Source organism: Mytilus edulis, chromosome 12, assembly GCF_963676685.1.
Source record: "Mytilus edulis chromosome 12, xbMytEdul2.2, whole genome shotgun sequence".
NCBI classification, from domain to species: Eukaryota; Metazoa; Mollusca; class Bivalvia; order Mytilida; family Mytilidae; genus Mytilus; species Mytilus edulis.
Genome location: NC_092355.1, coordinates 21,576,411 through 21,864,768, shown reverse-complemented (window position 1 = coordinate 21,864,768; position 288,358 = coordinate 21,576,411). Strand labels below are relative to the sequence as shown.

Below are 288,358 nucleotides of genomic sequence, written 5' to 3'. Positions count from 1 at the left end.
ATTGTTTCCATGGTAACAAGACCTATTTTGGAAATTCCAACTCCAATGTTGCTCATCATTACTGTGAAGTTTCATGAAGTTTTGAGCAGTTTTAGAATTTTGAAAATTTTGGTGTAGTTTCCATGGCAACATAGTAGTTCCAATGATCGCCAAAATCATCCAACACCTGTATATAGTGGGCACCTACATTGTTTTAAAATATGATGATTCTAAGTTGAAGCATATCCAAACAGTTCACCAAAAAACAAAAACTCATTTTTTCACAATTGTGCCGTTTCCATGGTAACGGCAGCCATATTAAACTATTCCATGCCATAATTAAAAAGGGGGAAGGATATTAAAAATCAAATAAGTAGCGAATAGGTAACGAATAGGGAATAGGGAATAGGTAACGAATAGGTAACGAATAGGGAATAGGGAATAGGTAACGAATAGGTAACGAATAGGGAATAGGGAATAGGTAACGAATAGGCAACGAATAGGGAATAGGGAATAGGTAACGAATAGGTAACGAATAGGGAATAGGGAATAGGTAACGAATAGGCAACGAATAGGGAATAGGGAATAGGTAACGAATAGGGAATAGGGAATAGGTAACCAACTTGACGCCCATGTCAGGATTCTACTTCGTCAAAATTATCTCCCCATTACGACAGTTCATTTTCACAATCGTAGAAATGGAAGACATTGTAGATTGTAGGGATGACGCGCTGCCAATTTTGCTCTTGAAAACTGATACATTTATCCACATAGCATCATTACGATCATCATATGTCAGTTGTATTTTAAAAGACTAATGCATCTACTAGCTAATGAGCATCAGTTAATGATCTTGTCTACATTTAAACAAGGCCGTTAGTTTTCTCCTTTGAATTGTTTTACATTGTCTTATCGAGGCCTTTTATAGCTGGCTATGCGGTATGGGCTTTGCTCATTGTTGAAGGCCGTACGGTGACCTATAGTTGTTAATGTCTGTGTCATTTTGGTCTTTTGTGGATAGTTGTCTCATAGGCAATCACACCACATCTTTTTTTATATTGTCTGCATTGATTCAACTTAAAACTATTGTCTGATCGGTTGTCAGGTGGAATTTTCGAAAATTCATAAACATATAAAAAAATTCTAATTAAATATAATTTGTGGAAGGGCAGACTAAACATTTTAAGTGGTTGAAGACTATAAACCCTAGTTATCACACAAAAAAAACATTATTTTTTTTCGGAGATATGCATTTTCATCCTTTACCTTAAAAGACTGTTGTCAAGTATTTTTTTTTTTTTATTAAAAAATAGCTATTCGAACTACTCTGTTTTTGTGATTCGTAAGACAGGTCAGTCAGGGATCTACATTTTTGTACTTCGTCAAAATTATCTCCCCACTACGCCAGTTAATTTTCACAATCGTAGAAATGGAAGCCATTGTAGGGATGACGCGCTGCCAATTTTGCTCTTGGAAACCGATAAATTTATCCGCATAGCACCTTTACGATCCTTATATGTCAGTTGTATTATAAAAGACAAATATATTTACTTGCTAATGAGCATCAGTTAAAGACCTTGTCTGCATTGATTCAACTTAAAACTATTGTCTAATCGGTTGTCAGGTGGAATTTTTAAAAATTCATAAACATTTAAAAACATTCTCATTAAATATTTCGTGGAAGGGCAGACTAGATTTTTTTATTGGTTGAAGACTATAAACCTTAGTTATCACACACAATTTTTTTTATTTTTTTTTCGAAAGTATGCATTTTTATCATCCAACTTGAAAGACTGTCAAGTACTTTTAGTAAAAAAAAATAGCTATTCGAACACACCTACTCTGTTTTTATAATTCATTAGAAAGGTATTTCACTTGACCCATATATTTCATCTTTTAGTACTGTGATTTTTTTATGTTATAAAGTCAACCTCTAGCTTTAATATATAAATAATATTAGAATCTGAAGCGAGATGATGTATCAAATATTCTTGCTTTGTACGTTTTCAAGACAAAATATTCAACTCAAACACACATAAAAAGGTGCACTCGATTTTCTCTTTTCGATACAATTGTTATCCATTTTTTGGAATTTTTTTATTGAGTCACATAATGGAACCCTTCAAGGGCAGACACGAAAATTACTGAACTTATAGATTAATATGTTCTCCGTCCGTGGTAATTTTTTTCAAAACTTGATAGATACCCATGTCGTTGACTTGATATCTAATTGTTCTGCTTAACTATGTAATAGATAAATTGAAAACTTATGCAAATGTTGTTTTTAAAATAGAACACTTCGTAATTGAGAAGAAAATTGTCATTTTATTTGTTTCAATTAACTTTAAATTGTTTTGTTACTATAGTAAACATTACAGTAAGCATTTATCGCCTTCTCTAAAAAGATCTTCGGTTCTTTTGTTCTGTTTCAACCGGGTTTCCGCCTGAGGTATTCCACTTGACCCATATATTTCATCTTTTAGTACTGTGGGGTTTTTTTTATGTTAGAGAGTCAACCTGTAGGTTTGGTTTATAAAAATGATGGAATCTGAAGCGAGATGATGTATCAAATACTCTTGCTTTGTACGTTTTCAAGACAAAATATGCAACTCAAACACGCTCTAACATAAAAAGGTGCACTCGATTTTCTCCTTTCGAGACAATTGTTACCCATTTTTTGGAATGTTTTCTTGAGTCACATAATAGAAGGGCAGACACGTAAATTACTGAACTAATAGATTGATATATTCTTCGTCCGTGGTAAAAAAAAATTAAAAAGAATCGGAGGTTATGCATTTTCTAAACTTGATAGATATTCATGTCGTTGACTTGATATCTAATTGTTCTGCTTAACTATGTAATAGATAAATTGAAAACTTATGCAAAAGGTGTTTCTAAAATAAAACGCTTCGTAATAGAGAAGTAAATTGTCATTTTATTTGTTTCTATTAACTTTTATATTTTTTGTTATTATAGTAAACATTACAATAAGCATTTATCGCCTTCTCTAACAAAGAGCTTCGATTATTTTGTTCTATTTCAACCGGGTTTCCGCCTGTTACGTTAATCACCACTATTGATAATATAAGACAACATCGTTGTGTCCTGTGCAAAGTGTCGTTCCTCTATCTATATTTAAATATGCGTCTGCGTTATCGAGACGACCTTAAAAGATTTCCAACTGCATTGAGAAAGTCAGAAATGAAGGTACTTCCATTTTACCAAACAATATGGTTTTCTTGCTAGGAGAATTTGTATAATGTTATGTAAATGTATATTTTTCTAAACTTGCCGTAACATACAAATATAATGAAATCTGACGTATCGTATATTTGTGTTTCTTAATTTTAAGCACAAAGGAAAAAGTACTCAAACACACCTAAATATAAACGGACTACTTGAATTTCTCTTTACAGTATGGTTGCACAACATTTTCGGGATTAAATCTTGTGTTTTACCATTAAAATAATGTTGGAGGCTGGGGGAGAGATGACAATGAATGCTTTAAAAGTCGCTCCCTGAGGCGGATAAGGACCCCCCCCCCCCCCAACCCTTTTGTGCCAAAAAAATTATTATGTAGGAAATCATTAAAGCATGAATGGAGCTGGGTGAGGCCCCTTTTAGACAGTCCGTGGCCGCCCTTCCAAGAAAATTTCTGGATCCGCCACTTTCTTCCCTTCCAACAATTTTTTTAAATGAAGTTTACCCGGCCAGGTATTAAATTACTGCCATTTTCCTTGTCCTTCAACTTATAATTCTCAGTTATCATTTGTCTCCACAACCATTGCAACAGCCCGCGAGATTATGAGGATAGATTAGATCCCGGATTTTCGTCAAATTACCGAGAAAATTTTCAAGATAATGCAAGAGAGCATATATTTAGGGGCCAGCTGAAGGACACCTACGGGTGCGGGAATTCTCGCTACATTGAAGACCCATTGGTGGCCATAACATAAATATTACTCAACTATACTGAAAAAAATGAAAGGGGATAAAGAAACGACAGAGATTTTGATGAGGAAAAACTTCTTGTCATCATGATGTCATTTACTGTAAGCCTATACTCCTTTTTTGAAATCCATTTTATCAATTTTGGAATAAAGTAAGTAACAATCATACTCGTGCAGGTGAGTTAATTGCTGAAAACTTGCGCAAGTATTATCGTTGGTCATATCGACGATATTGAATTTCTCACTTGAGCCGAAACGAGTTGAGATGACCAATGATAACCAGGACCGCGTTCAATATCGTAGCTGCTACAAATGTACGTAGTGCTACGTAGATTTTGACTATTGAACGTGTAGCTATAGACTAGCTGCTACATAGGTATTGATAGCAGCTACGTAGCTGCTACGATATTGAACTCAACCCTGGTTTATATCTATTTTACCTATGACGACGTTGTTAATTGCATTGATAACGGCACGTGCGCCCTTAGTCTCTAGCGATAAATTTTCATATCACTCTACTGTGCTGAGAAAGAGAATGATCAAATGAAAATTCCGGAAAATAGCGACAAATGTCTTTATCGCGCATCGCCAGTATAAATTATCATTACTTTCCGACCTTGTGTATTCTCTTTGGTAATTCTTTTTTTTTTCAATGAAAAAAAATCTATTAGTGGTATTTTAAATCAATTGGAAAATCTGATTATTTTTTTTTTCTTATTTATAATTTAATAAACGGCTGTATTTTAACTCTCCATATAACAACACTCCGTTAACAATTAGTATTTCTGTATATTGCAGAAGTCAACTGAAGATTTATTCTGCGTGCATTCTAATTAATGGCGGGAGTTATAGCAAAACTGTCGGAGATGTAAGTACTCAATTAATATTATGCTAAAAAGAGAAATTTTAAATTTGTAAGTATGAAAAGAGAAATAAATATGAAGTACTCGGAGGTGCGATGAGGACGCTGGAGTGCGATGGTCACACAGAAGTGCGAGGGTCTACGCCCAAGTGCGGTGGTCTACGCCCAAGTGCGATGGTCCGTCCGCTGATATGCCGGATTGTCTATTTGACACGTGATGGCTAGAATCTATAATACTAAAATTACGAGGTCCAATTTGTTAGCCGTCATCACGTAAAAACGACGAATCACAGAATTCAACTTTATATATAACTTATATAGTACAAAGGTGTAGATTAAAAATTACACCACTCCAGGCCCTTTTGTTTTCCACGTAATTAATATTAACAATAATTAAGAAGTTCCGGGTCGAGTCCGCTACCGATACCAATAGTATATTCACCTGTTACCTATTACCTTATCTGTACGTTCCGCATCTGACAGGCGCACCACCAAACGTTGTATTCAGGATTAATATGCTATATACACGGGTCATAACCACAGGGTTGACACTACTAAATTGTCAAATTGTTACCTATTGTAGTATTTTAATCAGTAAGACTTTCTAAGATAACAATACGAATACTAAAAATCTGGACTAAAAATAAGTCGTATAGGTACAGTTTTCAATTTGTTAGTGGGCATAACGTAAAACAGCGAAGGAAAGAATTCAACTTTATTTATAACTTAAATAGGACAATGCTTTTGATTAAAAAATACTCCATTTCAGGACCTTTTGTTTTCCAAATAATTAATATTATTGTTTCAGTTCGACGGGTTCAAACAGAAAGACTTGAAAGCAGAGAAAAACTGTGTATCTTATAATCGGCATGACTTTATCAGATGACAATACTAATACCAAAATAAGGCTTGCGCATAGTTATATACTTTAATTCAGTCACGGACCCGTGATATCACGGGTGTGTTCTAGTAATATCTATTCTAACATGACGTCCTTCAAACGCTTTGAGTACACACCCGTGGTAAAATATGAATATATTGCCAGTGCTGTTCCGATTGTACTCCCACGTCATATGCTTTTTTATGAATGAGATACCCGACGTCATAGAACAATGATGTTAGAATGTAAGCATTTTACGGGAAAATACACGCTTGTGAATCCGAAAATCATCACAAGGAAACATACACAAATGATGCTAAAATGTGGCAAAAGCCCTTTATTGTACATCATATAAGACATATAAATAAATTATCATTCAAATTCATCCAAAACTGTCTAAATACATTATTTTAAATAGTTTAAGCATGTCACTAATGCAGTTTGCTCCGTTCTTTTACGCTAGTTTATTAGTGCGTTTATTTATGGGAACGGCAAATATTTGCCTACACCTAGAGCGCTTCGATCCAAAAGAATTGCCTTATGTGTCCTATCAGAATCGAAATAATTCATGGGGGCTTGAATATATCTAGATTTTACCACGGGTTGTCCCTTTATGCCGATATTTTTTCCCTCGCTATCGCTCAGGGGTAAAATATTTGTCATAAAGGGCCAACCCGTGGTAAAATCACGATATATTCAAGCCCCCATGAATTATTTCTTAACTGACGTGAATTTATAATGAGAAGTAGATGTTTTTAATAGTTAGTAAAAAAAATTGTTAAAACTTATTATCTATGAATATCTTTAATTTCTTAACTAAAATACTTAAATCGGAACCTTTCTCTAATTATCGTATGATATATATGATTATATTAGCTCATCGCATGTACTTTTATATGATTATTTACATTGATTGATCACTGATACTTACTTTTATTAAGATCTGGTTATTAAATTGATGTAGGTATGTTAAACAATTCAATTGTATACACAAATTCTGCGTTAACACTTTAATTTTTACTTTGTTCCTCTCGAAAGTTCCTCGTTTTCCGTATTTGGACAACTTGTCTTCACAAAGGAGAAGGTTCACGAAGGGTTAAAATTTGCCCTCAATTTTTTATGTTTTTTAAATCGGTCCAAAAATTGCAAGTTTCACATAGAAATACTTGTGATAATACTATTTTAAAAAGACAAAAATATATATTTTTGGCAACTTCCTTTAAAATTTATGAAGCTATGACCCTTTAAATAAACATTATTTGTATTGTAAGGTTAATTTTTGTAAAAAAAAAAAAAAAATCCATAATCTTAACTGTTTTTAATTAACCACGATCCAAAAAATTTTATGTTGATGAATTCTATATATCAAAATTGGAATCTTTTGGTAACAAACAACCTGTCCTTTTCATGGCATCAATTCACAATTGGTGGTACGAAAACGTATACGCGCAAGCATGGCCGTTTGACATAGTTTAAATGATTGTATGTTTTAACGTTATTTTCTATCAGTTTCGAATGAGTTTGTTGAGGAGTGGATGAACTTTTGCTTTGTTAAACGAAAGTGTCATAAGTGATTTTATTCCTTGGTAGAATTCTGGGACAATCCACAAGTAACAGTTTTACTGTAGAATTTTCATAAACCAATATTGAGCTGGCCATAACGGGGCTATTACGATTGCATCTGCCTTGTCCTGTACAATTTTCCTCAATACCGCGTCGCCAGTAAACCTAATTTGCAGCCATCAAATCACCAATTGATGCCGTCGGAGCTTAAAATACAATACAGTTATCTCCTAATGGACATAATATTGAACTCAGTTATGCGGATAGCAAATTAGTGTGATGCGTCTACAATGTTTTACTTATTTAGCAAATATGTGTCTTCTTTTCATAGATTATTATAATGAGTCAACTCATGGAGTTTTATCATCTTCGCTAGCCAAGGGTTACGATTCACTCCCGTTCTCTTCACGGGAGTGGAACGTAACCCTTGGCTAGCGTAGATGGGAGTTTATTGTTACGCCTGAAATAATTCGCTTACGAAATAATATCCTAGATTATTAAGTGCATTTTTGTTTGCAATAATGTAACGAGACTGAGGTGAGCGGTCTGCATGACTTAACAATGCAAACTATTTCATGTACACATCGTCACATGACGTTAAGCCTTAATTCATGCTACCCTAATGAGTAAGTTTAATATGCTTGATATTTAATGGAGGTATGGTGAGATTATTGAAGCTGTTAACACTTTAACTTTAAACATATTTATAGTGGATTGCATGGGAAACAAGTTATTGCAACTTGTATTAATACCTTTCCACTTTACAGGTGCGAGTGCTGCCTCAAGTTGTAGCGGCATTAGCCGTCTCTTTTTCGCAATCAACAAGGGTGTCTTTAACGTACAAGACTGAGATATGCTCTCTCTAAACACGGGTCAACCATTATCGTCCCCTTCCGACGGACTATCGTAGTTTCTCAAGACCATACCCGCAAATGGTGTCAAAGGAGAGCTGAAAATTCAGTCCCGACATTTTCTCTCCGGAACGTGGATCGAACCAGTAACTCGTTTGTGTTAGTAGTCCAGGCTAACCACTACACCACGGCTTCCCTGATAAATTTTAGCTTTTTTTAATATATTTATGGATGTTTCGGCAATATAGCGGACTATGCGGTATGGGCTTTGCTCATTTTTGAAGGCCGTACGGTGACCTATTATAGTTGTTAACGTCTGTGTCATTTTGGTCTCTTGTGGATAGTTGTCTCATCGGCAATCATACCACATCTTCTTTTTTATATTTTGGCTGAGGATGACAATCATGACACCTTCAGAGAGAGACAGGATTGAGCAAGAACGTATTGACTTTTATTTCACAATTCCATCAAACATAAAGTAGAACTCTATTACACTCTCATGAAAAAAAAGTTCCACAGCAATAGTATTTACCATAGACATATAATACAATTGTAGTATATGTCTCTGTATTTACATACGAAAACATGTTTAACCCTAAATGCCCCAGCCTATTTCAAAATAACATAGCTGAACAATGATCTCCAGTCAGTGTTTAAAGCTCTAGATAGATTTAAAGTATAAGGTACTTAGATCTGAGGAGGAAGTCTGGGATATTTGAGAAAAAAATCTAGCTCTGATGTTTGCCTTAAACAAAAATTCTGGCCGTATCTGGATTGAAAACAATAATCTTGTCCATATTTTTATACCATTAGAAACAACAATTCCCAACAGAATTATTTAGCATTAAATGAACATGATGAATAAAAACGGGCGTATTTTTTGGGGGCCGGGTTTCCATATCTGACCGGAATGTCTGTTTCGCCGAACTGATATATTGAATACTTTTTTTCAAACCAGACTGCAACCTGCCTATTGGGTGTGTTGCCAATTTGTCGACCGGCATTAATAAATTCGTTGTCATTTCAGACTAATTCGTAACCTTTTGGTTGATTTGGAACCCCTTACTTTTCTTGTTTGGGTGAACCTTTTCAACGAAACATTTGGCTAAACATTGCTTGTTTGTATTTTAATTCGTATCGGTCGTATTGTAAATTTCATTGAATAGCCTGGCGTATATTTTGCTAACAAAAAGAAATCTGTAAGTTTATCCTAATTTAACATATACAACACACGAGAATTTACCATGTCTGTTTTACTGACAAGTCCCATATCAAATATATCAGTACATACAGCTTTGGATCCATACTATCATTTTATGATAGACACTTGATAGGGATGATTAATACAGCATAAAACATGTCCAACCGTTACACTTTACATCAACTGTAAAATATACATTTTAAACATATTTTATGTTTTTTGTAGCCCAAAAAAGGTCATAAAATTTTTTCGCCTCGCTCCACTCGGCAATCTTTAAAAAATTCGCTCCCCCTTTCCAAAATCCTGGATCCGCCCCTTGTAATACCAATGCAATAAAAGGTAACAGTCACTGTCAGCCTTTTCTTGTCATATCTTAAAGATCAAATATCTCGAAAAAGAGCTCTATATATCAATATGTTTTTAGCTTATTTTGCTCTGCCGGCTTCTGATCGCTTTAATAATATGATTTATCGCTATTTCGTGCATTTTTCCTTTGATATTTTTTAGTGATAATTTTTCGTATTATGCTACTCGCTTCAGTAGGAAACAAGGTTGAAATAGAACAAAAGAATCGAAGCTCTTTGTTAGAGAAGGCGATAAATGTTTACTGTATTGTTTACTATAGTGACAAAATTTTTAAAAGTACATAATTAAGCAGAACAATTAGATATGATAGATATCAAGTCGACGACATGGGTATCTTTCAAGTTGGATGACGAAAATGCATAAACTCCGATTTTTTTTTTTAAATTACCACGGACGGAAAACATATCAATCTATTAGTTCAGTAATTTTCGTGTCTGCCCTTCCATTATGTGACTGAAGAAAAAAATCCAAAAATAGGTAACAATTGTATCGAAAAGAGAAAATCGAGTGCACCTTTTTATGTTAGGGCGTGTTTGAGTTGAGTATTTTGTCTTCGTATCGTACAAAGTAAGAATATTTCATACATCGTCTCGCTTCAGATTCTATCATTCTTATATATTAAAGCTACAGGTTGACTTTATAACATAAAAAATAACAGTACTAAAAGATGAAATATATGGGTCAAGTGAAATACCTATCTAATGAGTCACAAAAACAGAGAAGGTGTGTTCGGATAGCTATTTTTTTACTGAAAGTACTTGACGACAGTCTTACAAGTTGAAAGATGAAAATGCATATCTTCGAAAAATTCTAATCTTTTGTGTGTGATAACTATGGTTTATAGTCTTCAACCACTAAAAAAATCTAGTCTGCCCCTCCACGAAATATTTAATTAGAATTTTTTTAAATGTTCATGATTTTTCGAAAATTCCACCTGACAACCGATCAGAAAATAGTTTTAAGTTGAATCAATGCAGACAAGATCATTAACTAATGCTCATTAGCTAGCTGATACATTTGTCTTTTAAAATATAACCGACATATAAGATCATATAAGGATCATATTGGTGCAATGTGGATAAATTTATCGGTTTCCAAGAGCAAAATTGGTAGCGCGTCATCCCTACAATGGCTTCCATTTCTAATTGTGAAAATGAACTGGCGTAAAGGGGAGATAATTATGACGAAGTAGGATCCTGACTGCTTGAGATGGAAAATTATCGCTAGAAACTAAGCAGGCATGTGGCGTTGCTAACGAAATTGACATGAAATTGACAACGTCGTCATAGGTAAAATAGCGATTAACAGATTATTCTCAACTCGATTTCGACGTCCAGCTCAAGCGAGAAAATCAATCTCGTTGAGATGATCAACGATAATCTATCTATAAGTATAATAATAAATTATTTTATTAAAGTGTCACGTATTGATTAACAGCTGAACAATATACAGTAAAGCATATACAATATTTAAAATAATCAACACCCAGCCAAACAAATTGACTTATATGAGACACTGTAAAAATATATTACAAAGTTATAAACATGTATACTAATAACCATTTAAAAATTGCATTGAAATGTTTCATCAATATTCTTTTTAAAATTCTGGCTAAAAAAATCAAATTTGCAGGTTTAAAATAAAAATTTAAAAAAAGAAAAGAAATATTAAAAATTAATTGATTGACAGAGCATTTCCATAATTAAATTTATAGACTTGTCATTTAAAATACTAAACAATTTAAGATAAATTAGTTAATAAAAATATGCTGTTTACTTTTAAATATTAATTCTTTGATAAAAGGTTGTTTACAAAAGTTTTAGATCAGATATCTAGATACAGTTTCCTTCGAATGAAAAATTTATGCAGTTGTTTACATAATAGTTGTTGGATCGTATCACAATTCATAATTTCAATAAATTTTTCGTCCATACTAATATTTTGAAAGTTAGCAATATGTTTTGAAGCTTCATAAAAAATTTCAAATCTTAAATCACTGTACAAATCACATGTCATTATAATCCTGGTACTTTTGATAACTATTTACACCACTGGGTCGATGCCACTGCTGGTGGACGTTTCGTCCCCGAGGGTATCACCAGCCCAGTAGTCAGCACTTCGGTGTTGACATGAATATCAATTATATGGTCATTTTATAAATTTTCTGTTAACAAAACTTTGAATTTTTCGAAAAACTAAGGATTTTCTTACCCCAGGAGTAGATTACCTTAGCCATATTTGGCACAACTTTTAGGAATTTTTGATCCTCAATGCTTTTCAACTTTGTATTTATTTGGCTTTTTAACTATTTTGATCTGAGCGTCACTGATGAGTCTTATGTAGACGAAACGCGCGTCTGGCGTATAAAATTATAATCCTGGTACTTTTGATAACTATTAGAAAATGTTTTTCGGTTTCAACTTCGCTTAAACTACAGAATTGACAAAGTCTGTTTTGAACCGGCACTGGCGGCCTGCAGGACTGGGTTGCTCAAATCTATGGCTAAAATTAAAGACCAAACAGCCTATTTATTTCTACCAGTGATTTTTCCTTAAAATTTTGTGTGAAGGCATTTCATGATTTGAGGAACAAAATTTGATGAAAAAAATTGGGGGTCACCGACTTAGTTTTGTCGCTATAGCAACCTCAGTTTCGTGTTTTCCAAATATTAACATAATATTTGCTTGTTATATAAACTCTCCAAAAAATCCTTTATATCAAACCTACAAGCATAATTCTTGTTTCACGTTAAACAGTAGATTTGTATCTATCAAATACAGGTTCAAGAGTTTAAGACTCATATTGTTTTGATCTTTAAAAATATGATTTATTTCATTCCCGCCAAAAATAAAACGTTAAAATGAAAAACGTTTCCAGTATTAAAAAATATCTACCAGTGATTTCTTCATAATAATTTCAAGAAGGAAAGTGCCATGTGTACTCTTCAAAATAAAGCCAAAAAAAGTGTATGTCACCGACCTTTCAAAAAAGTTATGAGTAATTTTCATGTTTTTTTCTCGTTCGTTTTGAAGAAAAGAGTTGTCTTTCTTCAGAACATTGCATCTGACGTCATAGTACAAACTTTCCTTGCTGGTGCACTATTTGAAAAAAGTCGCAAATTGGACGTTTGAAACCCACATTTAAATTTCCAAGAATAACAACTATTTTCACCTATACTTTATTATCCGGTAATACAAGAGATTAAATGCACGTGTCAGTATCAGATTTTATGATGTTGTTGCCGCACAATATTGACCTTCAGAAACCCCATCCGTCGGAATTGAAAATTGTTTGAAATAACCTTTTTCGCCCCTTTTGTTAGGAAAGGGTGTTTTTGTCCTCTGCAAAATTATTGAAAATAATAAAAAAAAAAAAAAGAAATGGAAGATGGCACTGGCTAATAACTACACCAGGCAGAAGCTAGCGAACAATAGCTAGCGAACAATAAGCCAGCGAACAATAAGGCGATATATCGAGAAACCAAAAAACAGAATAAGACAACAACGGCCGTTAAATAAAAAAATATTTAAAAAGGCAGAAAATCAGTTAAAATATAGCAATTTAAACTCAATTTTGAAATGGTTTTTATCCAATCTATTGATTTAACAAGTCGCATAACTTTTTAGGCTAATATTCAGTACCACAATAACTATGCATCTATCAACGGATTATTTGTAAGTGTAGGGCCACCTATGCACCCTCTTCAATTTAGAACGTATGTAAAAGTAGTCCTACCCTGTAAAATATAGCACCTTTTATGTCATTGTTTAATCTAGAGCTCAAAATTTGAAAAAAATGTCAAAAAATTAGGAGGGTCGGCCTATTCCAGGGATTCTAGAGAAAAATAATGAGGGGTGTCACGGGGAATGACTATATAGGTCTTGTAGAGGAGAAACAGGCGCTTCTTTTGCACTAGGTATCGAAGGGCGCTATGTTCAAAAATTTGAAACTAGAGCTCAAAATTCGAAAAAAATGTCAAAAAAATGGGGGTAGGGTCGGCCTATTCCAGGAGTTCTAGAGAAAAATAATGAGGGGTGTCACGGGAAATGACTATATATGTCTTGTAGAAGAGAAACAGGCGCTTCTTTAGCGCTAGGTATCGAAGGGCGCTATGTTCAAAAATCTGAAACTAGAGCTCAAAATTTGAAAAAAATGTCAAAAAATTAGGGGGGTCGGCCTATTCCAGGGCTTCTAGAGAAAAATAATGAGGGGTGTCACGGAGAATGACTATATAGGTCTTGTAGAAGAGAAACAGGCGCTTCTTTAGCGCTAGGTATCGAAGGGCGCTATGTTCAAAAATCTGAAACTAGAGCTCAAAATTTGAAAAAAATGTCAAAAAATTAGGGGGGGTCGGCCTATTCTAGGACTTCTAGAGAAAAATAATGAGGGGTGTCACGGGAAATGACTATATAGGTCTTGTAGAGGAGAAACAGGCGCTTCTTTTGCGCTAGGTATCGAAGGGCGCTATGTTCAAAAATCTGAAACTAGAGCTCAAAATTTGAAAAAAGTGTCAAAAAATTAGGGGAGTCGGCCTATTTTAGGACTTCTAGAGAAAAATAATGAGAGGTATCACGGGGTATGACTATATAGGTCTTGTAGAAGAGAAACAGGCGCTTCTTTTGCACTAGGTATCGAAGGGCGCTATGTTCAAAAATCTGAAACTAGACCTCAAAATTCGAAAAAAATGTCCAAAAAATTGGGGTAAGGTCGGCCTATTCCAGGAGTTCTAGAGAAAAATAATGAGGAATGTCACGGGGTATGACTATATATGTCTTGTAAAAGAGAAACAGGCGCTTCTTTTGCGCTAGGTATCGAAGGGCGCTATGTTCAAAAATCTGAAACTAGAGCTCAAAATTCGAAAAAAAATGTCCAAAAAAAAATGGCGGTAGGGTCGGCCTATTCCAGGAGTTCTAGAGAAAAATAATGAGGGGTGTCACGGGAAATGACTATATAGGTCTTGTAGAGGAGAAACAGGCACTTCTTCTGCGCTAGGTATCGAAGGGCGCTATGATCAAAAATCTGAAACTAGAGCTCAAAATTCGAAAAAAATGTCAAAAAATTAGGGGGGTCGGCCTATTCCAGGAGTTCTAGAGAAAAATAATGAGGGGTGTCACGGGGAATGACTATATAGGTCTTGTAGAGGAGAAACAGGCGCTTCTTTTGCGCTAGGTATCGAAGGGCGCTATGTTCAAAAATCTGAAACTAGAGCTCAAAATTTGAAAAAAATGTCAATAAATTAGGGGGGTCAGCCTAATCTAGGGCTTCTAGAGAAAAATAATGAGGGGTTTCACGGGGAATGACTATATAGGTCTTGTAGAGGAGAAACAGGCGCTTCTTTTGCGCTAGGTATCGAAGGGCGATATGTTCAAAAATCTGAAAATAGAGCTCAAAATTTGAAAAAAATGTCAAAAAATTAGGGGGGTCGGCCTTTTCTAGGACTTCTAGAGAAAAATAATGAGGGGTGTCACGGGGTATGACTATATAGGTCTTGTAGAGGAGAAACAGGCGCTTTTTTTGCGCTAGGTTTCGAAGGGCGCTATGTTCAAAAATCTGAAACTAGAGCTCAAAATTTGAAAAAAATGTCAAAAAATTAGGGGGGTCGGCCTTTTCTAGGACTTCTAGAGAAAAATAATGAGGGGTGTCACGGGGTATGACTATATAGGTCTTGTAGAGGAGAAACAGGCGCTTCTTTTGCGCTAGGTTTCGAAGGGCGCTATGTTCAAAAATCTGAAACTAGAGCTCAAAATTTGAAAAAAATGTCAAAAAATTAGGGGGGTCGGCCTTTTCTAGGACTTCTAGAGAAAAATAATGAGGGGTGTCACGGGGAATGACTATATAGGTCTTGTAGAGGAGAAACAGGCGCTTCTTTTGCGCTAGGTATCGAAGGGCACTTTGTTCAAAAATCAGAAACTAGAGCTCAAAATTTAAAAAAAAGGCAAAAAATTAGGGGGGTCATCCAGTAGTGGCATAACACAAAAAAACTCATCATAAATACCAGACGCGCGTTTCATCTACAAAGACTCATTAGTGACGCTCGAATCAAAATAATGATTGAAAGGCCAAAATAAAGGACGAAGTTGAAGAACATTGAGAACATAACATTCCTAGTAGTTTTGCAAAATACAGGTAAGGCAGTCTATTCCTGGTGTAGAAAAACCTTAGTTTTTTCAAAAATTCAAAACGGTGTTAATTTATAAGATTATATCAATGATAAGCCAAGTCAACACAAGTGCTGACTACTGGGCTGGTGATACCCTCGGGGAAATAAATCTCTACCAGCAATGGCGTCGACTCAGTGGTTGCATTTTAAGTTTTAACTCATCATAGATACCAGTATTTAAATTTTATATTTACGCCAGACGCGCATTTCGTCTACAATAATCAGTGAATGTCCTGTGAAGGGGAAACAGGCGCATCGTTTGCGTAAGACTTTAAAGGGTGCTATAGAAAAAGGAAGATGTGGTGTGAGTGCCAATGAGACAACTCTCCATCCAAATAACAATTTTAAAAGTAAACCATTATAGGTTAAAGTACGGCCTTCAACACGGAGCCTTGGCTCACACCGAACAACAAGCTATAAAGAGCCCCAACATTACTAGTGTAAAACCATTCAAACGGGAAAACCAACGGTCTAATCTATATAAGCAAAACGAGAAACGAGAAACACGTATATATTACATAAACCAACGACAACTACTGTACATCAGATTCCTAACTTAGGACAGGTGCAAACATTTGCAGCGGGATTAAACGTTTTAATGGATCCAAACCTTCTCCCTTTTTCTGAAACAATAGCATAACATCACAACATAGAAAAACACACGATAAAATATCAATTGGTAGACTTAACTCAATCAAAAAACGTATGATTACACAATGAACGAATATATTTGATCTGCAATATCTGAATACAAATGCATAGTTAATTAAATATTAGAGACAAAAATTCATGAACAAAAAGCTAACAAACAAATTTAAACAAAGCCATGGCAGGACATCACTGAGAAATATTTAACCCTTCGAAAATATTGATCAATATTCACTTTAGAAAAAAACCGGTTTTAAAAAAAATAATTATAATCTTGAAGTTTATACAAATGTAGTAAGAATAATGCTATGTTCAATTTTGTCGAAAGGAACTAAAAACTTTTAATGAAAAACTCAACTGTCAGACAAGAACGCGAAAACCAAAAAAAAACATATCATAGTCAGCAAAGACTAATTTGCAATTTCTTGTCATATAAAGTCATATTTTCCCCATCCGAATAACATGATAAAAGAGTTTGTAAAATGTGTTATGTAAATACTGATAAAAAAATGCTGATTACTGGCTGATTTTCTTTTTCAAGGGTATGTCGAAAAGAAAACGACGAAGATAAAAAGAACTTTAGTGCGAATGGCAGCTGGTATATAACCAAATTGGAATTGAAATTAAAAAACACTCTTTATTTTTTTATGATATAATTTGTTAAAATAGAACTAGTTAAACACTATTTAAATATCACCTGAGTTTGATCAATAATTATCGACTCGATAAGTTCTTATCTGCACATGCAGCTCCTGTACCCGTACACAGCAAAACATGTGTTTCATCCTCATTGTTTTCAACACTTTAAATAACCAAGTTTATAAAGTTATGTGATTGACACCTTGAAATAGGTCCTCCACAACTCATAACAGCAGCAAGATGGCAGATTATCAGCATGAGAGAGGCAGGAATGTCGCTGTGACAATTGCACGTATTGTCGTTCATCACTTTTCCACTATAAGTCGTTTAGAGAATACAAATTAGGCAATACACGATATAAAAGACTATCCGAGATCAAAAAGACCCCCTATGCCACCTGCTAGGGAAAATCAAGCATGATGAAGCTTAGTCAGAAAGAAAACCATTGCATACAATACAATCTGAAAAGAGAGAGGTGGGCATACAGGAGCCTTTTAACAATAATTGTTCGAGATTGAATCATCTCTACTGGTTATTGTGCGATAAGACCATTTCAGGGACGTTTGCTTACGAACAGACACACAGTTATCCGTATCAAATGTAGTGCAGAGCTCGCCAAAATTGGAAATTAGCATCGTGGAGGAAGATCCAATGTTCAAATGGAATTCGGTTCATCTTCCTTGGCCAGATCGTAGCCCGGATTTGAACCATATCGAGCATATTTGGGACACTATTGGGCGGAAAGTGCACAAAAGGACACACCAGTTCAAACACATCATGAAATAAACAATGCCCTTCATCAGAAATGGTTGCTGCTACCTTAACAACATATTAGCCGATTCATGGCAGGAATCAAAAGACGTTGAGATGCGGTAATTCGTTTGATTGGAGGCTGCGCACAAAGTACTAATTCTTTGGCGTATAACGACCAACCATGATGCGAACAGTCATCTGAAGATTAATTTTGAAATACCTGACATTGTAAAGTTCGACTACAGTAAAAGTTGAAAAATGCATTTTTTGTACAAAAAACACTACATTTTGTTATTAAAATTGTGGTTGCCAATGTTATCATAAACTATGTTTCAATAATATCCTACACATATTTTATTATATTTCATCCCAAAAAAGAGGCTGATTTTTCAAGTTTTAAAAAATCAAGGTGCTGCAATACTTTTTTCCATGTGTATATATAATACAGCCGTGCGTAAAATGGGTCCATTAGGGTTGTTAACTAAGCGTCTTTTTGAAATAAGTCACTCGCCTATTGCAAATAAGCAGTCGATGCTCAACAAAGAATACAACGACTCGCAACTATGTGAGTTAAAGAACATAGGTTGTTAACTATGCACTATATAACCGACTTCATCTAGTCAGCCGTTTAACAAACCTCATCTTCACAAAAGTACAAATCGGTCTAGGTGTCTCTATAGAAAAGTTTGTTAAACGGATAAAATATTTCGACGTAAATTCGAGAAACGATGCTTGATCGTTGTTCGTTTGAGTGAAACTTGGATTACAGTTCTGTTTCAACAGAATAAAGAATTCACGTTTATTCTTCGCATCATTTATGTTTTACTTGCCAATATGACTAAGTGCCGCCCAAGACCAAGAAGTTGTGATGATCCAGGTTGCTTTTCATTCAATATTGAAGTCAAGCATTTTCATAAAACTATGGACGGAAAAGATTACCGAATTCAACAACAAAGAGATCAAAGTACTATGTATAATACTCTGCGTTGATGTCTACTCTATCGATCCCGTAAGATTTGAGGAAACTCGAGTTTTTCTCGATCACTGAGATCATACCATGATGGGGAAGATGAACTAATACTTTAAAGCCAAATATATTCGCACTTGCGTGATTGGTACTTTAGATGATCTCTTAACCAACAAAAACACCACCAAACAGAGACCGACTTAGGACATGTGGCCGCAACTTATAAGAAATATGAAAGATAATAAGGTGAAGTGTAACTTGTATGCAGACATACTAATTATACAGCAGGGTCAGTTCCGCGTGATTACCAATTCCAGAATTTTAACAATGAGGAAAAACAGGGTTCCCGAACTTCTGAATACCGCGTATCGCATCTATAATCGTATAATTGGGATGATGTAAATGATCTCTTGGAGGAATGGAAAGGTATTCTCAGTCATTTATTTCTTGGTTCAAACAATATGACATGGAGTCACAACCTCTATTTTCAAACACAAAGGTTCGTGGTTCCATCTCCGTTTCTGGGAGACAATTTCAGGGACCAAATTTTCGGCTCTTCATTCACACCATTTGCGAGTATTATCTTCTGGAACAACGATAGTCTGTCGGCAGGATACGCGACTTATCACGTGTTAAAAGAGAGCCATACCACTTGCACGTAAAAGACAACTTGTTAGCTTCAAAAAAAGAGCAGCACTCGCACAATAAAAGTAGAAAGGGGTATGATTACTAGTAATTTAACACATAATAACTTGTTTCCGAAATAACTATGATTAAACTAACATCTCTAGAAGGTCTATATTCTTGATGATTCTCCAAGACTGTAAAGGTTATGAGAATGTAAAGGTTACTACTTGTAACCAATGATTCAGCGGTTTTCTCTGATAAATCAGAGTAACTACTATGAATATATGCTGCATTCTATTAAACAAGAGATGTCGACGTGCATCAATTTAATTTGCGTGCCGGTGCTATTGAGAGGAGTGACTTGTGGATACACATTGTCTGTAGGTGAAATTATGATATGTATTGGTGTATTAGAGGCAGTAACATGGCTATCTTAAAAAAACGATAGTATTGACGGGTAAGTTATAACTAGATGATTGTGAGGATTGAATAAAAAAATATAATTTGACGGATTTCTTAATCTTAACGAACATTTACGGATTTGTTTGCTAAATCTCTTCCACCACCTTTTTATAAGAGGAATCTTCTACAATTTTATCATGATGACCTATATAAATGTCATTTTTTGTGAGTATGAATCTAAAATTTCTCAATTTTTATATCGAAACTATCCAGTTATGTATCCAAAATTCTTCTAAAGTCTTGTAAGTGCTCGTTCATTTCCGGAACAAATGGCTTTTAGCTTTGTATTACTTTTCCTTTCTTAAAATATAAATAAAGGACTTCTTAACTATGTGAGAGATGTATTAATCATAGAAAGATGTCAAAGTGACGTGACATTACATTGAGTGCGGCACATAGTAAACGCCATGTGTGTGGTATTTACGAGAGGTATGAGTATGATGCAACGTATTACCCTCCATTTTTAAGGTTTCAATATCTACTCTAGTTTGTCTCAACACATCTCACTCCGTGAATCTATTCAATTTCTCTTTCTTGTTCTTCTTGTTTTGCTTACCAAACATTCATCACCTGGATCACAGCTGCCGTTTTATTTTCGTGAAGTGAACAAATCAATGGTTCTGCATGTTTGAATTTGTGGTCATACTTGTCCAGCTTGTTCATTATTTTATTTTCACGTTCTTTTATTGCTGCATCATATTTTATTTGCATCCATTTTATATCCGTTTCATACGTGCTTTTGAATGAACCAACATTTCATTACAGAATCCGAAATGGCCCTCAGAGGTTTCAGGATGGTGATATTGTGGTAATTCATGTTCCAGTATCTGAAGAAACTATTCTTGATCGTCCTTTTTATCAATGACCCTTTCTGTTGTTACTTTCCCTGAAAAGTATTATTCAAGTTGGATGACCGTTTCCGATGGATTTGGGCTCTTCTTGGTGAGTCGTTCAAGTTCGTCCCAAAGATGTCCCATTGGCGATAATCTGAAGACAATACTGGCCACGGCAACACTCGAATGCGATTATTCTCCAAAATTCATTAAAATGTGTTTACAACGGGCGTTTTCTGTTTAAAATGTAGTTTAACGATGCCTTCGGAGAAACGGGAGAACTAGTGGAGCCAGAATTTCGTTCCTATACCCTTTTGCATTTAGGTTTCCTTCACTAATTGTCAGATCGGGGCGTTCCTGGTAGGTTATCCATCCCATACCATTAATTCGCCACCCTAAAGCCAATTTGTTTCCTGTACGCACGCATCAAAAAGCATGCCTTGTACCTGCGGCAGACCATGTCTCTGCCATCGATAAATGTCAAGTTGAATTTCGATTCAGCGGTAAAAAGGATTAGTCTCCATGTTAGTCTATGTCATCGAATCCGTACCCTCTCCATTCAACTCGCGACATCCTTCGATTCTGCGTAAGGATAGATCACTTCAACGAACGACGAGCTCTTAGGCTGCCCAGATGAAGTCGGTTACAAACTGTTTGCGCATATAGCCTATTTTTGTTTCTTCCATGAGTTTCTCCAAATCGATTACGGAGATAAATAATGCGGATTTGCCAATCTTCACATAACTTCGTTTCACGTGAGTTGCAACCTCGGGGACGTTAAAATGTTGTACCAGTATCTCTAAGACGAGTCTTTAGCGCCTTTCAAAGTCATTCTAGAGACATTGAATGGTGCTCGATACATTTAATGATCAAAAGGACAACTCAGTTCCATCTCTATAAAGGTAAATGGTTGAAAAAATGCGTATTTGTTTGAAATCGGAATTGGCGTAAAGTTATCTTCGAATTTAAAGAAAATACTAAATGATCATGAATAGATTATTCAGGTCATTAGTTTTAATCGTGAAAATATTACAAACTAATATATTAAATATATTTTACTTAAAAAGCAAAGTAATGTTTCTTTTTTTATATGTATATACACATGGACCTATATAGTCATTTCCCGTGACACCCCTCATTATTTTTCTCTAGAAGTCCTAGAATAGGCCGACCCCCCTATTTTTTTGACATTTTGTTCAAATTTTGAGGTCTAGTTTCAGATTTTTGAACATAGCGCCCTTCGATACCTAGCGCAAAAGAAGCGCCTGTATCTCCTCTACAAGACCTATATAGTCATTCCCCGTGACACCCCTCATTTATTTTCTCTAGAAGTCCTAGAATAGGCCGACCCCCCTATTTTTTTGACATTTTTTTCAAATTTTGAGCTCTAGTTTCAGATTTTTGAACATAGCGCCCTTCGATACCTAGCGCAAATGAAGCGCCTGTTTCTCCTCTACAAGACCTATATAGTCATTCCCCGTGACACCCCTCATTATTTTTCTCTAGAACTCCTGGAATAGGCCGACCCTACCCCCATTGTTTGAACATTTTTTTCGAATTTTGAGCTAGTTTCAGATTTTTGAACATAGCGCCCTTCGATACCTAGCGCAAAAGAAGCGTCTGTATCTCCTCTACAAGACCTATATAGTCATTCCCCGTGACACCCCTCATTATTTTTCTCTAGAAGTCCTAGAAAAGGCCGACCCCCCTAATTTTTTGACCTTTTTTTCAAATTTTGAGCTCTAGTTTCAGATTTTTGAACATAGCGGCATTCGATACCTAGCGCAAAAGAAGCGCCTGTTTCTCCTCTACAAGACCTATATAGTCATTCCCCGTGACACCTCTCATTATTTTTCTCTAGAAGCCCTGGATGAGGCCGACCCCCCTAATTTTTTGACATTTTTTTCAAATTTTGAGCTCTAGTTTCAGATTTTTGAACATAGCGCCCTTCGATACCTACCACAAAAGAAGCGCCTGTTTCTCTTTTACAAAACCTATATATTCATACCCCGTGACACCCCTCATTATCTTTCTCTAGAACTCCTGGAATAGGCAAACCCTACCCCCATTTTTTTGACATTTTTTTCGAATTTTGAGCTCTAGTTTCAGATTTTTGAACATAGCACCCTTCGATACCTAGTGCAAAAGAAGCGCCTGTTTCTCCTCTACAAGACCTATATAGTCATTCCCCGTGACACCCCTCATTATTTTTCTCTAGAAGCCCTGGATGAGGCCGACCCCCCTAATTTTTTGACATTTTTTTCAAATTTTGAGCTCTAGTTTCAGATTTTTGAACATAGCGCCCTTTGATACCTAGCACAAAAGAAGCGCCTGTTTCTCTTCTACAAGACCTACATAGTCATACCCCGTGACACCCCTCATTATTTTTCTCTAGAACTCCTGGAATAGGCCGACCCTACCCCCATTTTTTGGACATTTTTTTCGAATTTTGAGCTCTAGTTTCAGATTTTTGAACATAGCACCGTCCGATACCTAGTGCAAAAGAAGCGCCTGTTTCTCCTCTACAAGACCTATATAGTCATACCCCGTGACACCCCTCATTAATTTTCTCTAGAAGTCCTAGAATAGGCCGACCCCCCTATTTTTTTTACATTTTGTTCAAATTTTGAGGTCTAGTTTCAGATTTTTGAACATAGCGCCCTTCGATACCTAGCGCAAAAGAAGCGCCTGTATCTCCTGTACAAGACCTATATAGTCATTCCCCGTGACACCCCTCATTATTTTTCTCTAGAAGTCCTAGAATAGGCCGACCCCCCTATTTTTTTGACATTTTTTTCAAATTTTGAGCTCTAGTTTCAGATTTTTGAACATAGCGCCCTTCGATAGCTAGCGCAAATGAAGCGCCTGTTTCTCCTCTACAAGACCTATATAGTCATTCCCCGTGACACCCCTCATTATTTTTCTCTAGAACTCCTGGAATAGGCCGACCCTACCCCCATTTTTCGAATTTGGAGCTAGTTTCAGATTTTTGAACATAGCGCCCTTCGATACCTAGTGCAAAAGAAGCGCCTGTTTCTCCTCTACAAGACCTATATAGTCATACCCCGTGAGACCCCTCATTATTTTGCTCTAGAAGCCCTGGAATAGACCGACCCCCTAAATTTTTTGACCTTTTTTTCAAATTTTGAGCTCTAGTTTCAGATTTTTAAACATAGCGCCCTTCGATACCTAGTGCAAAAGAAGCGCCTGTTTCTCCTCTACAAGACCTATATAGTCATACCCCGTGACACCCCTCATTATTTTTCTCTAGAACTCTTGGAATAGGCCGACCCTACCCCCATTTTTTGGACATTTTTTTCGAATTTTGAGCTCTAGTTTCAGATTTGTGAACATAGCACCGTTCGATACCTAGTGCAAAAGAAGCGCCTGTTTCTCCTCTACAAGACCTATATAGTCATACCCCGTGACACCCCTCATTATTTTTCTCTAGAAGTCCTAGAATAGGCCGACCCCCCTAATGTTTTGACATTTTTTTCAAATTTTGAGCTCTAGTTTCAGATTTTTGAACATAGCGCCCTTCGATACCTAGTGCAAAAGAAGCGCCTGTTTCTCCTCTACAAGACCTATATAGTCATACCCCGTGACACCCCTCATTATTTTTCTCTAGAACTCCTGGAATAGGCCGACCCTACCCCCATTTTTTGGACATTTTTTTTCGAATTTTGAGCTCTAGTTTCAGATTTTTGAACATAGCGCCCTTCGATACCTAGCGCAAAAGAAGCGCCTGTTTCTCCTCTACAAGACCTATATAGTCATTCCCCGTGACACCCCTAATTATTTTTCTCTAGAAGTCCTAGAAAAGGCCGACCCCCCTAATTTTTTGACATTTTTTTCAAATTTTGAGCTCTAGTTTCAGATTTTTGAACATAGCGGCATTCGATACCTAGCGCTAAAGAAGCGCCTGTTTCTCCTCTACAAGACCTATATAGTCATTCCCCGTGACACCCCTCATTATTTTTCTCTAGAAGCCCTGGATGAGGCCGACCCCCCTAATTTTTTGACATTTTTTTCAAATTTTGAGCTCTAGTTTCAGATTTTTGAACATAGCGCCCTTCGATACCTAGCACAAAAGAAGCGCCTGTTTCTCTTTTACAAGACCTATATAGTCATACCCCTTGACACCCCTCATTATTTTTCTCTAGAACTCCTGAAATAGGCCGACCCTACCCCCATTTTTTTGACATTTTTTTCGAATTTTGAGCTCTAGTTTCAGATTTTTGAACATAGCACCCTTCGATACCTAATGCAAAAGAAGCGCCTGTTTCTCCTCTACAAGACCTATATAGTCATACCCCGTGACACCCCTCATTATTTTTCTCTAGAAGTCCTGGAATAGGCCGACCCTACCCCCATTTTTTGGACATTTTTTTTCGAATTTTGAGCTCTAGTTTCAGATTTTTGAACATAGCGCCCTTCGATACCTAGCGCAAAAGAAGCGCCTGTTTCTCCTCTACAAGACCTATATAGTCATTCCCCGTGACACCCCTAATTATTTTTCTCTAGAAGTCCTAGAAAAGGCCGACCCCCCTAATTTTTTGACATTTTTTTCAAATTTTGAGCTCTAGTTTCAGATTTTTGAACATAGCGCCCTTCGATACCTAGTGCAAAAGAAGCGCCTGTTTCTCGTCTACAAGACCTATATAGTCATTCCCCGTGACACCCTCATTATTTTTCTCTAGAAGCCCTGGATGAGGCCGACCCCCCTAATTTTTTGACATTTTTTTCAAATTTTGAGCTCTAGTTTCAGATTTTTGAACATAGCGCCCTTCGATACCTACCACAAAAGAAGCGCCTGTTTCTCTTTTACAAAACCTACATAGTCATACCCCGTGAGACCCCTCATTATCTTTCTCTAGAACTCCTGGAATAGGCAAACCCTACCCCCATTTTTTGGACATTTTTTTCGAATTTTGAGCTCTAGTTTCAGATTTTTGAACATAGCACCCTTCGATACCTAGTGCAAAAGAAGTGCCTGTTTCTCCTCTACAAGACCTATATAGTCATACCCCGTGACACCCCTCATTATTTTTCTCTAGAAGTCCTGGAATAGGCCGACCCTACCCCCCTTTTTTGGACATTTTTTTCGAATTTTGAGCTCTAGTTTCAGATTTTTGAACATAGCGCCCTTCGATACCTAGCGCAAAAGAAGCGCCTGTTTCTCCTCTACAAGACCTATATAGTCATTCCCCGTGACACCCCTCATTATTTTTTTCTACAACTCCTAGAATAGGCCGACCCCCCTATTTTTTTGACATTTTTTTCAAATTTTGAGCTCTAGTTTCAGATTTTTGAACATAGCGCCCTTCGATACCTAGCGCAAAAGAAGCGCCTGTTTCTCCTCTACAAGACCTATATAGTCATTCCCCGTGACACCCCTCATTATTTTTTTCTACAACTCCTAGAATAGGCCGACCCCCCTATTTTTTTGACATTTTTTTCAAATTTTGAGCTCTAGTTTCAGATTTTTGAACATAGCGCCCTTCGATACCTAGCGCAAAAGAAGCGCCTGTTTCTCTTCTACAAGACCTATATAGTCATACCCCGTGACAGCCCTCATTATTTTTCTCTAGAACTCCTGGAATAGGCCGACCCTACCCCCATTTTTTGGACATTTTTTTCGAATTTTTAGCTCTAGTTTCAGATTTTTGAACATAGCGCCCTTCGATACCTAGTGCAAAAGAAGCGCCTGTTTCTCTTCTACAAGACCTATATAGTAATTCCCCGTGACACCCCTCATTATTTTTTTCTAGAACTCCTGGAATAGGCCGACCTTACCCCTTATTATTTTTCTCTAGAACTCCTAGAATAAGCCGACACCCCCTATTTTTTTGACATTTTTTTCAAATTTTGAGCTCTAGTTTCAGATTTTTGAACATAACGCCCTTCGATACCTAGCGCAAAAGAAGCGCCTGTTTCTCCTCTACAAGACCTATATAGTCATTCCCCGTGACACCCCTCTTTATTTTTCTCTGAAAGTCCTAGAATAGGCCGACCCCCCTATTTTTTTTACATTTTTTTCGAATTTTGAGCTCTAGTTTCAGATTTTTGAACATAGCGCCCTTCGATACCTAGTGCAAAAGAAGCGCCTTTTTCTCTTCTACAAGACCTATATAGTCATTCCCCGTAACACCCCTCATTATTTTTCTCTAGAAGTCTTAGAATAGGCCGACCCCCCTAATTTTTTGAAATTTTTTTCAAATTTTGAGCTCTAGTTTCAGATTTTTGAACATAGCGCCCTTCGATACCTAGTGCAAAAGAAATGCCTGTTTCTCTTCTACAAGACCTATATAGTCATACTCCGTGACACCCCTCGTTATTTTTCTTTAGAAGTCCTAAAATAGGCCGACCCCCCTAATTTTTTGACATTTTTTTCAAATTTTGAGCTCTAGTTTCAGATTTTTGAACATAGCGCCCTTCGATACCTAGCGCAAATGAAGCGCCTGTTTCTCCTCTACAAGACCTATATAGTCATTTCCCGTGACACCCCTCATTATTTTTCTCTAGAAGTCCTAGAATAGGCCGACCCCCCTAATTTTTTGACATTTTTTTCAAATTTTGAGCTCTAGTTTCAGATTTTTGAACATAGCGCCCTTCGATACCTAGCGCAAAAGAAGCGCCTGTTTCTCTTCTACAAGACCTATATAGTCATTCTCCGTGACACCCCTCATTATTTTTCTCTAGAAGACCTAAAACAGGCCGACCCCCCTAATTTTTTGACATTTTTTTCAAATTTTGAGCTCTAGTTTCAGATTTTTGAACATAGCGCCCTTCGATACCTAGCGCAAAAAAAGCGCCTGTTTCTCTTCTACAAGACCTATATAGTCATACCCCGTGACACCCCTCATTATTTTTCTCTAGAAGTCCTGGAATAGGCCAACCCAACCCCCATTTTTTTGACATTTTTTTCGAATTTTGAGCTCTAGTTTCAGATTTTTGAACATAGCGCCCTTCGATACCTAGTGCAAAAGAAGCGCCTGTTTCTCCTCTACAAGACCTATATAGTCATACCCCGTGACACCCCTCATTATTTTTCTCTACAACTCCTACAATAGGCCGACCCCCCTATTTTTTTGACATTTTTTTCAAATTTTGAGCTCTAGTTTCAGATTTTTGAACATAGCGCCCTTCGATACCTAGCGCAAAAGAAGCGCCTGTTTCTCCTCTACAAGACCTATATAGTCATTCCCCGTGACACCCCTCATTATCTTTCTCTAGAACTCCTGGAATAGGCAAACCCTACCCCCATTTTTTTGACATTTTTTTCGAATTTTGAGCTCTAGTTTCAGATTTTTGAACATAGCACCCTTCGATACCTAGTGCAAAAGAAGCGCCTGTTTCTCCTCTACAAGACCTATATAGTCATTCCCCGTGACACCCCTCATTATTTTTCTCTAGAAGCCCTGGATGAGGCCGACCCCCCTAATTTTTTGACATTTTTTTCAAATTTTGAGCTCTAGTTTCAGATTTTTGAACATAGCGCCCTTTGATACCTAGCACAAAAGAAGCGCCTGTTTCTCTTCTACAAGACCTACATAGTCATACCCCGTGACACCCCTCATTATTTTTCTCTAGAACTCCTGGAATAGGCCGACCCTACCCCCATTTTTTGGACATTTTTTTCGAATTTTGAGCTCTAGTTTCAGATTTTTGAACATAGCACCGTCCGATACCTAGTGCAAAAGAAGCGCCTGTTTCTCCTCTACAAGACCTATATAGTCATACCCCGTGACACCCCTCATTAATTTTCTCTAGAAGTCCTAGAATAGGCCGACCCCCCTATTTTTTTTACATTTTGTTCAAATTTTGAGGTCTAGTTTCAGATTTTTGAACATAGCGCCCTTCGATACCTAGCGCAAAAGAAGCGCCTGTATCTTCTGTACAAGACCTATATAGTCATTCCCCGTGACACCCCTCATTATTTTTCTCTAGAAGTCCTAGAATAGGCCGACCCCCCTATTTTTTTGACATTTTTTTCAAATTTTGAGCTCTAGTTTCAGATTTTTGAACATAGCGCCCTTCGATAGCTAGCGCAAATGAAGCGCCTGTTTCTCCTCTACAAGACCTATATAGTCATTCCCCGTGACACCCCTCATTATTTTTCTCTAGAACTCCTGGAATAGGCCGACCCTACCCCCATTTTTTGAACATTTTTTTCGAATTTGGAGCTAGTTTCAGATTTTTGAACATAGCGCCCTTCGATACCTAGTGCAAAAGAAGCGCCTGTTTCTCCTCTACAAGACCTATATAGTCATACCCCGTGAGACCCCTCATTATTTTGCTCTAGAAGCCCTGGAATAGACCGACCCCCTAAATTTTTTGACCTTTTTTTCAAATTTTGAGCTCTAGTTTCAGATTTTTGAACATAGCGCCCTTCGATACCTAGTGCAAAAGAAGCGCCTGTTTCTCCTCTACAAGACCTATATAGTCATACCCCGTGACACCCCTCATTATTTTTCTCTAGAACTCCTGGAATAGGCCGACCCTACCCCCATTTTTGGGACATTTTTTTCGAATTTTGAGCTCTAGTTTCAGATTTGTGAACATAGCACCGTTCGATACCTAGTGCAAAAGAAGCGCCTGTTTCTCCTCTACAAGACCTATATAGTCATACCCCGTGACACCCCTCATTATTTTTCTCTAGAAGTCCTAGAATAGGCCGACCCCCCTAATGTTTTGACATTTTTTTTCAAATTTTGAGCTCTAGTTTCAGATTTTTGAACATAGCGCCCTTCGATACCTAGTGCAAAAGAAGCGCCTGTTTCTCCTCTACAAGACCTATATAGTCATACCCCGTGACACCCCTCATTATTTTTCTCTAGAACTCCTGGAATAGGCCGACCCTACCCCCATTTTTTGGACATTTTTTTTCGAATTTTGAGCTCTAGTTTCAGATTTTTGAACATAGCGCCCTTCGATACCTAGCGCAAAAGAAGCGCCTGTTTCTCCTCTACAAGACGTATATAGTCATTTCCCGTGACACCCCTAATTATTTTTCTCTAGAAGTCCTAGAAAAGGCCGACCCCCCTAATTTTTTGACATTTTTTTCAAATTTTGAGCTCTAGTTTCAGATTTTTGAACATAGCGGCATTCGATACCTAGCGCTAAAGAAGCGCCTGTTTCTCCTCTACAAGACCTATATAGTCATTCCCCGTGACACCCCTCATTATTTTTCTCTAGAAGCCCTGGATGAGGCCGACCCCCCTAATTTTTTGACATTTTTTTCAAATTTTGAGCTCTAGTTTCAGATTTTTGAACATAGCGCCCTTCGATACCTAGCACAAAGAAGCGCCTGTTTCTCTTTTACAAGACCTATATAGTCATACCCCTTGACACCCCTCATTATTTTTCTCTAGAACTCCTGGAATAGGCCGACCCTACCCCCATTTTTTTGACATTTTTTTCGAATTTTGAGCTCTAGTTTCAGATTTTTGAACATAGCACCCTTCGATACCTAGTGCAAAAGAAGCGCCTGTTTCTCCTCTACAAGACCTATATAGTCATACCCCGTGACACCCCTCATTATTTTTCTCTAGAAGTCCTGGAATAGGCCGATCCTACCCCCATTTTTTGGACATTTTTTTCGAATTTTGAGCTCTAGTTTCAGATTTTTGAACATAGCGCCCTTCGATACCTAGTGCAAAAGAAGCGCCTGTTTCTCCTCTACAAGACCTATATAGTCATTCCCCGTGACACCCTCATTATTTTTCTCTAGAAGCCCTGGATGAGGCCGACCCCCCTAATTTTTTGACATTTTTTTCAAATTTTGAGCTCTAGTTTCAGATTTTTGAACATAGCGCCCTTCGATACCTACCACAAAAGAAGCGCCTGTTTCTCTTTTACAAAACCTACATAGTCATACCCCGTGAGACCCCTCATTATCTTTCTCTAGAACTCCTGGAATAGGCAAACCCTACCCCCATTTTTTGGACATTTTTTTCGAATTTTGAGCTCTAGTTTCAGATTTTTGAACATAGCACCCTTCGATACCTAGTGCAAAAGAAGTGCCTGTTTCTCCTCTACAAGACCTATATAGTCATACCCCGTGAAACCCCTCATTATTTTTCTCTAGAAGTCCTGGAATAGGCCGACCCTACCCCCCTTTTTTGGACATTTTTTTCGAATTTTGAGCTCTAGTTTCAGATTTTTGAACATAGCGCCCTTCGATACCTAGTGCAAAAGAAGCGCCTGTTTCTCCTCTACAAGACCTACATAGTCATTCTCCGTGACACCCCTCATTATTTTTTTCTACAACTCCTAGAATAGGCCGACCCCCCTATTTTTTTGACATTTTTTTCAAATTTTGAGCTCTAGTTTCAGATTTTTGAACATAGCGCCCTTCGATACCTAGCGCAAAAGAAGCGCCTGTTTCTCCTCTACAAGACCTATATAGTCATTCCCCGTGACACCACTCATTATTTTTCTCTAGAAGCCCTGGATGAGGCCGACCCCCCTAATTTTTTGACATTTTTTTCAAATTTTGAGCTCTAGTTTCAGATTTTTGAACATAGCGCCCTTCGATACCTAGCGCAAAAGAAGCGCCTGTTTCTCTTCTACAAGACCTATATAGTCATACCCCGTGACAGCCCTCATTATTTTTCTCTAGAACTCCTGGAAAAGGCCGACCCTACCCCCATTTTTTGGACATTTTTTTCGAATTTTTAGCTCTAGTTTCAGATTTTTGAACATAGCGCCCTTCGATACCTAGTGCAAAAGAAGCGCCTGTTTCTCCTCTACAAGACCTGTATAGTCATACCCCGTGACACCCCTCATTATTTTTCTCTAGATGTCATGGAATAGGCCGACCCTACCCCCTTTTTTTGGACATTTTTTTCGAATTTTGAGCTCTAGTTTCAGATTTTTTAACATAGCGCCCTTCGATACCTAGTGCAAAAGAAGCGCCTGTTTCTCTTCTACAAGACCTATATAATAATTCCCAGTGACACCCCTCATTATTTTTTTCTAGAACTCCTGGAATAGGCCGACCCCCCTAATTTTTTGACATTTTTTTCAAATTTTGAGCTCTAGTTTCAGATTTATGAACATAGCGCCCTTCGATACCTAGCGCAAAAGAAGCGCCTGTTTCTCCTCTACAAGACCTATATAGTCATTCCCCGTGACACCCCTCATTATTTTTCTCTAGAAGTCCTAGAATAGGCCGACCCCACTAATTTTTTGACATTTTTTCAAATTTTGAGCTCTAGTTTCAGATTTTTGAACATAGCGCCCTTCGATACCTAGCGCAAAAGAAGCGCCTGTTTCTCTTCTACAAGACCTATATAGTCATTCTCCGTGACACCCCTCATTATTTTTCTCTAGAAGCCCTGGAATTGGCCGACCCGCCTAATTTTTTGACATTTTTTTCAAATTTTGAGCTCTAGTTTCAGATTTTTGAACATAGCGCCCTTCGATACCTAGCGCAAAAGAAGCGCCTGTTTCTCTTCTACAAGACCTATATAGTCATACCCCGTGACACCCCTCATTATTTTTCTCTAGAACTCCTGGAATAGGCCGACCCTACCCCCATTTTTTTGACATTTTTTTCGAATTTTTAGCTCTAGTTTCAGATTTTTGAACATAGCGCCCTTCGATACCTAGTGCAAAAGAAGCGCCTGTTTCTCCTCTACAAGACCTGTATAGTCATACCCCGTGACACCCCTCATTATTTTTCTCTAGATGTCCTGGAATAGGCCGACCCTACCCCCTTTTTTTGGACATTTTTTTCGAATTTTGAGCTCTAGTTTCAGATTTTTGAACATACCGCCCTTCGATACCTAGTGGAAAAGAAGCGCCTGTTTCTCTTCTACAAGACCTATATAGTAATTCCCCGTGACACCCCTCATTATTTTTTTCTAGAACTCCTGGAATAGGCCGACCTTACCCCTTATTATTTTTCTCTAGAACTCCTAGAATAAGCCGACACCCCCTATTTTTTTGACATTTTTTTCAAATTTTGAGCTCTAGTTTCAGATTTTTGAACATAACGCCCTTCGATACCTAGCGCAAAAGAAGCGCCTGTTTCTCCTCTACAAGACCTATATAGTCATTCCCCGTGACACCCCTCTTTATTTTTCTCTGAAAGTCCTAGAATAGGCCGACCCCCCTATTTTTTTTACATTTTTTTCGAATTTTGAGCTCTAGTTTCAGATTTTTGAACATAGCGCCCTTCGATACCTAGTGCAAAAGAAGCGCCTTTTTCTCTTCTACAAGACCTATATAGTCATTCCCCGTAACACCCCTCATTATTTTTCTCTAGAAGTCTTAGAATAGGCCGACCCCCCTAATTTTTTGAAATTTTTTTCAAATTTTGAGCTCTAGTTTCAGATTTTTGAACATAGCGCCCTTCGATACCTAGTGCAAAAGAAATGCCTGTTTCTCTTCTACAAGAACTATATAGTCATACTCCGTGACACCCCTCGTTATTTTTCTTTAGAAGTCCTAAAATAGGCCGACCCCCCTAATTTTTTGACATTTTTTTCAAATTTTGAGCTCTAGTTTCAGATTTTTGAACATAGCGCCCTTCGATACCTAGCGCAAATGAAGCGCCTGTTTCTCCTCTACAAGACCTATATAGTCATTTCCGTGGACACCCCTCATTATTTTTCTCTAGAAGTCCTAGAATAGGCCGACCCCCCTAATTTTTTGACATTTTTTTCAAATTTTGAGCTCTAGTTTCAGATTTTTGAACATAGCGCCCTTCGATACCTAGCGCAAAAGAAGCGCCTGTTTCTCTTCTACAAGACCTATATAGTCATTCTCCGTGACACCCCTCATTATTTTTCTCTAGAAGACCTAAAACAGGCCGACCCCCCTAATTTTTTGACATTTTTTTCAAATTTTGAGCTCTAGTTTCAGATTTTTGAACATAGCGCCCTTCGATACCTAGCGCAAAAAAAGCGCCTGTTTCTCTTCTACAAGACCTATATAGTCATACCCCGTGACACCCCTCATTATTTTTCTCTAGAAGTCCTGGAATAGGCCGACCCAACCCCCATTTTTTTGACATTTTTTTCGAATTTTGAGCTCTAGTTTCATATTTTTGAACATAGCGCCCTTCGATACCTAGTGCAAAAGAAGCGCCTGTTTCTCCTCTACAAGACCTATATAGTCATACCCCGTGACACCCCTCATTATTTTTCTCTACAACTCCTACAATAGGCCGACCCCCCTATTTTTTTTGACATTTTTTTCAAATTTTGAGCTCTAGTTTCAGATTTTTGAACATAGCGCCCTTCGATACCTAGCGCAAAAGAAGCGCCTGTTTCTCCTCTACAAGACCTATATAGTCATTCCCCGTGACACCCCTCATTATTTTTCTCTATAACTCCTGGAATAGGCCGACCCTAACCCCATTTTTTGGACATTTTTTTCGAATTTTGAGCTCTAGTTTCAGATTTTTGAACATAGCACCGTTCGATACCTAGTGCAAAAGAAGCGCCTGTTTCTCCTCTACAAGACATATATAGTCATACCCCGTGACACCCCTCATTATTTTTCTCTAGAAGCCCTGGAATAGACCGACCCCCCTAAATTTTTTGACCTTTTTTTCAAATTTTGAGCTCTAGTTTCAGATTTTTGAACATAGCGCCCTTCGATACCTAGTGCAAAAGAAGCGCCTGTTTCTCCTCTACAAGACCTATATAGTCATACCCCGTGACACCCCTCATTATTTTTCTCTAGAACTCCTGGAATAGGCCGACCTACCCCCATTTTTTGGAATTTTTTTTTCGAATTTTGAGCTCTAGTTTCAGATTTTTGAACATAGCGCCCTTCGATACCTAGCGCAAAAGAAGCGCCTGTTTCTCCTCTACAAGACCTATATAGTCATTCCCCGTGACACCCCTAATTATTTTTCTCTAGAAGTCCTAGAATAGGCCGACCCCCCTAATTTTTTGACATTTTTTTCAAATTTTGAGCTCTAGTTTCAGATTTTTGAACATAGCACCCTTCGATTTCTAGCGCAAAAGAAGCGCCTGTTTCTCCTCTACAAGACCTATATAGTCATTCCCCGTGACATACCTCATTATTTTTCTCTAGAAGTCCTAGAATAGGCCGATCCCCCTAATTTTTGGACATTTTTTTCAAATTTTGAGCTCTAGTTTCAGATTTTTGAACATAGCGCCCTTTGATACCTAGCGCAAAAGAAGCGCATGTTCCTTTTCTACAAGACCTATATAGTCATTCTCCGTGACACCCCTCATTATTTTTCTCTAGAAGTCCTGGAATAGGCCGACCCCCCTAATTTTTTGACATTTTTTTCAAATTTTGAGCTCTAGTTTCAGATTTTTGAACATAGCGCCCTTCGATACCTAGCGCAAAAGAAGCGCATGTTCCTTTTCTACAAGACCTATATAGTCATACCCCGTGACACCCCTCATTATTTTTCTCTAGAAGTCCTGGAATAGGCCGACCCTACCCCCATTTTTTGGACATTTTTTTCGAATTTTGAGCTCTAGTTTCAGATTTTTGAACATAGCGCCCTTCGATACCTAGTGCAAAAGAAGCGCCTGTTTCTCCTCTACAAGACCTATATAGTCATACCCCGTGACACCCCTCATTATTTTTCTCTACAACTCCTACAATAGGCCGACCCCCCTATTTTTTTGACATTTTTTTCAAATTTTGAGCTCTAGTTTCAGATTTTTGAACATAGCGCCCTTCGATACCTAGTGCAAAAGAAGCGCCTGTTTCTCCTCTACAAGACCTATATAGTCATACCCCGTGACACCCCTCATTATTTTTCTCTACAACTCCTACAATAGGCCGACCCCCCTATTTTTTTGACATTTTTTTCGAATTTTGAGCTCTAGTTTCAGATTTTTGAACATAGCACCGTTCGATACCTAGTGCAAAAGAAGCGCCTGTTTCTCCTCTACAAGACATATATAGTCATACCCCGTGACACCCCTCATTATTTTTCTCTAGAAGCCCTGGAATAGACCGACCCCCTAAATTTTTTGACCTTTTTTTACGAATTTTGAGCTCTAGTTTCAGATTTTTGAACATAGCGCCCTTCGATACCTAGTGCAAAAGAAGCGCCTGTTTCTCCTCTACAAGACCTATATAGTCATACCCCGTGACACCCCTCATTATTTTTCTCTACAACTCCTACAATAGGCCGACCCCCCTATTTTTTTGACATTTTTTTCAAATTTTGAGCTCTAGTTTCAGATTTTTGAACATAGCGCCCTTCGATACCTAGCGCAAAAGAAGCGCCTGTTTCTCCTCTACAAGACCTTTATAGTCATTCCCCGTGACACCCCTCATTATTTTTCTCTATAACTCCTGGAATAGGCCGACCCTAACCCCATTTTTTGGACATTTTTTTCGAATTTTGAGCTCTAGTTTCAGATTTTTGAACATAGCACCGTTCGATACCTAGTGCAAAAGAAGCGCCTGTTTCTCCTCTACAAGACATATATAGTCATACCCCGTGACACCCCTCATTATTTTTCTCTAGAAGCCCTGGAATAGACCGACCCCCTAAATTTTTTGACCTTTTTTTCAAATTTTGAGCTCTAGTTTCAGATTTTTGAACATAGCGCCCTTCGATACCTAGTGCAAAAGAAGCGCCTGTTTCTCCTCTACAAGACCTATATAGTCATTCCCCGTGACACCCCTCATTATTTTTCTCTAGAACTCCTGGAATAGGCCGACCTACCCCCATTTTTTGGAATTTTTTTTTCGAATTTTGAGCTCTAGTTTCAGATTTTTGAACATAGCGCCCTTCGATACCTAGCGCAAAAGAAGCGCCTGTTTCTCCTCTACAAGACCTATATAGTCATTCCCCGTGACACCCCTAATTATTTTTCTCTAGAAGTCCTAGAATAGGCCGACCCCCCTAATTTTTTGACATTTTTTTCAAATTTTGAGCTCTAGTTTCAGATTTTTGAACATAGCACCCTTCGATTTCTAGCGCAAAAGAAGCGCCTGTTTCTCCTCTACAAGACCTATATAGTCATTCCCCGTGACATCCCTCATTATTTTTCTCTAGAAGTCCTAGAATAGGCCGATCCCCCTAATTTTTGGACATTTTTTTCAAATTTTGAGCTCTAGTTTCAGATTTTTGAACATAGCGCCCTTTGATACCTAGCGCAAAAGAAGCGCATGTTCCTTTTCTACAAGACCTATATAGTCATTCTCCGTGACACCCCTCATTATTTTTCTCTAGAAGTACTGGAATAGGCCGACCCCCCTAATTTTTTGACATTTTTTACAAATTTTGAGCTCTAGTTTCAGATTTTTGAACATAGCGCCCTTCGATACCTAGTGCAAAAGAAGCGCCTGTTTCTCCTCTACAAGACCTATATAGTAATACCCCGTGACATCCCTCATTATTTTTCTCTACAACTCCTACAATAGGCCGACCCCCCTATTTTTTTGACATTTTTTTCAAATTTTGAGCTCTAGTTTCAGATTTTTGAACATAGCGCCCTTCGATACCTAGCGCAAAAGAAGCGCCTGTTTCTCCTCTACAAGACCTATATAGTCATTCCCCGTGACACCCCTCATTATTTTTCTCTATAACTCCTGGAATAAGCCGACCCTAACCCCATTTTTTGGACATTTTTTTCGAATTTTGAGCTCTAGTTTCAGATTTTTGAACATAGCACCGTTCGATACCTAGTGCAAAAGAAGCGCCTGTTTCTCCTCTACAAGACATATATAGTCATACCCCGTGACACCCCTCATTATTTTTCTCTAGAAGCCCTGGAATAGACCGACCTCCTAAATTTTTTGACCTTTTTTTCAAATTTTGAGCTCTAGTTTCAGATTTTTGAACATAGCGCCCTTCGATACCTAGTGCAAAAGAAGCGCCTGTTTCTCCTCTACAAGACCTATATAGTCATACCCCGTGACACCCCTCATTATTTTTCTCTAGAACTCCTGGAATAGGGCGACCTACCCCCATTTTTTGGAATTTTTTTTTCGAATTTTGAGCTCTAGTTTCAGATTTTTGAACATAGCGCCCTTCGATACCTAGCGCAAAAGAAGCGCCTGTTTCTCCTCTACAAGACCTTTATAGTCATTCCCCGTGACACCCCTAATTATTTTTCTCTAGAAGTCCTAGAATAGGCCGACCCCCCTAATTTTTTGACATTTTTTTCAAATTTTGAGCTCTAGTTTCAGATTTTTGAACATAGCACCCTTCGATTTCTAGCGCAAAAGAAGCGCCTGTTTCTCCTCTACAAGACCTATATAGTCATTCCCCGTGACATACCTCATTATTTTTCTCTAGAAGTCCTAGAATAGGCCGATCCCCCTAATTTTTGGACATTTTTTTCAAATTTTGAGCTCTAGTTTCAGATTTTTGAACATAGCGCCCTTTGATACCTAGCGCAAAAGAAGCGCATGTTCCTTTTCTACAAGACCTATATAGTCATTCTCCGTGACACCCCTCATTGTTTTTCTCTAGAAGTCCTGGAATAGGCCGACCCCCTAATTTTTTGACATTTTTTTCAAATTTTGAGCTCTAGTTTCAGATTTTTGAACATAGCGCCCTTCGATACCTAGCGCAAAAGAAGCGCATGTTCCTTTTCTACAAGACCTATATAGTCATACCCCGTGACACCCCTCATTATTTTTCTCTAGAAGTCCTGGAATAGGCCGACCCTACCCCCATTTTTTGGACATTTTTTTCGAATTTTGAGCTCTAGTTTCAGATTTTTGAACATAGCGCCCTTCGATACCTAGTGCAAAAGAAGCGCCTGTTTCTCCTCTACAAGACCTATATAGTCATACCCCGTGACACCCCTCATTATTTTTCTCTACAACTCCTACAATAGGCCGACCCCCCCTATTTTTTTGACATTTTTTTCAAATTTTGAGCTCTAGTTTCAGATTTTTGAACATAGCGCCCTTCGATACCTAGTGCAAAAGAAGCGCCTGTTTCTCCTCTACAAGACCTATATAGTCATACCCCGTGACACCCCTCATTATTTTTCTCTACAACTCCTACAATAGGCCGACCCCCCTATTTTTTTGACATTTTTTTTCGAATTTTGAGCTCTAGTTTCAGATTTTTGAACATAGCACCGTTCGATACCTAGTGCAAAAGAAGCGCCTGTTTCTCCTCTACAAGACATATATAGTCATACCCCGTGACACCCCTCATTATTTTTCTCTAGAAGCCCTGGAATAGACCGACCCCCTAAATTTTTTGACCTTTTTTTCGAATTTTGAGCTCTAGTTTCAGATTTTTGAACATAGCGCCCTTCGATACCTAGTGCAAAAGAAGCGCCTGTTTCTCCTCTACAAGACCTATATAGTCATACCCCGTGACACCCCTCATTATTTTTCTCTACAACTCCTACAATAGGCCGACCCCCCTATTTTTTTGACATTTTTTTCAAGTTTTGAGCTCTAGTTTCAGATTTTTGAACATAGCGCCCTTCGATACCTAGCGCAAAAGAAGCGCCTGTTTCTCCTCTACAAGACCTATATAGTCATTCCCCGTGACACCCCTCATTATTTTTCTCTATAACTCCTGGAATAGGCCGACCCTAACCACATTTTTTGGACATTTTTTTCGAATTTTGAGCTCTAGTTTCAGATTTTTGAACATAGCACCGTTCGATACCTAGTGCAAAAGAAGCGCCTGTTTCTCCTCTACAAGACATATATAGTCATACCCCGTGACACCCCTCATTATTTTTCTCTAGAAGCCCTGGAATAGACCGACCCCCTAAATTTTTTGACCTTTTTTTCAAATTTTGAGCTCTAGTTTCAGATTTTTGAACATAGCGCCCTTCGATACCTAGTGCAAAAGAAGCGCCTGTTTCTCCTCTACAAGACCTATATAGTCATTCCCCGTGACACCCCTCATTATTTTTCTCTAGAACTCCTGGAATAGGCCGACCTACCCCCATTTTTTGGAATTTTTTTTTCGAATTTTGAGCTCTAGTTTCAGATTTTTGAACATAGCGCCCTTCGATACCTAGCGCAAAAGAAGCGCCTGTTTCTCCTCTACAAGACCTATATAGTCATTCCCCGTGACACCCCTAATTATTTTTCTCTAGAAGTCCTAGAATAGGCCGACCCCCCTAATTTTTTGACATTTTTTTCAAATTTTGAGCTCTAGTTTCAGATTTTTGAACATAGCACCCTTCGATTTCTAGCGCAAAAGAAGCGCCTGTTTCTCCTCTACAAGACCTATATAGTCATTCCCCGTGACATCCCTCATTATTTTTCTCTAGAAGTCCTAGAATAGGCCGAACCCCCTAATTTTTGGACATTTTTTTCAAATTTTGAGCTCTAGTTTCAGATTTTTGAACATAGCGCCCTTTGATACCTAGCGCAAAAGAAGCGCATGTTCCTTTTCTACAAGACCTATATAGTCATTCTCCGTGACACCCCTCATTATTTTTCTCTAGAAGTCCTGGAATAGGCCGACCCCCCTAATTTTTTGACATTTTTTACAAATTTTGAGCTCTAGTTTCAGATTTTTGAACATAGCGCCCTTCGATACCTAGCGCAAAAGAAGCGCCTGTTTCTCCTCTACAAGACCTATATAGTCATTCCCCGTGACACCCCTCATTATTTTTCTCTAGAACTCCTGGAATAGGCCGACCCTACCCCCATTTTTTGGACATTTTTTTCGAATTTAGAGCTCTAGTTTCAGATTTTTGAACATAGCGCCCTTCGATTCCTAGTGCAAAAGAAGCGCCTGTTTCTCTTCTACAAGATCTATATAGTCATACCCCGTGACACCCCTCATTATTTTTCTCAAGAAGTCCTAAAATAGGCCGACCCCCCTAATTTTTTGACATTTTTTTCAAATTTTGAGCTCTAGTTTCAGATTTTTGAACATAGCGCCCTTCGATACCTAGCGCAAAAGAAGCGCCTGTTTCTCCTCTACAAGACCTATATAGTCATTCCCCGTGACACCCCTCATTATTTTTCTCTAGAAGTCCTAGAATAGGCCGACCCCCCTAATTTTTTGACATTTTTTCAAATTTTGAGCTCTAGTTTCAGATTTTTGAACATAGCGCCCTTCGATACCTTGCGCAAAAGAAGCGCCTGTTTCTCTTCTACAAGACCTATATAGTCATTCTCCGTGACACCCCTCATTATTTTTCTCTATAAGCCCTGGAATTGGCCGACCCCCCTAATTTTTTGACATTTTTTTCAAATTTTGAACTCTAGTTTCAGATTTTTGAACATAGCGCCCTTCGATACCTAGCGGAAAAGAAGCGCCTGTTTCTCTTCTACAAGACCTATATAGTCATACCCCGTGACACCCCTCATTATTTTTCTCTAGAACTCCTGGAATAGGCCGACCCTACCCCCATTTTTTGGACATTTTTTTCGAATTTTGAGCTCTAGTTTCAGATTTTTGAACATAGCGCCCTTCGATACCTAGTGCAAAAGAAGCGCCTGTTTCTCCTCTACAAGACCTATATAGTCATACCCCGTGACACCCCTCATTATTTTTCGCTAGAAGTCCTGGAATAGGCCAACCCTACCCCCTTTCTTTGGACATTTTTTTCGAATTTTGAGCTCTAGTTTCAGATTTTTGAACATAGCGCCCTTCGATACCTAGTGCAAAAGAAGCGCCTGTTTCTCTTCTACAAGACCTATATAGTAATTCCCCGTGACACCCCTCATTATTTTTCTCTAGAACTAGAATAGGCCGACCCCCCCTATTTTTTTGACATTTTTTTCAAATTTTGAGCTCTAGTTTCAGATTTTTGAACATAACGCCCTTCGATACCTAGCGCAAAGGAAGCGCCTGTTTCTCCTCTACAAGATCTATATAGTCATTCCCCGTGACACCCCTCATTATTTTTCTGTAGAAGCCCTGGAATAGGCCGACCCCCCTAATTTTTTGACATTTTTTTCAAATTTTGAGCTCTAGTTTCAGATTTTTGAACATAGCGCCCTTCGATACCTAGCGCAAAAGAAGCGCCTGTTTCTCTTTTACAAGACATATATAGTCATACCCCGTGACATTCCTCATTATTTTTCTCTAGAACTCCTGGAATAGGCCGACCTTACCCCAATTTTTTGGACATTTTTTTCGAATTTTGAGCTCTAGTTTCAGATTTTTGAACATAGCGCCCTTCGATACCTAGTGCAAAAGAAGCGCCTGTTTCTCTTCTACAAGACCTATATAGTCATACCCCGTGATACCTCTCATTATTTTTCTCTAAAAGTCCTAAAATAGGCCGACTCCCCTAATTTTTTGACACTTTTTTCAAATTTTGAGCTCTAGTTTCAGATTTTTGAACATAGCGCCCTTCGATACCTAACGCAAAAGAAGCGCCTGTTTCTCCTCTACAAGACCTGTATAGTCATTCCCCGTGACACCCCTCATTATTTTTCTCTAGAAGTCCTAGAATAGGCCGACCCCCCTAATTTTTTGACATTTTTTTCAAATTTTGAGCTCTAGTTTCAGATTTTTGAACATAGCGCCCTTCGATACCTAGCGCAAAAGAAGCGCCTGTTTCTCTTCTACAAGACCTATATAGTCATTCTCCGTGACACCCCTCATTAGTTTTCTCTAGAAGCCCTGGAATAGGCCGACCCCCCTAATTTTTTGACATTTTTTTGAAATTTTGAGCTCTAGTTTCAGATTTTTGAACATAGCGCCCTTCGATACCTAGCGCAAAAGAAGCGCCTGTTTCTCCTCTACAAGACCTATATAGTCATTCCCCGTGACACCCCTCATTATTTTTCTCTATAACTCCTGGAATAGGCCGACCCTACCCCCATTTTTTGGACATTTTTTTCGAATTTTGAGCTCTAGTTTCAGATTTTTGAACATAGCGCCCTTCGATACCTAGTGCAAAAGAAGCGCCTGTTTCTCCTCTACAAGACCTATATAGTCATTCCCCGTGACACCCCTCATTATTTTTCTCTAGAATCCCTGGAATAGGCCGACCCTCCTAATTTTTTGACATTTTTTTCAAATTTTGAGCTCTAGATTAAACAATGACATAAAAGGTGCTATATTTTACAGGGTAGGACTACTTTTACATACGTTCTAAATTGAAGAGGGTGCATAGGTGGCCCTACACCTACAAATAATCCGTTGATAGATGCATAGTTATTGTGGTACTGAATATTAGCCTAAAAAGTTATGCGACTTGTTAAATCAATAGATTGGATAAAAACCATTTCAAAATTGAGTTTAAATTGCTATATTTTAACTGATTTTCTGCCTTTTTAAATATTTTTTTATTTAACGGCCGTTGTTGTCTTATTCTGTTTTTTGGTTTCTCGATATATCGCCTTATTGTTCGCTGGCTTATTGTTCGCTAGCTATTGTTCGCTAGCTTCTGCCTGGTAATAACTACAGAGTATTTGACTATATCAGACTATATGTGTGTGGGTTTTTTCGCGTCCATTTCAGAAGTTTGCCATAACGAGCTCATTTGCTACTGTTGACAGACAGACATACAAAAGCATGGACGGACTTATTTAACCATTATATTTCCCGACTAAGACGAACGTATAGAAATTATTCCATTTAGTTTTTGAACTCATTATTTCTGAATATTTAAGATATATAAGGAAATTAAAATTATACATTTAATATATGAATTAAAGTTTTTGATTCTAAAACGTTATACATCTATCATGAAATACAATCCTTGTTATTAATACCTGACGTGTTTTGAATAAACGAGACAGTATCTATAAAATACAAAAAGTTTTAAATTAAAAAATTAATTTAGAAATAATTTTCTGTTGAAAACTACAAAGTAAGATTTCTCCAACAGGATAAAATATTATTAATCTAAATTGCTAATTTTGGAAATTAAAAAAAAGGCAAGGTTGTTGCCGGCATTGAAAATCGAAATTTGTTTTCAATCATTCCTGTCATAGTTTTAGTTAAATGAAAGGGAGAGATTTTATGTTGGATATTATTCTTGGGGCAATTGTATTTGTCATAAGTAAGATTTACAACTATTTTATATGTTTTGCCTTACAGCTAATTTCCTAATGCATGTAGGGTAAAACTTTGGTTGGCTTCCTTGCTTTGTTTGTATAAATGTTTATTCGAGCTTGGTAATTAAGATTGACATCTTCATATATAGGTATGTTAACCTGTATGAATATGATATTTAAATTCATTTGCAATTTTCATCACTAATTTTGTAGATAGCGTAGTGTCTTGTACCAATAAGTCCATATCAATCTTCTCTATCAGTTTGTTTACCATGAACGTCCATCCTTTGCGTCGACGGGCCGAATATAAGTACATCATAATATATTATCCTGCCGGTATCAATTTTAAATTCTTGATTTATCTAATTTCACCTTAGGCTTTTATAGTACATCATTAAACTTGAATTTGAGCGTTTTTTATTACTAATTCAGTAAAAATGTTTTACAAGAAGTGTTAAAAATCCTCTATCAGATGTACTTGCAATTTTAGGCCGAAATTAGCCTCCTTCTTCTTCTTCTTCTTCTTTATTCTTTCCTCCACTATCTGGAGTACCACTACTTTTGTAGTGTAGCACGGATTAGCAACTGATTTACTGTAAGCAACTGTGTGCATGTGCAGGAATATTATACAGTGTATATGATCGGTGCATATAATACCAGTATTATTTCGCCTAAATATATTGTTCTAGATACTGGTGTAATGGATGTCAACACAGCCTGGCGTACCCACCACCAATTTACAACGCAACGGCAGTTGGTCTTATCCAAATTGAGCTAAGGCTGCGATCCCAGCTAGGAGCTCAATTCAAACATAAACTTTAAAAAAAAACTTAATGTCAAATCACTTTTGTAAACGTGCAGGAAACTGTTCCATCACCATACTATATACATTTGAACTCCATATAAATCACATACGTTATATCAATTATACACTAATCAATGTCTATTACTTTAAAAGTTCATGCACTGTGGCATATATATACTAAAATCTAAAATTACTTCATGTACCACCAAATTATCAATGTTACTGTGGCAATTTGTTACTCAGCATATAACTCAGCTTTTTATTGTTCATTCTGAATTAAACCAATATGCCATCTTTGTTGGTCATTCACTCAAGTTTCCTTACACTGCACCAGTAGCCTTATATCTCCTACTTCACTAGAAAAAACACACAACAATTAAAGTTGCTTACATAATAGTTACTTTATCACCTATTTGGGACAAAATTTTTATTATCCTAGTATAATTTCCTTATACCTTAATAGAAAAGTAATTTCTTAACTTAATAGAACAACTTAGCCATTTGTATCAACCCTTAAGTTTCCTTACAAACTTAAATTTAAGTAAAAATATCAGAACACAAGGCTTACTTAACATTTAATTGTCATATTAAACCTTAAACTTTTGATTAATAGTAACTTAATAAATTTATTTATTTTATTTTAAACTATTTAATGATTTTAAATGACTTTAAATGACTTTGCCATCCTAACTGCCAACTAGATCCAGTATAGAGCATCTTTTATGGTGTAGAGCATATACCATTCCTCTTGTTATGGCCTCAATTTTCTCCATAAATGAAAAAGTCTGTATTAAAATTGGAACTTGTGGGCTAGAAACATCCAAAATCACCCTCAATAGCATTGAATTGTTCGAGAAGACAAGATTTCCTATTTCATGATTAAAGTCATAAAGCAAAGTTCTTAGCTTTGGAATAAATTGATTCCTCACAGTATCTGTACTAGCACATTGTAGTAAGAAATGTTCAATATCTTCGATCTCATCCATACACAACGGACATATTGCACTTACTTCATACTTATTAAATCTACTACGATTTGATTGCAGTGTATACACTCCTGTAAGTAGTCTAGCTTTTACATTAGCTTTCATAATAGAAATAGAGTCAAGTCCTGTGTTGGCCCAAACGTTATGAACAGTTTCACAATTCATTGACATGGGATGCAAAAAGCGAAGAGTAGACTTTCCTTCTGCCATATTCGTTATCTTCTGTCTCCAGAATGTTTCTATTCTCTTTTTCACATAGTTTTTCCAACTTTCTCTATTTGGAATTGAATTTAGGATGTCAAAAATAGATTCAAATTCATACAATGAGAGTATATCGTTCACATAAATAAACCAGCTATGAGAGGTATTATCCTTCATTACAAGTTGTCTAATACATATCTCCTTCTCTATATCATTGTTTCGCACAATGTTGCAAGGGTTTACTAAAATTTGTCTATGTAAAAACGCTTCTATTGGCATCTGGCCAGACAGAATATATATTGCTGCATCAGCGGTTCGTTCTGGCAAGTTTTGCAGAATTTTAAGTTGTGATTTGTGAAAAAAGTTCAATTCATCCAGTTCCTTTCTGGTAAGTGTTACACAGTCTAGTCCAAAAATTAATCGTGGGCGAACATATGTATTCCATAATTTGATGACTATATTTGGGTTGACTCCATTATATCCGTGCATACCTGCACCCATTAGCGAATAGCAGGTTCGTCTAGCTAATTTAATTCTTTCTGATACCAAACATTTTTCAACTGAATTTCGACTAATTCCGACATGAGTATATGAAACAACATGTTCTATAGGTTTTTCGTGTAAATAAAATTCATCCACACATTTTTCATTTCTTCTACTATTGAAAGTCATAATTTTACTTTTAGCTTCACTAATAAAATATCTATCTTTTTTTGCAAAAGTTTCTTGTAAATTTAACATTGTCTGTAATGAAATAGCATCTTCCGCTAATAATACAATATCATCTGCGCATGCTGGTGAGGCAATATGTATCGTTCCAATACGGAGGCCCAAATGTTTGTTTTGATACCAATCTAATAACGGATTAATATAAAGTTTATACAGAGTAGGAGACAAAATACCTCCTTGTCTAACTCCCTGTTGCTCATCAAAAGCTCTTGAGAAATGTCCATCCCACTTAACCTTTGATCTCATTTGCTGATACCATTTATATACTACAAACCAATCCTCATCCTTAACTCCAGACTGAAAAAGTTTTAACATTAAAGAATCATGCCACACAACATCAAATGCTTTAGAAGCATCAATAAAGGCTACAAATACTTTCTTTTTACGATCCTTTGCGTCAGCTAGCGCCTCAGTAAGTAGTAAAGCTGCATTTGTTGGAGATACCCGTTTAGTAAAACCACGTTGCAATTTATTTTGAAGTCTATCTAAGTCTGGTGAAATTTTAGACATATGTATAGTCTCAAAAACTTTTCCCATTATACTACATACTGTAATTCGCCTATAAGAATTTGGATCCTGCAAGGGTTTACCATGACTCTTGTGTATTGGAGTAATAATTCCAGACTGAAAAATTTCAGGTACATCTCTTTCTTGTAAAACACGATCAAAAAGAGCTTTTAATATTATAGGTACAATTTGTCCACCACATTTCAAATGTTCACTCATTAGATTTAACTCGTCAGGTGACTTTCCATTTTTCATTTTGTTTATAGCTGCTGTAACTTCATCTAAAGTTGCATATTGCATTCCCTTATTCCCTGAATTTTGTAGTGTCAAAATATTTTGTATATTACGCTTCACAATTTGATGCTGATGATCACAAAATGATGAACTTGTAGATAATGTACTTAATTTTTCGAAATACGATGCCCAGCCATCCCTTATTTCTTCTGAGGACTCAAGATTTATGCCATCAATAACTAATTTAGTCAATTTCTTAACTTGCCCAGTTCTTTGAATATTAATAAGTTTGTAAAAGAGCTTCTGATTTGAAGTATATGAGTCCATTATTTCATAATACAGTTTATATCTATTATTGGCATCCAACTGCCTCTGAGCTTGTCGGAGTTTCTTTTTAGCCAATTTACAGTTCACCCATAAAATGTTAGTTTCACATTTATTTCCCCCATCTTGTTTGAAAATATTATATGCTTGTTTACTGTCATGACAAAGACTTCTCAAATTCATAGGCCACGGCTTTAACTTTCGAACCCTACGTTTTTTAACCTCCTCTGAAGCATCCTCTGCACTTGTTTTAAAAATATCAGCCACATTTTGAAATTGTTCATCTAAAGTTCCAGATGCAATATCTAAGGAATTAAATTTTTCATCATGTAACCTTTGGTACTTCAACGTATCACATTTCTCCCAGTTAATTCTATTCATCGTAGCAGTATTGACTACATCAGTTTTTTCCGTAGCATGTAAATTACATATAAAATTAGCAGTCACTGGCACATGAGATGACAAATTTAACGGCGACATACAATATATATCTGTCTCAATAAAAAAGTTACTATCATTAAAAGCTAAAATATAGTCTATTTGTGACGAAGCTTTGTCATTATGGTGAAAAAACGTATGACTAGAAGGATAATTCCTTGGTACACATAAATTTATTTCCTGTATTGATGCTAAAAACACTTTGTCTCTTGTAGTTTTCTGTTTACGAATCAATGAGGCATTTAAGTCACCTAGCACTATTATGGTGTGGTGTGCAAATTTAAGTTAATTCACTTATCTCATCAAAACATTGCTCATATTTTCGGTCATATTCCTTACTACCAGTACAGGGCATATATACGGTACGTACTGAAACCCGGACCGGACCGGACTCCGGACCCGGACTTTGGTATGAAACCCGGACCCGGACCCGGACTGGCCGCCGGACCCGGACTGGCCGCCGGACCCGGACTGAATGCCGGACCCGGACTGGGTAAAAATTATGAATTTTCTTAGAATCACCTTTTCTTTTTTTAATCAGGAGAAGGAAGATAATTTTTTGAGAACTGTAACACAGTACATTATAATAATGATAAGATAATCAAATTTTGCTCTTACTCTTGTATAGTCTAGAAGAGAAGACAAGCATGCAAGTTAGCCTTGCAATGATTCTGTATCTTCAATTTACAGTTGTGCAATTACTTTAAAAAAAAATCATACATACAGTATGAATGTTTACAAATGACTTTAAAAAACATGGAAATATTTTTTTATAAATTATAGGGAGAAAGTGGATTTTCATAGAATTATTTTTTCCGTTTTTTATTAAAATTATTCAGAAGGAAGTTAATTTTGGCAGAAATAAACAAGGTGCATTACATATATAATAATTATGAAAATTAATCAGACCTGTATAACCGGCCCCATATACTGAAATATACCGTGACAGTAGTTTATATGGACAGCAGTGACGCGATGCATGAACACGCATTACGTAATTGTTTACTATATGTGTTTTAAAGTCCGACAGGAAATCACTAGAATACCTGGTCATGTCACCTCACAATAACTCTGGCAATAATTCCGTTAGTCATACTAATAATCAAATTAGGGAAGGACCGAATCATAAACAAATGTATTACATAAAAGTGTTATGAACAAAACGATATTTAACTATGAAATGATTTAAAAAAATAATCTTATCTATAATCCCATACATGTATTTGAATCATAAACTTAGAAAAAAAACCATTTTAAAAACGACTGACTATAGTTGGCAGTAGTCCTTTTGTGACAGTTAATATTTTTCAAGGGTATCATTTGCGCCATTTTTTCTTTCAAATATATCAATTGCGCCAATATTCGGAAATTATTTGCACCAGTTTACTTGTGACACATTTGTATCATACATAATAACGATAGACAAATATTTGATGATAGTGCGTTGGTTTCACCATCCGTAAGTGCTAAAATCCCATCTACCGAAAGACGTATGTCAGACGCTACGCACGGTATTGGTGCCACTTAGCGTTACACGACGTTCCTAATAAAACGACAATTTTGACGTTGTTCCACGGAAAGTTTCAAACGTTGACCTTATATTCTACTCATGTGAAATGCCGCTTAAAGTACAGAGATTTTCGAAGTTGCTTCTTTATATGGTTTTATTTTTTCAAGCCGGTGCAAATACAAAATTCCATTGAATTTGAACAAAATTTTAAATACATGAACAATTTTTAATTGTTGCGAAGAATTATAGATGCAACAATAACACAAAATAACAATTTGATGTCTTGTTATATGATTGAAATATATAAAAAGAAGATGTGGTATGATTGCCAATGAGACAACTCTCTACAAGAGACCAAAATGACACAGAAATTAACAACTTTAGGTCACTCTACGGCCTTCAAAAGCAAAGCAAAAGCATAGTCTGCTATAAAAGGCCCCGAAATGACAACGTAAAACAATTTAGACGAGAAAACTAACTGCCTAATTTTTGTAAAAGAAATGAACGAAAGAGTCTGTTTTGTACATATTTTTGGGCGTTTTTTATCTTCAAATTGTTTTAAAACATTAAAACTTAAGTTAGTATGATACTATGAGTGAAACAAATGCAGAACAAATCTGAGGCGAATCTCTTTACTCTTAGGACGAGCGTGCTTACAACATATCACATTGGCTGTCTTTGCTTATAACCTTAAGCAGTGACTTATACTTACATTATAATGCATATTATTCATTTTAACGTATAAGTAAGACCACAATCTTAACATGAACCACGATTTTATGGAAAACGTTAAAAATATTATATTTTCAAAAATCTCTAACGAAAAGCTTTATAAAATGAAATAACAATCGTTTCTACCAGACTTTTCACGTGTACCTTTTCTGATATATAGTCTCATCTGTCTGAAAGTTTCAAAGCCATTGTCCTCGAAGAATTCCAAATATATTCCTTTTCTCTATGTTAGATATGTTTATTGACTGTACAATCGCTTGCACATCTTCTGTACAATCACTTGGAGCTTTCATACACAATCGATTGACCCAAGTTTTATTAAAAACATAGAATATGCATTTCATTGGTTGTTCCTTGTCTGTCCTATAATATTCATCTATGGTGTTTGAAATGAAAATTAATTTATGACACACAGGTATAGAAAACTTCAAGCTAGTGTTGGGTCATGTCAGGTCACAGGCCGGACTCACCTGTTCAAGATTGTGTATTGCATGGTTGATTGCTGCTTTAGTGTCTTTTATTGATCATTCCGATCATAGTCAAATAACTACAGAAATAGAGACATAAATGAAGAAAAAAGAAAAATGAAAAATGGAAATACAATCTTTCAATTAAACACTTAATACAGTATATGTATATATAACTCGTATACTCCCAGTCCGGGGTTATTTCAGGTCACGGTCCGGACTCGCCTAGTATTATTTCGTTGCTTCTCGGATAAAAGTCTTTTGTTAATTTTTTAGATGACAATTTGATAAGGAAAAAGTTGAATGAATAAAAATGAATAAGTTCGTGTCATCAAATAATGTGTGAAGTTTTATAGCTCTATCGATGTCTATATTTTGCGAATACACCTAGTCCGGGGTTACTTCAGGTCACCATCCGGACTCGCCTATTACATTTCATTTTTTCATTAAATGTCGGATAAATATCTTATAACTTTCTTATGTATTACATGCTTGATCAAATGTCCCGTCAATATACTTTACGACAATAAACAGTTTACATACAGTTAGTCGTCGTAATGCAATACACGCAGGTATAGTAAACTTCAAGCTAGTCCGGGGTCATGTCAGGTCACAGTCCGGACTCACCTGTTCAAGAATGTGTATTACATTGTTGAACGCCATTAAGTGTCGTTTGTTGATTTTTCCGATGACAATCGAATAACTAAAGAAATAGAGAAATGAATAAAGGAAAAGTAAAAAGCAAAAAGGGGAAAAAAATCTTTCAATTAAACAAATAATTTAGTATATTTATATACAATCCGTATACTCCTGGTCCGGGGTTATATCAGGTCACAGTCCGGACTCGCCTGATATTAATTTGTTGATTCTAAGGTAAACGTCTTTTATTAATGTTTCCGACGACAATACAATAAGGAAAAAGTTGAATGAATAAAAATGAATAAGTTCGTCTCATCAAATAATGTGTGAAGTTTTATAGCTCTATCGATGTCTATATTTTGCGAATACACCTAGTCCGGGGTTACTTCAGGTCACCATCCGGACTCGCCTATTACATTTCATTTTTTCGTTAAATGTCGGATAAATATCTTATAACTTTCCTATGTATTACATGCTTGATCAAATGTCCCGTCAATATACTTTACGACAATAAACAGTTTACATACAGTTAGTCGTCGTAATGCAATACACGCAGGTATAGTAAACTTCAAGCTAGTCCGGGGTCATGCCAGGTCACAGTCCGGACTCACCTGTTCAAGAATGTGTATTACATTGTTGAACGCCATTAAGTGTCGTTTGTTGATTTTTCCGATGACAATCGAATAACTAAAGAAATAGAGAAATGAATAAAGGAAAAGTAAAAAGCAAAAAGGGGAAAAAAATCTTTCAATTAAACAAATAATGTAGTATATTTATATACAATCCGTATACTCCTGGTCCGGGGTTATATCAGGTCACAGTCCGGACTCGCCTGATATTAATTTGTTGATTCTAAGGTAAACGTCTTTTATTAATGTTTCCGACGACAATACAATAAGGAAAAAGTTGAATGAATAAAAATGAATAAGTTCGTCTCATCAAATAATGTGTGAAGTTTTATAGCTCTATCGATGTCTATATTTTGCGAATACACCTAGTCCGGGGTTACTTCAGGTCACCATCCGGACTCGCCTATTACATTTCATTTTTTCGTTAAATGTCGGATAAATATCTTATAACTTTCTTATGTATTACATGCTTGATCAAATGTCCCGTCAATATACTTTACGACAATAAACAGTTTACATACAGTTAGTCGTCGTAATGCAATACACGCAGGTATAGTAAACTTCAAGCTAGTCCGGGGTCATGTCAGGTCACAGTCCGGACTCACCTGTTCAAGAATGTGTATTACATGGATGATCTATCGCCGCTTAAATTGTATTGGAGCAACTCCAACTTTGTATCATCCAATCAGGAGCCGCAGAAGATTTTATTCAGAGTACCATCCCGGTTAACGTATACGGCCGGTAAAAAATATCCCGGTTAACGTATACGGCCTTGTAAACTTTTGCCACTCATTATATATAACACAAGATTATTTCTGTATATCTTACCAAAGGAATACTACTGATACGGAGATTACGAGTGAATAATTCATAAGCGATGTATCTTAGTTTATTTTGACAATGGCTGCTGAAATAAAATTATTTCACTATATTGAACATTTTTATTTATTATTTCATTATATCTCGGAGCTAATGCCCCTTTAAATCTAACTTACATTTTGGCCACGAGCATCACTGAAGAGACATGTATTGTCGAAATGCGCATCTGGTGCAACAAAATTGGTACCGTTGATTTTATTACATATATGCTTGATTATGATTGCTAGTGTAGTCTTTGACACCTTTTGCGTGAAACATTGGATTGTTGAATTATTTTAATAGACTTTGTGATGACAATCAAATGAGCAAGTAAATCTTTATTTTTATTATTATTTTACGGCAGAAAAAAATAGAGTAATTAAAATAACAAGAAATTTGAAAAAAAGGCAGGACAGGAGTTTTGAGTAAAATAAAATCAAATGGTAGATCCCTTATTTAAACACTGAATTACCAATAGCCTTAATGTAATGTATTTTGTAAGTAATTCCTGGTTGTGTCTTCTTTTTTCTTTTTCTTTCAATCAAACCAATATTCTAAAGCGAGTGTAAACCTTTGTCAATAATCTATTCTGAGGAACAGTATTAGAGATCATAAGAATTTAGAGAAACAATTAAAAGTCATAAGAATTCGGAGGAACAATATAAGTCTTAGAGATTATAATAACTCGGAGGAACAATGAAAAGTCACAAGGCTTCTGAGGAACAGCAAGAGATCATAAGAATTCGGATGAACAATCAAAAGGCATAAGAATTCGGAGGAGCAATAAAAAGTCATAAGAATTCTGAGGAACAATAAGATATAAGAATTTGGAGGAACAATAAGATATCATAAGAGTTCGGAGGAACAATAAGATATCATAAGAATTCGGAAGAACAATAAGAGATCATAGGAATTCTTATGATACTAGTTGACAATTCATAACATATGTACAATTGGCTAACGAAAGAGGTTTATATTGATGAATAGAAAGTGACATTCACCTGCAATTTACCTGTGCACAATCGGTGCAAATGAAAGATCGAAAGGTATAGAGAAATACATATTTACAATATATACAATATTCAATAGATACAATTTGTACAAGACATGTTACAAAAATAATTAATAGGGGTGGCGTCACACTAGATAAAGCCAGGAGTTGACACAGATTTATTTATAGTTTTGATAAATTTGCAGAGTTTAATCAACTTTACCTTCTTTTTTGATGACATTAATAATTTATACTTTAAAATATTTGGCTTTGTGTAGCTATACTTTTCTATGTAATTTTCCCTCTCCTTTTAAAAAAATTGGCATTCCAAAATAAAGTTCATTGTTTTTACACAGAGTACAGTTTCTATTTTGTCTGCTGGTGTTTAACCATCTATCAGCTTCAATGGGTAATTTATGATTCGTCGTTCTAAATCTGCAAAATTCTACAAGATTTTTGTTATCAAAAATATCTAAATAAGCTTCAGAACTAAAATTATCTTTAAATACTTTCTTCTAACAGTAAGTGCCAATTCTGTTCAAATTGATCTTTTAGGTTTCTACTAACTGTAAGACGTAGCCAATTCAAATTAATAAAAGTTTGTGAATTCCAAATATGTTAAGCCACATTCATTCAAAATAATTTTTTTTTATGTTATCTAACCATACAAATTTGTCTCCATTTACAAATGACAATTGAAAACATAAGTTATAGACAATTTTTGACAATTTTGACTCCTTTCCAGAAAGAATTTTACCCTAGAATGATATCATTCTATTTTTTATGTCAATTTCTAAAGCACAAGATTAGACTAAATTCGTAAATTTCGATAAATGTTTATGAAGAGGGAGAAATTAACCGTCATATACTATTTATAGACGTAAGACAGAAAAGTCCTAATAATTTCAAAATCTATTTATACAGTTTCTTAGAGAAATATAAACACACCGGTGAATTATTTAGAAAAGTAGGAATTCTATTTTTCCCTTAATGTCTAGAAGAAGAAAACAATACACAAAAAAAAAATATAACCTCAAATGTTTCAAACTACTATTGTGCTTTACTCTTCCTATGAAAAGAATTTAATTTGCTTTCATTGATAATAAAAAGATTTTATTAATTTCCATAAAACAATAACGACAAAGGAATTATTATATATCTCTTTCTTACTTTACTTTACTCTTTTTTGTTCAATTTTACGCTCGGAATGTGGATTGTTTTTAATTTATATATACTGTAACTTATTATATGACAGTCATCTTAAAAAAAATCAAAGTGGTAAAAAACCCACAGTCCGGGTCCGGCATTCAGTCCGGGTCCGGCGGCCAGTCCGGGTCCGGGTTTCATACCAAAGTCCGGGTCCGGAGTCCGGTCCGGTCCGGGTTTCAGTGCGTACCCGGATTACACTCCTGAATTTCAGATCTATCAATATTGTCTATAGTTAATAAATCCCTACAGCTTGTACAAGTATAATAATTGTTTCCAGATTCGAGGCCCTTTCTATCTGAGAGTGATATGTTTTCACAAGCATAATGAGACCAGGCGTTATCTGCACAATGTTTATCGCAAACCAGACAAATTTCAGTTTCATTTATACTTAAGTTCATATCTATAGACCGCCCTCTTCCTGGAAGACTAATTGTGTCACAAGTAATATTTGATGCTGCATCAGTGTTAGGGAGCTACCATTTGATTTTTATGGGGGGGCTAGGATGAAAAATTTTGTCCTGCATTTTTTTTTAGCTGTCATCTCTGTCCTGCCTTTTTATTTTTCACTCTGTTCGGTCCTGCCTTTTTTTTTTAGTTTATCCTGACTTTTTTTTTACCTAAATTGTCGTCCTGACTTTTTTTTTTTTTGCAAGTGTCTCATCCTGCCTTTTTTTTTACTCAAAACTCCTGTCCTGCCTATTTTTTTCAAATTTCATCCTAGCCCCCCCATAAAAATCAAATGGTAGCTCCCTTACTCACAATGTTAGAAGAGTCAGTTACACTTTTAAAATCTTGTGCAATTTTGTCAGTTTCTAAAAGTTCACAAATTTTGTCCCTCATTATCTTGTTCATATTACTAAAATCCCCAATCTTGTCAAGCTCACTAATAATAAAATGCAAGTGGTCGGAATAAAAAGTTTGTAAATGTCCACCATTCACATTAACAACTGAAGTCGTCAAATATAAATTAATCCTGTATAATTTAATACCACCCTTAAATGCCACCAGAGATTCCTCTACCCTTGTAATACCATCTTTTGATAATCTGTTTTCAAATTCAAATTTAACGTTTTCAAATGGCAGTGATGTATACTCAGTGTGTATACTGCTCTAAATGCCTCCCGGTTTAATTTTCGCGGGAAACTGGTACTCATGACTTTGTCATTAACTTTGTTTAAGAACCAGTTTGTTGACATTTAAAAAAAAAATGAGTGAGTCCGAAAGTCTCCTGCCAAGAGTTACAGTTAAGACATCACACAGATGTAGCTCTGTAGGAGTTGATAGCCTCACAGAAAGTGAACGTAAATTCATTGAACAGTCCAGGTAAATATAAATGATTTTACTTCACGTTTCGGAACGTTGAACAAACGGCAGCATGTGTTTCATGTTTTTTTAAATCATGCTGCATGCAACCACACGTTGCCTATCTCTATAATGTTTGAAGTGAGTTTAAAGAACTATGCGTAGAATATGCTTGTTGATACAATTCCAAAATTATTAATAGAATCCAATTTTAAAAGTGTCATATGACCTGGTCTGATGACACATATAATTTGTGTCACTTCTTATTCTTATTCTTTATTCCTACCTCCACTATCTGGAGAACCACATCCTAAAGTTGCCTTTTTTACCCTAGAGATCCTGAAATTTTATTTATTATACTTTTGGGGTCCTGACACTTTATTTATTTTACTGTTAGGGGTCCTGCTCCATTAAAGTTTTTTTTTGTAATAATATTTATTATTCTATATTCATGATATTGGTAAAACTTTAGTATGTTTTTCTAAATGAATGGGATTTTTAATAAATAAGCATATTCACCTGCGTTAAAAGTATATACACGCCAGAAAATCGTGACATTTTTTCACGTGTATAATTTTGTTAACAAACATTTGATGTACAATTGCCCTTACAGAACTGAAATGTTTGCAGCAGATCTGCTGCAAACTTGCTGCAAACAAGAGGGGGGATATGAGGGGTCCTGATCCCGAAATCCCCGAATTTAAATAACTTAAATCCCGACATCCCGAAATTTGAAAAAAAAATTCCCGGATCCTGAAAGGGTCAATCCCGAAATCCCGAGCTTAGAAAACATCTGATCCCGGAGTCCCAATAAAGGTCCTATCCCCCCTCAAACAAAAAGCTTGCAGGAACCCTTTGAATAATGTTTGCAGCTAGCTTGCGCAGAAACAAATGTGTTTGCAGTAAGAATGCAGGAAAAACAAGAATATAAAGGCATGTTCGCAGCTAGATTGCAGGAATCTTTGAAAATTTGATATGTTTGCAAGAGCATTGCAAGAAACTACATAAAACGACTGAGCATGCCTATTGGTAACTTCCTGGAAGATAAAGATTTGAAAATTTGGTGATGTTCGTGTCATATGATATTTAAGTGTTCTGGGAGGCATTATAGTTTGGCAATTAACATATTAGTTTTGAAAGACATTATTTGTAAATACAAATTCATCGTAAACTTATGAAATTCATTCCCTCCACAGATATCTGCATGAAGGTTAAAAATACATTGTAAATATGTAATATGCATGCATGCATTATACAGTACTCCCTCATATGCTCAGAGATTATAACTTACAAAATATGTAAGTCTAGTTGAATTTTGTGACAATTTTAATTTAACTAGCTGTTTATATATATGCGTAAAGTAAATTTCAAATTAATCTTTTAAACTTTAGATTCATGCATGTAATTCATTTGAGAACGTACTTGGAATTAATTTAACTTATTAAACATGTTAAAAGGTATAAACTTATGCTACGATAATAAAGTAATTGAATTATTTTATGAATGGGTGTCACATAACCTTTTAGCTCACCTGGCCTAAAAGGCCATGTGAGCTTTTCTCATCACTTGGCGTCCGTCGTCGTCGTCGTTAACAATTTTTCAAACATCTTCTCCTCTGAAACTACTGAATGGATTTGAATGAAACTTAAAATGATTGTTCCTTAGATTATCCTGCACAAAGTGTGTGCTTTGATTTTTGATCCGTCAAAAAACATGGCCGCCGTTACTTAAAATAGAACATAGGGGTCAAATGCAGTTTTTGGCTTATATCTCAAAAACGGAAGCATTTAGAGCAAATCTGACATGGGGTAAAAATGTTCATTAGGTCAAAATCTATCAGCCCAGAAATTTTCAGATGAATCAAACAAACCATTGTTGGGTTGCTGCCACTTAATTGGTAATTTTAAGGAAATTTTGCAGTTTTTGGTCATTATCTTGAATATTATTATAGATGAAGATAAACTGTAAACAGCAAAAATGATCAGCAAAGTAAGATCTACAAATAGGTTAATATGACCAAAATTGTCAATTGACCCCTTAAGGGGTAAATGTCCTTTAATGACAATTTTTCACAATTTGTTCATCATATTTGCTAACTTTAAAAAATCTTCTCCTCTGAAACTACTGAATGGATTTGGATGAAACTTAGCATGATAGTTCCTTAGATTATCCTGCACAAAGTGTGTGCTTCGATTTTTGATCCGTCAAAAAACATGGCCGCCCTTACTTTAAATAGAACATAGGGGTAAGTTTTTGTGTTTTGGTCTGTTTTTCTTATACTATATGCAATAGGTCTACTAAAATTGGTGTATAGAATGATTGTAAGGTGTACATGTCTAGCTGACAGGTGTCATCTAACCTTGACCTCATTTTTATAATTCAGTGGTCAAAGTTAACTTTTTTAGTTTTGGTCTATTTTTTTAATACTTTATGCATTAGGTCAACTATATTTGGTGTATGAAAATATTTTATGATCTATATGTCGGTTATGCAGGTTTTATTTGAACTTGACCTCATTTTCACAGTCCATTGCTAAGTTTTAAGTGTTTGTGTTTTGGTCTCATTTTCTTTATTTATAAACAGTAAGTCATATATATTTGTAATATTGAAGAATTGTTAGCTGTACATGTTTGCCTGGCATGGTTCAATATGTTCAATAAGGCATTGTTTACCAGGTGAGCGATTCAGGCTCTTGAGAGCCTCTTGTTTAGAATTTGCTGTGTAATACATGTATAGATAAAATAATGTGTACACAACATGACATTGGTTAATTGTATAACAGATTGATTTGAATAATGAATAAAAATGTTTGCCGCAGGTCTGCAGCAAACACACAGGAGAAAGATTAATTTGCATAAATATGTTTGCTGCATTGGTCTGTGGCACACACTCATTTGCATATAAATGTTTGCTGCAGGTCTGCAACAACCGCAGGAGAAAGATTGATTTGCAAAAAAATGTTTGCTGCAGGTCTCCAGCAAACACTCATTTGCATGGTAAATTGTTTGCAGCAAACCTGCAGCGTATATGCAGAAAACACGCTGCAAACACGAACTCTGTGTTCGCTGCAAGTCTGCAGCAAAGTTCGCAGCAAATGTTTGCAGGAGGCGGATTTTTTCAGTAAGGGTGGTTTTGGTAAATAATTATCATGACATACATTTCTCTCGGAAAATAGAATAAAACAATTACTGTCTTTTGTTTCGGTAAACATGGGGTTAAATTGACTTTTGAAAAACTAATATTCACGTTGGCCATTGGCCTCAGTGAATAACAGTTTTTCAAAAGTCAATATAACCACACATTTACCTCACCAAAAGACAGTAATTGTTTAATATTTACTTTTGTACCTGTTGTAAGCAAAGTACATTGTACATGTAAGTGTATTGAATTTATATCCTGACATCCTTTTACTTGGTTTTTGTGGTAAAATAAATAAATAATCTTTCTTTCAAGAGGATTATCCCATTAGCATGATTAGTTAAAGCTCATCTTTCTGAAAGTCTTCAAAATGATAATAGCTTGTAAGAAGTCCCCAATTACGGTAGAAAAATAGAATTTAAAGAAAAAATGAAAAAATTCAGGAAAATTTCACGAAATTTTCATTCTACTAATGAACTAAAAATCGTTAACTTTTTTTTTTCAGACTTTTTTTTAAATCCCCACATCTGCGCAGAAATCTACTTCCTTTTCCGGTCTTGTTTGCATGAGACTTTAAATAATATTATACAATTACTGTCTTTTGATGAGGTAAATATATATATATGCCGTTTTATTGACTTTTGAAAAATGATATTCACTGAATATCATTTTTCAAAAGTCAATAAAACCCCATATTTACCGAAACAAAAGACAGTAATTGTTTTATTCCATATTCCGAGAGAAGAAAATGTATTTAATGACAAACATATACCATTTTTTTTTACATGAAACATTTTACCATAACGTTGCATGTAAATCCAATTCATATAGAGAAACCTACTAAAATAATACCAATACGGAATTAGTATATTTATCAGTTTAGTAAAATATAAAGAACAGTCCTAGATCCATGCACAAGAAAGTGAAAATTTCATATCTTCTCTCAATTATAAAATGGTTAAGAAGGGCTATAAATCTGTCATTTCATACTGACATGGTGACTGATAATATTACTGAACAAACAGATGTTTGAAACACAAAATTGTTAAACTTCAAAAGTTTTCGGAAAATGCACAGGTGCAACCCCCCCCCCCCCCTATTTTTGTTAAAATTTTGATGTGTTTTATTTTTATTTTGGAAATATTCTTTGATGATGTTTATCCTGACTTTCACGATTTATTGGAAAACTAACTTATTTTATCATGTTTATACATGTATATGGTTTTTAAAAGTTTCTTATATTGCAATTAATAAGGACCATAACAAAAATACCACGAAATGAAAGAAAATATAAAATATGTAATATCTTAGACGGTGAATTCCATTTTTTCTTTAACTGTAAAATTAATAAAAATGAAAGAGAAATCTTACTAAAATATCATATATACAAAAATATGTAAATTTTGATACACTTAATTTTACTTATACACTCGTGATTATACTAAATCCATCAACACCAAATGATGTCAAAAGGAGTTGTATCTTTTATTAAAGAGTCGTTAATATTCAACATCATTTTGATGCAAATTTTTGGGCTTAGATCGTCGACTGACGAAAGGAACTCAATACCAATTCATTTTTAATAATTGTTTGACATGACATGAAAAAACGTTACCTGTGGACAGCATTTCTTTGTTTACATTGAATATGACGTCTTAACTTAATAACGTCACAACTAAATCCCTAACAACAAAACCAACATCGGAAACCTTACGGTATTTCCGTTTCTTTTATTAACATGTTTGAATTAAAAAAATAATTCACACAGACTTCGTCCCCATTCACAGGTAATGCCTGCCTCAGTCATATTATCATGTATACTGATCAATACAACTGTAAATAGATATTAATGCAGTAATTGTCTTTGTATTAACATATTTGCTATATTGATAAAGGAATGATAAAGAACTTCAAGTACAACTGAGGTAAAATATTAACCATCACTTAAGTTTGTATTCCTAGCCTCAGTAAATAAGATGTCTTGTTTGCATTCCTAGCCTCAACAAATAAGATATCCCGTTTGTATTCCTAGCCTCAGCAAATAAGATGTGCTGTTTGTATTCCTAGCCTCAGTAAATTAGTTGTCCTGTTTGTATTCTTAGCCTCAGTAAAAAAGATGTCCTGTTTGTATTCCTAGCCTCAGTAAATAAGATGTCCTGTTTGTATTCCTAGCCTCAGCAAATAAGATATCCTGTTTGTATTCCTAGCCTCAGCAAATAAGATTTCCTGTTTGTATTCCTAGCCTCCACAAATAATTTTTTTATTCCTAGCCTCAGCAAATAAGATTTCCTGTTTGTATTCCTAGCCTCAGTAAATTAGTTGTCCTGTTTGTATTCCTAGCCTCAGTAAATAAGATATCCCGTTTGTATTCCTAGCCTCAGTAAATAAGATGTCCCGTTTGTATTCCTAGCCTCAGCAAATAAGATTTCCTGTTTGTATTCCTAGCCTCAGTAAATTAGTTGTCTGGTTTGTATTCCTAGCCTCAGTAAATAAGATGTCCAGTTTGTATTCCTATCCTCAGCAAATAAGATGTGCTGTTTGTATTCCTAGCCTCCACAAATAAAATGTCCTGTTTTTATTCCTAGCCTCAGTAAATTAGTTTTCCTGTTTGTATTCCTAGCCTCAGCACATAAGATGTCCTGTTTGTATTCCTAGCCTCAGCAAATAAGATGCCCTGTTTGTAATCCTTGCCTCAGCAAATAAGATGTCCTGTTTGTATTCCTAGCCTCAGCAAATAAGATGTCCCTTTTGTATTCCTAGCCTCAGCAAATAAGATGTCCAGTTTGTATTCCTATCCTCAGCAAATAAGATGTGCTGTTTGTATTCCTAGCCTCCACAAATAAAATGTCCTGTTTGTATTCCTAGCCTCCACAAACAAGATGTCTTGTTTGTATTCCTAGCCTCCACAAATAAGATGTTTGTATTCCTAGCCTCCACAAACAAGATGTCTTGTTTGTATTCCTAGCCTCCACAAATAAGATGTTTGTATTCCTTGCCTCAGCAAATAAGATGTCCCATTTATATTCCTAGGCTCAGCAAATAAGATGTACCATTTGTATTCCTACCCTCAGTAAATAAGATGTCTTGTTTGTATGTCTAGCCTCCACAAATAAAATGTCCTGTTTGTATTCCTAGCCTCCACAAATAAAATGTCCTGTTTGTATTCCTAGCCTCCACAAATAAGATGTCCTGTTTGTATTCCTGGCCTCAGCAAATAAGTGGTCCAGTTTGTATTCCTAGCCTCAGCAAATAAGATGTCTTATAGATATAGGAAGATGTGGTGTGAGATGATGTGGATGTTTGTATTCCTGGCCTCCACAAATAAGATGTCCCATTTGTATTCCTTGCTTCAGTAAATAAGATGTCTTGTTTGTATTCCTTGCCTCAGCAAACAAGATGTCCCATTTGTATTCCTAGCCTCAACAAAGGAGATATCCCAGCACTACATGCATGTACACATCAGTATGGTATGATATAACAAGGAGGAAATTTTACAATCAATGACTTAACTATCTTTGAGCCTATAATCATGATAATAATGTAATATGTAGAGGCTTCTTCATCATTTTATGTTTTTATCACAATTTTATGTTTTTATCACAATGACCCTGCATACCCCAGGTTTACAGTAATAGTCTTTGTATTACCCCAGGTATACACTAGGTGACTTTATTAAATCTACTGACAAAAGATTTACCAGGTATTGATTCACTCGTGTTTAATTTTTTTCTAAAATATAATAATTCAAGTTGAATTTGATATACATGTACAGGGTACATTATTTACATGGTGTATTTTTATAAGATTTTACCACTGAATAGAAGGTGATACAACATTTTTACACTATATACAGTTACCAGTTAATTTTTAATTTAAAACATGATCATGATAGATAAATGATACTTGCAAACTGTTTTGAATATAAAATTTGATTATTTTCCTGTTGAAAGATGATAAATATCCTATTGGATCATTGCACGGGATCAATGGCAGATTTTTATTTTTTTTTTTTTATTTTTAGATTATTCGTAGACCATGTAGACCAACTGTTATAATCTTTCAGTTCTAATTGTCTGTAAAACCATGTTGTTATTTTTATGTGACATCATTAGACTGGGTAGATTTTTGATGACATCACAATAGCAAGTTCAGAGATCTAATAAAACACACATTGATTATAGAAATGATAGAAATACATTTATAACATTGGTTGCAATAAATTACATTGATTTCCCAGTTAAATAAAAACCGATATTTTCACATGTGAAATAAACGTGGTTATTTCACTCTCTGATGTCATACAACAATAGGCGTTGTCAAGACGTCGATAACGTCGGATCAAAACAAATTGTAAATGCGTAGGAAAAACATATAGTCCCTTACATTTTCTACATTAATTTCATAACAAAAAGCCATTTGACAATGTAATAAAAAGTATAACTAATCGCCGTATTTGAATATCAAAAATAAAACAACTTGTGATCGAACGCCGCTATGGATTAACCCTCTTGATGCCAAAGCGACATATATGTCGTTTCAGTGTTGATGCCAAAGCGACATATACGTCGTTTGGGGGTTTGATGCCAAGGCGACATATATGTCGTTTCAACAATAGTATATATTATAAATCAAAATTTTACACCCTATACCACACTAAATGATTAAAACCTTATAACATTGTTGACCATAGGTCATCTAAGTGTATTTTGAAGCTATGGCGTCATATCCATGACGTCATTATGACGTTATAATTACGGCAAAAGTATTAAAATTGAATTTTCTTTCTCTGAAAAAAAAACGTCTTCCAGTGACATACAACGACGTTGGTTTTTATATTTGCAGATCTTTGCAAACACATGACATTGGTGTTGAAGATTAAAATCTTGACATAAGAGCTTTTTTTTGGCATCGTAATTTATCAGAATAATATAATAAAAAAAAACACTTTATTGACCGCGTTTCCGACATATTCGTCAGACTGTGTGCTGAAAATGCTTTAGAAAGTTTCGCATATTACGAATGTTCGAATATAAATGTTTATGTGTTTACCCTCTCAGTCCAAAATGGGAAACCGGTCCACCCATGACGAAATAATTGCCCAAGAGGACTCGGTAATTAATAAAAAAAATGTTGAGATTTGGAGTTATGAAAATTTATTTATAACGATTTTAAGCATGGAAATCAACAGAAATCCCCTAAAATGGTCGATAAAATACACACTGCCAATGCCCACACAGGCGCGCATCCAGAGGGGGGGGGGGGGGGGGGGTTCCGGGGGTTTGAAACCCCCCTTTTTTGGACGATCAATGCATTTGAATGGGGACATGTAATTGGAAGCCCCCCCCCCCCCCCTTTGTCCTGGGTTAGGAACCCCCCTTTTTAAAATGGCTGGATCCGCCCCTGCCACAGTTTCTTTTCTAAATTGAGTTCCTTTTATCCAAATTGTGTTTGATTGATAAGGACAAATACTTGACTTTAATTTCATAAACACAATTTTATATTTATTAGTTTTCGCATTTAACCTACATGTTATATAATCCTTTTGGTGTTTTAAAGTGTTCTTTATTATTGCTAGCTGAGTTCCTGCCATGAAGGAGGAAAGTGTTAATTACATTTTTTACAAACATAGGGGAAATATTTTATAAACATTTTAGGAATGAAATCGTGTCATTAAACATTATATGGTGCATTTTTGACGGACACTTTCAGTCGGTTTCACTTAGTTGATAGACGAAATATTTAATTTAAATTTTAAAGCTATTTTAAAACTGAATTAACGATTTATTAATTGCATGTCATTTAGTTCAGCGACAAATATTTTGTACTTATAATATACAAATAAGGGGATGTGGTTTAACTGCAAATGAGTATGATGAGACAGCAATCAACTAGATAGAAATGAAGTGGATGTTAGCAATATTGCAGGCAATAGTACAGCCTTTAACAATGAGAAAAAAAATAGTCGCCTACAGAAGACCCCGAAATGTAAAATGTGAAACAATTCAATTGAGAAAGTGAATGGTCTAATTCATAATAATATATTTGGCTTATTCATACTTGTGTACAAGTATACCAAATAAGTTTAATCATTTAATTGAGAAACAAAATGAAAAATTACTGAATTTTAACCTTTACGGAGATGCAACGGGTTCTGTATTTCTATTTCCAATATGATTTCAAGGAGATGGTATTGCTAGGTTATTAGCAGGGTTTATTCATCTATATTCAGCATTAGCTCAATTAACGTCCATATATATAGACCCTTTACAGATCCATTTTTTTACATACCGGTTCATGAAATTATTTTGGTATTTTTGGCCATGTATGCACCATCTGTATCTCCCTTGAAATTTTAAAGAGACCAGTCTTTTTTTTTGAAGTCTGACTGTTTCGGATTAAACAGAAGCTAGGGATTTGAATTTCACTAAACGGATACATGTACCACAGATCAGATCATAAAATATTCATTACCAAATTATAGAGAATAAACTGATGAAACAATATGTTCTCCGAGTGTTCGACATTCATTTTCGTAATTTAACTGAAAAGGATCATGTCGATAAAAGTATTCTCTATTTCTCTGTGCGAAGATTCACATTAAAAAATCCAAAATGAACACCCAATTTTTTGGCATTCGTAAGAAGAGAAACGAAAAGAGACATAAGAGGAGACACCTTCTACTGGCATACTTTTTATTACACAAAACCAGCAGCGATTATTACGGACTCTAAAATCTGGACCTATTTTTAATCTTTTGATTCGGTTAATGATGTAACATATACCATTTAGTAATAATATATTAAGTTGTTTTGCACGTGAAGAATACAAGGAGTATAGATACTAAAATTATTTTCGATAATAGTTACGGGCAATACTTCCTTTCATACTGTTTTGTATTTGCTATGTTTTTGAAACTGATGTGGTTCTACAGAAATTTTCACAAAAGGAATCTCGTGACCTTCAATTTAAAACAAATTGATATTGGCCTACATCAAAAGACGCAATAAATTAAAAAAAAACCAAAATACACGTAGAGGTCGACAAACATTCAATACACAATCACATCTATACGAAATGTATATAACTTCATAAGGTAAATAGTCCCGTTCATGTCGAGACGAGTTAGGACAAATCTAAGCCAGTCTTCTGAATTTATCCCTAAACATTAAATGCAAGAAACAAATGTTCTTACATGTACATTTAATACACAAAAAAAATACTGCTCACATGGTTCATGTATTCAGACAGCATAGGACAATGATGCAAGGTTAAAATATCGCGACATTACTCGCCTCCTTTTGTATATTCAGTAATTGTAATATCAAAGTGTTACTTATAGAAAAATAAAAGTTCTTGAACATCGGAAAACACATGATTATAACTGACCTTTCATTACCCTTTTAGAGAAATTATTTACGAATCCAGTGGCAGGCAGTATTTTTTACGAATTTTGGGCTATATATTACATTTTTAAAATATTTTATGAAGTTATTTCTAATTGGATTTCAATCAACCCATAGATTTTTTTTTAACACGTATCTCTGTGTTTATCAGGTTATATTTATCATTGAACAACTATCTGTTGCTGGATATTTAAACACACATTTTTTATCCTGAAATTTGGCATATATTTTACCAAAATTGGTTTGCAAAATATTATTATAAATGTTTACATCAGTAGAAAAACAAAAACAATCGAAGATAAAATTGTGACCAAATAAACAAATGTACTTCCGACAATTCCGTGCCTTTCAAAACATGGTTTGGTAAAATCCGCCCATAAATACTCTAAAATATCTTTTTAAAAACTGTTATGATATAAAAATATATAGCCAAAAATTGTAGGCGGCAAATACGTATTGCATAATACTTTACAATATTATCTTGCAATTCAAAAAAGAACTTTTTATAATTGCACGAATTCGACAGCATCTAAAAAAAATATCAGTTAACTTTACATTTATGAATCTCATTGGTACATGTACGTTGTTAGATGCAAATTTGTATAAAAAGATTTTAATCAGCAAATATAGCATTATAAAAATGTTCACCAGGTCACCGCCCTTGTGAATGCCGTTTGCATAGAAAAAACTGCTGTATAAATCAACATGAAAAAAATAACGCCAAAAAGACGACGTCAAAAGAATTCGGCACTGGCGACGTCAAATTGTTATTGCTTATTTGCAACGTCGAAACGTTGATTTTTTAAAATCTGGCATCAAGAGGGTTAAACTTGTGCTGCGCACTCTTATTTTTTTATATTCAAATACGGCGATTAGTTATACTATAAGTATTATAGAAAAAAGTGTTTGTACAAGGCATAATCAAATAGATACAATAAGAGTTACCTCCCATTGTACACCATTGATTATAAGATGTGTGTCAAATTTAAAATCTTCATGAGGTATAAAAAACTTGTACCAAGTGTACTTTTAAATAGAATAGACAGTTTAGTAGTAGAGCAATGGCTTGAAGACGAAATAAATGTATATAAATTGTTAGGCATTTTCTGCAGAAAGCGAGTACATAGTTAAAAAAAAAAAGAAGATGTGGTATAATTGCCAATGAAACAACTCTCCACAAGAGACCAAAATGACACAGAAATTAACAACTATAGGTCACCGTATGGCCTTCAAAAATGAGCAAAGCCCATACAGCATAGTCTGCTATAAAAGACCCTGAAATGACAATGTAAAACAATTCATCGAAAAAAGCTTAAACAGCCTCATGTTATTTTGTTCTGTTTGTAAAGAGGTATACAACAAGTTTATGTTTATATAAAAATGATTTCATTTTCCAAAAAATTGAGTCGTTTAGAATGTAGGTGAATTTGTAATTTCTTTTGCAGAACCTTAAATATAATATTTACATCAAACCTGTCAAACAAGAGTGATAATTTTGTTTTTACCCCCATGGAAAAGGCTGCCAATGATATCATGTTATTGAAAGCCTTTTCAGTCTTGACAAAAAAATGAATTTTTTGCTGAGTTTTTTAGCATATATACGTTTGATACGAGAAATAGGGCTATGTTTGGTTAGTAGTCAAATGTACTTTAAAATTTCTAAAGCAAAATTGCAAACATCAACTATTTTCATAATTGAATTATGTCCCTTTGTCATTCAGAATACATATTCTTGACTCAAAAGCTTATTATATAAAATAGGAATATTGAACAGATTTTATCTTAATTTTTGTGTAATTGTTGAGAGTCCAAAAGTGCATCTATATTAAATAACAAATGAACTTCAAGTAAAATTAATTGATAACTGAAAAAGGTATAATCAGAGATTCATTCGATTGTGAATAATTCATTTGTAATTAGAAATATATTATTATCTGTTAAATGAGATTTTGATTTAAAGATTCCCTATTGCAATCTAACATGCAATAGTGTCAGCTGGTCTGTGGGAAGGTACAAAATATAAATAATGAATTATTAGGCCAGGATTTTTTAATTTGTTGGTTTACGGATCCGCCGACCCGATTTTGCCGATTCCTAGAATAAAAATAAAATTGACTTTTCATGCTTTTTTATTCCCGCCGACCCAAACAAATACATTATCCCTGAAAAATAATTAAATGATTCTTTTTTTAACTGACCTTGAAATGTCGTTTACGCAAATAATTTTGCGGAACGAAATCTGTGTTTAAAACCCATTACACAATAAGTTCGTTTCCCTTATTTGTCATCAGTCTGTAAGATGCATAATCTCATAGCCCCACAGGACGCAATTACGACTGGACACAATTACGAACGATTTCCAATGTTTGCCCTCTGAGATCATATTTGTTTATATTTATCAATAAATGTTTTTATAAATAAAAACCCTATTAAAAATCCCTTGTTTTCATGATAATACAATTTATGTGCACTTGGTGAATGTTGATGACGATGACAAAATCATTCTGAAAATATTATAAGAACGGCAATCTGACCTGGAAGTTATATAAAAAAAATACATAAAGGTAAGTGCATATTGCCTTCTTTTGTTAATATATAGAAAGAAAAATATCTCCTGATTCTATTCATATGCTTGATGCCTTTTATCATGCCCAAATAACCCCACAATTGACGTTTTTTAGACTCTTGTGAACCTATTTATCGCCAAAAGAAAATATGTTAATTTTATTGAAAAGTCCAGAGAACTCCGAAAGAAATGTTGACCAATAGAAAAAAAATCACAGATGAATGATAAGTACACCACCGAAATGGATAAACTTGAATTTAGTGCTCCTTTAAAGGAGGAACTTACACAAAAACAAAAAAAATCAGAAATCTTTCCTTTACACATGACCGACATTTCGTCTGCAACCACTGCTGAAGTAATTGAAGTAAAAAACAAACTTGTGCTTTTTATTTTCCTATGAAAATGTGTTTGAGATAAAGATTAATGTATGCTTTATCAATATAGACTGTTGTCATTGATTTCTTTTGCAAGATATATCAATATAGTGCTGTTCGGAATTGCGTCCATATGTGGCTCTCTTGACCCGTAAAACGAGGTCACGCAAATCTTACTAAAGTATCCCAACGTGCATAAAAATTTATGTGGGATATGATGCAAAATGGAAAGCCTTCATACATCTTAAATTCTATGCTATAAAAAATTCAAGAAAAGTAGTCTACATTAAAAAAATATTAATCACAGTTCAAAAATCGTTCGTAATTGTGTCCGGTGAAATAGACTTGTCCAAATGTGGACAGGTGGAAAGCACCTTGGAAGTAAAAGTTCTGAATAGACGTATTTACACTTGTATGCAAATTTGTCCGCCATTACATAAAATCACACAGGTTCCCGTAAACTTTGACATCATAATTCAAAACATTTGACGTCACAACTAAGAAGTGATTGTTGCTTGACGTCAAAAGGTTATTCGGAGGTGATATTAAACTGGAATCCGCTTGTATTACGCTTCACTTAAACAACCGGTATGGCCCAATTTTAGGGCAAAATGATATCTATGAACAAAGTGTAGTAGTCAGTCGAGAACCAGCTTAAGGTGATATAAGGTCATTCGGAGGCAAAATACAGCTAAAGACCAAAATTGTAAATACGTTTATATCAACAAGTCATTTAGAATTTTCTTGTTTCATGGATAATAAAAAAAAATATCGTCCATTTGGATAAAAAACGGGAATGCATGACACTATATTATAAACCCGATATTCTCGTTTTTTCCGCGGACGAGTCTATTACGTTTTTGACACGTGTGTTGAAACTTATTTTCGTACGACGTTTTTTACATTTTTTCATCAGTTTTCGTTACTCACCAAGTTTTCTGGAATTGATTAAGAGCTACGCGAATTTGTTTTTCTTGTTTGTGAAAAGACGATTTAATTTCGTCTTTGTCTGTGAACACCCCCCTTTTTTACGGCAAATCATAAGATAATGTCATGCGATATTTATGACAGCTGAGCAAGAATATTTCATCGAACTAAAATTTGAAATGATGACAAAATAGCATAAAAAACATTTTGTTAGAATGGTGAAATGTATTTATTTTGCATTTTTGGAAAGATTGGAACTTGTTTTAAATCTTTCCTTAGGCACTGGCCTCCCTTACAACACGACAGGTTAGCTACTATCACTGCATGTATTCACACTGAAATATAGTTCCCTATAGTTCTCATGTATGTGCACATAATACACATATAAACTGTGAAAAATGGGTATATTATTGGAGCAGTTCATTCAAGAATGTATGTCATCAAGGTGTGTTGATGTGCAGGCTTTTTTAAGCATTTTGATTAGGTAATTGAGTATTGATACATTGATACATATGATTGACAACTGTCATTATCACCAAACAATCAGGGACAAGGTGGACCTTAATTTACAATGCCCCACCTCCTAAACTGTCATCAAATTGACCACATTACTTATCAACATCAGTGTTACATAATTGTACAGACCCAATAAACATCTCAATACACAAATATTTGACCTCATAATTGAATACACAAATGTATATATATATATTAGATGTTTGATATATAAGGATGATAGATTTATTTATTGCCTATTACTTTTGATCTACATTACATAAAGTGATTCTGTAAATTATGTCTGAAAGATAAATAATTAATTAAGGATTAACACGATCTTTGAAAAAAAAAATATAAATATAAATATGATTATATAAAAGGTATTCAAGTTAGGCCTATAATTTATTTGATAAATTTCCAATAATCATCTTTAATAAATCAACAATTTAGGTTAGTTCACTTTTTTTTTTATTAGAAATTGGCTTGAAACAGTTTTAAAATTTTAAAACTTTTATTTATAACAAACCATTTTTTATTAAATTATTCCCCATCAATTATTATGTCTATTTTAGTCATTTGAATTTTTATAAGAAGTGAATATATATTTTTGCTTTCAAAAAAAATCTGCATTTCAATAAAATAGTTTTTTTTAATTTTGAAATCTTAACGTTGAAAAGCTACATTTTCATTGCCCTGTGCTGAATAAATACTTTATAAATTGATCAAAAGGCACTGTACAACTTTTAATCTTCAATGTCATATAACCTATGTTTCAACTAACAAAATGCCCCAAAACAACATTTTTAGATTATATTTGTTAACACTTTAAAGTTCTTACAACATGGACAAGGCATTGGTAACATTTACTAAAAGAATTTTTGATTGATTTTTTTTCAAACATGTTCAAAACAGGACAAAACATTATTAGGATAAGATATAAACTGCAGTTTAAATAAAATTGTGCAAATTAAGAGACCCATATTATTTAATTTGAGCTCATTTTATCTTCATACTGGAAAAAGTACTTTTATTCCTGCTAAGAGCCCTGCTGTTTATGCAATTTTCAGCAATACCATTTTATTAATGTTCTTTTGTCCCCACCACACCTTAATATGAAATTATTCAAACCACTCTTCCAATCTTTCCACAGGTGCTATCCAGCACTTTGATTTTTTCTGTCTTGAAAGATATTTTTTTTTCTTTTTTTTTCCCGACCGACCGACCCGACTTTTTCATGGGGAAAATCCGTAAACCAACAAATTAAAAAACCGTGGCCTTATCAGTCCATAAAGTCAAAGACGTGCAATGTAGATTAAGAATGTCAAGCATATAACGTTACTGTACTATGATGAAAATTTAAAAAACACCATGTTGATCTGCAACAAGATACCGGTAGTCTGATATGACATCACTCTTGAGTATGAACAATTAAAACTACTCCATTTACAAGTAACGCAAGAATTGTGTCGACATTGCATAGGCTAAAACAAGATTGTTCTTTAAATCATAATTGTGATTAGACAGCAAGGCTTGAACACTATATATAGATCTGGTTTTTTATCTGATTGTGAAAAAAATCATACTATATAACAGGATCATACAGATATTGTGCAATTTTATTTAAATATTTTTGGAAAAAGTTCAGGAGCATGATTCCAATGTCTAACAGGTGAAGCTTAATTACTTTTCCAAATTTTTCAATATTTGAGGGGGAATTAAGGGTAGGAGGGGGTAAGGCCTGATCCTGAAATCAAGGACTTAAAAACATGAAATCCTGAGGTCCAGAATTTAAAAATATTTTAATCCCGTCATCCTGAAATTTTAAAAAAAGAATTCCCAGATCCCGAAAGGATCAATCACGAAATTATGAGTCTAAAAACACCCAATCCTGGAGTCCCCATAAAGGTCCTTCCCCCCTCATATTTGCTCTGAAACTGGAATTATATTTCAATTTATACAGCTGTGGTAGCTAGTGAAAACTAAAAAAACAAAAATACTGAACTTGGAGGAAAATTCTAAACAGAAAGTCCCTAATCTAATGATGAATCAAAAGCTCAAGCAAATCAAATGAATGCATGGACAACAACTCTCATATTCTTGACTTGGTATGGACATTTTCTTATGTAGAAAATTGTCATTGTGAAAAATTGATATACACTTTAATCATAAGTTATCTAAAGGCGCCACACTACCTTTGACATGGTATAGTATTATTTGTATATGGTACCTATATGTTTTACAAGCAATTATGTTTTTAAGAGGCAACAAAATTAGAGGCTCTAAAGAGCCTGTGTCCCTCACCTTGGTCTTTGCGCATTATATCATAAACAAAGGACACAGATCTACTAGATGTATTCATAACAAAATTGTGTTTTGGTGATGGTGATGTGTTTGTAGATCTTACCTTACTGAACATTCTTGCTGCCTACAATTATCTCTATATCTAATGAACCTATAAATCTATCCCAGATTATAGTTAATATCTTTTGTAAAAATTTACAAAATTTATGAAATTGTTAAGAATTGACTATAAGGGGCAATAACTCCTTAAGGGGTTAATTGACCATTTTGATTATGTTGACTTATTTGTAGGTTTTACTTTGTTGTACATTATTGCTGTTTACAGTTTATCTCTATCTAATATTATATTCAAGATAAGAACCAAAAGCTGCAAATTTCTGCATTTTACCCTAAGTACTATTTTTAGCCATGAATGCTATCTTGGTTTGCAAGCAGGGTCATCGGACACATTTTTTAAACTTCATACCCTAGATAATGATGATTGTGGACAAGTTTGGTTAAATTTTTATCAGTAGTTTCAGAGGAGATTTTTGTAAAAGATTACAAAAATTTACGAAAAATTGACAAAAATTGACTTTAAAGGGCAATAACTCGTTAAGGGGTCAACTGACCATTATGGTAATGTTCACTTTTTTGTAGATCTTAATTTGCTGAACATTATTGCTGCATACATTTTATCTCTATCTATAATAATATTCAAGATAATAACCAAAAACGGCAAAGTTTCCTTAAAACTACCAATTCAGGGGCAGCAACCCAACAACAGGTTGTCCAATTCATCTGAAAATTTCAGGGCAGATAGATCTTGACCTGATAAACAATTTTATCCCAGTCAGATTTGCTCTAAATGCTTTGGTTTCAGAGGTATAAGCCGAAATCTACATTTTACCCCTATGTTCTATTTTTAGCCATGGCAGCCATCTTGGTTGGTTGGCCGGGTTACTGCACACATTTTTTTAAACTAGATACCCAATTGATGATTGGCCAAGTATGGTTCAATTTGGCCCAGTAGTTTCAGAGGAGAAAATTTTTGTAAAAGTTAACAACGACGGACGCCAAGTGATGAGAAAAGCTCAGTTGGCCCTACGGGCCAGGTGAGCTAAAAACCATGATGGTTCAATCTGCTCACAAGATTTTGTACTAAGTATATGCTGATAAAAGTGTGAAAAATTCTGATATACTGTAAAAGCAAAAATTTTCTAATTCTTGGAGGTTTTAATTTCGTTTATTTTGTGGAAAGAATATGTCCATGATATTAAAAACCCCTTGAAGATTTAACATGTTTAACGTTCATATAATACCACTTACATTTAAGGAAATCACAAAATTAATACCCATGAAACGTTATAGAGAGACAAAACCACGAAAATTTAACCCAACCCAATCCTTGTATTTGAGAAATATTGTAACATAATTAATGTTAGACTGTTTATACTTGACTCATAGATTTTATTATATATGAATTAAACAGATTTTATCTCAATTTTTGTATAACCGTTGGGGGGTCCAAAAATAAAAATACATCTATTTAACAAATGGATATGAATATACATTTAAATAGGTGATTAAACCTGATAAAAAAGTATAAGTACAGTTTCAGGTGTGAACAATTATGAAAAGTGGACTGAATAATTTCAGTTAGAAAAATTGTTGTTTCAGAATCTAATGCATTTTGGGAAAGATTTTCAAAATTGTACACCAAAACATTGTGATTGGCTGAAGAAACGTTCTAAACAATTGAAATTCAACCAATGACGTAACATTATTTTCATTTTGGTGTACGAACAATGAGATTACCTATCTGAAAAGGCAAATTGTTGGCACAAATGTTATATGATTTTAAAGAATTATATCTGAGCCATTACTAGTTCTGCATGAACTTGTTTAATATTCCTGTGGACATAAAAAAAAAATGTTGAGTCTGAGAGATGTTTATAATATATGTAATGATTTTAATCATGTTACTAAATGTTTTTTTTTTTTATCATATTTACAGTTTGTCATTGCCTTCTGGAAGTGTGTCTGAGAGTGGAGGTCAGTAAAAACTTTATCAGTATTCCTTTTCTTTTTGTCAAAGTAAACATATTTATACTGCTTAAAAAAGTTGGGTATACTGTTATACCAGTCTGTCTGTCTGTCCAACCGTTTGATGAATATTTTTTATCACATCTTTCTCAGGAACTACATCATAAGGATTTCTCAAATTTGGTTCCAGGGTTTTTATGCCCCATTTATTGGCATTATGTTTACTGGTCTGTGCATGCGTCCGTCTGTCTGTTGGTTCTTCTGTTCCTTCGTCTGTCCGTCTGTGCATCCCACTTCAGGTTAAAGTTTTGGTTAAAGTTTTTGGTCGAGGTAGTTTTTGATGAAGTTGAAGTCTAATCAACTTGAAACTTAGTACACATGTTCCCTATGATATGATTTTTCTAATTTTAATGCCAAATTAGAATTTTTACCCCATTTTCACTGTCCACTGAACATAGAAAATGATAGTGCGGATGGGGTATCAGTGTACTGGGGACACATTGTTGTTCTTTTTGTCAAAGTAAACATATTTAAAATTTTGATTCTGTAAAATTCAGGCAGTATTGCTAGGTCTTTACTCTTTATTGATGTGACTGTATGAGTTTTGCAATAATAAGAACTCACATTGTGATATTTGATAAATATATTTTTATGCATAATATTCCTGAAATAGCAATGATTTTTCTCACAGTTTTGTCCATTCTTCAAAATTTGCAACAATAAATGCAAACAATAATTTCTGAATTTACAGAATCTATTTATAAATCAACTTAAACAGGAAAATGTTGCAAAGTTCAATATTTGATAATGATTTATGAAAAAAAAGATAGAACTGCTCATTGAGAAAAAAAAACAGATTTGATTTATAACAAGTATTGAATTTGAATAATTCAATCATTTTCAGTGTCCGTTTTTCTTCCACACATTAATACAGCCGTCTTAGATCAGAGGAATATAATGACTGAACTCTTTGGGTGAACATTAGTAACCAGTAAAAAGAGGAAAGAGACGAAAAGAAAAACAAGTCTTCAATTTAACACTAAACATAAAACCAAAGGTCTACCAATACAAAAATCAATCAAATCAAATACTTTTATTGTCTTATAAATCAAAAACATGATCTGTGACAGACATAACATATATTTAAAAATAAACAATACAATATTAAAATAGCAGTTCAAATTATTGTTTTTGGTCTCCCGTCAAACGTAACAAAAATCTAAATCTCACTCAGCAGACAAAGTACACAAGTACACATTTGATCTCTAAGTCTCACTCAGCAGACAAAGTACACAAGTACACATTTGATCCCCAAGTCTCACTCAGCAGACAAAGTACACAAGTACACATTTGATCCCCAAGTCTCACTCAGCAGACAAAGTACACAAGTACACATTTGATCTCTAAGTCTCACTCAGCAGACAAAGTACACAAGTTCACATTTGACCTAAAAGTCTCACTCAGCAGACAAAGTACAAGTACACATTTGTTCTCTAAGTCTCACTCAGCAGACAAAGTACACAAGTACACATTTGATCTCCAAGTCTCACTCAGCAGACAAAGTACACAAGTACACATTTGATTTCTAAGTCTCACTCAGCAGACAAAGTACACAAGTGCATATTTGATCTCTAAGTCTCACTCAGCAGACAAATTACCCAAGTACACATTTAATCTCCAAGTCTCACTCAGCAGACAAAGTAACAGTTATTTATAATACAAGTGCATATTTGATCTAAAAGTCTCACTCAGCAGACAAAGTACACAAGTACAGATTTAATCTAAAAGTCTCACTCAGCAGGCAAAGTACACAGTACACATTTGATCTATAAGTCTCACTCAGGAGACAAAGTACACAAGTACACATTTGATCTCTAAGTCTCACTCAGCAGACAAAGTACACAAGTGCACATTTGATCTAAAAGTCACACTCAACAGACAAAGTACACATTTGATCTACATGTTTAAGTCTCACTCAGCAGACAAAGTACACATGTACATATTTGATCTCCAAGTCTCACTCAGCAGACAAAGTACACAAGTACACATTTGATCTCTAAGTCTCACTCAGCAGACAAAGTACACAAGTACACATTTGATTTCTAAGTCTCACTCAGCAGACAAAGTACACAAGTGCATATTTGATCTCTAAGTCTCACTCAGCAGACAAAGTACACAAGTACACATTTGATCTCTAAGTCTCACTCAGCAGACAAAGTACACAAGTGCACATTTGATCTAAAAGTCACACTCAACAGACAAAGTACACATTTGATCTACATGTTTAAGTCTCACTCAGCAGACAAAGTACACATGTACATATTTGATCTCCAAGTCTCACTCAGCAGACAAAGTACACAAGTACACATTTGATCTCTAAGTCTCACTCAGCAGACAAAGTACACAAGTACACATTTGATCTAAAAGTCACACTCAACAGACAAAGTACACATTTGATCTACATGTTTAAGTCTCACTCAGCAGACAAAGTACACATGTACATATTTGATCTCCAAGTCTCACTCAGCAGACAAAGTACACAAGTACACATTTGATCTCTAAGTCTCACTCAGCAGACAAAGTACACAAGTACACATTTGATCTAAAAGTCACACTCAACAGACAAAGTACACATTTGATCTACATGTTTAAGTCTCACTCAGCAGACAAAGTACACAAGTTCACATTTGATCTAAAAGTCTCACTCAGCAGACAAAGTACACAAGTACACATTTGATCTCTTAAGTCTCACTCAGCAGACAAAGTACACAAGTGCACATTTGATCTCAAAGTCTCACTCAGCAGTCAAAGTATACATTTGATCTCTAGTTCTTACTCAGCAGACATTCAGGTACTGTAAATTTAGAAATTATTGCGATGTTTTTTTTTATTGCAAAAATGCGACAGGGTTATAAACGCAATAATTTAAACCTCACATTTTGATTTTTTTCTGATGAATTTTACAGGATTTTTCTCAACATCGCAAAAATTAAAAATGACAAAATCGCAGTAATAAATGCACTCAATAATTTCTGAATTTACAGTAGCTGTGGAACCGTTGCTTAGGTCCTTTTGATATAATTTTTTTTACAATTTGGGAGTCTTATCAGTCTATGGTGGACAAAAATAAAAAAAATTATATCAAGGACCATTAGAGTTGTGGTTCGGCAGGTAACATTCAGGTAGATCTTGATAATATTCTGATTAAGAAAAGTACCCTATTGAAACTAAAATTTTGTTTTGATTAAATCGCCAGTTGAATGATAAAGTACATTAACAGTACAATAGGTCAAGGTCACATAGACAAGTCCTGTTTAGGCTGATTATTTTTAAGACTGAAAATTAAGGAAATTTTGCACTTAATTTTATAACATAAAATTGAGGATGGAAATGGGGAATATGTCAAGGAGACAACAACCTAATTAAAGAGCAAACAACATGTATTGTGAAAATATTGATGGTATCGTATTATTAAAAGTAACATTTTCAGTATTATTTTGTAAGCAGCCTTTCTGAAATTAATTTTGTTGTTTACTAATTCACTCGTAATTCTAACAATCCCAATAAAAAAACCACATTAAATTAGAATTTTCAGACTTTTCAGAATTTCAGAATTTTAACAATTTTTATTACAGAACATTGTCATGCATTACGAAGCACAGCTGGTGTGGACAAAAAAGCCAGGAACAGATTGATTTTAGCCAGTGTGCTATGCCTCATATTTATGGTGGCAGAAATTATAGGTAAGATTTTATAGTTTGAGTTTGGATCTAAGGCCAGGATTTTTTAATTTGTTGGTTTACGGATCCGCCGACCCGATTTTGCCGATTCCTAGAATAAAAATAAAATTGACTTTTCATGCTTTTTTATTCCCGCCGACCCAAACAAATACATTATCCCTGAAAAATAATTAAATGATTCTTTTTTTAACTGACCTTGAAATGTCGTTTACGCAAATAATTTTGCGGAACGAAATCTGTGTTTAAAACCCATTACACAATAAGTTCGTTTCCCTTATTTGTCATCAGTCTGTAAGATGCATAATCTCATAGCCCCACAGGACGCAATTACGACTGGACACAATTACGAACGATTTCCAATGTTTGCCCTCTGAGATCATATTTGTTTATATTTATCAATAAATGTTTTTATAAATAAAAACCCTATTAAAAATCCCTTGTTTTCATGATAATACAATTTATGTGCACTTGGTGAATGTTGATGACGATGACAAAATCATTCTGAAAATATTATAAGAACGGCAATCTGACCTGGAAGTTATATAAAAAAAATACATAAAGGTAAGTGCATATTGCCTTCTTTTGTTAATATATAGAAAGAAAAATATCTCCTGATTCTATTCATATGCTTGATGCCTTTTATCATGCCCAAATAACCCCACAATTGACGTTTTTTAGACTCTTGTGAACCTATTTATCGCCAAAAGAAAATATGTTAATTTTATTGAAAAGTCCAGAGAACTCCGAAAGAAATGTTGACCAATAGAAAAAAAATCACAGATGAATGATAAGTACACCACCGAAATGGATAAACTTGAATTTAGTGCTCCTTTAAAGGAGGAACTTACACAAAAACAAAAAAAATCAGAAATCTTTCCTTTACACATGACCGACATTTCGTCTGCAACCACTGCTGAAGTAATTGAAGTAAAAAACAAACTTGTGCTTTTTATTTTCCTATGAAAATGTGTTTGAGATAAAGATTAATGTATGCTTTATCAATATAGACTGTTGTCATTGATTTCTTTTGCAAGATATATCAATATAGTGCTGTTCGGAATTGCGTCCATATGTGGCTCTCTTGACCCGTAAAACGAGGTCACGCAAATCTTACTAAAGTATCCCAACGTGCATAAAAATTTATGTGGGATATGATGCAAAATGGAAAGCCTTCATACATCTTAAATTCTATGCTATAAAAAATTCAAGAAAAGTAGTCTACATTAAAAAAATATTAATCACAGTTCAAAAATCGTTCGTAATTGTGTCCGGTGAGGCTAGAAATAGACTTGTCCAAATGTGGACAGGTGGAAAGCACCTTGGAAGTAAAAGTTCTGAATAGACGTATTTACACTTGTATGCAAATTTGTCCGCCATTACATAAAATCACACAGGTTCCCGTAAACTTTGACATCATAATTCAAAACATTTGACGTCACAACTAAGAAGTGATTGTTGCTTGACGTCAAAAGGTTATTCGGAGGTGATATTAAACTGGAATCCGCTTGTATTACGCTTCACTTAAACAACCGGTATGGCCCAATTTTAGGGCAAAATGATATCTATGAACAAAGTGTAGTAGTCAGTCGAGAACCAGCTTAAGGTGATATAAGGTCATTCGGAGGCAAAATACAGCTAAAGACCAAAATTGTAAATACGTTTATATCAACAAGTCATTTAGAATTTTCTTGTTTCATGGATAATAAAAAAAAATATCGTCCATTTGGATAAAAAACGGGAATGCATGACACTAGATTATAAACCCGATATTCTCGTTTTTTCCGCGGACGAGTCTATTACGTTTTTGACACGTGTGTTGAAACTTATTTTCGTACGACGTTTTTTACATTTTTTCATCAGTTTTCGTTACTCACCAAGTTTTCTGGAATTGATTAAGAGCTACGCGAATTTGTTTTTCTTGTTTGTGAAAAGACGATTTAATTTCGTCTTTGTCTGTGAACACCCCCCTTTTTTACGGCAAATCATAAGATAATGTCATGCGATATTTATGACAGCTGAGCAAGAATATTTCATCGAACTAAAATTTGAAATGATGACAAAATAGCATAAAAAACATTTTGTTAGAATGGTGAAATGTATTTATTTTGCATTTTTGGAAAGATTGGAACTTGTTTTAAATCTTTCCTTAGGCACTGGCCTCCCTTACAACACGACAGGTTAGCTACTATCACTGCATGTATTCACACTGAAATATAGTTCCCTATAGTTCTCATGTATGTGCACATAATACACATATAAACTGTGAAAAATGGGTATATTATTGGAGCAGTTCATTCAAGAATGTATGTCATCAAGGTGTGTTGATGTGCAGGCTTTTTTAAGCATTTTGATTAGGTAATTGAGTATTGATACATTGATACATATGATTGACAACTGTCATTATCACCAAACAATCAGGGACAAGGTGGACCTTAATTTACAATGCCCCACCTCCTAAACTGTCATCAAATTGACCACATTACTTATCAACATCAGTGTTACATAATTGTACAGACCCAATAAACATCTCAATACACAAATATTTGACCTCATAATTGAATACACAAATGTATATATATATATTAGATGTTTGATATATAAGGATGATAGATTTATTTATTGCCTATTACTTTTGATCTACATTACATAAAGTGATTCTGTAAATTATGTCTGAAAGATAAATAATTAATTAAGGATTAACACGATCTTTGAAAAAAAAAATATAAATATAAATATGATTATATAAAAGGTATTCAAGTTAGGCCTATAATTTATTTGATAAATTTCCAATAATCATCTTTAATAAATCAACAATTTAGGTTAGTTCACTTTTTTTTTTATTAGAAATTGGCTTGAAACAGTTTTAAAATTTTAAAACTTTTATTTATAACAAACCATTTTTTATTAAATTATTCCCCATCAATTATTATGTCTATTTTAGTCATTTGAATTTTTATAAGAAGTGAATATATATTTTTGCTTTCAAAAAAAATCTGCATTTCAATAAAATAGTTTTTTTTAATTTTGAAATCTTAACGTTGAAAAGCTACATTTTCATTGCCCTGTGCTGAATAAATACTTTATAAATTGATCAAAAGGCACTGTACAACTTTTAATCTTCAATGTCATATAACCTATGTTTCAACTAACAAAATGCCCCAAAACAACATTTTTAGATTATATTTGTTAACACTTTAAAGTTCTTACAACATGGACAAGGCATTGGTAACATTTACTAAAAGAATTTTTGATTGATTTTTTTTCAAACATGTTCAAAACAGGACAAAACATTATTAGGATAAGATATAAACTGCAGTTTAAATAAAATTGTGCAAATTAAGAGACCCATATTATTTAATTTGAGCTCATTTTATCTTCATACTGGAAAAAGTACTTTTATTCCTGCTAAGAGCCCTGCTGTTTATGCAATTTTCAGCAATACCATTTTATTAATGTTCTTTTGTCCCCACCACACCTTAATATGAAATTATTCAAACCACTCTTCCAATCTTTCCACAGGTGCTATCCAGCACTTTGATTTTTTCTGTCTTGAAAGATATTTTTTTTTCTTTTTTTTTCCCGACCGACCGACCCGACTTTTTCATGGGGAAAATCCGTAAACCAACAAATTAAAAAACCGTGGCCTAAGTTCCAGAAACAAATCATTTTATAAATCAGTGGTGGATCCAGGGAGGGGGGGAGGGGTGGCACAGGAGAGGTTTTGGGGGTTGGACCCCCCCCTTTTTTTTTGACAATCAATGCATTTCAATAGGGATATTTGGTTGGAAACCTTCCCCCCTCCCCCGCTGATTTCTATTTTTGATGTTTTATAAGGTGGCTAGAAGTTTAGCAATCATATCTGATGTTGCTCACCTGCTGACAGACTGTCAGCTTTTTCACTGATTTCTATTTTTAATGTTTTATGAGGTGGAGTAAATTAGCTCGAAGTTTAGCGATCATATCTGATGCTGCTCACCTGTTGACAGACTTTGCCAGTTTTCCACTGATTTCTATTTTTAATGTTTTATAAGGTAGCTGGAAGTTTAGCAATCATATCTGATGTCGCTCACCTGTTGACAGACTTTGTCAGCTTTTTCACTGATTTTTATTTTTAACCGGATTTTTGTGACAAAAATGTCGGTTATTGATTTGGGGATGCTCGGCGGGCGGCCGGGCAGTCGGGCAGTCGGGCGGCCGGGCGGTTGGGCGGGCGGCAATCAAATGTTGTCCGTGCATTAACTCATGAACCGTTCAGCCAAAGCTTTTAAAATTTTAATATGTTGTTACTGACATCTAAATGAAGGTCAAGTTCAATAATGGCGATTTTGACTTTTACCGTTCAGGAGTTATGGTTCTTGAAAGATTGAAAAATGGAGTTTTCAGTCCTGTCCGTGCATTTACGCATGAACTGTTCACCCAAAGCTTCCCAAATTTTAATATGTTGTTACTGATGACAAAATGGAGGTCAAGTTAAATAATGACGATTTTGACTTTTACCGTTCAGGAGTTATGGTTCTTGAAAGATTGAAAAATGGAGTTTCCATTTGTGTCCGTGCATTTATGCATGAACTGTTCTACCAAAGCTTCCCAAATTTTAATATGTTGTAACTGATGACAAAATAGAAGTCAAGTTAAATAATGACGATTTTGACCTTTACCGTTCAGGAGTTATGGTTCTTGAAAGATTGAAAAATGGTGTTTCCAGTTGTGTCCGTGCATTTTCTCATGAACCATTCAACCAAAGCTTTTGAAATTTTTATATGTTGTTACTGATGACAAAATAGAGGTCAAGTTCAATAATGACGATTCTGACTTTTACCGTTCAGGCGTTATGGTTCTTGAAAGATTGTAAAATGGCGTTTCCATTCACGTTGTTGCATTTACTCATGAACCATTCAATCTAAGCTTTTCAAATTTTAATATGTTGATACTGATGACAAAATGGAGGTCAAATTTGATATTGACGATTTTCACTTTCACCACTCATCAGTAATGGTTCTTGTGATATTGCCAGGACACAAATAAATATTAATAAATCCGGTTTGCTGTCGTTGTGACAGCCTCTTGTTAATGTTTTATAAGGTGGAGTAAATTAGCTCAAAGTTTAGCGATCATATCTGATGCTGCTCACCTGTTGACAGACTTTGCCAGGTTTCCACTGATTTCTATTTTTAATGTTTTATAAGGTAGCTGGAAGTTTTGCAAATGTATCTGATGCTGCTCACCTGTTGACAGACTTTGCCAGTTTTTTCACTGATTTCTATTTTTAATGTTTTATAAGGTGGAGTTATAGCTGGAAGTTTAGCAATCATATCCGATGCCGCTCACCTGTTGACAGACTTTGCCAGTTTTATGGTGAGCTTGTTAGCCTTGCTGCTTGCCTCAAGACAACCGACCAAGAAACTTAGCTTTGGGTGGTATAGAGCAGGTAACTCATTTTTATATGATTTTTCAATTGATATTTTATAGTGTGTCTTTTTTTTATGTTGTGGTGCTATTCATGCTATATATATTAGATGTATAAAGCTAACCATTAAAGGTAAAAGTACGGTCTTCAACACAGAGCCTTTGTCCACACCAAACAGCAAGCCATGAAGGGCCCCAAAAATGACTATTGTAAAACCATTTAAACGAGAAAACCAATAGTCAAGTCTATATTAAAAAACAAAAAATATTTATGAATCACATCAACAAACAAAAACCAGTGAACATCAGGTTACTGACTTAGGACAGGTGCAAACAAATGCAGCGAGTTTAAACAGTTTAATAGGTACCAACCTTCACCCTTACCTGAACCAATAGTATAACATCACAACATAGAAAGACACACTATAATTTATCAATTGAAATGGCTCAACTCAATCAAAAGACATATGAACACAAGTGAATATACACTGAAAGAATAAATTTGGTCTATGACTCAATGTATATCCAAAATCAATAATGAGATAATAAACAATTTCAGTAAATCAACCATAACCTTGAACAAAATGCTACCATAGAATGATGTTAACCTTGAACAAAATGCCGCCAAATGGAATAATGTACATTGGTAAATGAAAATAGTATTGTATAGTAAGGCCAAAAATAAAATACATGTGTTTCAGCTAATGGCTAAAAAAAAATAGGGTAGGTAGGTAGGCAATTTTATTGCAAACATATTTTAGCTTGTTAATACTAGTCAGTTTATAAATTTCCTTGCTAATCTTTAGATTTTTTTAAATATTTTTTTTTTATATTTTCTTTTTTCTTGTTTTCAGAAATTTTAGGTGCATTATCATCCATATTAATGCTGTGGGTGTTAACTGGTATCGTAGTTTATATGGCCATCAAGAGGTTGATATCTAACGATTATGATATTAATGCTACAGTGATGTTAATAATAGCTTCCTGTGGGGTGGCATTTAATTTATTGTAAGTATTCTGTAAAAAACACATTTTTATGCCCCACCTACGATAGTAGAGGGGCATTATGTTTTCTGGTCTGTGCATCCGTCTGTTCGTTCGTCCCTTTGTTCATCTATCTGTCCGTCCGTCTGTCCCGCTTCAGGTTAAAGTTTTTGGTCAAAACAAGGAATTAATTGAATCTGGAATAATTATATATTATGGAATATGTTATGAGTTTGTGTATGTTGTTCTAAGCCTTAGTTTTAAAATCAAATTCACTAAAAGTGATGATTCTAATGATGTTATTGCCAAAAAATTATTATTTTTAAATTGTGATGCAACTTTAAGGTTAAGTAAGTAATTTATAATGATTTACCTATAAAGCATGACTAACCTTTAGTTGGACTTCATGAAATATATTATAACAATTCAACTAACCCTTAGCCATGCATGCATGGATAACCCCCTTAGCTGGACTGAACAAAATTTGACATTTTTGTAGAACTAACCCTTAGCCATGCGCGCATGTCTAACCCCCTTAGCTGGACTTAATAAAATTTGACATTATTGTAGAACTAACCCTTAGCCATGCGCGCATGGCTAACCCCCTTAGTTGGACTTTACAAATTTTACATTTTTGTAGAACTAACCCTTAGCCATGCGCGCATGGCTAACCCCCTTAGTTGCATTATTTTGGAGCAAAATTTTTTTTTTAAATTCTAATGCAAAATTACCCCAAAAAACTAAAATTGGATCATGCTTTATAGGTAAATCATTATAAATTACTTACTTAACCTTAAAGTTGCATCACAATTTAAAAATAATAATTTTTTGGCAATAACATCATTAGAATCATCACTTTTAGTGAATTTGATTTTAAAACTAAGGCTTAGAACAACATACACAAACTCATAACATATTCCATAATATATAATTATTCCAGATTCAATTAATTCCTTGTTTCAAGTAGTTTTTGATGAAGCTGTGGTACAATCAACTTGAAACTTCGTACACATGTTGCTTATGATATGATCTTTCTATTTTAATCCAAATTAGGCTTTTGACCCCAATTTCACGGTCCATTGAACATGGAAAATGATAGTGCGAGTGGGGCATCCGTGTACTTTGGACACATTCTTGTTTGTCTATAGATATTAGAAGATGTGGTATAAGTGCCAATGAGACAACTCTCCATCCAAGTCACAATTTGTAAAAGTTAACAGTTATAGGTCAAAGTAAGGTTTTCAAAATGGATCCTTGGCTCACACAGAACAGTAAGCTCATAAAGGTCATAAAATTACTTGTGTAAAATTATTCAAACAAGAAAACCAACCATTTAATCTACTAGTACATTAAAACAAGAAACACCTATGAACCACATCAACAAACAACAACCACTGAACATCAGGTTCCTACTTGGTTGTCACTGAATCCAATAAAAATTAGATATATATGTATAAATTGGTTAGACAGCAACACATCATGAAAACATGTTAACAATTTTTTATTATCAATAGGAGTAAATGTAATAAAAAAAAGAATGAATAAAACTTACAAGAAAATAGCATATTTCTATGTCAATCATAGCATTGTTTGTTTCTACACTGAATTTTGATATACTGTAGACCACATTCCTCAGTTGACATTTTTGCTGTTTCTACATTCATGCAGGACTAAGCTAAGCCTATAGCTTGAATTGATATGGGGAAGAAGGTGTTTAAGGTGGTACAAAACACTACAGGGAGATACATGTAACTCTGTGAAAATAAAAAAAATTCCAGCAAAGTGTGGTTCTAGTTTTTTTAAATTTATATATTATTGTCAAAGGTTCAAAGCAGATTATTTTGTCAGGATTTTATGAAAATTAAACAAGCCTAATTTTAGTCAAAATGTGTGTTACCATATTAAAGAATTTAGTAATTCATTTTATTTTGGCCACTGTGTTTTGAGGAATTTCCCTTCCTCTGTACATATACACACACAAGATATGAATGATTGTGCCTTATTTCCACTTAAACTATATTATTATGTTCCTTAGCAAAGGAATCCTCTTAAATTGATGTTTATGTTTTCTGGTCTGTCCGTCCGTTTGTTCGTCTGTCCGTCCATTTGTTCGTCTGTCCGTCCGTTTGTCCATTCGTCCTGCTTCAGGTTAAAGTTTTTGATGAAGTTGAAGTCCAATCAACTTGAAACTTAGAATACATGTTACTTATGATATGATCTTTCTAATTTTAATTCCAAATTAGAGTTTTTACCCCATTTTCACGGTCCACTGAACATAGAAAATGATAATGCGGATGGGGCATCCGTGTACTTTGGGACACATTCTTGTTATGTATTTTTTAGCATGGAGTTAACCCTACATCAGCACAGCCATAGTCATTGATGTTTTTATGTATATTTTTTAGCATGGGGTTAACCCTACATCAGCACAGCCATAGTCATTGATGTTTTTATGTATATTTTTTAGCATGGGGTTAACCCTACATCAGCACAGCCATAGTCATGGAGGTAGTTCTCATTCCCATGATTCATCTGCATGACAGAACTATAAAACTATAAATAACACAAAGGAATCCTCTTTCATTGATGTTTTTATGTATTTTTAGCATGGGGTTAACCCTACATCAGCACAGCCATAGTCATGGAGGAATTTCTCATTCCCATGATTCACCTGCACGACAAAACTATAAAACTATAAATAACCAGGATGTAGAAGAGGGTGACCATAGCAACCACAGTGGCCATTCTCACCAAAGTAATATAAATGTACGAGCAGCATTTATCCATGTAATGGGAGATCTTATACAAAGTGTTGGCGTACTGATAGCTGCCATTATGATATATTTTAAGGTAAAAGAGAGAAAAGTATAGAGTTACAGACTTACATTAATCAATATTTCTTACAATATGCAAGATTCAATTTATATATTGTTTCACACTTCATAGTGATTTAAGGATTTTAACTACTCTGTTTTCAATTTTCAAGATTAATAAAAGACTGATATACATTGATAGTATTTGAATAAAGGAACTAAAAGAGCAGAAAAGATGAAGGGTCCATCTGCTTGTTTTCCAGATATAATCCATTGAAAATTTGGCGGGAAATGATTCTCTCTAGATTTTTCATGCATTTAACATTGGCACCTTTTTTCTTTCAAAAACAATGAACAAATAACAAGGATTTTATATGATTTTCAAGAATGGCTTTTTAAACTATATGTTATAAAATTATGAAAAGAAAAGTAGGCAAATTTTTTTATTGTACTACATGAATAAAACCAGAGGATTTCAAATATCTAACAAAAATTCATAAACAAGAGGAGCCAACATCCTTTAGAAATTAAAAAAGTATTAGTAAAACAGTGACGGATGGGTGGACATTTGTTCTATTGAGCATTTTCTTAAAGTAAAAATTGCAACAATAAGGAAACAGTCTCCCAGTTAAATACCATAACCAAACAAAAATAGTTTTATCAGATACTATAAGCAATAGATTAACTGTATTTAATATATAAATGAAAATATTGCAAAATGTACATATTAATCTAGTATGGTTCATCTGACATTGACATAATATACATGGGATCATTGACTTACTTGACTTATTATCCACTTCATCCCCAAGGAGGACATAAGGCGAACATGGATCATTAATACTGTTATTTAGTTAACAGTGTCATAGGCATAGACAGAAAAGTGTGAGTTGGGGGGGGGGGGGGGAGGGGTTGCTTTTAAATCTGACAAGTAAAAATTAAAAAAAAAAAACCTGAGTCTAGTCAAGTAGTAAATTTAAGTGTCCTCTTACTGTTTTTTTTTTTTTTTTTAATTTTGCCAAATTGTAGGGGCATAAAAATGGCAAAAAAATACAAGTCCTTTACTTTTGGTTTATGTGGTACGGTATTGCAATGAAAATGTTCTTTTAAAGACTTTAGAATAAAAATTCTAGCATAATCAATCATCAATAAAGCAGGCAAAATATTCCAGCATGTGCATTCTTTTTTTTGTATTTTCGGCTTATTGGAAGACAGATTATCCAATGGATGTTCTGTTTCTAATTTTTCAGATGTAGGTTAAAATTGTTGTTCCAGAATATGCATTATTTGAACCCAAATGAAAGTTGGCATTTCTTTTTTTCTATTTTTATACGCCCGTCAAAATTTTGACGGGACGTATTATGGTATACAAATGTCCGGTGTCTGTCTGTCCGTCCGTCCGTCTGTCCAGCGTAAACATGTCGCACCGTAACTTGAGAACGACTTATCCAAATTTCATGAAACTTAACATAGTTATTTCTTATGATAGTCAAATGATCTGTATACTTTTTGGTGAAAATAAGATTAAAACTTTTTGAGTTACGGCACTTTGTAACTAATACAGGGGTGTGTTTTTTTTTCACATGTCGCACCGTATCTCAAAAACGATTCTTGATTATGGCTTAAAACTTTAAACACTTCTTAGTTATATTAATCTTAATATCTGTATACTTTTTGGTGATGATTCAAAATTTTATTTTTGAGTTATTGAGTATTTTGTAAAAAAGGGGGAGGGTTTTTTTACATGTCGCACCATATCTCAAAAACGATTTATGATTATTGCTTAAAACTTTACACATGTCTTTGTTATATTAATCTGAAGATCTGTATACTTTTTGGTGATGACTCAAAATTTCATTTTTGAGTTATTGAGTATTTTGTAAAAAAGGGGGAGGGTTTTTTACATGTTGTGCCGTATCTCAAAAACAATTTATGATTTTTGTTTAAAACTTTACACACTTCTTTGTTATATTAATCTAAAGATCTGTATACTTTTTGGTGATGATTCAAAACTTTATTTTGGAGTTATTGAGTATTTTGTTAAACAGGGGAGGTTTTTTTTACATGTCACGCCGTATCTCAAAAAAAAAATTATGATTATTGCTTAAAACTTTACACACTTCTTTGTTATATTAATCTAAAGATCTGTATACTTTTTGGTTTTGATTCAAAATTTTGTATTAGGTAGCAATACACAGTTAGGAGTTTAGTTTCGCATTTTGGCCCCTGTGGATTATTCAAATAGGAAAGTTATTGTGTAATAAAATTCATTTTTAGACAGATGAGTGCTAATTTAGCCTTCAAAGATGGTTTATAAGTGCATCAAGACTATTTTTTACCTGTTTTATGGGCTGTTTTCTGTTTGACAATCCGTATTTTCATAGCTAGACCGGCCATTGGTCCAGAAATTAATGTACTGTTTACAAACACTCTTTTTCTACACAAAGTTTTTGACACAATTTTACAAAAAAATGAGATGAAAGACATATGATTTTCATTGGATTTACTGAATGATATATGTACACAGTTTCAGAAAAGGTATTACTTAAAGCGATTGAAATTCTACTTTTAGCCAAATTTTGGGGAAATATGTGACATCTTCCCCCCCCCCCCCCCCCCTTTTGCAATATTTTATAACAAATAAATGCAGATTGTTGCCATGGATACACCAAAAAGAAATTATATTTTACCATTTTATGTACTGGATGTAAAATCTAGGGAAGATTCTGATTACATACACATGCCCATATTTGACACAAACAGTAAGCTTGATACTGCAAGAAAGCAAAGAAAAGGGGAGGGTAAAATTCATGAGGGCAAATTTCAGTATTTTTTCCTAACTGTTTATTGCTACTTTAGTGATATTTAGTTTTTTGTAAAAAAAAAACAGGGTTGGGGGTTTCACATGTCCCGCCATGTCTCAAAAACAATATATGGTTATTGCTTAAAACTTTCTCAGAAACTATTTATGATTATTGCATAAAACTTCCACACAAGACGTCGGCGTATCATGCGCTCATGGCGCAGCTGTTTATTTCATTTAGTATTCCTCAAAGGAAGATGACAAATTTAACATGTACATCTGCTTTCTTTTTGATTTTTCTGAAATGTGCCTTGCTTTTTATTTTTGCTGTTTTGAAAAATGCAAATTTTTCTATTTTTAGCCTGAATGGAAGATGGCTGATCCTATATGCACATTCCTTTTCTCTATAATTGTCATGGTAACTACAATCACTGTTGTCAGAGATATTCTAGTAGTACTAATGGAAGGTAGGTTATTTATAGAACATCAATTTTTGACCAAAATCATACCACATCTTCTTTTTTGTTTTTCTGATAAGATCGTTTTTCTCCTGTGACGAGGGTTAACTTTATTTACTGGAAATACAAGTGGTTTGGTAAAATTGAAGTTTTTGAGGTATACATCATTTAGACAGCAAACTGATAACAAACACAACTGAAGACGTATCAAGTGATTCATTACATCTTAAAAAATATTTTGAAGATGAATATAAAAAAGAAAAATCACTAAAATACTGAACTCCAAGGAAAATTCAAAACGGTAAGTCCCTAATCTTATGGCAAAATTAAAAAGTAAAACACATCAAAAGAATTAATAACAACTGTCATATTTCTGGCTTGGTACAGGTATTTTTTATGTAGAAAATTGTGGATAGAACCTGGTTTTATAGCTAGCTAAACCTCACACTTGTATGACAGTTGCATCAAATTTTGTAATATTGAAAACGATGTGACGCAATTGGTAAAAATGTCAAAAAATAGGGGTACAGCAGTCAACATTATGTTATAATCTTAATCACAATAAAAACATACAAATATGTAACAAAGAAGCACAAAAAGGCATATATATTGAATTTAACAACCTCATTCGTTGCTTTCTTATTTTTGTATTTTATTTATGTATTTTAAATCCACCCATAAAGATTGAAAGATTTTAAGTACTGAGATCGAAAGGATAGTTTAACATTTAACCCGTTTGACGTCAGAATGTAAACGTCACACAGGTAGAGATATAAAATAATTTTGTGGTTCAAAGTATGAAAAGAATAGAGTCTATAGTTCTTTTAGGCATATCCTCTGCAGAATGTAAATTAAAAGTTTACCTTATACCTTTTGCCATTGTTTTATATGCTAATTATACCCCCGCTTTAAAAAAGGGGGGGTATACTGTTTTACCTCTGTCTGTCAGTCCATCCGTCAGTCCGTCCGTCAGTCAGTCCTTCCCATGAAACTTTCGTCACATTTTTCGCAGGAACTACACATCCACCCTTTCTGTAATTTGGTATCAACATTTATATATGTCAGCCATACCGTGTGATGCGTTTTCAGATTCATCACTCGACAACTTCCTGTTTACCGAACACTTGCATATTTTTACACTATTAATATTATCCACTTGCGGCGGGGGTATCATCAGTGAGCAGTAGCTTGCAGTTTCACTTGTTGTGTATTTCTTCTATAAAAACAAGGGAACCATGTCATTATGTATCAAAGAAAGACAAAAGGGCATGTAAACAAAGCATTTGCAATTATAATAAACAGGAATACAAAAATTATAATAGAACAAAAACACAAAGGCAGGATGTTTAAATACAAAGCCCCGTCATATGTATCAAAGAAAACAGAAATAGATATGTCAATCACACTGTCACATAATTTATATTTGACTAAATATGTAGTATAAATTTTTGTTTTAGGTACACCCAGAAGTTTAAATTTTGTTGAAGTTCAGGGAAGTTTTTATAGTATACCTGGTGTAAAGGATCTACACGATTTAAGGATGTGGTCCCTATCACTCAATAAAATAGCATTATCTGTTCATATAGCTGTTGGTATGTATATTCATTTTGTGGATGACATAATTTAAGGATGTGGTCCGTATCACTCAATAAAATAGCATTATCGGTTCATATAGCTGTTGATATGTATATTCATTTTGTGGATGACATAATTTAAGGATGTGGTCTGTATCACTCAATAAAATAGCATTATCGGTTCATATAGCTGTTGGTATGTATGTTCACTTTATGGATCTACATAATTTGTTTATGTGGACCCTATCACTGTATAAAATATGGTAAAATAAAAATTAGAATGGAAATAGGGAATATGTCAAAGAGACAACAATCTGACCAAAGAGCAGATAACAGCAAAAGGACACCAACAGCAGTAAAATCCTACATCCAGAGGTGGGCTACAGCTGGCCCTTAAAATAAGAATATATATTTGTTCAGTTAAAATGGACATCATAAACTTTATATGCAGCTGTGAGAATGTATGTTTTTTTTTTTAGAACAACCATAGCCCCAACCTACAATCCATAATATTCATAACAAAAGATGTTAAGATTAATATTCAATCCATAGACACACACATTTTCTGTATCACATTATGCTAAAAATTTTAAAGTTATGGGGGAAAATGCACCAAAACTGACTTTTCAACACAAATATTACATTATTCAGCATTAAGGGGTCATAACTTTATAATTTATAATATGTATTGTTTTGAAGTATTTTTCTATGCTAAATTTGTATTATTTTGGCTTGATCTGAAAAGAGTTAACCCATTCAGAACCTACTCATTTTCATATGTATGATACATATTCTAAATAATAAAAATTAGTTGTTTTTGTTTAGAAATTGTGAGCCAACCTTATATAGGCAATCAGAATTAAAGGAGAATTTATTGTGAGTTATATTCTAAGAACAATTGTATTTTGTAGATCCAGATGCTGACCCATTAAAAGTATTAAAATTAGCATCAGCCATGGTACAAAAAAAGTATGGTATATCAGAGACAACAATTCAAGTAGAAGAATACATTAATGAGATGGAAAACTGTACACATTGTAAAGACTTGCCAGATTAAGATACATTTTGTATACAGTGATATATAATGTTCTTCTGAGAGATTCTGGCATGTCATTTAACATGGGTTATCTCCCATTTTCAAAAGTTCTTACAAATGAATATGGGTTGTCTCCCATTTTCAAGAGTTGTGAAATGGGTTATCTCCCTGTGCAATTGTAAAATTAATTGTCTCCCATTATTCTTAGTTGTGAAATAGTAATTTCTTATTTTTATGCCCCACCTACGATAGTAGAGGGGCATTATGTTTTCTGGTCTGTGCCTCCGTTCGTTCGTCCCGCTTCAGGTTAAAGTTTTTGGTCGAGGTAGAATTTGATGAAGTTGAAGTCCAATCAATTTGAAACTTAGTACACATGTTCCCTATGATATGATCTTTCTAATTTTAATGTCAAATTAAAGTATTGACCCCAATTCCATGGTCCACTGAGCAAAGAAAAAGATAGTGTAAAATGATAGTGCGAGTGGGGCATCCGTGTACTATGGACACATTCTTGTTAAGAAAATAACTTGAGACAGTTTGTACCAATTTTTCAAATCTTATATCTGTTGTTGTTTTTTTTTATTAAAATGAAGGTCAAATTTAGTCATGACTAAACCCTGGAAAAAATTGCTTCACTCCTGTAATTCTTAAACTTTGTATTATTTTTATCAATGATTAGATGGAAATAATGTTTATTAAACATGTCTTATATGTGTAACCTCAATTCAAGCATCCATGTTGTTTATAATTGTAACAACGGTAACCCAATGAACACAGTCTATTGAAAAGATAATACTGCCACAATCAGAAGTGTATGTAACCAATCATATTAAAGGATTCCTAATTATGCAAATCATGTAAGAACTATTTACATATATTTACATTCAGAGATAGAATTGTAGCCAAAGATTTGAATTAGACATTAGCCCATGTTAGATGACATGAGAAATACACTGTATGTTACGGTGCTAAAATATATCAATTATTATGATACTCTATTTATACTGTTATTTCATAAATTATTGAGTGCATTTATTATTGCAATTTTTATTTAAAGGGAAATTCCGCGATTTTTTACTTATCATCTAATTATGTTCATCTTAACATAAAAAACACATTTGCAAAGTTTTAAATTTATATTCCTTCTAATAACGGAGAAAATCAAGTATTTGTAACTTTTTTGGTTGAATTCTCGAGTGGGTCGTGACGTATTAGCCCGATTTATTGAATTCTGGGAAAAAATAAAATCTGTTTAACTCTTATAGCTTATCGACAATATACGTAATTAAAAGCGCACAGCTGACGAATGGTCGAAGTTATAAACCACAATATAAGAATGAACGAAAGTGAATATGCATATATATACCGTTTTGTATTGATTGAATTAAACTCCTATAAAATTATCTCTAGTAAATGTTTTTGAATAAATTTAATTAATTATTGTTGAGATTTTTTTCATAAAATATTTATTGAACATTTTTACTGATATTGAACTGAAAATATTTCAGTTCTATTTACCGTTATTGTTTTGATAATCATTTCAATGCAACTAATGTGTGAGCAGAGTGTGTATATTATTTTGTAAAGGTCACTGTATATTTCTCGGCTTGAGGTCAACTCGTTTACCTTGTAGCTATTTAGCCGCAGGTGTGAGTTCAAGCGTACACAGGTATAAATGTTGTTATTTGGAAAGGATAAATAGAAAGGATTAGAGTATATGCTGTCATGATGTTAATACACTAAGATTAAATACTAGTACAGGATGAGAATAAAGATACAATAATTAAATTGTGTAAATTAATTGAAAATAAAATTCAGATTCGTAATTCCGAAAGTGTATAAAAATAAAAGGAAACAATTTTTGATTACTTTCTTAGCGGCAATTGGCGTAAAGATTCAAATATGAAGCAAAAAATAGTAGTTTTAATCTTTAATAAAAACTAAATGCAATATTACCCAATTTGATATACCATTGTACATCTGTTTGATATCATTGACTTTACCGGAATTTCTTAGCTTGTATTCAAATCTGGCTGTGTTTAAATGCTAATAAAACTATTGCAATTTTAAAGTTTTTAATTGACAAAAAAATACAACATACAACATGCATAATTTTTTTTTAGTTTCTTTTTAACATTTTATTCTTACATAATTAAATTCATTTGACAATCATTTACACGAACTTTTTGTGAAAAGAATACTAATTATCTAAGCTAAGGCATTATATCTTTTGAGGATTTTTGAGGATTTTTTTTAAAATTCTATGATAATAGTTGTGCAATGTTGAACATGATAGCCGTCATTAATCCAAATAAGTAATACAGTAGTTGTAATAAAAGTTATACTTTAGTCATGCATTACAGATATTGACGAATTTATAATAGTTCGTTCATACATCGTTGTTCATGAAACAATCATGAGCTCCAGAGAAATCAGACTAGTTGCGTTTCGTTCGTTTGTTTGTTGGGAAAGGAGAGGAAATGCAACCGCTTGTACAGATAAACGACAGAATTACCATACAAGCATTTATAGTCAACACAATCAGAAAGAGTTCCCATCGTGAGACGGGGAATATGAAGGCTTCCAAGAATGAACAAGTGACATGTCTAACTCTGAACAGTTAGAGAACAGACTATCGACATCGAACGCTTGTTCTTGATATTTGAAACTGTATGCATATATATACGTATACGTTTATGATATAGTGATGAGTTCTGACAAAAACTAAATTCCTTCATGGTTAGGGAGCTACCATTTGATTTTTATGGGGGGGCTAGGATGAAATTTGAAAAAAATAGGCAGGACAAGAGTTTTGAGTAAAAAAAAAGGCAGGATGAGACACTTGCAAAAAAAAAAAAGTCAGGACGACAATTTAGGTAAAAAAAGTCAGGATAAACTAAAAAAAAAAAAGCAGGACCGAACAGAGTGAAAAATAAAAAAGCAGGACAGAGATTACAGCTAAAAAAAAATGCAGGACAAAATTTTTCATCCTAGCCCCCCCCATAAAAATCAAATGGTAGCTCCCTTATATCTTGCCATACGTTTATATTGGTTTGTAAGGTGATTACTCAAAATCGTTATTTGAAAATCCTGTTTGTGAGATGTAGATTCATTTCAATACAGAAATTTCGTCTAAATATTTCACAAGTGTATAACACGGAGAAGCTCTGAAGGTTCATTACTCCCATTTTGTTTGGGTGTGAACCATCGATGTTTACAGCAATATCAAGGAATAAGGTGATGATGGTAGAAAGAACTATTGTCGTCATGTGGCAAATATTACATGCATATCGGACAATGAGTTGTCAATCTGTATGAAAAGTTTTCCAATACAACCATATTATTGAGAAGGAATGTTTACATGCTATACTCTCGTACTAGTATTACAGGGTTCTTGTGGCGTTCACCTTAGACACACATCGTTTTAACGATGTTTAAAAAGACAGAACCAATTTAATGTCATATTTCCCTATTTTTTAAATATAACTAAAATTCTTTTATCTGACAAGAATATCCCTATTTAGCGAACAAGTAATTTATTCTTTTTTCGGTTATTGAATACCAAGAAAGAAAATAAATCCCGAAATTAATTTGAAACTTTGATACTCAAAAGTTTCCCAGCAAAATATTCACATCCCCTGGGGATAATTAGTGTTCGTCCAGTGGCATATATAACAATTGTGATGACGAATTCCTTCCTTTGTTTGAGAACAATCTTATTGAAATATAAATCTGTGATTTTCCTAGGTCCACAGCTTCAATGAACCAAAGCAAAAGTTATACATCGACCTGTATTTAAATCAAATTGGTTCTCTTCTTCTTTTGGTATACAACTGTAGTCTATCGACATTCGATGATTACATACTGTTGGCATACGTTGGCTAGTCTATTTACAACACTTTTACCCATATTTATTCAAAATATATGTTTTTTTCTTATGTTCAATGTATACACGTATATATTGTAAATTGCGCTATAGTTCCGTAACTTTATATCCAGTCGTATAAACGAATCGTCGGCAAGTGCGTACATTTTTTTAAATCAATATTTCTGGTCTGTTCCAATCTGTCCTTCACTATTGACAATGACTATATATTACATTTTCCCAAATTCACCCTTGGAAAAAATATTTAAATAGATTTTAATTTCATCAAATCTTATTTTTTGGGTATTATTTATATATTATGAATTATATTCTTTACACCAGAAATGTTATTTATAAACAAGCGTATGAGTTTAGTAATGACAAGTAAGACAGAGTTGTATATTATACATCTGATAGTTCAAAATGGAAAGTTATAAGTTATAAGTTATCAGCCGTGTACACTGATCAATACCTGCAGAAGTGAAACGATGCATGAACTTGCAAGCCCGACAGGAAATCGCTTGAATACCTGGACGTGTCACCTCACACCCCTCACAATACCTTTGGAAGTAATACCTTTAGCCATGCTGGTGATCAGATAAGGGAAGATCAAAATATATTTGAAAAAAGTTTATTACTTTAAAGAATTATGAACAAATTAGATTTTCGAAAACAATTTTCACGGAACACTTATTTATGATTTCAACTTTGACTTTTCACCTAATTCCAATATCAACAGTTTAAAAACAACAGACCATGGTCATTTAAAAAAAGTAAGAATATTTTCCGTATCAAGTTAGTTAGTTGTATTAAACAACCGTACGATTGACAAGATATCGACACGCAATTACGACTACATCGGTTACTGTAGTTTTGTTTCTTTGTGGTTTATAGACATATCGTTTTTATTCATCGGGAAAGAAGACAAGATGACGGATCTCGGAGAATTGATACTCTAAATTTAAAATCGATGGTGATCGCTTATCTAGCGGAATAAAACTTTAATATCTATGAATTTGAACTTTTTTATACAGAATGAACATAATATCAATTTTTGATTTTTTTGCGAAGTTTCCCTTTAAGTATGGACAAAAATGCAAGATGAGTTTTTGCGATTTCTGGAAAATCTGCATAATGATACATGTATACTGTTATAACTAAATGTCTATTCTAATTAAAGTAATACTCAGTCATTCAAAACCTTGCAATAATTTCTGAATTAACTATTCTCTATTGATTTGCATTATTGAAGACTTTCTCTTCAAAAATAAGTTGTGATTTTTTTTTATTATTATTTATCTACTATTTACCTGCCATTGTTAAGTTTTTGAATTATGCAGTGCTATTCCAAATATTCAAAAGAGAATATGAAATCAGATTATAATAATTATTATAGAATAATTTAATATCAGAGATTTCTTGTATAAAGAATGTTTCTGAAGTTCAAAGGTCATAAGGTCATCAACTGAACCAAATCATATGTAGCTGATTATATATTGTTATCAGATATCACAAGTAAAATATATACAGATAAACAGACAGAACCTAATTTTATTTGACCATTGTATGGCCTTGTGATTACCTATTTGTTAGATATAATTTTTTTTAACTGTATATTTATAATGACTTGTTTATTTTAATACGATCATTTATTACTTCATAAACAGTCATTTCATTTTTAGGGTAAACTGCCATTGTGTATACATGTACTATTAATATTCATGTTTTTTCATTATTTTAAAAATCTATTTTAAGTTGGTTTTTTTCACCATGTTTAAATTTCTCAATTTTTAGGACCAAACTTTTTGATGAGGTTATAATATTCCTTGATCAAATTTACAACAAGTGTACCCGGTATCATAAAGAAAAATACCATCCAATGAAATTCCCCAATTTTATACTACATGTACCTTTATATTCTTTAAACAAAGAGTAATTAAGGTAAGACCAAACCTTTTCAAAATCATCTCTCAGTTGGGTTGTTTTATTTTATATTTGTTAAATGTTCTAATTAACCCACCTGGCTTGTGAGCGTTCTAAACTATATGATCCTTTTCTTCACAACAACAAAGAATATTTGAACCATAGAAATAAATAGACCAACAGTGATCATTTCAATACTGCATAAAGTCTTGAAATACCATATGTAAAACAATTCACAGAGAAAACTGATAGCCTGATTTATATACAAAACAATAAACCAAGAATGAGTATGTAAGTGGGTCTCATTGGGGTCTTAGCGTGAAGCGGGATTGCCGATTTTTTGTAAGCGTGACACATGAAAGTCGAATTATTGTGCCGTGAAAACGGAAAATGGAGTCTAGTGGGACCCGGGAAATTACAAAAAAATGAGAATTGCTTAAGTACATAGTGTAAGCGGGATACGGGAATCTGTCAAAACAGTAAGTGGGATACGGGATGAGAACCCCCCAATGAGACCCCCATGTAAGACAGCAACAAATAACAACTACAGTTTAACAACAAATCGTGTTCGTAATTATGTTAATGAGGGGGGGGGGGGAGTCAGTGTAATATTATCTCGGGCCAACTCTATTATTGTCAATCTTGTTAACCTAATCTGTTTATATAGCTTTTACAGTTTTCTTACAAAATAGGGATTAAAAGTCAGTTAGTAGGTATGTGCTAAGTAGTTGTGTTCTCAGGTGTAGCCTTTTTCTATCAACCTTTATTGTTGAAATTTAAGTTGTTTTTTTTAAATCGCTGCCAGTTACCAGATAGAAGCTAAATTAATTTTGTATATTTTTTGAAAATTTAAAATAGTTCATACTACATTTATGTCATACATTAGGAGACTAGGGTGAAGCCACGTGTTTGGCCCCTTGAAAATGAAGATTGAAAAGTATTATATATTTTGAATTGAGTTGTAAGAATTTTCTTTAAGGATTCACACTTTTTGTATTGCAAGTTAACAAATGTCAATATAGCCTCATTTTGAGATCTAGTCATTAATATTTAGATAAAACCCAAGCTTGTACCCAATAAGATATGTTGCTTCAATATGTTTTTTTAGAAAGAAGTTAAAATGAATAAAATGTCTATTTGGGTACATTTAAGGGAATATTTCTATGCAATATACTCAGATATTTAAGTTACAAAATGATGTATATGTGTATTGTCATGTTTGTTAAGAAAACTAAACAAGTTATGCATGGTACATGAATCTAGCTATTTTGAATATATCAATGATGTCACTTAAAGTATACATGATCCATAATCATAGACTCCAATATTCAGAAGTGCCTTTCATAGGTTAATACAATGAAATATTTAACTCTGAGTTCCCTCTGAAAAATAATGCAACTTTACTGCTCAGTACTAACAAGCACTTTGATTTTCAATGTGGTGTATCATGATTTGTTCTCTATGAAGGTCACTCAGGTATTTTCTCTATGTAATGTTGCAAAAGGGATTAGAATGTACTGCACAAAAACATATCGCTTGTGATAGGTATTAAATTAATTTTCTAAATGTAAAGGATCACTTCATATAAATTTTATGGTTAAGGTGGTACCTAACACTACAGGGAGATAACTCTAAAATATCAGCTAAACGTTTTAATTACGTTGTGTTGTGAAGGCAATATAAAGCTTCTCAATGATCAAAATTAGTGTTTGTCAAACTGCTATATAACCAGTGTAATTTTTCTGATTAAACGCTTGGTTCAATTTTTTTGAATTTTTTATATTTTTGTTAAAGAGTCAAACCCGTCAAAGTAAATACTTTGTCAAAATTTTATGAAAATTAAACGAGCCAAATTAATTTTAGTGAAAGTGTTGGGTACCACCTTAAGGAAAGAGGTTACAAAAAATTTGAGCCAGTCTGAAATTTTATCATTTATGATCTTGTGAAATTTTGTCCTCAAACAACAGTTATATTATACAAATGTTTCACAGTAGCTGTTAGCTGGTCTAGAGGCCAATTATTTATTTTACAATGCCTCACTTAGGTATGTTAATTTTTCTTCAAATATGAGAAACAAATTAGTCAAGAGGCCACTAATTGATTTTTATTTTTATTATTTATTTATTTAGATTAAAAGATTTTATGTATTTTGAAGAAAGATTAAAAGATAATTAATTATTCTTCAAATATGTAATAAATAAATTGTCATTGACAAAACATGGGCAAAGGGTAGAAATGATAATCACATATAATTGCCTGTTAATTAATTGCTCATTATGATGTTATTTAATGAATGGCTTTTATTTATTTTGAATTTATTGAACCATAAAATTAATTTTTGACTCTTCACATTGAATAATCCACGAAGCGGATTATGTTAAATGTGAACAGTCAAAAATTAATTTTATGGTTCAATAAATTCAAAATAAATTATTGCCATTCATTATAAATAAATTTCTATCAAAAATAATGCTCAAAGATATATATTAATACCAATAACAATGTACACAGATGTTTGCGTATGAATACACAACGTTAGAGTGGGCATGTCTCCATAAAAATTGATAACATTGAAAATAAAGCCAATTCTTTTAGCCAATCAGAAGACAGTAAATACACCAAATTTATTTATATTTAACAAGAGTTTTTTTGTGTATCTAGTCTTGCTTTGTTTTCTATAATAGTGCTGAAATGTTAAATGAAAATGTATATGCATATTTTGTACTTATAACATTAAATTAGTAATTAATTTCATCAGAATGAATAGTGTTGACTGATTTTATTGTCTGGCCTAAAAGGTTGTGAGGGCAAGACATGGGTGTGCTGTTTCTGGCAGTTGAGTCGTGAATATTGTATTAGTTTGTGGTTAGGTCAGTTTCAGGGGAACCCAAGACTTATAATGTGGTAGGTCAATGATATTTTGTATGAAGTTATCAATAAGCATTATCGCATCTCATTTCCATTGAAATTAATACCCTGTTGTCCCCCTCACTCATGGTCTATTGACTTTAAAACTTTTGCATAGTTTACCTGATAAAATTTGTGACTAGATCAATTAATGAGTAACCACTAATGGTGCGTCAAAGATATATTTGCAATGCAGAACAACTTTGCAAAAACATTTGAACACCTCATTTCCATGGAGATCATTTAACCCTGCACTTTCAGATATGGTTCATTGACTCTAAAGATTTAAATGGTTACACGCCATTATTCCGACAGCCCATTAGTCCGACAGCCCATTGGTCCGACAACCCAACAGTCCGACAACCCATTGCTCCGACAGCCCAATACTCCGACAACCCATAAGTCCGACACTTATCAAGTCAAGTATCAGGGTAAAATATTTTTTGTCTGTCTGTATTATTACGTTTATGTAATAGCATATTTTAAGAAAAAACTCTGTATATATTACATAAGACTAAGGTAGTTCGAATACTTTCTATATATTTAATTCGAAATCTGTATATAGAATAGAACAGAAAAGAATATTTCATTTTCCAAATAACACAGTCTATAAAGAGCATACAAATCATGACCAACCAGTAATGGTGCGAGCTACTGGTGATACCCCCGCCCAAATATTTCGGTAAACAGGAAATTGTGGAGATGTGAATCTAAAAAAGCATCACACAGTATAACTGACTTATATAAACCTTGAAACCAAATTTCAGAAATCATTGTATTGACTGAGAAAAATATGACGAAAATGTTCAACTTAGCTCTCATGTAAAAAGTGTCCGGTAAACAGAAAGATGTTGAGTTAAGAATCTGAAAATGCATCACGCGATAAACCTGACTTCAATAAACCCTGACACCAAATTTCAGAAATCCTTGTAATGTTTTTTCAAGAAAAAAAAAACGAAAATATTCACGGGGCGGACGGACGAACTGACGGATGGACGGACGGTCAGACAGAGGTAACACCGTATACTCCCCACTTTTTCGAAGCGGCGGTATAATGATTGGGTCAACATTAAGACATTACAATACTAATTTATACTAGTTATATTTATTTCACCATAAGCCTCAGTCACAATATGAGCCAAAACAAAATAGGAAAAAAAAGAACTAACACATTGATATGAAACAACAGTCAGTATCAAGACCTGTACTACATAATTCAAATGAACTAATAATAAAATCATAATTTTTCCAATAAAAGTTAAGTTTTCTTGTGTTAACATCGAAGATTAATCATGTTTATCTAACTTTTTAAAGTTCTGACAAGTGCTAGAAATATGCTGAAAGAGTTCCTCACTCAAATTATTATGAAGGGAGCATTCGATTGAAAAATGACGCTCATCCTCAACCTATCAGCTGTACAATACGATATTTTTTAGTATCTGGCATTTTCTATTCCTAATGTAATGGGTGAGCACCGAATCTTAATTAACATATGAACTACCTTTCTTAAAATTAATGATATCCAAATATTTTTCTCCTTGAAACATATATATAATGAACAATAAGTGTAAAGTATGCCACAAAACACATACTGTACTAAGTTTTTACAACTAGATAATTTGACAAAGACACAAGCGTGACAAGAATTTCACACATTGTCTTAGATTTTTTACTAGTTGTTATTGGCTTTTATATTGCACTCGTTCTATTTTTAAAAGCAGTCATTTTGAGTTGACTGTTTGTTTCTTTGTCATATACAGTTCCTGAATATCACTTTTCCTCATGAATATTTAAATAGAAGTTGCCGAAATGTTCATGTCTGTCATTCTTGTTTTTCGTAATAAGTTTTGTTGTAAATCATGAGTCCTGCTCCTCCCCCAACCATTTTAAAGGAGGGATCATATTTTTCCTAGATTTTGAAATAAGCTTGGGATATAAAATTGGTATCCCTACAAATATATTGAGTGTCATCTCTCAGACTATGTCTGATCTATCGTTTTTGGAAGTGACTTGTAGTTGTCTCAGTATTTCGTGGATTCACATTCCCGAACATGATACCGTATTCATAAAAAACACCAGGCGAACTAGAACGACTTGTAGTTGTCTCAGTATTTCGTGGATTCACATTCCCGAACATGATACCGTATTCATAAAAAACACCAGGCGAACTAGAACATCACAGACTGACAGTTGACACACAAACGACGAGATGTAAACAAATAAATACCCAAACACGTAAAACGAAAGAGGGTCGAATGTAAGGACTTAGCAGTAGCAATTAGCATGTGTATCAACTCCAATATAATGAGACAACTATCCCGCATGGAAAGAATAATAGGAATCAAAACGGACAACCCCAAATATTGAAGAGAACAGAGTTGGTCTTTTTAAAGAAAAATTACCAATACACACAAGACAGATGCATTGTCGGAGTAATGGGCTGTCGGAATAGTGGGCTGTCGGAGTATTGGGCTGTCGGAATAGCGGGCTGTCGGAGTAATGGGCTGTCGGAATAATAGGCTGTCGGGAGTAATGGGCTGTCGGAATAATGGTTGTCGGACTAATGGGATGTCACCGATTTAAATGCTTAGTTGACATTTCAAAGTAAATGCATTGATATTTATTCTCCACATTTGCATTTTTCTATCAAATTACATTCAGGCAAGACATGTCTCTGTGTCAACAGTTTATTTCTTCTAAGTGGTGATTTATCTATTACAGAGAAAAAAAAATACAAATCTAGGTTAAAATATAGGACAAGTTCCAGCTTTGTTTTGTTTTTTATATAGTTATTAGTATAAAATCACAATATAGAAAGAAATATCCATTTAAATGTCTTACCTCCATCAAATGACATTAACACAAGTCAACATACAATGAACGAATAAATTTGATCTATGACACAATGTAAATACACAATCAATAAAATAAGTTGCGAATAATAATAAAGGCAACAGTAGTTTACCGATGTGAGGTGTGAAATGGTTTCAGAAAACAAAGTTCATTTGTAGATTGGAAAGTAAAACAATACAGTCTATAGGTTATTGGTTTACTTTTTAAATTGTTATTTGTATGGAGAGTTGTCTCATTGGCACTCACACCACATCTTCCTATATCTATATAGGTTGCATTCCAAAAATCATTTATATGGTAGAACATATATGCCTTTTGACAAAACATTTAACACATATATCATGCTATATGAAGAGAACAAAATGAACTAAAACCAATACATAATCACTAAATACAACAACAAATAAAGGCAACAGTAGTATACCGCTGTTCAAAAGTCATAAATCGATTAAGAGAAAACAAATCAGTGTTACAAACAGTTTTACTAAAACCGAAGGAAACATATCAAGCATAAGAGGAAAACTATTTAACAACAGAAACCTTGATGTGCAACAAAAACAAATGACAGTGTAACATACATAGAAACGAACTATTAGATAACAATTGCCATATTCCTGACTTGGTACAGGACATTTTAAGAAACAAATGGTGGGTTGAACCTGATTTTGGGGCTAGACAACCCTTGCGCTTTATGGCAATGTTAAATATACTGCTAAAATGACAACATAACATGACAGGAATGCAGTACAGATAAATGTACAAGCTTGCCTTCAATTGTAACATAAATATGAAAATATTGGTATTGATAATATTAATGTTTAATTTTTGATTATATAAATATAGCATACATTATGTGTATTTCACCCACCTTCGAATTGTTCCTACATTCGGCAATTTGATAATATTGTTTTTTTTAACTTGAATAAACTAAGTACCTTTTTTTTGACACGAGAAGTAAAATTAAAAAAAAGGCACTAAGAAAGAAAAACTTTAAGAAGGAACGTCTTCCTTGAAGAAAGAATCAGCCAGGGTTATTAAATACTGCACCCTGCCTTTAAATAAGACATCACAATACAGCACTTAAGTGTCGGACACTAAAAAATACAGTAGTATCGTTAGAGAAAATTATGAACAGTTCATCGGTCAGTCTTGAAAAAGAGCAATCTTTGAACCAGATGATAGAAGATCACGTTCTTATCGAGAATGGAAACAAGTCACCGTTGAAGAAAAAAGAAAAACAATATTGTGCAGAAAAGTGAATTTATAGAGATGATGGACATTCAAATAGATCAGCTATCAAGTAACGTTGACGGAGTGAGGTGTAAGTATAGAGACGGTACCACGATTTCCTGAGAAATACAAGAACCTTTATAATATTGGGATCCCAAAAACAAACTGATATATTCGATAACAAGATTTGTTTTATGGTGTTATGCTACTTTGTTTCGGTGTTATACTACTTTTAACAATATTCAAGAATATTAATTAAAGATATTACTCGTTTTTACTCAATAAAAATAAAAACACCGAAAGAAAGCCTAACTATTTATGTAAGTCATTAGCAGAGAAACAGCATGCATTTTAAAACCAAACCCCAGTCACTGTACGCCAAGTAGTGTATATCCGTGGCATATTAAAAACTGAACACAAAATCATCGCAATAATTTCTGATGAACTTTCTCAGTCTACCAGCCCAGTGGCAGATCAAGAAATTTTCATAAGAGGGGGCTCGCTCCGGTCATGCTTCAATGATTCCCTATATAAGCAACAAAAATTTTCACAGAAAAGGGGTCCGGGCCCCCTGCCCCCCTAAATCCGCCTCTGAGCCTTGTACACTTCTCTTGACACTTTAATTCCCGTCTTGAAAGAAATCTGTCCAAATGTTGAACATGTCCGCTATTTGAACGATAGTCCATCGAGCCAATACCGCAATAGAATTATTTTGAACTCGTAGCAAAAAGTAAATTCACAAAAATATCGAACTCTGAGGAAAATTCAAAACGAAGTCTCCCTAGTAATCAAATGGCAAAATCAAAAGCTCAAACACATCACATGAATCACGGTATAACTGTCATATTCCTGATTTGGTATATGGCTTTCCTTATTAAAAAAATAGTGGATGAAACCTGGTTTTATAGCTAGCTAAACCTCTTGTATGACAGTCGAATGAAATTCCATTATATTGACAAGAATGTTGGAACAAAATAAAACAGACCATTCTCAATTTTATAATTGGTAAACATATCAAAATAGGGATACAACAGTGAACATTGTGTTATAATCTTAATCGCTATAAAACAAACAAATATGTAACAAAGAAACACAAAAGGGAATATAGACAAAGCGCATCCGCAAAAATGAAAGGAAAAAAACCAACAGTTTACAATAGCACAATAACACAATGACGGAATGTACAAGTACCGAGCCACGTCAAATGGATATCACAAAAAATACACTAAACAGTAAATTATAGTAATATTCAAAAAGACAAATAAAAGCTTACTTTAGTAAATCATTCCTCGGTTTATGGAATACATGTGGGCCTATTGGAATTATTTTAAGTCTAGGCATGGCAAGGGGTCTTGCAACGGCCTTGGTAAAACATTCAAAAGAATGGCTTACGAAACAGTGAAAAGAGGAGCAGTTGTCATGCATCCAAGACAGAGAAGAATTTTCTGATTGGTCTATAACTTCAAACATGTAAGAAGTGAAGTTTCTGTTCGTAAAAACATATTAGACGAAAAGACAATCTAATTAAAATGTTGATCTCTGATTACGTTATAGTGTATATTTGAGTATTTTGGTTTTACTATTGATTCACTTATAGGGTCTTTGCATATGAATTAAACTGGCACATTTATTCTAAAACCAGTTGTTGGCATGACACGGGTTATGTTCTTCTCGTATATTTCATGATGGTATAATACTTAACCCCTAACAGGAGGAATTGTGCCTGATATTCATATGATGAAGACATACTCTTTCAATCAGTTTAATTGAGGTCTGGAGCTGGCATGTCAGTAACTGCTAGTAGTCTGTTGTTATTTGTTTTTCTACATTGGCTAGAGGTATAGGGGAGGGTTGAGATCTAAAAAAAAACGTCATGTTTAACCCCGCCGCAATTTTGCGCCTGGCCCAAGTCAGGAGCCTCTGGCCTTTGTTAGTATGGTATGATTTTTAATTTTAGTTTCTTGTGTGTAATTCGGAGTTTTGTATGACGTCTATTATCACTGAACTAGTCTGCATAATTGTTTAGGGGACAGCTAAAGGCAATCAAATTAAAAACCGATCTCTCATCGCTCCCGTTTTCTGATATGGCTCCCACGCGACATATCAGAAAACGGGAGCGATGAGAGATTGGTTTTTAATTAGATCAAGTTGAGCTAAAGGACATCTCCGGGTGCGGGAGTTTCTCGCTACATTGAAGACCCATTGGTGGACTTCGGCTGTTGTCAACTCTATGGTCGGGTTGTTGTCGCTTTGACACATTCACCATTTCCATTCTCAATTTAATAACGGCACGTGAGTATAACGAAATCAGAGATCTATATTTTAATTAGATTGTCAACTAAATGAACTTAAGCTTGAGACTATTAATGGAACAATGAAGTTCCATGCTATAGCCTCAACTTACAGACAGCCGAAATTTGAACCAGAGAAATATCATGCTTCCGTTCCGTAAAACAGGTTTGAAAGGAGAATTCTTTGAATCCTGACAGACAAATGCAGTTAACACCAATCATACAGTTTTCAGAGGCTGATTTAGAGTTTTTTCAGGGGGCCCGTCCTCTTTTATGGGTTTATTTGGTTGTTTTTATAGGGAATCACTGAAGCATGACTAGAACAGGCCCCTCTTTAGGCCGTCAGTGGCCCCCCTCTTATGAAAATTTCTTGAACCGCCACTGGTTTCTATTTTCTTCAGAAATCTGTTAACATTGACTTCTGAAATTACTGCTGTTTAAAAATTCACAATTAATAAAGGTTATAGCCTTTCTTGTTACTGATTATGTGCTGCTTTTATATAAATATTCTTGCAATTTTCAGTGCGGACTAGATATGGTTGCAGCTTATAGTCATTTTTAACTGCATCTTCTGACAGCAATATATGCAATTATATATTAAACAATTACACTAAATATGAATAATTCTTTTCGTTCTAAGAAAAGTTGCTTTCTAGTCTTTTCAAATGCATGCTCAGCATCTTTTTATAATTTTCTTGGTCTGAATTCTTTGTGCTTTTTTTGCTATCAAGTTTATTGTTCATTCTCGTCAGGTTTTTATGTCAGTCTTAACGTGTTTTTTTTTGTTTTTTTTGTTGTTTTTTTTTACAGTTATCTAATATTTTATAGACACTTTGCAATAAAGAGGGGCCTGATGGGTTATTTTCGTTCTTCGTGATTGACACATTTTCGCTATCGTGATCCGTTTTGCTACAGATTTATTTTTGTATTTTCGTGATCCGTGAAGATTCCGAAATGATGATAGATTTAAGTTTGTACATTTGTAACCACTGGAAATTAGGCGTTTAAAATACAGATTTGGGCCCTTCACAAGCGGCTTGCTGTTGAAGGCAGTACTTTGGCCTTTTAATGGTTTATTTGTGGCAGTGGCTTTTTTCCCGGCTCCGGCAAAATAGCCTCCTTTGCGTTATTTTGCCGGCTCCGGCAAACTTGAGTGATTTATATATTAAGTTGTCAGTGCTGTTTCGACCAGTCTTAATAAAGATTCAAAGAAGTATAAAAATTTAGAAAAGGAAAAATATAGAAACATACATTTTAAATAATACGAAATCTTTAAATATATATGTCATCTTCTTTAAATCAATTATACAAAGCGTGCCTTCAAGGATTTGTATATGAATCAAGCAAAGCGTGCACAACCCATATACAATTTATCTTTTACACATTATGACTTAAAAATGATCGAGCTTAGATGACCTTAGATGGAGAGTTCCTTGGCACTCATACCACATCTTCTTATTTCTATTGTTTTCTTCTACAAAACGAAATTGTTGCAGCAAATTATAAATCAAATTTTATAGTCGATGCCCGGCCGGGGGCGAATAATCTTCAATAAATGAAGAATAGATAAAAACTTGAGCAGTGCATGAAAGACTTTCCGTGTCAGGTGAAACTTGTTGGTTTTGAATATTAGTTTAAGTATTTCCTGTCAATATTTCCCGCAACATTTTCCATGTTGTCATCTGCTAAAACACCAATATTAACTAGATTTCATCTACAAAACAGAAGTATTCACACACGTCCAGTATAGACGAGTATATTTATAATTTTTCATTTTTAATTAATTTATTTTTAAATGTTTCTCAGTCACTTGACTTTAAATTTCCATTTTACAGTTTTACATAAAAAGTTGAAAAAAACAGAGGATTATTTTCAATTTTGTTTTTTTAATGAAAGGCCCCACGATGAAGTAGTTATTAAATGTAACCAAAGCGTCATATTTATTTGGACTTAAAGAAAAGAAATTTCTGCAAAGGTTAAATAAATTACTCAGAAGTTGAAGAACCCTTTCGTAAAATCAATCCTTTAAAAAACAAATATAAAAAGTAACTATTTGAGTATTTCATTTTCAAAGTATCTTCTGTTTTGCTTAATGTTTACCTTAGACAATGACTCTTTTGTTGGAGGGGTGGGGTGGTGCATGTTTTTATATAACCACAAAATATGGGGTAGAGGGTGAATAAGATTGTTGGAGGGGACAATTTTTTGTCATTTCAGATTTCAGAAATTAAAAAGAAAATTTCTTCAAATATTACTATTTTTTTTTGCCAAATTACAATCCAAATTCATCCTATGCTAATATTCACATTGTCCATTTTTTGCCCCAACAGTTCAGGGTTGGACCTCACCGATCGTATCCAGCTGCGCTCAGGGAAGCAATTTATTTTTTCTCTTATGTTCTATTAATAAATAAAAAAATAACTATTTTTCAGAAAACATACAGGACCAAAATTTATCTCAAAAATCATTGTTTCTATTTAGTTTTTTTGTTATTTCTAAACACCTTAAAATGGAAACAAACTTATTTACCTTCTGTATATATTATTGTTTGAAATAATTTTGTAACAATTTATATTGACCCTCCCGTCCCCCCTAAAAAAATAAAATATAAAATAAAGGATAAATGGTTATAACTGTTAACACTAATAACACAGTTTTTTTTACCATTTGCAATGTTCAAAGTCATAGTAAACTTTGTCTGTCTGTCCGTTAGCCAGTCAGTTTTCTGATTTTTTTTCTTCAAGATATTGATTTGATATTCAATATATATCTATATATAATGAAATTTACCAATATCTTATACTGCTGGCTTTGGATCATAATGTTGCTTTGGGTCTGAATTATTTGCATCAGCATTGAAAATATAGATAAAACCACAGTATATATATTCAAAATATAAGGTCAAACTAGTCAGTACAAGATAAAAATATTATTCAGAAAAGTAGTTTGTCCAATAGCCAGTACAAGATAAAAATATTATTCAGAAAAGTAATTTGTCCAATAGCCAGTACAAGATAAAAATATTATTCAGAAAAGTAGTTTGTCCAATAGAAAGTACCAGATAAAACAATAATATTAAAAAAAGTAGTTTGTTCTGGCAATAGCCAGTTAAAGTTATTTAAATTCGAAGAGTCTACATGGAGTATTAGGACATGTTGGATTCAATGAACCATTTATAACAAAATGTGTGCATATAGTAAAATCATTATAATATAAGAGATGAATGCAGTACAATATGAACAAATTAAGTTGGGAATGTTATCAAAAAGATAAATTGGACATAAAACCTTTTAGAATAAGTTTACCTGGGTCTTAACTCTATCTAAATTTCCAGGCTTGTTAAAAATACCTTGTTATGGTAACGAAATCACCGACTTAATAATTTACCAGAAACAATATGGATTACTTTCAAACTTTTTTTATGCAGAATATTTTTAAATTTATGTCTTGCAGAAATGTAGTCTTAGGAACAGAAGAAAGAAAGAGTTAAACATGAAAAACAAATATGTACAGAGAAAGGTGTTCAACTTTGCCTAAGGAATACAATCTTTTCAAAGACAGATGTTGGTTTGACTGGTAGTAAGAAGAGTATGACATCATCACAGTTAGTCGAAAGCCAGTTACTTTGCCTGAGGCCGCAGGTGGAGGATGGTACAGCTCTTAGTCAGAAAGATATAGATCTGTCCCAGAGATCAGACAGTGTTATATTGATTGAGGAGGGGATTATTAAAAAGGAACTTGGTGAGGGCTGGAATAAAACATATAAAGATCTAATACATGTTATACATAAAAATCTACTTAACCAATGATTTAGTGGACAAGGGGAAAGTCTTAATTGATAATAATCCCAAATTATGAAAAAAATACTCTGTCTTAGGCATGTTAGGTTATAGTTCTGTTTTGAAGGGAAGTTAATTTTTTTGTAAGAAGTTTAAGGTTACACCAACTTTTAAATAGAGCTACAGATGTTACGTAACATAGTTATTTTGGAACTCAGTGGTCTTTTGGTCCTGTATTTTTTCAACCATTTTTAGTATTGGTTTGGCTCATTTTTAGCTCACCTGTCCCAAAGGGCCAAGTGAGCTTTTCTCATCACTTGGCGTCCGTCGTCGTCCGTCGTCGTCGTCGTCGTCGTCCTGCGTTAACTTTTACAAAAATCTTCTCCTCTGAAACTACTGGGCCAAATTTAACCAAACTTGGCCACAATCATCATTGGGGTATCTAGTTTAAAAAATGTGTCCGGTGACCCGGCCAACCAACCAAGATGGCCGCCATGGCTAAAAATAGAACATAGGGGTAAAATGCAGTTTTTGGCTTATAACTCAAAAACCAAAGCATTTAGAGCAAATCTGACAGGGGTAATATTGTTCAACAGGTCAAGATCTATCTGCCCTGAAATTTTCAGTTGAATCGGACATTTCGTTGTTGGGTTGCTGCCCCTGAAATGGTAATTTTAAGGAAATTTTGCTGTTTTTGGTTGTTATCTTGAATATTATTATAGATAGAGATAAACTGTAAACAGCAATAATGTTCAGCAAAGTAAGATCTACAAATAAGTCAACATTACCAAAATGGTCAGATGACCACTTTAGGAGTTATTGCCCTTTATAGTCAATTTTTAACCATTTTTCGTAAATCATAGTAATCTTTTAGAAAAATCTTCTCCTCTGAAACTACTGGGCCAAATGTAACCAAACTTGGCTATAATCATCATTGGGGTATATAGTTTAAAAAATGTGTCCGGTGACCCGGCCAACGAACCAAGATGGCCGCCATGGCTAAAAATAGAACATAGGGGTAAAATGCAGTTTTTGGCTTATAACTCAAAAACCAAAGCATTTAGAGCAATCTGCCATGTGGTAAAATTGTTTATTAGGTCAAGATCTATCTGCCCTGAAATTTTCAGATGAATCGGACCACCCGTTATGGGGTTGCTGCCCCTGAATTGGTAATTTTAAGGAAATTTTGCAGTTTTTGGTTGTTATCTTGAATATTATTATAGATAGAGATAAACTGTAAACAGCAATAATGTACAGCAAAGTAAGAACTAAAAATAAGTCAGTATGACCAAAATAGTCAATTGACCCTCTAAGGAGTTATTGCCCTTCATAGTCAATTTTTAACAATTTTCTTAAAATTTGAAGATTTTCAATAACATTTTCCACAGAAAGTACTGTTATAGATAGAGATAATTGTAAGCAGCAAGAATGTTAAGTAAAGTAAGATCTACAAACACATCACCATCACCAAAACACAATATTGTCATGAATCCATCTGTGTCTATTGTTTGATATTCACATAGACCAAGGTGAGCGACACAGGCTCTTTAGAGCCTCTAGTTGAAGGCTTATGATGACCAATAATTGCTAACTTCTACCTCATTTGGTCCATGGTGGTCATTTGTTTCATTGGCAATCATACTATAATATATTACATTTTGTACTACAATTTAGTTCTATATACATTTTGTAGCTTTTTAGGCTATTAAAAAGTCAACACTGTTTAAAAATAGAAATACATCAAAAACAACAAAACAGCAAGGAAAAATATTCATAAGTGCAAAGTATTTGTAAAAAACAAATCCAAACAAACAAACAAACACAAAACAACAAAACAAAACACAGAAACTTTATATTATAAGGATAACATTCTTTCTTTTCACTAAGTTGTATACTGCTTCAACAACTTTTGAATTGGAATTACGTTTGTTTTATACTTTTTTAATTTTTTGATTTCTGTATTTTGAAAGATGTTGATGATTTGAGTCAAGATTGTTCATTGTTAACGGAACGATTACCAGATGTTATCAGCCAACAACAGATGAATCATGTGGATTGTTTAAGGATGAGGAACAGCTTAACAGAAATCCTGGAAGAGGTCAAGCTAAGACGGGTTGGTGTTTAATTAATTGTAGATAAAATTTATGGTGGGTTTGTACTATATTTATTGGGGAGAAACTGAATGGTTTGGTTTCAAAACTGAGCAGAGGTGGATTTAGAGGGGGGGCCCCCCTTTTTGGAAAAAATTTGGTTGCCTATATAGGGAATCATTGAAGCTTGACTGGAGCGGGCCCCCTCTTAAGTCAGTCAGTGGGCCCCCACTTATGAAAATTTCTGGATCCGTCACTGCTGAGCATGGAGGAAATGAAAAAAAAATGGAATAAACCAAAGGGCCATGCAAAATTATTAAGTCACAACCTGTCAAAGAAACTGACAGCAGCATATCAAAACAGAAAATAATGAAAAGATGCTCAAGTCTGAACAATATCAACGTCAAAAAATCTGAGCAAAACTGCACACTACCCAGAAAATGTACTGATTTGTTGTCTGGTATGCATGTACTGATTTTGTGTCGTGGATGGAAACCCCCTATCCAATTTTTCTCTTATGTTCTTTCTCATTAAATGTTCTTTCATTAAATTAAACTTTTTTCATATTTTTTATATCGTCGCAGAACAATGATATGGAGAATGAAGAAAGAATTAGACATCTTGTACAGGAAAAATATGAGATGGAGAGAAAACTGGTATTTGATAATTAGGGTCCTATTAGTTTCATTCTACACATTTTCATGATAAGTTACAAACTAACTTAAACTATAGTGCTTATTAGTTAGTTTTATTTCTGATATTATTTCTTTGTCTGGCATTTTTATGTGTTGATAAATTTATATCTGTTTTCTTGAATTAGTACCCAAGAAGAAAAGTAATCCATGGTACGTTAACCCTTTGCGGTGAGTGTATCATTGAGGATATACAATGCCCATGGCGAGTGTATCTTTCAGGATACATAAATATTGTCCCAATAAAAGCCGCAATTTTACGCTATTTGTCGTTCTTGACAGTTGAGATCAATGTTTCAAATAAAATCTACGATATCTGAGGATATTATTTCAGTTCTTCAACAGCATTAATAACATGGTGAAAGGTAAATAAATCGAATCGGAAAATTTTATTTTCTAAAATTAGAATCGGAAACACGTATATATCAATAGAGAATACTTACTGAAAAGCCTTTTCTTAAAATCAAAATAACATAAACTGTTAATACATAATATTTTCGTGGATATAATTTTTATGGATTGAGGAAATTTTGCATTTTCAGGAATATTTGATTTCAGTTTTTTGCAAAAGGGCATACCAAATTTATAATAAGATGTGGTATGAGTGCCAACGAGACGCATGTAGAAAATTTGTACAAAATTGATTACTTAAGCTTGTGATTCACATTTACCATTGAAATCCAAGAAAAATTGGTATACTTGATTAATATAAAGAGTTATCTACCCTTAATCTCAAGTCTTACCCCTTAAATAAATCTTTCTTTGTTTCAGGATGGAGAAAAATGTCATTTTGCCTCCTTGTCAGAAGAGCATGACAAGAAAGTTGCTGAAATTAAACGTCAGTTTGAAGACAAAATTAAAGTTTTACAAGCAGAAGTTGTAAGTTTTCCTGAGGGCTATTCCATTAAAATATATGTGGGAGGGTAGGAAGGGACTTTCAAAATATCCCTACAACTAATAACCATTTTAGATAGTTTTACATAATGATAATAGACACATACTGAAAAAAGACCCATGACCCACATTCCATTATTAAACTTTCCTTCCGTAACCCTCTTTCATACATTTTATTGGAATAGCCCTGAAGTATTTGGTGATATCAACTGTTATATAAAGATAATATTTTCATGTTACTGATTTTTGCTATGGTATATACAAAGCATGTTACCGGTAATGTTATTATATCTGATGTAAGGTTAGGCTAGGTTACTGCATGCATATGAAAAAGCTGTCTGGGAAAGCAACTTCTCCAGGGTCATTTAAAGAAGTATCAAGCGTATCGTTTACGTTGACGTATCCGCATCTGCAGATTTACCAAAAAACAGTGTGTGATCCCGAGTTTTAACTTTATGTTCTTTCAATAATGCAATGAGTAATTTCTAATGCAAAAATTAACAAAACAATTAGAAAATATCGAGTTTTTGTGGAACATGTAATCCGACTTTTAAAGATATTCCGGATAGTTGGAACAGATTACAGGCATGATAGGAGTGAATACGGTAAAATCGTTTATTTGTGTGCTAACATGTGCTCACGTAGAACCAAACTGTTATTTGGCGAACAGAGTGATACTCAGTACTGTTTTATTAAATGTACATGTATTTATATGACATCCGAAGACAACTCGTGTTTCTATTACCTCTTATGATAACATCGCAAATGAACAATATTCAAAGTTCCTTACATGTATATAAGTAGTACATTTGATTTTTTGTGTTTGTTTATTCATGTTAGATCTTGAAATATTTTTTAACTAGATTATTAAAGGATTGTGAACGATATTCGTGTACCTGCCCTACATTGGCTCCTTTTTAAGGGCATGTAAAAGTAGTTGATAGACCCCCTTATTATTATTTTTACAAAACACCACTATTGCAAATTTTGAAAGTGAATGTTTGATTGTTTCAAACATAAGGTGTTCTTAAGGGCATACGATACAGTTACAGGGGAGGTAATGACGTTGCTAACGTAAAATGTTATTTTCGCGACGTCAAACTATGACATATCAGGAAAAGATGCATTTTTCGACTATTTTTTATCATTCAAACTGATTTAATTTGAAAACGAATGCATGGACCCCTATTTTTTAAATCGACATTTTGTTTCATTTTGCAGGGAGATTATGTAGACCAAATTTTATAAAACTGTAAATAGAGGATTTTTTTTAATTTTGATAAAGATACAGCAAAAAAATACGATTTTTCTTAATTCATGACCATTTGATAAATATGAGTTATTTCTGAATAAAAAATGCATATTTTTTTAGGATACTTATAAAATAAAAAAATTACAAATCATCTAACAAAAAACAGTTTTTGTTTATCTTTTAAAACAAAAAAGTTGTGGCATTCTTTCGAGAGGAAAAATACGGCCACAAATCCGAATTTTGAGCAAATATACAAAATTTCGACCTGATTTAACTCAAAAAGTAGCACATGAAGGTATATTTTTTATTACATATTTGATTTGATCAGGCAAAAACTAGCCTATATGGAAATTTTCATCATACTGTAAATACAGGATCAAAACTGTATCGTATGCCCTTAAGCTCGGGATCACATAATATTTTTTGATAAATCTGCAGATGCGGATACGTAAACGTATACGATATGGTTGATACGTCTTTAAATGACCGACCTCTATTATAAGCTTTGCATTTCCTGAAGATTTGGATAAAAAGTAAAGGATATTCTTATTATAAAAATACACATGTTTTATAAAAAAATAGTTATTCAGTTGTATAAATTATATTTTTAGTTTAATTTCAACATACATGTACCTTCTTTTTCAGTTGCAGTTCAAATGTAAAGATTACATCTAAAAGGTTATAAAATCATAATATAAATTGTCAGGAGTTGGATCTCAATGACTAAACCCAACATAAAAGTTTCACGAAATAAAATATTCACAAAATAAAGTATACCAAGTAAAGAAATTGAGTATTTCCGAAATTAAGTATTTACAAAATTAAAAATTAGCAAAATTAGGTATTCATGAAATTCAGTTGGTATACAGTCTACCTATTGAATAGTGTCTACCTCCTTTTCTATTTTTAGAAACAGAACCAAGTGTTTAAAGATTGTGGACAGAAAGAGACAAAGTCACTTAAAGATGATATAAGAAGCTTACAGGTTTGGAATAAAAATCAATCAATGATGATGTGAAAATGACATGAATAACTATCAGTTATTAGATTGGTTGCAGAGAAATACTGTGATATGCTAGTCAAGTATAAATAAATATTGCACATGTGATAAATCCTGATTTTTCATTTGTATACATCATGCAACAATAGGTGTTGTTAAAAATTATCACACTTGTTAGGAATGAATTGCATTTAAATGAATTGAGAATGTGTAGTAAAAGAGGTATAACAGATACCAGAGGGACATTCAAACTCATAGATCGAAAATAAACTGACAACGCCATGGGTTAAAAAAGAAAATACAAACAATAGTTGCCAAAACAGAACATAGAAAAATAAAGACTAAGCAACACGAACTGCACCAAAAAATGGGGGATGATCTCAGGTGCTCCGGAAGTGAAAGCAGATCCTGCTCCACATGTGGCACCTGTCGTGTTGCTCATGTTATTACAAACCTAGTAAATAGTCTAATTCAGTAGGTCACATAACTTATCAAAGAGTTCAGTTATCAAAAAATGTCAACTGGAAAGTAAAAGATATTGATTTAAGAGTAAGTACATAGGGTATGCTTGCCAATGAGACAACTATGCATGTATATCCACCAAATTACAATTGGTGTGGATGTTACCAGACATATGTCATGATGCAACTTTAAACATTGAGTAAAACCTTTACCAAATAACCAGCTATAAAAGGTCATAACATGACAAAATGTAAAACAATTCTAATGAGAAAATAAAAGGCCTGATTAATGAGCAAACAATAAAAGAAAGACAACTATGACAGGCAGCTACCAACAACCACCACTGAATAACAGTTTTTTGACTTTTGACAGGCACATACATGGATAATATAAAAAAGAAGATGTGGTATGATTGCCAATGAGACAACTCTCTACAAGAGACCAAAATGACAGAAATTAACAACTATAAGTCACTGTATGACCTTCAACAATGAGCAAAGCCCATACCGCATAGTAAGCTATAAAAGGCTCCCAAATGATAAACATGTTTATTAGTGCTTAACTCACTCCAAATCTTGGTGAGTTGCAGTCATTCAGAAAGAATGTTGGAAACTGACCAAAGTGTGGAAAATTGAGTTGGATAGATATTATTTTCCGATTAAGTCAGATCAATCGCCATGAAATTTGAATGGGCCAAAGAAATAGATATGCTATTTATTAGGAATTCTTCTGAATCTTTTAACCGACATATCAATTGTTGTAATAACTATTAAACATAGTTTATCAAATATTCAACTTTCATTTATTTTGTAATACAACTCTCATTTATTTTGTAATACATTATATTTTGCTGGTCTTGCTATAGATAACAAATTACAATTTAGAGAAGAAATTGAGAGAACAAGGGAGAAAACTCCAGCTACAAACTTCTTCAACCAATCAGCATCTGAAACAACTGTCGTCTGCTGAGGAAAAATTTCAAACTATTTCGACATACTGCAAGAAAATATCAGAAAGTCAAGACAGATTGTCCAGGAATGGTAAGTCTGCATGTTTTAATCTTAAAAATCTTCCTACACTCCTCCCCCACTATCCCCTTACAATCTGCATGACAAATTAGGAAATTATCACCAAAACAGGAAAAGATCTGTTTAACAAGGGAGAAAACTCCAACTTCAAACTTCATCAACCAATCAGCATCTGAAACAATTGTCGTCTGCCGAGGAAAAATTTCAAACTATTTCAAATTACTGAGAGAAAATATCAGAAAGTCAAGAGAGATTGTCCAGAAATGGTAAGTCTGCATGTTTTAATCTTAAAAATCTTCCTACACTCCTCCCCCACTATCCCCTTACAATCTGCATGACAAATTAGAAAATTATCACCAAAACAGGAAAAGATCTGTTTAACAAGGGAGAAAACTCCAGCTTCAAACTTCATCAACCAATCAGCATCTGAAACAATTGTCGTCTGCTGAGGAAAAATTTCAAACTATTTCAAACTACTGAGAGAAAATATTGGAAAGTCAAGAGAGATTGTCCAGGAATGGTAAGTCAGCATGTTTAATTTTAAAAATCTGTCAAACACTCTATCACTCCTCCCTACTGTCCCATTAGAATCTACAGGGCAAGTTAGGAAATTATCACCAAAACAGGAAAAGATCTGTTTAAGGTGGTACCTAACACTACAGGGAGATAACTCTGTAAAATCAACTAAATGTTTTAATCACATTGTATTGTTAAGGAATTATTAAGCTTAATAATTGAAATTAAGTGTTTGTCAAACTGCTATGTAGCCAACCATTTTTTTTCTGAAAAAGTGATTGGTTCATTTGTTTTGAAATTTTTATATATTTTTGAAAGGGTCGAAGTTAATATTTTGTCAAAATTTAATGAAAATTAATCAAGCCAAATTAATTTTAGTCAAGGTGTTGGGTACCACCTTGAAGATACAGAAACCTATGCTCTTCTCTATACTGAATTATAAAGAATCTCCAGTTGTAATATTTGTCAAATAAAGCAAAAAGAAAATTACATCTTATCCATGACACCAAGGAATAATCTTTGACTGGAAGACTGTTAATCGAAACCAAAAACAGTTTTCAACAGTCTTTTCAGCAAAGTCTTGATTTAACTGAAGAGTTTGATTTGTACATACTCCACAGTATCGATGAATCAAATGTAAATGCATACTGATTTTGTTATCTGAATTTTTGCTTTGAGTTTTTAATTTTTTAAATGACTATCTGAAAATACATTGATTTTTTTTTAGTGGGGTTTGGGAGTGGGTGAAATTACATTGATATTTTTTTCTTGGTGATTTTGTAGGGGGGAAATACTATTTATAGGAAATCAAGATTAAAAGAAGTTTACGAGTTTTATTAAATTTGACTACAAAATGTGCATACTTTTCTGTTTTGGCTTGTGAAATTATATTCTATAGACTTTTCTGTTTGGACTAATAAAATTCCATTTGGACTTTTCTATTTGGAGAAGTAAAACACTTTTGGGGCTTTTTTTTGTTGGAGTAGTAAAATCCTTTATGGGCTTCTCTGTTTGGGATTTTAAAAATTCAGTTTGGGCTATCAATTAACATTTAAGTTTCTGAAAAAGTGGTGCTTGATTTACAGGGTAAAACACTTGGTTTCAAGCACTGCATTAAACTGTATCATTTTCAATAATAATATACTCTAGTCAGGAAAATTAAAGTTTTGGTTTTAGGACATATGATATAAGAGATTCATGAAGGTTAGGTTGCTGTCTCTTTGACACATTCCCTATGTCCATTCTCAAATTTATGTACCCTACAAATGATACTAAATTAAAAAAAAAGTTGTTTAAACACAAATTTTATAATTTATTTGGCACAGATGCAGTAATGTACATAATCTGAGAAAGCACTGTTGTACAAAATAAATGCAAAGAAGCACACAACATAAATACATATCTTTATTATCTCTAGATCTATTAAATCAAGATTGATTTGAAAGAACTATGTAAAAGTTTGCACCAAACTTGAATAAAAAACGCACATCTAGCAATGCTTTTTGAATATGAAAAAGAATGTTCATTTATGATTATGATTATACAGTAGATTCCGGTTATTTGCATAGCCTATTTGTCAAACAAAATTATGCAATAAAGCGGAGTATGCTTATATCCGAAATGCCAAATGACAGAGTCAAATAACATCGATAGAACAGATCAGTAAAAGAAATCCCTGAAGAAAGATGAATGTCTGTAATCCACATACAATATACTGAATGATGATTTATTATAATAAAATTTTTATGTCTACTCTAGTGTCATATGTGTTATTTTATTTTGTTTCTTTAAATAAAGATTATAAACACATTTAGTTTTAGTTTATTTGCATTCAGACTTTCCTTTACCTGGGATACGAAAATAAACTGTTCTAAAAATAGATTTGTTTCTATGACCCATATGTACAATGTACATTGTTAGGCTTTGATTAAAATAAACTTTTAAACAATACTTCACAGTTTATAATTATTTTAACAATAGATGTGTAATGAATTGCTGTTGATATGCAGTTGGGCACTGAAGTAACAACTTGTTAGTTTCGTATATGCAAAGCAGTAATGGTGGGGTCCTGTACGGGTTAATTGCTGGACACAAGTGTTGAAAGTGAGAAAATATAATAATTAAAAGTAAATGCTCTTTTCATAAAATATTAAAAACAAATGATTGATGTATAAAATTCTTTAACCATATGTAAATGCCCTATAATATTAACATTAATACAGATCACCCCAAGCCCAATAGAGTTCACATTGGTTATGATCAATAATTAGCAGGAGTTTTTGTTTAAAAAATTAACCCCAAATGTAATCTATGGACAATTGTTTAAATCCAATCAATTATTAACACCCTTTGAAGTAGAATGGTCAGTGTTTTTACAACAATTATCTGTTTGACATTTTTATGACCTCGAGGCTTAAAATAGAACATGGGAAACTTTACCTGTGCAGACATCGAGGTTTATTTTTAATCAAATTCCATAATATAAACACGAAAGAAACTGTTTTAAAACTTTATTTCAATAACACTAAAGTAAATATGAAATAATAACGAAAATAAGGATGCATTCAAGAAAAATATGCTTACCAAATGACCGTGTCTGGTCAAAAATCTCGTCAGTTTTAACTAAGCATATCTAGACGGCAATAATTTTCTATGCAATAAACCGAAAGGCCACTTGTAGAGCTATGCATATAACCGGACAATTTAACATTAGATGAATGGGAAATGGTTTTGTGCAGGAGAAAACTATGCAATTAACCGAATTATGCTATTAAGCGGTATGCAATTAAGTGGAATCGACTGTATTAATAATATCTTATCAAAAATATATGTGTAAATTGGATTAACATTCTCACAGAGAATAAGCACTGATTATAAAGTAGTATTGTTATGAGACATGAGGCAGTATTTAAACAACACATGAGATCAAATAATGCATATGAGTTCTGGATACACTCCTAGCTCAAATAAAAAATAGAATGCTGGAGTCCGTTTCACAAAAAAACTTGCGACTGAGATTGATCGTAAGTATAAAGAATTGATCAATTTTAGTCGGATGTATTTTTGTGAAACCCACGCCTAACTATCTTGAGGCAAAATGAGACACCCTTCATTTAAATTCCTTCTGATAGCTTGCTTATTTTATTTTTATAATACTGAGTCTGGTACCCTTTACATTCTCCATTCAGTGATCATTGCCCCTCGGTGATAGACCAGAGCCTCTTTTTCAAGTTCTTCAACACGATCTCGTAGCTGTCGATTTTGTGTTTGTAAAGTTAAGTTCTCACACGACAGAGACTGAATCTTTTTATTTCTTCCTTTCAAAGAAGAATCTAGTTTTTTGTTAGCCTCTTTCATTTTTTCAAGTTCTTTTTTCATTTTAGTGGCCTCTTTGGTAGATTTTTTGTCTACAGGTATATTTGTTTTGTTCTTTTTCTTCTCTTCAGAAAGTGAAGATTTCATCTCATTAAAACTGTTTTGTAAACTATGAACTTTACGATCTATAAGTCTCGGAAGTGACATATATGTAGTTGCTGGGTCACGTGTTGATATCCCAAGAGCTCGGTAACTCCTGTATTGAAGTGTATGCACAGTGTCCGAAAGTTGATTAACTAAATGACCAGGATGTGTTTCCGATGGCAACAAACTGTTTTGATCATCGACCCCGTAAACCAGGGGACATAACTGATTGTTTATAACATCTATTAATTTTGAGTTAATATCCTTAGGCATCTCTTTTTGTGCCTTTTCATATTCTGTATCTAGTTTGCCGGCAATCCAAGAATAATCTCGCCGTAATTTGTTAACGAACTGAGGAAAAATGGATGGCCCTCTCCGTGGTAATACCTCCATAAGTTTGGAAGCTTTAGCTCTTCTGGATGTTTCATGCTGTGAATAAAAAATGAAAGTTATAATGAAAACAGTTTCAAAATTAAACAACTTTTCATACTTCATAATTGTCTTGACCAGAACACTGATGGAATATTCAGATTAAAAATTGTTCCCTGAAAAGGGGGAGGGGGGTAGTAGGGGTCCTGATCCCGAAATCTCGGCCTTAAAAACAAGAAATCCTGAGGTCCTGAATTTAAATAAATTTAAATCCCGACATCCCAAGATTTGAAAAAAGAATTCAGGATCCCGAAACGGTCAATCCCAAAATCCAGAGCTTAAAAATACCCAATCCTGAGGTCCCGATAAAGGTCCTATCCCCCCTCCTGTAAGAGCTGCAGGATAATGCATGTATTTTAAATTTTTATGTATATAATCCTATTATTGGTTAAAACAGGACTTTTTTCTTTGTGAACTCGTAGGAACAGAATACAAAATCAGGTATATATTAAGATTGCTCTGATGTCTTTATTCCAATAAGTAAATTTTAATCCTTAATTGTCATTGTTCATGTATTATTTGCTTTTTTGTCTTTCCAATTTTATGTTGTTAATATCTACATAGAATAATTGGCATGCTGAAAACTTGTATGTAAATTAAATGAAGCTCAAAAGAAGTAAGATAAACAGTAAAATCAATTATTTAAAAAAAAATGTTTTTTCCAAATGTAGCTTATGGATTGAAAGCTTGGAAAATTGACATTTTAAAATTAAAATATTCTGACTATGAAAAAAAGAAACCCTCTGACTATGAATAAAAAAAAATGATGTGACTTTTTATAAAAAGAAATGTTCTATGAATAATAAAAAATGCTTTGCAAATATTCTGAAACAGCATGATCAAGCTGCCTTCACGTCATGTAAACCACATTCCAACTAGCCCTAGCTTGATAAAATGCTATCAGGCCTGTTTAAAACCATTTCTACATGCGGGCAAATAGAATCTTAACTAAGATTCGTAAAATTAAGCTTCTGGCATTTAGATTCAAAAGTTTATAGTAAAAACTGCTTGAATCAAGTAAATTAAATTTTGGAATTTAAGCTGGGTTTTTCACAATTTTTCTTATTTAAAAGTTTGTCTGAAATAAAGCATATAGTTATAGTTGGATTTATTTTATAACTGAAATATTTGACCATCTTAATGGTTTGAATACTTAAATATTGAACATTTGAGAATATTATAATTTAGATTGGTGAAAGAATTTGTCCAGCGTTGACTTTGAATAGTCCTTGCTAACTTTCTGGCCTAATTTTGTTATAATTTTGGTCCAGTTCTGTGATTTACCTCTGACAGATAATCAATAATAGTCCCACTGTCTACGATTAATTTTTACCATTTAAGTAGACCACTTCTTACGTAAATGGTGGAAATTTGTCAATAAAAAGATTTTCTTTTCATCTTGATTACATAGAGTTTCTGTGGATCGTTAGCCTTGGGTAAATAAATCTGATCTTCTATATACATAAAAAGAATATACAGATATATATATATGTGCCTTGTCAAACGAAACAAATATATTACCTTGTCACTTGAAATTCAATATTCGACACTTCCGTTAGACGTGAAAGCAAACAAAGATAGATATTATAGAAAAAAAATAAGACAGATATCTTTTAAATGAAATGAAAAGATTTAAATCTTATTTTTGTTTTGTCAATATTTTAAATTTTAACTTGCTAATAATTATATGTTATTTTTTTAAATGAAATAAAAAGGTTTAAATTTTATTTTGTATTATTAATAGTTTAAATTATAACTTGCAAATAATTATATGTTATTTTTTTTCAATGTTAATTAAAACGAGGAAGTGACATCAGCAATTATTTTAAATCTGTTTATTGGTTATTATGTCAATCATGTATAGAAAATAAAAATGTACTAAACAAAACATTAGCGGGTCAATTTCTATATTTCCTAATTTTTTTTTATATCTTTATTCTCAATAATATTCATTTTAGTTTTCAGATTCTCATGAAAGTTTAGCACAGTCTGTATTTCAAAAGCTTTGAATAAGATATGGATTTACATATAGAGTAATGTTCAATTATTTTTAGAACTGTTTTTTGGCGGTCAACTTTACGTCAATTGGTCTCTGGTGGAGAGTTGTCTCATTAATAGTATGGGAATCATACCACATCTTTGTATTTTTATATAAAACTTTTACACCAGCATCAGCAATCCCATGTTGAAATCTTATGAAATGTTTTACTCATAATGATAACTGTTTATTTTAGAATATACACATGAAAAGATAAGAGTTTATAAAGATGAATTTTTTTTGTGACAAAGATTAGAAAATTAGATTACTGCAAACTTGGAAAATTTTATGAGTATGATGCTTGGGTCTTAAACTAGAACAAATTATATGAGAATGTAAGTTTAAAAAGGAATCATGGATTACTTTGAAAAAAAAATCATATGAGACTACAAAACAAGGATCTGGATTTTTTTTTTATCAGGTTAAGATCTATCTGTCCTGAAATTTTCAGATGAATGAAACAACTTGTTGTTGGGTTGCTGTCCCTGAATTGGTAATTTTAAGGACATTTTGCAGTTTTTGGTTATTACCTTGAATATTATTATAGATAGAAATAAACTGTAAACAGCAATAATGTTCAGCAAAGTAAGATCTACAAATAGGTCAACATGACAAAAATGGTAAATTGACCACGTAAGGAGATATTGCCCTTTAAAGTAAATTTTTAACAATTTTTCATAATTTTTTGTAATCTTTTACAGAAGAATTCTGAAACTAAGGGACGACATCAAAAAATCAATGAAGGATAAAAAACTGAATTCAAATAGTTTTGGGGTTGGGGGGTCAAAATTGCTGCAAGTTTTGTTAAATTGACATCAATTTTATATATCCTTATTGGTCAATAAATGTTTCCCAAATTAATTTAAGAGGGGGAAAGGGGGAGGGGGTGTCAGTGAAAATTTATATGAATTAAGTATTTTTATCCTACATTGAACTTCAGATGTCGTCCCTAAAGCAAAATTATAAAGGTTGCATTTTTCATGTATCAATTCTACATAAAAATATCAGGTGAGCAACACAGGCTCCTTCTCTAGTTTCAAATTGTTGATGATATCACACCTTCACTAGATTCATAGCATCAATGAGCTTGTATTGACTGTTTCATTGCATTTACTTCTTGAATTTTCTTACCATTTTACTTAAAACGTCCAAGAACAGTTCAGGGAAGGCAACAGTTTAAAATTGAATTGATTTGAATGACTGGAAGATTTATAAGTTGAATTTTATAATACCTTACCTCTATATCTTTGCTTTGAGCTTCAGTAATGAGGTTGTCTATGTACAAACTAAGAAGGAATTGTTTATCGATGTCTAGATCTCTCAGTATATCTCGATGACATTGGTTCAGAGCTCGTAGTTGTTTCGGGTCCATGCCTGGAAAAAACAAAACCAATCTTGTATGTTTGTGAAATTTAATATGATTTAAAAAGTCATAAATATAAAAACAAGATGTGGTATGATTGCCAATGAGACAACTCTCCACGCGAGACCAAAGGACACAGAAATTAACAACTGGAAGTCACCTAATGGCCTTCAGCAATATGAATAAAGTATGAATTGTATATCCTGGTGTCTATATTTTACACCCACTCAATATGGTTTTCAGCCCCATTCACATAGTGGGTTGTACAATGCAGTGACCTCGTCTGGGACTAACTGTTGATCTATTTTAATCTGTTTCATTGGTCTGTAACTTTTGTTATGGTACATAAAACTATGAATTTGTATAAAGAAATGATTTGATTTTTAATATGCAGTTGTCTTGTCATTTTCTTATCTGTTCACACTTTTAATAATACCTCAAATTTTACTTTACCTTGAGCCTTGATTTTTTTTTACAATGTTTAATGATAAGATAGATAACTTTGCATAACTTTGAGTGCAATTTATTGCTACTCGTAGTGATTTAAATTATTAGGATGACTGTCTGATTTTTTAGTGGTTATTTCATCCAGTTAATTTTCATTCTGAACTGTACCAAACAGAGTTATTTGCTGAAATTTAAAAAATGCGAAGTTCTCCAGATATTTTAATAGTAATTTGATGGATATTTCCAAATGTCCAAAACATCTTTGGAATGGCACAGTTCCATGGCTGTATCAGATATTTTACTTTCATTCTGATTATAGTCCTTTTACATATTCATCTCTTCATGCCTGTGCATTCAAATAAGATACAAGCTTGGTTTTCCCGTTTGAATGGTTTTACATTACCAATGTTCGGGGCCATTTATAGCTTGCTATTCGCTGTCAGCCAAAGCTCAGTGTTGCAGGCCATACCTTGACCTTTAATGGTTTACTTTTATAAATTATTATTGGATGGAGAGTTGTCTCATCGGCACTCATACCACATCTTCCTATATCTATTAATTGTTTCAGACAGCAGTGTTCTGATGAGACAATCTTGTTTTTGTTTGCTCGCTAAACGGGAAACGTATAGGGAAGCAAATCTGGTGACAGTGTAAACTATTTGTATAGAGCTATACATTTCAGAAGATAAAGACCTGGATGCATTATTTCTTGTATATAAATACTTTTGGTTCGGAAGTTTACGTCAATGTTAAGTTTTCATGTGATATTGGTGTTACTTTAGCATATTACTCGTAAGTAGCAGGTAGGGAGACGGATTATGTTTTTCAAAACTTGTTTCCCAATCCCATATTTGAACTTGATGTAACATTGTTATATTTTATCTTGTAATTTTTCATTAATTAATATTGTTTAAACTAAGAAGCAGGTAAATTATATTTGGTGTATGGAATGAAAGTAAGGTGAACATGTTTTCTGACAGGGTAGGGTGCCTTTGACTTCAACATCATTTAAATAGATTTTTGATAATAAGTAATTGTTATATTTGTGTTGAAACCTTTTATCTAAAAAGACTGCCAACATATAATCAATCATGATTAGTTAAGCATGTGAGACATTTAGCATGTGCACTCTAGCTTAAATCATTTATGTTGAACATATCCTTAGTTTAATCATGATGCATTGATAGCATAAAAAGAAAATATATACTTGTAGTAAATTTTTTGTACCAAGGGCTCTCCTAGCTATACCTCTAATAAACTATACCCATAAACACTAAATTTCAGAATTTAGAAAGTTTTAGCTATATAAACACTAGACCAAAAATATCTAACATGAAAAACAATGTAGAAAACTTTTGGAAAAAACAATGGTTTGGCAAATGGCCTTTTTGAAAAGTTTGTCCTGCTCTTCCAGAAGGTATAACAATTACAAATGTGGGATAGTAACAAATCTAATTTATTTGATGATGATTGGAAAAACTAATTATAAAAAAAAATGAAAATTGGTTTTAGCTAACCTATTACCATTATTTACTGTATATCATCTTGACAATATAGATTTACATACAGCTTGTGATCTAAAACCACTTGATCGATAGAGGATATGTGAGATTAGTGGCCATTCCAGTTTGGAGGTAGAAAAAACTCGTCTTATGACTTTTAGCTACATGTGTGCCCAAATCTGTGTCACAGACTACTGTGGATTCATTTTTGTATTTTCGTTGGATACCAATTTTCGTGGATTTCTAGGGTAAAGGTAAACCTCGAGATATGACAAATTTTCTGTAGGCTTATGGAGACTTCAGCAAAACCATGAATTCAAATATCCACGAACATGTAAGTTTACTTTAATCCACGAAAATAAATGAATCCACTGAGTAATTATGCAGATATGAAAGATTTTAACAGATTCAATTCATTTTCCCAACTTTATTTAGTTGACAAACCAACATTACTACTGTTAACAAAACTAAAAAAAACCTCAAAATTTAACTGTTTCTACTTAAATTAAAACAAATCAGAAATAGACTGATTCCCCTTCAACACAAATAAAAAAATGGATTCATTCTTCCTTAACTTAAAAATGGTCCCGATTCAAAGAAAAATTATGTTAATTTATAATTTCTAATCTAAAGAAGATTACATGCAGAACTGTTTAGTTTGAATTTTCAAATGATGTCTCTTAAAATTTTTATCAATTTAAAAAAAAGAATAATTATTATTTTCATTTAAAAAATTCATTAAAAAATGATAGAAAATGTATATTTCAAAACCAAAAAACAAAAATTTTACCTGTCTGTGGGTCGTTAAGGTTCCAGGTAGAATCCAGGTGTATCAAAATCTCCTAAATTGAAAACCAGGTAGCATTTTTCGTTAGCTCTGTCTTCAGACTGTGTTTAAATGTCACGATTTATTTAAGGGATTATGTTTTAAACATTCTGTTGAGAACTTTCTGTGTCAGTTTTACCATTTTGCAATCAGTTGATTTAAATGACAAGTACTATACCATGAGAAGATTATAAAATTTTATTTTATTGTTTTTTTAAAAACTTTCTGTTTGCACATATTATTAAATCCAAATGCTTTATCTACTATAAGTCTGTATTTAACATGTGCGTATATGGGTTTTCCAGGTCATAGTCATTAATATGATTAAGACTTAAAACTGTATGTTTCGTAAAAGTATCAAGGTGATTATGCGGTTGTTTTGTTATTAATAAAGCTTGATTAAGCGTGTGGAAGTTTTGGAACACACTTATAAACTCTGCTGAAGTATTAAAATGATTCATCAGGAAAAGTTCTCAGTATGTAAAGATCTTTTAACACTTTGTTATTATCAGATTAAGCCATTCAGGAGTTATTGCCCCTTAGTGGCCTTATGTGCCTGCCCAAAGTCAGGAGCCTGTAATTCAATGGTTGTCATTTGTTTATGTGTTATCTTTTTGTTTTTCGTTCTTTTTTTGTGCATAAATAAGGTCGTTAGTTTTCTCGTTTGAACTGTTTTACATTGTCATTTCGGGGCCTTTAATAGCTGACTATGCGGTATGGGCTTTGCTCATTGTTGAAGGCTGTATGGTGACCTATAGTTCTTAATTTGTGTGTCATTTTGGTCTCTAGTGGAGAGTTGTCTCATTTGCAATCATACCACATCTTCTTCTTTTTTTTTATATTTATAACCAAATTTAGCCTTTTTATGTTTATTATCTTGAAAACAAGCAAAATGATGAACTTGACAAGTTTTAAAAAAATATCTGAAACCATTAATTCACCTCTTTAAAAGAGATTCTGCATTCACATGGCCTTTTTTGTGTACACATTTTGGCATTGATGCCTTTTATCTTTAAAACTTTGATAGATTCACAGAAATTGTAAACAATGGTGGTTTGTAGTTAAGTTTCAAAATCTTTTCATTGATTTAAAAAGAAAAGCAATGAAAGTTAGTAAATGAAGTAATATATTTAATAGTAATTGATGTTTAAAACAGACATGTATATTTTAAACTATATGTCAAAGGAAATTTATTCATTCATATTTTTATGCCCCATTTATGGGCATTATGTTTCTTGGTGTATGCATCCGTTTTCACTTGTTTGTCAGTCTGTTTATCTATGCCCTTTTTAAGGGCATTATTTTTTTGGTCTGTGTTTTGGTCTGTTTGTCAATCTGTCCTGATTCAGGTTGAAGTTTTGGTCAGGCTAGTATACTATGGTCACATTCTTGCTTTTCAAATATTTCAGGTTAGAATATTTCTCATTGAATAACAATATTTGAGAAAAATATGTGCCCTATTTTGAAATGAAAATATGGCAATTCCATTCTACAATTCTAGCAATTGAATGAATGCATAATAACAATAGATGGCAAATTGATGTCTAATTCTTGCTATTGAATAAGACAAGAACATAAAAACAATATATAGATGGTACAACAATGTCCAGTTCTTGCCATTGAATAAGACTTAAGAACATAAAAGCAATGCAAATTGATGTCTTATTCTTGCTATTGAATAAGACAAGAACATAAAAACAATATATAGATGGTACAACAATGTCCAGTTCTTGCCATTGAATAAGACTTAAGAACATAAAAGCAATGCAAATTGATGTCTTATTCTTGCTATTGAATAAGACAAGAACATAAAAACAATATATAGATGGTACAACAATGTCCAGTTCTTGCCATTGAATAAGACTTAAGAACATAAAAGCAATGCAAATTGATGTCTTATTCTTGCTATTGAATAAGACAAGAATATAAAAACAATATATTGCAATTCATTTTCAAATGATGATTGTGGTAAGAATACAAAAAAATCATAAAAACATCAAATTTTTGCTATAAAATGAAAACATAAAAACAATGAATGACAAGTCAATCTCAAATTCTTGCATTTGAATAAGACATAAAAATATAAAAACAATAGATGGCAAGTCAATCTCAGATTCTTGCTATTGAATAAGACTTAAGAACATATAAACATTAGATGGCAAATTTGAATCCCAATTGTGTATACTGGATAAATATGCTAAAACTTAAAAACAATAGATGGCAAGTCAATCTCCTTTTCTGACGCTTTTTATGAAATGAGAACATAACCTTCTGCCTGTATAAAAGTTGTAATTTAAGGTGGTATCCAACACCTTAACTGAAATTAATTTGGCTCGTTTATTTTTCTTCAAATTTGGACAAAATATTTACTTTGATGCTTTGACAAAAATATTAAATTTTCAAAAAATTTGAACCAACCGTTTTAAAATCAGAAAAAATACACTGGTTATATAACAGTTTAACAAACACTTATTTTGATCATTGATAAGCTTAATATTCCCTTAACACAACGTCATTAAAAAGTTCTGCTGATTTTACAGAGTTATCTCCCTGTTGTGTTAGGTACCACCTTAAGTTTTAAATTGGTTGTTTACCTTTACTGTCAATATTCAACCAATAATGATGAATCAACAGTAAGCATAATTCAACAAAATGTCTGCCAATATTTTTTAAGAAATGGTGACTTTTGGCCCTTACCTTTAACATGTTTAATAAGAAGATATATATTATGGGGACAATTTTTTTTACACCATATCCTATATAAAAAAGAAGATGTGGTACGATTGCCAATGAGACAACTGTCCACAAGAGACCAAAGTGACACAGAATTTACAACTATAGGGTGCAATCAACAGTTTTTTACGTGACTTCATTCTGTAACAGGGCATGTAATAGTGGACCCATCATGCAGAAGTCAGATATTCATAGTTATATAGATATCTATACATCAATGGAAAGATAATTCTATGAACTTTCTGAATAAATAAAAACAAATCCAACATCTCTTGTTTAAACATGCAAATTGGTACAAGTTATCAGCTGGAAATTAGGCATTTTTCCCCTAAAAAACCTTAAAAACAGACCACCTATGGACACACGGATCAGTAACCTGTGCATATATTTGAGATTTCTTATAATATGCATTTCGAAGAGCTTATCCGGCTGATTTAAGAAAATGTAGTTTCAGCCTACGTTCGCCTGCTCCGAAAGGAGCTATCTTACCTGACAAATCAAAGTGCTTTTTGCAACAGGTGAAAATCAGCTGTTTATGGAGTTGCCTCCCATATAGTAGGAAGTCACAAAAACATTTTTTTTTTTTAAATCTTGACAAAAGTGGCATTTTAATTGAATTTCAATATATGTTTTTCACATTGAACATAAAAAACAATCAACTTTTTCATTTAGTGGTATATAAATAGCAGGGAATTCCATCAGTATGTAAATCGCACTGGGGAAATACCCCTAGTTTTTAGTACGAAACTGTTTATAGCACCCTTAAGCAAAACCTTGTATGCGATATATAAAAAATTCTCAGCTTTTCTGAATCTGTACACTATACCGATTAAAATGATGTCTTACTTTAAGGATTGTGACCACGAATAGTGAAACTACAGCTCTTTTTTTTATGTCGCGCAGTAGTGGCATATTGGCCAGTGGCAAACAGTTTAACTGGCAAATTCCAAACATTTCCTGTATCACATTTTCATCAGTTTTACAAAGAAAATAAATCATAAAATAGGGTTTCTTTTGAATAAATAGAATAAAAACTATGAAATAGGCATGAATAAAGTTACTTTAAATAGATTTTGTCCCTAGTACTATATGAACTAAGTTATAGCTGAGTTGAGAAAATATTGAAATAGTGTTTTTGTTAGGAATGGCATGTGTACCTTTTTGACTATAAAAAGTACCAAATATATATTATAATGAATAAAAATTTATGTGACACTGATCAGGAGTAAAGGTCAAAGTAGAGAAAATCTACACTTTTCATATGCAACTTTTGGTTCCAAATATATGAGAGATTGAATAAAAATATCATGACGTCGCAAAAAATTAAAAAACTTCAATATTCGCACAGAGTTTGGTTTTCTTATATCTGGTTGCTATGTACAAATCTGTAACATTTGAATTAAATATACCAAACTGATGCTTTTAAATTAATGTATACATGCCGTACAATATTTTTCAGAATTATTTTACTCCATTCGCTAACACATTTCTATGCTAAAACATCACTATATTTTATATTTGTCCCTTAAGGGTGCAATCAACAGTTTTTTACGTGACTTCATTCTGTAACAGGGCATGTAATAGTGGACCCATCATGCAGAAGTCAGATATTCATAGTTATATAGATATCTATACATCAATGGAAAGATAATTCTATGAACTTTCTGAATAAATAAAAACAAATCCAACATCTCTTGTTTAAACATGCAAATTGGTACAAGTTATCAGCTGGAAATTAGGCATTTTCCCCCTAAAAAACCTTAAAAACAGACCACCTATGGACACACGGATCAGTAACCTGTGCATATATTTGAGATTTCTTATAATATGCATTTCGAAGAGCTTATCCGGCTGATTTAAGAAAATGTAGTTTCAGCCTACGTTCGCCTGCTCCGAAAGGAGCTATCTTACCTGACAAATCAAAGTGCTTTTTGCAACAGGTGAAAATCAGCTGTTTATGGAGTTGCCTCCCATATAGTAGGAAGTCACAAAAACATTTTTTTTTTTTTAAATCTTGACAAAAGTGGCATTTTAATTGAATTTCAATATATGTTTTTCACATTGAACATAAAAAACAATCAACTTTTTCATTTAGTGGTATATAAATAGCAGGGAATTCCATCAGTATGTAAATCTCACTGGGGAAATACCCCTAGTTTTTAGTACGAAACTGTTTATAGCACCCATAGGTCACTATACGGCCTTCAACAACGAGCAAAGCCCATACCACATAATCAGCTATAAAAGGCCCAATATGACAATGTAAAACAATTCAAAGGAGAAAACTAACAGCCTTATTTATGTAAAAAAAAATGAAGTTATCATGAAGTGATATTATTGGGACAATATTTTTTACACTATTGTTTTAGATTTCATGAAGTGATATCAAACAGTTCTGATATTGTTGTAATCCCCTGAGATCCGTGAGTAGTTGCTGAACCATATCGATGTGTTAGTGGCTTTTCAGACTTTTCAAGTTCTTCTAGTCTAGCCTTCAAATCTAAGTTTTCCTTTTCTAGATGAAGGTTGAAATTTTGTAAACTGCTTATTTTCTTGTCTTTATTTTTCACTGACGATTCCATTTTCTTGTTTGATTCTTTCTGTCTTTTGAGGTCTTTCGTCAGTTTAGAAATATCTTTGTTTACCTGAAAACATATAGTGTTAAAACAATATTTAAAGATTTTAGGGCAAAAAAAATAATAAAAAAATAGAGAATAGAGAATAAGGAAAAGAATTTGAAATAAAATAAAATAAAAAATAGAGACAAAATGATGTAAAAAATTGAAGACAATAGAATTGGAGACCACACTTTTAAAATAGCATGAACAACAAGAAGTCTGGTTTCTTATACTCATTCTATTTATGAAAAAACATAAGCATATTGCAAAATGGTCAATTTTGTTAAAAGTTAAGCAGGTTGATATAAAATTGTAGATCAGTAATGTGTTTGAGCAAGTTTTGAATAACATTCAGAATAACTGACTTAGGTCAAATACAGTAAATGGGCTATATGCCAATGATTTTGGTAACATTTTGTAAACATCTTTTGCTTGTTAAACTTATATAATAGATTGAAAGAAATGATGCATTTATCTGTTTTTAATATTCTGCACAGGTTTTCCATCTCTTAAAAAAACATGAATGAGGAAAAATGGCAATATGTCGGACACTAGTGGACTGTCAGTTTATTATGTCTGACACTAGCTATAGCTGACTGGCAGTTTATTATGTCTGACACTGTAGCTATAACTGCAGTTTATTATGTCTGACACTATAGCTATAGCTGACTGTCAGTTTATTATGTCTGACACTAGCTATAGCTGACTGTCAGTTTATTATGTCTGACACTAGCTATAGCTGACTGTCAGTGTATTATGTCTGACACTAGCTATAGCTGACTGTCAGTTTATTATGTCTGACACTAGCTATATCTGACTGGCAGTTTATTATGTCTGACACTATAGCTATAACTGACTGGCAGTTTATTATGTCTGACACTATAGCTATAGCTGACTGGCAGTTTATTATGTCTGACACTAGCTATAGCTGACTGTCAGTTTATTATGTCTGACACTAGCTATAGCTGACTGTCAGTTTATTTGATATAGCAAACTCAAACTTTTAAAACCTTCAGCAGATTTTCAATGTTGACCAAAACTGTTCCAGACCTTCTCAGTTTTAACTGATAACAATTATCGGAGAAAGTACTGTAAATTCAGAAATTATTGTGTGCATTTATTATTGCGATTTTATCATTTTAGACTATAATGCAGTTTTTATTTTTGCATCATTGAGAAAAATCCTGTTTGATTTTTATAAAAAATTTCAAAAAAAAGTTGAAATTATTGCGATTATAACCCTGTTGCATTTTTCGCAATAATAAAAGCATCGCAATAATTTCTGAATTTACAGTATTCAAACTGGTTTTTTTTTAAGAGCCTGCCTTTAGAAATCCTATCATAATCCGTACCTTTTGATCATCAGTATTATTTCTTGCTCTTATCTTTTTTCTCTCCGTCTGTAATTCTGTCTTCATTCCATTGACATCATCATGCAAAGACTGAACCTTTCTTGATATAAGTCCTGGCAAGGATAATTCTTCAATTCTTTTGTCCTTGGTGGACATTTCAAGGGCACGTAAACTTCTATACTTGAGAGCCGTCATCATCTCTGATAACCTACCCACTGTTTGTCCAGGGTGGTTATTAGAAGGTGTAATAATATTCCTTTCACAACCATAAACCATTGGGCATACTTCATTGTTAATGACTTCCGTCAACTTATCATTTACATCTTTCGGTAAATTTTTGCGTTCTTTTGTGAGTTCCTTGTCAAGTTTTTCAGCAATCCATGAGTAATCTTTCCTTATTTTAGACACAAAGGTGGGAAAACAGCGGGGTCCTCGGCGAGGTATGATTTCCAAAAGTTTTGCACATTTTCCTCTTCGTGATTTTTCTTCCATAATTTCGTTTTTCTGTTCTTCTGTGATGATATTGTCAATGTACAAGGATAGGAGGAATGACCTATCGACCTCAAGGTCACGTAAGAGGTCACGATGACAGTTGTGAAGAGCTCTTACTTGATTTGGTTCCATAATTTCTGTAATTATTATCAAATTACTGTGATTTCAGAAATTATTGCGTGCATTTGCGATTTTGTCATTTCAGACTAAAAAGTGATTTTAATTTTTGCAATAATCAGAAAAAAATCTTTTTTGATCCATATCAAAAATTTCAAAATGCTAGTTTTAATTATTGCTATTATAACCCTGTCACAATTGTTCACAATATTTAAAACATCGCAATAATTTTTGAATTTTTAGTACTTGACAATTGAAACAAAAGATATCAAAATTGTTTGCAGTAATTTTTTCTTATGAATGTAATAGTATTGAAACAGATTATTAAACAACAAAATTCACATATTTCTCAAATTTTTGGTAACGTTAATCTTTAGATTTTACATTTTAGTTAATTAAAAAAAATTATGCAAATGAAGCTGACTTTTATTTTTTTTTTTATCTATATCATGTTTTTTTTTTAAAGTGTATAACAATTAATTTTTAGAAGATCTTCATATTAAAAATTAGGTTTGTATTTAAGTAATATTTTTGATGAATTATTATGGAATTAAATACCTTTTTATTGTTTAAATCCAATTTTGTCTTTAGGTCTATACCTCCACCTACATGTTCTGAAATCTAAGCTAAAAATGAATCTTTAGGTGAAAGTTTTGGAAGAATAACTAACAATAGCATTAATAAGTATGTGTCATTAAAGAGATCATATATCTATTTAAAAATGAATTGTTTCAAATTTTTAGGGTCATTTTAGGGTATTTCCTACAGAGAGAATTTTGAATAAATAACAAGGCTAACAGATTGAAACAGTTCTAAAATCTAAATCTTCCACTGCCACAGCTCCAGGCATTTAGAAAATAAAAGAGGAATTTAAGATACCAAGGGCACATTCAACACTCATAAGAAACTGAAGATGCCATGGAATTTACCAAAACAGTTCTTAAATCTAAATCTTCCACTGCCAAAGTTCCAATTATTGAAATAGGTAGAAGGTACGTACAACAGGGACATAAGTCAGCACTCATGGACAAAAGAAATAAAGACAACAAAAAGATAAACAAGTCCACAAAACTAGTGTTATAGACAACATGAACCAAGCAAAAAACTCTTAAGTACAAGATGATAGCCTGTTCCATGATATTTCATGCAAATAATTAGTATCTATGAATCCTCTAGGTTTTTCCATATTGTCAGGTGTTATAATTTCTCTGCATGTAAAGGTTGATTCTACTGAGCAATCACATTTATTTTGCATATCAGTTACAATTTAAAAGTAAAAAGTAAGGATTGTCACTTTTCTGGACTTTTCTAAATTGTCTACTTGTGAAAAGTCAAAATGCCATTTAAACTTTTATATTCATGTAAACATGGAACTGTTTTTTATTGTACCATATATCAGTATACCTACCTTGAACAAAACATTTCAGTGACCCATGATCACGCCATGATTCACAGTGTCTATTCAAATATAAGTCAAAGCCGTCAAAATAGATATATAAAGTGTTTGGACTAGTTCTCAATTATTTCCACACTGAAATTTGACCCTTTAAAATACAAATGATCATAATTTAACTTGTATTTTGTTTCTTTTAACAAGGCCTTGACTTAATAGCTTAATTTAGTTAATTAGAACAGGGGTTAGAAAAGTACGGGAATTTTAGGTTGGCACGTAAAAGTCTGGTCTTTGCTAATCTCCTTACAAACTAAAGTGTAACAATAGAATAGGAAAGTATTAGTGTTAACTACTATTAACTACTATTATAATAGATAAGATTAACTCTGAAGCTTTTTGACAAGTAATATGCTGCTAGACTTTAACTTAATTTGCAGGTTTCAATGAAAGTCTACGAGAACTATCAATAGGAGTATTGAGAAATTATCAGTGTTTTCAGAAAAGAAATTTATTCATTGTAAAATAAGATGCAGTCATATACTTTTACAAATTGTGACAAGGATGGAGAGTTGTCTCATTGGCACTCATACCTCATCTTCTTATATCTATATAACTTGTATAATATATATCTTAAAGCTGTAACCATATGAGGAACTGGCATTTCTCATTGAGACCATTTGCCTGAAATCTTTTGTTCTTTGTTCAGACATGTGCACTTGACTACACATGTACTAAACTGTCAATTTAATTTGACTAATATTGGCAGAGGTTAGCATAGCTGACTTTAATTGAATGTCACTCACCAAATATCCTATCATTTCATCTAAAATCAATATTTAAAAAAATTAATACAAAGTAACTACATGACTGATTTATACCAAATAAATACCATAAGATGTAGAAACGTTTAAATTTTTTATTGTTTATTAGGCCATGATATTATTCATGCTTATTGACGAGGTGAACATAAAGACAAATATTTCATGAAAAGTTTGCTATGGTCCACAAATATCAAAATCATTAAAAAGGACCTTAAGAGCTACGTATTCGCATCTAGTTCAATCCATTAGATAATGAAAACAAACCTCACGGAAATTATGGCCAAATAAACAATTAAACTTTAGACATTTCTACATCTTATGGTATATAATTTATGAAAATCGCTCATAAAGTGACTTGGTAATATTTTTTGGAAAAGTATCATTTTCAGTTGAAATGATCGGTCATTTTTTTTTAGTGGGAACTCACTTTTGTGCTTCCTGACACTTCCGTGGAACCGTATGTGTCAAAAATTATTCCACGGTCGTACCGACGTGTAATGGCCCTGTTTCGTGCAGGCTCGCTCCCGTTAGCCATCGAGACTGGAAGATACACCAAGCCGCCAATACCTGTTGAAGACCGTTTATGTGTTTATTGCTCTGACAAAAGTGTTGAAACTGAGAAACATTTTTTATTGAACTGTTGTCTATATAATGACTTAAGATTTGACCTTTACTCAGAATGTTCACAACATATTAATAGTTTTGAAAATTTGAACGACGATTTAAAATTTATACAAATCATGAATTGCTCCGAGATACAGCCATTTTTATGTAAAAGTATTCATAAGTTTTTTATGCGACGTAAATTATTTACATAATTTTTAACCATTTTCATGCGACATAAATTTTTTACTTAAATTTTTTACTTAAATTTTTTAACAGTGGACAATTATTTTAATTCAATTAGTTTATTTAAATTATGCATATCAGTTGATTTTTCCCCGCAATATCTTAATGTAAATATTTTCACATATATGTGTGAAGGTTTAGATGTATGTATGTGTGAAGTTTTAGATGTATGTAAAGTAAATATTTTTTACGAAACATTTTTAAATATATTTACTTAAGTTTTATTCATCAAGTTGAAAATACTCTAAAATCATAGTTATTAGTTTTAAAAATACAGTATTTCAAAGTATCGTTGGATTTTTAAGAACATGTATATATATTTTGTGCAATGTGTCTCATAAGCCAAATGATATGGCTGGGTATTGATTGTTCTATGTATGTTTTAATATTGTTGTATGATATGTATGTCAATCAATATGTGACACAATAATAAAATAGATTATTATTATTTATTTATCTAAACTTGGAAGACCTGGTTTTGACCATCAAAATTTGCAAAAATGTGATAGTGAAGGACCAGTTAAGTCTAGATTTTCTTCAAGGTCAACCTGGGAAAAAAAGTAATATTGGACTATCACCAAATGTGTCTACTGAAGAAGAAAGTGTGATTTCCACACCTTAGACCAATGTCAGAAGCTTAAGTCTCAATGTACCCCCACTTTGATATGACAATTTTTTTTAATTAGTGGGTACTATAGATAGTCATTATGTTCAAGTACATGTACTAATTACTACTGGGGTGAATTATTGCTTTGTCATTGGTTTGTAGTCCTGAACTTTAAACTTAAGGTCATTATGGACTTGTCACCTTGACAGATATTTAATCAAACTTGAAGATGAATATCAGTAAATAGACAATGCAATATGATTTAGGCTAATTAAAGTTTGTACTTTTAAAGGGGTGTGTCATATTAGATTCCATTGAAACATATATAAAAAATGATAAGATAGTATTGAAATACTGTAAATTGCTAGCTAGTCACTCTGTTTATATGACATGGCTAATTATTGACAGTTCATTTGATGTTACTCTGTGAAATTCACATAATTAGTGGTTGAACTATATAAGTGGACTTGACAGAATAGTATCTTTAATTAAAAGTTACTAAAACTAGTATATTATTGATGGCATATATCTTTGTTTGCAGACTTTATAGTTCGTTCTTATGTTGTACTGTTATACATTGTCCCAGGTTTGGGGAGGGTTGTGATCCTGCTTATATGTTTAACCCTGCCACATTATTTATGTATGTGCCTGTCCCAAGTCAGGAGCCTGTAATTCAGTTGTTGTCATTTGTTTATGTGTTACATATTTGTTTTTCGTTAATTTTTTTATATAAATAAGGCCATTAGTATCTCGCTTGAAGTGTTCAGGGCCTTTTATAGCTGACTATGCGGCATGGGCTTTGCTCATTGTAGAATGCTGTACGATGACCTATAGTTAATGTCTGTGTCATTTTGGTCTCTTGTAGAGAGTTGTCTTATTGGCAATCATACCACATCTTCTTTTTTTATATTGACAGAATAGTATCTTTTATTAAAAGTTTCTAAAACTAGTAATTTATTATTGATGGCATCTATCTATGTGTACAGACTTTAGCACACTTGTTTTTTCCCATGGAGTGCAGCACAAATCCTTATCATTTACACCATAAAAGTACATGTAATTGAAATAATAATGCTCAATTACACATTACACTCAATTACATGGAAAATTGTAATGCATTACAATTAATTACCATTACATTTTCAATTACCCCATCCCTGCCAGCAGGCATGAGTTTGAACCATGCAAGGTCAATCCAATGACTTTAGAGTTGATGTTTTCTGCTCAGACAGGTTTCACGTAAGAACAGGATCAAATGCTGTTCGGTCAAAAGTTAGAATAACATTCCTATGTAGGGAAACAGGTCATTTTGGCAGAATAATGATTTAACAAGTTAAAAATCCAACTCAGCATGTTGATCTGGTAAAAATCTGGTAGTACATAATTCAAATCCAATAAACCTGGTTAAAGGGATTTTTGTTCTTTTGCTTTAGTTTTTAGAGCTGTATTTTGAGCTGCTATTTCGACCAGTAGCAGTCTTAGGCCTAAGTAAATATGTTGTTTGCTTCCCCAATCCCGACCCTGCCGAGCCAGGTCTGGGTAGTTAGGTAGGAAAATATTTTTTTCCTTGCAAAAAGCTGGAACAAAATCGGTCGATCTGGCAAGCCTGAAAATTGAAAATGAATAAAATAATATTTGACTTAGTTTTGACAATAAAATGTTATGAGTAGGACCATTTTTGCAGGGTAGGTCGAGATTGGGGAAACAAACAATAATTTATTTTAGGCCTTATATACTTGTTTGTAATGATGACAAAGTTTCCTTCATTTGATTGATTGAAAGCTGTGAATTTAGTGTCTTGACTTTTTTAAAAGGAAAAGAATAAAAGTTAATTTGTTGGAAAATGTGACTTCTCAAGCATAAAAGAATACTTTTTGCTTTTAAAGGCTGGAATGAAAATAAAAATTAAAAGTAAAAAACAAACTTTTATAAAATCTTGATTATAAATACATTTTGATTTAAATGCAACATTTGGCACAATATCATTGGCATAAAAATAATATGATGAGTAACAAAAATAAAAAAATAATGTTAGCATAGCTTCCACAAATCTACTTTAGAAATCTTTCAAAGCTAGCTTCCATAGAAATCTGTAGAGATACACAAAGGTTGCTTCAACAGAAATCTGAAAGATCATTGAATGCTAGCCTCTACAGGTATTTGAAATCTGAAAGTCCTTCAAGGATTGCTGAATTCTAGCCTCCAAAGAAATCTTTAGAAATATTTGGATGCTAGCTTTGATTGAAATCTGTAGAAAATATTGAAAGCTAATTAATAACTTCTACAGTAATTACTAGAAATTATTGTTGAATGTCAACTTCCACATAAATCTGTAGATATCATCGAAATAATATACTGTGGATTCATTATTATTAGTTGGAAATCAATTTTTGTGGATTTCGTGGGTAAAGGTGAACCACGAATTTCAATGTTCAAAGAAATATAAATCTATAGGCATGTGTTCACAAACCCACATAATATCAAATATCAACCGAAAAATAATATTCCCTCAATCTACAAAAATTGGTATTCTCGAAAATATAAATGAATTCACAGTAGTTTCCACAGAAGTCTTAAGAGCTCCATGAATTCTAGCTTCCACAAAATTCAATAAAGTTGGTGGAATTTCTTGATTACACAGAAATCCTTAGAGAATTTCAAATGCTAGCTTCCACAGAAATCTGAAGAAATCAACAAGTCTACTCCTGCATCATTTAAAGCTTCTTTTAAAGTATTTTTTTCCTGTTTGAGTTTTATACTTTCAGTTTTATATTTCTGAACTTCGTCTTTTAATTTCTTTAGTTCGCTCCTTGATCCTTGTGAATCTGATTTTAACTTTTTTACATCTGCCTTCAGAGTTGTGTTATCAGATTTCAGTTTTTGATTTTCCGTTGTTAATTTTTCTTCCGCCTTTTTTGATTTTTTGTTTTCTTTCCGTAAAAGTGTTATTTCTGTTTTAACCTCAATCATCCTTCTCTCTATTAAAGCAGGTAGAGTTTCATCTTGGCAAGATTCACTTGATAGTCCCAAAGTATCACAACACTTTTCTCGTAATTGGTCAATTATTTCAATAGCTTTTTCAATCAAAACCTCTTGATTGGCCTCTAGTTTATTCTTAGCAGAAGATCCTCCAAGTAATGGAATCAAATGATTGGTTATAACATCCTTAAGAGGTTGATCTATTTTATTTGAGGGGCTACTTGAGGGTGATGTACGTAATTCTTGAAGAAGAAATGGTAAAATGGTTTCCCTGACTATCTTGTCTATGTAATCTTTGTCCCGAAGAAATTCACCATTTTGTTTCATTCTGTCATCGATAGCATCGAGTATTCTTTTTTGATCTAAAATAAGTATAAAATCCAACCTATAATTGATCTGAAATAAGTAAATCCAACCTATAATTGCCGAGACTTTTAATAATTTATCAAACAAAAAGCAAAAAATAATTGTCTCTCTTCACAAGATATATAGCAGAGACAATGTTGTAGTTCTTCTCTCTGAATATGCACCGTTAGCCACTAGTCCCATACCCCAGACTTGTACAACAAATTTTCGAGCGAATAAGTATTTGCAAAACTTTCTTTAGACAAATAAGGAAGATATAAGGATATTGTTCTTCAGACTAGTAGTTGGGAAAGATTTTGGTGCAGACTAGCAATTTTCAAAACTAAGATAAAAACTACAGGCCACTGTGTTTGTATTTAAATGTTAATCTGGTGATTTTGAAAGGAAGGAAATGATTGAATTTTAAAATAAAATATGAAATATAGCTCTTATATAAAGCAATCAGAATTAGAAAAAAAGAATAGACATATTAACAAATATACATAAGCAAATAGAGAAAAATTACAGCATATTCTGACATGAAGAAAACTAAAAAATCTGAGTTATCTCCCCTTACAAATTCATATTTTAAATTTTAATTGTGTTTTTATGTATAAAAAATTAGCTACAATAAGATAAAATAACATGATAATTTTTCATTTCAATGAAAATGATCACAAATAAATTTCATTTCCTTTATTGGCTAATTTCAAATAAAAATCTGAACCAATCATTGCAGTCATTACTCACGGTCAATTCATAAATTATTGTGAGTAGATATTATTGTGATTTTTGAAGAATGAACAAAAAAGGATGTTTTATAAATGCAGTTTTCAAAAAGCTCCATTCAAATGTATGTATCAGATAGCAGAATGTTAGTTCTTATATAGCAAGACTGAAGAAGTCGTATTTTTCACATTGATAAAAACTGTGCAATAATTGCTGAATTTACAGTACAATTCAAGATGTAGTTATATACGTAGTCCCATAAGACCTTCAATTAGTAAAGGTTAATATCATCAGCCCTGGGTATAAATCATAACTTAATAAACACAGCAAAATTTTCTTGAAGAAATGTCTATTATTTGAGTGGATGTAACTCAAATGAAGAAGTTTATATTAGCATATCTAATAATAACTGTGTTAAGAATTGGCAAAACTTTCCATTTAAAAGACTCTTGTCCCATCAAATGCAGAACCTGCCAATTGTGATTATTGTTACTATTTCCTCTGACATGAATATGCATGAAATAATTACCACTGGACATAAAGCATGAAAAAATCAATCAATCAATCATTTGAAAGTACCATAGCTGATAGCTAGCTGCATCATTTGGTCTCTGGTGGATTGTCGTCTCACTGGCAATCATACCATATCTCATTATTATATATTGGTTGCATATTAATTATTCCAATTTTAGAAGTATCTTAAATTATAAACTACATTTAACATTGTATAAAAAATATTTCTTAGTTCATGACATACCTGCCAACTTTCACGATTTAGGCGTGTACTACACGATTTTGACCCTTTGTCACGATTGCACGATCGTGTTCCTGAAAAACCCTCTAAAACACGATTTGGTGAAAATTTACACGAAAAATATTGTTGTTCCCGATTTTGAACTGTGTCCAATGGAGAAAAATCGTGTTCAGCCAATCAAATTGTGCGTTTCTCATGATCAAATTAATCAGCCAATCAAAAACGTTTTCTCTCAAGATTGTTTTAACATGCTAGATATTGAACTTGTGTTGTATTCCTCTGTTTGTTGGTCAGAATTGTAAAAACGTGAACATGGCAAATGATTTTTCAACTGCAAGGAGGTTCTTACACTGAATAAGAATAAAAGCATGGCTGATTGACAAACTTCAATGATGCAGAACTACCATGAATATAATAAATAGTAGTTTATTCACTAATTTATTGACATAACATGTACACTTACTGTAACATAATTTTATTTATGTATTCAATCATTTAAAGGATAATGTACTCTTCATTATTTTCCACATGGACCCCCCCCCCCCCCCCCCCACATCAACATGAGGAATCCCTTAAATGAGGGACAACCCTTAGTCAAGGGGTTACTCTTGTAAAAATTAAATAGGAAAATGTAGATTTGTTAACTTAAAAATGGGAAATTCTGACATTATATTTGGAACAGCTTTTCTAAATGAAGAGTCCTATTATTTTGAATAATAAAGAAGATATAAGGCCAAGAACATATCAAAATTCTTGGACATGTGTTGACCATATAATACCAGATAGACAATGATAGATCATAAGCTGTACAGTTCTTTGGGAAAAGTTTCTTCAAATAATATGAATGCTCATTTGTACTTAAAAAGTGGTTTTTAATGTCCTAACATTGAGGGGGGATCCCTATGTGTTGTTCCCAACCTGATAAAAGTCCTTCTTTGTGTATAATTTTAAATTGGAAAAGTCAACAACTATTTAGTATCCTTACACATGAAAATAATTCCTGGTCTTACAGCTACATGTTCATATTTTCTGCTGATATAATAACTAGAATCATGCAAATAAACTTAAAAAAAGGGATGTAAGCTCATCTTACAAATCATGCAAAAATGACACTTTTTCGCGCAAAATAGTCGTCGCAAAGAATTTTAAACTTTGAAATTGTTGTCGCGCGCTAAAACCCCCATGGGCATTTTCAAAAGTTGGCAGGTATGGTTCATGATCTCATAACACTTCATTAGTAACATACATTCCTGAGCCTGTAATTCATCTTCTAATCTCTCTTTTATCCAGTTATAGTCGGTTTCTAGGACATCTATAAATTTACGGAAGGCCCTGGGACCTCGTCGAGGTAGAATATCTAGTAATGTTATAACTTTATCTTGTCTTGTTCTTTGGTTCTGAAATGAAAGAAAGTTACATTAGTAATAGACACATGTTTTAAGATTTCCCGTGAAACTTATGGTTTTACCCTTGTCCATCTGTACCTCCTTCTGTAACGTATTTCACGAAATTGGTTTCCATTCTCAAACTTTTGTTTGCCCAACCAAATGTTATGAAACTTATATTGAACAATGGTTATGCTTATTACCACAAAACACAAGTCTTCTTATACTGTTTTAGAGTGTTTTCCCTTTACAAATAGAAAAATTGCTGAATTTCACACTTCTGTTCTCTAACTGAAGTTTACCTCAACCACATGTTATGACTCTTATACACAATGCTTATTACCACAATATACAGATCAAGTTTGAATTTTGGTGGCATCACCTTTACCATACGAGATTTATGCACCTTTACAATGAAAATATTACTGAATTTTTCCTATCCGTTCTCTAACTTTAGTTTGCCTCAATCAAATGTAACGAATCGTACACAATGCTTATTACCACTAAATGCTGGTCAAGTTTGAATTTTGGTGGCATCACTTATACCTTTACCATTCTAGATTGATGGCCCCTTTTCAAAGGAAAAATTGCTTTTTCTTTTCATTCTATTTTTGAACTTAGTTTATTTCATCTAAATACATGTATTATGAATCTCATACAAAATGCTTATTAACTCAAAACACAAATCAAAATCTACCTCAACTCTGTCTTTTTGGTCCTCTGTTATTATCCTAGAACAGAACAGTAGCGATAGAAATGACATGGTAGGATCTAGATCTTCCAGTAAACAATTACGACAGTTCTGTAACGTGACTTTCTCAATTTGGTTCATGTCTTCTGTATGTAGAAGCATTACTGGTTTGATTAAATCTGTGATCTACATCAGCTTGTAGAACTGTAAAAGATCATAATAACAGTTAATTCCTTACCACTGTTATACCATATAGCGGGTTATTTTCAGGGGTGAAAAATTTTGCGATTTTCATTTAATTAATGTATACAAAAAATTTTTTGGTGGTTATTATTTTTTTGCAGATCGATTTAAAACTTTATCAATACCTTTGCATAGGCTGTTTTAAATTGGCGGAATTTATTTTGACGATTTTTTTCTATCAGTGAAAAGCCCCCGCTATACGGTATATGAAATCAGGAGATATATGGTATGATTTGCAATGAGACAATTATCAAACAAATGATGTAGATGTTAGCAACTTTAAGTCACTTATTTAACAGCCTTCAATAATGAGCAAAATATATACAACACATCATGAAATGTGACAAAGTTTAAATATTAAGAATTATTCAAAAACTGAGAATTAAAGGACAGATGAAACAGTGTTCAAAAAGTAAAAACAGAAGCTTGTTATTGGCTTTTTGTTGTTTCCAGAATTCTTATTTTTTTGGTTATAGTTTAGGTCCATCCATCTGTTTGTCCTTCATCAACATGTTGATCAGTAACCTCAAAAACACTTGAACGAAAATTTCATAAGATTTTAGTGAATTGTTTATATCTATTGATGTAACTTCTCTTTGGATTTTCATATCTTTTAGAATTTACATTGTCAAGTTATGAGATTTTATTCATAAAAAAGGGGGTATTTTCTAGTTTTTGGTGAACAACTCAATAATGCTTTGAGCTGTTTTTATGAAATTTTGGTGACTTATTTTGTTATATCTATTCGAATAAGCGTCCTTTAGTTATGTATAAATTTGTGATATGACATTGATATTTGCAACTTCATTTGTTGAAAAAGTGACAGGCGTATCATGTGCTTATGGCACAGCTCTTTTATTATAATGATTCAGACAAAGATATTGTCTTGCTATAATATCTTCTAGAAATAGAAGTCAGATACTGATATGATGTTATGAGATGCAGACAAAATGTAATAAGATGCACAGTATCTCAGTAACAGAGTTCTTCTCTTATATGTCCAGGTTTAGTTTTACATGACCTTGTTGACTGTACAATATGTAGTGGCCAAATTCTTGTAGCCACCCCACTCCTTCATGATATAAATAATATATTAAAAAGGGACAACGACAATGAAATACCGCTTGTGATATTTTCACATTTCAGTTAAAATGACACATACACAAATAAAAGCACACACAAACACCATCGTTAGAAATTTGCTAAGTTTAAACATAGGGATTTGAAAGCAGAGGAAGACAGTTTTCTTACCTTTTTGTTTTCAAGGTGTCATTATATTTGTGAATTTTTTCAAACTTATAAAACCTGCAGTACTGTATGAAAAATCAATGGTAAACAATATTTAAATGTATCAATATTTATAATCTGCATTCTTAAAGGCCAAGCAAAAATTAAATTATTTGTCAGTTCTTAATTTAAATCCTTTTGCCATATAGTAATCTGTTGAAAGTTTAAGTATATTTTTTCAGAATTGAAATTAATTAAGTTGTTATAGTTTTCAAGTGCCCCTGATCTTGGGATACACATTGTAAATAAAGTGTTATATCAGCATGTATGAATGAAAGCATTCTCCGTAAAAAAAGTGGGTGTAAGTATTACTATAAATTCAAAACTTAGCTTCTCAGACTCAGGAACTAAATAATTTCACTAGATAACAGATCTTGGCTGTGTAAGCCAGTAAATTGAAGTTACTTATTCACAATATGTGATGGACCTTAACTTGCAGACTTTAAAAGGCTGAAGAATATTTGAACTCTACAAATATATTTTAGACTCTAGAAATAGAATTTATTGATAGAATGAATTATATTTTATTGAAATTTGTTTCATTTCTTAGTAAAAAGTCCCCATCAAAATTCTATGTATGACCATATAATAGTCTTTGAATGGCCTAATACAACAAAGGTAGTGTTTTAAATCAGATTTATAAGGTTCCAGATTTACTTAGTTAACTACAGATGAATTGTAAATCTCTTTAAAAGACCATAAAGAACATAGATTGTTTTATAAAAGCCGTGGACACACTTTGTCTGCAATAGTTTGACAGATTATGTGTTGATTATGGGTATTGAAGTGAGGACCATCACTTTGTTGAGGAGTACATGTATTAGGTGTCATATGTTTTAGCATCAATAATGAAATACATAGAAGTATATGGTCTTTTTCGTATAGAATTTGCATAAGATGCAACGCAGATTAAACCATTATTGTATTAACCATTGGAATACTGTATAGCTATTGTATGTATAAGATGACTTAAATGAGTCATTTCAAAAGAAACCAAAAATAACGCATTTGCAAGTTATTTTCCAAAGAAATCTTGAGAGAAAAAATACCTATAAACTAACCTTAGTGTTGATAAAAATAAATAAGTTAACCACAAAAATAATGTCAAAGTCATGTCACATGGCAATAGTTTGAAAAACATTTTTCATGGTCAACTGATGTAGAATACAAGTATATAAAAATAAAAAAGGTATGGTAAGATTGCCAATGTCTAAGACAACTCTCCACCATACATCTAAATGATATAAAAGTTAAGCAACTTTTGTAGGTCACAATGCAGTATTTAATACTGAGCAAAACCCATACAACATGTTCTATATGTGTTAAGGGACCAGTTGAAGCACTCCTCAAGGGACAGGATTTTCTAGCTGCATTGAAGACCCATTGGTGGCCTTTGGCTGTTATATGCTCTTTGATCGAGTTGTTGTCTCTTTGATACATTCCCCATTTCCATTTTCAACTTTATGATCATTTTCTGTACAAAAATATTAACATACTATTATGGCAAATGTATTACTTACCAAAGTGACTATTTTTCAAGATGAAATTAAATCCAGGTAAGCTTAACAGACTATTTTTGCACCCTTGCAATTTATCAAATGTTTTTGTTTGGACCCATCAAATTGATCATATGTTTGTTTTTTGTTTAAAATGTTAAATAATATTTGGTGTATTATATTTCATTACCCTGTGAAGGCCTTGATGGGTTCTATTTTGATTTATAAAGAATTAAATAACAGATATTAAATCAATACATTGTAACTGTTTGTAACTAGATAAATCTGACTTGCTAACCTTCTTAAGATGACACTTTAAAAATGTCTTTGTATGTGCATGGAGTCATTACGATTTATGATAACATTGGCGCAATAAAATATATGATATATACAAATTTATTAATTGAAACTTTTGTAAAAATGTTAATTAAGGATGAATTGACAAATTTAAAGTTGGTTAAATAATTTTGTCTTTGTATGGTTTTATTTTAAGTAGGGTATTAGAATTATTTAATGACATAATTGCTAAATACTTAATTTGTAAGCTTTCAACATGGACTCACTTGTCTATTGTTTCTTAATCTACCTGTTTACTGCTTGTCTTATCTATATTTTTATGATGCATTGACTTTAATGTAGCTTCATGTTCAAGAAAGCTTAGTTATTTTTTATACCCAACTTAACACTTACCCTGCTGAATTGTTTTCAGAAAATGTCTAATTTTCATTTATTTGCAAAAATATGCAAATTATTTGCAAATGAGCTTAACCCTGCTACTGAAGCATATAGATTCCTTTAATTCTAAGGTAGGGGATCAAGGGGCAGTTGGTCAGGTTGAGGGGGCTGGAATTTGCTCCAAAGTTAGTCATCAGGTGCAAAAAGTGTCAATTTTTACAATTTTTCGTCCTATTTCTTGACCCCGAAGACCCAGGGGTGTTGGTAAAGGTATCCAGCTGTGGTCTGAATGTAGAGTGGACCCCATTTAACAAATTGACTCAAACGGTGGTTAGGTGGGAGTGAATCTGATTTTTCGTTCAGCAGTCTAAAGAAGGTCATTTTAGACCAATAATACTGAATTTCATGATTTTTTCCATTTTTAACCGGATTTTTGTGACAAAAATGTCGGTTATTGATTTGGGGATGTACGGCGGGCGGGCGGGCGGTCAGGCGGACGGGCGGCAATCAAATGTTGTCCGTGCATTAACTCATGAACCGTTCAACCAAAGCTTTTAAAATTTTAATATGTTGTTACTGACAACTAAATGAAGGTCAAGTTCAATAATGGTGATTTTGACTTTTACCGTTCAGGAGTTATGGTTCTTGAAAGATTGAAAAATGGAGTTTCCAGTCGTGTCCGTGCATTTACGCATGAACTGTTCTACCTAAGCTTCCCAAATTTTAATATGTTGTTACTGATGACAAATTGGAGGTCAAGTTCAATAATGGCGATCTTGACTTTTACCGTTCAGGAGTTATGGTTCTTGAAAGATTGAAAAATGGAGTTTCCAGTCGTGTCCGTGCATTTTCTCATGAACCATTCAACCAAAGCTTTTGAAATTTTTATATGTTGTTATTGATGGCAAATTAGAGGTCAAGTTCAATAATGACGATTTTGACTTTTACCGTTCAGGAGTTATGGTTCTTGAAAGATTGTGAAATGGCGTTTCCATTCACATTGTTGCATTTACTCATGAACCATTCAATCTTGAAGCTTTTCAAATTTTAAGATGTTGATACTGATGACAAAATGGAGGTCAAATTTCATATTGACGATTTTCACTTTCACCATTCATCAGTAATGGTTCTTGTGATATTGCCAGGACACAAATAAATATTAATAAATCCGGTTTGCTGTCGTTGTGACATCCTCTTGTTTTTACTTCAACTGGACATATTTTCTATGCATATTTCAATAACAACTACGATCAGTAACATTTTATAGCTGACTATGCGGTATGGGCTTTGCTCATTGTTGAAGGCTGTACGGTGACATATAGCTGATAATGTCTGTATCATTTTGGTCTTTTGTGGATAGTTGTCTCATTGGCAATCATACCACATCTTCTTTTTTTATATTGTATGTCTGTTGGTTTGCACAATTTTTGCAAGTTTTAGACGTCTGAACTTCCTGTGTTGAACACACCAAAGGGATTTAGCCCACCCCATCAGCAAGTCCACAGTTTTATCGGATTGTAATTTTACAAGTTTGTATTTGAGCTCAAAATGCAATTTATACATGAGAAACATGGCAATAGATATTCTCAGATTGAGGGAAGATGCATGCATAAATTTCAAAATAAGTATCATACAGTTGACTTTTAAAAGTATGGAGAACTTATATATTGTAGCCAAATAATAGTTGTTTGTGTAAGCCCGTCATGTCAGTGATTTTGCTAGGGCTTGTCACTTTCGTAATTTACAAAAGGGTTTTCGCATTGACGAAAGTACTGCAAATCAATTTCGTCACTTAAATTTTGAAATTGTAAAAATATTTTCGCATTAAAATAAATCTGCCGGTCTTTATGTTTGTGACAAGTTTATGACCCCCAGGTAATTAACATTTTCAACAGGTGTTACAAGTTTGTGATTACAACTAATCCGCTTATTGCCATCAGATGGGTCACTCATCCGTTAATTATTAATAAACCTCATAATTGACCATCATAGTTATTTCCCCAGGAATATCAGTCAATTTCAACAACCAGGTGTATAGTTTCTTCATTTGATGAAATTGTTACCCCTGAACAGTTCGCATTTGAATTTCAATATTTCTCAAACGATCACAATTTCAAGTTCTTTTGTCGTTATGATTCACCATTTGAACGCATTTTCGTCATAATTAATATAAATTGCCATCAAAAACTTTCAACAATTTTCATTTAAAATATAGAACTTTATTCAAAATGTTCAGAGAAGTCTTCACGAGTAAACAGATGCTTCCTGTCCTGTGGGCTAAGCATGCATGAAAGTATTCCTATTTATAGACCCTGATTAAAACAGATTAAAATGTAAAATACAAAATCTTTTAGAATCAATTAAACTAATTATTTAAATATATATCTTTTACTAAAAGAAGTTCAACCAAAAAATGATAATTTTCTGATGAATCCTGACTCGTTTTGAATTTATCATCCACGTGGCACTTCCCGTTTTCATTTCATTTTAAAACCGAAAGTTGTAAACATGATCTATTCTTGATTTGTTAACAACCTTCTTTCAGTGGTTATACTCGTTCCAAATGGATTTTATACAGTTCCAACTTTATAGAAATGATTTCCAAATATTGATTTAGACATTTTATAAGGATAATGGTTATGCAGTGATATAATCATTGCAAGTAAATTTCTGCTGTGATTCCTTGTTTGACCTTGTTTAATAAAAAATGAATCCAACTTTTGGTGATCAGGAATGTCCTCTGGAACAAACTGAAGAGAAATTGTGAACTAAGTTTCAACATCCCTTGTCAGAATCTTTCATAATAAGGGCCAATACAGTCAAATCATACAATACTGATTGCCAATCATGCCCAAGTCGTTTAAAATCTGACAAAGTCAAAGATGAAGGCAAACTAGTAATATAAATCATTGGACCCTTGCTGTTACAAAAAAAATAGGTTGATTTTCATAGCGTGCAAAAGTGACTAAAGCCAGAGGCGGATTTAGTAGGGGGAGCCCTCTTTTCTGGGAAAAATTTGGTTGATTATATAGGGAATCACTAAGGCATGACCAGAGCGGGCCCCCTCTTAGGCAGTCAACGGGCCCCCACTTATGAAAATTTTGGGATCCAACACTGAAAGCCCTCAAAATGACAGCATGTTAAGGGTTAATATTTCTGTCTCAGTTTACAGTAGGATGATGTATTAACTCAGTGCAAGACAAAAAAGGTAACTGTAACCAACATTCTCTTCTTCAAAGATTGTGTTAAGAAGGTAATTTAAGTTCCCATAAGCATGAACCAACAATTAAGGAATTAATTTTGATAAATGAATATTTAGTATTGAAAGTGTTACACAGAATGATGTATTTAACCCTGTAATAGAAGATAACTTATATATTTTATTCCATGTAATAAAATAAAATTTATAAAGAAAAAAATTGGCATACATAAGAAATCAATCTTTTAGGAATATTGATAGTTGTTATCCATTCAGTTAATGTGTTTGAGCTTTTGATTTTGCCATTTGATTAGGGACTTTTTGTTCTTTTTTTTTTAAATTTCCACACTCAGGATTATAAACATTTTGATTTTCACATAGTTATTTCAGTACTTTCCCAAATACTAAAGTTTTTAAAGTTTTTTCTGACGTCAGCTTTTGATACATGTACTGCATCGAATGTTTTGAACTTGCAAGATTGCTATACCTCTTTAGTGTTACTACGATTTAGTTTTATTTAATAGTATGTAATAATAGGTATTTCAGTTCTTCTGATTTTTCTTGAAGTCATTGTGACGTCAGCTTTTAAGACACTGTTGGATACATGCACTGCATTGAATGTTTTGAACTTGCAAGATTGATATACCTCTTAAATGTTACTACGATTTAGGTATTTAACAGAGAGGTTAGTAAAATGTAAAGTGTTTAAAAAGAGATAATAAAGCTATACTGGATTAAATAGCACCAGTCCTTACATGGAAATATGCAAATAATTTATTGTTTTTATGAGGCAATTACAACACTAAATAAAAGAATATGAAGATTATTTAAAAGTTGTAAATCTGCTTTTATGTGTTTATACAACTGCCTAGTTATAAATTTTATAATGGATTTGAAGAGTTTGAAATATCCTTTGTTAAAACTTACTAAGATATAAAAATATATATATTAGAAATGTCAACTGAGAGAAGAATTGTGTTTCAAGTACTCATGGGATTTGCCAAGCCATACTGGAGTACTCGCTCGAAAAGAATATCTACAAAATTGGAAAACATTATATGTATTTTACACTTTGATGGTTCTGATTAGTTGAGTATCATCTTGGTATTTTAATATGATGGTATTACTGTCAGAGCAACACTCAAGTACTTGTTAACCCGAATAGTCGGATAAAACTGTTTTATTTTAAGGGGTGGGCTTCCTTTTGATGTCTTTCACACGAGGTCTAAAACTCCCCCAAAAAGTGTAAACCTGCTGACATATAACTACTGATAGTGCTTGTTTTTGAAATATGCCTAGGATACAACTATTTCTGATTGCAGGTCCTCTTGAAATCAAAAATCGGAAAAATCTGGTAATTTCTAATTTTTTGTCCAAATGACCTTCTTTAGACTGCTGTACTCAGATCAGTCACTCCAACCTAAGAACTGTTGTGGTAAATATGTTGACTGGGGTCCTTTCTACATGCAGATTGACTACAGATGGATCCATCAATTTGCATTCCTCGGTTTTCCAGGTCAAGAAAAAAGACGAAAAATCGTCAAAATTAACACTTTTTGCATCTGATGACCAACTTTTGTAATCGGTAATCAAATGACTGCAATTGACCTTAAATTTTCCAAATATGTCTTATATAGTTTTTTTTTTCAACTTTCCATTTGATGTTTTAGCTAGTTTTCATGTCTATCCTGTTTCCGTATTATAAATTGAAATTTGATCAAGATCTTATATGTTGTCCATCCGGTTTCTATTATTAACTTTTTTTGTTTTGTAAGCTTTAATTGAAAAGTGCATTTAAAGCCAATTTATTTAAAAGAGCCTTATCCACAAGTTTTGACTGAAATTAATACGTTATCTATAGTTTGTGGAAAGTGTGTGAATTAATGTTTGAAAGGTAACTGACAGGCAGTTTTATTGAAGTGATCCCTGGGCTGATTTTAAATGAACACTTTAGTATGCTAAATATCTGTTTGATAGGGAAAGATTAGTAGACAATCAGACAAAATTGGGATATTAATGATTTATTTGTTGGTTTAAGTAAAATGAGATTAAAATTGTAAATAAAACAAAGTTTATCACTTGCCTTTTGTATACTGAAGATTTCTTAACAGCATCATTTTTGAAGTTATATAATGTTTGAAATTATTTTGCTACATATTGACAACCTTTAAGTCGCACTTTTAACAATTATGTTCTATTGCTTACATGGGTTATGTACAAATTATAAAAAGCTGTCAATTATGGTAGTTCGCTTCTCAGTTTCAAAGTAATGAACTTTTTAAAACACTAGTTTATATTGATAGGGGATTAATAAAGAAATTAATAGAGCAAAAAAAATATATAGGTCACCGTGCTTGTTTTCGAGATATTAGCCATTGAAATTTTGGCGGGAAAATATTCTCTCTAGACTTTTCATAGCTTTAGTATTGACAAGGTGAAGTTCTCAAAAACTGTTAAAAAGTAATTAAAATTTTATAAGACTTTTACAGATGGCTTATTATTATACATGTAAAAGATTTACAAAAAGAAAATTGGGGGTCACCGGGAAAATTTTTGCAAGGCATTCAAATGGATAAAACCAGAGGATTCCGAAAATCTTACAAAATATCCAAAACATGACAAGCCAGCTCCTTATATGGCATCTTGTAGTTTTATATATTTCGGAGTTAAGTATGACATCTATCATCACTGAACTAGTACACGATTTTGTTTGGTGGCCTGTTGAAGCCCGCCTCCAGGTGCAGGATTATATCACTGTATTGAAGACCCATTGGTGTCCTTTTGCAGTTTTCTGCTCTTTTGTTAGGTTATAATTGTCTCTTTGACGCATTCCCCAATTCCGTTCTCAATTTCATTACATCATATTTGGCTAATACTTAAGGGACGACATCAAAAGTTCAATGTAGAATAAAAAACTTAATTCACATAATTTTTTCACTGACACCCCCACCCCCCTCTTCACTTAATTAGGGAAAAATTGATTTACCAATAGGGATATATGTAAAAATCGATTTTAGATAAACAAAACTATCTGATTTAAGTTTTTTTTATCCTACATCGATCTTTTGATGTCGTCCCTAAGTATAAAGATAAGATAATATATGCATGATAATGTTGATTCCCAAAGGTTATGGATACGCAGTGTAGTAGCAAACAACTTTTATTCTCTATGTCTGTGTCTATGAAATTTTATTGCTTTTTCCTGATGTATAAGAAATATGAATGAAAAGGTCACATCAGTCCTTTAAACTTTTTATGGGTTATGGCAGTTTTCTGCCACATTCCCCATTTCCATTCTCAATTTTATTACATCATATTCGGCTAATACTAGTAAAATAAGATAATATATACCGTACATGATGTACAACTGTTGTACATAAAATTTCTGATGCTGGTATAAACAAAATTCCGTTGTAATTCGTTATTTCAGTACACCTTATTGCTATTTGTCGGCCATTACTGTAAATTACAAAAGATCCCGTAATTTTTATTACGTTATAATAAAAAATATTTGATGCCACAATGGAAAAGTGATAATGTTGTATGATGTCAAAAATTCAAGCGGGACAAATTATTAGGTCAAGAGGGACAGATATCCAAATAACGATAAGGTGTAAAGAACTGAATATTCCTCATTATTAGTACAAATGAACCCTTAAATATTTTTTTTAAGTAGTAGCAATTATTTTAGCAACATTGAGAAGGACTTATTTGTCCAATTTCTGCAGCTTTGGTGCCTACATTTAGAATTTTATGTCATTTTCTGTCGGTCTTGCTTTTTTTCCTGTTTGTGTGCAAATATTGTTTAGCTTGGAATTACTTTGAGTTAAAGAAGTTACATATATTAATTTTTTGGAGAAAGTGTTTTTACAATATTGTTTAAGATGCAATATTTTTAATGAATTTGAAATACTCTACTTGGGGTATGAATATGAATCAAGATGAACCATTTGAAATATTGGCAAACATTGCATTTTATTTAACGATGAAATTTACATAAAATATTTTATAGTACCTTTATATTATAAATAGTATAGTACTGACAGCTGAAAATAATCTACCAGTATATAGAATGTTGCCAAATATAGATTTTGGGAGAATACTATCAGGATTTAAACCTTGCATGGTCATTTTTCACCAGTTTTGTTTTGGTTATAGAGTTTTGTTTACTGATAAGGGAATTGTTTGATATATTTATAGGTTTATTTGTATTTGTATTGAATTGAGTATTTAATAAATACATATGGTAGAGTTATGAAATATCCAGGCCATTTTTTGTCAGATATGTTTTTACCATTGGGTATTTACCTTTCAGTTTAAACTTTAGTATAGACACTTTTTCCCCATGTTTTGGGATTACCGTAGAGCATTTCTGTCAATGAAAGTGAATAAAAAAAACAGCAAATTATAAATTCTTTTTTGGGCCTGGAAAATTGTAATAAGTGCAGTTTTACTATTCAACAAAGAGAGAACAGATATACATGACAAATCTATATTGTATTGTAGTATGTTTAGGTTTGAGAAGCAAAATCAAAATGCAAGGTCAAGTGGTATAGAAAAGAGAACTAAAATGTATATGCATATGTTATTTCCCTCATTTTCCATCCAAATCACAATTTGTAATAGTAAACTATTATACGTCAAAGTACGATATTCAACCGGACTTGGCTCACATCGTACAGCAAGCTTAAAAGGACCCCAAAAATGACTAATGTAAAACCATTCAAATGGGGAATTGAGAAACACTCATGAACCACATCAACAAACAACAACTACTGAACAATAGATTCCTGACTTCGGACAGACTCAAACAAATGCAATGGGTTTGAACGTTTTAATAGGTACCAATCTTCACCCTTATCTGAAACAATAGTTTATTAATATGCCTCCATTATATGTACCTTAGTTTGAGTGATGTGTAGCTCCAACAGTTTTCTCTCTGCTTTATTCAATTTTGCCAAGTGATTTCAAACCGACTGAAGATGTGCATCTCATTTTAATTGAGATTGTAACATTCTACTACAACATAGATATAAGAAAATGTTGTATGAGAGGCAATGAGACAACTCTCAAAGTACAGTCTTCAATGCAGAGCCTTGGCCCACACCAAAAAGCAATATTCATATTTAAAGAGCCCCCAAAGATGACTTGTGTAAAACAAACGGGAAATTCGTTTTTTAATCAATAAAAAAGGTGTATGAAATAAGTTCCTTGATGGATTACTTTTGTCTCATTGTTGAAGGCAATACAGTTTTTCTTACATCTACTTCATTTAAACTTTGGTGGATTAAAGTTGTCCCATTTGCAGTCATATACCACATCTCTTTATTTGTTTATTTGTTTATAAAGAACTGAAATCATTTTTTCAAAACAAGATTTATAGTTTAAAAGCAATACATACAACAATGCTATAATAAATAACAATTTCACATAAATAACAATTGATTTTTTACCTTGATTGTAATATTGGTCTATATGTATTATGAGAGTTTTGTTAATGTTGAAGAGGGGTAGAAGATTTTTGTCTTGATCGATTCATTTAAGAGGGTAGTAAGGTCCTTTTACATCAGGCGTCAAACAGTCATTTTCTTCTACCGTTGGCGTCAAATTGGTTAAAATTTTGTTGTGATACATCAAAATATCCTTATCATGAATTGTCAGAGGTCTTAAATAATTATCATTACCGTCATTTTTAGAAAAAAATTAACGTGATTCGTTAAAATCAGTCCATGTTTTTATCTTCTAAAAGAAAGTGTACATTTTATCGTCATACTCAAAAGATTATTGTTAACATCATTTGGCAAGACTTTTTACCGTTATTCGTCATGAAGGTACCCCCATTATGACCCTCATATAATGGGATATTTTGTCTGGGTGGTTGATGCATGCTGGGAGATTTTTAATTAAAAAATTTTTTATGCATGATTGAATAGTAGAAAATTTTGTCTTTATGTTTGAGGCATATTTGGAGATGTATTATCGTTATGTTTAGCATGATTGAAAAACAGAACACAGTTTATTGCAAATTTATATGTAATTCTCATGCACTGGACAGAATATTTCATAATGTTTCACTATCTTTTTTCGTCCTTTTCTTCTTTTATACTGATTATGAAATAGGTAGGATCTATATAGTACACCTATTAGGAGCTTTTGTTGGTGTGCTTGAAGAGTAATTGAAGTTTCAAAAAATTTACACAGATAATGATTATTCCCAAAGCTTATGTATACGCAGTGCAGTAGAAAACAACTTTTATCTTCTGTATGTTTGTGTCTATAAAATTTTATTGCTCTTTCCTGAGGTATAAGAAATGTGAATGAAAAGGTCAAATCTCTTTTGAACTTTTTATGGGTTATTATAAACATTGTATCACTTTCTGTTTTATATCTCGATTCTGATTGGGTAGAAAATGACTTAATGTGAGGTATTTAACTTTTCAATGATTTGATTGGATTGTGAAGGATTCAGACAAGGGCTTTAAGGCCATGGCTATAAGCATTCAGTTCTGAAAACCATGTTAGATTTCCAAATTGCACCACTGAAATTGTTAAGACGATGATGGAAATTAGTTAGACGACAGATTATCTTATTTCTTTTACAGATTAACACCCGTTTTGTTCTGTTGGACAGAGGAGCTTTTTTGTACAAGAACAAACTGTCACAGTCATAGGAATATTTTGAATAAATCCTCACTGCTTTTATAGAATCTAATGCATTTTGGATAAAGTTTTCACATCTATATCTTAAGATTTTATGTATTGAGAGCTCTTTGATGGTATATAGCCATGGTTGTATTTCACAAAAGACGAAAAGAAATTGTGGTCTCTTTCTAGAAACAGAATATCATATAAAAAATTCTTTTGTTATTTAACAATGTCAGTAAATATTCCCATCTTTAAGTTTTAGTCTAAACAAGTTATTTATTTACAAATCAATTATTTTCAGCTTCGATATGTTTTCTTTCTATTAGGAGATCTAAACTTTGAAAGAGTAGGTCTTGAATTTTTAGGGATACTTTGTGATCTACGAGGTGAATTACGTTTTAGATCGTCCTGCATTTTAACAGTCGCATCCGCAAGGTCATTGTTTTGCTCTTTTAGAGCATGCACCATTTGTTGAAGGTTTAACAATGTCTTTTCTTTTTCCAAATGCTGAATGTGAAGTCTTTGTAATCGTTCTATCTCCTTTTTAAGTTCGTGTTTTTCGGATTGTAAATTTTTTATTTGACGGTCCTTAACCTCAAGTTCTACATCTTTGTATGAGTTTGTTTGTTTTAATTTTTGCTGAGCAGAAGACAAATCATAATTTTCCGACACCATAAGTTCGTTTTCTTGAGAAAGCTTTTTTATATCTTTTTTAAGCTTTTTCTTTTCAGAAAGAATATGTTCAACTTGAAATGCTAAAGATAGGTTGTCACTGTTTTCACCAAACAACGATATACACTTTTTAACCTCACTTTCAAGTTTGTGATGTTGTTCCACTAAATGATGAATACATTCCTCCAAATCTTTTATTGTTGATTTACCGTTGATAAATCCTCCGTCCATTGTTTCACGAGGATTAATGAACCCTACACGTCTTTCAAGTTTTCTACACGTATCTTGTAACCAGCGCTGAACTTCGTCATTTAGACGCCTGTGGTCACGGACTTCACATACTTTTTGATGTGACTGTTTTTGAACCTCTTTAATTTGTTCCGTTATGAAAGTTTCGATTGCTTGTTTGTCTGATTGGCAAAGTTTTCGACTTAAACTAAATTGCTGTGTCATAAAATTCCCAATTTTTTTCTTAACACCATTAAAACCATTGAGAGTTATAGCTGAATCTGTTAAATCTTTTGGTGAAGCTACAAAAGAAATTATATCAAGTTATAAAAATAATGAGAAATGGGAAACATTTTTGTTTCGGGGCCAGCGGAACCACACCTTTGGGTGCCTGAGCTTCTTGCTGCATTGAAGACCAATTCATGGTCTTTAGCTGTTTCATGCTCTTTTGTTGGGCTATTGTCTCATTGACACATTCCCCATTTCCATTCTCAATTTTATAAGATAAGTCAATGTGAAAAATCGGATTTGACCAAAAAATTTACATGATTCAGAAAAATTATAAGTTGCTCTAATAGTGTCCATCAAAAAATTGTTGTTTACAAATATTCCCAAGAAAAAAACAAAAAACATTTAGATATAAGTGAAGGCAACCAACAATGATATTCTAGGTGACTTGATTGAAAAATCAGGAGATGTAATTTTTTTGCCACTAAGACAATCAACACTTTATAATAAGCTTCAAAGCTCCTTGCATGACAAAATGAAACTATTGAAATGAGGAAAGTTACAACTGATTTTATAACGAAAAACAAATATAGCAGCAAACCATCAACAATTGAATTACAAGCTCTGGTCTTCAAGACATGCATACATAAAATGTTATAGAGTTCTCTGTGCATTCAATGCTCACTATATTATTGTAATCTTCAGAACAACAAGAAGTACAGAGTTAACAATTAAAAAAAAAAACGTTCAGAAGAATTGAAGTAATCTTTCTTTTAAAGTTCTTTGATTGAACAGTTGATTCTTCACAAATTAAAAGATCTTTCTTACGTTGTAACAGATATTATTCAATTTTTTGGACCAACCAGCTTTCGATTGAACTTCAGAATGTGTCTGCTCTTTTAAACATCCAGTGAAAAATATTTGATGCATGTTCAGATCCAAGTGTTATACATGAATTAAAAAGATGTCTACCAATTTAATGTAACAGACTATAGTCTGTATATTATCAGAATATAGCCATTGGATTTCCTATAGATAACTTTAACTTTGATGAAATATGTTTTGGATCTTCTCTCCTGATAGTGCAAACAAAAGCATTGTACAGAACGATTGCATGTTATGAAGTAAGATTTTTAAACTTTGAAAAATTTAATTTTAAAAATCCTGTTATCAAAATTTGACTTTTAAACCCCTTTAGTTAGTACATGTGTATATCTATGCTAGATCTTTCTACAGATATTACTAGAAATAGTTGTGTGCACTGAATGACAACAATATTTAGTTTTATGATTTTAAACTTGATGAATAATATGGAGAATTGACTTAAATGCTATGGGGAAGAATATGACTAATGACTTACTGTAAATTAAAAAATTATTGTGTGCATTTATTATTGCGATTTTGTCAATTAAGTCTAAAATGCAATTTTAATTTTTGAAATATTGAGAAAAGTCTTGTTTATTTCATATCATATCATAATTCAAATTTCAAAATGCGAGTTTAAATTAACTGTCGCAGTTTTCACAGTTATGTAAGATGCAGGTCTCCATATTGCCCTAATTCTATGATGAACAACACTAATACTGTATGATAACTGTAAAATGTCTTGGGCTTACATCTTTAATTTAAGAGAGACAATTTCTTCATAAATCAACCAAATTGATGTTGTTTATGTATTCCTTTTCTTTTAATTGTAGTAAAAGTTATCTAGCTCATGATTTAGTAAAAATTTAAGAAACATCTACTATTTCTTAAAATTGTTGTAAAAGTTATCACCTCCCATTTTATGGAATTTTGAGTTATCTCCCATTTCTTTTAATTGTAGTAAAAGTTATCTAGCTCATGATTTAGTGAAAATTTAAGAAACATCTACTATTTCTTAAAATTGTTGTAAAAGTTATCACCTCCCATTTTATGGAATTTTGAGTTATCTCCCATTTCTTGTAATTGTTGTAAAATATACCTCCTATATTTCAGGTAATTGTTGCATAAGTTATCTCCCATTTAGTGGGCTTCTAAGGCTAAATATAGAACATAGGGTGAAAATGCAGTTTTTGGTTTATATCTCTAAAACTAAAGCTTTTAGAGCAAATCTGACAGGGTGAAAATGTCTATCAGGTTAACATTCATCTGCACTGAAATTGTGAGACGAATAAAACAATCTGTTGTTGGATTGCTGACCCTGAATTAGTAATTTTAAGAAAATTTGGCAGTTTTTTTGGTTATTTAATCTCAAATATTATTATAGTTTTTAATAATTTATAGTATATGATACTATTTATTATGACTTTAACCTTATTTTACCTGGTTTTCTAAACAACAGTAAATGCAGGTGAACCTGACAGGCTCTTGAGAGTCTCTAGTTCAGATTCTTAATAGCTTGCTGTTCGGTGTGAGCTAAGACTCGGTGTTGAAGGTCGTACATTGACATATAAATGTTTACTTTTACATATTGTGACTTGGATGGAGATATGTCTCATTGGCACTCATACCACATCTTCTATATATAAATATAATGTAAAATTTAGATATTTTGCTATTTCAAAAATATTATTATTTTAGTTTTACTTTGGTGTAAACTAAAACATGTATAATACAACATGAATATATATCGAAAAAAAATCACAACAATCCAACAGCTAATATAAAAAAGAAGATGTGGTATGATTGCCAATGAGACAACTGTCCACAAGAGAGCAAAATGACACAGACATTAACAACTATAGGTCACCGTACGGCCTTCAACAATGAGCAAAACCCATACCGCATAGTCAGCTATAAAAGGCCCGGATATGACAATGTAAAACAATTCAAACGAGAAAACTAATGGCCTTATATATTTATGTACAAAAAATGAACATAAAACAAATATGTAACACATAAACAAACAACAACCACTGAATTACTACGTTGTTGTATAAAATTAACATTCAATAGTAAAGGGAATTCAGTTACCTGGTTCAGTTTGTGAAACAGATCTTGACACTGATTGGTTAATTTGAGTTGTTGCCACAGGAACCATTTCAACATCTTTTGGTAGTTTGCTATTAATTCCATTGGTCTGATTTGTTTGAAGATTGATAGACGATGCCACCATTGTGATCTCCTTTTGTGGTATTTTAGCCACTTCCTGTTCTAAGTCTGATTTAAGTTTTGAGGCCAACCAGTGATACTCTTGGTCAATCATTTTCAGGAATTTATTGAATGCCTCTGGGCCTCTTGTTGGTAAAAGTTCTAACATTTTATATGTCTGAGCTTTAATTCCTGGTTGTGACTGCAATAAAAGTCAAAGATAAAATAGAATAGTAAAAAAATAAATTCAAAACTAATCTAGCTTTTGTTCTAGATGTTCCGCAGGCAACCATTATCATAGGACTACTACACATTTATAATTCTTTTTATATCAAGATACCTTGTAGTTAGTAATGATTTTCTTTCCAATATTAGAACTGATGAAAGCATTTGTCATTTTGATATGTGTACTGTAAATACAGACATTTTTGTGTGCATTTATTATTGCAAATTTGTCATTTTAAGCTAAAATGCGATTTTAATTTTTGTGGTATATTGAGAAAAATCCTGTTTAATTCATTTTAAGAGTTTCAAAATGTAAATTTAAATTATTGCAAATATAATGTATAAAAACACTAAATTCTGAATTTACAGTATAATACTTTAATCTGTGAAACTGAGAAAGCAGCCTCAATAGCAAAGTTAACTATAAATCATTGAGAATCTTTCATATTGAAACAAACTTGATGTTCAAATAGAATAGAACTATTGATAGTCTTAATCTGTGGTACACCATACTCACTTTTATTTTAGCTATTTTAGCTCTATTGACTTAAAAAAAAAAGGGGGATAGTGTGATGATTTTTTTTTTAGACATTTTTAAAGACACAGCATTCAAGAATATAAATATTTTATTGTCTTAATTGCCTGCAGTGATTAAAGTCATAAATAGATGATTGTTTGAGTGTTGTAGTTACAGAGAAAACTTGATATAAAAGAGGGGCAAAGACACCAGAAGACATTAAAACACATAGATCGAAAATAAACTGACAACACCATGGCTAAAAAAGAAAAAAGACAAACAGACAAACAATAGTCCACAAGACAGCAACATAGAAAACTAAAGACAAAGCAACACGTACCCCACAAAATACTGGGGGTAATCTCAGGTGCTCCAGAAGGGTAAGCAAATCTTTCTCCATCATTGATCATGGTATAACAAACCAGTAAATAGTATTTTTTGGTAGGTCACATTCATGAAAAGGGAAAGGGATGGTAGTTACGACATTGTATTTCTACATAAAATCTTACCCTGATTATCTCTATCAGATTTGTGTCAAATAGTTTCTGTTGGTAACAAATGCCTAAAAAATCTTCTGTTGTCACTATATCCCGCGCTAACTCCATGTGATTGTTTTGTAGAACCGTACGCTGAGCGGCATCCATTATTCAGGTGTCGAAGTTGAAAAAATTCTCAGAACTTAATGTATTAACTAAGATATGTGTCCTAGATTTTCTTTATTTCCCAGTTAGAATCAATTTTTCAACAGTTTGTCTTTTAACAGCTTTCAGTATTCAAAGTAGATTATGTTTTGTTTTATTCTTGTTTCACTATAAAACATCCATTCATTTAGTCATTTTGAACAGATTTGATAATTCACAAATAACACATATAAATTCCTTATAACTTATATATTTAATTCGGATATATTATCATTATGAACTTATAAAATAATACTTCATTATTCATTTGACCCTGCGAAGATTATTAATTTTGCTTATGTCAGTTTTCCTCACAAAAATGATTTCCACTTGTTCGCAAAGATTATGAAATCTACAAAGTTCCTTGTATAAATTTTTTGGCATTAAATCAGGCCCAATTATATATATGTATAATTAAACACATATTTGAGCGTTACACAGTTAGCGAATGTATTCCAAACTAAAAATTCCATTCACACAATATAAAATACGCAGAATGATCAAAACAACTTCCAATTGCAGTTTTAAAGTGCAAAGTATACCACAACTGTTACAGAAATTCTAAATGTTATGGCTTGTTCAAATAAGTTTTAAACTATCATTTGTAAATATTACTCCAAACCTTGATTTTTATCTTCGTGAACAAGATATTTACCCTACAAATAATAAATCGTCCTTCACAAACATTATAAATTATACTTGGCAATAGTTGGTCACTTGTGGAGTTTTAAACGCTATGAAATATCTTATCTGTATGTACATAAAGAATTATATATGTTCCCTTTGACCCCTCTCCCCTGATAAGGTCATTTTTTGCTTCTTTTTAAATATTTAAATATCCAAATGGTAATTGTATATTTAACATGTGAATTTGAACAAGTCACGTAATTCAATGAGAATACACTAGATATGGTAGATAATGTATTGTTTTATGGAGATAAGGCCTAATAAAAAAATTACTTGTCTTTCGGCTAACCCTACCATGCCCTAACTCATAGTGCTTATACCTTTTTAAGATTTTTCTTTGTAATTTAAAAAAAAAGCACTATTAAAATCGCACTATGTCTCCTGTATAAAACCAGTCAAAAACTTAAAAAAAAACAACATTTGCCTTAATAAACATATCTACCCTATCTACCCTAATGGTTTTTTTCTGCATGTCAGTGGAAATTTAACACAGTTATTATTTTCTTAGTCCTAATTAACTTGTTGTGACAAGAAATATACTTTTAAGACATGACTAGTAATAATAAAAACTAAAATAGTAGTGAAGTAATTGATATTTCAAAATAAGATTTTAGTCAGACTTATTTATGCAAAGTGTCTGCTTCCTTCTGACTATCTATTGATCAGTTAAATCTATGATGATTATCCAATGCTTATTACAATAAGTTATGAAGTACTTTATTAATTATGAATTGTAAATTGGTAAAAAAAAATTAAGCATTTATGTAAAATTAAATTCCTATTTTCACAAACTGATTTTATAAAAACTAAACTAACTGCTAACTGATTCAATTGCCAGGCAGTTTTCCTGTTGAAGATGTGCTTTCTGTATGGGTCCTGAGATTGCCCAGCCACTATAAACTGGATGCGATGATGTGTGTTGAAAAAGGAGTTTAACAACCACTCATTATAAGTCAACAGCCTGGATTCTTACCTATGGCATTGGGCACATCCAATTGAATTTCTTATTTAAGTTTTATGAAACAAAGCTGTTTAGTTTATAAATTAACTACCTGGTATGTTAAAAAATACAGTAATTATACTTAAAGATTATGTTTTTAATGTTTTTGAAGCAATCCATTTGTCTCAGCCTTTCTTTAATGGAGCATGGAATATTAAAATCTTGATTTTGTCTGTCCATCTTTCCAATATTATAAGCACTTACATATCTATAGCTCTCAACAGATTAAGTGTACATGTCAAAAGATATCATCCTTTTATAGCTGACTATACTGTATGGGTTTGTTTCATTGTTGAAGGCCATACAGATGCCTATTATTGCTTACTGTGGATTTATTTATTTTCGTGGATTGAGAAAAATTTACATGTTCGTGGATATTTAATTTCTTGGTTTTGTCAAAATCTGCATACAAGCCTAAAGAAAATTCGGTGTTCGTTGAACATTTAATTTCGTGGTTCACCTGTTCCCTCGAAATCCACGAAAATTGGTATCCAACGAATAATAATGAATCCACAGTACATCCACTTCCTGTTAACTTGGTGGATAGTGATCTCATTGGCAGTCAAACTTTTATATCAGCGATTGAAAATTAAAGCTCAGATCAAGTGATCATTTTGGTTCTTCTTCAAAAATTGCAATAATGAATGCACACAATAGATTCTGAATTAACACTATACCCAAAAAAAAGGGTTATCTCCTATTCATACTAAGGAATGACCAATCATTTTTCATTTCAATTAATTTGAAATGTAGAAATTTATGCAAAATCTAAAGCAATATCTTGACTACAGTATTGTTTCCATTGGCATTTCTTTCTGCATTAATGATAAAAAAAAAATGCCAATTTTTCTATCTGGAAACAAAAGAAAAGAGACACTTTTCCAGTAAACACTTTGAATTGATATTGCCATAATTGGCAGTTGTAGTCGAGATTTCTGTTCAAAGAAAGATATGATAAATAAAAAGTGAAATTTACAGTTCTATAGAAATGATTTGTATGATCTATACCCCCACTGTAAAAACCAATAGCTACCCGGGAGGTTATGAAAATCTACATATATTGGTGTCATTCAGTGAAACGAAGTCTTGAGTCAATAATAGGAAGAGTTCTGACAAGATTATATTGATCAAGGTCACAGGGTCAACTTGTTATAGAGGCCCATGCATGTGAATTAGGTATAAGGTTTGGCAACCAGGAAATAAAAGGGCCTATCAATGTAATTTAATTGCAATTGCTTATATTGTGATATTTTTTTTTTCATTGGTTCTGCAGCATAAACTTTGATTAAACCATGATAAAAAAACACAATGTTTGCCTGATATTTTCTAAATTGTATTAATGTGATGTATGTTCCCTTTTGAAATTTTTGAAACAAGGATGCTATTTTCTTGGTAACATTATATATTGAAGAGTAAATATTGGTGACTTTAATAAGTGTTTTAACTTATTTCATATTTTGGCTTTTTGAATATTTTCAAATTATTTTGGACTATTTATGAAGGCTGTATGCTAGCCTATAATTGCTATGTTGTTTGGTCTCTAATGGATAATTGTCTCATTGGCAACCAATTACCACATATTTTTATTTTTATAATGTTTAAAATTGTCAAAAATTTACTTTTAAAAGATAAAATTATTCTTTCACTTTCTTAAAAACAAATATATATTTAACCTGTCCAATTAAGAGTGGTCATAATTGGTGGATGTAGGCGTTGATTGGGATTTGTTTATAACAAATAAGTAATAAAAATTTTAAATAATTTGAAAAATTTAAATAAGAATAAATTTAAAAAAAAAAAGCAATTTTATTTTGAAGGTGTCTAGAAAAATGTAACATGCAAAAGAAACCTATATTGTGCCTCAAATTATTGTATAAAATCAATGTTCCAAAAGACAGTTTAAATAATCAAATAGAAACAAAAGTATATGATCTGTCACATTGTAACGACACCTGTATATATATATATTATTTGCTGCATGACGATTTTAAAGTTTCCAAAATGATTCACATTTTAAAACATGTGTATACCTGCTGTGGTACATTCAGCAAGTGTACATGTTACATAAGTAATCATATTCTGAAGTGTTTAAATCAAATATATTGAAACAATGTATACACTGATTACTGTAAATTCAGAAATTAATGTGTGTATCTATTATTGCGATTTTCTTATTTTAGACTAAAATGCTATTTTGATTTTAGTGAATTGAGAAAAATCCGGTTTAATTCATAGAAAAAATTTCAAAAAGTGCTTTTAAATTATTGTGATTATAACACTGTAGCATTTTTCACAACAATAAAAACATAGCAATAATTTACAGTATTGTATTTATCTGGAAATTGACCACAGCACTAAAATTTACTCCATCTTTGCAGCAATTATTTTTTTCAAAAAAAATATCTCACTTTTGCTGTTACACTTGAGATTATCTGCAGTTTTTCTTGTGGTTCATCTTGCTCAATTTTAGTTTGATATGTTTTGTTTTGTGTTCTTTTTGTTTGTCTGTTTGTCTTTTTTTTTCTGGCCATGGCGTTGTCAGTTTATTTTCAACTTAAGAGTTTTATTGTCCCTTAAATGTTATGTATCTCTTGTTTCTCCTCGACTATTGGTTGTTTTTATTCTGACCTAACTTCTTAGGTGTATATGTAACTTCAAACATTATACTGAGCAACATTTTTTAACAACCATTATGACTTAAGTATTTAAAGAAAATTGCGAAAAGCTTTAAACCTCATATTGTCAAATCAAATTTTAAGGTTTTAAAACCGTATATTGAGGCTACAATTAATATTATAAATCCATTTAAGTTTTTTAAGTAGATGTATTATAATTCAGACGGTTTGAGTAAGCTTATAAAACGTACACTTTTTTTTCCATTCCAATACATGTCAAGTGACATGATATTTGCGTGTAATACACGCTTTTTCAACGGTTTACACACGAGGATTTTGTCACATGGCGTGTACACGCTTTTCACCACTTTACACGCAATTACACGCTTTTTGGTTCTTTTCATTTTAAAGATATTATGTGCATATTGAATGGACTTTTTTTTTTAGAGCCCATTGGCCTTTTTAAAACTTGAAGGTCCTATTTTTTTAATACAAGTATTTTATCTTCTAAATTGTTATACATTGTATTTCAGAAAATGTTGAAGTGTTGATTTGAGGTCAACCAAATATTATAAATATAAATTTAAAGGCTTTCAACATACAATTCAATCCTCAATAGTGATACATGTTAGCATAATTGTATCTTGCTTATATGATAAAATCAAGTATCCCAGAAATTGATTTGATGATTGATAGCTGGTGTATTTTTCATATATAAAGACGTTCAGTTTTCAAATGATTAGTCTAGTCTTAATTTTACTGATGCAAACATTTCCTATCAAACCAAATGTTTCTTGAAAAATCTATGGTATATAACTCTCTTTTCTGCATGATAGATAGACAAATAGTTAAATGATAATCTTCATTATTTGAAAAGAACTGAAACCAAGTTATGAAAAACAAATTTAATGAACAAATCTCACACTTTGTAAATAGAATTGGAAGTTTTACGTTTATATTGTTGTGGTCTGTTGTAACCATAGCGACGAGAAGGACTTGAAGACAAAGGAGTTTCATCTGGTACACCACGGCGACTAATACTTGAACGTGTTGGGGATGTTGTTTGTAAAGCTTTTCCCATTATTCCATTTGACTTCCGTAGGCTGCTACGAGAATCCTGTGACATTCGGTTATTTGTACGCTCATAATGTGAAGGTTGCGTTACATCCTTTGAATTTTGAAGGTCACGCACCATACTTTTTAAATTTTCTAATGTCTTTTGTTTTTCACTGTGCATCATTGATATTTTTTCAAAATGCGAAACTTGATTAGAAAATTTATCTCGTTCAGCTTTTAGTTTCTCGATCTCGTCTGCTTGATTATCGATCGTTGATTTTTGGTTGTTACTAGCATGATCAAGCTGATTCACTTTCTTTGAATATTCATAAAGCTCATTTAACATTTTCTCACATTTTTGTTTCTCCTGCTGGAGTTCTTTGTCTCTTTGTTTTATGGTTAACGATAAGTCGTAAATATGTAACGATAACGATAGTTTTTTGTCTTTATCGTTCAACATCACATGACATTTGTTGACTTCCTCTTCAAGTTTTTCAATGCGTGTAACCATTGTATCAAGTTCACTAATAACAGTATCAAAACTTGCAGGAGTAAGAGAAGGCCTTTGGGCACCATTAGGTGTCCTTGGTGTTATAACGACACCATTAGCCGATTTACTATTCAGTTGGCTATTTTTAGAGTTAGCTGTAGTCTTGATTTGTTGAATTTTTTCATAAATTTTTTTAATTCTAGGCTGTATTTGACTCATATCAAACTGTGACTTTTCTTCCTTTATTAAATCGGTGTTTACTCCAACATCAACGAGAACAGGGGCGGGAATAACAGATGATGTTCTACTCGTTGCTGAGGAAAATCGTTTTCTCTCTGCCTGTAACTGAGATGACATCCAGCGAAACATTGCTTTTTTGTCATTTTCAGAGATACGCTTGCTGTGACCAAATTGTTTATGAACGAAAGAAGCCACTTTTGTTTTAATATCTGGTTCTGGTTCAAAGTAGTCAGAAAAACGGACTGAGTCAGCTCGATCTGAAAAAGAAAAGGGAGGAACAGAATTGCAACACAAAAACAAATAACACATCATTTTCGTAATTATCAAAGAATCTTTAAAATTGTTTGTTCCTGACGGTTCGTCTGTTTGTCCTGGTCCAGGTTAAAGTTTTTGGTCAAGGTAGTTTTTAACAAAGATGGAGTGTAATCAACTTGAAACTTCGTACACATAATCCCTATAATATGATCTTTCTAATTTTAATGCCAATTTAGAGTTTTGACCCCAATGGAAAGGTCCACTGAACATATTAAATGATATATAGTGCAAGTGGGGCATCCCTGTACTATGGACATGTTCTTGTTCACTTCCTCTTTTAACGTCATAATTTGTAAAATGAAAAAAAACCAACATTTGAAGGCTTTATAGTACATTTGTTTTAGTTTTAATTTTGCAAAGCTTTTATCATTCAATTATTTTTATGCCCTCTTTCACAGATAACACCTGCCTCATATTAGTTGAAAGTAACAACATGGTTTTAATAAAACAATTTATTATCTCCTAACTTTGTATAATTTTGAATAATATTACGGTGCCTCTTCAACTTTTACTGTGGTTATTCTTTTTAGGAAGGTATTAAAACAATTCAGGTGCAGATCCAGGATTTTGAAAAGTAGTGGAGGGGCCCTTACAAGCCAATTTTTGTAATAATACTTGCAAAAAGTCTATGCAGTTATCATGTATATAGCTTAGTTCATTTTAAGGGGGCATAGGTCTTTTGATCTCACCCCACCCTCTAAGTCCACCTTTGCAATTACAAAGGGAATATGCTGCCTGTCACCCCCCATCTGCTTTTCACTTTCACTTACCATTCATGTATTCAGATTTGATTGACTCTACTCTCATGGACTGGTTATATTTCATAGACTCCTGTTTCAAACTGCTTTCCAACATGGCTGCCAACCATGGATAATTCTCCGTAATAATTTCTACAAAGGAGTCAAAGGCATCTGGGCCTCGTTTTGGTAGTAACTCCAACATTCGTACAACTTGCTCACTTGCAGTTTTCTCTGACTGAAATTGTTAAAAAAGAATTTTAAATAAGTATTATCTGAAGTGGCTTCTTCGCACTGGTAGATTGTCTTTACCCCCTTCTCTACCTTTGAACCCTTTGGTAGTAAACATAAGTCCTGCTATGGGGAAAGCTCTAGCATTTTGTTTGTTCCAATTGGAGATTTCTTTAATAAAGTACTTCTGATTTACAGTTTATTAACTATTTAAAAGTTATACAATTTCTATCACATACTATTTTAGTGCAAGTTTACATGAGATAATGTATAGTCAGGCTGAAATGGGAAAGAAAAAAGCTGATAGCCATTTACATGCAAATTATCTTCGGAGGAAATTGACATGATTTTAAGTCGACTAATTCAGTCTGTCCCTGTGATTGATCCTTCCACTCACAAGAGTGAATTCTTCAAGCAATAAAAACATGTATAGAGACACAGACACGTTAACTTTTATTTCTATAGAAGTCGCTCTTCACTATACTACTACCTGTCGATACATTTATTTTTGGCATTGCACAAGTCATGTCTTCTTTGACTATTAATGACGTTAAAATACTAAATCCCTGTGATGTGTTTTAGTCGATTTTAGTCTCTGATGCATGATTTTTTATTATTAATTGGTTTTGGCTTTTAACTAGCTGTCAGTAACTGCGAGTACTCTCAAATCGTATTTTCTTGTTAATTCGACCTGTTGATACTGTTTATAATGCTTTTTTGTCATTTTTTATTTATACGGATCTTGTCTGTACAACAGCTTTGATTATTTGTAATATCTTCACTTATTCTTACAACATTTGTATAAACTTCAAGATTATAAAAAAAACGGTTTTTTTCTAAAGTGAACATTGATTGGTTAAATATTTCTCAGTCATGTCCTGTTTTTGAATTTGTTTGTTAGCTTTTTGGTCATGAATGTTTGTCTCTAATATTTAATTAACTGTGCATTTGTATTCAGATATCGAAGATCAAATTTATTCGTTCATTGTTTAATCATACGTTTTTTGATTGAGTTAAGTCTGCCAATTGATATTTTATCGTATGTTTTTCTTTGTTGTGATGTTATGCTATTGTTTCAGAAAAAGGGAGAAGGTTTGGATCCATTAAAACGTTTAATCCCGCTGCAAATGTTTGCACCTGTCCTAAGTCAGGAATCTGATGTACAGTAGTTGTCGTTTGTTTATGTAATATATACGTGTTTCTCGTTTCTCGTTTTGTTTATATAGATTAGACCGTTGGTTTTCCCGTTTGAATGGTTTTACACTAGTAATTTTGGGGCCCTTTATAGCTTGTTGTTCGGTGTGAGCTAAGGCTCCGTGTTGAAGGCCGTACTTTAACCTATAATGGTTTACTTTTTAAATTGTTATTTGTATGGAGAGTTGTCTCATTGGCACTCACACCACATCTTCCTATATCTATTATATCAATTATTTTGATGGGTGCTTTCTGGTTGAAAAAAATAATATACACCACTCCATTATAGAAACTATATAACGAAAACCAGAAGTAATATCAGGTGCTCCAGGAGGGTACATGTGCCCCCCCCCTAATTTTGAGTATTTTGTTCTATACTTAATTTATACTACCTGTATATATTACCAATGTAATTTCAACTGATGGGTCGGAGCTTATGTTTTAATTTGCATAAGGACAGTCTATTTGAAGATGTGTGTGATAAGGATGATTGCCGTTATAATTATTATTGAATTGTAGTCAGCTATCAGTGTCACCAAACGCATTTACAAATGAACTGAGTGTATGAAATTGGACCAATAACAGGACACTTCATTGATGAGTTTTTCCCAAAACGCCTGTCTATAGATGGACCGGTCTTAAATAAGCGAACTTCTTAAACCCAGCCCAGTCAAGTGAAATAAATCTAGTAATACAATATGTAATATTTTGTTCACAAAAAAACTTATTTACAATTTAATACTGTAAATTCAGAAATTATTGCATGCATTTATTATTGCAATTGTGTCATTAAAAATTGAAATGCAATTTTAAATTTTGCGATATTGAGAAAATCCTTTTTAATTCATATTAAAAAAATCTAAATGTGAGTTTTAATTATTGGAATTATGACCCTGTATCTTTTTACCTTTATAAGTTCTATCATGTTTCTCTCAAATATTTTCTTTTGATACATGGCACCAAGGAGGTCATCTGTTAAGATAAGGTCGTTGGAAAGCTGACGGAAATGTCTCTGTAATACGCTTCTCTGTGCATCATTCATCTTGCTGTTTGATTTTGACATCTACCAGTAATTTTTTTCGCAAGCACTTTAACATTTAATTTTTTTTATCCGAAAGTTGTTTTTCATCATATCATTCCATTTCTTTTTTTAAACGAATAATTGGTTGTGTGAGACTACGTTTCCATTTCAGCTATGTATGAATGTTATGTAAACTGTTTGTAACAATAGAATTAAGATATCCATGCATTGATATATAAAAACATTAGTCCACTTTGTTGAGGGGGTTACCCTTTTCAGTGTGTTAAAAATTCCAAATTAAAGATGTTCAATTTTATTTTACCAAACTCCTCTTATTTTCACTCGTGAATTTATTTCTTCAGTAAAATTCAGTGTCTGTAACAATTTCCTCACTTTCATAATTCTTTAGACTTTTTTCTTGTGGTAGGAAGTAAGCACAAAATGTCAAAAACTTAAAAAAAATTGATACAAAGTTGTTTTATATCATAAAGATCAATTTGTGGTACTAAATTTACCACTCGCTAAGTACTTGAATCCACAAGATACATGAAAATATAGTCCATATATTTTTGCTACATAAATGTTGCATCACGGTCAGTTTTAAGCAAAGAAAGTTTTACTTTAATTCCATATTAGATCATCGTATTAAACTTTGTGTGAGATTAATAAAACCTGATCCAATTTTTTTAATTTTGGACCAATCATAATTTAAGATTAAATGTACTGTGGATTAATCTTTAATCCTTTACTTTTTGTTAGGTTTTAATGTTTTGTTATCAAAACAGGTGACCTTAAGCCAATCTGCTGATCATTGTGAAACTTTAATAAGCTTTGAAGGTAACCCAGCAATAACAGTGATCCTCTAGGGTTATATAGGTCACCCTAAGCCTTTAAGGTTATGGTTATGGTTATACTTTGAGGTTATGGTTAAGGTCACACTCTTAAGGTTATAATTATAGGTCAAACTTTACAGTGGATGTTATAGGTCACACTATAAGGTTATGGTTATAGGTTACTTTTTAAGGTTATATAGGTCACACTAAGCCTTTAAGGTTATGGTTAAAGTTCACCCTCTAAGGTTATGGTTAAAGTTCACCATCTAAGGTTATGGGTAAAGGTTTGTACTTTATTTGGCCTTTTTAACTTTTTTGATTTGAGGGTCACTGAGGGTCTACTTTGTAGAAGAAACATGCATCTAGCGCAAATACAAAATTTCAATCCTGCTTTCTATGATGAGTTTAATCACCTTACTATCTTTGTAATTATTTCTTCACGCTTAACCACAAGTCCTATGGCATTGGCTTGTAAAATTCTTTTCTACAAGCCAACAGAATCCAACTAAAACTTTCAAAATAACTGAGCTTCGGGCTTGTGGACTCAAAAGTTTATCGTGAAGGCTTGTTATATGTGTAACAACTTAAATGCAATAATCACATATTTGTTCTATAATATTTCTATCTTTTATGTTGCTAACTTACATGTGCATTAGAAGAAAATTTTAATTCTTTTTGTTATCTCCCCTTACTTACACATAGAATATCTGTTTCACAGATAAGGACAAATATGTTCCAATTGTCATAACTACAATCCCACCCCTTTTTACCCAAATGTGATCTACTGAATTCAACTTTTCATAGGGTTTGTACTTACATGAGCAACAAGATAGGTGCCATATGTGGAGCAGGATCTGCTTAGCATTCCTGAGCACCTGTGATCACTCCCATTTTCTTATTTTGGGGGGGGGGGAGGGGTGTGTTGCTCAAACATTAGTTTTCTATGTTGTGTCTTGTGTACTGTTGTTTTTCTGTTGGTTTTATTTTTTTGCCATGGGCCCTTGTCAGTTTATTTTCCACTTATGATGAGTTTTAATGTCCCTGATGTATCTTTCACTCTCTTTTCCATGTTGTTATACAAATTTGCTTTGAAGTTATGGATTTCAACAAAAAAGTTTTTTGATATCTTTGTACATGTTACAAATAAAATTAAAGATATCACTAATTTGCTTTACATGTTAAGTATAAAAATAAGGTAATTGTGGTACGATTGCAATTGCCAATGAGACAACTATCCACCTAAGTTCAAATGAAGTGAATGTAAGCAATTATAGGCAACAGTTTGACCTTCGACAATCATGCTATTACCAAAGTGCTAAAAAAATTATGATAGCTTGTATGTAATTATGTACAGTGCAAAAATTGAGATAGAAAATGTCTTTTGTGGTAGTTGACATATGTGAATAAAATTATCTGCAGGGTGCAGCTTGATAGGACAGCAGAGGTCAAACACTGAACAGTTGGGGCAAGTATGGACACAACAATCAAGCTTGATACAGCTCTGAATTTGGATTGTGATTAAATAGTTGTCACAGCATAAGTTTCTGACACAGAATGAATGTGGTCTAAGAACTAAAAAATTTAAATTGGACATTTACCTTTTTATGGTCCAATATCCAAATCTAAATACATGGTTAGATTCAGCATATCAAAGAACCCCAATAATTCAATTTTTGATGAAATCAAATAAAGTTCAATTTTGGACTCTTTAGACCTCAATGTGGACCAACTTGATAACGGGGCACTAATATCAAAAATCTAAGTACATGGTTAAATTCAGCATATCAAAGAACCCCATATATATATCAATTTTTGTTGAAATCAAACAAAGTTTAATTTTGGACCCTTTGGACCTTAATTTAGACCAATTTGAAAACGTGACCAAAAATTAAGAATCTAAATATAGGTTAGATATGGCATATCAAAGAACCCCAATAATTCAATTTTTTGAGCTGTCGTATAAAAAAAGATCAGTACATTAACTCATTAAGTTCAGAAATTTGGACCTAAGCCTTCAGCTGGTTTCAGGACCAGTAAAGAAAATGCAATTTGAAAATCGCTTATATACATGTGTGGATCAAGAATTTCAAAAAGGGCTTGCCCCCTAAGGGCTTGCCAGAGGGCAAGCCAATATTAGTAAAAGTTCTATGCATTTATCATATGTAGCTCCAGAAGGGGAGGCCCTCCATCCTAAAATTTGCCTCTGATATATCCTGACAAACTGTTCCTGAATACTATACTAGATTGATAAAAAAACAAGATGAAACATTACTAAATTATCTATTACAGTAACAACTAAACAGAGCTTACTCATATGGTAAGATATTTCAGTAATTATAGACATAGTAAAAAGTTTTATAGAAATAATATATTGACTCAATATACAACAATGTACACAATTATTATATCATGTAAAGACGATAACCTATTGTTTCACTTTAAGTCTTAATAAAGTACATGTAATCATTATTCTTAGCAGTGGCGGATCCAGGGGGGGGGGGGGTTCCGGGGGTGCGCACCCCCCCTTTATTTTTGCCGATCAATGCATTTGTATCGGGACATATGTTTTGCACCCCCCCTTGCACCCCCCCTTTGCCCTGGGTTAGCACCCCCCCCTTTCGAAAATTCCTGCATCCGCCCCTGCTTAGGTTAACAGAGTAAAAGTTAATATCACTAGGGTTTTTTCCAACAATATCAATGTTATTTCTATTTCCTAAAAAATGTCAAAAATAATCTTATTGTTATACTTTTATATGGCAACTAGCATAAACTAATATGGTTTTCTCGCTGTGTTGAACCCATTGGTGGCCTTTGACTGTTTTCTGTTCTTTTGCCGGGTTGTTGTCTCTTTGACACTCCATTTCCCATTTCCATTCTCAATTTTATTATACTTATTAGAGTTGAGCAAGTCTTAATGTAGCACTGGTTGTATTATACTTATTAGAGTTGAGCAAGTCTTAATGTAGCACTGGTTGTATTATACATATTAGAGTTGAGCAAGTCTTAACGCAGCACTGGTTGTATTATACATATTAGAGTTGAGCAAGTCTTAATGCAGCACTGGTTGTATTATACTTATTAGAGTTGAGCAAGTCTTAATGCAGCACTGGGTGTATTATACTTATTAGAGTTGAGCAAGTCTTAATGCAGCACTGGTTGTATTATACATATTAGAGTTGAGCAAGTCTTAATGCAGCACTGGTTGTATTATACTTATTAGAGTTGAGCAAGTCTTAATGCAGCACTGGGTGTATTATACTTATTAGAGTTGAGCAAGTCTTAATGCAGCACAAGTTGTATTATACGTATTATAGAGTTGAGCAAGTCTTAAAGCAGCACTGGTTGTATTATACATATTAGAGTTGAGCAAGTCTTAATGCAGCACTGGTTGTATTATACGTATTAGAGTTGAGCAAGTCTTAATGCAGCACTGGTTGTATTATACGTATTAGTGTTGAGCAAGTCTTAACTCAGCACTGGTTGTATTATACTTATTAGAGTTGAGCAAGTCTTAATGCAGCACTGGGTGTATTATACGTATTAGAGTTGAGCAAGTCTTAATGCAGCACTGGTTGTATTATACTTCTTAAGAGATGAGCAAGTCTTAATGCAGCACTGGTTGTATTATACTTATCCCACTGTGCAACTTCACGGAACATTTTTCTGGCTAAACTTTTTTTCCCTTGTATCTGATATGCTTATCCTAGTAAAATTTGACTAGTTTTGCATACCTTGACGATATCATGAGGCCCTATTGGTGTAGTTGATACTATACTTGTTCGTGATAACTGAGTTATACAATGCCCACATGATATAAAGTCTTGTTGATGGTAACAACACAGAAAATGAAGGAAATGTGCATATGCTATGGGGTCAAATATTGTTGGCACAAAATTCACCCTCGCTTCAAGCTTAAGTTCTGTCGGAATGACTGATGATTTTATTGCAAATATGACTGGATTCAGTATTTTTGTCTTCAGCACTAATGTTAATTTTTCTTGTGCCATCAGTTTAAGTTCATGTTTCTGCTTCCGATTCAATTTAATAATCGGTAACAAATCAGTTCCTACTGAAATTTTATCATTTGTACATTTTGACAAACAGTTGTTTATTATTTCTATTGATGAAAAATAATTTTTTTGAAGGCAGAAGTAAGAGGCCAATTTAAGCCACCCAGATAGTGCATCTGAATTTACACCAACCAACAAATGACTTATATCATTTATGTAGTTTTTGTATAGCTGTTTGTTGTTTGCGATATCTATATGTGGTCGGGCAATTCTTTGATATCCTAGTGATAAACATAGAAAAAAGATACCTTTAGATAATCGTGTTTTACAATGATGCAGCAAGGTGTGAAGTGTATGCGACATTCTTATCGTAGATGGATTGTTGGGGAAAGAAAATCTTGTAAGTTCTTTTATCATTTGATCAACTTCAGACTCTGATCTACGAACTTTATTTGGAAATCTTTTGTAACAATGTAAAGTCTTAGATAATGAGAAAATCTGAATTCCTGTTTCACATGACTTCTTAAGGATGTTGATTAATATGTTCTTGTGTTTAATGTTTGTAAACCTTAAATATAACAAGTTATTTTCAGGAATGAAATAATGTAGTAATGTTGAATATTCTATACAGTATATCAACCTTTTTAAACAGGCCGTAAAACAATGTATAATATTGTCTGGTCTCCAGACTGATGTTTCTGTTTCTTCTGAAATCCAAAACAAAAGTGTTTTTAAAAAGTATGAACACAATAAACCTTTTAAGTCTTCATCTTTTTCACTTCCATCTACTTTTTCTTTCTCTACTATTTCTTTCAATAAAATTTTGAGCAGGGCATAGCATAGTAACTGGGTATGACTGAAAGAATATATCAATATCTTTTCTGCTATAGAAAAGGATATTCGCCATTGAAGATTCTCATTGATAGATCCCTTGTTGCCGATTGGAACAAATAAAACACCACATGAAGTTATTTTGGAAATAAGTTCTGGAGAAGGCCAGGTTAAACGTGATCGGGAGATCCATGGTTGAGCTTGGGATACCCACTTATCACATTTCAGGCAAGATGCAAAATCCATATTATCTCCCTTGTCTGATAAGCAAGGACCATGAATTTTATTTAAGTCTGGACAGATCAGACTTAATTGTTTACGAAACTGTGATTTATAAAGCTCACTGGAAAGTAGGTTATGTCCTCTATGTTGTTCCATCACTTGTTTGATACAAGAGGATAAAGAATTATAATTGGTAACTCGTAGATTTGTAAAACATGGCTGTGTTTCCTCAGTATCCATGACTAACACTACACCACAATCCTGGAGGGCATCTTTTTCTGATTCAGGCCATGTTTCCTCAGTATCCATGACGAACGCTACACCACAATCCTCGAGGGCATCTTTTTCTGATTCATATACTGCAAAGTTATAGTTAATGCTCATTATATCAAGATCACTTCCTTTAAGATCTAATCCTTCTCCCAGACTCCCACTGCTTATTTGATCAAAGAATTTGTTGAAAGATATAAAGTCCTTACATGTATATTTCAGTCGTCTTGCTCTAACAACTTTCTCTGTTCCAATCTTGTAGCATGAATATTTATAAAAATGCAAGGATTCTGCTTTACTGTGAGACATTATTTTTTATTTTCTAAGGATTCTAAATGCTGCAATGGAGCTTTATTATCTCTTTTGACTTTATTTTGTAAGGATTCTAAATGCTGCAATGATGCTGTATTATCTCTTTTTGACTTTATTTTGTAAGGATTCTAAATGCTGCAATGGTGCTGTATTATCTCTTTTTGACTTTATTTTGTAAGGATTCTAAATGCTGCAATGATGCTGTATTATCTCTTTTGACTTTATTTTGTAAGGATTCTAAATGCTGCAATGGTGCTGTATTATCTCTTTTGACTTTATTTTGTAAGGATTCTAAATGCTGCAATGGTGCTGTATTATCTCTTTTGACTTTATTTTGTAAGGATTCTAAATGCTGCAATGATGCTGTATTATCTCTTTTTGACTTTATTTTGTAAGGATTCTAAATGCTGCAATGATGCTGTATTATCTCTTTTGACTTTATTTTCTAAGGAATCTAAATGCTGCAATGGTGCTGTATTATCTCTTTTGACTTTATTTTCTAAGGATTCTAAATGCTGCAATGTTGCTGTATTATCTCTTTTGACTTTATTTTGTAAGGATTCTAAATGCTGCAATGGTGCTGTGTTATCTCTTTTGACTTTATTTTGTAAGGATTCTAAATGCTGCAATGGTGCTGTATTATCTCTTTTGACTTTATTTTCTAAGGATTCTAAATGCTGCAATGGTGCTGTATTATCTCTTTTGACTTTATTTTCTAAGGATTCTAAATGCTGCAATGTTGCTGTATTATCTCTTTTGACTTTATTTTGTAAGGATTCTAAATGCTGCAATGGTGCTGTATTATCTCTTTTGACTTTATTTTGTAAGGATTCTAAATGCTGCAATGGTGCTGTATTATCTCTTTTGACTTTATTTTCTAAGGATTCTAAATGCTGCAATGTTGCTGTATTATCTCTTTTGACTTTATTTTGTAAGGATTCTAAATGCTGCAATGGTGCTGTATTATCTCTTTTGACTTTATTTTGTAAGGATTCTAAATGCTGCAATGGTGCTGTATTATCTCTTTTGACTTTATTTTGTAAGGATTCTAAATGCTGCAATGGTGCTGTATTATCTCTTTTGACTTTATTTTGTAAGGATTCTAAATGCTGCAATGGTGCTGTATTATCTCTTTTGACTTTATTTTCTAAGGATTCTAAATGCTGCAATGGTGCTGTATTATATCTTTTGACTTTATTTTCTAAGGATTCTAAATGCTGCAATGGTGCTGTATTGTCTCTTTTGACTTTATTTTGTAAGGATTCTAAATGCTGCAATGGTGCTGTATTATCTCTTTTTACTTTATTTTGTAAGGATTCTAAATGCTGCAATGGTGTTGTATTGTCTCTTTTGACTTTATTTTCTAAGGATTCTAAATGCTGCAATGGTGCTGTATTATCTCTTTTGACTTTATTTTGTAAGGATTCTAAATGCAGCAATGGTGCTGTATTATCTCTTTTGTCGTTGTGATGGAACTCTATAATTGTCTCGGACGGTACTGTGCTAATGTTCTGTATAGTCCCTCTAGCCTTGTAATGTTTCTGGACAGTATTGTACTATTGCCAGATAGTCTCTCTAGCCTTGTAATGGTTACTGGATGGTATTGTACTATTGTCCGTATAGTCTCTCTGAGTTTGTAATGGTTACTGGATGGTATTGTACTATTGTCCGTATAGTCTCTCTGAGTTTGTAATGGTTTCTGGACGGAACTGTACTATTGTCCGTATAGTCTCTCTGAGTTTGTAATGGTTTCTGGACAGTACTGTACTATTGTCCGTATAGTCTCTCTGAGTTTGTAATGGTTTCTGGACGGTACTGTACTATTGTCCGTATAGTCTCTCTGAGTTTGTAATGGTTTCTGGACGGTACTGTAGTAATGTCTAGATGGTTTCTCTCTAGGCTTGTAATGGTTTCTGGACAGTATTGTAGTAATGTCTAGATGGTCTCTCTCTAGGCTTGTAATGGTTTCTGGACAGTACTGTAGTAATGTCTAGATGGTCTCTCTCTAGGCTTGTAATGGTTTCTGGACGGTATTGTGGTATTGTCTAGATAGTCTCTCTCTAGGCTTGTAATGGTTTCTTGATAGTTCTGCGTTATTGTCTAGATGGTCTCTCTAGGCTTGTAATGATTTCTGGACAGTACTGTAGTATATTGTCTAGATGGTCTCTCTCTAGTCTTGTAATGGTTTCTGGACAGTACAGTAGTATTGTCTAGATAGTCTCTCTCTCTAGGCTTGTAATGGTTTTCTGGACAGTACTGTAGTATTGTCTAGGTGGTCTCTCTCTAGGCTTGTAATGGTTTCTTGATGGTTCTGTAGTATTGTCGAGATGGTCTCTCTCTAGGCTTGTAATAATTTCTGGACAGTACTGTAGTATTGTCTAGATGGTCTCTCTCTAGGCTTGTAATGGTTTCTGGACAGTACTGTAGTATTGTCTAGATAGTCTTTCTCTAGGCTTGTAATGGTTTTCTGGAAAGTACTGTAGTATTGTCTAGGTGGTCTCTCTCTAGGCTTGTAATGGTTTCTTGATGGTTCTGTAGTATTGTTGAGATTATCTCTCTCTAACTTTGTAATGGTTTTTAGATAGTTCTGAGTTATTGTCTAGACAATCTTTTATCCTTGGAATTGTAATTGTAAGTAATTGTAAAGAGTTTGTCTTTAGTGCCGTGTGGAGACAGTAGAGTGCCTCCCCGTGCTTAAGGTTTATGCTCTTATATTATACTAGATTATGGAGTGTGTGTCCGAGCGAGAACTTCTCTATGTTCATTACTTTAGGAATATCTATCAAAAAGTAGTATTTTAATATTCAGCCCCATTCATCTATTTAGTCAGACGTCAGTCGCTACTTTGATATACCCTTTCTTTTTTTAAATTTGTCGGGTAACTTATGACAATAAGCATTTGACGTCTTGAGCCGAACAGTTTTATCATTTTTACACAATTTAATCTACTGTGTGATGGTTCATATTCTGGACGCCAGTCTTTGCTCCTTTGTAATAAATCTACATACCAAAAAACAAATATGAAGCTTAGAAATGGAAAAATATTAAATACTAAACTCGTTCAAAGGGTATCTACACGTCTCAATCTTCAGAATCGCTTATCTAAAAATACTACTATAGCTAACGTTTTTAACAATAAAAATCGTGGTTACCCTTCTATCGATAAGTGTCATGCCAAAAAATGACTTACGTGTCCCCGTCTTTCCACCAACAATACAGTAAGGTCCACATTTAATGGTCGCACATTTTCTCTAAATTTTGAAACTGATATTACTTGAAAAACAAACAGTATTATTTATTTACTCACATGAAACAAACCGGGATGCGGTATTCAGTACGTAGGTGAAACTGGGCGATATTTATCTAAACGCACGCAAGAACACCTGTATCGTTTTAAAAGACCCAATAAATTCAAAAGTATCATTTATCAACATCTTAAGAAGCACAGTCATCCTATTAAATATTTAACAGTTCAACCTTTAGAAGTAGTAAATAAGCAGCCTGGTGAATCTCATTCCAAGTTTGTACGATCACGAAAAATAAATGAATTAAATTGGATTAAAAAATTACAGACAGTCTACCCTCTCGGTCTTAATGATAATATCATGGGAATTGGCAATATATCAAGAACCGATTCTGTTAACATTTTGGATATAGTTTCTAAAACTGTTCGTAAAAATCGTTCTCATGGACGCAGAAAAAATCGCAATCAAAGAAAATTTCGGACCAACCATACAAATATTTCGGACCTAATTTCCATTTCAAAAAACAACGGCAGACATTATCTGTTAACCAAGCTTTGTTCTTTACCTATAAATAAATTAAATAAAATTTTAGAGGATTGCAACACAATTTCATATTACAGTCCTAAGTATGAAATTGTCCAAATTATAATGGCATATTGTTATTCTAAACTGTTTCCAAAAATTGATCGCCCTGAAGATCATAAAAAACATTTTATTAAAATAAAGTATGTCAATAAAGGTTTTGATTTTGTAAATATTGCCGGTATTTTTAACGACCATTCTGTTAAAGACCAAATTCCTGGATATTTTGATAATACTGAACTCCCTCTCATTTGTTATATTTACAAGAAATCTACCCGAAAATATGTGTTTAATTATAGCCAATTGTGTAAAGATGTAAATATCACTGAAAATACACCTATGTCGTGTAATTGCAGTAATTCAGAATACACCTATGGACCAATTTCCCATGTTATAACAGGAGACCTTAACATCGTTCGCGACCGAGAGTTAAAATCATTCCTCAGTAAAGGACCTAAATATCGTCCCCCGTCAACTATTAACTGGAATGAGTGTCGTAATATCATCAACGACTCACTCCGCTCCTACTGTTTGAAATGGGTAAAACGGGAAAAAGCTGACAAAAAATCTTTGGACTCTTTTATTAATTCAGTAATGAAGATAGTTGATATTCGAATACAACATTTTAAAGAACATTTTACCCTCAACAAAAACTATAAAAACCCTATTTCGCGTATCAAAAATAAACTAACAGAACTAGCCAAGGAATTTGTTTTTGTCCCGGCTGATAAAGCTGCTAATAATATCATTATTGTTTGACGTAAATTTTATATAGAGGTTCTGCAAAAGGAAATCACGAATTCACCAACATTCCAACTGACTTCATTTTCAGAAAACGACATCTGTAACAAACATAAACTTTTAGCTACTTCTTTACAAGCAGAACCAAACACAATGAAAGTCCCAACTATGTACTGGCTTCCGAAGCTGCACAAAAAACCTTACAAATATAGATTTATTTCATCTTCCAGCCATTGTTCAACTACTAAATTGTCTGTTTTACTTACTAGTACACTTGGTACAATAAAAAACCTGATAATAAATTGTTCAAATAAGGCCTTTGAAAATAGTGGAATTAATTACTTTTGGAGTGTCAAAAACTCGTTGGAAGTACTTGATAAATTGCATGCATATATTGGTGATTTTGAATCTGTTCAAAGTTTTGATTTTTCTACCCTATATACCACTTTGCCTCATATTCTTATTAAGAAAAAATTCACATCCCTAATTAACTGGGCATTTAAAAAGTCGGAATGCGAGTACATATGTTCAAACTCTTTTAGATCATTTTTTAGTAGCAATAAACAAAAGAACTATGTCAATTGGACATGCTTTGATACTATTTATGCACTTGAATTTTTACTTGATAACATTTTTGTTCGCTTTGGAGATTCCGTATATCGTCAAGTTATTGGAATTCCAATGGGGACTAACTGTGCACCACTTATTGCGGACCTGTTTTTGTATTGTTATGAGTTACAATTTATGACTAAAATTAGCAAAGACCCATCAAAACAACATTTGATACAAAAATTTAACAATACTTTTAGATATTTGGATGATATATTGGCTCTAAATAATGACGACTTCAGTATGTATACTAAAGAAATTTATCCTGTAGAACTTACTTTAAATAAAGCTAATGATAACAATGACCACTGCCCTTTCCTCGATCTTGATATCTATATCATAAACGGGAAGCTTAATACAAAAATTTATGATAAAAGAGATGATTTTTCATTTCCTATTGTTAATTATCCATTTTTAGATGGTGACGTTCCCTTGTCACCATCTTATGGTGTTTATATATCTCAACTTGTACGATTCGCTCGTGTATGTAACAATGTATTAGATTTTAGCGAGAGAAATTTATGTATTACTGAAAAATTATTACACCAGGGTTTTCGATATCACAAACTGGTCAAAACATTTACTAAATTTTATCACCGGTATAAGGAAATAATTCGTAAATATAACTCAACATGCAGACATCTTATACGTTCAGGTATTTCACATCCAAAATTTTATGGAAATATTCTTTATAAAGCACAAAAATGTCAGTATTCTCCTCAGAAACTAACAAAACCTTTAAATAGACTTATTAAAAGGGGATATAGTTACGATACTGTTGTCAGGTCATTAAAGATTGCATATTTTGGATTTAACATTGATTCACTGATAGGGTCTTTGCATCGGAACTAAACACATTTATTTCTAAAAAAACAGTTGTTGGCATGACACGGGTTATGTTCTTCTCATATATTTTATGATAGTATGATACTAAACCCCTAACGGGAGGGATTGTACCTGATATTCATATGATGAAGACATAATCTTTCAATCAGTTTTATTGAGGTCTGGAGCTGGCATGTCAGTTAACTGCTATTAGTCTGTTGTTATTTATGTATTATTGTCATTTTATTTATTTTCTTTTGTTACATCTTTTGACATCAGACTCGGACTTCTCTTGAACTGAATTTTAATGTGCGTATTGTTATTCTTTTACTTTTCTACATTGGCTAGAGGTATAGGGGGAGGGTTGAGATCTCATAAACATGTTTAACCCCGCCGCAATTTTGCGCCTGTCCCAAGTCAGGAGCCTCTGGCCTTTGTTAGTCTTGTATGATTTTAAATTTTAGTTTCTTGTGTATAATTCGGAGTTTAGTATGACGTCCATTATCACTGTACTATTATGCATATTTTAGGGGCCAGCTGAAGGACACCTACGGGTGCGGGAATTCTCGCTACATTGAAGACCCATTGGTTGCCTTCGGCTGTTGTTTGCTCTATGGTCGGGTGGTTGTCGCTTTGACATATTCACCATTTCCTTTCTCAATTTTAAGCAATGATTTTCTCTTAAAATCTCTCTAAAAAAAATAAAAAAATGTCTACTTTACTTTTAATTGTCTCAGAGAAATTTAGACAGTTATAGTTATCTGTATGTAAAAGATTGATTAGTGATTGGTGGTATTTAAGGTGGTACCTAACACTACAGGGAGATAACTCTGTAAAATTAGCTGAACGTTTTAATAATGTTGTGTTGTAAAGGGAATATCAAGCTTCTCAATGATCAAACTAAGTTTTTGTCAAACTGCTATATAACCAGTGTAATTTTTCTGATAAAACGGTTGGTTCAAATTTTTTGAAATTTTTATATTTTTGTAAAAGGGTCAAAGTTAATACTTTGTCAAAATTTTAAGAAAATTAAACGAGCCAAATTAATTTTAGTTAAAGTGTTGGGTACCACCTTAACACACTAAGATTTATCAAGGTGGCTAAGATTTGAAAAATAAACTGTTGACCAGAAGGGTCAAGTTAGCTATTCTTAACACTTGTCCATAGTTGTCATCATGTGCTAACTAAAAATATGCTTCGAAACTACTGGACAATCGAAAACAAACTTGTTCACAATCATTATTGGGGTTTCTACTTTAAAAAACTGTATCTGAGGATGTTAGCTGCGCACCAACATGTCTAAAAATAGAACGAAGGGGTTGAATGCAAGTTTGGTCTATTATCTTGAATACTGCTATAGAAAGATAAAAATCTGAAAAAAAACTGATGGCAAAATTGTTCAGAATGGTTGAGATCTACCTATTGACATCAAAACTGACAGACAACTTCATGTATAGGAGTAATTTTTCTTGAATGATGAATTTTACCAATTTTGTTTATTTTTATTGTTATATTGAAAACTGTAATACTGTAATTTCAGAAATTATAGCTAGGTTTTATTAATGTGTTTTATGTTACTTGGAGAGTATTTCAATTATAAGAACTCGCATTTTGATAACAGAAAAAAGATCTTTATGCATATTTTTTTGTAATCGCAATAATTAAATTCGCAAAGTTGCCCATTTCTGAAAAATCGTAATAATAAATGCATGCAATAATTTTTGAATTTATAGTAGATAATGAGAAACCAAATATGGCAAAAAAGATGATCATGCTTCTTATAGGAGTTATTTACAGATTATAGTTGATCATCTTAGCGACATTGATTTTCTCGCTTGAGCCAGGACGGCGAAAGCGAGAAAGGCAATCGAGTTGAGATGATCAATGATAATCTGTTTATCGCTATTTTACCTATGACGATGTTGTCAATTTCACATGTCAATTTCATTACCAATGCCACATGCCTGCTTAGTTTCTAGCGATAATTTTCCATCTAGAGTGAGTAGCATGATATGAAAAATTATCATAAAAAAAGATCAAAGGAAAAATGCACAAAATAGCTATAATACCATTTAATTGCGATTTTTTTCAATAAATTTTATGTGTTATTATCTACTATTTTGAATTTACTGTAATAAATAGATAGAAACTTGGATAGCAAAAGTGATCCGCAAGTCAAGATCTACAAATAAGTCAATCTTGCTGATATTGTTTGTGGACTCTTCATATGAGTTATGGCTCTTAATTAAATGACAACTTGTACCAATATTTTATGTTTTTTTTTAATTTGCTGATTACCTCCATAATTTCATTTTTTATTTTCATTGCATCATTAACTCAATTTGAGTTGACAGTTTTATTATTATTATTGGGGACAGGCTAAACTTTATTTAATTTAATTATCAATATATCATTGGAAGGACAGTTTTTTTTAAATTATTACTAGAACACACCCGCGAAATCGCGGGCATATACAGCTTGTGAACTTTTGTAGGATGAATTTTTGTAAAAGATGTTATGTATGGAGAATTTCATAAAAGGTATCAAAAGCCTTCCCAAAGTCCGATATTTGTTTCCTTTCTGTTAAATTCAATTATTTTCGTGCGTCTGGCCTCAGACCACAACTATTCTTCTCCTTTGCTACAATGCTTCTTTTGGTAAAAGTCAAATAAAATAAAAATTTGCACCGTTTAAAACATGAAATAAATGTAACTGCTTATATATAGACCATTATTAGTCTAATAAAATATGCTTCAAGGACAATCCATCAGTGCTTTTTCTTTTGAGAGCCTTATTAACATGCCAATGGTAGGATATGAATCATGTATAAATGACTAAGACCGACTAAGGCTAATTCGAGGGGTTTGTCGGAGGGGTCCTGATCCCGAAATCTCGTGCTTAAAACCATGAAATACAGAGATGCAATTCATATCCTGAAATCCCAAAATCGAAAAATATATTTCCCGGATCCCGTGAGGTTCACTCCCCAAATCCCGAGCTTAAAAACACCCGATCCCGACGCCCCGAAAAAAGGTCCTGCCTCCCTCTAATCTCTACCTTACTTTCATTTTTTGCCAAATCACTATTTTCCCTTTCAACAATAAATTTTTATGCCCCATTTATGGGCATTATGTTTTCTAGTCTGTGCATCCATGCGTTCTTTCGGTCGTCTGTCGTCTGTCCCGCTTCAGGTTAAAGTTTTTTGTGAAGGTAGTTTAGATGAAGTTGAGCATGTTTTACTTATTTTAAGAAATATGCAAGTGGTATGACCCCTTAAATAGTAAACATTTCAAAGAAAACAGTAGACAGAAGCAGGGACTTTCTATACTCACATAGAAAGTCCCTGACAGAATACAGAGAGTCTCTATATATAAAGTAGTATAATCGTAGTTTACATGTAGATAATCGCGAAAAATATTTGTCCCCTCTAGGGAGGTATAATAGTTGTGGTTCTTGCGATCAAAACACCATGATATGAAACGCGAAAAATAATTGTCCTCTCTAAGGATGTATAATGGTTGTGGTTCTTGCGATCAAAACACCATGATATGAAACGCGAAAAATAATTGTCCTCTCTAAGGTGGCATAATAGTTGTGGTTCTTGCGATATGAACACCATGATATGGAGAACGCTCTGTTTGGCTTATTTATTTTTCATTTTTGTTATTTATCATACGATTGGTTGTATTTGTGAAGGTTTCAAACCGGAAGTTTTGTCTATGACTAAAAGTCAGTCCGATGACGGAATGATATCCGGACTCCTTTTTTGTCATTTTTCTCATTAAATAACTCAACCTGAATAATCATAAGAATGGATGACAAATGCCACTATGCATGTTACCTATAGGACACAGAGGCATGATGATTGATTTATTGTGGAAGGAAGAGAAGCGACACACAAAATGAGGTCTTCTCGTTTAATAGTATAGATTAACATATCTACTGGAGTGGCAGAGTTTTTAGTGTATGGTTGTACATTAACCCAAATAATCCAATCGTTATATTACGATCACTACGATCACTCCACTACTGAGAAAAGTAGTGGATAGTCAGGGCACTGAATTATTCAAGTAATGTTGTACATACATATATTATAAGTATTAAAGGGAGATAACTCAATAGTTATAGAATATTTTCACAGATTTAATGAAGTTAATCTTTTGTAGAATCATTACAAACAACTTTTCCTTGTTGGATATTTAATAAGTTTTGATGTATAAGTGTTTATTCATAGAATAATATATTTAGAATTATTTGAAATGAGTCAAATCATTAAGTTGAGGGGAAGGAGGTTCTACTTAAAGGGATTTTTCAAACTTTGTCATTTTAAGTAGCTAGTGTAGTGATGAAATTTTCTCTTTAAAAATAATAAATGGGAAAAGTTTGTCTTTAATGAAACAGGAAGATAACATAATTTCAGTTACACATTTAAAATATATTTGATTGTTACATTTGTATTTCCAAATAAAAAAATACCAATAAGAAAACTATGCACCAGAGTTTATTTCATTTTATATTTGTTCCCTTCATTATTGTCAAGAATTTTATATTGACATAAATATATGCTAAACAGAATTCTACCTTAAATATTTGTGTTATATGGACATTATGATAATTTTGATTGATTTTTTCTTGATTTGTTTCTTTGTAAGATTTCTGAATGTAAAAAAAAAAAAAAATATACTCGTATTTGGCACAACTTTTTGGAATTTTGGATCCTCAATGCTCTTCAACTTTGTACTTGTTTGGCTTTATAAATATTTTGATATGAGCGTCACTGATGAGTCTTATGTAGACGAAACACGCGTCTGGCGTACTAAATTATAATCCTGGTACCTTTGATAACTATTTTATATAGATTAGACGGTTGGTTTTACCATTTGAATGGTTTTACATTAGTAATTTTTGGGGCCCTAAGTTATAGCTTGCTGTTTGGTGTGAGCCAAGGCTCCGTGTTAAAGGCAGTACTTTGACCTATAAAGGTTTACTCTTATAAATTGTTATTTGGATGGAGAGTTGTCTCATTGGCACTCATACCACATCTTCCTATATCTATATAAAGATTTTCTGAGTTAAGTTTTACTCACTTTTTTTTAATTCAATATGACATTAGGGATATTGCTCAAATATAACATGCCTTGTCCATCTTCCCCTTCACCTGTAAAATAAAAAGAAATGAAAAATAAGCTGTTTACTAAAAATTTGTTGATTATTGTCAGAAGAAATTAAGATGATGATTTATTATTAAAAAGAGAAATATTGGCTTGATTTGGTAGTCTTCCTGTTTTTAGCCTTTAATTTTGCTTGGCAAAGAATGATTTTATATGAATTTGGTTAAATATACTTACCATGAATTAACATTTATATGTTTGCCTTCATAACCTGATCTCATCACAAAAATTAAAATATATGACTTCTCATTTAAAGGAGTAGGTCCAGTAAGACCCCTTTTTGGTCCCAAAATATAGCAGTTTTACAAAATTGTTAAAATGTAAACTTTTAGTTATGTATTTGAAAGTAGAATGCTTCATACATATGGGCTGTTTTTGAGAATACAATGCACATATATGGGGTTATAGCATCATTAAGTCATGCTAAATAACTGAAATCTTTACAATTTAAGCATTTTAGTTAAATTTTAGACAGTTTCCGTCTTAGATGAAAGTGGCCGCATTTGTGTTCATTCTTAATATTGAAATGTAAGTTGTATTTGATAATAGTACATAGCAAATATAAAGGTTGAGGATGAACATGGATGTGGTCACTTTCATTTTTGACAAAAACCATCTAAAACGTGACATTTTTGGGCATATTTGATAGATTTTTCATATTTAAGCTTGCATCAGAGCGTTTTTTATGACATAATCAGTTAAAATCTTTCACATAAACTAATTGAATCAACTGAAATTGACACTTTATTGTTTAAAAAGTGTCCAAAATATTTTGTCAGATGAACTTGAAATTTGAGACCAAAATCATCCCTTACAGGACCTACTCCTTTGTTAAAACTTGTAAAAAACACATAATTTGTTTGACTTTATTAAAGAAATGCGTAATTATAAACCTTTAGCCACTGCTATAGTGAAAAGCAGGGGTATACCTTTTATAGGTTTGCTTACAGTATTTCTACTAACTTGCCATCTATCTACAAAGTTATGCAATACAATTTTTTTATGGCTTTGCCACTAAGTGGTCAGGGACATATAGTTTTACCCTTGTCTGAAATTTCGTAATGCCATAATTCCAAAATTCCGTAATTCCCAAATTCCATAATTCCGTCACTCTATCATTCTGCAACAAACCATTATACAGAGTTTTTTTTCAAAACCGCTTCAGATATTGAGTGATCTATGTAATGTAAGTTCTCAATGATGAGTTACAGATCAAGTAAGTTTCGATTCACTCTGCTAATTTTTGCCAAAATTATGGGCTTTGGACTTTGATAAATTATTGAAAATCACAGTTATACAGACTTTTTTTCTAAACGCTTTCAGATATTGGGATGATTTTTGGCATGTACGTTAACCAGCATGAGTTACAGATCAAGTATAAGTTTTGTTCTGCTCTGCTTATCTTTTGCTGAAATTACGGGCTTTGGACTTTGATAAATTGTTGAAAATCACATTTATACATTGTACAGACTTTTTTCTAAACGCTTTCAGACATTGGGCTGATTTTTTGTTTGTGAGTTACTCATGATGAGTTACAGATCAAGTTTAAGTTTTGTTCCGCTCGGTTAATTTTTGCTGTAATTTCTGGCTTTGGACTTTAAATTTTTGAAAATCACAGTTATACAGACCAGTTTTCTAAATGCTTTCAGATATTGGGCTGATTTTTTGTATATGAGCTAACTATGACAAGTTACAGATCAAGTTTAAGTTTCGTTCGGCTCCGCTAATTTTTACAACTTTGAAAACTGTTGAAAATGACAGTTGTACAGACATTTTTCTATACGCTGATTTTTTTTATATGTGAGACAACCATCATGTTTGTGTCCACATGTGTTATTGAAATTGCAGATTTTTCAACTTTTGGAGACCGGGCCGTTTGTGTCGCTTTAACACATCTAGTTTGTAGATAGGAATCTTGCATAAATCATTAGAACCATGTTATGAGGAACATTAATGGGTGCTTCTAAGTGGGCATCCATGTACTATGGACATATTCTTGGTTTTTTGTCGAGCCTGCAACTTTTGTTGCAGAAAGCTCGACATAGGGATAGTGATCCGGCGGCGGCAGTGGCGGCGGCGGCGGTGGCGGCGGCGGTGGCGGCGGCGGCGGCGGTGTTAGCTAACTTCTTTACAGCTTTATATTTTAGAAGGTGAAAGACCTGGATGCTTCATACTTTGTATATATATGCCTCATGTTACGAAGTTTCCGTCTGTCACATGTCCAATGTCCTTGACCTCATTTTCATGGTTCAGTGACCACTTGAAAAAAAAGTTCAGATTTTTTGTAATGTTGAATTCTCTCTTATTATAAGTAATAGGATAACTATATTTGGTATGTGCGTACCTTGCAAGGTCCTCATGCCCGTCAGACAGTTTTCACTTGACCTCGACCTCATTTCATGGCTCAGTGAACAAGGTTAAGTTTTGGTGGTCAAGTCCATATCTCAGATACTATAAGCAATAGGGCTAGTATATTCGGTGTATGGAAGGTCTGTAAGGTGTACATGTCCAACTGGCAGGTGTCATCTGACCTTGACCTCATTTTCATGGTTCAGTGGTTATAGTTAAGTTTTTGTGTTTTGGTCTGTTTTTCTCATACTTTATGCAATAGGTCTACTATATTTGTTGTATGGAATGATTGTAAGGTGAACATGTCTAGCGGACAGATGTCATCTGACCTTGACCTCATTTTCATGGTTCAGTGGTCAAAGTTAAGTTTTTCATTTTTTGGTCTTTTTATCTGATACTATATGCCATAGGTCAACTATATTTAGTGTATGGAAATATTTGATGATTTATATATTAGTCGTGCAGGTTTTATTTGACCTTGACCTCATTTTCATGGTTCATTGCTCAGTGTTAAGTTTTTGTGTTTTGGTCTAGATTTATCTTAAACTATAAGTATTAGGTCAACTATATTTGTTTTATGGAAGCATTGTTAGCTGTACATGTCAGCCTGGCATGGTTCATCTGACCTTGACCTCATTTTCATGGTTCATTGGTCTTTGTTTAGTTATCTTGGTTAATGTAACGTTTAAGTGACAGTTGTAATAAAGCTTTATACTTAGGACTATCAACATAATATCAATGATTAGTAAAGAAGGCGAGACATTTCAGTGTGTGCACTCTTGTTTTAACTTTCATTTGTTTATTTATACATTTATTTTTTATTCTTTATAAAACATTTTTTTTTTACTTTTGAAATTTATTTGAAATGTTTTTAGATTAACTGATTTTCACGATTTTGGAGGGATGAAAAGGGGGTGTGGTGTGTTTTATACACAACTGCGTACTATACACAGCAAAATATGGTAATATTGATTCCTGATTATTATTTTCCCCAACTAGATAAAATGAATTATTGTTAGGGAGGAAAACTAAAGTTTGCATACTACCTTTAGGGTAGAGAGCAATATTGATTGATTTGGTCAGGAAGACATATATCATTTTATATAGTTACACATAAAAAATGAAGCTCCTCATTTAGTACTATAAATGCATATGTTTGGATCAATTAAATATGTGTGAACCCATGTAATTTAATGGCTGTATACAGGAGTAATATCGCCATTGTTTTTCCCCTATTAGCCTTTGTTAAATTGGCACCAAATCAAAAGAGAATGGTGCTTTGAAACACCCAAGATATATGTTTATGACTCAGAAGTTTATTTCTGCTATGAAATGCAGGTTTAACTTCCTACAACTGTCAAATTATTATTTTTTTTACTCTTTTTTGTATGAAACCTATTGTGACGTACTAGTTTCATAGTTTATTAAAGAAAACTCAGCCGCAGAAGACTGTGTAAAAGGAGCTATAACAGTGTGCTTCCCATACAGAGATTAAACTTTAATACAAAGTACACTTTCACTGATCTCTGGATTTTGGTTGAGCTGTTTACTATTTTTGTGGTTGAGTTTTGTTAATTATCGTTTGTCTTTTCTTCTTTTTTTTCTTTCAGTAATGAAACTGTCTGTCTTTCTCTGACTAAGAGTTATTTTTATTGTCCATTGATAGCTTCTTACTTTTTCTTTAACAAAGTTTCTTTTAACTGATGGCCCTTTCCCATAGGCACCTTTTTAACTTATTTTGGGGATGCATGGTTTTTTAAATAAATTGTTTAAATCTAAATTTCTTGAAAAAAATATTTTGTTTCAGAATGGAAGTGAAATTTGTTTCTTTTGAATTTACTAAAAAAATAAATACAACTTAGTTTCAAAAATGAAATAAATTTCTTGATCCTGTATTTTATTGAAGAAAATTTGATATTTTTTTTTTTATTATTATTATAAAAGATGAATGGTTGGTGCTTAAAGCATGACATTTTCAATTTAGGAAGTATCTGCAATATATTAAAACAATAGAAGTAATGTCTAATTTTTCCCCAATTAAAGCAGCCTTAAATATTTCTTTACAGCTTATTTCCTAATGCATTTAGAGCAAGACTATGGTTAGCTTGCTTGCTTTGTTTGTATATCGTACAATTGTAATTGAAAAACTTCCAATCAAATTAAAATATAATATATACAGGTTTAACTATGCCTATAGCTATATATATTGTTTCAAGATGCAAATCTTATTTACAAAGCTTAGGTAAATGTTTATACAAACAAAGCAAGCAAGTCGATCAAAGTTTAACTCTACAAGCGATAGGAAATATTTAGCTGTAAGCTCTAAATTTCATTTGAAGTCTTTACCTATAACATGTTTACTTCACCTACCTTTTCATTGAACTGCAATAACTTTTTTTTAGTACATAAACTGCAGGATCTTCCGAGTATCACATAGAAATTGTGTTTTATTAGACAATTTCATAGAATATATATATATATAGACAGACAGACTCAGTTACCAAATATAGTGTTTAGATTGATGAAATGATAATAGAAAAAACCTAAATGATATTGATGAAAAGATAATTTAACAAAAACACAGTAATGTTACAAGTAATTAAGTACCTATTTCCTTCAAAATTTTCTTGCATAAACTTGATTTATGAAACTTTCACGTCACAAAGTACTTTAAAGATCAATAGCTGATGCAATTTTTTTATAGTTATAAAACTGAACTTATATTATTATGATGTCTCATTTTCTACACTGGCCCTTGTTTCAGCTTACCCTTACAGGTCCTAGTATTAGCGCAAGTCTCTACTTGCAATCCTAAGGGCCTTACTAAATAGAGGATGGAACTCAGTCATTTTCTATACTGGTCCTTGTTTCAGCTTACCCTTACAGGTCCTAGCTATATATAGTAGTAGCCTGAAATAGTCTGTTCTTGCAAGCCTAAGGGGTCATCCATAATTGTCAACCATTTTCCAAAGTGTACAAAACGTACACTTTTTCAGACCCCCCACCCTCCCTCAAAAAGTGTACATCAACCATTTTAAGATTTCAAGAGAAGAATCAGTCATTCTCAATAAAAAGAAGGTCCTGTCTATTATATTTTAGTTTAATATAGAACTTTACATTGAAAAAAAAAACTAAAACATATATCTGACTGTTTTATTTGATGACATCTATCTGTGATGCTTGTGTTTTGTCAGAATAAAGAGTACAAAGATTAGTGTTTACACTATCACACAGTGGAAATGGTAACTCCAATAAAATAGGGCACCTAGAGCATGCAAAAGATTAACAAAAGGGCACATAAATTATGCTAAGAATCAAAGAAAGGGAAATGCATGGTTTTATTGCATTGGTAAAGTATCATGAGTATTGACTGACAGTTGTTGATGGAATCAGAGCTCAAGACAGCAATCAATAAAAGTGTAATGTTTTAAAACATTTTGAGTTTTTAAATTTCTCGCCTGTATTTCTATTTAAATGGTCCCTGTAAATATGCCATTCATGGCACTATAATCGTTTATGTACATGTATATATACTGTAACGTGTACATATATTTGATGTTTTCTTAGTTAAGGTTAAACTTCATATGGAGGTGCTCCTAATTGAAGGAGGCTTTTACTAAGAAAAATAAGTTTACTTCCGGTTTACTGGTTTACTATTTTGGAATGCATTACAAGGAAATTAATCGAAGGACCAGTTTAAAATCTTTTCACAAAATGACGTCTTGTCAAAATCAAAACATTCAAAGAATTTAGTGTTTCAATCAATTTTGTTTATTAAGGGAGCTGGCTTCTTAGTTTCAAAGTAATTAACTTTTCAAAACACTAGTTTATATTGATAGGGGATTAATAAAGAAATCAAAAGAGCAAACAAAATATAAAGGTCACCGTGCTTGTTTTTGAGATATTAGCCATTGAAATTTTTGCGGGAAAATGTTCTCTCTTGACTTTTCATAGCTTTATCATTGACAGGTTTAAGTCTTCAAAAACTATTAAAAAGTAATTAAAATTTTATAATAATTTAACAGACAGCTTATCATTATACATTTAAAAGAATTATAAAAAGAAAAATGGGGGTCACCGGGCAAATTTTGTTAAGGCATTCAAATGGATAAAACCAGAGGATTCCGAAAATCTGACCAAAATTCCAAAACATGACAAGCGAGCTTCCTTAAACAGAGTAAAACGATATCGATCAATAATGAAGCTGGTGAAATTGAAAATCGGGGGTACTGAGAAATGCTTGCAAACTTTTTGTTTAAATAATTTTACTAGTTCACATTTTTGAAAGATTTAGTTTTCATAGGATTTGATCTTTTAATCGTTCAATCCCGATTGAGTAGAATTATGATATCGAAATCAATATCATCAAGTGAAAATAATAAAGAAGAAATAAGATGAGAAACACACCCAAGCCAATTCTCGATTTCATAAATCGACTTTCCCTACGGAAACGATATAAATTCCGTAAATAAAAAAAAAAAGCGTACGGTAAAAATGTTGATTTTTTAACCCCCTCCCCCCAAGTGTACGTTTTGTACACTTTGGAAAATGGGTGACAATTATGGATGACCCCTAAGGGCATTACTAAAATAGGTGATGAAACTTAAGTCATTCTAGTAATTGATCCTGTGGCTCAAGTAGACAAGATAGATGTCTCATATTAACCAAGTTTTGGAGGATGGTTTGACCATCACATGATTTGTTGCTTAAACAAACATTGAATTGTGATTGAAACAGGAAGTCTCTAAATATTTTGTAAAACGAGATTTCCATGTCATAGCTATGGGTCAGTATTTTGAGCTCATTTGAGATATCCCTTGCTGTACCACAAAGGAGTAGGTCCGGTAAGGGCAGATTTTAGCCTCAAATTTCAGGTTCATCTGACGAAAGATTTTGGACACTTTTTAAACACTTATTAATAAGTGTCTATTTCAGTTGATTCAATTACTTAATGTGAAAGATTTTAACTGAGTTACTCATAAAAAACGCTCTGATTCAAGCTTTGATATGAAAAATTTATCAAATAAGCCAAAAATGTCACTTTTCAGATGGGTTTTGTCAAAAATGAAAGTGGCCGCATCTGTGTTCATCCTCAACCTTTATATATGTCATGTACGTATTATCATCAAATACAACTTGCAATTCAATATTAAGAATGAACACAAATGCGGCCACTTTCGTTTAAGACGGAAACCGTCTAAAATTTCAATAAAATGCTAAAATTGTGAAGATTTTAGTAATTTAGCATGACTTTATGATGTTAGTACCCGATACATGTGCATTGTATTGTCAAGAACAGCATATATTTATGTAGCAGAAGCATTATACTAAATTTCCAATAGATAACTAAAAGTTTAAATTTTAACAATTTTGTAAAACTACTATATTTTGGAGCCAAAAAGGGGTCTTACTGGACCTTCTCCTTACGAGTGCTTATATGTTTCATTGTGGTATAGCCTTAGAGTGCAGTTATTAGAATGAATATTTTAAAATTGTATTTAAATTGTGGAGTTATTTCCCTTACTATGAGTTTCCACCTAATAAAATACAGCTTGCACTTGTGAGAGGAAATAATCAATTTAATACAAGAAAGATCTTGTATGTAAAGTTGTGATACTGTACTAATTTAATGGTTTAAAAGGAAAAGAATATAATACTGGAATGAAGTTTACTGGTTTATATAAAATTAAGAAGATGTGGTATGATTGCCAATATTAGACAACTCTCCACAAGAGACCAAAAGACACAGAAATTAACAATTAGAGGTCACCGTGTGGCTTTCAACAAGGAGTAAAACCCATACCACATAGTCAGCTTCAAAAGGCCCCAAATGACAAATGTAAAACAATTCAAACAAGAAAAGTAACGGTCTGATTTATGTACAAAATAAAGAACAAAATAAAAGATATGATGTACAGCAACAACCACTGAATTACAGGCTCCTGACTTGGGACAGGCACATACAGAATGTGGCAGGATATGTTTGTCTCATAAAATGTGTATAGCTCTTTACTCAGGAACTACAAATCAGAGCTTTCTTACATATGGTATCAAACTTAATGTGAGCATGGAATGCTCTGGGATGCATTCAAACTCTGATTCACAAGAACTTCTTGTATAATGAATACTTGTACATTCTTACACATTATGGCCATTTATAAAGTTGTATGCATTTTTTCAGGGACCTAAAAATCATTTAAGGGATTGCCATTGTACTTGATTGTCAATTTAAGTTATTTTTTTTGTTTTCATTTAAAATTTCAAGATTTCAATATTCTAAAAAAGGAAACATCTAACACATCAGAACTTAAAATGAATAAAACTGCTGATTTAAAGATGTCCTATTTTAATATCAGTGGCTGTTTCACAAAAGATTTCATCCCTTCATTAACACAATTTCCTTAAAACTTTTTCTAAGGAAAAACAATCAAAAGACAAACAGCAGTATACATAACACAACATAGAAAACCAAAATTGAGTGACACGAACTCCACTAAAAGCAGAGGGGGATCACAGGTGCTCTAGATCCTGCTCTACATCTGGCACCCGTCGTGTTGCTCATGTAAGCACTACTCCAATTGATAGTCCGATTCTGTAGGTGACATTCAAGGAAAATAGGAAGTGATTGTGATCAAGACCATTGGAACATATCCCTCATCAAAATAGATAGATAAATATAAAATTAATGATATTAATTCAAATAATTTGGATGAAAATTTTACCAAAATATTAAATCCTATGTCTGAAAAAGAATTAAAATCTATTTGTATGTATATTAAAGAAGCTCTTGATTTGAGAGACCACCATACCGTTTCATCAGGTAATAATCTTCTACAGTAGTTCGTGCATATACATATATATCTTATATTATGTGTTTTAAGTAAATTTATGAAAATCTAGAATAACACTGATGTATAAGTTTATCATGGTATCAATATCAGTTTATAATGTAATGACATACATAATACTGTCTTATAACTTGTTGTTACATGCATCTTTATTTCATTTATATGTTGTTTTTATATTATAATTATCTGTATTTGGATCACACCTCTATTGTGCTATTTCCAATAAAATATTGAATTGAATTGAATATAATGCTCAACTGACGTGATTGCAAAAAGTGAAAGGCCAAATCAATTATGACATGATAAAGCATCAGAAACCAAAAGTTCTAATAAAAGACAACTATTAACCCAGATTTATGAAAAAAAACATTCAAGTATAATTAGAGTTTATATACTATTTTTTTTTCATTTTACGGTTAATTAATGAATACACACACAGGCACTGGTTACAGAATTTATTATATAAAGGTATAAGACGAGTGCCTATGGATACACATATCCGTTTTTTTCAGTTTATATGAGAAAATACAAAACTGGCAGAAGGTTTGAAACGTAACACAAATTAAACCTACAATTGCTCCTCAGTGAATAAACCAAATAAAACAGCTATCAAATAACCCTAACCTTAAACCTAAACCAAATAAAACAGCTAAACAAAGAAAGAAACATATTTAAGATGAAAAAAATCTTGGGTTGATATTGCCTAAATAATCAATATTGTGTTGATAAAAAAACCCTATACATTTAGGAGCTTGGTGGTGAAAGACCCCAATTTGATATTAACATGAGGGGTGAATTGGAATTGATAATGCAATTAAAAAAACTTTATCACCCATAATATAAGAAAATGGTGGGTAAATAAACCCAATTTGTGAATTCTTATCTGGAGCTCTGGTCTGTAATATGTCCAATGTCCTTGACTTTCTTTTCATGGTTCAGTAACTGCTTGAACAAAATAATATTTTTTTGTGATGGGAATTTCTAACTTATAATGAGTAATAGGATAACTATATTTAGTAGATGGGTTCCTTGCAACATTTACATGTTCGTCAGACAGGGTTTACCTGAGCCATAAAACTAGGTTCAACCCACCATTTTTTTCTTGAAAAGTCCTGTGCTAAGTCCGGAATATGGCAGTTGTTCTCAAATAGTTCGTGTCTATGTATGTTGGTACTTGTTTTTGTTACACTTCAGTGTTTCTGTTGTTCCCTTGTTTTCCTCTTGTAGTTGATGTGTTTTCCTTGGTTTTACTTTGTAACCCAGATTTGTTTTCTATCAAACAATTTATGACTTTTGAACTCCGGTATACTACTCAAACAGTTGCCTTTATTTGACCTCATTTCATGGATCAGTGATCAAGTTTAAAGTTACACAACTAGGTCAGATAGTATAAGCAGTAGGTCAGCTATATGTGGTGTATGTAATGATTCTAGAAGGAACATGTTGAAGTCTTCCAGGTTTCATCTGACCTTGACCTCATTTTCATGGTTCATTTGTCAATGTTAAGTTTTTGTGTTTCAGTCTGTTTCTCAAGTACTATATGCAATAGGTCATGTATTTGTAGTGTATTGAATGATTGTAAGTCTTGTCATTATTAACTAACCTTGACCTCTGTATATTATGTATGGAATAGTTTTAAGGTGTATATGTCTGTCTGGAAGGTATCATCTGACTTTGACCTCATTTTCATAGATCATTGGTTAATGTTCAGTTTTGTATTTTGCTGGTTTTTTTTCAATTACCATCATCAATAGGTCAACTATATTTAATGTACAGAATAATTGTGTCTTTTTGATAGAATTTATATGACCTTGACCTCATTGTCATGGATCTTTGAAAATATTAAGTTGATCCGGTACTTGTAGTAAAACGTTTATCTCTAAGACTTTTCACATAAAATAATGGTCAGTTAAACAGATGAGACATTACAGTGTGTGCACTCTTGTTTACATAAATCAGGCTGTCAGTTTTCTTGTTTGAATTGTTTTACATTTGTAATTTGTGGCCTTTTATACCTGATTAAGTTTAATGGGTTTGGCTCATTGTTGAAGTCCATTCAATGACCTTTAATTGTTAATTTCTATGCCATTTGATCTCTGGTTGAGATGTTGTCTCATTGGCAATTATACCACATCTTTTTATTTTTTATATGAAGAGTTTATTTGCTTTTAAAAAGATTGAATGAATTAAAGATTGTTTTGATTTAATTGAACAATCATTAAACACATATTCAATGATAGATTGCAAACACTTTGAATGGGAATAACCTGAAGAGTGAATCGTACTCAGGGTTCTGGGTGTTGGAACCCCCTTTTCTGGATGATCAATGCATTTGAATGGGGACAATATACTTGGAATCCCCCCTTTTGAAAATGGCTGGATCCCCCACAGATACTTCAAGGAGCATCTTGCTGAAAGTTATTATAAGCTGACTCTAGTTTTCTCGTTTGAATTGTTTTACATTATCTTATCAGGGCCTTTTATAGCTCACTATGTGGTATGGGCTTTGCTCATTGTTGAATGCCGTACGGTGACCTATGTCTATGTCATTTTGGTCTTTTGTGGATAGTTGTCTCATTGGCAATCATACCACATTTTTTTTTATATCTTACTTTAATGTTCCTGTTGTTCCTTTGTTTTCCTCTTGTAGTTGATGTGTTTCCCTCTGTTTTAGTTTCTAACCCAGATTTGTTTTCTCTCAATGGATTTATGACTATTGAACACCGGTATACTAATGTTGCCTTTATTTATCTTACATAATCTTTGTGTTATTTCAAGGAAAACTTTAATTCCATTTGATATATTTATTCTAAGACATAATTTTTTATTATAAGTACTAAGAATTTTATCACATATTTATGAAAAAGTTGTCTCTCTCTCTCTCTCTCTCTCTCTCTCTCTCTCTCTCTCTCTCTCTCTCTCTCTCAAAAAAAAAGAGAAAAGTCATCTTGTGGCAACTTAAATCTATACAAATATCGTTTGCCTCATTTAAATCTTAGGAGAGGCAAGATATTAGTGTAAGTATTAAACTCAGGAAAGGCGAGACAGTCTAAATGCAGCGCTGGTTAAGTTATACTTATCATTCTGGGCAATCTGACAAAACAATGTTTTTGCTAAATCTCTCAGACCTAGCATCTGATAAGCTATTCCCAGAGTAATCCACATTTTGTAATCCGCTTTTTCTTTTGAACTCTCGTGTTTCAAAATTGTTTGTAACAACTGTGAAATACAAAACCAACATGATGTGTAGTCCTGCAGATGGAAATAACAGAGAAAATGAAGGAAATGTGCAAATGTTACGGGTTCAAAGTTCAGAGGGCGTTCCCTCACATCTAACTTGAGTTCTGTTGGAATGATTGATGACTTGGCTTTAAATATGACCTTAATTATTGTTTTTGTCTTTAAAATTGATATAAGTTTTTCTTGTGTCATCAATGTTAGATCATATTTCTGATTAGCACTAAATGTAATCTCCGAAAATGAAAGTTGACCGATTAAAATTTTGTCATCTGTAAATTTTGACAAAGTGTAGTTTATTATGGCTATTGATGCAAAATAATTTTGATGAACATAGAAGAAAGAGGCCAATTTAAGCCACCCGGAAACTGCATCTGAATGTAAACCAACTAACAACTGACTGAGGTCATGCTTGTAGTTTTTGTATTGTTGTTTATTGTTTGGGTTATATATATGTGGTAGTGCATTAGGCATTATTTGATTTGCATATGAAAAATTGAAAGAAAAGATACTTTTAGATAATCCAATTTTACAATGATGCAGCATAGTGTGAAGGATACGCAACACATTTTTAAAAGGTGGTTGAAAGGGGAAATAAAATTCTGCAATTTCTTTCATTAATCTTGTGTTTTTACAAATTGATCTAGTAATATTACTTGAAAATCTTTTGTAATCATGCAAAGTCTCAGATGATGAGAAAATATTAACACCTATTTCATATGAATTCTGAAGGATTTTGATTAATGTGTATCTGTTTTTACTGTTAAACCTTAAATAGAACAAGTTATTTTCAGGAATGAAATAATGTAGTAATGTTGAATATTCTATACAGTATATTAACCTTTGTAAACAGGCCATAAAACAGGGTATAATATTGTCTGGTCTCCAGACTGATGTTTCTGTTTCTTCTGAAATCCAAAACATAAGGGTCTTCAAAAAATATGAACATAATAAACCTTTGACATTTTCATTTCTGTCTACTATTTCTTTCAATAAAATTTTAAGCAGAGCATAGCATAGTAACTGAGTATGACTGAAAGAATATATCAATATTTTTTCTGCTACAGAAAAGGATATTCTCCATTGAAGATGCTCATTTACTGATCCTTTGTAGCCGATAGGAACGAATAAAACACCACATGAAGATATTTTGGTAATAAGTTCAGATGAAGGCCACTTTGAACGTGGCCTAGAGATCCACGGTCGAGCTTGATAAATCCAGTGATCACATTTAAGGCAGACTGCCATATCATAATTATCTTTATTGGTAGATAAGCAAGGACCATGAATAGTACTTAAGACCGGACACTTACACTGCTGCTGTGAAATGTATAATAACTGTTGTTTGTAAGGTTCACTTGAAAGTATATAACTTCCATTATGTTGGAAAAATACATGTTTGAAAGGTTTTTGTAAATTATTATAATTGTTAAGAAGACGTAGATATGTAAAACATGGCTGTGTTTCTTCAGTATCCATAACTAACTGTATGACACACGTCTGATCCTTGGCAGCATACTTCCTTGTTCCATATACCATGTAATAGTGGTTAATGTACATCACATCAAAATCACTCCCATTTAGATCTAGTCCTTCCCCTCTACTACCACTGCTTATTTGAATATGATTAGAACCAAAATCATTACTTATAAATAAAAGTCGCCTAGCTCTCACTACTTCCTTTGATCCAATCTTCTGACATAAATAGTCATAAAATTGCAAGGATTCTGTTTTATTGTCAGACATTTTCCTGAATTTTGTGTTGGCTTCTCAATGCTTTAATGTTATTAATATCTAGATAGTCTCTAATCTTATTTTGGTGTATGAATGGTACTGTACTATGTTAGGATTCCCTCTTTGTTCTTGTAATGGTTTCTGGACAGTCTCTTTATCCTGGTTGGCTTTCTTGGATGGTTCTGTATTGGTGTAAAGACACTGTCTCTGTGATCTTGTAATAATTTCTTGTTGGTACCCTATTATTGATGAGACAAACGCTTTATCCTTGTAAAGGTTAGTAATGATTTCTTCTAATTTTCCTTTAAAATTAAAAAAAACATAGGTAGCTCAATCTACAGGTATTATTTGAGTTTCAAACAGTCATGTATATGAAATAAATGGAATCTGATAATGCACTTATAATATGAAATAGAGTTATCTCTCTTTATATAGTATTATATAACATCAGATTAAAAGAATTGTGAAGCTAAACTTGAGGTGTCAATTTTTGTTTATAAAGTACTGTAAACCAACTAATTTTCGAGAACGATTGATTTTCGCGACTTTCAGGATTAGAAATATATGTGAATATAAATCGTAGCGAATATGTTAAACCATATAAATACATCAATAAAATGAGAACATTGCGAATACAAATAGCGCTGAAGTCAAAAATTAACGGCTAAACGCAAAATAAAGTATCTGCGTAAATAAGCTGGTTTACAGTAAATTATAGCTAATTGAGAAATTTACACCCGACTCCAGTTGGAAAATTTTTTTGCCCCTCCTAGGGGCATTCTGTTTTTGATCTGTGTATCCATTAGTCCGTCTGTCCAGCTTCAGGTTAAAGTTTTGGGTGAAGGCAGTTTTTGATTAAGTTTAAGTCCAATCAATTTGAAACTTGTTACACATGTTTTCTATGAAATGATCTTTCTAATTTTAATGTCAAATTAGAGATTTTACCCCATTTTCAAGGTCCACTGACCATGGAAAAATGATAGTGCAATTGGGGCATCTATGAACAATGGACATGTCAACATGGTCAATCTTGTTAAAATTATCTTTTAAAATACCTATTCATCCCCCACAAACACCACACCCCTTAGCCCATTACCAACCTACAGACTAACAGACCAGAAAATCAACAGTATAATACCTAGTTGCAGCTTCTTTTTTATTTATTGATTGTATATAAAATTGTATCATATTTTTATCTTCTGAATCTGTCACAGGCATTGATATTAGGGAAATAACTCAACTATAATATCAGGTTCCTGTAGAATTCTTTCAAACTTTTTATTTGTTGCATACATATACTTGACATTATTCTATGTTTGTTGGATTTTTTTTCTTTCATAGAATTATATATTTTTAGAATTTGAAATGAGGAAATTTTTTTTGGATTAATACTTTAGTTGAAGTGAAGGAGGTTCTACATACAGTGTCTAGTGATGTAATTTCCTCTATCTGAAGTAGGTAATGGGAAATGGGGACAAATGCTATAATTTGAATTATATATTCCACAGCATTTAAAAAAATCTTCCATTCAAAAGATGTTTCTGCTCATTTTAGATATTTGTTTATTCAGAAAAGATTTAAATGAAGGATAAAATTGAGAATGGAAATGGGGATTGTGTCATAGAGACAACAATCCAAGCTCACCAATAGGTCTTCAATGCAGCGAGAAACACCCGCACCTGGAGGAGTCCTTCAGCTGGCCCCTTAACAAATATGTTACTAGTTCAGTGATAATGGACGTCATACTTAACTCCAAATTTTACACAAGAAACTAAAATTAAAAATCATTCAAAACTAACAAAGGCCAGAGGCTCCTGACTTGGGACAGGCGCAAAAATGCGGTGGGGAGGCTGAAATTGCTGACCATCATTTAGCACCTGTGTCCCAATCTCCCATTTTCTGAGGTCTTTATGCTCAATTTTTTGGGTTCTCTATGAAGTTTTGGTTGTTTTTTTGGGGGGGGGGTTAGGGGTGGGGGAGGTTACTAGTGGTATTGTTTTGCTTGTTGGTTTTCTCTTGCTATGGACTTTTTTCTTGGGCTTAAATGTTTTCTTTATAGCCTCTAGTTTTATGGAATTTAGATAAGGCCAATTAAAATTAATTGATAGATTTTCATCCCCGCCCGCCCTCCGAAATTTGCCCGCCCCTATTTTTTTTATTTTAAAAAATTTACGATTTCCGGATTTTGTTAATTTCCGTCACCGGTAACCGTCAATAATTTCGTTTCATTCAAAACTTCCTGTTTCTAATTTTGGTTTTCGTATTTCTTCGAGTCTAAACAATATGAATAAGTTGACATTCTACTACTCTATGATGACAACATCATCAACCGTGAATTCGAATAGAGATTGATTTCTCGAAAAGGGCATGAACCATAAATTTCGGGTCACGAGTAATACGCTGTGTCCAAGAAACGCAAATCGCAGTTTGTCACAAATTCTGTGATGAGCAAACCGTGACCATTTGTTGTTTGTTTATGCAATGATTTCGTGTCAGGAAATATCTGTGAATGATATTCAAACACAAGAAACCCGTGGAACACATTGGTACAAAAATTACTGGATTAAAGAAATTGACACAAGCACGAACTTGTTAGATTTATGACCGTATATTCATTCACAAAGTTGACAAACATACGCAGTTTATTATAGCAATTAAGCTCTTAGATTTACCCATGGCTGTTGTTTTTTATTGACAAACAGCAAACACCCTCTAGTGTAATACCCCCAACAGAGTCATTAACCAACTTCTTTTTTTTTTTAATATAAAAAAGAAGATGTGGTATGAATTCCAATGAGACATCTCTCCATAAGAGACCAAAAAAAACAAAAAACCACAGAAATTAACAACTATAGTTCACCGTACGGCCTTGTAATTATATTTGCACCTTGCATAAGTTAATAAAGCACCAACCCTATTATTTTAAACATTGTTTTTGAGTATATTTTATCCTGTACTCAAAACACTTGTGTTGCATACAAATGCATTTGCTTCATTATATGGAGACTACAAACCATGGCTTAGAAAGCAAATACATTTGGTGTAGGTAGCCCAACTGCTGTTTTCCCTTTTTTTTTTAATATAAAATAGGTTCTGAAGGGGCAATTACATGAAGAACAGTGGTTGCCAATCAGAGATTGATTGATTGATTGTTGGTTGCTTAACTCCCAGTTTGCAAATATTTCATGCATGTTCAGGACGAGTACAAGTTAACAATAAACACAATAGGTAGGTCTTGTCATAATAGAGGCCATTTGGAATGATGGTCGGGGAAATTTGGACTGCCACTGGAAAATGAGGGTATATTGGATAGGGACAGAAATTTTGCCTTGCAACAGGCCACCTACGGACCCCTCAAAAGAGTTGTTTCAAGGGTTCTTAAACGTGCAAAGAGCGTGACACTCTCTTTACACGAGGCATTGGATTTAACGTCCCCATTCTGACCGGACGTGACTGTGAACTTGATACATCCCGCACAGCCAAACGGACGCCCCACTTCGGCAAGTGTTTTACTGCCGGTCGGGAGAAGACCAAGTAACAATATTTCTTTTCCCCTGTCACCCTAGGGGGCGGCACCAATCAGAGATATATTTATTTGAAAAATTGTGTACGATTCCTTATACATGTATATACATGATATAAGCTTATCATTACACTTGCAGATATGAAGAACACGTCACTAGAGGGTTTCAAATGAAATAAAATTTAAAAAATAAAATCCTCCCACCCACCCCATTTTTTTCAAAAATTTGGATGAAAATCTACTTATTAATTTTAGTTGGCCTAAGTATTATATATCAATTTACTCTGTATTTCTACTGAAATATTTTTTTGCCAATATGTCTTTTCATTTGAATTTAAACAATCAAATGTTTCAAGCATATACTTTGTTTGCTTTTATTTAAAGAAGTATGCAATTATAACTATTTTAAAGACCCTACTTTTTTTTAGGTGATCGATGCCTTTAAAACATTTTTGTTTATATCAACAGAGGTGTTTCTAGATAAAACCTTATAACAATTAGCTGAAAAATGTTTTCTCTGGACTCTTCATAACTTTTTCATTGACAAGTTTAAGTTCTCAAAAACTATTAAAAAATAACAAAGATTTTATAAGACTTTTACAGATGGCTTATAATTATATATGTAAAAGATTTATAAAAAGAAAAATGGCGGTTAATGGGCATTTCTTTTTTTAGAGCATTCAAATGGATAAAACCTGAGGTTTCCGAAATTTCTGACAGAAATTCCAAATCATGACCAGTGAACATCCTTAAAATCTTTCGAATTTTCGTGCAATAGTCATTCTATATGTTTCTACACTCAAATAAAGACTGCAGTTTCCATCACATTAGTTCATCTTTATCATGTGACACAGACATGTTAAGTTATTTAAGTGTCAACACCATACTGTAAACCAACTTATTTTTTACTACTTTACCAAATAGAAAACTTAAATCGAATAAAAATTGTCGCAGATATATAAAATCTGGATCTTTCCTAGTTAATTTTAACTACATGAAAAAACTGGATAATTGTGAAATTAAATTGGCCCTAAATGGGCTAGAAAGGTCAAAACGCAAAATAAAGACATCCCCCCAAAAAAGTTGGCTTGAAGATTGAATCACACACAGCTGTTTTTTGCTCTTTTTCGAGTTGTTGTCTGTTTGACATATTCCCAATTTTCATTCTCAATTTAATTTCGAAGTTCTTTACCATTGTACACACATCTAATCAGCTTGGCTTGACATTTCAAATTTAAAAACATTTAGGTTATATTTAAACAAACAAAAGTAAAGTCCATTTTTTCCCCTAAAAAAGCAGCCTTAAATTTTTCCATAACCACCTAATTTCATTTGTAGTCTCTATACTCATAGCATGTTTATTTCACCTACCTTCTATTTAAACTGCTGTCATTCTAATTTCTTCGCACATAAACTACAGGATCCTCATAAGTCACACACAGAAAATGACTTATGTTAGATATATCAAGGTACATAAGTATATATAGGCAGACAAATTCAGTTTCCTTGAAGTCTAGTGTAGGATCATTGAAAAACTATATTAAGAATAAAACCATTGAGATTGATGAAGAACAATAAAAAATACCCCAAAAAAACAGTGAAATTAAAAGTGCACAAAAAGTAAGTTTCTATTTCCTTTAAAATTTTCTTGCATTTATTTTATTTCTATTTATGAAACATTCATATTCCAAAGCACTTAAAAAGTCAAATGATTATGCAATCTTTTGGGCATTTTGTCAATCCCATTATTTGTTGCATAAATAATAATAATTTAAAATTTTTGAGTTATTTCCCTTGCTATAGATATATGTTCACTTTAAAGCTTGCACAAATATGTGTGAGATATTAATAAATCATTATTTACAATTAAGATCTTCTTTTTTAGTTCAAGGTTTAAATGAGAGAGAGAAGAAACTGATACTAGAATGAAAAGTTTACATTGTACAACTTTATATATATACCCATGTACTAAAAAAAAGGGGGTTTAAGTCTGTCCATCTGTCTGTGTGTCTATCCCATGAAATTGGTGGTGCCTTTTTTCCAAGAAATTTTTAAATCAGAGCCTCTTAACATTTGTTATCAAGCTTTATGCTGTGTGATGCAATTTTAGACGTACATTCCTCAACTGCCAATTGGGACATCAATGCTATACTGTGTTGTGTGTTTTTAAAATTATCTGTTTAAGAACCATATACCATGTATGAGGGTGGTAAAGGGTTATTTTCGTGCAAGGTGTTGTGCCATTTTAATTTCACGTGCAGCCGTGAAAAAGGTTCGTTATTCACAGTGTTTCGTGAAATCAGTAAAAAGATCAACAAGCAAGACATTTTTAATTGTTCGTTCATCGTGAAATGGCAATTTTATTTCGCGTTCTTCCGTGCAGATACCCCCCCTTTACGCCCCTCATGTATAGCTGTATACTGTGGATTCATTAGATTCTGTGGTTTTGCCAATATGTGCATACAAATCTTAGAAACAAGGTTTACTTCTGGAGCTGACATGTCAGTAACTGCTAGTAGTCCTTTATTGTTATATTGCTTACCTAGTTTCTTTTGTTACTTATTCTGACATCAATTAACTTGGACTTCTTTTAGACTGAGTTTTACTGTGTGTGTTGCTGTGTGTTTGTTTAATCTACATTGGCAAAAGGTAGGGGGCAGGGTTTTGGGGGTTGAGATCAGAGTCACTAAACATATTAAACCCCACTTCATTTTTGCGCCTGTCCAAAGTAGTAGCTTCTGGCCTTTGTTAGTCTTGTATGTTTTTTAATTTAAGTTCATTTATATGTTTAGTAGTTTAGTATGACCTCCATTTTCACTGAATTAGTACACATTTCTTGTTAAGGGGCCAGCTGAAGTCCGCCTCTGGGTGATCGATTTTTCTTGCTGTGTTGAAGACCCATTGGTACCATTCGGTTGCTGTTTTACTCTTTGGTAGGGTTGTTATCTCTTTGACACATTCCCCATTTCCTTTGTCTATATTGTTCTTAGAACATTTAAATTTTTAGTTCCACTTTAGATTACACAAAAATTGGTAGCCCATGAATAATAATAAATTCAATGTTTATAGATATATAGAAAGATGTGGTATGAGTGCCAAATAGACAACTCTCCATCCAAATAACAATTTATAAAAGTAAACCATTATAGGTCAATGTACGGCCTAATATATATTTAATGACATGTGTTATTCTTTCCTCAAGATCCATAGCTGTTGCTTTTACACTCCATCCAATGAATCTTAGTCTTTTGGCAACTAGAATTTACATAGAGGGTAAACAGCACTAGGATTGTTTACATGGAAGTTACAAAAAATTGTACGGTTATTTAAATAAAAAGTCATGAATGATACTAATATAATATTAAATGTAGAGAGTCTTATAACAACAACACTTTAGGGACTGCTGCAGAAAATTTATTGATCGACATGTTTCGGTGCCTAGGGCACCGTCATCAGGATAAAAACAATACATAAAATCATGCTGATTTTATGTATTGTTTTTATCCTGATGACGGTGCCCTGATTTTATGTATTGTTTTTATCCTGATGACGGTGCCCTAGGCACCGAAACATGTCGATCAATAAATTTTCTGCAGCAGTCCCTAAAGTGTTGTTGTTATAAGACTCTCTACATTTTATGTTTTTTATCATAACGACCCTGCATACCCGGCGAGGTATCCACTTTATGGACTCTACCGTACTACAGACTCACCAGGCGTTGGTTCATTTTCGTTTGTAAATAATATAATATTAGTTGAGAGTTGATAGTTGTCTAATTGGCAATCAACAACAATAGGTCAGCCTATGGCCTTTAACAATGAGCTAAGCTCATACCAAATAGTCATCAATTAAGGCCCTGAAATGAAAAGTCTTAAACAATACAAACTATGTTACACAGCACTAAGCGACTACCATTGAATTACAGGCTCCTGACTTGGGACACTGGCACATTCAGAATCCATCTATTGCTTGGAATTGAAAAAAAAAAACAGTGTTTCAATTTTACCTTTTCTACAAGCTTTTTACTTCAAGAAAATAATCTTGATTAGGCTGTACAGTAACGTATACTTGTTAACTTTTACCTCATTTGTTCTCTGGTGGAGGAAATTGTCTCACTGGTAATCATACCACATCTTTAACGTCAAGACTAAGGGAACTTTTCAAACTCTGAAAGATAGATTTAATCACTCAAATACATTTAATAACAGAAATAACTTTAAACATGGTGACCATAGATACAGCCTGCTGAGTCCAGTCCTTTTTTACAGCAAGCCCATTTATATACAACGTGCACAAGTTTCCCATTTACATCGTATTGTTCTGTGATTTCCCGACCTTTTGGGTGATAGCGGCAAGACTTGCTGGAATTTTCTTTTGGTTTGAATAGTTTCTGACATCTCAAACACTGAGCTACTCCCATTTTAGAATTTCCGTTTTTATTTGAATAGATATGCGCTTGTAGGCGTGTTTTTAGAGCTGATGATTCGTCGATTGGATTTGGATATCCTTGCAACCAATCGCCTTCAATATAAGTTCTCTGCCGAGAGCTCAATGGCGCTGTACAGTGTTTAATTGTTCTTCCAGGGCTCTTAGGAACTTCACTCTTTACCTCATTTAAATGAAAGTTTGTCCCAGTGTGGGCTTCATTGTATTTTTTTACAACTTCTTGTAATTTATGCATGTGCATTTTAACATTATCCAGTTCGGAGGTCAGCCATTTAACCTCGTTGACTCTTTCCGTTAGTTGTTTTTGAATTGATTCTTTTTCCCAGTGAGCTTTAGCAATAGCATTTTTCAGATATTCAATATCTCTGTCGGAATATTTAAGTAGTTTATCCTGTGGTTCTGTCTCATCCATTTCGTCTATGATTCCCGCCATTTGTTTTAGGTTTATTATCCTGTATTTCAGTGTATCCAGCATGTCATCTACAGATGCATTCTCTTCTGTGATGCTGTTGTCTATTTTTAGATTAGCGTGACTTATTTTTCGTTTATTGAAATGTAACATATCCATCAAATTTTGTAACGAAACTTGATTGGCGAGCGTTTCTCTGTGTTGTCGATCGATCTCATTCATTGCAGCGTCTGTTTTATCTTTCCAGTGATTCCGTTCAGCTTGAAGAATTTGACACAAAGACATTTCTATATGGTCGGGGGAATTCATGCCGTTTTTACCGAATTTCAGTAATTTTGTAACAGTGTGAATGATATCGTCATCTATGGGAGACGTCTCGTCATCCTTGTCATCAGAGTCCATAACATCTTGCTCCATATGAATGGATAACTTCCTTGTTATTCTCTCCTCTGTCATTATTACGCTATTTCGTTGTGTTGGTATTTTGAAGTCTTATCTGAAAGCAGATGAAAGTAAATCATTAGGATAAAATAGTAATTATGGAAAACAAAAAAATAAGTGTATGTCTCAGACTGTGTATTATTTTTTTCAAATGAAAACAAATAATCAGTAAAAATTTAATAGATCTGACCTATATTGTAAAATTTGAGTAAAAGGATCAATAACCACTATAGAATGGATAAACTTTCTTGTTATTCTTTCTTCAGTCATTATTACGTTATTTCTTTGTTACATTATTTCTTTGTTTTGATTATTTTAAAGTCTTGATATATCTAAAAGCAGATGAAATTGATACATTATATTTATTTGTGTTATCTCTGTCGCATCATGAAAAGAATGCTAAAACATAAATTTTCAACACATTTCCTACTGTAAATTCAGAAATTATTGCAAGGTTTTTATTATTTCGAAAAAATTGCTACAATGTTGTAACCCCATTTGAAAATTTGGCTAGAAATAGGAGCCATTCTAAATTCAGTCTTATTAAACCCACTCCTTACCTATGTCAGTTTTTCCCCAGCATTTTGTAAAAATTGAGTATGAAATAAATAGATAGAAAACCTATCATTCCTAACACTGTACATTAATTAACGACATGAAAGTTGTTGCAAACATGAATTGTATATTATCAATATTTCAGTTTTTTCATATAAATAATGTATGACTTTAGTTAATCTGACATTGATTTAAATAGACTGTAACAGGTATACTGAGGAAACATTATACAGTGTAACCTGTGTTATTCAACACACTGGGGACCCCAAAAGAATGTCGATTTTTAGGCAGGGGGTCGGAAAACTGAAGTTTTTTCTGCGAAGATATGCAATGTGTCGGTTGAAGCAGGATGTTTGAATACTCGGGGGTCGGATTAGGCAGATTACACTGTATATTGTTTTTTGGTATTATCAGCACTGCATTTGAAAATGAAAGAATAGAAAAAAGACATAAAAGTAAAGAGCAAACAGAGATCATGAAATATTTGATTGGGTGCATTTATTTTGCGATTTTGTAATTTTAGACTAAAATGCGATTTTAATTTTTCCGATATTCAGAAAAATCCTGTTTTATTCATATGAAATAAAATTTCAAAATGGGAGTATTAATTATTTCGATCATAACCCAGTAGCATTTTTTTGCAATAATAAAAATATCGCAATAATTTCTGAATTAACAGTAATTGACTGATCAAATACATATGGGATGAAAGAAAAAGAGATTTTAACATTCTAAAACATATCTAGGAGTGAGATAAGAGGAAGACATCAATTGGAGGACCTTTTTCTGAAAAAAAAATTATATATATTCGAAATTTACATTGAGGATTAATGGTTGAAAACATAACTTTACAATAAAAGAGATGATTTCTGAGCTTCCTTATTGTGACCTTCCACGTGGATGATTTAACACCCTTATAAACCTTCATTTTATTTGTTAGTGTTGATTTAAATTTTTAAATCAGCGAGGTGAATTAATTTTCAATCTTTTGTAATTCTGTAGGTGTAATGGGATAGTATATGTATAATCTTTTAATCCTTTGTTTCAAAGTCAACTAAACGTTTTAAGTTTATATTTATGAAGTTATTGAAAAGAGATTGGTGTCTACTTGAAAAATATATAAAAAGTAAAAGTATTGTTGGACTTAGTTATGATATAATAGAGGGTAGGAGTCATGGTTAAAAGCATGGAGAACCATGGTGAGCCATGTTTAAACCATGTTTTTAAGGTTTCAACCATGGTCAAACATGGTCAACCATGGCCACATTTCGCAGGAGGTATGCCCTTAATAGCAAACATTCATTTTTCGAAACAGTTAATGTCAAATGAGCATTCATTTTTATTGTCACTTATATCTCATTTTGGAGTTTGCATTAACATCAAATGTAGTAAAATGTTTTTGTAATGACTATTTTATCAAATATTCCCCTCAGAAATATTAAATTTATGTGTTCTCTAGAACTTATTAGTATAAGAGAGTTGTCTCATTGGCACTCATACCACATATTCCTATACCTATTATAGAATGGTGAACGTTTTACTTTTTTTAAAAGAGTTATGACCCTTAGAAAAATGAAATTTCTGGAAAATGGCCTTGTTGGTGCTCTGGAGAATACAATTCTTGCCAAATTTTTATAAAACTTATAATGTAGGTTAATATCACCAATATCTCATACAAGTTTTTAATGCCAGGTGGAGAATCAACTTTTTTAAAAAGAGTTATGTTCCTCAGAGATATGAAATTTGTGAAAAATGGTCTTGTTAGTGCTCTGATGGGTACAATTCTTGCCAGTATTTTTTATAAAACTTATACTAAAGGTTAATACCAGCAATATCTCAAAATAGTTCTAAAAAGGTGGACGATAATTTTTTTTTTAAAGAGTTATATATGTCCCTTCGAAATATTAAATTTATGGAAAATTGCATCTTTTGAGCACTCTATATTAAAAATGAAATAAATGTAACACGGGGGACATTAGAACTCTGTTCTTTTATTTATATGAGTGTCACAGATGAATCTTTTGTAGATCAAACATATGTCTGGTGTACAAAAATTAAGGCATATATTTGATGAATTTATAATTAAAGCAATTTTAGGCCAATTAAAATTAATTGATAGATTTTCATCCCCGCCCGCCCCTATGAAATCGTCCCGCCAGAATTTTTTTATTTTGAAAAATATATGATTTCAGGATTTTGTTCCTTTCCGTTACTGGTATAAACCATCATTAATTTCGTTTCATTCAAAACTTCCTGTTTCAAATTTGTTTTTCATATTTCTTCATGTATTTTAAAATGATTCTACAGATCTATGATGACAACATCATCTACCGAGAATAGAGATTGATTACAGTAAGGGCATAAGATATTTGTATTATGATTAATAATTGTTTCCAAGAATGCAAATCGCTGCATGACTCAAATTTCTATGATTAGAAAACTGTGGATTTTTTTATTGATACTGTACAATGTCAATGACTTTGTGTCGGTAATTTTGGACTGTGAATGATATCCAAAGCTGAAGAATCGTGGAACACATTGGTACAAAAATGACTGGATTAAAAAAAATTGACATAAGCACGAACTTGTTCATATTTTTTTTACCGTATATTGAGTTCAAAAAGTCAGCAAACATACACTTAGATTTATCCATGACTATTATTGTTTTTTTGTTGACAAAAAGCAAACACCCTCTGTCCCAGTACCTTCAATAGTCATTAAACACCTTCTTCTTTTTGTTAAGTTCATGTTTTACATTGTTATTATATTTGCATCATGCATAAGAATCTTAAAAGCATTAACCCTTTTATTTTCAATACGGTTTGAGTGTTCAGTCATTTTATTCTGTACTCATAATTCTTGTGTTGCATACCAATTCATATTTGCTTCATTTTATGGGGACAACAAAACATTGCTTAGAAAGTTAAATGAACTTGGTGTAGGTAGCATGGTTAGTCCAACCAAAGAGAGCATTTTTCTATGTGTTTGCCGTTTACAGAAACATGGGTTTCTAAAGCGGCAATAACATCATGTACATGTAGAACATTGGTTGCCAATCAGAGATATTTAATTTAAAATTTTTTTAAATTATGTACCATTTCTTATACATGTATATACATGAAATAAGCTTATTATTACTCTTGCATATATGAAGAAAACATCACAAGATGGTTTGAAATGAAATAAAAAATAAAAAATAAAATCCTCCCACCCTCCCCATTTTTTTCAAAATGTTGGATGAAAATCTACTAATTAAATTTAGTTGGCCTTGTAAGTTATAAGCTTATAATTTTACCAAACTGTATGTAGCTTAAAGTGTTACAGTTTTTTGTCAAGCCTGCAACTTTTGTTGCAGAAAGCTTGACATAGGGATAGTGATGCGGCGGAGGTGTTAGGTTAAACTTCTTAAAAGCTTTATATTTTAGAGGGTGGAAGACCTGGATGCTTCATACTTTATATATAGATGCCTTATGTTTCAAAGTTTCCATCAGTCACATGTCCAATGTCCTTGACCTCATTTTCATGGTTCAGTGACCACTTGAAAAAAAAGTTCAGTTTTTTTGTAATGTTGAATTCTCTCTTAAATAATAGGATAACTATATTTGGTATGTGCGTACCTTACAAGGTCCTCATGCCTGTCAGACAGTTTTTTTTCACTTGACCTCAACCTCATTTCATGGATCAGTGAACAATGTTAAGTTATGGTGGCCAAGTCCATATCTCAGATACTTTAAGCAATAGGTTTAGTATATTGGTGTATGGCAGGACTGTAAGGTGTACATGTCCAACTGGCAGGTGTCATCTGACCTTGACCTCATTTTCATGGTTCAGTGGTTATAGTTAAGTTTTTGTGTTTTGGTCTGCTTTTTCATACTTTATGCAATAGGTCTACTATATTTGTTGTATGGAATGATTGTAAGGTGTACATGTCTAGTGGGCAGATGTCATCTGACCTTAACCTCATTTTCATGGTTCAGTGGTCAAAGTTAAGTTTTTGAGTTTTTGTCTTTTTATCTAATACTATATGAAATAGGTCAACTATAATTGGTATATGGAAATATTTTATGATCTATGTGTCAGTCGTGCAGGTTTTATTTGACCTTGACCTCATTTTCAGGGTTCATTGCTCAGTGTTTAGTTTTTGTGCTTTGACCTATTTTTCTTAAACTATAAGCAATAGGTCAACTATATTTGTTGTATGGAAGTATTGTTAGCTGTACATGTCTGCCTGGCATGGTTCATCTGACCTTGACCTCATTTTCATGGTTCTTTGGTCTTTGTTTAGTTATCTTGGTTACTGTTAAGTTTATGTGACAGTTGTAATAAAGCGTTATATTTAGGACTATCAACATAATATCAATGATTAGTAAAGGAGGAGAGACGTTTCAGTGTGTGCACTCTTGTTTTCAATTTTTACAACCTTTAGTGAATGATTAATAATGTATGCAAGTTATAAAGACCCCCAATGAACTTAATGCGGAACCATTGAATACTAAAGGTGTTATGATCTTTTTAATCTTTTGTTTGCAAATCAGTGGTTTTAAGTATATAATGAAAGTGATATTCAATTATGAAATAAACCGTCTGAAAAATATGCATTGTATTAAACGATTAACCTATGAACTCTGTTATAGATTGTTTAATCATGCAAGTGCAGTGACAGGGTAAATACTTATACAATTCAGTAATGAGTTACCAACCCCTTTATCCTTTGGTTACGGGCTAAACAAATAAAGGAGTGCATATCTTATCCAGATTATAAGGGTTTCTAAAATGTTTAAAGATCAAGTGTCTGTGGCATGTTTAAATGGAAGTCAGAATAAGTTTATACAGTGCAAACTGCATAATCAGACACCTAAATATTCCAACATCTTGCTTTTTAACAGATAGATATTCATGGCTCCAAAATATGCCGATCCTTGCAGAGAAAACGTGAATATTCTAACACCCTGCTTAATCGGACATTTTCTTATGGTCCCCCAGTGTGTCAGATAACACAGGTTACACTGTACTTAACATCTTACCATATTAAGTTTTGGTACTGGTTAAAAAAAGTAATAGAAATATGTGGTAGGATTTCCCATGAGAAAATTCTCTATCAGAGATCAAAGGATGTAGCAATGGACTTCAACAATGAGCAAAACCCATACCTCATCACAGAAAGCTATAATGTTATAGGCTCTAAGCTAATATGAAAAATTAAATGTAATTCAATTTAAACAAGAAGTCCATTGGTGGTTCCTCTGTCCCATTGATTGTTAATCGTGTTAATGTTCATTATTGTAAAATTAAGAAGATGTGGTATGATTGCCAATGAAACCAACTCTCCATCAGAGACCAAAAGATGTAGAAGTTAAAAAGTAAAGGTCGTCCTTGAAGGACTTCAACACTGAGCAAAACCCATACCTCTTAGAAAGCCATGGCCTAAAACGAAAAATAAAATATAAAAGAATTCAAACGAGAGATGCATTGGTGTTTCCTCTGTCTCTAGCTATGATTGTTAATGTTTAAATTTGTATAAAAATAAGGATATGTGGTAAAGATTCAAATGAGACATTTATCGATCCAAGACTAATTAATTAACTTAGTTGTCAACTACAGGTCATCCTATGCACCCTTAAACAATGTTGTATAAAGTAAGTTATATTAGGCTTAAAATGACTAAAAGGTTTTGGTCAAAAGTATATAGTAAATATACTTACCTAAGTTGTATGAAGATGTTTTACTTCTATTTCTTCAAAGTTTTACTTAACGCTCCCATCAATTATAGAAATTGTTTGGTTTTAACATCTCAAAAACATTCTCTAAAAAGACTACGGTCCCTTAGTTTGTATCTCCGCACTAGTATACAGTTTCTTTATAAGATAAACAATGTCTTGTTAATGCGTTGATTATATATGTATATTGTGTATTCATACACTCGTTAGGTCCAGATAAAACAATTAACGATTGTTATCTTCTAAAACAAAACACATTAGTCTTTTATTTTTGTCACGGTATCATTTTATACTTTGGGAATAGTTGTAAGTCGGCTATTTTTTCAAAATAACTACACTTTTTGTCAAATTAGCGTGCATATTTTACCATTTAAAGTCCAGTATATTCATTATTTTTCAGTCTTTAGAATATCTCTGACTGTGAGATTGTAAAAATTTAAACAATAAATAATCTTTGACGGTTGATTGAGTCCTATTGTTCCAATTTAAATCTGACATGTTATTTAATATTATCCCTAATTACTGCGTCTTATTAAGAGTTGGGATCGCTAGATTTTTATCGATATTTATATGTTATAATTTTAGATTTGACTAATTTGAACTATATTATATTTCTAAAATGTAAGCAAAAGATAATATTGAATACTATATAAGGTCGTCCCTCTAAACTAAAATTAAGCTTGAAGCATATAGTATGTTCATAATTGTTTTGAAAAAAATCGATTAAAACATTGAATTTAATCCCCTCACAAAAAAGTTTAAAAGCTTTACATTAACTATTTTCCAGTTAAGCCTTTTGACAAGGTATATCTGTTGTGTTGTTGGGTTACTGTCTTACTTAATATTATCCCTAATTATTGTGTCTTAGTAAGGGTTGGGAATCCCTAGATAATTGTTTATTTTAGATATTTATAAGTGATAGTTTTAGATTTGTGTTGTTGGGTTACTGTCACACAGTGAGATATACTATACATTTACACAAAATAGAGAATACACATATCCATCTTAGGATAGCGATTCCCAATTTGTTTCCAAAATGAAAGAATAGATAACCATATTTAATAGTCGACACAGTGTGTCAAATTGAATTCAATTTTATAACAAAAAAAATGTTAATAAGATGTGGATGTAAACCATGCATTGCAGTAGTATTTGTGGCTTTCGGTTGTTTCCTGCTGTTTGGTCGGGTTGTTGTCTCTTGAGCGCATTCTCCATTTCCGTTCTCAATGTGTACTATATCATGCTTAGGTAAATTTTTGTGTTATGTCAATTTTTTATTAACAGTTCACTAAGATATGTCACCTTATCTTTGACAAGTGTACAAAAGTAGATGTGGGTTGATATTCCCAAACTTTGATTCAGCCACTGTGAGAGAGAGTACAAAATGAAAGTGGGTAGATATCCCCAATCTTTAAATCAGCCACAGTGTACAAAAGTAGACATGGGTAGATATCCCCCATCTTTGATTCAGCCTGAGGGTGCACAAAAGTAGACACCAGGGTAGATATCCCTATCTTTGATTCAGCCACAGTGTACAAAAGTATATTTGGGTTGGTATCCCCTATATTTGATTCAGCTAGGGTGTACAAAGGAGATGTTGGTTGATATCACCTATCTTTGATTCAGCCACAATGTACAAAAGTAGACTTGGGTAGATATTCCCCCCTCCCCCGTCTTTGATTCAACCTTCATCCACAGTGTACAAAAGTAGACTTGTGTAGATATCCCCTACAGTGTACAAAAGTATACTTGTGTAGATATTCCCTACAGTGTACAAAAGTAGACTTGTGTAGATATCCCCTACATTGTACAAAGTAGACTTGTATAGATATCCCCTACAGTGTACAAAGTAGACTTGTGTAGATATCCCCTACAGTGTACAAAGTAGACTTGTGTAGATATCCCCTACAGTGTACAAAAGTAGACTTGTGTAGATATCCCCTACAGTGTACAAAAATAGACTTGTGTAGATATTCCCTACAGTGTACAAAAGAAGATGTGGGTAGAAATCACTATATTTGATTCTGGCAGGATGTACTAAAGTATATGTGGGTTGATATGCCTATGTTTGATTCTGCCAATGTGTACAAAAGTAGACATAGGTAGATATCCCCCATCTTTGGTTCAGAATTTTGAACAAAAGTAGACATGGGTATCTTTGATTCAGCCACACACAAAGTATAAAAGTAGACCTGCCGCGTGGGTAGATATCCCCCATCTTTGATTAAGCCACAATGTTCAAAAGTAGATGTTGGTTGATATCCCCCATCATTGATTCAGCCACAGTGTACAAAAGTAGACGTGGGAAGATATCCCCCATCTTTGATTAAGCCACAATGTACAAAAGTAGATATGGGTTGATATCCCCCATCATTGATTCAGACACTTGTGTTCAAAAGTAGACTTGGGTAGATATCCCCATCTTTGATTCAGCATTCTGTACAAAAGTAGACGTGGGTGGATATCCCCCATCTTTGATTCAGCCACAGTGTACAAAAGTAGATGTGAGTAGATATCCCCCATCTTTGATTCAGCATTCTGTACAGAAGTAGATGTGAGTAGATATCCCCCATCTTTGATTTATCCACAGTGTACAAAAGTAGATGTGAGTAGATATCCCCCATCTTTGATTTAGCCACAGTGTTCAAAAGTAGACTTGGGTAGATATCCCCCATCTTTGATTCAGCATTCTGTACAAAAGTAGATGTGATTAGATATCCCCCATCTTTGATTTAGCCAAAGTGTACAAAAGTAGATGTCAGTAGATATCCCCCATTTTTGATTCAGCATTCTATACAAAAGTAGATGTGAGTAGATATCCCCCATTTTTGATTTAGCCACAGTGTTCAAAAGTAGACTTGGGTAGATATCCCCCATCTTTGATTCAGCATTCTGTACAAAAGTAGATGTGAGTAGATATCCCCCATCTTTGATTCAGCCACAGTGTTCAAAAGTAGACTTGGGTAGATATCCCCCATCTTTAATTCAGCATTCTGTACAAAAGTAGATGTGAGTAGATATCACCCATCTTTGATTTAGCCACAGTGTTCAAAAGTAGACTTGGGTAGATATCCCCCATCTTTGATTCAGCATTCTGTACAAAAGTAAATGTGAGTAGATATCACCCATCTTTGTTTCAAACGCAGTGTACAAAAGTAGATGTGGGTTGATATTAATATTAATTAGACCACATCTAAACAAAACAAAAGGAGAGATAGTCTCTTAAGAACATTAAAAACCAAAAGACATTTAGAGGTTTACAAAGTGTGTCTGAAACAATTTTTCAAATGAGAACACATTATTTCCAGTGTGTACACAACATTTCAAGTATATGATAATAACTGATACACAGCTTGCCAAATTTGTGATTTTCAATCTGACATTTGTCTCAGATTTAAACCAGGTGACCTTGACAAATTAAAATCCTTTATCATAACAAGATCAAACCATTAATAGATTTATACATAGATTAATGGGATCTGGATTGACAGATGAACAAATCAAATACAAAAAGAAAAATATAACAAAAGGTCTTTAAACATTCATAAACTATTTGATAGTGCTAAAAGTTAATCTGTTTAGAAGATTTTAGAATGACCGTTACTCACAAAACAGTTTGGGTCATTGAAAAACATGATGATATAAATGATTATCTCCCCTGATAAGTAGATTTGATCTTTTTTAATCCGTGAGAATCTTGTTATCAGATTTAGATTTAATTCTTAGTATTAAATTTTTTACATGAAAATTTTGAATATACGTTCTAATTAATGATTTATCCTGAGAATGTGAATTTTTAACTGATATTAGCATTGCCTATGAAAAACTCTTATAAGATCAATAATACTAGAACACACCTGTGAAATCGTGTGCATTTAGAGAGTAGGGTTGGAGGGGTCCTGATCCTTAAATCTCATGCTTAAAAACATGAAATCCTGAGATTCCAGAAATTAAAGAAGATTAAATCCCGACATCCCCAAATTCGAAAAAAAGAAATCCTGGATCCCAGAAGGATCAATCCTGAAATCCTGTGCTTAAAAACAGCCAATCCTATAGTTTCGATAAAGATCTGATCCCCTCCTTTAGAGCTTGGTTGAAAGTAAGTAAACTGTTGTAGGATGATTTTTTGTATAAGATTTTTATGTCAGGAGAATTTCAGAAAAAGGTATCAAAAGTCATAGGTACTTTGAGACGGGACAATGTTTTTTAAGCCCTCTCCCTTTTTTCCAAAGTCCTATATTATAATTTTGTTTTCTGTTTGTTAAATTCCATAATTTTTGCGTTTCTGTATACGATGAACATACGTATATTATAAGTAAAGTATTTGCTATTAACTTATGCGCTATATATAATAGTAGTATAATCATAGTATACATGCAAATAAACGTGAAATAATTGTCCTGTGCCCGAGTACTTATGAAAATTATATATATGAAAAGTATATGTGTTTAAAACCGGAAGTCTTGTTTATGACTTAAGAGTCGGTATGATGACAGAAACAATATCCTGACGCCTTTATTTTCGTTTTTCTCTCAAACTAACCCAAACTGAATTATCATAAAAATAGATGACAAATGCAACTTTGCATGGTACCTAATGATGATTAATTTATTGTAGAAGGAACTTAAGCGATACACCAAATGAGGTCTTCTCGTTTAATAGTATCTATATAGATAATAACACAATTTTCAATTTTTATGGAATAAACGATTTCAATGATTTTAAGAAAGTTTTGTAAACCAAAATTGACAGTTTAAGAATTTTCATTTGCTTTTTCCTTTCCTCTTAAGTTTTAATGCTGCATACAAAAATAAATTCTACTATAAATGCACTTTTTAACATGCGATTTCCCAAATTTATGACTATGTTCTGGAGCAAAATTCACATTTCTTCCAGTAATATTCATGATATTTATGTAAGAGTTGTACTACAAGACTGATAGACAAGTTACATTTAATAAAACAACAAATAAAATAACTTTTATATCACAGATAAATTGAACAATTATTGCATATTTTTCTTAAATTAACATAATTGAAATATAATATTAATAATGATATAGGGTTATTGCATGAATATTAGAATTTATTGCACGCTAACTTTTGGTTACTTTCTGTGGGAAATATTATATTGCTATACAATAATTATAAATATTACACACTAGAAAAAACACATGCATATTTTCATGCAACATTTCCAAACCATCCCACTTTTTCATTTGACCCTTTCTAATGTATATAAGCTGCATCAGTTGGCACTGAAATCAAACTTTTACAAGGGCACAAAAATTGAAGACTTGATTGATTTTGGAGTATTCAGATACAAAATGAAAGATAAATTTTGGTCTGTTTTGTCAGGTTCTTATAACAAACTAAATTTTCAAACAGGTAAAGAAATTTCATAGCGATTTTTTCAACCTTAAATAGGATAACAGATGAATTAATATTTATTTGCATGAGGTTGATTTCTATCTGACAGCTCATTTTATAATGCACTCAACAGCTAGTTCTTCATCAAACAATGTTAAACCAAATTTTAATGTTTGAAATTGCTTGTTTTTGTTTCAGCCTGATTTCTATGAATTAATGTAGATTTTTATCACAGTACATCCAGTGTCATTTTTAAAATTCACATTTTTTACAGTAAAAGATTTGCATGTTCAGGGTACCAAGGGGGATTACTCCGTACTCTGACTGGTCTCTTGTCATCTTTGTCTGTCCTTGGTCTGTCTGTATCATCTGCAAAAGAAAGGGTTTTTCATTATATATAAGATAGGAAATAGTGTATTCTTATATCAGTATCTGATTGGAAAAGGGAGATCAAAACAAACTATTTGCCACCCAAATCAAATTTTGTAAGAGTCTTAATTAAGTATGCACTTTTTATACAGACATTTTTAAAGATTTTTTTGTAGTTGGAATTTGCTCAATAGAATAGGTGTTTCAAAAATAAAAATTCACATCTTAATTGTGATAAATTGTTCATTTGTAGGCAGAATTTACTCAAATCACAATCATAAACCTGACATAATTCACAACTTTTCAAAATTCCCAATAATAGATGCATGCAAAAATAGCATATCTTACAGTGATTGGTATCAGACTATAATCATATTAGTCCTTGTCTTGAGTCATCACTTTAGATTTCAGAATTCAAGATTAAATTATGTCGGAAAGAATGCTGATTTTGAGCCAGAGTCCCTTCCACTATCAGATCTTATATAATACACAATTGACTCACTAAGTTACCAGTCAGGGTATCATAATATCATAAATTCAATGATGAGTCTTTTGTAGACGAAAAGCATATCTGGCGTAAATATAAAATTTTGATCCTGGTATATATGACGAGTTTATTCATTAATTTTGTCTGGCCTTGACTGAGTCAAAAGCAATACACGAGTATGCTGTTTCTGTCAGCCTCAACATGTATCAGTTTGTGATTGGAACAGTTTCTTGTACCAGTGCAAGGTCAATGATATTTGGTAAGCATTGGCATATCTCATTTCCATGGAGATTATCTTAAATGGCCCACCCTCTCAGTCATGGTCTATTGATTTTAAATATATTGCTCAGTTTACATGTATTATAGTTTGTGATTAGGTCAGTTAGTCTGTGGAACCACTTAGTAGAATTTCAATTATATTTGATATGCAGTTGTATATAAAGGCATTGGTATTGGCAAATATTATTATTATTTTATTATTTGGCCCCACCCGCTCAATTATGGTCAATTCACTTTGAAATTTTTGCTTAACTTTCATGTATAAGTTTGTGATTAATTCAGTTTTTTTTAGGAACCTATAGTGGAGGTCAGTGATATATGGTATGCAGTTGTACAGGAATTGACAAATCTCATTTCTATGGAGATTGTTAGGTCATCCCCACCCTCCTGTTTGAAAACTTTTCAACGGTTGAGATCCCCATGCCTGAACCATATATATTCTTGCATAGGACAATAAAACAAATCAAATGAAATATAGGTTCATCCCCACCCCCTACTGTTTTAAATCTTGTAAATGGTCCAGATTCCTAACCCCTAAACCATAAATATTCTTTTATGGGACAATACAACAAATCAAATGAAATAAAAGGCAAATCCCCTGAGGTTACTCCCACCACTCCTGTTTGAGAACTTGTAAACGGTCGAGATCCCCACCCCTAAACCATATAAATTCTTGTGTGGGACAAAAAAACAATTCTTAGAAATAAAGGGCAAGTCCTCTACAGATCCCCTTTTGAGAACTTGTAAACTTTATAGGCCTTTGGTTCATGTCAGATATAAATAATATGTCAAAGCAGAGTCATATATATGTTTGTCGAAGGTATGGTTAACATGAGAATCGTGATCTACGGATCACCAAAGGCCATCCTACATAGAATTCAACGTCCTTTAACAAAATTTCTTTATACATGTACAAACATTGATGATTTTGTTTTGGACAACTTTTTTTTAAATGAACCCTGCTTTTCAAGTATAAAGACACACAGGGCAATGTTCTTTATGATTTCCAAACTTTCTACATTGATTTCAAACCAATGCTATGAATCTCTAAATGCAAGTGATCATGGCAAATGCTCAAGTGATACTAAACAGATTACACTTTATACAGGAAAGAAAAAACCGTAGGAATAGGGTAAAAAAATTTGGAGCGGTAAATACAAATAAAAGATTTTTGGTAGGAATGAAAATAATAAAATAAAATAAGATATTGCTGATAAATACAAATAAAAGATTCAATAGGAACAAATTTATTTGGTCAGTCAGTAAATGGCAAACAAAAAATATTTAAATTTAGGCCTGAACCATCATTACAACAACTTTTCATCCCTGTTGACCACTTTGTAGAACCTACTTGATTAATTTATAGATGAAATATTTGCCACTGGAGTTTAAGCAAACAGCAATAAATTTTTTTTTTTATAACTTACACATGGTTAACAACTTCCATTAAGAGTATTCTAGGTCCTCAATGTTCTTCAACATTGTACTTTATTTGTCCTTTTTCACTTTTTGATTTGAGCCTCACTGATGAGTCTTTTGTAAACGAAACGTGTGTCTTGCATACAAAATTTGAATCCTCATGTTTCTATGATGTTTTTCTTTATAATCTAATGTGGCCTTAAATGACCTAATGATGGTGGTGTGTTCATTCCTCTTTCTGCCTTGTCTTGTTAGCTCTTATACATACAAGTCTTGTCAGATTTTATGAAGTTCATATTATAGATTCATACCAGTGATGTTTCAAACACCTTTGAATATCAGTTCTGATGAATGATTTGTTCTAATGTTTTGTTTGTATGCTTTTCCAGCAAATAATTCTGTCACAAATTTCTCAAATTTTATACTGAATCTTCATATTTGGTCAGCAGCATGATAGTTAAAGTTGTATTTAGTATCAGAGCTTTTGTCCTATCTGTTGGACAGACACCTTAGTACTAATTCTAAATTTCTGATACTTTGAAATTTTTGATACAGATTCCTCCAGTACAGAGTAACTAAATATTTGATCAACAGCCAGCTTGACACTGACAGTGATTAGTTGTAAAGTGTGCCAGCTTTAAGGATCTGTCAGACAGCTACTTTCTGTTTTCTGAAACTTTGAATTACAAGTAAGGGAATGCTTATCACAACAACACATGCATTTATTGTAATATTATTGCCCTTGTACTGATAGAATGTGTGCTTCAGTTTTTGTTAAGAGAATGTTTACAATCTTTGCAAAACAAACTGACACAGCCACAAATCATAAAAGTTATCTACATTCTAAGGGAAATAACTCTTTTTTTTTTCTTTTTTTTCAAATTTATGATCCCTGCATATGGAGAATGTAAATAACCGAGTTGATATGATATTTCACTGATTGCATTCCTATTATTATTTCTTTGAAAGTGATTTTCTGGTTGCAAGGAGAGAAGCTAAAGAAATTAAGGGTTCCAAACTCTGGTAAAGATGAGGTCATCCCTTCTGTAGTTTTACAGTGCCATCACAAATTGACTGTTATAGAATTTCTGTGTCACAGAAGACCATGCTTATGTGTCAATGGTCTTTATTCACTCTCTCTTTTGCTCTGACATCTATCATCATCTAAAGACATCATCAAATTTGCACTTCTTATGAGCATCACACCAGGTGTCACTAACAGTAACAGAGTAGGATCTGCAATAACCCTTCTAAAGCCCCTGAGATCACCTATTTTTTGTAGGGTTCTTGTTGGTCATGCAATTTTATATGTAATGTTTTGTTGACTTGTTTGTCTTTATGTTGTCTTTTGTTTTTGACGTGTTGTTATCAGTTTCTCTTAACTAGTGAGTTTTGAATGTCCCTTAAGGTGGTACCTAACACTACAGGGAGATAACTCTGTAAAATCAGCCAAATGTTTTAATAACGTTGTGTTGTAAAGGGAATATTAAGCTTCTCAATGATCAAAATTGGTGTTTGTCAATCGGCTATATAACCAGTGTAATTTTTCTGATAAAATGGTTGGTTCAAAATTTTTGAAATTTATTTATTTTGTTTAAAGGTTCAAAGTAAATACTTTGTTAAAATTTCATAAAAATTAAACGAGCCAAATTAATTTTAGTGAAAGTTTTGGGTACCACCTTAAAGGTATCTTTTGCCTCTTTTTTATGCCCAGCTTAGGGGCAGCTTAGGGGCATTATGTTTTTCGGTATTTGCATTAGTTAGATTGTCTCTTTGTTTGTCATTTGGTTTGTCCAGCTTCAGGTTTAAGTTGTTGGTCAAGGTAGTTTTTGATGAAGTTGAAGTCCAATCGACATGAGTTTTGACCTCAATTTCACGGTCCATTGAACATAGAAAATTATATAATGTAAGGGGCATCTGTGTTCTATGGACAGTCTTGTTTATTAGTGTTTTCTATTTAAGAGATGTTTATAAAGTTAATTAAGAGTTGTTTATAAACTACAGTCTTCACAATGAACTGCAAAATCTACAGGCCCGGAGCTCAATTTTTGAAATTTTTTAGTTAGATTCTGTTGGCCTGTAGATATGATTTTTACAGGCCCGAGAGCAATTTTACCTGCCTGGGCTGCCACTCAGCGTGAAGGTTGAAAGTAGCATTTACAGTAAAATATTTTGCTCATTAATAAAGACAGATAAAGCTGACCTGCTGTTGTCATTTTATTTCAACAATTTACACTCATACTGTGTATAAATGACAGGACTGTCCAAATTATAACATTCCAGTATTTGTTAGATTTATCAGCCCTTTATTGATTTTGTCTGCTATTTGTTGAAATTTCTCCAAATTTGTGGTGTGTGTAGCAAGATTTACATCATCGCTCATAATTTCATTCAACAGTTTCTATATATATCTCTCTAAACTTGCTGTGAGGTGTGAGATTTTTTTTCATGTTGAAGATCCACTGCATCTCTGACATTTAGATTAAGAACAGCAATAAAAGCATTTACCTTTGCCAAAAATGATTTTTGTCATGAGTCAATACACCAGTTTCCCCCATTATTTATGTGGATTCATTATTATTCATTGGATATCAATTTTCATAGATTTAGTGGATACAGGTGAGCCACAAATGTTAATGTTCAAAGAATTACAATTTGTCGTAAGGAATGTATGCAGTCTTTGCCAAAACCATGAAACTAAATATCCTTGAATATGCAAGTTTCCTCAAACCACCAAAATTAGTACCCACAAAAATAAATGAATTCACAGTAATACTTATAGGAGTAACTTTACCTCCTAGACTTTCAATGTGTTATTCAACAATTACTGTAAATTCTGAAATTTGTGTATGTGTGCATTTAATAGATTCAGAGATTTAGAGCAATGGAATGAAATGTGAGATTCATCACTACATTTTAGGAAATGATTAATTTTTAGTTTTTTTCTTGCAAAAACCTTTCCTGTGGAAATTTTTGCTTTTAATTTTTTTTTTTTACAAAAATGTCTTATTTACTACATGAGGTAAGATTGACATAAAAGCAGGCCAAAATTTTAACATAAGCTTCAATTAGTAAAATGAACTACATTATAAGGGAAATAACTCAAAATTATTTCGTTTTGACATTGTTGCAAACGTTAAATTTGAAAATATATATCAATAAGGATGGAAAATTATACCTTATTTTTAAAATATGTATAGGAACCTGTCTTTTCATCTGTCAGTCTGTTCATGTGTATTTAAAGTCCAACTCTGCCTAAATAGGCACACTTAATACTGTTGTAGAAGTTTAACTGATGAAATGTAAATCTATCAAAACTGTTAAAGGGGAGATAATCAATTTTGTTTACTTCGTTATACTTATACTATTGGAGGCAGTGAGTAGGTATAAAAAATGTATCCTCTTGAGAGCTCACTCACCATCAATGATAAAGCAATAAAAAACTTTACTGGGATTTCCTGCTGCACTTTTTGGGTATAAAATATCAACAATGTAGATAGGGCAGGTCAACTATTCATCGATATATTGTCAATCTGTGAATTATTTGTTGAATAAGAGAATGTGTCATTCAAAGATTGCTATGAGATACTGAACATTAATAAACAGATACTTATTTACTCCATACCCCATGTCAGATATTTTGTGAAATAAGATTCTAGATATGCAATACTATTTTGATATTGCGGCATTTAATTTTTATAGGTTGGTATTGTCCATGTACAAAGTTTTTTTTATAAAGAATATTTTAAATGTGTCAGATAATCAGTTGTCTCACTGAATTAAAATCTTTTAAAACCACCTAAATTATTCATAGACTAATTATGTCAATTTCATTAAAAAAATCTGTTTAATTTCTTTGTGATAAACATTTTTTTGCATTTGTTTTAAGGTGTTAAATTGAAGTCTGTTTCATAAAAAGGAGAATAAATTTTAACCCAACCTACTGTTTATATCTGTTTCCCCATTTTACAATCCTACCCAAATGGTTTGATTTAAATGGATCCCAAATGGTTTTATATAAGTGGATTGGCTAGAGGTATAGGGGGAGGGTTGAGATCTCACAAACATGTTTAACCCCGCTGCATTTTTGCGCCTGTCCCAAGTCAGGAGCCTCTGGCCTTTGTTAGTCTTGTATTATTTTAATTTTAGTTTCTTGTGTACAATTTGGAAATTAGTATGGCGTTCATTATCACTGAACTAGTATATATTTGTTTAGGGGCCAGCTGAAGGACGCCTCCGGGTGCAGGAATTTCTTGCTACATTGAAGACCTGTTGGTGACCTTCTGCTGTTGTTTTTTTCTATGGTCGGGTTGTTGTCTCTTTTGCACATTCCCCATTTCCATTCTCAATTTTATGCATATAAACACTGTTTTAATTTGAATAAATGATATTTTGGGTATACATTATTGAGACAGTCGTTGGACAAGACATTGGGATTTATGTTAAGAAATAAAATCCTGCATTTACTTGTTAAAGGGGAGATAATCCAACTTACTTCTTTTTCCATTTATTATACACATCCTACTACACCATTTAGGTATGGTTGTAAAATTTGGAACTTTTTATTTTGTAATCAAAAGGACTTTTAAATACTAGTAGAAATTTACCTTAGGATTTGCTTAATGAAATGTAATCCTGGCCCAACCTATTGAAATAGAATAGTATTGCATGATGGAGGTCCCTTGTGTTAAAAATATGAAATAAACAGTTGCCTATAATTGCTTACATCCACCTCATTAGAACTTTGGTGGATTATGAGTTGTCTCATTGGCAATCATAAAAAAAAGAAGATGTGGTATGATTGCAAATGAGACAACTCTCCAGAAAAGACCAAATGACACTAAAATTAACAACTATAGGTCACTGTAGCGCCTTCAACAATGAGTAAAGCCCACACTGCATAGTCATCTATAAAAGGACCCGAAATGAGAGGTTAAACAATTCAAACAAGAAAACTAACAGCCTAATTTAGGTACAAAATATTAACGAAAACCAAATATGTAACACAAAAACAAACGACAACCGCTGAAATACAGGTTCCTGACTTTAGACAGGCACATACATACATAATGTGGCGGGATTATACATGTTAGCCGGATCCCACCCCCTCAAGACCAATTACAGCTTATAAATAAACCATGTTTTCCAAAACTAAAATATGTTTGTCTGTTTTTTTACATAAAAAGCGGAGTTTACCAGTACCTAGAAGTAGACTTAAAAACAGAAATTACTCTATGGTCTAAACTATATAGTTATAACTTATAAATTATAGTTTATAAATTGGTGTTATGAAAGCATCTATTATATTAATCACATGCTTGATTGGGTTTAAGTCTTTAAAATTTCTAGATCAATGCAGTAAAGTCTTAAAGTTTCCAGATCAATGCAGACAAATGTAACAAATTAAACTAGATTCAAACATCTGACAAAATTCAACATTTAATTGGCACACTTTATAAATAATAACAAAAATATACACAAACATTGTGATGAACTTAGATATGTTTGTATTATTGTTTACTTCGACGATGTTAAATAAATTCTTTTGTCATAATAAATTAAATCTAGTTAATTTATGGTATAAATACTGCCAAATATTTATATAATCTAATATTAAAATGGTGGATATTAATTCCCTTATTTTGCAAAAGCTCTCTTAGTTTCTTTGAGGACAGTTTTATTGAAAGATATTTTAGAAATAATAATAAAATCATTTTTTATAGTCTCTTAATAAGCTTTTTTTTTTTAAATGAAATTTCATTTTCAAGAAACAACAGAATAGATGCTTGCTCATTGTTGATGTTAGGAGCCATGTACTTTCAGAAAACTTGGCTATTGTCAAGGCATCTTATTTTTATATTTGAATAAGCTAGGGAATACAATTATTGGAAGGAAAATGGCAAATAGCAATCCTTATCAATTGAGATTTGTGTCTAACATGATACATCACCATGAGCAGGTTTTAAAATGCCAGAAATCAAAATTCAAATCGTTAATTGTTGTATCTTTAAAAAAGTGTACTTGAGATTTCTAAATTGTGAAAAATTAATATTTACTGGAGTTTTATTTAAAAAAAACAATGACTGCAATTTCATGCCCATAACCAAACATATTATATAAGAAATGATTCCTAATGGTGTTTTAACAGTTACATTCAGATGAAATTGCGAAAGAATGATAGAACAAAAAAAATGGCAACCTCACATTTTATCCCAGTCAATTTCATTACGCTGTAAAGATTATATAAAAATGTTACTTGCAGCCCTTTTAAAGTTTGCATTCAATTGTCTGAAATTGCTAATGTGTTCATTTTTATAAATGGTGTCCATAGCAACAACCTGGGTTATCTCCCCCTTGATGGCAACACTGCCATACATAGTTCACCCTGGATAACTTCCCTTTGTTTGTATACTCTTCACGCCTCTCTTTATTTCGTGAGTGATATCGACAGGCTTTTTTATGATTGTCATTCAGGGTAAACAATTTTTGGCATCGTAAACATTTAGAAACTTTCCCACCTTTTTTATATGACTTTCTGGTTCTTATTTCGTCCAGCGATCGAACCAGTGTTCGGAAGGTGCATGAGTGGTTGGTGTTGGTCTTGTCTCCCCTGAGTTGTACTGAACCATCACCACTGTCTCGGGATACAGTACTATCTTGATATCTTCGTTTGCTTTTTGATGGCTGTTTTGATTTCATTGCTGGAGGTGGTCTTTCATTTTCTTTGCCTCCCTCTTTTCCCGGTGTTTGTAGGACATTTGTATGTGCACTGACCTCTAATTCTTGATTGTCATTAGTTTGAATTGGTGGTTGTGGAAGTTGGCGACGAATTGTTGTGTTTCCATCCCTCATTGACTCTGTATCAGAAGAACTTGCTGTCCTGGCAAGAAGTGGGCGTATTTTCATATTATGTGCAATCATTGATGCATGACTGTATTTCATTGTTGATTCGGAACCTTTACGAAACTGATCAATTTGTGACAAAGCATCTTGTAAAGAATTTTCTAACTTTTTGGCACTATGTTTAATTTTTTTCAGTTTCTCTTTAGTTATTTTAATGTCCTTATCATCTCTTGAAGAAGCATAACTTCTTATAGAGTTTGGTGAACTTGCACGGTCATAAATACTTGGAAACATGGACTCTGAATAGCCATTATGTTTCCCACCTTTTTTGCCTAGTATTTTTTCCTCAGTGACAGATTGTAAAATGTTTGTAAGTCTATCCAAGTCTTGCTGTTTGTTATTGACCTGCTTTTGAAGTTTACGAACCTCACTGGTCAGTTCTTTATTTTTTTGTTCCAGTGCTTCCATTCTCATTGTCAGATCAATTCTAGTATTGTCAGCATTCACTTGAGTTTCTTGTATATACGATTTCAACATCTTGCAGATGGACGACCCATCATTATATTTTATATGTAAGACTTGTAGACATTCAAGACGGTCCTCGACTAACGAATTAATGAGGTCAGTTACACACTCTATATACATTGGCAGGGCCTTTTTAGCTTCCTCCTGTTCAATGTCTGCCAGAGTTTTGGTGTCCATGTTACAACACTCAGATATCAGATGAAGTTGCCGACCACAATCTTGAATTACACTTTGTACTTTGAGAGCTTCCCTGCGATGATTTTCTATTTCTTGCATAGACATTTTGATTTTATAGGCCCAGCCTTCTCTTTCTTGCTGTATCATGCCTCCGAGCCATTGGGAAATCTCACCGATGCCTTCATGTATGGTTTTCCCTTGAAGAACATGAGATTCATCTTCCAAAAATTGAGTTACTGCCCCTTGAATATCATCATCCGTACGAAAGGCTGTATAATGTTGTAAAGTTGGAGCTGGAGCATGATGATTCATTGTTGAAGTTTTTCTTTATTATTATTTTTTTGGTTACGATTCAGTCATGTTACCACCACCGCCATGAAAAGCATCATTTGAAATCCTGCAAAAATAAAAAAAATCTAATTAAGCCTGATGTATTGTAAAAAACTATCAACCTGAGACCTCAAATGACATAGATTTACAGCTAATTTCCGAATGCATGTAATGCAAGACTCTGATGAGCTTGCTTGCTTTGTTAGTATATTGTACAATTGTTATTGGGATAACTACCAATTAAATTTAAATATAACTAGAACACACCCGTGATATCGCGGGTCTGTGACTGATATATAACTATGCGTATGCCTTATTTTAGTATTGGTATTGTCATCTGATAAAGTCATGCCGATTATAACATGTATTATAAGGTGCACAGTTTTCCCTGCTTTCAAAATCTTTCTGTTTGAACCCGTCGACCTGGAACCTATCAATTATTAGTAATATTAATAATTTGGAAAACAAAAGGGCCTGGAATGGAGTATTTTTTACTCAACAGTATACAGCAAAATTCTAAATACACTGTTTGGTGGTGCGCCTGTCAGATGCAGAACGTACAGATAAGGTAATAGGTAACAGGTGAATATACTATTGGTATCGGTGTCGGACTCGATCCGGAACTTCTTAATTATTGGCAATATTAATTACGTGGAAAACAAATGGGCCTAGAGTGGTGTAATTTTTAATCAACACCATTGTACTATATTAGTTATATATAAAGTTGAATTCTTTGATTCATCGTTTTTACGTGATGACGGCTGACAAATTGGACCTCGTAATTTTAGTATTATAGATATATACAGGTTAAAATATGCCTATATATATTGTTTGAAGATGTCAATCATAATTACAAAGCTTGAATTAACATGTATCAAAACATTGTTGTACAAAGTTGTACGCTACAAGCATTAGGAAATTAGCTGTAAGCAACAAGATCTACTGATAAAGATCAAGACTGAGTCGGATAACAAATTTATGAAAATGTAGTTAAAAAAAACTGAAAATAGATTTGTGATGGCCTTAGAATGAAAAACATTTACTTTTTCTTTCCATTTAAATTGTATTGACCGACAGAAAATAAATCCTCATTGACACTTTCACAGATATTTATCTGTTGTCAAATATGTAATGAAATCCCTAATAAACAAGATAAATAAGATATGTACACTTCGATTGAAATAAAATTATTGGTAGATAAGGTCTACCTACTGTCATTTACCGATAAGTCCTGACTTATTATATGATAGGATAGATCTTTTGTGAAAAAATTGTTTTGTTGGGTAACTGCCTAACACATCTTTTATTTGTTTACAAAGCAAACTTATGATTTATATGATTATGGACATGAAGACAGCTGAAGCCCACCTCTTGATTTTCTTGCTGTGTTTAAGAACCATAACAAATAAATGAAACACAATTTTTTTAAACCAGCTAGCATACCAAATTGTACCCACCCCCTTTCCAATCTAAAAGAGCTATAAAGCATACCAAATTGTACCCACCCCCTTTCCACTCTAAAAGAGCTATAAAGCATACCAAATTGTACCCACCCCCTTTCCACTCTAAAAGAGCTATAAAGCATACCAAATTGTACCCACCCCCTTTCCACTCTAAAAGAGCTATAAAGCATACCAAATTGTACCCACCCCCTTTCCACTCTAAAAGAGCTATAAAGCATACCAAATTGTACCCACCCCCTTTCCACTCTAAAAGAGCTATAAAGCATACCAAATTGTACCCACCCCCTTTCCACTCTAAAAGAGCTATAAAGCATACCAAATTGTACCCAACCCCTTTCCACTCCAAAAGAGCTATAAAAATAAACTACCCTGTGACCACCCAACATCTACAGCTTAAATGTACTGCATTAAAATAATTGATCTTCAAATAACTGGACTGGTTTTGGAAGGTGCTTGAATAATATACTTTTACATACTTCAACCATTTAAAAGTTAAATAGGTTGTTGATTTAATATTATGAAAAAAGTATCAAATATATAATTTAAATAGCTTGTTGATTTAATATGACGTAAAAATATATCCGATGATTCAGAATTATATGATATATAATTTAAATGATCAATATGTATGTAGACAATTAATATATATTTTTAAAAGTCATTTTGGAAGTGGAACTGTACAAACAAGCTTTGAGATCATTTAAATTTAACAGATTTATTTTATTTTTGTAACTTTATATCATGTAAATATTTTATAAGGTGGTAATTGCTACTTTTAAGAGCAAACCTATATTTTTTCTTTAATGTTCTACAGTTTCAAAACATTAGACCATGGTTAGTTTAAACACTTCAACAATTTGATTCAGAATTAATTTAATAGAGGTATACATTTGCTTTGTAGGCACCGAACACTCAGAATTCAGTCAAATTGACAATCATTATAACCACCTCTTAATTTTTATAATTGGACAAGAAAAAAGATTACAGTATTAAAGATTTCTCATACTTAGAATGTATCTTTTTTGTTTGTATTTTTAAAACATAATAACCCAGTTCATATAATGCTGAAGTATTTAGGGAGAAATTTTCAGTTGAACGGACCCCAACTTTTCATTATCTACAAATCAATCAATTGTTTTATTCAGAAATACCAGAGCTAAAACAAATTCCAATGATATTTACTTAAAAAGAGATTAAACCTTACTACAAACAGAGAGGAAAATTGAAAACACTGTAATTTTGATACTTTATAGCTGCAAATAGTCAAATATATTGATCTTGTATAAATACCTTGACGGAAACACAACTATTTTAATGAATAAGCCGATAAATTTCTGGTCACAAACACTAATACGTAAATCACAAACTGTCATTTTGAATTACTTGCCCCATAGAAACCTAGTCATTTTAATGAATTAGCTTAGGTAATATACCTTACCAATTATAGAACATTATGTCTAATGGATTTTACTCAAAAAAGTTAAAGAGAAATCCAATAAAACTCAATATTTTTTAATTTGAAAGAGATTATCTTCACAGCTATGTTTATAGATTGGTTTTTATGTTAAAACGTCAAACATACATTAGTACCATATTTGTCATAGATTATGTGTGAGTCTTCTGCATTCAAAAAATTGAACTTAAAAGTTTCAAAAAAATCAAATAATACCCCTTCGTCAACATGGGAGTCCTACCCTGTCGATCTGACATTTAATATAATGTCCACCCAATAAACCTTTAGTTACATTTTTCTCAGAAACTACAAATCAAAGTTTTGTTTATTCACTCAATGTTTCGCCTTCAAGTGAACATGCTTTGTTTTATTTATACTATATGGTGCAACATTTTTTTTAGATTCCTTGTTACGTTTATCAAATTCATGTTATAATAAATACTTATATATTTTAATATGTAAATACAGAAATTATTGTGTGCCTTTATTATTGCAAATTTTTGAGAATGGACAAAAATGAGAGATTTACTATTGAGATTTTCAGGAAAATCTGCACACAGATAAATGTAAAAAATATCAAAATGCTGTCAAGTTCTTATATGATTCGCCCCTAGTTGAATAAATACTTGCATTAATAAAAACCTCACAATAATTTCTGATCATTTATAACATTTGTAGTTATGATGCTTAAATGGGACTTTCACAAAAAAGTTACATTGGAAGACTATAAAACTTGAGAATTTATTTATATATCTTTTTTGATTTTGCAACTAATAGATTTACATCATTCATATTTAAAAACAAATCTTTAACAATTATAATAGCAAAATTCAACATGCATTTCAATTTTTTATTATTTTTTAAATTTACTGCATTTGAGAATGTAACAGATTCCTTCTGGGAAGATTAAATTAAAAAAAAAATGAAGATATTATATTGAAACTATACAGTTTTACCAAACCTTCTACACATTTTGGAAAACTATATCCAGAAATTATATCAGTCCATGGTTTGAAGGTGACGGAAATTCAACATTAGGTTTACACATCATTTAAACATCTATTCCGATCTCTTTAAAAACAGTTACATGGCTTTGACTATCTAATATCATAGGCCAAGGGGAGATAAGTATTTGGTTATGATTAAATGTAAAGCTAATTATAAGATATTTAATGATTTTGTAGTTTTGAAAAGATTTATGAATAGATTTTTGAAAAATAAATTGAAATTTCACTGTTGGTGTTGACACCTTTCTCCAAAAAGTTTATTTAATCAATAAAACAGATTGTAATTTATTTTATTGAGGGCATGTGCTGTAAAAGTATATTTGAACATTGACAAAAAGAAATCTAAATGATTTAGAGAATGATAAAAAAAATTATATGTATTGTCAAGGACGTATATTAGATTAGTTATACGTCCTTGGTATTGTGAAAGAGTTTTTTGTTTGAAGTTGATTGATTGTAGTCTAATATTCAACCTGCAAAGAGTCTTAAATTGTATTCTATTATTTCAACTTAACTCTATCTAGTAGCAGATATATAAATGTATAACCTGTAAAAGTCAATTTCCCTACTGTCTGAATTTTCCCTTATTAACAAATAAGTATGTTATTCATAAAGCCTGACAGAGGGACTTAGGCCAGATATATGACGAAAAGAGTCATTCTGTTATCTTAATTTTGGAATATAGTATGAATGCAGACACGAAATTTAGCATTGTATTTTTTTTAAATAATCCCTGTCTGGTCATAGAAGATATAAGTTATATAGAAAGTTTAAAAAAAGGGAGGTTTCTAATTAAAATACAATTTAGAGTCTAAATTTAAACATTTCAAAAACTGGTACCTTAAAAATAAAATAAAATCATAAAATTTTCCTTATTTTTACAATGCATTGTAACGAACTCTGCTTGAAATTTGGAAATAACTGTACATTGTACTTAAATACCATACCCTTATAGGGCTTCCTTCTATGTGATCTTATTAGTATTGAATTTAAACGATTAGTTCAATCATCAAACATTTCAAACATTTTTTTTGGTTTGTCCTAATTTTGACAATTAGCAAACATTATTTAACCCAGTATAAAAGGACTGTAATTATCAAATTAAAATCATATTTTAATTTGAAAAACATTGTATACAATACAGGATTGAACAGGTTAAATTTTAGGTAACCCCTCCCCTGCGTAGTTTTTATATTGATCAATAGGGGTGATTTAATTGACAATATACCAACACAAATATTTGTTAAATTGTATCCTAAATTGATATTAAAGCAATCATTTAAATAAATTTGTATTGTTATTAAAGTATTCTCAATTCCTACAAATACTTGTTTGTTGGGGATTCCGGCTTTAAAAGGTGAATAAATTACTACATTACCAACTTATATGAATATATATTCATGTATGATAAATATTGATTAGACAGCCACCCAACAATTTAAAATAACCCAAAAATACATTTTAATTCTGTAAAGCCAGCTAAAGAAATAAGGATTGATAATAAATGGGTTTGTACTAACATGAGCAACACCACAGATGCCACATGTGGATCAGGATCTGCTTACCCTTTGAGGGCTCCCAGTTTTTAGTCGGGTTTCTGTTGCTTAGTCTCTAGTTTTCAATGTTGTGTCATGTGTACTATTGTTTGTCTGTTTGTCTTTTTCTTTTTTAGCCATTGTGTTGTCAGTTTATTTTTGATTTATGAGTTTGAATGTCCCTCATGTATCTTTCGCTATTCTATTAAAAGGGATTAAGCCTCAGTTTGAGTTGTGAAGACTTCTGAAAAATTTTAGGTTTACTGACATGAAGGTAACACCTCCTTTATCTTTGTTGGACTTTTATTACCCACCACAATCATCATCTGTCTTTAATTCCTAGGGATGAGTATTTATGTCTGTCTATCTGTCTGTGTGTTGGAAACAAATGGTTTAATTTGAGTTTCCCCAACTTAAATAAAATGAAACTTTTACCAATAGAATATTAATAATTTATTAAACATATTGATAAAGTTGCTTTTGCTTGATAACAAAACTTTAATACCAGTGGATGATTTAGGGTATGGAAAGAAACCTACTGATTTAGAGGTCAACAGGTCAATGTTAATGTCACTAAAGATAAAATTTCTTTTAATAAATGCTTTTTGGATGATATCTTGACTTTCGCTAGCTTGATTAAGACAAAAGATAGAATGTCCTACCCCTCGTCAATGATTTCATATGAGATGTAACATTTGTTTTAGCCAAATATTTCTCCAAAATGAAAAATAGCTTAAGTGATAATAATCTGAAAGGAGTTTCATTGTCTGAGATGTCTCAGTAAATTGTTTAGGATAGCCTTATAAGGCTTGCTGTTATCAGCAAATTTTTTTTGGGGGCTGTTTTCAGTAATAGCATTAATTTAACAAATATTATTAATGAAAGTTTATTGTGATTAGATTAGTTTAAAGAAAACCACTAATGATAAGGGAGTGCCTTTTGGTTTGCAGCTGTATTTTTATTGTAATAGCAGATTGCTTTGCTTCAATCCCAGTCATGGTCTATTGAAATGTACTTAGTTTAAATGTTAAAGTTTGTGATTAGGTCAGTTTAAGCATAGATGTAATGGGTATTACATCTATGGTTTAAGGGTACATTTGGTATATATACAATTGTAATAGCAAAAAAATCATCTCATTCCCTTAGACATTTATGTGGCACTGAATCTTTGGTCATTGTTTAGTGAATTTAAATGTTTTCCAAATTTATGCAATTTAGATTTCACTATCATACTAAATATATTCCCAAGACATATCTCTGTGTCCACAATTTATTGGATTAATTTATTCACTGACAGAATGAAATACAACTTACTTTTAAAATGCAGACTTGATACATTTTATTACTTTTTTAAAGCTTTGATTTGTTAACAAGGGCATTATAAGGACATTGAGTAAATATACCTATGTATATGATATATAACAACTTTAATGTAGTATAAGTTTATATAAATATCTGAAGTGTTTAATTTATTACATTGAGTTATCTCCCCTCAATAAATTTTCCATTTGGTGAAAAGATTTTTTTTTTAGACTAGTTTAGTACTGAATTAAGATAGAAAAAAATATAAGTTTAACAAACATAATAATGTTATAAGCTGTTTCTCTAATTTTCATGTGTTCTTTTCACATTTCTCCATTTGTGTGAGAAAATGTTCTCATATATACAGAAAACTTTGTTCTAGGCAAACAAAAATTTCCTTGGTTTCCTCTGAATTTACTATTGTGATAACAGGTGACCATGTCTAATGACGTCACACAATACATGACACATCTTTCTGCAAATCATTGAAAAAGAAGGATAAACTATATTGTTTCAAAATTGCCTAAAAATGATTAGAGAAACAGATTCAACCACTGTAACTCGTGTATTGCAATATTTTTCCATTCTTATCTATTAAATATTTATAATTTTAAGGGTTCTGCAGGTCACCTGTTGCAAAGCTAAATAATTGCTCCCAATCAAATATATCCTTATTTTTGAGAAGCTTTTAAGATTTCATACACATCTTTCCAGTCCATCCCTTACTGCAGGACTTACCTTTTTTATTCATTGTCAACTTGTCTCGTAATGACCATACATGAAATAGTCCGCACTGGACAAACAACCAATCAATTTAGTCATTTTACACAAAGGAGTCATTGATTTCCTAATAGTTAATTTTATATGCCTGTCAAAATTTTTACGGCACATATTATGGTATACAACGATCCAGCGTCTGTCCAGCTGTCTATCCGGAGTCCACATGTCTCAACGAACTTAAAAACCTCTAATCCAGATTTCATGAAACTTAACATAGTTGTTTCTTATGATGGTCAGACGATCTGTATACTTTTTGGTGTAAACGGGATTTAAACGGTTTGAGTTGCAGGACTTTATAACTAAAACAGGGGGGTGTTTTTTTTTCACATGTTGTGCCTTATCTAAAAAACTATTTTTGATTATTACTTAAAACTTTACACACTTCTTAGTTATATTAATCTCAAGATCTGTATACTTTTTGGTGATGATTAAAAATTTTATTTTAGAGTTATGGAGTTTTTTGGGAAAAAAGGGGGGTTTTCACGCCGTAGGTCAGAAACTATTTATGATTAATGCATAAAAATTCACACACAAGATGACCGAAGTATCATGCACTCATGGAACAGCTGTTTATTATTTTTTTATATTTACCTATTTAGAATAGAACTTGAGCCCCAGCTTTCTTCTTTGTTGTTATGTTATAGAATTTCCAAATATATTGAATCATCCAGTATACATAGACTTTCTTCAACCACACATTTTCTTATAGTTTAGAATATTATCCAATAGTATAAATTATATTTAGTCCAGTTCTGTCCTGAAAATCAATTGATATATAAAATAAGGTATAATAAAACAAGAAAATCAACATGTAGCACTGAAATCTAATGTAAAACTTAACAAATCTTCAGGGAGGAATTCAATAGTAAAAATTTATAAAAATATTGGAATTAAAATGTCACTTTTCTTTATTTGAATAATGAAAAGTACGAAACAAAAAATTACTATATGTAAATTGATTATATTTCAACCGATAAGTTTATTGCAAATTTATGTAAATAATTTGAAAATGAACATTGAATAACAAATTTTTACCTACCGGAATAACTGTAGCTCAACAATTTCTTCATTAAAATCTGTGTCAATTATTTATGAAAACATTTTGACACCAGACTATTTAAAGCAACTATTGATAAAATATTTTTAATTTTTTAATTGTCAGTTTAAAAAATATTTTCTCTTGAGAGGACAAAAACTTGTTAAATATATAATACATTGAAGAGTGTTGTGACAGTGTCAACACTGGTTTAATAACATGTATATAAAGTCAGGATATGTAAGTTAGACTGCCAATGAGACACTATTTACTTTCACTAGAGACCAGAGGTCTAGTATTAAGGGTTATTGGCCCCTTTTTTCTAGCAAAATTTACAATTTGGATTTAATTCTCATTTTTACTTTTTTTTCATCAGTTATTTACCTTTTTTTTTTATCTTGTCAGACAAGGATATTCAGTTTGTTTGAAGCAGTTATTCTTATTGTATCCTGAACTGTAAGGGATATATATGTTTGAATCAGTTTTATCATCAATGACCAAAATCTCTATGTTTTCTGTAGTCCCTTTAACATTTGTCTTTTATATCCCAGCTTGATATTTTTCAACTTTCTCATCTTGACCAGAGAGGGATTTAACTCGTAATGTTGTCTTTGTAACCCAGGCCATCCCTTTTTCCTGGATGTACATATCATAACAGTACTGTTGACATTGAAAGTATTTTTGAACAGCATGTACACATCTAATATTCATTATTCCTTGATTTTTGGGGCCCTAAATAATAGCTTGCTGTTCTGTGTGAGCTAAGTTCCTTGTTGAAGACTGAACTTTGACCTATAATAATGGATTACTTTTGTGGATTGTGACTTGGATGGAGAGTTAGTAAGTAAGTAAGTAATGACTTTATTTACAGAGGGTGACTCAATTAGCTTTCGCTAATCTACCTTGAGGCCCTCACAAAGAACAAACAGTACAAATATGTAACAAAGCTTACAGTTTCTAACATATTATGTAAATGCACTATTCATACTAACTATAAACTGTCTGTAGAACAAGAGAAAAATAAATTCATTGATATATATATATACATAACATTCAAATCATTAGAATATTTGAGTAAGTTGTTATAAATCATTTATAGACAAGAAATCAACACATTTTTGTTTAAAAGTGTCCAGGTTTTCACAACATTTTATTACATTTGGTAGTTTATTCCAAAGTATAGATGAGCTATATGCAAAAGATTTCTTCATTGAATTTGTGTTCGGTCGTACAACAGTTGTCTCATTGGCACTTATACCAATCTTCCTATATTTATATATATGTTTGTATTTTCACAATTTTTATTTTTCCGTGTTTTTTAGCGGTAATTTTATTTTCATTGGCAATTTTGGACTGCCACTCTGACAAATGTATTCTCTACTGGTGTTATAAATATCCACTGCAGTGTACTCAGAAAAAGTACAGTCAGAATAGAAAAAAATAAAATTTGATACCTTTACAATAATTACTATTCTTACCTTTAATTACAGTTCCCAGTACCTGATTACATACAGTCAGACAGGATTGTAATGATTTCTGAATTACTTAATTACCAGTTAAATAATCACACATGGTTATACATATTTTATGATGTTTGTCTAGGGTGACTTTTAATGGTATTTATGGCGGGTCGTAAACATAAAACACTTTCATCCATATAAAGAACTGTATTTTCCATTGTATTTAATCTAAGGGTATGTTTCAAGTATTATGGAATAGATAGATTTGTGGGAGTTATTAGAAGTATCAATCCATTTTAATGTTCTTCTCTTTTGACTTTTAAATTTAAATATTGGTAAAATTGATTTTATACTTATAGTATTGGGGGAGATGTTTAGAAAATTGATATTTTTTTGTAAAAATTTAATGATCTAATCTAATAATCTGACTTCCTCCAATAAAAACCAACTACCATGAAGTAGCACAACAGTGTTGAAAGTGGCATTAAACACCAATCTATTAATTAATCAATCGATCAACCAGTCATCTAATAAAATAGTTGTAGTCACACTCAGTTACAAAATTTAAAGAAGCTATTTTTTTTATTGAAAAGATATAGTGCATTAATGATTAAACAATGAGTTATCTCCCATTAGTACAAAATGTCAAACTCTGGTTTTAACAGTCTTGAAAAGTAGTATATATATTTGTGTAGGGCCAGCTGAAGGACGCCTCAGAGTGCAGGAAATTCTCACTTCATTGAAGACCTATTTGTGACCTTCTGCTGTTGTCTATTTTATGGTAGGATTGTTGTCTCTTTGACACATTCCCTATTTTCATTCTCAATTTTATTGAAAAGTATCTGTATGTTTCCCACTAAACCTAGAAATCCGAACAAAGCCCTGAACTTTATTTTAATCATTCTCTACCTGGAAAGATCTTGAAGTTAATGTTAATGGCAAAAAATCTTTTAAAGAATTCCTAGGTGTTTCAAATTTCACTTTTACCAATTGTGCATCTTATTTTAAATAACTTGCATTTAATCTTTTTGATATGTTTGTAAGATTCAGTATGATAAAAACATATAATAACAAACAGTAAAGAATTGAAAGGCATGTAGCATACTGTTTTCTTCCAAAATAAAACTTGCATAATTGACCAAATAACATCATTGGATAAAATAATTCAACAAGTTTTAGCTTTTCTTAAAAGCTGTGGACTGCTTCGCTCTATCCTAATTTAATGTATTATGTGTGCATGTGGTATTTTTAGATAGTTGATTGATATAAAATGGACTTACTTTAAGAATGTGCGTTATGAGTGTGCCTCGCTGGAGGGGTGCCAGAGGTGTGCCTAGATTAGGAGAAGTTATAAATACAGATAATGCTTTTGCTTTTTTGAAAACATATAGGAACATTGTTTAGCAAAGCAAATCATGCATATTGCAGATTGACAAAGCAAATAAATGTGTATTGATAATTGATATTTCAATATTGAATTTCAGTTTGCAATATATGCATAAACGAACATGAATTAATGAAAGTTGATCGGAACTGATATTCACATAGTTAATTTTCAGGCTTTTAATGACTTATCCTGAATGAGAAAAGTCTGTAATTCTTTATCTCATTTAAACCAATGGCTGTTGCTGATTCTCAGCCGCATCATAAAGTAACCAATCAGTGATCAGTAATTATTTCAAGATGGTGTGTATGTCTACTGAAACTAATTGCTCCGCACCATGATGCAAAGCAATAATGTTAGAATGGGAGATAACTCCAAGTTTTATTATTGATGAGTTTATTTACAAACACTGATTCAATTCCTCTGCTGGTGAAGGTTTTTTACAACCTCTTGGTTGATTCCAATGCTTGTGGAGGTTTCAGTACTTCTGCTTTAACATGGTTTATCATTGATATGGTCATGATTATAAGTTAACTGTTTAAAAAACTTAGAATTTATTGAAACACTTAAGCATTTTCTATCTCATGAATAAATTACCTCAGCTAAGTATTAGGCAAAACCTGTCAAAATTTTGGGTTCTCAATACTCTTTAACTTTGTACTTTATTTGGACTATTCAACTTTATCTGATTGTCACTTTTGAGTCTTTTGAAGACAAAGAGTAGCGAGGGTCTAGCGTATGCAATTTAAAACCTCATATTTATGATGACTTTAATTTATTCTACAAGTTAGTTTTTATTCAATTTATTTCCAGTTAAAGAAGCTGTAAAACTAAACAGAGATTTAATGTACACAAATGAACACCAGAAATGTATCATAGAACAACATAAAAGGGAGATTACTCTACTCAATTGTCAGATTCTGGATACGAAGGTCAAGGTTGAATCCAAACCTTTAGATTGCAGTAGAATTGAGCAAGAACAAGAATTATCAAATCTGAAACAGCAATTAGAAAGTGTAAGAAAGACAGAAATAATAATTTTACTATTGCATATGAAAAAGAAGATGTGGTATGATATAGCCAATATTGAATAATTAAGACAACTCTTCACAAGAGACCCAAATGACTCAGAAATAAACAAATGTATACACATACAAATAACATTTTCTGTCCTTTGGTTGGGTTGTTCTCCATTTGACAAATTCCTCATTTCCATTCTCAATTTTATGGATATTAGTTTCTAAATAAACCTGTTTCAACTAAGACTAATAAACTATATTGAGATTTGAGACATGGAAGATATGTTAAAATGCCAGTAACCCAATTAGTAAAAAAAAAGTCCTTGTACAAACATGCCTCTGCCACTATTTATTGTATAACCTGCAGTAAAAGTCATGGAAGGGTTACATAGGGAATGGGTATTCAACATAATCTTTAGTCTGTGGTTAACGTTTTATATATTTGTCAAACATACATAGAATTTTATAAAACACAGAAAGAACCAACATTATGAACTGAGGTTTTCGGTTTTTCAGCTATTATAGTTTTATGAATATAGAACAGTTTGAGATCATTTAGTTCTCAAAAGTTTACATCTCAAGGAAAGTTTCAAAAGCTTGATTTTTTCATTAGAACTAATTGGCTAAATTATTTTCATTGCACAATGAAAGTGTAATGACATTTTGATAACAGTAATAATCCTTATATTTCCAAGGTTTATTTTATCACATATCTTTTTATTGTTCTTTTTATGTAGAGTTCAACTTTACTATTTCAGGAGAGAAAAGATCATACAGAGACAGAACAGGAACTTAACAAGTCCACTACTCATTATAAGGTACTATAGAGATTTATTACCCTCCCTGCCTTCTTGTCCCATGTGATATAAACTACCAACATGACCAATAGCTTCAACTTTATTTTTACCATTAGGGGCCCCGTAGGCCGAGTGGTCTTAGTAGTTGCTACTGTAATCACTAGCTAGTCAGTACTGAGGTTGTGAGTTTGAACCCTGCTCCTGCAGGTGCACCTGACTCCAATTTTAATTGACTAAGATTGTCAGTTTTCATATTAATGGTCAGCGGTTTTCTTTGACACTCTGGCTTCCACCACCAACAAAAACTGGCCGCCAAGAAATAGCCTAAAAGCAGTGCTTAAAAGCTTAAAAATCATTTTGATCATCTACTGAGAAAAGGCCTATAGACAGCTGAAATTATGTTGAGTCTGCTTGTCAAACTGTCAGTGTCTCCATCTATTGGTCTGTCTGATATAAAGTTTAAGTTTACTAATGACCCTGAAGTTGTCATTACACCAATTCAAAACTAAATATTTAAAGATATTTGCCAAATTAGGGTTTGGACAAGATTTTGTAAGGTTTTGATAAGTATGTAAATGAGATACCAATACACCTTATCGCTATTACTGGCTGACCTGAGGATCGGTGCCCCTTGAACTATTGACGTCATACAACAACTACTTTTCAATTGTGGCATAAGATATTTTGTATTATGATGTGGTAATTTTTAGGGGAACCTGTGTGATGTCCAGTTATGGCAAACAAATAGCGATAAGGTGTATAGTTCAAGTGTACATGATCTGATCTGTGCGACCGTTTGTCTGTTCGTCTGTTCGTTTGTTCGTTCCTCTGTCCCGCTTCAAGTTAAAGTTTTTGGTCCAGGTACGTAGTTTTTGATGAAGTTGAATTCCAATCAACTTGAAACTTAGTATATATATGTTTCTTATGATATGATCTTTCTAATTTTAATGGCAAATTAGAGTTTTTACCCCATTTTCACGGTCCACTGAACATAGAAAATGATAATGCGGATGGGGCATTCTTGTACTACGGACACAAATTCTTGTTTAAAAGAATTATGACCTTTAGCAGGAAATTGTTTGTAGCAAGATATCGTTTCTTTATTTCATCTTTATTTGTCAACAGTAATTTTAATAGAAATATCAGGAAGCAATACGGTACTTTATTTCTATTTCATATCAGAAAACAATGAGACAATTTAAACAGGAAGTTTTTTATTTAATCAGGGTAGATAATCAATACATTGTACAATAGATGTCATTCTCAGTACATCCTTTCTCAGTACTTGCTGGAGATGGGGTTTATTGTTAATGGTCATTGTTAATTTGATTTTCCTTTAGACTATGCTAGATGATTGAATGCAATGGAAATGAGATTGTTTTGAATATAAAATCAAGTTTTCTGGATCAATTTGATATCATTCATTAATCTAGTTTAGGCACAAATTATGTTACAAACTTAGATGTTATAAATTTAGTTTTCAAAAGAATGATACAGTTAACTTTTTTTTTTTAATATTTTGAATTTTTATTTATTGGGTGGTAGATCGAGGGTGTCAGAATTTCTTTAAAAACAGTAAAGCATATATCAATATTCTATTCTGAAACCCTGAAAAAGATTAATAATAAGTTCCTTAGTCCCAACAAGGGTCTAATCTGAATTCCTGTGTAAAAATAGAGGCAATTAAAACCTTGAATTCCTGCAAAAGTAAAGACGTAATCCCTATGTCACTAAATAGGTCTTTTTGCCCATCTCTAGATCTGAAGAGGGAGGGCATTTGATGATTGAAAAAAAGGCATATAATCTTTTCTCATTTAAGAGATAACTAAGTGTTTTAGAAGCAAGGTTTCTTGTTTTAAAATATTTTCAGACAACCTGGCAGTGCCATAACTATTTTATTGTTTGACATATTTGGTATCAAGGTGTATTAGCATAAAACATGGTGTTGCATTTCCTCTAACTTTGATCTTTGTTATAAATTTTTGTATGGGGATCTTTATTTTATATCTAATGGCTTAGCCATTTTGGTTGATCTTATTGTCTTGCATCAGAAAAACAAGACTTAAGCATGCTGTTTCTAGTGGTGACGGCAACAATGTATTAGTTTGTGATTAAGGTCAGTTAATGGGGAGGCACAAGTTGTAGTTCCATGATATTTGGTATTTAGTTTCATAAGAATGGCACATCTCATTTTCTGTGGAGATTATTTGACCCTGCCACCTCAGTCATGCTCCATGTACTTACTTTGAATGTTTTGCATAGTTTACATGTTAAATGACTTAAGACTTAGATATAGGTAGATGTGGTGTGAGTGTCAATGAGACAATTAACTCTCCATCCAAATAACAATTTGTAAAAGTAAACCATTATGGTCAATGTACGGCCTTCAACAAGGAGCCTTGGCTCACACCGAACAACAAACTATAAAGGGCCCCAAAATTACTAGTGTAAAACCATTCAAACAGGAAAACCAACGGTCTAATCTATATAAAATTCTGTAAATTTATTATTAGGTTGCTGTCTAATTGGCTATGACCATGTTTGTAGTAACAAAAGTTAAGACGAGTTATCTTCATTACTGTTAGCTCATTGTCTTTAATTAATTTTTTTCTTATTTTTTTTATGTTATAGGAAACGTTAATAAAACTGCAAGATTCTCACAAGCTGATAGAGCGCCATCTACAAAATGCTGAGGCTCATCAAAGGGAAAACAAGTCATTGTCAATTGAACTAGAGATTTATAAAGAAAAACTGAAGAAGCTTGAGATTGCATTAGATTCTCTGCACAAAGAACTAGATATACAAAAAACAGTACACAGTGAATCCATTGAAACATGGCAGAAAGAGGTACAGACTTTAATCTCTTTAGTTTATGCTATAAAAATTGTAGTTTTAATCTTGTATACTGTAAATTCAAAATCATTTTGAGGTTTTTATCAATGAGAATTATGCGACTACATGTACTTGAATATTGCAATTATGAGAACTAAGTGTATTCTGATATTAAATACATATATCTCAATCTGTATGTAGCTTCCCCTAAAATCATCTGATTATTAAACTGGCATTTTTGTTCAATATGTTCAATCTGTAAATATTGCAATAATAAATGCACGGATTAATTATGAATTTTCAGTAGTTTTTTTTTTAAAGAAGTAAATCTTTACCTCTCTCTGTCTGTCAAGGTATCTATCTGTCCATCTATCCTTCTGTCCTTCCAACGAAATTTTTCACATTAAAGTTAATTTAGGAGCTACAATTCAGAGCTTACAGAAAATCACTTTACAGCTGTGATGCATAAATTATCACATCCAACTGCCACTTAAATTTTAATTTAACCAATTAAGTATAACCAGCTGACACTTTTTACACTAACATAGTGATGATTTAACTGATAAAAACCACTTCAGCCCTTTCATATATATAGCAGTGGTCAGGGAGTAACTTATTATTGTAAAGTATTCAATGAATATACATTTATCGGGTAATGGCATATTTTTTGCTGACATTTTGGTTATCCGATTTGACAGAGTCTTCTGTATTTACACTTATACATATGTACACATAGGACACATTGTTTTTTTTACATTTCAATTTGTCTATGTACAATAGTATAAATTTTCACAATTACCGGTAGAATACAAATGAGATAAATTTTGAAGGGAGAAAACTTGAAATGTAGAATTACCAAGCTGTCAGAAGAACTGGAGACAGAGAAATCAGACAAGGCTGAGTTAGAGCAGCTGAATACAACATGGTCAGAACAGAACTTAAGACTGTCAGAGGAATTAAATGCAGCAAAGGTGACTAGTGTATATTTTTAAAAACATTTTAGAATTGATACAGTGTAAATGTAGATTTTTTCTTGCATTTTTTATTTCATGATAAATTCATGATTTTTTACATGGAGGTACAAATCATCCCTCAAACCAAAATTTCACCTGTTAAGAAATTATCCTTGATTTATATTTACTCAGTTGATATTTTTTTAGAAATAAGTGAAAATCTGTCATTACATTGATTAACAAACTGGTTATAAATTGAGTTTCTTCTTATACTTTAGTGAAACTACTTTACTACTATACTGTCAACACTGAGGTTGTGAATATCAAGCCACACAGTAGACTTGTGAATATCAAGCCGCACAGTAGACTTGTGAATATCAAGCCGCACAGTAGACTTGTAAATATCAAGCCACACAGTAGACTTGTGAATATCAAGCCGCACTGTGAGTAGACTTGTAAATATCAAGCCACACAGTAGACTTGTGAATGTCAAGCCACACAGTAGACTTGTGAATATCAAGCCACACAGTAGACTTGTGAAGATCAAGCCACACAGTAGACTTGTGAATTTGACTCCAACTTTAAATGACTCGATATGCTATTTTCTCTGAAGGTTGTTTGTTCTCTCTGGGGACTTCAGCTTCTTGCACCAAAAAAAACAACTGGCAACCTGGACATTTGTAATAGTGCTAAAAGAGGTGTTAAAACCCAAAATAATCAATCTTATTCTTAATGCATTTAAACTGGTTCTGACTAATTAAGGTAGATCATAGGTATATATTTCATGAGACAGAATTTTCTTATACTTTGCCAAAATGAAGATTTTACTTAATTAAAATAATTCCTTTTTTCAAAAATATCACAAAAAGAATGGGTCACCGTGCTATTTTCCAAGCTATGAGTTGTTGCCTAAAATTGGTTAGATTGTTCATGAAAAGAATACATTTGTGTGCATAAAAAGAAATCTATTAGATAGTATTTTGAAATAAATTGTGAGAGTTATCTCCCCTTAAATGGATTATTTGAAAAAAATGATTCTTAAAACACAGATTTGAGATTTGTTTGAATATTTTGGATGTATACAATAAATCTACCTTAATTTAATATATTTTATCAATGGCACATAGTATTAATTTAAGTGTTTCTGTTTGATTTGACAATGTAGAAATTTTTTTTTACTTAAGATTCTTATTTTGTTGATATTGATGTGAATACTTTTCTACATACCCTTTGGTAAAAAAAGTCTTGAGTTACTTTTCAATGAAACTTTTTGATAATTCTTAAAACACAAGATTTGATATTTGTTTGAATATTTTAGTTAATATAATAAATCACAATTTTTTTATAAATAAATAGTCTAATAAATTGCAAACTTGTCTCCAAAATTGCAGATTTGAGCAAATAACGTACTAGACTGATTTTGTACTGCATTTGTATAATCCAAGATGGTGGTATACAATGAATCTACCTTAATTTAATATATTTTATCAACGACACATAGTATTAATTTATGTGTTTCTGTTTGATTTGACAATGTAGAAAAAAAAAATTACCTAAGATTCTTATTTTGTTGATATTGATGAATACTTTCTACATACCCTTTGCATAGTCTTGAGTTACTTTTCAATGAAACTTTTTGATAATCGAAATGCTCCGGATTATCATAAGAGAGGAAAACTAGCTATTCTATTAAGACTTGATTTGAATGTAGCTTGCCAGGACCACAGTTCAAACTTGGCAGGCTAGTCATCATGTGCACTGTAGATTAACTAGCTATATATATAGGTATGAAGGGCCACCAAAATAAAAATGATAGTGATATAGTATCATATATTTCTAGAAAATGTTGAGGTATATTGCTGTTGTGTATTGTATCCTACCTTGTAAGCTTAAAAGCTTTGCTAATTTCTTTGCATCACATATTGGTCTAATCATTTTCTTTATGTGTTAGTATTGTTTTGTTTTTTATTGCAGGCCATATTGGAGGTTCCCAAGAAAGATGGAGAGTACCAGACAGATCTATGTATGTTGAACATGACAGATTCTCAATGTCAGATACAACCAGAGTTATCTAACTTTGGTAACCAGACAGAACAGCCAAGACATTACCATATCTCCTCACAGACAGATCCTCCACCATGTTCTGATTTCTCCTCTCAGACTTACGCTCCAGCTCTTGCTGTTTCTGCAACACAAACACGAGAACCATCATTGATTAACAGGTCTGCTCAAACTGAGGCTGAGGGTGGTGAAGATGAGGATCTTTGTCTTGAAATCAAAAAAGACTTTATTTTTACAAAAACACAGCCAGAAACTCAAATTTACAAAGAAAGGGAAATAACTCTTGTTAGAAAATCAGATTCAGTTGATCAAAGGGAAATTTGTCCTGTAGTTACTAAAACCATTACATCTTTAATTGGAATCGAAGAAACTTTGTCATGTAACAATGCAAAGGATGAAAAAGTCTGTGAGGAAAATAATAATTTTACCTCCACTATTCCAGAAACTCAGGAATCAGGTGAAAAAGTCAGTGCCAAAAGTACTAATCATTGCTCCATAATTCCAAAACCTCAGCAATCTGATACATCATATAGTCATAATACTCCATTGAAAAATAAGTCCTTCATACCAGTTAGAACAGAAACACAGCAATCAACTGCATTATATAGGCATGATACTCCACTGAAAAATAAATCATTCAGCCCAGATAAGACAGGAACAGGCAGTAAATCATATTTCCAAACGGAGTATTTATCTAAAAATATTAAGTCAGCGGAAATGCCACAGGAAAATGAGTTTGGTGAGAAGGGAGATACTCAAGGTATTAAATGTATGTCTAGGGCATTCTCTGTTAACAAAGAATTTTTAAAACTATATGAAACAGAGAATGTCAATGTAAGTGAACCAGGGAAAAGTTTAGGTAAAGAGGAGGAAAGAAGTAATTATGCAGAAACGAGTTTAGCGACAGATAGTCACATGTCATCATATGTTAGAGAGAAAGAAGAAGTAAGGACTATTTCAGGATCAACAAATGTATCAATAGATGAGAACGATGAGGATGATTTTGTAGTTGAGAAAAGGAAAGAAAAAACAATGCAGGATCAAAATATTATCCATGGGAATAGTACTGAGAAGAAAGATGGCGAATGTTCTGTTATAAACTCAATTGGAGGGAAGTCAAACAAAGACCGAAATACAGTCATGGAAGAAAATAGATCACTGATAGAAACACCAAAGAAAATGAGTTTATACGAAAGTCATGTAGATGGATATTTAAGTAAAATTAATTCTGGTAACTTACAAAATACAGTGGGCGTCAAAATGGTAAAACCTAGAGACAATCAGGATGTCCCAAAGTCTCTAAAATATGTGGAGTATTTGCAACCTACTGAAAAAATTTGTACTAATATTGGCAGATTTAGAGTTGAAACAGAAAGTCCAAAGGTCAAGAGTTCAAGTCCAAGTAGTAAGGGATTTTTGTCACTTGTTAAAAGAAGATCAAACTTTTACAAAGAGAATGTAGGCCTCAATATGAACAATAGTGCCAAAAATCCTCTAGATTTCCAAGAATCTGATGAAAATCCAGTTAAAAAATCTTCATCAGCTGATAATCAAGTATCGAGTCTTACAGAGCCCATTGCTGGATGCTCTCTTGGTCCATCTGCCAGAGACAATCAGAAAGATGTAAATAAAGCAGGGTGTAGTGACACCAACATGACGGAAGTATCAAAACTCAGCCCATACAGTCGGTATAAAGCCTTGCTGAAACCTAGAATGGAAAAAATAAGTTCTCTGAAACAAAAGCCAGGTTAGTTTGAAGTTGAAATCTTATATATATTATATGATTGCATACATAATTAATCTAAACAATGAAATCCAACTTCTACCAAAATATTATTTTATCCTTAATCTACAAAAATTGGAATCCATGAAAATAAATGAATACACAGTATGATATTAAAGTTAGTAATCTGTAACAAAAGTCAGGTTATCTAAATAACAACAAAATAGGAAAACTTCAAGCAGACACACTCAAATAAAACACAAAAAACATTTTTTTTATTGCAAACTGTTAACAAACTTATTTTCGTGTTTGGTCCCTTCCAGCTGACTTCTCAATGATTAGTTTCTGTGATTTTCTTATTTCCTTTATTTATTTATTTAAGGGAGGAGATGATTCATATTTCCTTTTTTATGCCCAACTAAATAAAGGCAACAGTAGTATACCGCTGTTCAAAACTCAGAAATCCATGGACAAAAAACAAAATCGGGTAATAAACTAAAACCGAGGGAAACGCATTAAATATAAGAGGAGAACAACGACACAACACTAAAATGTAACACACACAGAAACGGACCAAGCATCAGACAAAATCCCACAAATATAACATCAAAACCAAATACATGAATTTGGGATAAACAAGTATCGTGACACGTCTTATCGCAATGTGAAATTACACTCAAAAACACTAAGACGCATTTTGTTTTCGGTTTGTGTGTCTGTTTGATTTGTTCCCACTTCAGGTTAAAGTTTTTGGTTAATCTTTTTTTTTATGACGTTTAATCAACTTGAAACTTAGTTTACCATTATGTTCCCTAATTGATATGAATTTTCTAATTGTAATGCCAAATTAGTGTTTTTACCCCCAATTTCACGGTACACTGAGCACAAAAAATGATAGTGCAGATGGGTCATTGTCATGTACTATTGACATATTCTTGTTTTTTTACACGCAAATCAGTTGGTTTACAGTTGTCTAAATTCAGTTTATGAAAAGTCCTTTCTTCCTTGATTCACTGCGAAAGTCCTGAATCGGTTAATGAACCTGCAAACTTACCATAATTTAATTTTTTCATTTTAGCTAAAAGTTTGATTGTTTACTGTTTGCTTAATGTATTAAATATATCATGTATATCAGAAATTAAGTATGGATTACAATCTTAAATTGGGAAATTATTGCATGTACTTATTATTATTGCAATTTTGGAAGAATGCAAAAAAAAAATGAGATTGATTTCTTCATTTTTTTATATACAGAATATATGTATCAGATATCAGAATGCCAATTCTCATATCATCAATACTGTATGGCATAACATAAATGTTTATGTAAGGCCAATTAAAATTAATTGATAGATTTTCATCCCCGCCCGCCCATCTGAAATTGTCCCGCCCCGATATTTTTTATTTTGCAAAATTTACGATTTTCGGATTTTGTTCATTTCCGTTACCGGTAACCGTCAATAATTTCGTTTCATTAGAACTTCCTGTTTCAAATTTCGGTTTTCATATTGCTTGTTTCGAGTACTTTAAAACGATTATGTTGACAAATTCTGCTGCTCAATGATGACAGTATCATCTACGGAGAATAGAGATAGATTACTAGAAGGGCATGAAATATTCGGGTTACGAGTATTAAATACGCTGTGTCAAAGAACGCAAATCGCGGTATGTCACAAATTGGAAATTTCTTACATCAGAAAATTGTGGATTTATTTAAAGGGGCACTAGCTTCGATAGATATAAAAAAATAAAGTATGATTTTTTTTAAATCAATCATTAATCAAATTGGAATAATGAAATAATAATTTGCTTTTAGCAATCAATTTCCTTTAATTTTGTTGAAATAGGCGATTAAACATAATTTTTGACTGATTCACTTGCAAGTGAAAACGTCATCATCATTCTAACCGGTATTCATGTGAACTTCAAGTTAACCCCTAGCTAGAGATTGACAACGCATGCATTGTACGTGTACTGGTTATTTAAAGAAAAAGAATGTCAACAATGAAAGTGAAACTACGGTAAATCATTTGATTACTAATTCGATGCACATAAAATCATTCTTATATGGTTAAAAACAATGAGAAACATCTATTTTTAATCTATAAAATAAAATCAAACAGACCTATAAAAATGCAATTGCATGTGTTGGTTTAATCTATTCGTATCTTTATTTTTGTTTACATCGCTTATATGGTCATCTGAGGTCAAATCGATAGTTAATTAGATGGCGTCTTGACTAAAATACACACGAAACGAACCTATATATTATCTACCCCACGCTCTGTAAACTGTTTATTTTAGACTTTTGATAGTTTGGATAAATGTTTTACATTGTTATAAACCAAATATGAGAATTTGAGTCAAATCGGTTACAATGAATTTGACAGCTAGTGCCACTTTAATAATACAATGACTTTGTGTAAACAAATTTGGGCTGTGAATTTCCAAAGTGCAAGAATCGTGGAACACATTGGTAGAAAAAATATAACTGAAATAAAGTAATTGACAAAAGCACGAACTTGTTAGATCTATGACCGCGTATATTGAGTTCAAAAAGTCGGAAACATACACATTGTGTACTAGAAAACCCTTAGATTTACCTATGGCTATTGTTTTTGTTTAAAATCAGCAAAATACCATTAAAAGAGTATTTAAACAACTTTATGTTTTACAATGTAATTATATATGCTTCATTCTTGCATAACTTGAGAATCTTAAAATGCCAACTTTACTATATTCCCAACACTTGTTTGAGTTTTCATTTCATTCTTAATACTTGTGGTTGCGGTCTTGTAATTGACTGCTCCATAGGCTTACATGCAAAACAACTGATCTTTAAAAATAAAAAAATAAAAAATGCTACATAGAAAAAAAAATCATATTCATTTCATGTATGTTCTAATGTGAAATTGTGATTTAATCGAAAAAAAGTGGGTCATGCCACGAAGAATAAAAAGTTACGTAATCCTGAAGTCAAAACTTTATTTTCTACTTTCTGTTTGCTGTTTTTACTAGGCTACACCACTTCCAGTAAACATGATATCCTTCCACTTTTCTGGATTGATATCCCCCAAAAGATGCAATATTTTTTTAAAGTCTATATACATGTATATGTTTCAATTCAGCACAAACCTATAATCAAACAGAATAAATTGAGTTCAGAAAAAAATTTCAGAAAAAAATGCACTATTTTGTTTTCCTCCATGTTTTCACATGCACTGGAAACTGGAGTTGTAATACAAGGCTGGTACCTTGTGTTGCATACCATTGCATTTGGATAGGTTTATGGGGACTACAAGCCATTGCTTAGAGAGCAAAATAAATTTGGAGTTGATAGTCAAACTGAATAGATAATTTCTCCATGGTTATACTGTTTACTGAAAATAGGTTTTTAAAATAGCAATTGCATGTAGAACAGTCGTTGCAAATCAGAGATGTTTATTCAAGAATTATGAAAAATATGTACGATTCTTTATACATGTTTACACATTTACATGGTAAAAGCTACATTTTGTAATTATAACACTTGCATATATATGAAGTTCATGCCACAAGAAGGTTTCAAATTGAATAAAATTTAAAAAAATAAAATCCTCCCACCCGCCCCATTTTTTTAATCTACTAATTAATTTTAGTTGGCCTAAAAAGATTTCAAACATTTTTATATTTTTGTTTTCATATTATAGATGGCAGTAATGTCAGCAGTGCAAAGAAAAGAGGAATTTTAAAAGGTTAGTGACAGAAAAGTTGGCAAATTACTACATTAACTTTAGATTTAGACAGAAAATCTATTTGTAAAGGATAGATCATATGCATATAAATACTTCCATATAGTGAAACATTAACCGATAGCCAAAGACTAAAACAACCAAAAGACATCTTGGGTCATTATACAATTTTCAACAATATATAGGGGTCTGAACAAATAGTCAGCTTAGCTTGTGGTTTATTTGGTCCAAACCAAAATGTTGTAAGAAATTGTGAAGATCAATTATATTAGCTTCATTTCCCCAATATTGGTTATTATCAAAGTATTCTGATAATTTATAAGATTCATTACGCAGTAGATCTGAGGACACAATTATCGTCCTTTGATTTTCATTGTCTACAAATATAGTCCCTAGTAGGGACAGTGTATAACATGCAAATTTCTTTCATACATTTTCCAAATTAATTACTTTATATTGTATGCAAGAAATATTCAGTGAGGGACTGAAATTACAAGTTCAAAACATTTGGATGCTGAATCTTTATGCAAAGTAGTGATTTGGTCCAGGTAAAAAAGGTAAAAAACTATTAAGTCTGAAGCTGTAAGACTGAAATTTAAACCCCCTTAACATAGAATTTTCAATAAATAGCTATAGCAACACATTCTTATGGCATGGTTGTCAAAAATTACCACCAACTAAAAGACAAATTTATCAAAATATATTTACATGTATCCTGCAGAAAGGCCCCTTAGTCCATTGATATATACACTTAATATATACACTTAGACCGAAGTCTATATATATTAGCCCAATACAAATTGGGACTTGATTTATCTCCCTTTAAACATACAATTTTCATATTTTCAGAGTCTCCATCAAAAGAGAAGAAAAATGTAACATTCTCAGAGGACATGGTCCAAGTAAAGGTATAATTACTTTTTATTGCATTATGGGGAAATTATGGCTTTGTGATTGGTTTAATGCTTTGACATGGTGGATCCAAAGGGTGTCATGATCATATATAACTTATAGTAAAATATCCAATATCTGTTTCATGAATTTATAACTAAAAAATATTGAGTCTTTGAGTTGATCTTCTTTTACTTCAAGGTTAAAGTCTAGATTTACTGTTTGCATTTTAGCTACACTGATATGCTGTGTTTAAAGAAATTTCTCACTTAATTAATCTAGAATAGAGATTAGAAACTGATAATTTGTGTCAAAGACAGCTACCTGACTAAAAAACAGCTGAAGTTTACCCATTGGTCTTCAACATAGCTAGAAAATCCTGCACTCTGAGGCAAGATGCAGGTAGCCCCTGAAAAACATCAGTTTGTTGGTGTTAACCTTGGATTTCACACAGGTGCTCTTTAATCCAGAATAACAGTGGAAAGTAATGAAAAGTATGGTGTCTTAGTTTTCAATATGTAGTATATTCATGTACACTTCAGTAATATTGATATTTACATTTTCTTTATTTGACCCAAGATAAAAACATCAATTTCCTGTAATTTTTATTTTACATTTCATCAATAGATATTGAAAGAATTGGTATGATTGCTGATGAGACAACTCTCCATACAAGTCACAGTTTGTAAAAAGTAACCAATTATAGGTTCAACCTTCAACACAGAGCCTTGGCTCACATTGAAAACAGCAATCTATAAACGGCCTAAAAAATGGCAAGTGTAAAAGTATTCTAACCAGGAAAAAACAACGGTCCAATCTATATAAAAAACGAGAGATGAGCACCACTAATGAACCACATTAACAAACAACAAACACTAAATACAGCTTATTAAGTCTGGTAACCAATACATGCTTATTGTTACTTTGTTTTAATTTCAGCATCTTATCCCTGAGTTTAATATGTCTGGAGACCAGTGCCTTTATTGCTTATTGTTGTTTTTGTTCTAATTTCAGCATCTCACCCCTGACTTTAATATGTCTGGAGACCAGTGCCTTTATTCAGATGATGACGAGGACACTATTGAACTTATTTCTTCACAGGAAGACTGTTCAGAGGAAAAAAGACCAAGATTGTCGTAATTAAGAAATGAAAAACATTTTTATTTGCAGTTGTTGGAAAATTAATTAAAATGTTAAGGACAGTCATTCAGAAACTTGACAGTGAAGAAAACTTTTATTTTTCATTTGGTAAATTAAATTATTTATTTGATAAAATTAAGGCCTTTTATCTTGAGTTATTCAAATATTAATGTAGAACTAGCTTGTTTTGAGCAGTTATATTGTTTGACCCCCATGAAGAACTTTCTTATTATGCCACTAGTGTAATCAGTTTGTGTTCCTCTTACATGTATCTCAACCTCATTTACTGGTGTCCTTCTTCACTGAAAAGTTTTATCTTGATTTCAAAAACTTAAAGCAAAAAGTTCAGTTATTAGTTGTAAAACTGGTGAAATTACAGTCTATTCCTGCCAAAATTACAAGTACAAGTGCTTTTTTTGGTTACATAAAGAATTTTGGGGGATAGGCTTTAAAATATAAATGCAGCTTTAGAATGTTTTGCCATGAACTTTAAGCTCTATGCTATTATTTGCATTCTAATCCCTCATCAATATTTTGACATTCTGCAGAAAAATCCTGTCATCAGGATAAAGTTGACATTTTTATCAAATCCTTTTTAACTTTTTCATTCCAACCTTACATATATTCAGTAATCAGTGAAAACAATTGAAACAAGAGGGCCATCTTCTTTTAGACATGATCGATCAATATATCATAATATGTCCATGTTTGTATTGCTTGTGAGACCATGTTGTTCTCTGAAATCAAAATTAACCTGTTTTCTATAGGTTCTATCAATGTTAAATATATGTTAACCAAAGAGTTGTTTTTATTATTATTGTTGTTAAATGTTAATGCTGTTTTTCTGAAATAAAATATATAAAATGTTACGGCCAGAAATCGCCTTTAAATTGTAGCCAACAAAAGACACAAATCAATAATAAAATTTAACAATATTTATTATACAAAAGTTTACAAGAAGTATTACACAAATATTACTGTCAACTTAACTGTCAAAATATGAGTCCAATCTTTTATCTTTATCTGTATCCGGATATCTTTCGGAATCCAATCTGAATATTACGGTCACAATCCAGTATGATGTTGTTTGTAGAATAAAAATGTCAATCCAAATGCTATGAATATTAATGTCTATCGATGTCTAAGTCCAAATCCAAGAGTGCAAGAGTGAGAGTTTAACTTTAGTGTCTGTATATATATAGTTGTCATGGAAGATTCTAGAACAGTCTATAATGGAACATCCTGGATAGTTACAACGGAAGTTTCTAGTAAAATGTAGAAGTTTATATAACGCATCTTTTATTAGGATCATTCTGGAAAGTTCCAATCATTCTGTAATTGTTCCAGTGATTTCTAAACTGCACAGTTCTAAGATTATTCTGTAAACAACTATCAGGCCATACAACACAAATTAGGCCAACATAAATAAATACAATAATTACAATATCATAACACCTCCCCCCTTAAAAGAAGTTTTAGTGTAACAAAAACTTATCATGAACGATATGAACAAAAATACATAGTATATACAAAGTGTTTTAATAAGCTCTAGATAAAGCATCTGCTATTACATTATCTTTACCCTTAATGTGTTTTACAATTACATCATATTCCTGTAACAATAAACTCCATCTAGTCAACCTCTGATTCTTGTTTCTCATTTTATGTATGAAGGTGAGAGGAGTATGATCAGTACAAACAAGAATAGGATATACAGTGGGATTCAGTGGGATTCAAATATACATCAAAATGTTGAAGTGCTGACAACATTGCAAAACACTCTTTTTCAATAGTTGAATAATTTTTCTGATGTTTATCTAATTTCTTAGAAAAATATGATATAGGTTTCTCAACATTATCATCTGTCTCTTGATATAAAACAGCTCCAATTCCTACATCGCTTGCATCAACGGCAAGTTTAAATTGTTTTTCAAAGTCTGGAGTTATCAGAACTGGACTATTAATTAAAAGTGATTTGCTATTTTCAAAAGCGTTTTGACAATTTTCACTCCTGATAAATTTAGAATCTTTTCGTAAAAGATGAGTCAATGGTTGAACCACAGTAGCAAAATTTGAACAAAATTTTCTGTAAAATCCAATCATGCCTAAATATCTCATAAGTTGTTTTCTATTTGTAGGAGGAGGAAATTTTGAAATGGCTTCCACTTTAGCCATAATAGGTTTCACTTGACCTTGGCCAACTGTATGCCCTAAATAATCAACAGTGGCCTGACAAAATTCACTTTTACCAAGATTAACAGTCAAATTTGATTGTGACAATCTATCAAAAGTATCATACAAATGAGTTAAATGCTGTTCCCAGCTATCACTACATACAATTAGATCATCAATATAAGCATAACAACAGTTTAAATCTTTTATAACATTATTGATCATTCTTTGAAATGTAGCTGGTGCACTTTTCATGCCAAATGGCATTACAGTATATTGAAATAAGCCATCTGGTGTAACAAAAGCTGATATTTCACGAGCTCTCTGTGTCAATGGAACTTGCCAATAACCTTTCAACAAATCAAATTTGCTCACAAATTTTGCTTGACCAATGTTGTCAATACAATCGTCTATCCTTGGAATCGGATAGGAATCAGATTTTGAGACTGAATTTACTTTTCTGAAATCAGTCACGAAACGAAAGGTTTTATCTGGTTTTGGCACAAGGAGACAAGGAGAGCTCCATTCACTGTTACTCGGCTCAATAATATCATTGTCAAGCATATATTTAATTTCTTTTCTCATAGCTTCAAGTTTGAGTGGATTGAGCCGGTAAGGATGTTGCTTAATTGGAGAAGCATCTCCTACATCAACATCATGACAAACAGCAGTGGTTTTGTTTGGCACATCTGGAAAAAGATTTTTGAAAGAAAATACCAAAGTTTTTATTTCTTCTCTACGATCAAAAGACAGATGTGCAAGTTTTGAGTCTAAATTTGACAAAATTTCTGAATTTTTCAATCTAACTGTCTCTTCCAGAGTTTTAGAACTAAAAGGTGGTTCAATTACATCTGGTTTGTCATGATTGTTCTCAAATTTAACCATGCCTAAAGTGGCAACTGGTTTACTCTCACATTCATTAGTACGCTCAAAATATGGTTTTAACATATTAATATGACACACTCTGTTTTGTTTACGCCGACCTGGAGTTTTTACAATATAATTCAAATCATCGATTTTACTGTCTATTGTATAAGGACCACAATATTTAGCCTGTAAAGGATGCCCAGGAACTGGCAAAAATACAAGTACCCTATCACCAGGCTCAAAAACTCTGTCCCTGGCATCTTAATCATACCATATTTTCATCTTGTTCTGTACATTTGTTAAGTTTTTCTGAGCAATTTGACAAGCAGTATACAATTTTTCTTTAAATCTAGATACATAGTCTAAAAGATTCAGGTCAGTATGTTCAGTTAGCCACTTTTCCTTAATCAATTTTAACGGTCCCCTTACAGTATGGCCAAATACCAACTCAAAGGGACTAAATCCAAGGGATTCTTGAACAGCCTCTCGGACTGCAAAAAGTAGAAAGTGAACTCCATCATCCCAGTCTCTGTCAAATTGAAGACAAAAAGTTCTAATCATGTTCTTCAATGTTTCATGAAAACGTTCTAAGGCACCTTGAGATTCTGGATGGTACGCACTTGATCTATACTGAGCAATCCCTAACTGGTACACGACTTGCTGAAATAAACCTGACATGAAATTTGATCCCTGGTCGGACTGTATAGACTTAGGAAGTCCTACTAATGTGAAAAATTTGATAAGTGCTTTGACAATAGTAGGTGTTTTGATATTTCTTAGCGGAATAGCCTCAGGAAAGCGAGTGGATGTACACATGCTTGTCAATAAATACGCATTTCCAGTTTTGGTCTTTGGTAAAGGTCCAACGCAGTCAATTAAAACTCTGCTGAAAGGTTCGTCAAAGGCTGGAATAGGCAGAAGTGGTACTGGTGGTATTTTCTGGTTAGGCTTACCAACAACCTGGCATACATGGCATGATTTGCAGTATTCTGCGACATCATTTCGAAGTCGGCCAGTAGAAATGCTGCAAGATCTTAAGGCAAGTCTTCCTTATACCTAAGTGTCCAGCCAAGGGGGTGTCATGGGCAAGACCAATAATTTCTTGCCTATAAACTTTAGGCACCACCACTTGGTATACCACTCTCCATTCCTCCTCTGTGGTAGCATCAGGAGGCCTCCACTTCCTCATTAAAATGCCGTCCTGATGGTAATAGCAATCGGCCACTTTGTCCGCTTCCTCCTGTGGTTGAGCCCGCTGGTTGAGCTGAAGAACCTCAGGGTCTTTATGTTGTTCTTCGAATAAATTCTTTCGGTCTAATGAATGGCTGTTTACGTTTGTCCATGGCATAATAACATTCTTGTTAACACTAGGTGGTCTTATTATGGCCTTTTCTGAGCTACCAGGACCTTCAATGTCAGCTAGGAAAGTGTCAGAAAGGTCCATGTAATCAAACTGGTCTTCTTGCAAATTCTCATCTTGTTGTTTTCTAGCCATTGCCCTAGTAACAACACAAGCTGGATACAATTCAGCATCATCTTCAGGTGATTTAACATCCACCACTGGTTCACTGGTAACAATTGGTTCAGCAACCACTTTGTTCCTAGCTAGATCATTTCCTAGCAATAATGTAACACCCTCAACAGGGAGATTAGGACGAACACCCACAATAACTGGTCCAGTTATCAAATCTGACTTCAGATAAATACGATGGAGAGGAACATCTATACAACCTAACTCTACACCTTGTAACAAAACGGAGGCACCAACAGACGTCTTCTCGGACAAAGGCAACACACCTTCTAACAATAAAGACTGAGAAGCTCCAGTGTCCCGTAAAATCTTAATAGGCTGAAGAGTGGTATCATCAACAATAGAAACAAACCCATCAGACATAAAGGGTTTATATTCCTCCATGTAATCACAAAAACTGGACTTAAAAGCCTGACTCGCAGGACATTCCAACGTACTGGTAATATAAGGTGTCGTACAAGCACTGGACTTTGGCTTATTATCTCGTTCATTTTTCTTCTGGAGTCTAAAACAATCAGCCATCAAGTGACCATTCTTCTTACAATAAGTACAAATCAGTGACTTCTTCTCAAAAGTATCAAATTTTGGACTAGACATATTAAAACTGGACTGACTCTTATTCTGTACAACAGGCTTACTATCAGTACGCTCAGTGCTTTGATTTTTGTAATTTCCACTTGAATTATTAACATTTTGACCCTTGAAACTTCTTTTATGTGAAAGGGTATAATTATCTGAAATTACAGCTGCATCATGTATTGTCCCAACAGTTTTGTCGTCTAAATGTGTTTTTAAGTCTAAATGAACACATTGTTTGAACTCTTCTAATAACATCAATTGTCTTAGGTTATCAAAATTGTTGTCTGTTTTCTTTGAAGTAAGCCATTTATCAAATAAATCTTCTTTTTCCCGAGCAAATTCCACATAGGTTTGCGAATCAAACTTTTTATAAGATCTAAATTTCTGTCTATATGCTTCTGGTACTAGCTCATAAGCTTTCAAAACTTCCTGTTTCACCGTGTCATAATCGGAACTTTTTTTCTGATGGAAGTGCGGAGTATATTTCAGCGGCCTTACCCTCAAAAACACTTTGTAGCATTGTAGTCCAGTATGGCTTTGGCCAATTCAAATTATGAGCAATTTTCTCAAACTGTGGAAAATATTTATCAACTGTTTTTTCACAAAATCTGGGAACCAAACGTATATTTTTTGCTGCATCAAAATATTCTGATTTCGGCTGGACTTTAGTGTTGCTTTCTTCCTTGACCATTTCAATTTTCATTTTCTCCATCTCTAGCCTTTCCTTCATTTCAAGTTCTTTTAATTTAAATACATCTTCTTTTTCTTTTTTATTCATTTCCAACCTTTCCTCCATTTCCAGTTCTGCCTGTTTTAATTTAAGTTCATCTTCTTTTCTTTTCTCCATCTCTTTCATTTCCAGTTCTTTTAATTTAAATTCATCTTCTTTTCTTATCTCCAGTTCTTTTAATTTGAGTTCATGTTCTAATTCAAGTTGTTTTAATTTAAAGGCGTCAATATTTTCAACCTTAAGTTCAAAAGCCTCTTCACCTAAAATTTCTGCGTCAACTAATTTGTCTATAACCAAATTTTTTATAATTTGTTTTCTCATAGATACTCTAAAATCTAATTTCAGATGTTTAGCAAGCAACACTAATTTTTCTTTAAATTATCAAACCCCTCCAGGTCTGGCATTTTCAAAAATTTACTGGCATCAAATGCCATTTTGTAGAATTTTGTTTGCTAGTTATAATAAAAATATTGAATAAATCTTGAATAAGATATTTTCGTTCTCCCGGACGAGCCCCCAATTTCTGTTACGGCCAGAAATCGCCTTTAAATTGTAGCCAACAAAAGACACAAATCAATAATAAAATTTAACAATATTTATTATACAAAAGTTTACCAGAAGTATTACACAAATATTACTGTCAACTTAACTGTCAAAATATGAGTCCAATCTTTTATCTTTATCTGTATCCGGATATCTTTCGGAATCCAATCTGAATATTACGGTCACAATCCAGTATGATGTTGTTTGTAGAATAAAAATGTCAATCCAAATGCTATGAATATTAATGTCTATCGATGTCTAAGTCCAAATCCAAGAGTGCAAGAGTGAGAGTTTAACTTTAGTGTCTGTATATATATAGTTGTCATGGAAGATTCTAGAACAGTCTATAATGGAACATCCTGGAAAGTTACAACGGAAGTTTCTAGTAAAATGTAGAAGTTTATATAACGCATCTTTTATTAGGATCATTCTGGAAAGTTCCAATCATTCTGTAATTGTTCCAGTGATTTCTAAACTGCACAGTTCTAAGATTATTCTGTAAACAACTATCAGGCCATACAACACAAATTAGGCCAACATAAATAAATACAATAATTACAATATCATAACAAAAAGATATTGTAGTTTTATTGCTAGGAGTTATGAACTGTTCGATTTTAAGTTCTTTTCAAAATGTATATAATACTATAACAAAGATGGGTGGTGTTGGTCAGAGAATAAGACACAAATTGAAATATATTATATTTTTGGACTCCATTTTATCAAATTCAAACATTTTTGAAACTTAAATGGGGCCAATATCAGCTTCATTGGAGTCACAAACAGTGATTAAAAAGGAAAATCACAAAAAAACTTCTACAAGGAAAATTCAAAACGGAAAGTCCCTTATCAAATGTCAAAACCAAAAGTTCAAACACATCAAACGAATGGGTAACAACTGTCAAATTCCTGAATTGGTACAGGCATTTTCTTATGTAGAAAATGATGGATTAAACCTAGGTTTAAAGCTAGCTAAACCTCTCACTTGTATGACTGCTGTCGCATCATACTGACAACGATGTGTGAATAAAACAAATGGACATAATAGGTAAAAATGACACAACTAGGGGTACAGTAGTCAACATTGTGTTATAATCTTAATTACTATAAAAACAAACAAATATGTATCAATGAAGCACAAAAAGGCATATAGACAAAGCACATAAGCAAAAATGAGACAAGAATACAAAATTTATAATAGCATAATGGCGGGATGTAAAAGTACTGAGCCAAGTCATATGTATCAAAGGCATGTAGACACTGCATATTAGCAAAAATGAAAGACAATACAAAAATTGTCATAGAACAATAACACAATGATTGGATATATAAGAACAGAGCTATGTCATATGTTTAAAAAGAAACACAAAGGTGCATAAAGACAAAGCACATTAGCAGAAATGAAAGACAAGAATACAAAAGTTATCATAGAACAACAACATAATGATTGAATGTATAAGAACAGAGCCAAGCCAAATGGATATCATCACGAACAGACTTAATGAAAAAGTGGTATTCATAAAGACAAATAAAAGAACATCACGTTATTAAGATCATAAACAACGTCAGAAATGAGAATCTATACTTCAAGACCATGGTATATTATTTGTGAAGTTGACACAATATTTATCAACAAGGTCTTGGTACCTTCTGATGAACTTTTTTCTACTCAAACACTGGTGACGTTTTACAAAGTCTGAGTAGGAGCTGCAAGCTCTTGAATACCGAAAAAGTTGGGGAAATGTATATACCGTATGCAGATGAAGTTGGCATATCGCTACAAAGGTGAGGGAAATTTATAATTTCAAAATTGAATTCGTCTCGTTTGTCATAGATTCTGGTATTGAGATGACCATGTATGTCAAATTCGAGGTATAAATCTAAAAATGACGCAGAGGAAGCCGTGTCTGTTGTGTCTTTAAGGGTGACAGAGTCAACTTATTGGGAGATGATATCAAATTCAAAATGGATAAGCGAGTTAACGTACTGGGAGATGATATCAAATTCAAAATGGATAGTTATAAACTTTGTAAAATTGTTTACCTGCAATTCAAAATCTTTTATCGCCCTGTATTTGGGGAAAATATAATGTGTATTTGTACACCGTAATATTCCTTTCAGTCAAGAGCTTCCAAAGCAATCTGGCGTTCCAATACTCAGCTTTTTGAGCATTCTTGATGAAAGTAAACCAAAAAGTGATGGAATCACATGGAATTCATAAAGTATTGTTTAAATTGGTTTCTGATATATTCTTTAGAATTTTAGTCAGAAATTGAAAACCGAATTGTTTCGGCTGGATGGTTTGTTATATGTATTGAATCTGTGTTAAATTAGAGACAACAAACAACAATAGAATTCCGAAGTTCAAATTTCATAAATCCATCAATAACATTAAGAAAATAGAAATCTAGGTAGTAACCTCTTCATATAGAGAGGCGTTTAGTACAGGGATTTTATCATAGTTTGGTTAAGATGAACATGGTTGTGTTGGGTAACTTCCCCGAACAATTGTCTCAGTTCTATTCAAACGAGCAAATAAAAAGCAAATAAGATGTTTTAATCTGCATTGTTAGTCAAACGATCTACACTGGAATTTTTGTTTTTAAGAAACTAACGCAGAATATGCAAACTATCGAAATTGCTATGGTTTGGTTAAGTTATGACATGGTTCGGTTAAGTGTCTAAAAAATTCGTCATGGTTTTGATCAATTTTATCATGGTTTAGATTCAAATTAATATATAAAAAATTATGTGATTTAGCTCAATATTGATAGTTTGTTTAAAAACGCTTGTAATTAAACGAAGTTACACAATTTACCAACTGACTATGAAGAAAAAAAGCCTTTTAAACCAAAATTAGATGCTGTAATTGGCAAAGCGTATATTAAACAATTTTTAAAACTGTTCGTGACTTGTCTGTGTATACAAATCGTACTACTAAGAGTGTCTTAAGCTTGTAAAAGAATTAGGAATACATGAGCACTCATGTAATCCAACATAAAAACATTATTTATCAATGATGATATCGTAATGATTCAATGAACATTACTTTGAGCAGCAAATCGGAGGACTTACCTTGTTTGTATTGAATACCTAAGCTTCACAAAATTCCAAACAAACAGCCGTACATTGTCAGCTCATCTGCATATTCGACGACAGAATTGTCCGTTAGATTGACTAAGATTTTTTCCGCAATGAAAAAAAAGTAAAATCACAAAAATACTGAACTCCGAGGAAAATTCAATCGGAAAGTCCCTAATCACATGGCAAAATCAATTGACAGAAAGCGGGTTTTCAGAAATACTGTGAAACTGTTTACTCGCGGAGTGGTATTAACCAAATGTGGATTTTTAAAAAAATCATAAAGATCTTTTAAATAAATGTAAATTTCGATCTTTCTCTGAAATTTTTCAACCCTGTATATCACCATTCCCAATGTGTAATTGAAAAATCGTCTTAAAGACATAATTTAAATCTGCTATGCCCATCAACATAAAAATGGTAGCGCACGCTTAATATTTATTATTTTTGGATACCATACGGCATATTTTGTTAGAAGTGAGAAAAAAATGCTACACAGAGGAGCAAGTGACCAGTATGTTGGAGTTTGTTATTGATAACATATTTGTTGAATTTGGAGGCAGACTTTGTTACTAAATTTTCGGCATTTCTATGGGACCGAAGTGTGCGGCAGCGACCTCTTCTTACCTTCGTATGAGTCGAAGTTCTTTCAGACATTTGTAAAAATCAAGAAGTTCAAAGAAACCAGATAATTTAATTTCACATTCATATATATTGTTCTTTCCATTAAAACAATCCAGATTTTTCTGATTTAATTCCATCAGTATATCACCCAGAACTATAAATTAAAGGAACAACAGACACGGCTTCCTCTGCCTCATTTTTAAACATTTACCTCTCTGACATGAGCGGTCATCTAAGTACCAGAATCAATAACAAACGAGACGATTTCAATTTTAAAATTATCAGTTCCTCCAACCTAAGTAGCAATATATCAACTTATCCTGCATATGGGATATACATTTCCCAACTAATTTGATATTCAAGAGCTTGCAGATGCTACTCAGACTTTGTAAACCGTCACCAGTGTCTGAGCAGAAAGTTGATGAACCAGTGGTATGCAAAAGAACGTCTCGTCCTTTTTTCCAGAAAAGTTCATTGGAAGATAATAAGATTTTGTGGGTAAATATTCCTTTACCACTTCACAAATAATAAACGATGGTCTGTAAATATAGATTCTATAAGTACTGACGTTGTTTGTAACCTTAATGAAGTGTTATGGTACTGTTTTATTTTATTTGTCTTTGTAAATTATTACTTTAACATGTTTAGCTGTTTAGTCTATTTTTTGCCTAATCCATTTGACGTGGCTCGGTACGTATACATCCCGACATTGTGTTATTGTGCTATGGTAAATTTTTGTATTCTTGTCTTTCGTTTTTGCTTATGCGCTTTGTCCATATGCCTTTTTATTTTTCTATGTTGACATATTTGTTTTGTTTTTAAAGTGACTAAAATTATAACACAATGTTGCCTGCTGTACCCTTATTTTTTTTTTTACATTTTTACCAATTATGTCTGCTTGTTTTGTTTATACATCGTCGTCAATATAATGGAATTTTATGCGACTGCCATACATGTAAAACCAGGCTTAATCCACCATTTTCTACAGAAAAAAATATCTGTACCAAGTCCGGAATATAGAAGTTGTTCTCCATTCGTTTGATGTGTTTCAGTTTGTGATTTTTCCATTTGATTAGGGACTCTCCGATTTTCCTCGAAGTCCTGTATTTTTGTTATTTTGCTTTTATAATTAAAATAGTCACTGCTGTTTTAAGCTATCTTTTGAGATAATAATTACAAAACAGAAAGCGTTGACAATGTTTCATATTAATTAAGTTCTCTGCAAGTCCATGATGGACTCTGTCGATGATATCGCGAGTGGCATCACTTGTTAAATTTGTAAAGACGTCTACTTAAAGTTGCAAAACGTGTCAGCTAGTAAAAACTATTTTTTTTCTACTTTTTTTCTACTAAACTATATTTCTGTTGTTTTATTTTGAACCAGTCTATGATGAATAAAAGGAGATGTGGGGTTATACGCCCATGATATAGTATCCCAGCCATAGTATAAAGGCAACAGTAGTATACCGCTGTTCGAAATTCATAAATCGATTGAGAAAAAAAAATCTGGGTTACAAACTAAAACTGAGGGAAACGCATCAAATATAAGGAAGAACTACGACACAATAGAAACACAACAATAAAATGTAACACACACAGAAACGAACTATGATATAACAATTGCCATTTTCCTGACTTGGTACACGACATTTTAATAAAAAAAAATGGTGGGTTGAACCTGGTTTTGTGGCATGCCAAACCTCCCGCTTATATGGCAACGTTAAATATAACATTAAAATGACAACATTACATGACAGGACTACAATACAAATACACGGGAGAACATATAGGACAAAGAAACACACGAATAATAGCTAACAAAAGGTACCAGGTTTAAAATTTAATACGCCAGACGTGCGTTTCGTCCACACAAGACTAATAGTCCCGCCGATCGGTGAAAAAAATGCTCAAATAATGAGGAAAGCACCAGTTTTTGCCTGATGGTACATTTTTGTTTACTGAGCAATATTAGCTATGGACCCACCCTCAAAATTCAATATGGCGGCTTATTTCAAGATGGCTGCCGTACGTTCTAAAGTATTTTCCAGTATTACACAAACCACAGTGGATTTGATGCTGGAAGCACAAAAATCAACATATTTGAAAGACTTGGTGTACTTAGCAAGATTTTGTTTTGGTCTATCTTTGAAATACAAAATGGCGGCTATATTCAAAATGGCCGCCTTAAAAAGGAGCAAAAATTCATTATTGAGAATTGACCTGAATATTAGCATTTTATTGATACATAGTGTCATTTAGTATCTGTCCTTTTTGATTTTGCCTTGCTTGTCATTTCATACACAAAGTAGTAGCCTTCATAAAAAGCTGCAGTAGTAGCTTTCATTAAAAGCTGCACTATTTGTTGTCTTGGGTCACACATAAAAGCTGTGATTTGAGATATCAAACTGTGAATTGAGAATCATTTAAACACATATCAGTGAAATGGCAGGAATTTGGGACAACAAGGACAAGAACATTGAAATGGCAAAAAATAATCACTTGGGGATATGGAGAAACCCACAGCTGAACTCGGACGCTTTAACTGAGGACAGCTCAGAAATGACTATTAAACAATTGTACCAAGAATTTTTAGCAGGTAGTAAATTTAATGCCCAAAGAACAGCTGCGATTACCGCAATATAAAACAGAGCGAATCATCGCGAATTGATAAAATATGTGTTGGTCTCATTACGTTTCAAGCTGAACAGAAAGAGGCAATGCATATTAATAACGAACAGATGAGAGCAATATCTCAGCAACTTCAGCAGTCTGAAGACAGGATAGACCACAATAATTGCTCGGCGGAATTGATGGTCAGACCAATAAGATATTCAATACTGTTGTGAGACGAATGGACAAGCTGACAACACCTGAGGAAGTAGACACAGTTCAATTTAAAAGTGCATTTGAACAGCAGTGTACCTTCCAACAACTGGCATCTGTTGTAAATGAATTAGTGGACAATCGAAATAAGGAAGTTAAAATTCCTGCAATGGACACATCATCTAAGCCAAAATTTGACCTTAGCCAGTACAACGCAAGTTTACCAAATGTACACAACAAAATCCATGCCTTGGGTCTTTCCCCAATTATAGTTCGCATGAACCAGCAACCGCGCCAACTCTGTTGAAGGTGTCTTCACCTTAAGTCAAAAGTCCTATGTCAGGGTTTTTGGCCCTGCATGAAACAGTTATTATCAAGGATACCAGCAACAGGCTTATGTGTCGTCTTTACGCACACTTACCATATACTATGAGTCAATAATATTTGGTTTAGATCAGCACACCATTGCAGAAACAATTGACTACAAGTGGATTCCATTAAAGTTTCTCCAAGGCTGAATGCACTGCCTACTTACGGTATCATCCCCGTCGAGTCAATGGCAAATCTCACATTTATCACTTCAATTATGACAACCTCGTCAGCTCCTGGAACTCTAACAGGCTTCCCATAACAGCAAGCTGACTCCACTGGCCGGTCCAGGAAAGGGCAGAGAAAACCAAAAGAGTATGGCAACACCTCTACGTCAGACTCCTCATTGGAGAGAGAATATACCCGATGGCAAGAAAATCTTGGTGCAAGGGACCGGAGACGAAGCCCACAGCTCCCAAAAATTCAAAAACGCAATTGGAGAGGATCCATGACTTGGGAGGCGTTCATTTGCCAATTTGAACGATTTGCCGGTAGATGACAATGAGAAAACAGAAAAATGTATGTAGGCCCCATATTGCAGGCCGATGTTGGCTTTGAGTACGCTCGCACAGATGATGATTCCAAGGCCTTAAAAAAAGCTTTCATTTGGAGCAGCGCTTCAGCAAGAAAGACGATCAAATCAGATTGGAACCGAAGCATTCCGTCGAGAATGTAAAGACAAAGATTCTTCAAGGCATGTAATAAAGAGAAACCCAGAAAATGTCAACAAGGCGTTGAATCAACAAAAAACTCAATAGCAAACCAGATGGCGATATATGAATCAAAAAGTGCCAATTATAACCATCGACAAGTCTACTTTGCTGATGGCGCAGTATCACCGACCCATAAAGGAAATATAAGCAGACCTTTGGATAATGAGGGGCATAACCTCGCACAAATTGTCACAAAACTAGCTGATATTATGCTTTCAACTAATCAGCATAGCCGTGGATTGGCCGATCAGTATAACCTCGGATCTTCTGATCAAATAATCATGGAAGATCACCAGTTCAATGGAAGATTACCTGATCAATATACACATGGAGGATCTCCTGAGCAATACATTCGCGGTAGATCGCCTGATAGATTACACCCAAGCTTAAAGCCTATCGGTCAGCAACACCCCCACTAAGGTAGAGATCATATAGTCCATAAAGACAACGGTTAGCATCTCCACGGGCAAACTCCAGAAATCCCGGTTATTTCAGACAACGATCACCTTCACAAGGATACGGAGCAAATCAAAGTGCAACTCCAACAATGGAGTCTTTAAACAGCAAAGGGTCGGGCCAGTAGGCCAACGCACGATTCCAAAGTCCATTGGCCATGAAACATCACCTCATCACAAAATCGAACAGAGGCCCACGGCCTCGTCCGATATTGTCATCAGACGAACCATTTGAAAGAGCTTAGCAGTACGAGGTACTATACATGACCAGAATGTGAGCATGATTGTGGACACTGCTGCAATGATAACATTAGTAAATGAGAAATTAATTCCGGCAGAAAATGGAGATTTTGAGAACGTAACGCTACGTGGGTAGTGTTAACAGCTTGTTATTGGGAAGACTATAAAGAACGACTCTCAACATTAATAGAGTAAACAGACGATGTTATACTTAGGCTAGATATTTTGGACATACTGAGCGCAGTGATAAACCCGAGTACTCCCACAATTACCATCAACAATAAAGTGATGAATGCGGCATTTGTTAACGGTGGAAACGAGATTTCAACTCAGCAAGTTTGCATAAAACGAACCATCACAGTTCAACCAAACTCAGAAATGACTGCTACCATTAAAACTAATAAAAGTGCTGATCAGGAGTGCATTTTAGGACCATGCTCGCTGATAGTTGCGAATTGGTTTCGCACGTCGTTGGAAAAGGAAATAGTAGCCCCTTAACCATTTTAAATGATGGGAATCGCCTATTCCGCCTGAAGAAAGGTACACCTATTTATTACATAGAACAATTTGACGATGTAGTGCGTACGGCAGATGAAAACGCGATAAGTGACGTAAGACGTTACATTGAAGAGACACGAGACAGGGTGCCCTCGGCACTGCCTCAAAGTTCAGATGAGTTATCTACTATTCCACCACATTTAACCGACCTATATTAACGTTCAATCGACTCGTTTCAACCTATTTCATTCCAACCATTAAAACTGAAAGCGTTTAAAGAATAACATGTAACATATTGATTAACATTTTGAATTTCACTATTTATTTTTGTATGTGCAGCCATATTTGCAAATGTATGTGTAATAGAAATAACCAATTTTTTTTTTATATATTTTAAAATTAATTGATAACAAATTCAAGAACATGACGTCCATTTTTGAAGAATCATAACTTTAATTTCCGAAATTATATAGAATACCTTTAGGACAATCTTGATTTGTATACCGTTTTTCCGCCATCTTGAAAATTGCAGCCATATTGGATTTTTCAGAGTGGGTCCATAGCTGAAATCAAAGGGTATATAACCAAGAACTACTATGCAAAGTTTCGTGCTTTCCTCATCAAGTGAACAATTCTGCTCTATATCTGCACCAATCGGCCGGACTATAAACAGTGACGCTTAGATGAAAAAAGTTCGAAAGCCAAAAACAAGTACAAAGTTGAAGAGCACTGAGGACCAACAGTTCCAAAAAGTTTTGACCAATACGGCTAGGGTTTTCTGCCTGAGATAAGAACATCGAAACGATATCAAGAGGACACAATAAGTCTTCAACCATCCACGAAGCAAAACTTTAACGCGTGACATGGACAACAGTTAAAAAACTTATTTGTTTTATAAACTATTAGTGAAATAAAAACGAAAATAAAAAAGTTCCTAATCTAAATATATCAAAAATCACAATTTCGAGTTAGAATGAAGCCGATTTGATGTCCACTTTTATCAATTATTATTACGAACTAATAAAAATGATTATGTTTTAGTAATATTTAATATGTTTTTTGTCATAAAAAGTTTTTTTTTTACATATAATTTTGTCGGAGTCTTAACGCTTGCTAAGAGGTATGGATTTTGTTCATTGTTGAAGGCCGTACGAAGACATATAGTTGCTTACATATACGTCATTTTGGTCTCGGGTGGATAGTTATCTCATTGGCAATCAGACTGCATGTACTTATAATATATATATTACTACATTGAATGTGTGTATATATGTCCTTTTGTATTCCAAATAAAACGATTTAAAAAAGAGTATTAGAACCAGGTTTAATCCACCATTTTCTACATTTGAAAATGCCTGTACCAAGTCAGGAATATGACAGTTTTTGTCCATTCGTTTTTTATGCGTTTTGTTATTTGATTTTGCCATGTGATTATGGACTTTCCCAATTGATCTTCCTCTAAGTTCAGTATTTTTGTGATTTTACTTTTTTTTTCAATAGTTGTACAATGTCTGTTTATTTTGATCGTGACTCTTCCTTCATTCACGAATAGAATTACATAACTGAACCATGTTCAACATGATATAAACCATGACACGAAAGAACTAAACCATGACATCGAATTTTCTGTTATCTCAAATTGTGTGTAGTAGGGGCTGTTTTTCGTGGAAATTGACGGCAGTTTTATATCATAAAACAATATGTGATGTAGCAGACAGTAAGCAAACCACTTATCTTTATCAGAAACGAATCACAACTTTTAAATTTTGACATATGCAAGCATTATTCTGTGTCAAATTAATAACTATATGATATAAATTATATTAGCTATAAACAAAGATACTTACCAGCTTGAATTTGTTGTCATTCGTTCCGAAGAAACTATTCGAATGTTTATATATTTGCAATATCATCAAAAACACTTAACACAACCATGTTCATCTTAACCAAACGATGACAAAATCAATGTACTAAACGCTTCTCGATATGACGAGGTTACTACCTGTGCTGTTTGTTGTTGCACTTCCAGTTTTGTATCGAATCCCAACATGTTAAATTGCTGTATCAGTAAAGACGATTGTCTATTACTGTTACAGGTGTTTATAAAAATGTGCATTTGTAAATATAGTACACTGTAAATGTAGCAAAGGACACCAAAAAACTTTATATAGATCCGCATTTAAAATTTAAGAAAATCGAAATATTATCTAAAAACCGTATTTGCAAAAACAATCAGATAAGAATCACCTTGTATCTTACCTTTGATTTCAAAATTATCCAAACACAAAAAAGATTGGAGATACCTAGACCGATCAATCAGAAACACAAACGGTGTATTTAACCACCAGTGCATCGATAAAGAAAGTTCATTTACTATGCACCCTAAGTGATAGGCTCATAAAATTGTCAAGTTGTCCAGTCAAAACTTGGAAATTTTGTGGAATTTGATTACAGTTAAATGTTTGTAATGAATTGAGAATTATTGTTGAGTAACGACAAGGCATTTCTATTAAACTAATGTAGAATAAACGAACTGATATTTCCAGTTAAATTTGTTATGTCCTTGTTGAGACTGATCTAAATGAGTATATGTAATGTAAATATGCTCTTGACTGTAATATAAGAAAATGCTTATATAAAACAGAGGAACATATGATCGATTGAATCTTGTTTATAGTTGTCCTTAAAGAACCAATCAAATAAAACGTGAGTGTCGGTCTAGTACTAAGCATGGTATATTACATTGACACATTCCCGTCCTGAATATGCATATTAATTTGTCACTTGACATTAAGCAGACATCCATCATTATCATCTTATTACGTAATTAATTAATAATGTCCTCTGCCAAAATATCTTTTCTAAGTTTTTAGTCTTTTTCTGGATAAAGAAGAACCCAATAAGTCAAACTGGTGAATAACATGGGTACTTGGGGATTTTTTCAAGCTCTCCGCCTTTTTTCCAAAATCCATTTTTTATTTTTCATTTATTTCAATTGTTTTCGCGTTTTACTATATAAAATGAACATAAATATGATAGAAATAACTTGTATTTGCTATTAACTATCAATCCCAAGTTAACTACCGACTGCAGTCACTGATACTATTCTAATGATCATGCAGGTTAAACTTTACATACCGTATTATTTCAAAAGCAAAATTACTGAGCCCTAAAATTTTAAAAGGTCTTATGGCAACCTCTATTTCTTCTACAATTATAAACTGATGGGTTAACAATGTATTTATACAAGTAAAAGAAAACTGCATTTCACTAACAACAAAAACCATTTATTGCATTACCTGTTACCTGTTACCTATAAACTATAGTGCCTAACAAGATTTTGTAAGGTAGACGAAATTGACTTTAAAACGATCGTATTGACTTTTGATGTGCAGAAATAGGCAGATCGGACATATTTTGACTTTAGTTACTTACTTCTTAAGTTTGGGATTAATTGTAATCAACATATTCCAATGAGACTGAAAAATGCTTTTTTTTATTATGATAAATAATAATTTTACCTGCCGTAGTCGTGCGTAAAATATATTTCTGTATTTCTCTTACGAAAATAACTTGTTTAATGGAACAAAACGTATTATTTGTAAACTTTCTCTTTGCTCTTCACAATAGGCTTTTAAAACATAACCTTTCAACTGTATATTCCGAAAATTTTGTGAAAATCGAATAAGTGGCAATTCTTACCTTTCATACCTTGACTTTCATTGATAAAACATAATATTGACTCGTCCAGTGTCCAGTTTGAAGGTCATTTTAGTTACCGTACAATTTCATGCACGTTCTAATTAATCAATAGTCATGTATGAAAAGCATTAACAAGTTTGAAGGTAAACTAATAACAACTTAATCCAATCAAATTGCCTACGATTCAATAACAATGACCAGTCCACATCATAAAAATGTATAGGGGTAAACTGGGTAGGGAGAAAATGTCAGATATATTAAGTTCATTATTTTGCAATAACGAGTAAAAATTTGTTAACCAATAGATTTGTTATAATTTCATAAACATGTCGTTATGTATTGGTATAGTTTTTGGATCTTTCATTAGCGTATTTAAGGCTGTAGAAAGTTTGGCCTTCAAAAGTCAACATAATCATTGACTTTATAAAGAAAATTCGCCTTTTTAAAACATTGAATGTTTCACAAATAATACGCGACAACAAAGCAAAATCATTTCTTAAAACACTGCAAAAAAAATAATTCTGATTGATGCAGTGGTATTGTCATAAATTGCACTGGAGTGAACAGTGGTACATCAAACGTCGAATTCCCTCACACAATGTTATCACACACTATAGTGACATTTGTATTTATTGGGGACGCACATTCTAAAAATACTTCCTCATCGTATATGCATACATTTTAAAATAGATTTTCATACAAAGAACACCAGAAACATATAGTTTGGGTCATTTTGATTACAAGTTTATCTACTGTAAAGGAACACGAATATGTATTATCGCTGATTCACAGATTTGAAATTGTTGGGGTGATCATTAATTTAACTCATCTTACATAATATGCATTTTTAATCCATTAATGTCAGATCCTATCAACAAAAATACAAATATAACACAGTACGTCTGCCTTTAAAGATCTTCATATTATCAGGCAAATGAATATTATTATTTTTTTTTCAAAATAAGACATATTCGAATTTCTTTCTAATGAATTTGAGAATGAAAATGGGGAATGAGTCAAAGAGACAACAACACAATCAAAGAGCATATATATAAAGTATATATGATAAGTATATTACTGAAATTCTAGCAAGAAGCTTATTTAAGGCACATCACGAATTTTTGCAAAGGAATTTGCGAATAAACATTTGGAAAATTATGCAGTAAAACAAATGAAATCATACTATATCAATTTTATAAAACATAGACATATACAATGTAATCATTTTCGTGTGAAATAGCAAATAATAATCCAAAAATAAACGGTAAAACTCGCTAGTATTACAAAATAATCACAATAGCATGAAAACAAGAGAGCTAGAATAGGGACAACAAAGAGAATACAGGGAATCGAACCTAAACCGACATCCTTAATTCTAACTCATAGATCTTAACGATGTTAACCTCGCGGCTACCAACTTATAATATACGTTTGCTTATTATGTATATATAAAGTACAAGCCTTGTATGTATGTTGTACCGATGTATATCATTTGTTGATTTATATATGTCAACTGCAAAAGCTCAAACGTGATTTACGTTCTTGAGTGTCCTATATGTGGTCTCCAATATGTTGCAGCCTTTTCACAAACGCCTTAATGGCCACAGGAGTGACCTCACAAAAAAACGTATATTCCTGTCAGCCAACACTTCAGGTTACCAGATCACAATCTGAAAGATTTTGATCACATGAAGATCCTTGTGATCGAACAGGATGGTACATGGCAAAATAGGCAAAGAGAGAATCGGGAGAAGTTTTGGATAAAAGAACTGGGTGTCCTCCATCCAGATTGAATCAATAGAAAGAAATAATTAAATTTACAGTCTAATGTTTATACTATGATATTCAGGATTTTGGATTAAAATCAATCGACCAAAACTTACCTGTATTATTACTGATCTATGTTATACATTATATACCAGTATTGTTAAAACTTTTGACACTGAGGAAGGCCATTTGTCGAGCCGAAATATTTACAATTATTGTATTTTCCTGTTTGTGTAGTATTGTCAATTTTGATGATCCAATACCTATTAAGTTTACTGGTTGGTAGATTATTATTGTCTCTCTCTCTCTCTATATATACATATATATATAATAGACACAGATATCGTAACTTAGAAAGATATTATATGTTTTTGATGTACATCTTATGTATTTGATCATAAATATAAACTTTTAATTTTTTTTTTAACAATGTCATAAACTCAATAGTTCACGTCACAAAGTGTATCAGTTTTTATATATACTAAAAAATACCGTGAAATATCACTTTTGCTATCCGCCGTAACAACAAATGGACGTTTTTTAACGACCTAGACTGGCTATACAGCCCATGCACGGTCGGCTCTGGATTGAACCTTTTTAGGCATTTAATAATTTAATTTTTACCATATGGTAATTTATACAGATAAAAGTAAATAAAAGTAAAAT

General features: G+C 32.8%; 10 protein-coding genes and 1 long non-coding RNA gene across 16 annotated transcripts; 3 read left to right on the top strand and 8 right to left on the bottom strand.

Moving 5' to 3' along the window:
• Window positions 1-56,065: 56,065 nt before the first annotated feature.
• Window positions 56,066-94,494, top strand: LOC139498018 (proton-coupled zinc antiporter SLC30A2-like). Of its 2 annotated transcripts, XM_071286309.1 has the most exons (10): window positions 56,066-56,234; window positions 61,247-61,276; window positions 75,417-75,454; window positions 79,081-79,188; window positions 84,467-84,613; window positions 85,446-85,599; window positions 88,182-88,425; window positions 91,553-91,658; window positions 93,107-93,241; window positions 94,135-94,494. In XM_071286309.1, the coding sequence occupies exons 1-10, from the start codon at window positions 56,119-56,121 to the stop codon at window positions 94,278-94,280; spliced, it is 1,224 nt and encodes a 407-aa protein (XP_071142410.1). In that variant the 5' UTR covers window positions 56,066-56,118; the 3' UTR covers window positions 94,281-94,494. The 2 variants fall into 2 exon arrangements, with proteins under 2 accessions (XP_071142410.1, XP_071142411.1); XM_071286310.1 differs by lacking the exon at window positions 61,247-61,276 and having other exon boundaries at window positions 56,068-56,234.
• Window positions 94,495-99,207: 4,713 nt separating this feature from the next.
• LOC139497971 (uncharacterized) lies at window positions 99,208-102,811 on the top strand. Its single transcript, XR_011657776.1, has 2 exons — window positions 99,208-101,649; window positions 101,936-102,811. It is a non-coding gene; the product is annotated as an uncharacterized lncRNA (long non-coding RNA).
• An 8,156-nt stretch (window positions 102,812-110,967) lies between these two features.
• On the top strand, window positions 110,968-267,862 carry LOC139498011 (uncharacterized). Of its 2 annotated transcripts, none has more exons than XM_071286301.1 (15): window positions 110,968-111,082; window positions 112,782-113,069; window positions 115,078-115,220; window positions 115,782-115,853; window positions 116,661-116,768; window positions 118,946-119,020; window positions 120,363-120,537; window positions 252,665-252,867; window positions 253,629-253,688; window positions 256,299-256,514; window positions 257,330-257,470; window positions 259,427-261,260; window positions 264,926-264,970; window positions 265,817-265,875; window positions 266,873-267,862. In XM_071286301.1, exons 2-15 carry the CDS (start codon window positions 112,919-112,921, stop codon window positions 266,996-266,998), a joined length of 3,408 nt encoding a protein of 1,135 aa, XP_071142402.1. In that variant the 5' UTR covers window positions 110,968-111,082; window positions 112,782-112,918; the 3' UTR covers window positions 266,999-267,862. The 2 variants fall into 2 exon arrangements, with proteins under 2 accessions (XP_071142402.1, XP_071142403.1); XM_071286302.1 differs by having other exon boundaries at window positions 110,981-111,055.
• On the bottom strand, window positions 123,865-131,718 carry LOC139498016 (girdin-like). Its single transcript, XM_071286308.1, has 3 exons — window positions 131,070-131,718; window positions 128,205-128,341; window positions 123,865-124,929 (listed from the first exon to the last, which is right to left on the bottom strand). Exons 2-3 carry the CDS (start codon window positions 128,337-128,339, stop codon window positions 124,213-124,215), a joined length of 852 nt encoding a protein of 283 aa, XP_071142409.1. The 5' UTR covers window positions 128,340-128,341; window positions 131,070-131,718; the 3' UTR covers window positions 123,865-124,212.
• LOC139498015 (structural maintenance of chromosomes protein 3-like) lies at window positions 136,050-139,034 on the bottom strand. Its single transcript, XM_071286307.1, has 3 exons — window positions 138,976-139,034; window positions 137,809-138,437; window positions 136,050-136,483 (listed from the first exon to the last, which is right to left on the bottom strand). The coding sequence occupies exons 2-3, from the start codon at window positions 138,430-138,432 to the stop codon at window positions 136,211-136,213; spliced, it is 897 nt and encodes a 298-aa protein (XP_071142408.1). The 5' UTR covers window positions 138,433-138,437; window positions 138,976-139,034; the 3' UTR covers window positions 136,050-136,210.
• On the bottom strand, window positions 144,024-152,152 carry LOC139497968 (uncharacterized protein MCAP_0864-like). 2 transcript variants are annotated; one of them, XM_071286225.1, is made up of 4 exons: window positions 152,021-152,152; window positions 148,977-149,174; window positions 148,141-148,291; window positions 144,024-145,428 (listed from the first exon to the last, which is right to left on the bottom strand). In XM_071286225.1, exons 2-4 carry the CDS (start codon window positions 149,130-149,132, stop codon window positions 144,752-144,754), a joined length of 984 nt encoding a protein of 327 aa, XP_071142326.1. In that variant the 5' UTR covers window positions 149,133-149,174; window positions 152,021-152,152; the 3' UTR covers window positions 144,024-144,751. The 2 variants fall into 2 exon arrangements, with proteins under 2 accessions (XP_071142326.1, XP_071142325.1); XM_071286224.1 differs by lacking the exon at window positions 152,021-152,152 and adding an exon at window positions 150,465-150,550.
• LOC139497967 (uncharacterized) lies at window positions 161,371-168,945 on the bottom strand. Its single transcript, XM_071286222.1, has 3 exons — window positions 167,967-168,945; window positions 166,599-166,917; window positions 161,371-163,717 (listed from the first exon to the last, which is right to left on the bottom strand). Exons 1-3 carry the CDS (start codon window positions 168,099-168,101, stop codon window positions 162,813-162,815), a joined length of 1,359 nt encoding a protein of 452 aa, XP_071142323.1. The 5' UTR covers window positions 168,102-168,945; the 3' UTR covers window positions 161,371-162,812.
• Window positions 173,330-179,508, bottom strand: LOC139498012 (putative leucine-rich repeat-containing protein DDB_G0290503). The gene is made up of 3 exons (XM_071286303.1): window positions 177,610-179,508; window positions 175,311-175,515; window positions 173,330-174,482 (listed from the first exon to the last, which is right to left on the bottom strand). Exons 1-3 carry the CDS (start codon window positions 177,763-177,765, stop codon window positions 173,359-173,361), a joined length of 1,485 nt encoding a protein of 494 aa, XP_071142404.1. The 5' UTR covers window positions 177,766-179,508; the 3' UTR covers window positions 173,330-173,358.
• Window positions 207,361-214,570, bottom strand: LOC139497966 (uncharacterized). Its single transcript, XM_071286221.1, has 2 exons — window positions 214,437-214,570; window positions 207,361-209,844 (listed from the first exon to the last, which is right to left on the bottom strand). Exon 2 carries the CDS (start codon window positions 209,552-209,554, stop codon window positions 207,602-207,604), a length of 1,953 nt encoding a protein of 650 aa, XP_071142322.1. The 5' UTR covers window positions 209,555-209,844; window positions 214,437-214,570; the 3' UTR covers window positions 207,361-207,601.
• LOC139498013 (uncharacterized) lies at window positions 217,231-225,073 on the bottom strand. Its single transcript, XM_071286304.1, has 2 exons — window positions 224,619-225,073; window positions 217,231-218,416 (listed from the first exon to the last, which is right to left on the bottom strand). Exon 2 carries the CDS (start codon window positions 218,374-218,376, stop codon window positions 217,282-217,284), a length of 1,095 nt encoding a protein of 364 aa, XP_071142405.1. The 5' UTR covers window positions 218,377-218,416; window positions 224,619-225,073; the 3' UTR covers window positions 217,231-217,281.
• Window positions 237,973-250,607, bottom strand: LOC139497964 (uncharacterized). Of its 3 annotated transcripts, XM_071286218.1 has the most exons (3): window positions 250,486-250,607; window positions 248,563-248,728; window positions 237,973-240,498 (listed from the first exon to the last, which is right to left on the bottom strand). In XM_071286218.1, the coding sequence occupies exon 3, from the start codon at window positions 240,411-240,413 to the stop codon at window positions 238,869-238,871; it is 1,545 nt and encodes a 514-aa protein (XP_071142319.1). In that variant the 5' UTR covers window positions 240,414-240,498; window positions 248,563-248,728; window positions 250,486-250,607; the 3' UTR covers window positions 237,973-238,868. The 3 variants fall into 3 exon arrangements, with proteins under 3 accessions (XP_071142319.1, XP_071142318.1, XP_071142320.1); XM_071286217.1 differs by lacking the exons at window positions 248,563-248,728; window positions 250,486-250,607 and adding an exon at window positions 244,309-244,456; XM_071286219.1 differs by lacking the exons at window positions 248,563-248,728; window positions 250,486-250,607 and adding an exon at window positions 244,304-244,426.
• Window positions 267,863-288,358: the final 20,496 nt, after the last annotated feature.

Coding starts and splice junctions, on each gene's coding strand:
- LOC139498018 (XM_071286309.1), top strand. CDS start 56,119: ATGAGTGAGTCCGAAAGTCTCCTGCCAAGAGTTACAGTTAAGACATCA. Junction 88,426..91,552: donor CCATTATGATATATTTTAAG/GTAAAAGAGAGA, acceptor TTCTATTTTTAG/CCTGAATGGAAGATGGCTGA. Junction 93,242..94,134: donor ATCTGTTCATATAGCTGTTG/GTATGTATATTC, acceptor TGTATTTTGTAG/ATCCAGATGCTGACCCATTA.
- LOC139498011 (XM_071286301.1), top strand. CDS start 112,919: ATGACATCATCACAGTTAGTCGAAAGCCAGTTACTTTGCCTGAGGCCG. Junction 116,769..118,945: donor AAGTTTTACAAGCAGAAGTT/GTAAGTTTTCCT, acceptor TTCTATTTTTAG/AAACAGAACCAAGTGTTTAA. Junction 119,021..120,362: donor ATGATATAAGAAGCTTACAG/GTTTGGAATAAA, acceptor GTCTTGCTATAG/ATAACAAATTACAATTTAGA.
- LOC139498016 (XM_071286308.1), bottom strand. CDS start 128,339: ATGGACCCGAAACAACTACGAGCTCTGAACCAATGTCATCGAGATATA. Junction 124,930..128,204: donor CTCAAAGCAAAGATATAGAG/GTAAGGTATTAT, acceptor TTTTATTCACAG/CATGAAACATCCAGAAGAGC.
- LOC139498015 (XM_071286307.1), bottom strand. CDS start 138,432: ATGGAACCAAATCAAGTAAGAGCTCTTCACAACTGTCATCGTGACCTC. Junction 136,484..137,808: donor ATAATACTGATGATCAAAAG/GTACGGATTATG, acceptor ATATGTTTTCAG/GTAAACAAAGATATTTCTAA.
- LOC139497968 (XM_071286225.1), bottom strand. CDS start 149,132: ATGCTTCTACATACAGAAGACATGAACCAAATTGAGAAAGTCACGTTA. Junction 148,292..148,976: donor ACCAAAAAGACAGAGTTGAG/GTAGATTTTGAT, acceptor CTTTCATTTCAG/AACCAAAGAACAAGACAAGA. Junction 145,429..148,140: donor TGAATTACAGGCTCAGGAAT/GTATGTTACTAA, acceptor TACTTATTTTAG/ATCAAAAAAGAATACTCGAT.
- LOC139497967 (XM_071286222.1), bottom strand. CDS start 168,101: ATGGATGCCGCTCAGCGTACGGTTCTACAAAACAATCACATGGAGTTA. Junction 166,918..167,966: donor ATCTGATAGAGATAATCAGG/GTAAGATTTTAT, acceptor CTTTTATTGCAG/TCACAACCAGGAATTAAAGC. Junction 163,718..166,598: donor TGTTTCACAAACTGAACCAG/GTAACTGAATTC, acceptor TTTCTTTTGTAG/CTTCACCAAAAGATTTAACA.
- LOC139498012 (XM_071286303.1), bottom strand. CDS start 177,765: ATGTCAAAATCAAACAGCAAGATGAATGATGCACAGAGAAGCGTATTA. Junction 175,516..177,609: donor ACATGATAGAACTTATAAAG/GTAAAAAGATAC, acceptor TAACAATTTCAG/TCAGAGAAAACTGCAAGTGA. Junction 174,483..175,310: donor CAAATCTGAATACATGAATG/GTAAGTGAAAGT, acceptor TTTCTTTTTCAG/ATCGAGCTGACTCAGTCCGT.
- LOC139497966 (XM_071286221.1), bottom strand. CDS start 209,554: ATGTCTGACAATAAAACAGAATCCTTGCAATTTTATGACTATTTATGT.
- LOC139498013 (XM_071286304.1), bottom strand. CDS start 218,376: ATGACAGAGGAGAGAATAACAAGGAAGTTATCCATTCATATGGAGCAA.
- LOC139497964 (XM_071286218.1), bottom strand. CDS start 240,413: ATGAATCATCATGCTCCAGCTCCAACTTTACAACATTATACAGCCTTT.